At 35.7% G+C, this 288,358-nt stretch overlaps 5 protein-coding genes and 1 long non-coding RNA gene across 6 annotated transcripts; 4 read left to right on the forward strand and 2 right to left on the reverse strand.

Moving 5' to 3' along the window:
- Nucleotides 1-24,046: 24,046 nt before the first annotated feature.
- Nucleotides 24,047-146,890, reverse strand: LOC123556480 (uncharacterized). Its single transcript, XM_053544436.1, has 49 exons — nucleotides 146,738-146,890; nucleotides 146,198-146,313; nucleotides 144,999-145,141; nucleotides 142,200-142,423; nucleotides 140,463-140,542; nucleotides 136,725-136,828; nucleotides 135,126-135,261; nucleotides 134,357-134,430; nucleotides 132,456-132,587; nucleotides 122,573-122,677; nucleotides 120,764-120,934; nucleotides 119,834-119,934; nucleotides 112,896-113,049; nucleotides 112,514-112,555; nucleotides 111,885-112,058; nucleotides 111,353-111,461; nucleotides 106,054-106,199; nucleotides 102,989-103,039; nucleotides 102,446-102,577; nucleotides 99,898-100,052; nucleotides 98,574-98,711; nucleotides 97,599-97,679; nucleotides 95,318-95,464; nucleotides 78,026-78,167; nucleotides 77,058-77,236; nucleotides 76,494-76,640; nucleotides 73,107-73,245; nucleotides 68,605-68,759; nucleotides 68,019-68,154; nucleotides 67,389-67,571; nucleotides 64,531-64,685; nucleotides 63,259-63,488; nucleotides 62,285-62,433; nucleotides 57,467-57,663; nucleotides 56,857-56,987; nucleotides 55,938-55,990; nucleotides 53,627-53,800; nucleotides 52,418-52,468; nucleotides 51,380-51,567; nucleotides 50,595-50,662; nucleotides 44,525-44,625; nucleotides 44,059-44,197; nucleotides 38,762-38,871; nucleotides 36,371-36,531; nucleotides 34,223-34,307; nucleotides 33,775-33,918; nucleotides 27,540-27,646; nucleotides 26,901-27,066; nucleotides 24,047-24,324 (listed from the first exon to the last, which is right to left on the reverse strand). The coding sequence occupies exons 2-49, from the start codon at nucleotides 146,305-146,307 to the stop codon at nucleotides 24,062-24,064; spliced, it is 6,462 nt and encodes a 2,153-aa protein (XP_053400411.1). The 5' UTR covers nucleotides 146,308-146,313; nucleotides 146,738-146,890; the 3' UTR covers nucleotides 24,047-24,061.
- LOC128556875 (uncharacterized) lies at nucleotides 89,006-93,681 on the forward strand. The gene is made up of 4 exons (XR_008370880.1): nucleotides 89,006-89,911; nucleotides 90,544-90,623; nucleotides 91,181-91,241; nucleotides 91,737-93,681. It is a non-coding gene; the product is annotated as an uncharacterized LOC128556875 (long non-coding RNA).
- Nucleotides 146,891-161,282: 14,392 nt separating the features above from the next.
- On the forward strand, nucleotides 161,283-165,113 carry LOC128556874 (uncharacterized). The gene is made up of 2 exons (XM_053542701.1): nucleotides 161,283-161,621; nucleotides 163,277-165,113. Exons 1-2 carry the CDS (start codon nucleotides 161,400-161,402, stop codon nucleotides 163,370-163,372), a joined length of 318 nt encoding a protein of 105 aa, XP_053398676.1. The 5' UTR covers nucleotides 161,283-161,399; the 3' UTR covers nucleotides 163,373-165,113.
- Nucleotides 165,114-186,606: 21,493 nt separating this feature from the next.
- Nucleotides 186,607-210,103, forward strand: LOC123556474 (uncharacterized). Its single transcript, XM_045347220.2, has 3 exons — nucleotides 186,607-187,059; nucleotides 193,362-193,553; nucleotides 203,815-210,103. The coding sequence occupies exons 1-3, from the start codon at nucleotides 186,630-186,632 to the stop codon at nucleotides 204,360-204,362; spliced, it is 1,170 nt and encodes a 389-aa protein (XP_045203155.2). The 5' UTR covers nucleotides 186,607-186,629; the 3' UTR covers nucleotides 204,363-210,103.
- A 6,792-nt stretch (nucleotides 210,104-216,895) lies between these two features.
- Nucleotides 216,896-240,963, reverse strand: LOC123556476 (deoxynucleoside triphosphate triphosphohydrolase SAMHD1-like). The gene is made up of 17 exons (XM_053542702.1): nucleotides 240,263-240,963; nucleotides 239,077-239,157; nucleotides 235,862-236,245; nucleotides 234,628-234,692; nucleotides 234,023-234,183; nucleotides 233,645-233,760; nucleotides 232,227-232,306; nucleotides 231,821-231,976; nucleotides 231,414-231,461; nucleotides 230,661-230,825; nucleotides 229,354-229,445; nucleotides 228,534-228,590; nucleotides 227,686-227,872; nucleotides 225,971-226,072; nucleotides 224,958-225,062; nucleotides 224,352-224,489; nucleotides 216,896-221,909 (listed from the first exon to the last, which is right to left on the reverse strand). The coding sequence occupies exons 1-17, from the start codon at nucleotides 240,861-240,863 to the stop codon at nucleotides 221,868-221,870; spliced, it is 2,580 nt and encodes an 859-aa protein (XP_053398677.1). The 5' UTR covers nucleotides 240,864-240,963; the 3' UTR covers nucleotides 216,896-221,867.
- A 4,298-nt stretch (nucleotides 240,964-245,261) lies between these two features.
- On the forward strand, nucleotides 245,262-247,458 carry LOC128557251 (uncharacterized). Its single transcript, XM_053544437.1, has 3 exons — nucleotides 245,262-245,448; nucleotides 245,798-245,825; nucleotides 246,417-247,458. Exons 1-3 carry the CDS (start codon nucleotides 245,262-245,264, stop codon nucleotides 247,456-247,458), a joined length of 1,257 nt encoding a protein of 418 aa, XP_053400412.1.
- Nucleotides 247,459-288,358: the final 40,900 nt, after the last annotated feature.

A 288,358-nucleotide genomic window follows, 5' to 3' on the forward strand; every position in this document is an offset into this window, starting at 1 on the left:
AGTTGACAGGAGCGAAAATCAGATACATTGATCGCTGGCCTAGTGAATGAAATGCAGCAGGGACTATCTACTCGATACTGATCATCCCATGTATTTCAACATTCTGGGTCAAGTAGTTTTCAAAACGGTTTTCCATGCTCTGACCACTCGGAAAAGGTTTCCATGTTCTTTAATCGAGTAACCCCAAAAGCAATAGAGATTACTTATCAGTAAGTCTTATCATCCTATAAGATTTGAAGGTTCTGGCTCGAATGGGTCTTAAGGATCTGAAGCGGTTTTCCATGTTCCCCTATGACCATGAACTTTGATCGAGTGACCCAGGAGTCATCGACTCTGTATGAAGTTTCAACATTCTGTGTCAAATGGCTCTTAAGTTATGGATCGGAAACAGGTTTTCATGTTCTAGTCCCTCGGAAACGGTTTCTATTTTCTGGTTCCTGTAAACTTGAGCTTTATCGTCTAATCCCGAAAGCAATAAAGATCATCTATTCTGTAAAGCCTTTCACCCTTTGGGTAATCTACTCTGCATGTATTATTGGTCAAACCCTGTGAATTTGACCTTTTGATCGAGTATATCCAAAAGCAATACAGACCATGTAATCTGTAAGTCCTATCACCCTATTAAGATGGAAGGTTCTGTGTCAAATGTTTCTCAAAAAATAATAGGTAAGGGTAGAATGTTTCTCAAACCATTGACCAGAAATGCGGTTTTCTATGTTCTGGTTCCTGTGACATTAACTTTTGATTGAGTGATCCAGATGTCAATAGGGGTCATCCAAACTGCATGCCCAATCATCCTATAAAGTTTCAACATTCTGGGTCAAATTGATCGGGATGGAAGTGTGACGGACGGACTGACAGCGCAAAAACATTATGTTCCCTATCCCAAGTGGTGGCAGACATACTATGTTTTTATTTTTTTGTTTCATACTTTAGCTATTCTTGCATGAAGGATCATTCAATATGCATATTTGCTTTGGCAGCCAAATCCCAAGACGGTACTTGATTGGTTGTTCCTTATTGTGTGGGTGCGTTTGTATGCTTGTGAGTCTATAACGGTGCCCTACTGTTTTCTGATGTGTTGCTTGTTCGTTTTTCTATGTTATTAAGTTGCTCGTAGTTGTGTGTTTATCTTTGGCACATGAGTGTCTGCGCTATTTTGGTTTACGTTGTAGTGCGACTATGTTTAAAGAACATGGCATTCCCTTGTATATTCGTCCTTGTTCAACTTTACCCTTCGGATTCCATTGACCCCATCCCCGACTCCATTTCGGCCTTACCATTTCCTTTCCCTCCATCAATATTTAGCATTAATTATATGTACTTGTTGGATGTATGAAGCAACCCGTCTGAAATATTTTTCCAATACAGCCTCCTTTTGTTGTGGGCCTACTATGTAAATGCGTGACTCTGGTGCTGTGCTCTTTGGTATCTTTGCTTCCGAGAAATCTACCTTTTCCTATTATCTTTTGATTTGACGACGTGCAGAAATAAAATTATTCCAGTGGTTGCTTTCAAGCAGGTATTGGCCCTTTTCCTTATCGGTCAGCTTTATACTTTATTGTACAGACAAAGCACAAATGAATTGTCATAGAAACAACGGAGGAACTCGAGTCCATTGGGCCGAAATTCCATTCCCATCATGTCGCAAGATATTCTTACAGTTTCGATAATTGCAATATGGTAACAAGAGCAATGTAAAATAACATCGTCCTACCCGGACTAGATACTGTAGAGGAAGCAAATCATAGTAACATGTTGTGCATTATGAAATTTCCTGGTCTTGTTTTAAAAGATATGGACTTTTATCACAAATATTATTTACCTATCTATTATGTGATATTAGTTACACCTCAATGAAAACAGTTTCGGAGTAACAGATAAAACGCAAGTACGAATGTTGTTATATTTAAGCGGCAGCTATCAAACGGTATGCGTTAATGGAGATCAATCGACGCTAACATTTAATGTTTGTGAAATACAGTGCGCCTCATGGACCAGTATTGGATCCCAAAAGCTACATTGTGTACATTGTAACCATGGGCGCCTTATGCAGACATCACACAATGTATTACATCATCACTTCTACGGGGACGAATCAGAGTTCTAAGCATATCTTCATGCATATTGTTGACGTGACTCGGTAATCAAATGTGAGAAAACTTGGGATAGTACTGCACGTATAAATGGTGTAAATAAACAAAGAACTTTGTGTTCAGGGCTTGATATGCAAAACTAAGAACGGTAGTTAACTCTGTATCAATTGCATTGTTACTACTGTGCACAATGCCTTGTTGATTACGGCTCCAGTACTGCATTTAACAAATTGAAGCATTTTCATAATATGGTAGTCTGCATTATCAATAGAACGTCCTGCTGCAGTCATATTACTTCCGTACTGAAGACTATTCATGTATTAAAGGGCACAGTACAAAGTTCTAAACGACGTAATGAATTACTCAATATGGTTACTTTCAGCCTATATCATGGATATGACAGAAGTGTGCAGACAATTTAGATACAGATGCCATTAGTCGTTCCAAATCCTAGCACGGTATTGTATGGCAATAGGAGCTTTTCGTACACTTTCACCAGGCTTTGGAACCCTTTTTTCAGTCAGAACAGATTTAAAGAACTACTTTAACTAATTTGTTAGACACTTTGCAAATTGACCGACTAATCTTTTCGTTTGCATTTTATTCTAAAACCAGTTGTACTTATAGGCAAGTGAATATTCTATATATTGATTTTGCTAAAATCTATTAATGATAGCATAATCAAATCATCCGTAGGCATGTAACCTATTTGCCGTGTTTAAATAAACTGAACAAAACAATCCGCTATTCTGCAAGTATCTTAAAATGCTTAAAATATTTAAGAAAATCTGCAAGCATTTACGACAAAATGTTGTATATAAAATTAACTTTGAAAAAATACAGTCACCGCCAGATATATATTTTTTCATTTGTCTACAATACACAAAATAATTCGTGTTTTTAGAAAATGCATGAATTCTATTCTATAAGATAACAAACGTGTAAACACAAATATTTCGTGGCATAATAATGATTTTGACATGATTTATATTAAGTTGGTAATAGTTTATTGAAACAGCATTTTTTTTTAAATTTTAGAAACCAATGCATTTAACTGACCTTAAATCTTTGACAACAAAGGAAATCAACACAGACGTCGTCATTTGTCGCATAACAAATATATATATATGTCTTAAGACAACAATGATAATCATACACAGGCGATCACCAAGATTCCATAAAGGAGGGACCATTTCTACTTGGGTATATAAATTATTCATAAAATTAAGGCTAAATTACAGTTAACAGGTAGCTAGAAAACAACTGAGATATAAATTTGATAACAATTTATTTCCTGGCAAACTCAAACACACTAAATCTGTCTTATCATTATGACATCCTTTGATTTATTTAAGCACCTTATTATTTATCATTGGTACAACAACATGCATTGTATAATTATTGCAAACCACTGTGTGACTTGGCTAAATAATACACTTAAGGAGGTAGGTTACCTTGTTACCAGGGTAAATTCAAATTAGTTTAACCACAGCATTATTTTTGTATTTCGTGTAATTTAATGTTTTGACTGCTACAATCTCAGTTTCTTTTATCTCTGCCCCTTCAAGTTCAGTTTTTATACAGGTTTGAAAAACATGACCCTCTAAAGGTATTTTATATAGGAAGAAGAAGGAAAATACGTATATTTAACAGTTTTCAGTGCATTTTGGTTTCATTGATATCCGTAGAGGTCCGCATAATTAATTATTTTACTAGTATGCGCGTTAGCTTTCTAATATAAGCTTAAAATATATATGTCGCGGGACTCATGTTTCCATGGTAACGCATTTTCTCTCATTTTTAAACAACTATGTATGAAAACTGGTTTTTCGACGGCTTCAGTGTCATTCTGTTAATGACCAACATGGAATATTTGGGTAATATTATTAGCAAAATACCAAGCACTTTACATGGTACCCTATTTTTCTTAAAGTTTAAAGTAACCATGGCAACAGGGATGTTTAAAATAGCTTATATCTTGCTTTTTATCATAATTTCTTACAAAAAATATTAAATAAGATAATCTTTCTTGTTAATGTAGCTTTAAAACATTTTAATTCTAACGTAAGTAATATTTTCGTGTTATTTGCATTTATTTAAACAAATTTCACAGCTTAAAATACCTACAGCAGTACCCCTCGTCTGACATTTTTTATGGAAAAATCGTTCTGCATGCTGATATTATTATTATGGATATTGTTGAAATGAAAAGTTCCTTAAGTAGACCAGTGTCAACGCTTTTGAATTTTACATTTAGATATATAGGTCACGGGCTTCGTTTCCATGGTAACATCAATTTAATTCAAGAAACCACAATTTTCTAGTGAAATTTGAACAATTTTAGAACTTAGTTTAAATATATAAGTAACAAATTATCAATGGAAACTGAAAAATGGGTATTACAAATCAAACTGTCCAATTTTTATTTGAAATGGCCATATTAAGTAACCTTTCACCCAGCTATAATCCCAATAACATTGGTTACCATCATCCATTTTCTTACATTCCACACAACATTTCAATATAACTATATAAAAGAAGCAATATATTGATTATTATTCAGAGCGAAAGACACATAAAAAATATTTCAGTAAATAATGGCTGTTTAAAAATAGTTCAAATAAAGAAAATGCACAGAATTACGTACTTTCAAAATAAAAGCTATTAATTTTGCGCGGTAAGTGACATGTAACGTCATGACGTCAATGACGTCATTTTAAAGCAACACTGTTTAAAAACGTTTCTGCGGCAATTTATCAATTATTTCTGCATTATAAAACCATTAAGCATCAGATCGGAGACAGGTTCATGATTTCTTTTCTGAAGAATGTATATACAAACACATTTAGTGTGTCGTAAACGTCGTCGTAAATCATCACGTTAGCTTCCGGTAGGACATGCGCACAAACAAATATGAAGGTAACCTACCTCCTTAACACTTACACACTTAACATGATGTTTAAGTACAGAAATGTACTGGGATGAGTGCTGCAAGTTACTATTTTCTCAAAATTACATCTGCAAAATACAAAATGATTTTTTTTACTTTATAACTTTTGTCAATGTTTCAATTACTGTTTAAAATGTAAAATATTTAATGAACAAAGATAAAAATGATTTAATTATGTTTTTAAAACCATTTCATTGCAAGGTACTAAATATCAATGAGTATTTCCAGGTAAAAGGCAGTATTTCCCGGGAATTCCCAATATTTCCCACCGTCCTGTCTTTTATGACTATTTCCCGCTTTTTCTGCAAACCATGCCTGAAAGCCTCAGCGAATGCTAAATAACATGTATAGGAATTCGTGCAAATATAGGTACAAGTCGAAAGATTTCCTGCAGTTAAAAGTTATTCCTGCAGCTAGAAGTTATACAGACCAGAAATTGTTATGGATATATGTGTGACCACTCAGCCTAAAAAGTAACTTACGGGTGAATAGCGTGCTTGTTTTCTATCATACCATTACGCTTTAATGTAGGAAATATTGTATTTCTTTATTCTGAAAGTTATTGTTTTGAGTAAAAATAACTTTATTTCCCCTTCATATCATAATCAAGGAAAATAAAGAGAAATTAAAAAAAACCCTTATGCACAACTAGGTATCAATATTGATGACTGATGAAAGTTTGAATAAATTATATGAAATAACGGGTGAGGAATTCAGGTCACAAGCATTTCTCTATATGTCATACAGAGAGCCAGCTATATTGCAAAAACGACGTTTTAAAAATGCGATAAGCCAATCGTATATTGGTAGAAAATCACGTGAAATCACCAAATCTACTTGTTGCTTTAACTACCTGCAGCCTCCGCAGGTAATAGCAGAAAAAAAAGAAGAAAAAAAAAAAAAAAAACACGGAAAAACTATATGATAACAAACGGAAAAGTGTCCCAAATTCGATTATCGATAGGAGATCGTCCCATTGACCAAGTGCTAAACATGTAGGCGTGTACCTTTATTACAGAAAAGGTGGAACATGCATGTGAAAAAGCAAAAGCGTCCCTCTTTTCCTTTCCTTCAAAAAATGGAACCAACATATATTAATCCAACTAAATCGGCGTCGCTTATCTCAAAAATTTGTGTTTAAAGGTTATTGTTTGCTTGTGAAATATTGAAAAATTTTAAGAAATCTGATTATGCACAATTACACATATTCCTTAGGCTAGCTGCTAAAAATACAAGGATTTACTATTTTAACACAAACGGACATTTGTCTCAGTATGCTGGGCTGGAAATGCATTATATATGAAATAGAATATAGAAAGATAGATTCTTTGAAATGACTATGTGATATGCCAAGTTAATTTCTCACAAAATATGTTTTCAATGCCAGACTGTCAGAATATGTTTGTAGTATAGACGAAAAACAATGTGGCTTTGTTCCTGACCTTTTTCCACCTAAGAAGAATGGAAAATGCTATGCAGAAAAAAAAATTTGAAACTGATAATTGGGGTCAAAGAATGGTAAATGATGATGTCATTACAAGATTTCGATTTTTGCACACAAATTTAGAAAGAGCGATATTATGGGAATGTGCGGATACTTCTGTAAGTTTATTACATGCTAATCAAATTAGAAAAATATGGATTTGTATATATGAAAATACATATCTTAGATCTATGTGTCTCAATTGTGGAACCTTGCGTTGTGATGTAATAAAGCATGTTGTTGTTAACTGTAGCAGAATGAACACTTACAGAGGGACATTTTACAGAACTTTGTATAATGTCTTTGGTGCGCTGGTAGTTTCAGACATATTGTCAGATGATAGTTAATCCAAGTTTCAAAAAAATTAAAAGCAGAAGAACAGGAATGCTCATAAACATTTTCTAAGAATAGCGACAGAATATGTTTACCATTGTATTAAAAACGCTAAAAGTATACAACTCTAACAAAGGGTCTCATTATAAAAATCAGTATAGTTATTGCACGTACATGAACGTGTACATAGTTTAGATAATGAATATAGTTCAAAACAGCACAATGTTATATTGTGATTGATTAAATTTGCAATGATCCATGTTTTGCATTACATTGAGAAGAAGAGATTACACCTTGATAATAACATTATGATATACTAATACTCTTATCATTCAAACTGTTGAGAATATGTTCAATATCTATATTTCAATTGTATATTTTCTGAGAGTTAAAATCTTATATAATTTTGTGTATATATTACTCTTTCTGTTATATTATGTTACAATTTTTCGCAGTTATGTAAATCATTCGAATGTGAAAATAAAGAGTATATGTAGAGGAGGTGGTGGGGGGATGGAGGATAAATATTTCGTCAATACCATATACCAATAATAGTCGTTCTGATGTAACTATCAAGGTCCCTAGTATTTCGCTTTGCGCCTTGCACGATAAAGATCCAGGGTAAACTGGTGGAATCGGAAGATTTACTGTATCTTGGAGTTTCCTCCAAAACGTAAACTTAACACTTTCTTATGGCGGAATTGCCAGTTTGGGTTACCGTTACCCGTTTTCATATATTTGAGCGAACTTTGAACCAACATGCTTATCGGTGACAAGGAATATAAAGTGCAAGATAAAAGAATTCGCCACAATTAAGCCTTAGTTAAAGGACTGATTAAGAAAAAAGGTACCTTAAACTACAGGTTTATCCTTTCTGCACTATTTTCACAAAATTGTCTTTTTATTCCAGTCAACCTGTACTTGTGATATATCTTTAACGCGCACATTTTAAAATGATTGTGAAAAAGAATTCAGGGCGAATAATAAGTATAATTATGATTTAAGATCCTATGCTACAATTATCGAACAAGGACAAGAATGCTCTTAAATATTACCGCGCGCTTTGTCTGCACGTACATTCTTGTTACATAATACTATTTCTACCTTTATTTATAGTATAAGACTTGTCTTTCGTTATGTAAGTAAGCATAGATATATATGTGCTTGTTTTGAATAACGTACATTTAAATTACACACAACACAGTTTTGATTGTGAAGATCGGTAGCAGTTATTTAACCTCTACTATTAAAGAACAATAAAAGGCTCTAAACTTACATTTATACACTTTTTATCTGTTGCTCCATTTGTTAAATGTAAAAAAGCCTAATTAAAACCATTTACATGCGAATATAAATCCTTTGACTGCTCTTGGATATACCTTTATATAAAGACAATAGATAATTGATATAAAAAAAGCAGAAACTAAATAAATTTCCGCAGTCAATAATAACTGAAGTTTAACAAGTCGTCAAAGAGTAAATATAATTACGTGCATTCAAATTTTGAAATGCTTTCGGCTTAATTGCCAGGATGAATAAAAACTAATGAAACAATACCAGCAAACTCGAGTGTCCGGAAGTAATTGTTGTAAATTGTTGGTAAAAGATAAAGACGACCCGATATGAAATTTAGAAGTCAACATGAAAAATATTGAATTTCCGGCTCCATTGTAACCTGATGAAGAATAAAACGAGTGAAAAACTAGAAGATGCTTTTGTAGAAAAGCATGTCTCCTCCAAACCATAGTAGAAATAGGCAAAAAGTTAATAGGGAACAGGAGCAAAAATCACAGATACACTGATGGTTAGTTTAGTGACTAAAATGCAACAGGGATCATCTACTCGACAAAAACTATCATCCGATGAAATTTCAACGTTCTGGGTCGAATGGTTCTCAAGTTATGGATCGGATATGGTTTTCCATGTTCTGGCTCCTCAGACATCAATAGGCGTCATTCACTCTGCATGTCGAATTATCCTGTGAAGTTTCAACATTCTGGGTGAAATGGTTCTCAAGTTACGGATCGGAAACGGATATCCATGTTCTGGCCCCTGAAATCTTGACCTTGATCGAGTGACTCTTAAATCAATGGGGGTCATCTACGCTGCATGTCCAATCATTCTGGATCACATGGTTCTCAAGTTATTGATCGGAAGCAGTTTTCTATGTTCAGACTCCTGAGGCAATGACCTTTGACTGAGTACCCCAGAAATCAATAGAAGTCATCTACTCTGCATGTCGAATTATCCTGTGAAGATTTAACATTCTGGGTTAAATAGTTCTCAGGTTAAGGAACGGAAACGGTTTTCCATGTTCTGGCCCCTCGGAAACGGTTTCCATGTTTTGGCCCGTGTGACCTTGACCTTTGTTTGAGTGACCCAGAAATCAATAGGGGTCATTAATTATGTGTGTCCAATCATGCTGCGAAGTTTCAACTTTCTTGGTCAAATGGTTCTCGAGTTATTGATCGGAAGCGGTTTTCCATGTTCAGACTCCTGTGACCATGACCTTTGATTGAGTACCCCAGAAATCAATAGAAGTCATCTACCCTGCATGTCCAATTATCCTGTGAAGTTTTAACATTCTTGGTCAAATGTTACGGAACGGAAACGGTTTCCCATGTTCTGGCCCCTCGGAAACGATTTCAATGTTCTGGCCCCTGTGACCTTGACCTTTGTTTGAGGAACCCAGAAATCATTAGGAGTCATCTATTATGCATGTCCAATCATCCTGCAAAGTTTAAATTTTCTGGGTCAAATGGCTCTCTAGTTATTGATCGGAAGCGGGTTTTCCATGTTCACACCCCGTGACCACGACCTTTGACTGTGTGACCTAGAAATCAATATGGGTCATCTATTATGCATGTCCAATCATCCTGCGAAGTTTCAACTTTCTTGGTCAAATGACTCTCTAGTTATTGATTGGAAACGGTTTTCTATGTTCACACCCCTGTGACCATGACCTTTGACTGAGTGACATAGAAATCAATAGGAGCAATTTACTCTACATGTCTTCGACATCTGGGTCAAATTGTTCTCAAGTTACGGATCGGAAACGGTTTTCCATGTTCTGGCCCCTCTGAAACGGCTCCCGTCCTAGTCTCTGTGAACTTCTGATCGTGTAACCCCAAAAACAATAGAGATTATTTACTCTGTAAGTCCTATCACCCTATGAATTTTGAAGGTTTTGGGTCAAATGATTCTCAAATTATTGATCGGAAACGAGTTTCGATGTTCAAACCCTTGTCGTCTTGATCTTTGATCGAGTGACCCAGAAATCAATAGGTGTCTTCCGCTCTGCATGTCCAGTCATACTATGCATGTATATGAAGTTTCAACATTTTTGGTCAAATGGTTATCTAGTTATTGATCGGAAGCGGTTAGTTAGCTCTAGTTATTGAGCGGTTTTCCATGTTCAGGCCCCTGTGACCATGACCTTTGATGGAATGACTTAGAAATCAGTAGGAATAATCTACCCTGCGTGTCTTATTATCCTGCAAAGTTTCGACATTCTGGGTAAAAAAGTTTCTGAAGTTACAAAACGGAAACTGTTCCATGTTCTTGCCCCTCGGAAACGGTCCCTGTGACCCTGACCTTTCATCGAGTGGCCCAGAAATCAATAGGGGTTATCTACTCTGCATGTCCAGCCATCCTATATAGTTTAAATATTTTGGGTCATATGGTTCTCATGTTATTGAGTTTTCCATGTTCAGGTCCCTCTGACCATGACCTTTAACAAAGTGACACAGAAATCTTTAGGTGTCATCTACTCTACATGTCCAATCACCCTATGTTTCGATATTCTAGGTCAAATGATTCTCAAGTTATTGATCAGAAACGGTTTTCCATGTTCTAGTCCCTGTGACCATCCCTTTAATAGAGTAACCCAGAAATCAATAGGGGTCATCTACTCTGCATGCCCAATTATTCTACTATGAAGTTCCAACATTCTGGGTCAAATGAATTCCATGTTCAGGTCCCTGTCACCATGACTTCTGATCGATTGACCCAAAACAATAAGGTTCATCTATAGTGGTCGCAACTTGACACCGATGGTTGACCTTTGTATTATAATACATAATGAGGCACAACCTATTATTGAAAAGGAGTGTACGTAAAACACGAGCTGCATGAGAAAGTGGAAATATGAATTTGTTTAATTATAAATTAGTGTATTGGAAAGTTTTCAAATGTAAGTATACATACTTTGATACTGCACTGTAAACAAACTTATTCCATACAAATATACATGGCTACCCTAGTCACCCTTTATTTCTACAATGAAATAACCGATATGAATAATCAGCCGAAGGTCAACCATCGCGGTCAAGTTGCGACTACTATACTCCGCTATGAAGTTTGAAGGTTCTAGATAAAATTGTTCTCCAGTTACTGATCGAAAATGAATTTTGACGAACGGACTGAAGAAAGGACGGGCAGGGCAAAAACAATATGTTCCTCATCCCCAGTGGGGGTAGACATGTTTATGTGTTATTCATTCGTTTATTTCATGGTTTGGCAATAACTAGTTTTTCTAGAATTAAGGATCATTCAACATGCATGCCTTCGTTTGACGACGTGCAGAAATAAAATTATTTCAGGGATGCAATCCAGCATCTATTTTTCAGCATTTTGACTTAATTATATAGACAAAGCAAAAATGAATTGTCACAGAAACATAAATTTGTTTTAACAATCAGGTAGAAGAATCAAGAGTATCAACACAAAAGTCTGCACTAGGCAATTATATAAAACAAAACACTTAACACAATATTACACAGATATTTCAATAGGTTATCATAAATTACATACAACTAATAGACATTGGGTCACTAAACGCTAAACATAACTACATCAGCATTTCCATACGAATCAATAAAGTATGACGAAAACTATCATTTTAAAGTTTACATTGCTGGTGAATGTGGTCATATCTAAGTAACCCAAACAGTGTTTATTAATGGAGATCCACCGACGCCAATAATGGTGAAACACAATTCGCCGCATGGATCAGTATTGAATCTCTAAGGCTACATTATGTACACTTTAACCGTGGGTGTCATATGCAGACGGCACATGTAATGCATCATCACTTCGACGGGGATGACTCATGTAGAGTTAAAAATGTCCTTTTTAGTCAATGGAGACAGTGGCTAAAAGTGAAGTATTTCGTCTCAACAAGTGTTATCTTTCTGATATCGTCTCTTTGATGCATATTGCTGACGTATCGATGAAGGTCTGTGGCCCGATGATTATCGTGTGAGAAAACTTTGGAAAGTGGGACAGTGGGACAGTGCTGTACTCGTGAATGGTGTAAATATACAAAACAACTTAGAGTGCAGGGCTTGATATGCAAATCTACGCAGATTATTTCACATTATACGGTAGCTAGATAGTAATGCTCCAAAACTTTTCATCAATTGCTTTGTTACTACTGTACAGACTTGTTGCGTAGGGTTCCAGAAATGCAATGAACAAAATGAAGCATTTCCATAACTTTCCATAGTTCGCATTATCAATAGAACCTCCTGCCGAATTTATATAACTTCCGTACTGAAAACTATTCATGAATTACAGAGCACACTAAGAAGTTCTAAACGACGTAATAAATTACTCTATATGGTCATTTTCAGTGTATATTATGGATATGACATAAATGTACAGGCCAAATTAGAAATCTAAGATCACCAAACCGATTTCATTAGTCGTTCAAAAAACTAGTACAATAGTGTACGAGGAGTGTTCGAAGAGTATTTTGTATTGTGGTCTGAAACCTTGAAAATGATGGAAACATGCATGTTGTCATTTTTTACCCTCAAAATACTCCCACGGTGAGAAATGCATAGTTTCAGTCTATGGATCAATTTCTGGAAAGCGTCACGGTAAGCTGATTTTGGTATGCCACGGAGGTACTGATGGGCAGCAGAACCGAGAGCTGGTCGTGATCGATATCTACGATCAAAAAGGAAGTCTTTTTCAGTTTTTGAAACAGAAAGAAGTCTTATGGCATCAAATCTTGGAAATGTGTAGCACAGTAACAAAACTGTGTTACTGTATTAGAGGTGTGCGTTGGAGCTTTGTCATACAACAGTCAAACATGTTTGAAACCTGTGACTGGGCGACGTTTATTGTAGTACCTCTTTAAGGTATAGGTCCATGCTTCGGAGAAAAATGTTCAAACGTCATCAAATTATAGAAAGGAAGCATTGTTTTACATGAAAATATAACAGCATATAAAACATTTATATTATTGTACAAAACCATTGTCAACTTATTCATATATGTATTGAATTCCGGAAAGGGACTACCTGAAGGGGCCACACTTCTGGACAGTCCAGCGCCTTTAAAAACTCACCATTTTTAAAAAGCTGTTACATGTCTTCGTTTTGATGCATTTGCAACATCGTACGACTGTTTAAACTTTACATAACTAGGTAAAACATCGTTTTGACAATTGTTTACATTTATTTCTTTACAAATGACATTCTTATTTAAAGGGGGACAACTCATTTAGAATATTTTAAGTATCCAGCTCCGTGGGACAGAACAGTAAAGCATGTATTGGACAGATAAGTTGTGTGTCAAGATGCTGTTCATTCGCTAAAAAATCTGTTGTTTTGTGATATACTGCTAAAATAAAATAGAAAAAAGTGGAAACTTCACAGGTCGCCCAACACGACAAAAACGAAAATGTTGCAGGCTCGGTTTGATTGAGCCTGTTCATGGACGGTAGTGGATATGCATGCTACCGTCCACGCCCTCTAGCCCCAGGTTGAGCAGAACTCAACATTTACACATGTTAAAAGTTAAAAAAAGCAATTTAGAGACATTCGCAGATGTATTCAAACGGCGGTGAATATGGAACCTTCAATGATACACGTGTTGAGGCGTGTAATTCCATGAAGAGCGGCGTTTGGTCCCCAGATAAAGTAAAGTGTTTGCCCCAAACGAGAAAACAATGGGCAGAACTAAACAAACTGGAATTTCGAAAGGGGATCTGAGGTTATGGAGCCTGCGTATCACAGGAACTGTCAAAAGACTATATTAACTCCCTGAGGCCGATATCGTAACATATCTGCTGCGGCGAGATAAGAATTACCGCCTTACGTCGAAGAACATTTTCTGATCTTATCACAATCTCACGCGCATGCAGTCAATTGAAATTAAACAGGGAATCATGGGTGAATATCACAATATACTTACAAAATCTTCACAGTTTGAAAAAAAAAAATATTCTTTTATCCCTATTTCATCGGTAAACTATATCCAAATAGAAAATATTTTCACTTTGAAATATTTACAGTTTTAACGAACCTACTGCGTTAAAATATTTAAACGTTTCTGGTTCTCTTACTTTTTCACACGTAAAGACATTGAGTTTCAATAAATAGAAATACAATATTTGCAAAGAATATTTACACAAGCATACTTAAAATTGACACCCGTTTTTTGTGTGAATATCGATCATGGTTAATTTTGATGCATGCATGTACACAAACGTTTTGTGACTCGTGCTGAGACAGTTAAGTTGTAATATTTACATTTACCTTTGAAAGTCTTTTTAAGATTATTAAATTTACAATCATATGTTTATTCAGTCACGTTGTTTTTTGTATTTTATAAAGTATGTTTTGTTGTGTTCATGTTTTTCGTTTCTATCGTATTCGATGTAAGTGTATGAATATTTAAGCCGTCTAAAACTTAACTTTTTCCGACCATTCATATCCCTGATAATGGAATTTCATCGTCTGAATTATCATTTGACGACTGATATGTCAGAAGCTGCATGATAATGAATATTTTCTTTATTCTAAGAAAGATATTTGGCAGACAACATTAGTTTACTCCTTTGAAATACAGTATAAACGAAACACAATGGATTTCGTTTTTACATGGCCGCATAATTACAAACACTTATTTTAAAAAGGGAACTAATTAGCACTAATAATAACATCTGAGAAATAATACCCAGTATGCAAAATAATTTTGCTTTTTCCAAGATTATCTAAGTACATGTCACAATATGCATGATCTCGGTGCCGCGACTATACTCGTCAATCGCCGTTCTGGGGAGTCCTGATAACGCGCGTATAGTCGGATATCGACGCTACGGGGGTAGAAAATATAACGCCTATAGTCGCATTTCGGCCTCAGGGAGTTAAAAATCAGGCACCATATCCAAGTGGTGATTATACAATACCCAAGGCTATGAAAGCGGGAGTATTGGAACCACCCAGGCCGAAATGGTCATGTTGAGAAACTTCGTTCAGCACGACATAAATGTCGTGTTATTAGTACTGTTTAGTTTCTCAACATGACCATTTCGGCCTGGGTGGTTCCAATACTCCCGCTTTCATAGCCTTGGGTATTGTATAATCACCCCTTGGATATGTGCTAAACCTTAATTTTTTCAAGATAACGCCCCGGTAGTACCTACCAGTCACACTTCTACCCTTTTTACTGGAATCTTTACTTCTATACCTTCGCTGGAGAAGAATGTGGCATACAAAACTTTCTTTGCACTCAAATTGCGCTTTGCAATTGTTGGCCTTTGGATATGTTTGGTGGCCCATATTTTGTTCCCAACCTTTCTGACAGGTTCAAAATAATGCACCCAGGTTTCATCACCTATAACAACATTTGCAAAACATTTTTGTCGTATTTTGGAAACATTTTAGCAATCGTTTGGCAGTTACAACACGTAGCCTTTTTGGGTTGTCAGTCAAAAGATTCGGTTCCCAACCAGCAGAAATCTTTCTAACTTTCAAGATTTTCTTTAAAATAAAATGAACTGTTGATAGTTAAATGCCACTAATGCGATCAATATCGCGCACAGTATATCGAGCATCATTCTGAAGAATTTTTGTGATTTAAAAACATTTTGGTTTCACGTTGCTGTCTTAGGCCGACCTGATTTGGGGCATTTTCAACAGACTCTACACCAAAATCAAATTTCTTTTACCACCTGCGAACCCTATACTAGACCCATAAACACTGGTTATTTCTGCAAAAAGCTCTTTCAAAGAACAAACGAGTTTACTTGCGAACTTTTATATATGACCGAATTTCTACAGTATTTGTTATTCGTTTTCCAACCATTTTTGCTACAGTGGTCAACGACTGTCTAAATTGAAGTAGCAATAATTCTGAAACACGGTAATTGAATGGATACAAGTATATACCATTGTATAGATATTGAATAGAGGTAATCAGCTGTATATACACCGACGTGAAATTTATCGTGGAAATGCCGTGTCACCACAATACACAATGGTTTGCGAACACTCCTCGTATCCTCGTATGGCAATAGGAGCTTTTCGTACATTTCCCCCAGGCTATGGAACCATCTTCAAGTCAGGACTGGAAAAGAAACCTGATGAACTGGCTACTTTTAAAAATCTACATAAACTAATTCATTTGTTCAACACTTTAGAAACTGACCGATTAATCTTTTCATATGCGTTTAACTCTAAAAGCAGTTGTACTGAGGCAAGTAAATATTCCATATTTTGATTTTGTTAAAATCTATTAATGACAGCAAAATCAAATTATTTATTTGTGTCTCTATTTCACCATTATGAAATTATTCTGTAGGCGTATGACCTATTCGCCGTGTTTAAATATACTGAACAACTAACCCAATATTTTGCTACATTGCTATTATTTCAAAAATGCTGAAACATATTTTAGAAATTCTGCAAACCCTTAGGCCATTCCAAATTGATATGTCGTTCGTCGGAACGACCACATCAATAATTTCATTCCCGAGAAAAAGAAAAAAAAAGATCACCCGCCCGCACGTATATAAAAAATCTCCGAATTTTTTTTGTCTGATTACGCTGCCCGGAATGATAACGGTAAAACAGGTTTTATCGCTGGTTTAATGCGTCAAGGCGATATTGATCGGATTTCATGCGTCCATTATACATGTAGCTGATGACCCAAACTCAAAAAGTCAGGAATTATGGTGTTGTTCATCATTTGTTTTAAATCTCGAGTGTCTATGCTAGTGCCACACATTGCCTTCGATGTGCCGGTAGGTGATGAAGTACGTTCTACGATTGTTCAATACATTGAAAAGAATGAAGCCTGACTTGTAAGAGGTGCACGAGTGACAAGAATGCAAATAGAAATATTTGGATTAAACATAGAACTATTGTTCATTTTTCAAACCATTTGTTATCAGTTGTTCAGTTAAGTATGTTAGATTTAGAGCCAAAGCCGATTGCTATCTTTTAAAAAAAGATTGTTCACAGATATTGACTGATCCGTTACATTATCTCGGCCCAAATCTTTTTGAAAGAGTTATTGTATAACTTCTTTAGAACAGCAGTCAGATATTCTATCAAAATGCATTTAGTCAGTTTAAAAATTGTTTAGCTTTTCAAATGAGTAGTGTATATATAAAGATAATTTTTAACAAAATCTGTCCTTTTATAACCCCAATTTTCCCTGATTGTATATCAAATAAGCACGCCTTCAGATAGATGTAGAAAAATCAGAATTGAAAATTAGACACTAATCCCTTAGTAATTATAGATAAAAAATAAAAAAGTGATTCAGTGAATATTGGCAAGAATTCATTTGCCAAATCATTCATGTAGTCTTTAAAACATAGAAAGGCTATTTACTGTGATTGTCTGATTTACTGTGTTATTTCTAAAGAAATATTAACTTCATGTACAATGATAACTGCCTTCTCAAGGGTCCAAGCTAGAAAAAAACACCCGCTCGATCCATCCTCTGAAAAAAAGCAAAATTGAGAAAAAAAAAATAAATAAAAATTTCGCTCGCTCCTATTTTCTTTTTTTTGAAATTTTTTCCGAAGAACTATGAATCAATTTGGTATGGACTTAAGATAAATTGTTGCATATAACATTGATATTGAAAAAATATGTATAATTTTTTATTTGACTACAATACACAAAACAATTCGTGTTTTTTACTTTTTTAGATATTCTTTAAAACAACACACGTGTACACACAAATATTTCATGGCACAATTATGATATTGCCATAAATTGTAAGGCGGCAAATGTAAAATGAAACATTATATTTTTTTCATTATCGAAACCAATGCCTATAAGGACCTCAATCTCTGACAATAAAGAAAATTACCACAGACTTCGTCATTTGTTGCATTACAAATATATATCTAACTGAGGGCAACATTGATGATCATACACAGGCGATTACCAAGATTCTAAAAAGGAGGGACCATTTTTACTTGGTTATATGAATCATTCATCGATGATCTTATAAATGATTTAGATAATAACGGTCTAGGAATTTGCATCCTATATACATCTGTAGGTTTTACAACTCTTGCAGACGATATAGCCATATCAGCGACTAGTCCTGACAGCCTTCAGCGAATGCTTAGCATCACGTATAGGTATTCGTGCATTTATAGGTATAACATAAACCCACGGAAAAAAGCCATATACAAACAAGAAAAGTACCCCAAATTCAGTTATCGGTCGGAGATTGTCCCATTGACCAAGTGCAAAGTGTTAAACCTATCCCCCAAAATTGAACCGACATATAAATCCAATCAAATCGGCTTCGCTTATCTAAAACTTTCAATTCAAAGGTTATTGGTGGGTGTGGGATATGAAATGATCTTAAAAAATCTGATATTAAATGCACAGTTAGACAGATTTCTGAAGCTGGCTGCTAAAAATACAAGGATTTACTACTTTAGCACGAACGGGCATTATATATAAAATAGAATATAGAAAGCTATGTGTCTTTTTTTTCAGAAGATATGCCAAGTTCAGTTCTCACAAAACATATTTTCAATGCCAGACTGTCAGAATATGTTTTTAGTATAGACGGAAAACAATGTGGCTTTTTTCCTGACATTGTAAATATTCTTAAAAGTATAATCGTTCAATGTATCTTAGTAAGTATATCCTTTCCGCAGTCTTAACGTACTAAAACGTATTAGCGTCTGATGGCCCTTTCACGATTCCGTAGAAACAACATTTATTACACGGAACTTATTTTGAAAATATTTCTGAATATTTCTGAGGTCTGCAGCTCTCAAATACGGTTATATCTTACATCTGAGGCATATACTGACACTCTCAGACAACATCAAAAATGACATTTTGAGCGATTTGATGAAGTTCCAAAATTATCAATGTACCCTTGGTCCGTTACGGACCCCTATGGGATTTGTGTTTATCCAGAGCTCAAATACTTTTTCATAGATTAAAAGCTGACATGCTGTACTAAAGCCCAGGTAATTTCAATTCGTAATAAAGTGCTGAAAATTGGCTCCACAGTAGCAAAAAAAAAAAAAAGAAAAAAAAAAAAAAAAAAAAGAAGTTCACGCGCATACATTTAGACGGGGTGACCCCTGCGCGTGACCCCTGACTATCTACGAATCAAAATGCGGCTTTCGTTTTCAAGTTTAGCATTTCTACTTTCATTTTATTTACTTCCGGAAATAGCTGAAGGTCGAGTGACGTCATTTTCTGTGTTGTAAAAAAACATACATATACCTGGCGAGGTTGCATGAATATGTGCTGGCCGTCCTAAGGTTATAGAAACAGGAACTTTTCCAACTAAGAAGAATGGAAAATGCTATGCAGGAAAAATATACATAATTTTGAAACTGAAAATCGGGATCATCAAGAAAAACATTCTTACCAAGTTTCATAAAGACTGAGCCACAACTGTAGTCTTCAGAGTGTTCACAAACTTTTCCTTTCATTTGATCATGTGACCTTGTTTTTGACCCTAAATGACCCAGATTAAAACCTGACCTAGAGATCATCGTGACTAACATTCTGACTAAGTTTCATAAAGATTGGGTCACAAATGTGGCCTCAATGGTGTTCACAAGCTTTTCCTTTGATCTGGCCTACTGACCTAGTTTTTGATCCCACATGACTCAGTTTCGAACTTGACCTAGAGATCATCAAGACAAACATTCTGACCAAGTTTCATAAAGATTGGGTCACAAATGAGGCCTCTAAGTGTTCACAAGCTTTTCCTTTGATCTGGCCTACTGACTAAGTTTTTGATACAACATGAACCAGTTTTAAACTTGACCTAGAGATCATCAAGACAAACATTCTGACCAAGTTTCATAAAGATTGGGTCACAAATGTGGCCTCTAGGGTGTTCACAAGCTTTTCCTTTGATCTGGCCTACTGACCTAGGTTTTGACCCCACATGACTTAGTTTCGAATGTGACCTAGAGATCATCAAGACAAACATTTTGACCAAGTTTCATAAAGATTGGGTCACAAATGTGGCCTCTGGAGTGTTCACAAGCTTCTCCTTTGATCTAGCCTACTGACCTGGTTTTTAACCCAACATGCCCCAGTTTCGAACTTGAACTAGAGATCATCAAGACTAACATTCTGACCAAGTTTCATAAAGACTGAGCCACAACTGTAGTCTTCAGAGTGTTCACAAACTTTTCCTTTCATTTGATCATGTGACCTTGTTTTTGACCCTAAATGACCCAGATTAAAACCTGACCTAGAGATCATCGTGACTAACATTCTGACTAAGTTTCATAAAGATTGGGTCACAAATGTGGCCTCAATGGTGTTCACAAGCTTTTCCTTTGATCTGGCCTACTGACCTAGTTTTTGATCCCACATGACTCAGTTTCGAACTTGACCTAGAGATCATCAAGACAAACATTCTGACCAAGTTTCATAAAGATTGGGTCACAAATGAGGCCTCTAAGTGTTCACAAGCTTTTCCTTTGATCTGGCCTACTGACTAAGTTTTTGATACAACATGAACCAGTTTCAAAGCTGACCTAGAGATCATCAAGACAAACATTCTGACCAAATTTCATAAAGATTGGGTCACAAATGTGGCCTCTAGGGTGTTCACAAGCTTTTCCTTTGATCTGGCCTACTGACCTAGGTTTTGACCCCACATGACTCAGTTTTGAATGTGACCTAGAGATCATCAAGACAAACATTTTGACCAAGTTTCATAATGATTGGGTCACAAATGTGGCCTCTGGAGTGTTCACAAGCGTCTCCTTTGATCTAGCCTACTGACCTGGTTTTTAACCCAACATGCCCCAGTTTCGAACTTGAACTAGAGATCATCAAGACTAACATTCTGACCAAGTTTCATAAAGATTGGGTCACAAATGTGGCCTCTGGAGTGTTCACAAGCTTTTTCTTTAATCAGGCCTACTGACCTAGTTTTTGACCCGTATGACCCAGTTTCGAACTTGACCTAGAGATCATCAAGACAAACATTCTTACCAAGTTTCACAAAGATTAGGTCACAAATGTGGCCTCTAGAGTGTTCAAAGCTTTGCCTTTGATCTGACCTACTGACCTAGTTTTTGACCCCATATGACCCAGGTTCGAATTTGACCTAGAGATCATCAAGACAAACATTCTGACCAAGTTTCACAAAGATTGAGTCATAAATGTGGCCTCTAGAGTGTTCACAAGCTTTTCATTTGATCTAGCCTACTGACCTAGTTTTTGAACCCACATGACCCAGTTTCGAACCTGACCTAGAGATCATCAAGACAAACATTCTGACCAAGTTTCATTAAGATTGGATCACAAATGTGGCCTCTAGAATGTTCACAAGCTTTTCCTTTGATCTGGCCTACTGACCAAGTTTTTGATCCAAGATAATCCAGTTTCAAAGCTGAACTAGAGATCATCAAGACTAACATTCTGACCAAGTTTCATTAAGATTTGGTCACAAATGTGGCCTCTAGAATGTTCACAAGCTTTTCCTTTGATCTGGCCTACTGGCCTAGTTTTTGACCCAATATGACCCAGTTTTGAACTTGGCCTAGAGATCATCAAGACTAACATTCTGACCAAGTTTCATAAAGATTGGGCCAAAAATGTGGCTCTAAAGTGTTCACAAGGCAAATGTTGACAAACGATGGATGCCGCACGACAGATGCCGCCGGACGCCGGACAATGACAGGTCACAATAGCTCACCTTGAGCACTTCATGCTCTGGTGAGCTAAAAATCATTCAAAATGATTATGCTTTGCACATGTGCAACTTGACTTGGTACCAATGGTAATTACAAGGTTTGATAAAAGTCTGGCATATAAGGACAGAGAAATAGTGCAAACAAATTTTTCCATATACTACATATAAAGACAAGAGGGTCATGATGACCCTGGATCGCTCACCTGAGTAATATGAGCTACATGTTTCAAATGTCAAACTGATGATTTTTAGAAATTTTTTGGAAGATTTTCCGATGTACAATCAAGTAACCCCTGGGGCGGGGCCAATTTTATCCCAGGGGTCATGATTTGAACAATGTTTGTAGAAGTCTATCAGGCAATGTTACATATCAAATATCTAAGATCTACGCCTTCTTGTTTATTTTTAGCAAATTTATGAAGATTCCCCTATGTAAAATCAAGTAACCCCTGGGGCTGGGACAATTTGACCCTGGAGGGGGGGGGGGGGGGGGGGTCAAGATTTGAACAAATTTTGTAGAGGTCCTCTAGGCGATGCTACATGTGAAATATCTAAGCTCTAGGCCTTCTGGTTTATTTTTAGAAAATTTTGAAGATTTTTCTATGTAATGTCAAGTAACGCCAAGGGGCGGGGTCAATTTGACCCCTGGGGTCATGATTTGAAAACTTTTGTAGAAGTCTACTAGGCAATGCTACATGTCAAATATCTAAGAACTAGGCCTTCTGGTTTATTTTTAGAGAATTTTTGAAAATTTTCCTATGTAAAATTAAGTGACCCCTGGGGCGGGGTCAATTTTGATCCTGGGGGTCATGATTTGAACAAATTTTGTAGAGGTCCACTAAGCAATGCTACATGTGAAATATCTAAGCTCTAGGCCTTCTGGTTTATTTTTAGAAAATTTTTGAAGATTTTCCTATGTAAAATCAAGTGACCCCTCGGTCCAGGTCAAATTTGACCCCGGGAGTCATGATTTGAACAAATTTTGTAGAGGTCCACTAGGCAATGCTATATGTCAAATATTTAAGCTCTAGGCCTTCTGGTTTATTTTTAGAAAATTTTGAAGATTTTCCTATGTACAATCAAGTAACCCCATGGGGTGGGGTCAATTTGACCCCGGGGGGTCATGATTTGAACAAATTTTGTAGAAGTCTACTAGGCAATGCTACATGTCAAATATCTAAGACCTAGGCCTTCTGGTTTATTTTTAGAATTTTTCTGAAGATTTTCCTATGTAAAATCAAGTGACCCCTGGGGCGGGGTCAATTTTGACCCGGTGGGTCATGATTTGAACAATTTTGTAGAGGTCCACTAGGCAATGCTACATGTGAAATATCTAAGCTCTAGGCCTTCTGGTTTATTTTTAGAAATTTTTTGAAGATTTTCCTATGTAAAATCAAGTGACCCCTCGGTCGGGGTCAATTTTGACCCTGGGGTCATGATTTGAACAAATTTAGTAGAGGTCCACTAGGCAATGCTACATGTCAAATATCTAAGCTCTAGGCCTTCTGGTTTTTGAGAAGAAGATTTTTTAAGATTTTCCTATGTAAAATCAAGTGACCCCTGGACCGATGTCAATTTTGACCCCGGGGTCATGATTTGAAAAAATTTGGTAGAAGTATATTAGGCGATGATTCACACCAAATATCTAAGCTCTAGGGCTTCTGGTTTTTGAGAAGAAGATTTTTAAAGTTTTTCCTTTCGGTTGCCATGGCAACCAGAGTTCTGCATGGAATTCAATTCTTTGAAAAATTTTGAAAGGGGGCCACCCAAGGATCATTCCTATGAAGTTCGGTGTAATTCTGCCTTGTGGTTTTCAAGAAGAAGATTTTTTTTAGAAACTGTTGACGGAGGGACGACGTACGACTGACGACGGACGACGGACATTGAACGGTCACAAAAGCTCACCATGAGCCTTTGGCTCAAGTGAGCTAAAAAAATTAAAAAAGGGCCATAACTAAGTGAAAAATCATCAAATGTAACACGCTTCGCACATGCACGACTAGGCCTGGTATTGATAATAATCCATGTCCATACGTTAAACACGAACATGGTGATGTGCTCTAATGATTGCTGAAACTGATAAAGTATATACTGAAGTAGATATATGTAACAATTTTAAAAACTGTCCTTAGAATAAAAATCCTAGGAAATGCCTTGAAAGAGTGACTAGCTTTAGAGAATATGATACACTCTGATAGAGAAGGCATCTACTTCTACACTTAAAAACAATACTTAAACACTGCAATCTTACTTACAATCTATTGACTTATGTAAACCAGTCCAGAAGCTCTGACCATTGACAGCCAATGATGTCATAGTTTTGACAAGAAACTGGTTCAATGTCTGGTTGTGAATGGATACAAGTGCCCCTTTATGTTGTTGACAATAGAAACCAGCATCCAGTGCTGTTCTAGGAATATTCACGCCCAGGTAGTAACACTGACTACTGTAAGAGTACCAACCAGGGTCACACAGTCCATTAGGGGCTGGTGGGGTCAGTGATGGGGATGCTGAAAATTAGAAGTAAAGGAAATAGTTCAGGATAAATTGTTAACAACATTATAATTGAGCAGTGCCATGAGAAAACCAACATAGTGGGTTTGCGACCAGCATGGATCCAGACCAGCCTGCACATCCGTGCAGTCTGGTCAGGCTCCATGCTGTTCGCTTTCAAAGCCTATTTGAATTGGAGAAACTGTTAGCGAACAGCATGGATCCTGACCATGACTACTTTTTGTGCCCAATAATTTTTTTAAGAATCAGCTACATCAAACATTCAAATGTACACCGACACTGAAAAAAGTGAGAACAAGCAATTGTTTTTCACATAAAATGTATGTTTCATATCACTTATCACACAGACATTGTTAATTTTACAATTTATGGGCCATAACTAGCAAAATGATCGAACCATAATTCTCCAATGATATTAACAATTAGGCTTGGCACTGATCATTCCAATGAAGTTTGGTGGAAATCCGCCAGAGGTATTTGAGAAGTAGCACAGACATCATACACTTTAATAAAATTGTGTCATAGTTGTGCTAAATATCACTGGACCAGAACATGTAAATGACATGCATGGTTAATCTTTATAATGATCACTTATTAGGTTTGGTGAAATTCATTCAAATAATATACAACAAGTAGTGTAAATACTGTAAAATATGACAAACAAACGGCCATAACTGTGCTGAAAATAACTGAACTGGAAAATGCTGATGATATGCACAACTAGGCTTGAAAATTATAACTTGTGTAAGTTTTGTAGGGAGATTGCACTTACAACAAGAGCTGTCCGTAAGACAGCCAAGCTCGACTATTCGAAATATTGTCACAGAAGCAGGAAATTATTACCCAAAATGTGAAATATCAAAAGAGTTTTAAGTTAGAAAGGGGACATAATTTGACCAAAATACATATCAGAGTTATGGGACTTGATGTTATCAACTAGTTTTATAACCCCGAAGAAACATGTTAAGTTTCAATTCAATATCTGCATTAGTTTTGGGGATAGTAACTTGCATGTAAAACTTTAACCAGAATTGTCTAAGTCCAAAAGGGGGAATAATTTGCTCAAAATACATGTTAAGAGTTATGGAACTTGACCCAGTGAGGTTGGTAATTGACCTAGAAAAAGAATAAATAGGTTTCAAAGCTATATGCCTTTTGGTAATAGCTGTATGTACTTGCACGCAAAACTTTAACCAGAATTTTCTAAGTCCAAAAGGGGGCATAATTTGCCCAAAATACATGTCAGAGTTATGGGACTTGGTGCTATCAACTAGTTTTATAACCTTGAAGACACGTGTGAAGTTTCAATTTAATATCTGTAGTAGTTTTGGAGATAGTTACTTGCATGTAAAACTTTAACCAGGATTTTCTAAGTCCAAAAGGGGGCATAATATTCCCAAAATACACGTCAGAGTTATGGGACTTGACCCAGTGAGGTAGGTAATTGATCTAGAAAAAGAAAAAATAAGTTTCAAATCTATATGCCTTTTAGTAATAGCTGTATGTACTTGCACGCACAACTTTAACCAGAATTTTCTAAGTCCAAAAGGGGACATAATTTGGCCAAAATACATGTCAGAGTTATGGGACTTGACCCAGTGAGGTAGGTAATTGATCTAGAAAAAGAAAAAATAAGTTTCAAATCTATATGCCTTTTAGTAATAGCTGTATGTACTTGCACTCAAAACTTTAACCAGAATTTTCTAAGTCCAAAAGGGGACATAATTTGGCCAAAATACATGTCAGAGTTATGGGACTTGACCCAGTGAGGTAGGTAATTGATCTAGAAAAAGAAAAAATAAGTTTCAAATCTATATGCCTTTTAGTAATAGCTGTATGTACTTGCACGCAAAACTTTAACCAGAATTTTCTAAGTCCAAAAGGGGACATAATTTGGCCAAAATACATGTCAGAGTTATGGGACTTGACCCAGTGAGGTAGGTAATTGATCTAGAAAAAGAAAAAATAAGTTTCAAATCTATATGCCTTTTAGTAATAGCTGTATGTACTTGCACGCAAAACTTTAACCAGAATTTTCTAAATCCAAAAGGGGGCATAATTTGGCCAAAATGAAGGTCAGAGTTATGGGACTTGGTGCTATCAACTAGTTTTATAACCCCAAAGGCACATGTGAAGTTTCAATTCAATATCTACATTAGTTTTGGAGATAGTAACTTGCATGTAAAACTTTAACCAGAATTTTCTAAGTCCAAAGGGGGGCATTATTTGCTCAAAATACATGTTAGAGTTATGGAACTTGACCCAGTGAGGTTGGTAATTGACCTAGAAAAAGAATAAATAAGTTTCAAAGCTATATGCCTTTAAATGATAGCTGTATGTACTTGCATGCAAAAACTTAACCAAGGTGTGACGCCGACGCCGACGCTGACGCCAGGGTGAGTAGAATAGCTAGACTATTCTTCGAATAGTTGAGCTAAAAAGGATATGCATAACTACATTTGTTATGTGAAATTTTAGGCACTGAAAGACATGCAGAAGTACAGGTTGAAATACTGTTGTTATCTGAGGAGATTTACAGATTAAAGGACATATATAGAAGAACAATTATTACCCGAGGAGATTTTACATATTGATGGATATGGAGAGGTACAGTTAGTATCAATCCATCTTCCTGTAGCATTGACAATCACACACCCTTGACCACCTACCGGCTGCCCAGCATCCCAGTTTGTGTACAACACTGGCCAACCATCTGTCCATGTATATGTTCCAGATTGCTGCATATCAAGAAAAACTAGTTATATTAACAGCACATAATTTGATATAAAAGCATGCCCATAAAATTACACTACAAGTATGTAGTATATGATCTAAACAATAACAAATAAACAGAGACCTACAAATGACATCAGCAGAATAAAAATGTGCAGGATTAACCTGACAAACAGGACGAAGGATTGTGCAAAACATGATACTACACATATCAATAACTCCTCAATTTAATCAATAAAATAAAGTGACTAATGCTACAAACAACATCTATTTTTTACAATAAACACAACAGTTCACCCTACTCACTCACAGCCTTTTCTCATGGACTTATCACCACCAAAGATACTGACCGCTGGATATACACTGCTAGGTGAAACATCATGCTTAATGGACTTTGGTTGCATAAAAACATAAAACTGATTTTTTCCAGTATGCTATGATATTCTCTAACATGCTATGATAAAGTCTATTTTATTACCTTGACATCATTCAAACCAATCCAAACTGCATCAACATTGTTCTGTTTCATGGTCAGGTATATATACGCCTGCTCAAATCCAGAGTTTATTGATGACAAATATCCTCCTGAGAAATAAATCACTTCTGGTTATTAAAACTGTATAAATTTTCTGATATTCAAAATGTGTACATGTTACATCAGTAAAGAACCAGTTCGTGAAATTCCCTTAAACATATCTTCGGTCCATTTTTTCTGCATGTCACACTTGCCTATCAATAATCGAATAATTTTTGTTGACAGTTTTCATGTCCACTGATATTCATGACCACATGTATCACGAATTTAAAACATTTCATAAATGCTGAAATCCACAATCTCTTCAGATTTAACCAGTGTCTAAGATTATAAAACTTTTTATTTGATTGCAGTCGTACCACTGTTCAATTCTAAATTTATGCTCAGAAACAACTAACAGATGGTAGAGTAAAATTTGGGGTTCTAAACCAACTTTAATAACTTTTGGCCCTGAAACCAGAAAGAACTTCTTGACAAAACATTGGTAAAACTTAACTTCAAAATGCAAATCAAAGGCCTGAAGGGCCTGAGAGTCGGCTAATGATTGATGTACTGGTAGTATAGTCTACCAGTTTCAGTTTGGTTTTAGTTTTTTTCCCCAACTGAACAGAGATTTTGTTACAATAGATGAAATGGACATTCAATCGATGCCTAGTAAAACTTTGATTGACATTATACAAGTATTTAAACCCAATATATTTCTCTAAAATTGAAGAGTGGTTCGCAAAAATAAAAATGTTGAAGTACAAACTACAATTTGACAGGTGACACTAAGATACTGCCCATGACTATAAATATTTTTCCAGTAAACATTTGCCTCCGGCATTACCAAAACAGGCAATTATCGGCTGGTATATATTCGCACATGATAAAATTTGAATATGAAAATTTATATATTGAAATTTTATAGTGCGGATTGCCACATACAATTTGTAACGGATGGACGAAAGAACTGTTCAGATATTTTACAGATAAGGGGCCTGGCAATAACCGTGTCACACGCTAGGTATTGTTCAATCATATTATAAGGGATGTGAATTTAAAGTATACTTACTTTTGCGTTTAAAGATATGTAAATGTTGCTGAGTGTCAATATATAGTGTCATGAATGTTTACACTGACAGGAAAATTGCGCATTCGAAACTAAGAGAAGTTACTCGGACTAGCTACCAATTTCGGAAAAGATAACCAATATTAATAAATGCAGTTCTTTTTTAGTTAAAACCATCATTTATTCTATTTCAGACCTGTTAACCCCTTCAAAACCATGTCAGTAGTCCCCAAGTCTATGTACTTTCAATTATCCGTTTTGATTCATGTAGACAGACAGGCCCAGACTGGGCTGAAAAAAATGTTTGAGCCATTTTTACGTGGTCGGTAGCAGGGTGGGTTTGGGGAGGGGTGTTCCTTCCCGCTTTGAACTGCAGTCAGATTTTGAAATGGGCATTGTGGCAGGTGGTAAAAGGGCAAATGTATCAAACTGTAAAGTGGCAATATGGGGGGAGGGTGTGGGAGGATACCCACTCCTGCAATTTGGGTTTGGGGTATCACCACAAGGAAATTTTGAAAATGTAGACCCTTGATACAGCCTTTGGTGCGATTTCTAACTGAAAATTTTATGTTTCAATTTCTAAATATTACCTCTAGATTCTTTTTAGTATTACAATATTCAAAGTATGAATGACTGTCACTTCATATTTTTACTTTCAGGTCATGCCTCAGCACTAGAATATAAGTCTGATATTGATTCTATGTATGTATTATAAAAATAAATTCTAGAATCATTTCTGTTACAATAATATATATCATGTCTGTTACTTTAATGTTTAAATTTCATAACACAGCTCGATATTTACCCAAAATATTATATCCGGATATGATTACACTTTCTTTTATACCGCCAAAATCTCCAGTTTCAACAATATGTTTTACAAATTGTGATGATATGAAGACAGTTTAGCAGCAATTGGCAGTATTTGACATTGAAGTTTACGGTGAAATTATTTAAATTATTTCATAAAACAAGAGGACCATGATGGTCCTGAATCGCTCACCTCTTCCCACATGGACCAGTTTTGAGTATGACGTTGTTTTTTCTATTATTTGACCTACTGACCTAGTTTTTGAGCTCATGTGACCCAGTTTTGAACTTGACCTAGATATTATCAAGATAAAAATTCTGACCAATTTTCATGAAGATCCATTGAAAAATATGGTCTCTAGAGAGGTCACAAGGTTTTTCTATTATTTGACCTATTTACCTAGTTTTTTAAGGCACGTGACCCAGTTTCAAACTTGACCTAGATATCATCAAGGTGAACATTCTGACCAATTTCCATGAAGATCCATTCAAGGGTATGGCCTCTAGAGAGGTCACAAGGTTTTTCCATTTCAAGACCTACTGACCTAGTTTTTGATCGCAGTTGACCCAGTTTCAAACTTGACCTAGATATCATCAAGATAAACATTCAGACCAACTTTCATACAGATCCCATGAAAAATATGGCCTCTAGAGAGGTCACGTTTTTTCATTATTTGACCTACTGACCTACTTTTTGACGGCACGTGACCCACTTTTGAACTTGACCTAGATATCATCAAGGTGAACATTCTCACTAATTTTTATGGAGATCCATTCACAAGTATGGCCTCTAGAGAGTTCACAAGGATTTTCTTTTTTAAGACCTACTGACCTAGTTTTTGACCGCACATGACCCTGTTTCGAACTTGGCCTAGATATCATCAAGATGAACATTCAGACCAACTTTCATGAAGATCCATTGAAAAATATGGCCTTTAGAGAGGTCACAAGGTTTTTCTATTATTTGACCTACTGACCTAGTTTTTGATGGCACGTGACCCACTTTCAAACTTGACATAGATATCATCAAGATGAACATTCATACCAATTTTCATACAGATCCCATGGAAAATATGGCCTCTAGAGAGGTCATAAGGTTTTTCTATTATTTGACCTACTGACCTAGTTTTTGAAGGCACGTGACCCACTTTCAAACTTGACCTAGATATCATCAAGATGAACATTCTGACCAATTTTCATGAAGATCTCATGAAATATATGGCCTCTAGAGAGGTCACAAGGTTTTTCTATTTTTAGACCTACTGACCTAGTTTTTGACCGCACGTGACCCAGTTTCAAACTTGTCCTAGATATCATCAAGATGAACACTCAGACCAACTTTCATACAGATCCCATGAAAAATATGGCCTTGAGAGAGGTCACAAGGTTTTTCTATTATTTGACCTACTGACATAGTTTTTGAAGGCACGTGACCCACTTTCGAACTTGACCTAGATATCATCAAGGTGAACATTCTGACCAATTTTTATGAAGATCCATTCAAAAGTATGGCCTCTAGAGAGGTCACAAGGTTTTTCTATTTTTAGATCTACTGACCTAGTTTTTGATCGCACATGACCCTGTTTCGAACTTGGCCTAGATATCATCAAGATGAACATTCAGACCAACTTTCATGAAGATCCATTGAAAAATATGGCCTTTAGAGAGGTCACAAGGTTTTTCTATTATTTGACCTACTGACCTAGTTTTTGATGGCACGTGACCCACTTTCAAACTTGACCTAGATATCATCAAGATTAACATTCAGACCAATTTTCATACAGATCCCATGGAAAATATGGCCTCTAGAGAGATCATAAGGTTTTTCTATTATTTGACCTACTGACCTAGTTTTTGAAGGCACGTGACCCACTTTCAAACTTGACCTAGATATCATCAAGATTAACATTCTGACAAATTTTCATGAAGATCTCATGAGATATATGGCCTCTAAAGAGGTCACAAGGTTTATCTATTTTAAGACCTACTGACCTAGTTTTTGACCGCACGTGACCCAGTTTCAAACTTGGGCTAGATATCATCAAGATAAACACTCAGACCAAGTTTCATACAAATCCCATGAAAAATATGGCCTTGAGAGAGGTCACAACGTTTTTCTATTATTTGACCTACTGACCTAGTTTTTGATGGCACGTGACCCAGTTTCAAACTTGACCTAGATATCATCAAGGTGAACGTTCTGACCAATTTTCATGAAGATCTTGTGAAAAATATGGCCTCTAGAGAGGTCACAAGGTTTTTCTATTTTTAGACCTACTGACCTAGTTTTTGATGGCACGTGACCCAGTTTCGAACTTGACCTAGATATCATCAAGATGAACATTCTGACCAATTTTCATGAAGATCTTGTGTAATATATGGCCTCTAGAGAGGTCACAAGGTTTTTCTATTTTTAGACCTACTGACCTAGTTTTTGAAGGCACGTGACCCAGTTTCGAACTTGACCTAGATACCATCAAGATGAATATTCTGACCAACTTTCATAAAGATCCCATGAAAAATGTGACCTCTAGAGTGGTCACAAGCAAAAGTTTACGGACGCACGCACGCACGGACTGACGGACGGACGACGGACACCGCGTGATCACAAAAGCTCACCTTGTCACTTTGTGACAGGTGAGCTAAAAAAATGTTTTGTTTCGTCAAAGCACTCTAACATAGATGATTTACTTTCGATTTCAAAAACTACAAGAAAATACAATCTAATGTTTCGCCGATTTGTTTATTTCTCGAAAAATAAGAAACAGAATCATTTTTAAAATCAGTAGTAATTAAACAAATCAGTAAGAGCTCTTTCTCGGGATAATTTATCCGCTTACTGACTGCAAAAATCAAGCCATGTGTCATCATGAAAAGCAGAATGGGTGACGGTTTCATTTTTTTGCGAACCAGAATCGTAAGCAAATTATCCAAACCAGTTAAAATTCCAGAAAGGTTACGATCTAGATTCTTTCTAGTATTACAATATCCAAAGTATGACTTCACTTCATCTTTTTACTTTCAGATCATGCCTCAGGACTAGAATACCAGTCTGACATAGATTATATGTAGGTGTAATAAAAATAAATTCTAGAATCATTTCTGTTACAATAATATCTATCATGTCTGTTACTTTAATGTTTAAATTTCATAACACAGCTCGATATTTACCCAAAATATTATATCCGGATATGATTACACTTTCTTTTATACCGCCAAAATCTCCAGTTTCAACAATATGTTTTACAAATTGTGATGATATGAAGACAGTTTAGCAGCAATTGGCAGTATCTGACATTTAAGTTTACGGTGAAATTATTTAAATCATTTCATAAAAAAAATTGTTTCGTTTCGTCAAAGCACTCTAACAAAGACGATCTACTTTCGATTTCAAAAACTACAAGAAAATACAATTTAATGTTTCGCCGATTTGTTTATTTCTCGAAAAATAAGAATTAAAATCATTTTTAATATCTGTAGTAACTAAACAAACCAGTAAGAGGTTCTTCTTCCGATAATTTATCCGTTTACTGACTGCAAAATTCATGTGTGTGTGTGTAGAAACCCACGCAAAGTTTATAGAAATCACATGATGCGTGTATACGTTCAATGTGGGAGAATTAAGGCTGATCGGGATCGGCTATGTTACCTAACGCATCCAGACGATTCAGATTTTGTTTTTAAAAAAGCATTGTGTGCATTTCTGTAATTTTATATACATTTTTATACGCTTAGAAATTATTAGACATGCGTATTTGCATTATTTCTATACGTAATTTACGCTAATACGCAACTTATCTGGAGCCCTGTGGAACTATTTTTTGTCTTTCGCTGGATGTTACGCAAGCTTTGTAAGCCTGCGCAATTCATAAAATGCACATTTATGCTTAATGAGTTACATTCGAGTATTGCACATTTACAAGTCATAATTATGACAGATTACATCGTATATTGGTCATAGCAAAGGGAATTCACACAACTTAACTTCATTCATGCAGTGAACTGTTTGAAGTTTGAGAAATCTAATGGAACTACATCCCTTCAGTGTGTTATTTGGTCCATTTAGACTTAGAGAATCGCTGGATAGCAAGGACTCGTCAAAACGATTTCATCGTTTAGCTGACTCAAAAAAGTAAAGTGGCACATGTCACAAAAACTATTTAAAGTTTCAAGCAAGTATGCAAAATGAAATCTGACTAGTTTCATAAACATAGAATTTCAAAATGATGAAAAATATGAGAACATTCAGAGCTGAAAACTAACCAATTCACAACTATTTAAATACATTACAGTATTTCTGTCACCTTGGTAACTTACCTCCTTGTTGAATACAGTAATCATTTGCAGCTGACCAGTTGACCGCTTTATGTACAAAGAAATAGCACCCAGTCTGGAACAGCTTCTGTCCTTGCTTTACATCACAGATACTGGGAACCGGTTCTGGTGTACTAATGGTTGGATCTGAAAATATAAATTTTGTGCTGTATATATTGACTAACATTACAGGTACAGTATTTGGCACTGGTTCTTGGTATAAATGGTTTTGTTTAAATGTTTAAAATTTGTCATGTACATATTGACTAACAAAAACCTGGGGGCAATGCTGGTGTATCAATGGGTTCATAAGAGTAATCTCTTGTGTAACTGATCAGAAAGACTGAACAAAGCCATAGGGATTTTACATGCCTGCCTGTGTAGGACAGAGTCTGTCCTACCAAAGGGACAGTGTGGGTTAAAAAAAACTGGAAGGTCTGTCTCCCCTTACCTTTCTTTGTCATGCAAACATATCCATGAGTAGTTGCACAGCTTACATCATTCCACTGTCCAACCATACCAGGATACCCCATTATCTGCAAATAAATACTGGAAGAACTAGAAGATGCTTTTCCAGAAAAGTGCATGTCTTCCCCAGAGCATAGAAGTAATAGGTAAGAGTTCAATAAGGAAATGAGTGAACATCAATGGGACACTGCTGGTTGGCTTAGTGGCTGAAATGCAATAAGGATCATCTACTCGGTATGTCCAATCATCCTTTAAAAGTTTCAAGGTTCTGTGTCAAGTGGTTCTCAAGTTATGGATTGGAAAAAGGTCTTCCAGGTTCTGGCCCCTATGACCTTGACCTTTGAAAAGAGTCACCCCAAAATCAATAGGTGTCATCTACTTTGCATATCCAGTCACCCTATGCAGTTTCAACATTCTGGGTTAAGTAGTTGTCAAGTTATTGATCAGAAACAGTTCTCCATGTTCAAGCTCTTGTGACCTTGACCTTTGATCGAGTGACCCAAAAAACAAGACTGGTCATCTACACTGCATGTCCAATCATCTTATGAAGTTTAAACATTCTGAGTCAAGTGGTTGTCAAGTTAATGACTGGAAATAGTTTTCCATGTTCAGGCCCCTATGATTTTGACCTTTGACTGAATGATCCCAAAATCTATAGAAGTCATCTGCTCTGCATGTCCAATCATCCTATTAAGTTTCAACATTCTTGGTCAAGAGCTTTTGAAGTTATTGACTGGAAATGGTTTTCCATGTTCAGATCCCTGTGACCTTGACCTTTGATAAAATGGAAACAACAGTGGTCATCTACTCTGAAAGCCCTATCGCACTATGAAGTTTGAAGGTTCTAGATTAAATGGTTCTCCAACTGTTATTGATCTGAAATGAAGTGTGACGAATTCTGGCCCTTGAGACCTTGACCTCTGATTGAGTGACCCCAAAAACAATAGGGTCATCTACTTTGTAAGCCCAATCACTAAATGAAATTTGAATGGTTTTTCATGTTCAGGCCCCTGTGACCTTGATCTTTGATGGAGACACCAAAGTACTAGGGGTTATCTACTTTAAAAGCCCTATCATCCTATGAAATTTGAACGTTCTAGGTCAAATGGTTCTCCATTTATTAATCAATGCCAAAACTACATCCCTCCGACTTCATTGGGGGATAACAATCTTGTTAGATGTCCGCTACACAATGCTACATACCAAATATCAAAAGCCTAAGCTTGAATTTTCAGACAGGAAGATTTTAAAGATATTCCCTATATAAGTCTATGTAAAACTGGACTCCCAGGACAGGGCCTCTTTTCATCTCAGGAGCATTATTTAAACAATTTCAGTAGGCAATGCTACAAACCAAATACCAAAAGCCTAGGCCTTGCAATTTCAGGCAAGAAGATTTTTAAAGTTTTTTTCCTACATAAGTTTATGTAAACCTTGGGAACCCTTGGGTGGGGCTTTTTTCAACTCAGGGGCATAATTTGAATAATCTTGATAGAGGACCAATAGGCCATGCAACATACCAAATATCAAAAGCCTGGGCACTGTAGTTTCAGACAAGAGGATTTTTTGATTTTTTCCTATATAAGTCTATGTTAAACTTTGGACCCCCCAGGGCAGGGCCTCTTTTCACCCCAAAGTAATAATTCGAACAATCTTGGTAGAGGACCACAAGGCAATGCTATATACCAAATATCAAAGGCCTAGGTCTTGTGGATTCAGACAAGAAGTTTTTAAAGTTTTTTCCAAGTAAGTCTATGTAAAACTTGGGACACCTGGGGCAGGGTCTCTTTTCACCCCAGGGGCATAATTTCATAAATTTTCATAGAGGACTATTAGATGATGTCATATGCCAAATATCAGGACTCTATGCCTTGTGGTTTTTAACAAAAAGATATTAAAAGATTTTCCTTTCGTTTGCCTTTGCAACAAGAGTTCTGTGTGGAATTCAATTCTTGAATAATTTTGAAAGGGAGCCACCCAAGGATAATTCCTGTGTAAAACTGCTCAGGCAATTTCAAGAAGATTTTTTTAGAAAATATTGACAGATGGACGACGGACTTTGAGTGGTCACAAAGCTCACTATGAGCCTCTGGCTCAGGTGAGCTAACAAATCAACTGATTGACCACCTACCTGTACACAAGCTTCGTTTTGTTTACCGTTAGGTTCATTGTGTGCCCAGTTAGTATAAGTTGTTTCATCATTGTTCACCCACAACAGCTGGTTCCCCCAGTTCTTATGTAGACCTATCCATGGATTTACTTTCATCGCTGCCATCATAGTTGTTATAAAGGCTTGAAACATTATGAAACAAAATGTTAAAGAATGCAAATTTATTCTCTTTTGAATTTTCTGTTCTATTGGCTAGACTTGGATAAAAAAATGTATATCTGAGTTTACAATATGATTTATTTGTCTGAAACTTTAAGAGATTCACTGTGCACTTTATACATGTAACATTTTCACAAAATATACCTTTACCCTTTGGTAATTTTTTTTATATTTTTCTCAATTTTTGCCAAACTATCAATGGCTTTTTAAATTGCATATGGATAGTTTTTAAGCTTTGACTGCAAGCAATCATAGGAATATAAGAACAACACTTGTATTACAATTGTCAATGATCTGCACTGACAGTTATATATATAAAGAAGCAATTCAACATCAATTCACTTCATTAATTATAATAACTTCCTTTTATGGTCTTGGTTGAACAACCAATATTCAAGATAATTATGTTGAAAATGAATTTAATCTAAAGCTACCAGCAGTTTTAAAACTTTCTTATTTGTTGAAATATCCAATCAGCTGTTACAAGAAAAAGTGAAATAGGAAATTCTAATGAATCAAAACAAATAAAAATCTTTTAAAATATTTTCATTCAAAAGGGAGGTAATTACTTTTTAATAAAACATGACTGTTTACTATTAAAAAAAACATTTCTGACACAGATCTAACTCTATGTAACTGGCTTTTTTGTTCATAAATAGTACATTGTATCTCTTTTGCAGAATAATGAAAAGTGAAACTTACTTAAATGTGAATGACCAAAAGGGCCTGTTATAGGACCCAAAATTCTTAAATGTTTTTTTTTTCAATACTGACAAGTTCCTAAACATGATTTATACATGGAAAATGTGACTAAATGACCAGCAGGCATAATGCAAATTTTGAATAAAAGCTAGTGTCTTTGAGTTCTTAGTTCTTTAGGGCCAAAACAAAAAAAATCCAACTACTACAAATGTTAACCCTTAGCCTATCTGGTGTAGAGACCGTACCATAGCTCTTCGCATACTTTGATTTTTCAAACTAAAGTGATTTTTCCAAATGCACCGGTTACGATAAAAAATGTAAACAAAAGACTCCGTCTATAATCTTTGAAATGTTTGAATGACACTCGATCTTAGTCATAATACTGATTGACAGTGAATGCTAATGACTCCATGTGTTGCAGAAAGGTATTTAGTTTGTAACTGTACTTTCCCATCAATTAAAATCCTCTCAAAACTGGTAAAATAATTACTTATATTTGGACAAAGCTCACGGTCTTTTCCGTTCGACAGCTGCTAAAAGGGCAAATATAAAAGATTCAGTGTAAGTTATATTTCACTGGTACTACCAGTAAGTAAGTTCATACTCTGAACAACACGTCAGAGAAATTTGGGCAAATTTGACCGATTATGACGTTGGCAGCATTAGATTATATTTTTTCTTGACACGAAAATTGCCGTTAGGTAACAAAGCGAATACGCCGATAATCCGGAGTCACCGATTATTGTTCCAGTTCAAGCAATGTAATCCAGGCAATTAAACTGCATAACTATTAGCTGCTGCTGTTATAGGGAAGTGGTAGAGTGTCTGCCTTAGGTGTGAGAGGTCCTGGGTTCGAGTCCCAGTTAGAGCTTCACTATTTGCATCCTGCTGTTAATAGACTGTTCCAGATGTTCTAATTTTTTAGCACACAGTATCATGGATCATTATTTAGCAATCCAGATCAAAGTTGAACTTTAAATCAAATGCACTCAATTAGTAAATATTCACTATATTATGTCCTTTTGATATTTATGCTCTCCATGTTCGAGAAGAGTTACATTTCCTTGATCACAAAATTTTCTTTAACATGAAAATATTAAATGCTCATAACTCCACACTTCGGGTCAAAATATTGTCTATATTTCTGTTTTTGAGAAATATATGGACATTTGTCTTCATGTCAAAGCTTTTTAACTTCAAACCTATGATTTGAAAAACTTAGGTACTATCTCTATCTGGTGGCAGATGATTCTGCCTTTGCGACCAGTGCAGACCAAGATCAGCCTGCACATCCATGCAGTCTGATCATGGTCTGCACTGTTCGCTATTCAGTCAGTAAATTTTCAGTGAAAACCCCTTTGAATAATAAGTGGTACTGTCCAAATTGAAAGATGGACCAGTCCATTATAGAAATATAGCAGGGTAAGGGTTAATTTCAAACTTGACAATAAAATAACAGCAATGAAAAATTAATCATAAAATACAAAATACCATTTGTGACATCATCCAGAATGCTAGCAAGGTTGTAGCCAGACCCTAGTCCTTTACAATTAGCCAGGGCTGTTGTCCAGTTAACAGGGGTAAGATATATCCTGTAGCATCTACATAGAGAACATAGATTGCTGATGTACACACTGGCATAATTTACTGTTTTACAATATGTTATAACAACAGTTGTCATAGGAGATAATTTACTAGACTATTTCGATGCCTTTTATTGAACAAGAGTGCCAGAATGTTACAATATACGCCCGTCACAGCAAATTTCTTTACTCTAGCACCTGTATTTGCAGATGGAATTTTAATTTTGTGGTTGTTTAGTAAGCATTGTAATTCTTTTGTTTTTCTAAGTCCACAAAAAAAACTCCTTACCAGGTAGAGATACCTTAAAATACACCTAAAATTAGAAAGTAACAACTATGTTCTATGTTGTACTACAGAAAAGGGGTCTTGGTTTTTCCCTACGGTCAATTGTAAACAAGAGTGCCAGAATGTCACAATATACGCCCGTCACAGCAAATTTCTTTACTCTAGCACCTGTATTTGCAAATGGAATTTTAATTTTGTGGTTGTTTAGTAATAACTGTAAGTGTTTTGTTTTTCAAAGTCCACAAAAAAACTCCTTACCAGGTAGAGATACCTTAAAATACACCTAAAATTGGAAAGTAACATCTATGTTGTACCACAGAAAAGTGGTCTTGGTTTTTCCCTACGGTCAATTAGAAAAAAGTTATAATATAGGTTATTTATAGTAACAACTAAGGGAAGTTAATCTTAAAAAAAAATTTAAAAAAATAAAAATAAAAAAAATTGAAAGTCCTCACAAAAATCTTTACCAGGTAGAGACTGGTCAAAATACACCTCAAAATTGGATGTAGCATGCATGTTGTACTACAGATAAGTGGTCTCAATTTTTCCCTACGACTAGTAATGAAGAGTTACAATATAAGCTATTTATAGTAACAACAAAGGGAAGTAATTCTAAAGAAGGGAACTGCGCATGACACTTTGTCTCATGATGGTGTAGGTTAAAGGTCAGTAATTCAAATCCTTCTTTGTTTCATATAAAAAACGACAACTTCAGGTCGTTTTTATGTATCTTTAGAGAACATCACTTTTTCCTACACCTATTTTTCATGGAAGTTCTATCACAAATTAACGAAAAAATGAAAAGAAAATAGGGGGTTATGTAGTTCCTAGTGAAATGCCAGTCAGTTGTGGTCTGCTACCCTAAAAATGGCGCATATTTGCTCTCGTCCGCGCAATAAACACCTACTTCCGGTTTCGATCTGCAAAACTTGCCATGTGGGTTGTATGAACATGAAAACCGTCTTATTTCATGCAGAATGTATTCTAGTAGTGAAAAATGGTGATTAAAGCACTCGTTCTACACGAATTTGCGCAAAAAATGGGAAAATTAGGATCTATTTATTATGGACTTCTTTCGACTACACCACGGAAGCACATTTTCGACCGAATTACTGACCTTATTCCTATAAGAAATGTTTCTTATCAAATATCACACAATTTTCATTTCTATTTTCAAGAAAGATGTAATACCAAACATATTGCCAAGTTTCATTGTGAAATTTCGAGATTTTAGAGAAATATAGACACATAATAAAAGCCACCCCCTACCAATTTACTGGGCTAAATTTTGGCTCTATGGTCCTTTTATTGTATATTTTGGTAAAAGTTTCACTCGTTTGCATTATTTTTCACTTGGATTCTGAAATATCATTCATTCCGTCATGAATAAGACCCAGAAGGATGCATTTTGTGCATTTTCTGACATTCTGGAGACAAAATATTGGCTTTTTAATTCCAGAAATCGCTGCTGAATAGGCGCATCTACTCTAAATATGGTCAAAATTCAAAATTTTTCAAATTTCACTATTATTTTGCATTGGAAACACCCTTTTATATCATATACAACCGATCTATGACTATTAAGACTATTTGCGACGTGTTTCAAGAAAGTCTTATTTCAGCTCTTATAAGAAATGTTTCTTATCAAATATCACACAATTTTCATTTCTATTTTCAAGAAAGATGTAATACCAAACATATTGCCAAGTTTCATTGTGAAATTTCAAGATTTTAGAGAAATATAGACACATAATAAAAGCCACCCCCTACCAATTTACTGGGCTAAATTTTGGCTCTATGGTCCTTTTATTGTATATTTTGGTAAAAGTTTCACTCGTTTGCATTATTTTTCACTTGGATTCTGAAATATCATTCATTCCGTCATGAATAAGACCCAGAAGGATGCATTTTGTGCATTTTCTGACATTCTGGAGACAAAATATTGGCTTTTTAATTCCAGAAATCGCTGCTGAATAGGCGCATCTACTCTAAATATGGTCAAAATTCAAAATTTTTCAAATTTCACTATTATTTTGCATTGGAAACACCCTTTTATATCATATACAACCGATCTATGACTATTAAGACTATTTGCGACGTGTTTCAAGAAAGTCTTATTTCAGCTCTTATAAGAAATGTTTCTTATCAAATATCACACAATTTTCATTTCTATTTTCAAGAAAGATGTAATACCAAACATATTGCCAAGTTTCATTGTGAAATTTCGAGATTTTAGAGAAATATAGACACATAATAAAAGCCACCCCCTACCAATTTACTGGGCTAAATTTTGGCTCTATGGTCCTTTTATTGTATATTTTGGTAAAAGTTTCACTCGTTTGCATTATTTTTCACTTGGATTCTGAAATATCATTCATTCCGTCATGAATAAGACCCAGAAGGATGCATTTTGTGCATTTTCTGACATTCTGGAGACAAAATATTGGCTTTTTAATTCCAGAAATCGCTGCTGAATAGGCGCATCTACTCTAAATATGGTCAAAATTCAAAATTTTTCAAATTTCACTATTATTTTGCTTGGAAACACCCTTTTATATCATATACAACCGATCTATGACTATTAAGACTATTTGCGACGTGTTTCAAGAAAGTCTTATTTCAGCTCTTATAGGTTAAAGGTCAGTAATTCAAATCCTTCTTTGTTTCATATAAAAAACGACAACTTCAGGTCGTTTTTATGTATCTTTAGAGAACATCACTTTTTCCTACACCTATTTTTCATGGAAGTTCTATCACAAATTAACGAAAAAATGAAAGAAAATAGGGGTTATGTAGTTCCTAGTGAAATGCCAGTCAGTTGTGGTCTGCTACCCTAAAAATGGCGCATATTTGCTCTCGTCCGCGCAATAAACACCTACTTCCGGTTTCGATCTGCAAAACTTGCCACGTGGGTTGTATGAACATGAAAACCGTCTTATTTCATGCAGAATGTATTCTAGTAGTGAAAAATGGTGATTAAAGCACTCGTTCTACACGAATTTGCGCAAAAAATGGGAAAATTAGGATCTATTTATTATGGACTTCTTTCGACTACACCACGGAAGCACATTTTCGACCGAATTACTGACCTTATTCCTGTATAATTGTGTCAAGTTACATCAAAATCCCTCCATGCATGAAGAAGAAATGCTCCGGACAAAGTTTTCATTCTTGTATCCTTTGACCTCTAAGTGTGACCTTGACCTTAGACCTAGGGACCTGGTTCTTGCGCATGACACTCCATCTCATGATGATGAACAATTGTGCCAACTTTCATCAAAATCCCTCTAAGCATGAAGAAGATATGCTCCGAACAAAGTCATTCTTGAATTTGACCTTTGACTTCTAAGTGTGACCTTGACCTTAGACCTAGGGACCTGGTTCTTGCGCATGACACTCCGTCTTATGATGATGAACAATTGTGCCAACTTTCATCAAAATCCCTCTATGCATGAAGAAGATATGCTCCGGACAAAGTCATTCTTGAATTTGACCTTTGACCTGTAAGTGTGACCTTGACCTTAGACCTAGGGACCTGGTTCTTGGGCATGACAATCCGTCTCATGATGATGAACAACTGTGCCAAGTTTCATCAAAATCCCTCCATGCATGTAGAAGATATTCTCCGGACAAAGTCTGTGGACGCCACCCGCTCGCCCGCCCGCCAGGGGCGTTCCCATAATACGTCCCGTTTTTCAAACGGGCGTATAAAAAGGGAAAACAAAAAGAAATTAGAGCTGCCACTGGACTGACTGATACACCTGATGTGAATGATGACAAAAGAGAGCAGTTTCAATTTGAGACAAATCTAGTCATAGCTGAAAGTGCATAAAAAAAATTAACCAGAATTTCTAAATCTAAAAGGGACATAACTCATAATATATTTCTGCCGAAGTAATTCATCTTGTGTCATATGATTTAGGTGATGATGTGGACCATCTATTTTAAGTTTGAATAAAATCCATTTCATAATAACATAGGTCAAGCAAGTGCATCAAAAGTTTTACCTGAAATTTTAAGTATAAAGGAGGCATAATCCATGAATTATTAGATGGGAGAGTTATGAGCTTTGTATGATATGATGTGAGTGATGATGCGGACTAACTATTTTAATTTTGAATCAAGTTCATTTAGTAATAACAGAGGCTGAGTTACAGTACCTGAAATTCTTAATAACAATGGGGCATAGTACATGCAATTATAGTGCAAGAGTTATGCAACTTGTGTCTCATGATGTGGTTGATGATGAGGACCAACTACTAAGTTCGAATAGTACTTATCTCTTGCAGTTCCTTCCTCCTTCATTTAACATTGTTCCATCAAATAATTTCCCCAGTTTCAAAATTATCATCAAGAGAAAAAGATTTGAATAGTTATATATATAAGAGGAAATTGTAAAATAATCGTTAAAATTTTGTGATAGTTACAGGTTTTGTGCATCCCTCATGGCTGTTTGTACTTATAATTATATCAAAATCAATTCCAATAGGTTCTAATTAAAATCCAAATCATGGATGCCTTTTTCAGCTCTCAGCTACAGTTATGACCTTGGCCTTAATCAAGAACAGCAAGAAGGCGGTCTCAATAGTAAGAACTCCTAAATCAAGTTTCATCAATTTATCAAGGGGTTTAACCCTTAGCCTGCTAGCGGCAGATGATTATGCCTTTGCGACCAGTGCAGACCAAGATCAGCCTGCACATCCGTGCAGTCTGATCATGGTCTGCACTGTTCGCTATTCAGTCAGTAAATTTGCAGCAAACACCCCTTTAAATAATAAATGGTATTGACCAAATTGAATGATGGACCAGTCCATTTTAGAAATTTAGCAGGCTAAGGGTTAAATAAAATGGAGCTGACATTAGTGTTGATAATAACAAATCACAAACATACAGACAACTACCATATTATGTTACTGTACCTGTTATATAGTAGATTAAAACCAGTTGGACAATTTCCTGCCCATAGTCCAGTGGGAACAGGTGGGGTAGGTGGCATACCCAACTGTACTTTACAAATATATCCCATCTGGTAGGAACAGTGGTCATCATTCCAGTTACCTGAGAAAATCATAAATTTTCATTAGAAAGTGTACATCTTTATTTTGCCATAGTTTAAAATGTATATCACAAACATATTTATCATACAAAATGTAATTTTTCAATGTTTATCTCATTCATTTTGTTAACAGTTAAAAACATTTTAGCACATACCATATTTTGGCATAGTTCAGTATGCCAAAAATGAGCTCAGAATTAAACACTTAGATGCTAGAGTACGAAGACTGGTCTCAAAATCAGATTAATAACATTGGATCAAAGTGCCTAACAGAAGAATCAAAACAATCTTGCTTGTGTCAATATGCATCATTCAGAAAATATGATTACCAGTTCTGAGGAAGATGTCTACACAATCTTCCTCTCCGCCAGCATCATTTGGTTCATTCTTCCCCCAGTTATAGTATGTCACAACAGAACCATCAGACCATCTGAAAAGGAATATATTAAGTTCTATTTTCAAGTCTTAATATAGACTTTAAGCAAATGCTTACAGACATCATTTGTAGATTTCTCATATACTAAAGGATTTTACAAACACTGCCAAAAAATCATACATAGCCATCTATCCAGCACAAAACACTAAAGTATTTTTAAGAGTGTGTGTGAATATTTTGGCATTCTCTCATAACTCTTAGCTTTCTCAGTCAGTGTTACAATGCTTAACATGAGCTGTTGTAAAACCGGCATGACCCCCATTACGAGTTGCCCCTTTTTCAGGATTGTGACCAACATGACCATGAACTTTGACCTACTAACCCCTAAAACATTACAGGTCATCTACTTCATAAGCCCAATCATGGTTTAAAGTTTGAAGATATTGGATCAAGTGGTTCTCAAGTTACTGAATGGAAACCATTTCAAAGGGTCAGATCCTGTGACCTTGACCTTTGGCTTACTGACCAAAAAAACAATAGGGGTCATAAACCATACTGAAAATTGGTTAAACACCAAATATGTTATCCATGTAAAATAAAGTCGTTACAGTAAAACAACACTCGCTCGAGGTCGCAAGGGGATGAGCAAAATGCTCGAGTTATCCATGGTTTCGAGCGACCAATACATTAACCAACATATGAAGAAAATTGAAGTTTGCTTTGCCAATTGTCATCGGGACCATTTGCAGAGTAAACGGTGATGCGTTATAATAACATCCTTGTGACATTAAAAAAAAATACATATTACAAATGACAGTGCGTTATCTATGATAGACGTTTCAGTATGTAATTTGTAAATGGCACATGTGAAGAAACAACTACAACTTTTCTTTTTTATTTATCAACAAGTGCATATCAGAATTATCGTCTCAATTTTATGAAAAGGCTTTATTATTTTCTTCATTTGCATGCAAAGAACTGCTGATTAAAATACAAGGATCTCATAACTATCTTCTCTATCCAGAAGAAATGATGTTTTAAGTAATCAGTAATTGATGGAAATTTGATCAATATAACTTTTCTTCAACCTTTTATCAATAATTAATCTCTTTATAAGACAAACAAACATCTAAGATAGTTGGGGAGTAGGCACGCAACTTTCACGGTGTGTGAAAATGTTTGATTAACCGATTACAGTCTGACCGCCGAAGGTGTGAAAAATTTTGACACCTCTGCTCAAGTTTGCCAGAAGAAACAAAGAATAAATTAATAAACAGGGACCAGGTGTCATGCCTGAGCGATCAAGTTATCGATGCTCAACCCAGCCATGGTAATTTCACATAGAAAATAGAAGGAAATCGGCCTGGACCACATGAATTGCTCGAGCGAGCCCAGGTGCCCGAGTCATCGATGCTCAAGCGAGCGGTGTTTCACTACAGCTTATTTTCGGGATTTCAGGGTATCAAGTTTGAAGGTTCTGGGTCAAGTGGTTCTCAAGTTATTCAGTGGAAACTATTTTCAGGGTTCAATGTATAAACCTGCAAAATAATGTTTTAACATGATAAAGTGGTTATAAGCATGCAGGTTAATTTATCAAGGGTGTAGCTCAAGAGAATAATCCTACAACATATGTTTATCTTAAAACATGGCTCTGCAATATATTATTTTGATACTAATAGTTCTGTTATGTAACAAGAGCTGTAAGAGGACAGCAACGCTCGACTATTTAACTAGGCCAAATAGATCTCAAGTTATTGACCAGAAATGGATTTCCATTTTCTGTCTGATGTAACCTTGGCCTTAAATAGACTGACCCCAAAATCAATAGAGGTCATCTACTCTGTATGTCCAATAATCCTATGAAGGTTCAACATTCTGGGTCAAGTGGTTCTCAAGTTACTGTCCATAAATGATTTTACATGACCAGGCCCCTGCAACCTTGGCCAATAATAGAATGACCCAAAAATCAATAGGGTTCATCTACTCTGCCTACAAAGTTTCAACATTCTAGGTCAAGTGGTTCTAAAGTTATTGATCAGAAATGGTCTTCCATGTTCAGGCCCGTGACCTTGACCTTTAACAGAGTGACCAAAAACTTGATAGGGGTCATCTTCTCTACATGACCATTCATCCTAGGAAGTTGCAACATTCTCGGTCAAGTGGTTCTCAAGTTACTGACCGGAAACGGTTTTTCATGTTCAGGCCCCTGTGACCTTGACTTTTAATAGAGTGACCCTAAATTCAATTGGGGTCATTTACTCTGCACTTCCAATCATTCTATGAAGTTTTAATATTTGGGTCAAGTGGTTCTCAAGTTATTGATCAGAAACGTTTTTTCATGTTCAGGCCAATGTAACCTGGACCTTTAACAGAGTGACCTCAAAAACAACAGGGGTTATCTACCCTGCATGTCCAATCATCCTATGAAGTTTCAACATTCTGGATTAAGTAATTCTCAACTTATTGATCGGAAATGGTTTTCCATGTCCAGGCCCCTGTGACCTTGACCTTTGATGGAGTGACCCCAAAAACTTTAGGGGTCATCTACTCTGCATGACCAATCATCCTATGAAGTTTCAACATTCTGAGTCAAGTGGTTCTCAAGTTACTGTCCGTAAATGATTTTACATGACCAGGCCCCTGTGACCTTGACCTTTAACAGTGACCCCAAAAACAATAGGGCTTATCTACCCTGCATGTCCTATGAAGTTTCAACATCCTGGGTTAAGTGGTTCTCAAGTTATTGATCTGAAATGGTTTTCTGTGTTCAGGCCACTGTTACCTTGACCTTTATTAGAGTGACCTCAAAATCAATAGATGTCATCTACTGTGCATGAACAATCATCCTATGAAATTTCAACATTCTGGGCCAAGTGGTTCTAAAGTTATTGATCGGAAATGGTTTTCCATGTTCAGGCCCCGGTGACCTTGACCTTTGATGGAGTGACTTCAAAAAAAATAAGGGTTGTCTACAGTACTCCATAAGCCCTGCCGCCCCATGAAATTTGAAGGTTCTAGGTCAAATGGTTCTCCAGTTATTGATCAGAAATGAAGTGTGACGTACGGAGAGACAGGGCAAAAACAATGTCTCCCGTGGGGGGGGGGGGGGGGGGGGGGGGGGGGGGGGGAGACATAATAATGTGTTTCACTTTGGAGAAACAGAGCTATACAAATTATTCTTTTCAATTTACAAGAAGAGTAAATAGTAACAAGAGGACCATGATGGCCCTATATATCGCTCACCAGAGTTGATCTGGCCTACTGGCCTACTGACCTAGTTTTTGACCCTACATGACCCAGTTTCGACTTTGACATAGATATCATCAAGACTTACATTCTGACCAAGTTTCATAAAGTTTGTGTCTCAAATGTGGCCTCTGGAGTGTTCACAAGCTTTTCCTTTGATCTGGCCTACTGACCTAGTTTTTGACCCCACATGACCCAGTTTTGAACCTGACCTAGAGATCATCAAGACAAACATTCTGACCGAGTTTCATAAAGATTGGATCACAAATGTGGCCTCTAGAGTGTTCACAAGCTTTTCCTTTGATATGGCCTACTGACCTAGTTTTTGACCCAACATGACCCAGTTTCAAACTTGATCTAAAGATCCTCAAGACTAACATTCTAACCAAGTTTGAGAAAGATTGGGTCACAAATGTGGCCTCTAGAGTGTTCACAAGCTTTTCCTTTGATTTGGCCTACTGACCTTGTTTTTGACCCCACATGTCCTAGCTTCGAACTTGACCTAGAGATCAACAAGACAAACATTCTGACTATGTTTCATACAGATTGGGTCTCTAGAGTGTTCACAAGCTTTTCCTTTGATCTGGCCTACTGACCTAGTTTTTGACCCCACATGACCTAGTTTTGAACCTCACCTAGAGATAGGTCGCAAATGTGCCCTCTGGAGTGTTCACAAGCTTTTCCTTTGATATGGCCTACTGACCTAGTTTTTGACCCAACATGCCCAGTTTCAAACTTGTCCTAGAGATCATCAAGACTAACATTCTGACTAGGTTTCATAAATATTGGATCACAAATGTGACCTCTATAGTGTTCACAAGCTTTTCCTTTGATCTGGCCTACTGTCCTAGTATTTGACCCCACATGACCCAGTTTTGAACTTGACCTAGAGATCATCAAGACAAACATTCTGACCAAGTTTCATAAAGATTGGGTCACAAATGTGGCCTCTAAAGTGTTCACTAGCTTTTCCTTTGATCTGGCCTACTGACCTAGTTTTTGACCCAACATGACCCAGTTTCAAACCTGACCTAGAGATCAAGACAAACATTCTGACCAAGTTTCATAAAGATTGGGCCACAAATGTGGCCTCTAGAGTGTTCACAAGTCAAAAGCTGACGGACGATGCACACCGCACGACGCACGCCGGACAATGACATGTCACAATAGCTCACCTTGAGAACTTTGTGACTACGTTTCATAAAGATTGGGTCACAAATGTGCCCTCTGGAGTGTTCACAAGCTTTTCCTTTGATCTAGCCTACTGACCTAGTTTTTGACCCAACATGCCCCAGTTTCAAACTTGACCTAGAGATCATCAAGACAAACATCCTGACTAAGTTTCATAAAGATTGGGTCACAAATGTGGCCTCTAGAGTGTTCACAAGCTTTTCCTTTGATCTGGCCTACTGACCTTGTTTTTGACCCCACATGTCCTAGCTTCAAACTTGACCTAGAGATCAACAAGACAAACATTCTGACTATGTTTCATACAGATTGGGTCTCTAGAGTGTTCACAAGCTTTTCCTTTGATCTGGCATACTGACCTAGTTTTTGACCCCACATGACCTAGTTTGAACCTGACCTAGAGATCAACAAGACAAACATTCTGACTATGTTTCATAAAGATTGGGTCGCAAATGTGCCCTCTGGAGTGTTCACAAGCTTTTCCTTTGATATGGCCTACTGACCTAGTTTTTGACCCAACATGCCCCAGTTTCAAATTTGACCTAGAGATCATCAAGACTAACATTCTGACACAAGTTTCATAAATATTGGGTCACAAATGTGACCTCTATTGTGTTCACAAGCTTTTCCTTCGATCTGGCCTACTGACCTAGTTTTTGACCCAACATGACACAGTTTCGAACTTGACCTAGAGATTATCAAGACTAACATTCTGACCAAGTTTCATTAAGATTAAGTCAAAAATGTGGCCTCTAGAGTGTTCACAAGCTTTTCCTTTGATCTGGCCTACTGACCTAGTTCTTGACCCAACATGACCCAGTTTCAAACCTGACCTAGAGATCAAGATAAACATTCTGACCAAGTTTCATAAAGATTGGGCCACAAATGTGGCCTCTAGAGTGTTCACAAGGCAAATGTTGACGGACGCCGCACACTGCATGACGCCGCACAATGACATGTCACAATAGCTCACCTTGAGAACTTTGTGACTACGTTTCATAAAGATTGGGTCACAAATGTGCCCTCTGGGGTTTTCACAAGCTTTTCCTTTGATCTGGCCTACTGACCTAGTTTTTGACCCAACATGCCCCAGTTTCAAACTTGACCTAGAGATCATCAAGACTAACATCCTGACTATGTTTCATAAAGATTGGGTCACAAATGTGGCCTCTATAGTGTTCATAAGCTTTTCCTTTGATCTGGCCTACTGACCTATTTTTTGACCCAACATGACCCAGTTTCGAACTTGACCTAGAGATTATCAAAGACAAACATTCTGACCATGTTTCATTAAGTCAAAAATGTGGCCTCTAGAGTGTTCACAAGCTTTTCCTTTGATCTGGCCTACTGACCTAGTTTTTGACCCAACATGACCCAGTTTCGAACCCGACCTAGAGATCAAGACTAACATCCTGACCAAGTTTCATAAAGATTGGGCCACAAATGTGGCCTCTAGAGTGTTCACAAGGCAAATGTTGACGGACGACGCACACCTCACGGCGCACGCCGACGCACGCCAGACAATGACCGGTCACAATAGCTCACCTTGAGCACTTTGTGCTCTGGTGAGCTAAAAATTAAACACTTACTTATATCCATTGTTCAGGTCAAGAGCATTCAAGCCAATCCACACTGAATTTGCAGATATATTCTTCAACTAAAAAAAAAATGCTGTAAAGGTAAAATTTCATCAACTTTGTTATATTCAATCAAATCTATAAATTTAAGGTAAACTTTATAAATCAATGTGTGGAACATAGTTCTGTCTTTTAAGGCTTTTTCTATTTGAGCCACACCATGAGAAAACCAACATAGTGCATAGTCAAAATCTATACTATTCACTAACGGTTTCTCTAACTGCAATAGGGTTTGAAAGCAAACAGTATGGATACAGACCAGACTGCATGGATGCACAGGCTGGTCTGGATCCATGCTGGTCGCAAATGCACCAAGTTGGATTTCTCATGTTGCGGCTTATTTAAATATAATTTTGCTGACAATATTGCCAGCAAACTGGAATATCTAAAACGCAATGAGAAGGATACTGCAGATTTAGTCTGATGAAAATCTGTCAAGGTGTACATGTGCAAGGTGTAAAATCTACATTGATATAAATTAGGCAAAACAGGCCTGTAGCTGCTGCAAGTAGATCTGCAAAAGTTACACCTGAACACTGTACAAGTCAGTTCCAATCTTTGTCACCTCTATTTAGTAGTTTTTATGTGGAAATCCCTGTATCAACATGTTTTACCTAGTTTTTATACTGCTTTGAGGTTTGTTGGATTTTCCAATTACATTTTCTGTATAACAGCAGTTCCTCAAACACTTCTGATTCTTTTGGAAGTCTTCACTTAAAATAAAGGTCACTAATTACCAGTGTAAGATATATAAAAGCTTGTTCTGCCTGAGAGAGTATGGATGCAAGATCTCCGCCAGATTGTTGGCAAGTCCGTCGAGCCTGCCTCCACGACTTCCCCTGGTCTCCGTTTCCATCACTAGCTCTGTAACAGGAACCATGATAGGCTACCCATCCACTTCCAACTAGACTTTTGCATAGTGCACCTTAAATATTACAAAAATAACATCATGTCAGTGAATGGTACATTAAAACTCTTTCAGGTGGTAAAACAATGAAAATGATCAATGTAAAAGGGAACATGCCTTCAGATTTATGCAAAATTAAATAAATTCCAATACCAAGAGGCATGATATTTCAAATTAATTTTGTTGTTTTGTTGTTTTTTTCAAAAGGAAACATTTGAGCCACACCATGAGAAAAACAACATAGTGCATTTGCGACCAGCATGGATCCAGACCAGCCTGCGCATCCGTTCAGACTGGTCAGGATCCATACTGTTCGAAACAGTTTCTCTAATTACAATAGGCTTTGAAAGCAAACAGCATGGATCCTGACCAGACTGCGCTGGATCCATGCTTGTTGCAAAAGCACTATATTGGTTTCCGCATGGCGCGGCTCACTTATGTCTGTTAAATAACTATAAATATTCAATTTCAAACAAAAGTAGAATCAGAAACTACTTTCCGTAACAAAGTCTGAGGCATGGCCGTTGCAAAAGACATGCAAAGATAACCAAAGAATGGGAAGGGGAAATAGTTTTAAAATTTAAACAAAATTAATTTACCACGACTGTGTCTAGAAAAAAAGCAGTGATAATTTTTCCTCAATATGTTTACGGACTGAATCATGTAATGTAAACTTTATCTGTTAAAACTAAATATCATAATTTGCTCAGAAAGTATTCATCTTAGAATCTATTACTTGTTATGCCTAATGACAGGGAAAAAAATATTACAAATAAGCCTTCTCGCCTGATCCTTTCAACAAAAAATGAAGAAACTGCAACAAAATATTAAAGACTGCATTATATATTTCGCATATCAATGAACTTACTAGACTGAGTGGCTGGTGCTGTCACTGTTTTCAATGTTGTAAAATGTCCACCTGAAAGGGATACAGCATGTGTCAAGCATCTTGGTCATAAAAAGTGAAAAGAAGTGCTTTTCTTTATTTGTCCTCAGAAAATGTTAAGATGTCCCAAGTGAGCAATGTAAAAATGGCTACAATACAGATACTTTCTTTTCACAGAGATATTCATTAGAGAAAATATAAAAATAAAAATGTCAATCAATGTCCTAAAATAAAAAGGATTTAATAATCAAACTAGGAATAAAGTAAATAAAACTAGAGATGCTTTTTAGAAAAGTGCATATCTCCCACAACTGCCTAATCATCTAAATAGTAAGTCAGTCTTTATATACTGTTTACTCACTACTAATATACCTTTGAAGAGTAAAAAGGCTGATTTTGGGTAATTCATGGGCCATAATTCTGAAGTGCCTCTGGCTAGTTAATGAACTTGACCGAGGACTTATGGTCAAAAACATTTGTCTCAAGTTTGGCAAAGATCAGATGAGAACTATTTGACTTAGAGCAAGTACAAGTGTAAAAAGGCTGCTTTTCGGTAATTCAAGGGCCATAATTCCGTGTTGATTTAGCTACTTATTGAACTTGGCTGAGAACTTATGGTCAAACACATTTTATTCAAGTTTTGTGAGGATCGGATGAGAAATGTGTGACTTAGAGTGCTGATAGGAATAAAAATGCTGATTTTTTGTAATTCAAGGGCCATAATTTCGAAATGCCTTGGCCGTTTTCGCTAGTTATCAAACTTGGGCGGGGACTTATGGTCAAACACATTTTGTTCAAGTTTGGTGAAGATCTGATGAGAAATGTTTGACTTAGAGCGCGGACAAGAGTAGAAAGGCCGATTTTCAGTAATTCAAGGGCCATAATTCCGAAGTGCCTGGGCCAATTGGCTAGTTATCGAACTTGGCTGAGGTCTTATGGTCAAACACATTTTGTTCAAGTTTGCTGACAGTCAGATGAGAAATATTTGACTTTATAGAGTGCGGACAAGATTTATGACAGACACACACTGCAGGAGTAAATCAATATGTCTCCCACACCACTGTGTGGTGGGAGACATAATAAAATGCTTGCAGTCAGCCCAGTCCACAACCCTTCTCTCCTTTGCAGCTGAAGCCTAAGCAAAATCTTTGACACTTAAACATAGTTATGATAGCTAGAAATAGAAACTACCTGGTCCTCTTTTCACCATGCAGATCCAGTTATTCCTTGACATACATGCTGCATCATTCCATTTTGATGTAGAACTCCACATCTCCACACAGTCTTCAAAACCGTTGTAATTGTCTGGTTGTTTAACATTCCAGTTCAAAACATTGACTGCACTTCCATCAGTCCATACATACCCTTAAACAATGTAAATACACATTATAAGAACAGAATATTTCTTTCATTCACCTAGGATTTTAATTCTGATAAATTGGGCGTACTACAAAATTTGTAATAATAGCTGACACAAAGATTTATGTCTAAAAATGACATGTTCGCATAAGATAAAAATAATTCAAGATATCTTCAAAATTTAAGAAAATCTTACTGCTGTCACTGGATACATGCAGAATACTGTTTTAACTTAAGCAGGTCAAATGTTCATCATAAAGATGAATTTTAAAGATACTACCAGTTATGCTATAAATTTCATCAATCATCTTGTATCCATGGCAATCTGAAAGCTTCACTATACAACTATATGCTCTACAAGCTCAGTAGGTAGAGTACAAGAGAACACAACTACCTGTCTAAAGTGAATATTTTCTGTTAGGATTTGATAGAAGACACTGTGAACTTTCAGATATGGCAGGCTGCCACACTCAGACAATTACTTCCATATGAAGAAAGTTACCAATCACAGTCAAGTAAAACCACTTTTTCTCTGCTCATTTTGCATGATTAGCAGGGAACCAGTCAACCATAATTTGCAGAATCAAAGACGGCATAGAAAGTTACAGCCTGCCTTCAACTCAGTGTTCGATAAAATTGTTGTCATTTCTTCTTCTCCTCTGGATTCATATTTGCAAGTTGCCAAAATTTTATATGATATCAAAAATGATGTAATTGTAGCATTTCAACATTCCATACATCAACAAGAGCTGTCTCCATAGGATGACATATGCCCCCGATGGCACTTTGAATGAGTAGTTATGGCCGATGTTAGAGTTTAGGACCTTTGACCTACGGAGCTAGGTCTTGTGCGCGACACGTCGTCTTACTGTGTCACACAGTCATGCGTAGTTATTTTAAAATCCATGCATGAATGACAAAGATATGGACCGGACACGCCCATCAATGCACTATCATGAAAAATGACCTTTAACCTCTAAGTGTGACCTTGACCTTTGAGCTACGGACCTGGGTCTTGCGCGCGACACTTCGTCTTACTGTGGTACACATTCATGCCAAGTAATTTGAAAATCCATCCATGGTTGACAAAGATATGGACCGGACACGCCCATCAATGCACTATCCTTTAAAGTCTAAGTGTGACCTTGACCTTTGAGCTACGGACCTGGGTCTTGTGCGCGACACATCGTCTTACTGTGGTACACATTCATGCCAAATTGTTTGAAAATCTATCCATCGATGACAAGATATGGACCGGACACGCCCATCAATGCACTATCCTTTAATGTCTAAGTGTGACCTTGACCTTTGAGCTACGGACCTGGGTCTTGCGCGTGACACGTCGTCTTACTGTGGTACACATTCATGCCAAGTTATTTGAAAATCCATTCATCGATGACAAAGATATGGACCGGACACGCCCATCAATGCACTATCCTTTAATGTCTAAGTGTGACCTTGATCTTTGAGCTACGGACCTGGGTCTTGCGCGCAACACGTCGTCTTAATGTGGTACACATTCATGCCAAGTTATTTGAAAATCCATCCATCGATGACAAAGATATGGACCGGACACGAAAATTGCGGACAGACTGACAGACCGACAGACTGACAGACGGTTCAAAAACTATATGCCTCCCTTCGGGGGCATAAAAATTCACAATTTTAGAAAGTTTTTAGTCTTTTATGTTTCAAGTAATAATCAGTTTTGGCAGATACAGCAACAGGTAGTAGTATATAACAGAAGGGTCATTAAAACAGTGACGTGATCTGCAATGATGCATCTGGCTCTCATGGATTTTGCCTGGCCCAATCAAATTTGGGGCAAATGCTTCACAGGATCTATATAGGCCTAACCCATTCAAATTCAAGGAAAGAGCATCATGGGATTTCGGCCTTGCCTGATCACATTTGGGGCAAGTGGATCATGGGATCTAAGTCCGGCAATATCCAGTGATGCTAAATATAACACTGCAGATCAAGATACTGTATTATAATCCTATAATAAATAATCCAGAAATAACTAAAATGCAATTTCATAATTATACAGAGTTGCAAAATAGTGTTAAACTCAATTATCAAACAAAGAAACTTATCAACAAATGCAACTGTGTTGAACTAGTTGTAATACTTTATTACTTACCATTTTCTGAAGCTCTGTCATTAAGACCAATCCAAAATGATGTTGATGTTCCTCTAAATAATAAAACAAGAATTATCAGAAAATAAATAAAACAAATTTTTACATATTAATCACAAAATAACAATTATTCTGCCAGGCTTTCTTCAAACTTTACAGTGAACTTTAATAAATTTCTAAGCATTAAATAAATTCTAAATAAAGTGACTTCAAGAGAAATTACAACTAGGTACACATCTCTTGTTTTTACTTCTTTGTTCTTAAACTTAAACAAATGATGCATGGCTGAAGAAATGTTCAATAAGTACCTGGAAAAGTGCTGCCATTTCTTCATGTACAATTAAAAATCAGTAAAACTGTTGCATAATGCAAATTAGAGAATACTTATTTGATATGTCAAAATCTATTTTCTTCGGATATTGAATAAATAAATGCTATTCTCCATGGTTAAATAGAAACATGAGGCAATATCCTGTGTTTTGAATAAAATATATCAGTTAAAAATACAAATGCTATGCTACATAAGTTAAAGAGCAAATGCCATGCAGAAAACAACATTTTATTAGTGGTTGAAGAGGTTTGAAAGCGGTCAGGAGAGTACTGGTGACGAGTCGCAGTAAAGACATTAAAAGACAATAATATTTGGTCACATGAGCTTTTTGACATGTTTTGAAATCTGTTATTTAAATATTCACATTCAATACGTTCTTCCCAATCATACTTTCAAATTTTAGCAAAATATGACCAGAGATAAAAATATCAGAGCAGTTTTCCGTGTATCTTTTTAACACCCCTCGTATAACTTGAACATTCCAAATGTCCATTTTTATAAAAATTTTTAGGAATGAACAAGACATAACAAGCAAAACTTTCAAAAAATATAGTGAATGTTAGGTTTAAAAAGACAATAATTAAAACATACACAAGAGCGTTTCTCCATACATAGTCTATGTCAGCGGCACTGTGGAATGAAGCAAGATTACCTCCCTTGCTTACACAATCATCCAGAGCTTCATCCCAGGTGCGCTCTAGATGACTGGCAACCTTGTTCACCTATAGTAATTAAAGAATCACAATATTCTCAAAATACAACATACAGGAAATTGTAAATCAATACAAATGTAAGTCGTACACTAAAGTTTAAATATATAAGATTCAAGTTTCCATTAATTTTTTACAATGATCATCTATTGTCATCAGTAAGAAATTTTGCAATATCTTGAAGCAAAGTTTTTTTTTTAAAAAAAACTACAGCTATTTGGCAAAAAAAGATCAAGCTAAAAATTTCACTTTTCAAGGTTGAAATTTCAGACTTAAGTTTTTAATGACTTTGGGTCCAAAAGCCGGGAAGTTTACCTTCTGTATATTGAGAAAAGTTTGCTTGGTATAACTTTTCAATAGTATTTCAGTTACATAAAATATCCAGAAAGAAAAACATGATTTTTGTATTCTACCAGTACTAATGTGTTCAATGCCTTTTGTTCATATGCTAAAGAAACTTTTACTCCTTGAAATGAATAAAAGTTAGATACCTGATAACAATAGCTTGGTGTCTGTATGAGTCCTGGGTCACAAGGAGGGAGTGTGGTTGTTGCTGGGGGCAGGGTTGGAGCAGTGTATCCTACCCTGGTCTTCTTACATACTAACCCAGCCTTGTTAGTGCATGGCTGATTACTCCATAAGCCGGTCATGTTACCACTTCCTATGGAAACACACTGCGAGGTTCCATCTAAAAACAAGTAAATTTGATGAATTGGTATCCCCTGCCGAAAGGGTTTGTGGTGAGGAACGGCAAAAAAATATATCCAGCAAAAAGTTAAGGATGTTAATAAGAAAAGCAAATAATTTCATTAGTCAAAATCAATTGAACAGAAAACAAATGTTTAATTAAAGAGTACATAATAAATATATTATACTTCGATCCTCACTAAAGAATTTGTTTTGAATTGGATATGCTTACTGTAATAAGCTTAGATTTTAGAATTAAATGCAGTTAATTGAAATGTGAGCTTGAAGTTTAACTGGAACGAAATATTGTCTTTGAGTGGTTTGGCACCAGGTGTTGCTGTTTAACATGTACATTTGAACTTAAAAGAACAGATGTCCTTAAGAGAACACAATCAAGTAAGATATCTTGAACATGGCTGAGGCCAAGGTTTGTGCAGTCATAACTTAACATGTTGAAGGTTTGAACATTTAAAAAAAAAAGGAATGGAAATATAATATATATGTATATATTATGTATATATTTATTTTTTTTAGGGGGTGGGGTGGGGCGGGAGGCCGGGTGAGAAAACAAAATTTCACATGCTGATTACAAATATTGATGGAAAATTAAACTAGAATGTGTCTGTAGGACACAGGGTGTGCCCCCCACTGGTACATTTGTCACAAATAAGGGGCAATAATTCAAATGTTTGCAGTCTTAATGGGGTATAGCCTCAACAAACATTTTATGAAAATGATTCATTATTCTAGGCCCTATACTTCTTGAGCTATGAGCATCACAAACAAAAAATCCACTATTTTGGCTATTTCAAGGGCCATAACTCTGTAAAAAGAGCTAAGATTCTCAAGAAGAATTCCAAGTGTGCAAGGTCACATCATGTTAAAGACTCCAGCAAGGTTTCTTGAATTTACATCAAATAGTTTTTGAGCTAGGCACATAATTAGGTGAAAAAGTGCATGTTTTACTATTTCAGGGGCCATTCCTTTAAAAATACTGGGTGGAGCCAGCCAAAAAATTAGAGGTGTGCAAGTTTATATCATGATAAACACTTATGCAAGTTTTCAACCATTCATATTAAATACTTTTTGAGCTAGGTGCATCACAAGGTGAAAATGTACATTTTTGACTATTTCAGGGGCCGTAACTCTAAAAATAGGGGGCGGACCCAAATGAAAAATAGGAGGTGCACAAGTTCATATCATGATTAAGCCTCATGCAAGGTTTCATGAACCTATATTAAATACTTTTTGAGCTAGGCATGTCACAAGGTGAAAATGTGCATTTTTGACTATTTCAGAGGCCTTAACTCTGAAAATAGGGGGCGGAACCAAATGAAAAATAGGAGGTGTGCAAGTTCATATCATGATTAAGCCTCATGCAAGGTTTCATGAATCTATATCAAATATTTTTTGAGCTAGGCGTGTCACAAGGTGAAAATGTGCAATTTTGACTTTTTCAGGGGCCATAACTCTAAAAATAGGGGGCGGAGCCAGATGAAAAATAGGAGGTGTGCAAGTTCATATCATGATTAAGACTCATGCAAGGTTTCAGGAATCTATATCAAATACTTTTTGAGCTAGGCGACATGCATTTTTGACTATTTCAGGGGCTATAACTCTGAAAATAGGGGGCGAAGCCAGATGAAAAATAGGAGGTGCGCACGTTCATATCATGATTAAGCCTCATGCAAGGTTTCATGAATCTATATTAAATACTTTTTGAGCAAGGCATGTCACAAGGTGAAAATGTGCATTTTTGACTATTTCAGGGCCATAACTCTGAAAATAGGGGGCCGAGCCAGACGAAAATTAGGAGGTGCGCAAGTTCATATCATGATAAAGACTCATGCAAGGTTTCATTAATTTATATCAAATACTTTTCGAGCTAGGTGTGTCACGAACTTCGGACGGACAGACAGACGGATGCACAGACAAGACCAAATCTATATGCCCCCACCACTCATGGGGGGGCACAAAAAAAAAAGGGTGAAGTGGTTGGGTGGGGGCAGAGGATGCATGATCAGTGGTGGGCATGACTGGGTGGAGGAGCCAGGGGGAGGGATATGGTACAACTTGCATGTTGATAAATATTCATGGAGGGTTTGAAAAAAATCTAAAATAAGGCATGAAATTTTTTTTTTAATTTTAGCGTGGGGGAGGGGGGTTGGGAAGGGGAGGGGGTGTGACCAAGGCAAGTGGGTGACCAGGTGTGGGTGAACAACTTCACATGTTAATAATAAATGTTCAGGGAAAAGAATGAAAGAAATTAAATGAAATTCTGCCAAATGGTATGTCTGTTATGTACAAATATGTGGATTTTTATACAATTAAAGGGCAATAACTCTTAATTTACAAAATAAATCCAAATGAAATTGTGTGTTCACAACCACATTATGGTGATCTAAAGTCTGTTTAAGTTTCATAGTTCTAGATCAAATATATCAAAAGTTATGATGCAGAAATTGCCATATTTATAGTACCCTATATAGTTAACAGTAGAAACTTCTAAGGGCCATAACTTTGGTGTTACTAGGGCAATCTCACTGAAACTTGGCAGGCCGCAAAAACTCATAGTGGTGAACATGAAAATGCAGTGTTATATAAATATTCCCAACTATTTCCTAGATATGGCTCCGGACGGATGGACGGACTGTCAGAATAATTTGTATATTTGATATATTTATAACGTAACACATAAGCACAGATAGTGCTTGACTCCCTTTTCAGGTTGTCATTGCTATAATTATTGTTGAATTGCTGTTAATAATAGAATTTGGGTCATTTATGACTGATTTGGGTTCATTATGTGGATGGCTGGGTCCCAGCTTCGCAATTTATGTCATATACAAAAGTTAAAGGGAACCAGATATTTGATAAAGCAAGTACTCGTTGTAAAACGTTATGTTTGAATTTGGACCAATCAGAAACAAGTTCTAAAAATAGCACGTCTGCTGAGGTATAAATAGATAGATGGACGACAGAGAGCTCATTCGGTATCCAGCGGTTGAAGAAGACACATCGAGGATTCAACTAATAATTTATCCCAGTACCTTGATAAGGAGACTATTGTAGTTACCCTGTCAGGGCGGATAAATTATTAAAAAGAAGACTTTGGAAGTTTGTAGACTAAAGAAGAGATGCAGAATTTCAACCAGGTTTCGAGCTATAGGGCCAGCGCATAGAACTTTTACCTTAAGGTAGTTGAATGCTATATACGATAGCATATATAGGCTGAGCATCGGGAAGCTGAGACAGAGACCCAGAGTTTGGTAATCTACTGAGATAGTAAGAGAGTTCCAGCTTACAGACGGTTCAGCATTACTGGGGAAGTACAGCCAAGGCATCGGGGATATACCTATATGGTAGTTGAATGCTACATATGATAGCATCTAGGCGCTGAGCATCCAGGAGCCGGGGCAGAGAGGACAGAGGCCGAGCACCTACGCGATAGGACTCTTATGTTGTTGATTCAAAGATATTGTCTGACGGGAACTTCAACAAAAAGACCAGTCTCCAGCCTATAGGAGTTCGAGCTAATCATTTTTAATTGAAGATTGTTAGTTTGAAATATTTATTGATTTGACTGATCCCTGAAATTGACTAGCTCATAATTAAAATCATTTACGAATCATTGGTACATGAATCATTTAGGCAAGGTAACCAGAGGAAAATTCTGTATCTGAGATATTTGGTCTCACCAGCTTTACGTTTTGACAAAGGACATTCTACATCGTTTGTCAGCTAGTCTAAGACATAGTCACCTTAGCGATTGGACCCAAACCATTGTTCAAGATACTAAAGGCATAGGCACTTCCCTGGGTCATATAACCAGTATCCCGACACAAACGGAAAGACGGACGGACAACGCCAAAACTATATCCCTCCAACTTTCGTTGGGGGATAATAAACCTAACCATGAAATCTCTAGACCTATGTTTGTTTATCACAATGTGACTTTTACTTAAGGCAATTAAAAAATGTCTGAAATGGATTTAATGATGTCTTCACATCCGGGAACCATTTAACTGCTCCGAGTCACTGTGACCTTGACCTTTTTGTCCTGAACCCATGAAAACTAACAGACCGACTGACAAGCTCACTTCTTCCCCCCCACCCCCACACACCCCAACTTGTTTTATGGGGGTATAATTTACAACTTCCCCACTCAGCACTACAGCTATACCTACAAAGCTAAATGAGCAGTCTTATTCTACCTGCATAGATAACAGGGTACTCTTGTTCTATCTATAACAGGGCACTCTTGTTATATCTATAAACAGGGCACTTTTGTTATATCTGTAACAGGGCACTCTTGTTATATCTATAACAGGGCACTCTTGTTATATCTGTAACAGGGCACTCTTGTTATATCTGTAACAGGGCACTCTTGTTATATCTATAACAGGGCACTCTTGTTATATCTACAAAGCTAACAGGGCAGTTTTGCTTTATCTACCAAGCTAACCTCAGTAGGCAACAAAAATAAAATGAAATATAGCATGAACCATTTTAAACAGGTTGGTAACTTATAATGGTTAAATAAACTTTTTCATTCAAGGCTGTTTGTTAGTACACATACACAGATTGATAAAGTAACAACACTGCAAACAATGCTAGCATACCTGGTTTATTTTTTGCCCAGTTGGTGAATGCCAGGGATGGTCTTCCAACAGTGTGCTGGTAGGTTCCCGGCTGTGCTAGATCATTTACATCTATCCAATATTGTCCTGTTCTGGCACCCAGCACACCTGATAAATATGACTGTTCATATCTGAAATAACAAGGACATTCTTTGAGATTTTCGCAGGTAGATACACATCTGCTTGACATTTTTAAAAGACAACTTCCTTCAAGTGAGGTAAATATTGTGCCTCTTAATAGGGGAAAATTATTACCTATAATGCATGCGTAAGACTGATATTGAATGTTCTCCATGTCATGACAAGCAGAATGTCTGTACCAAGATAGTGTAAGTTCTGTAAAAGGTTTCTGTGGTACTGACAGAAGAAATTGTTTTGAAATAAGAAAATCAGCCGAGAGATTCTGCAGGGTGTATTATTAACAAAACAGAAATAAATGTGCCACTTTGTAAAGTCTTATATATGGATGACACAGACCACTGCTCTGTATGTTTAAATATAATGCATAATAACTGAGATTGACCTGGAATGCTTAGGCTGGATTAACTTCTGTGTATGAAATGCCATATTAAATTCATCTTAAGCATTTTAGGGACGTTTTGATGCAGGCATGAACTACTTCGTGTTTAATGCATGGACCATACAAACTTCTAAATTAAGACGTCTTCATTTGTAGATTCAGATTACAAACAAACAAAAACAAACAAATCTTTATTGTGATTTAGGCCTCCGGCCCATACACCATTGTAGATTCAGATTACAGAGAAATACAAATCCTTAGCTTATTTCAATTTTTGCCTCTTATTTACTTACCTTCAAATGTTCTCTGTCACTTACTTACCTTCACTTTTTGTCTGTTATAAACTTACATTCTAATATTCCTTGAACTTAACTCACCTTCATCTCTTTTTCTCTTTCAATAACTTGCCTTCAAATTTTCCCTGTTATAAACTTACCTATCTCCAATCCGAGCCAAAGATCCTCCAAAGGTTTCACACACTGCTTTGCTCTCTTGCCAAGTCCTTTTGGCATCCCCATAAAGGTAGCAGGACCACCGGTACCCATCCCAGCCAGTCCGGCACCCAGTAGGTACTACTGTAGCAACTGGCTTACTAGCTCGCTGTTTGTCCATCTGACACACAAACATGTGACTGACATCACAGGATGCGTCCTGCCAGCCTCCAGACTAAAACAAACACAGTGCAGATAAATCAAGGCAGCATTCTGACAGGGACAAATAAGCATATAAATTCTATTCTTCCAGTCTCTTGGCTGTACTGAAAACAGTGTAAGCTAATTATAGCAACATTCATAAATTAACAAATAAACTTGCTAACCTACAAATTCTATTAGCAGCTATCAGAACTGCAGTGTAAAGTTTCCATTCTATATGTTGATGGAATACTACAAGAAACAAATATTTACTTATCAGAGTAGCCTTCCAACTACAGCAAGCAAACATTAAAGATTCATCGTGACAGGTTCCTGAACAAACATAAAACTTTGTCGCAATTACCTTCACACTGAAACAAGCGCACATTATAGCCATTTTAGAACACAATAGAGTGCATTACTTGATCATCCTTTAGGGTGCTATAAACCAACAATACAGTTTCATCAATGGAAGAAGTGCAACAGAGTCAAGACCCCCACCTCCATGCATTCACCAGTGTAAACAAGTGATGAAACAATTTTCTGAAATTAGTGTATTTGGTCAAAGCTGTTGTGCCAAACATACAGAAAGATTTTGAAAATCAATTGAAGGACCCGCTAAATCTTGAGACAGTAAAGACAGTCAAACCTTTCTTAACACTTATCATGCTGGGCATGATTTATTCTGCCTTTGCTACCAGTGCAGATCATGATCAGCCTGCACATCCATGCAGTCTGAACATGATCTGTACTGTTTGCCATTCAATCAGTATCCTTTTGATATGTACCTCTGTTAACAGTTGATGGTACTGTCTAAATTGAAAGATGGACAAGTTAATTATAGAAGTTTAGCAGTGTTTTTAGGTTAAAGACTACCTGTTGACAGAGACCACCTGGTTCTAGTGACCACAAGTTTCATTTCTAAAACTGATATTTACAATATTTCAACCTTTGAATAAAGACCATCTGTAAATAAACATCTCTATCTGGTTCTCCCACAGGTAGTCTATATAGACAGGTTTGACTGTAATGTACTATAGTATGAATGCATTAACTTACTTGCCATGTGCACTTACTTTGTTCTGCATTAGAACACAATCTTGGTTGGCATTAGCCGTATGGCTTGGTTGGTTTAAACCCCAGTTTGTGTATTTAACCTGCCGACCATCAGCCCAGTTAAACACAGACTCATCTTGTATGTCATTAAAACCTATCCAAGTACTCTGACCATCTGAAAGTAATATGCTGAATTTAAATATATTTCGTCATAATTTTGAAATTATGCTGATTGTGACACAAGTGTCACTCAACAACAACCTCTATACAATGTAAGTGTAACTTAGTGTAAACCTCTATACAAAACAAGTGTCACTCAACAACAACCTCTATAAAATGCCAGTGTAACTTAGTATTAACCTCTATACAATGCAAGTGTAACTTAGCAACAACCTCTGTACAACACAAGTGTCACTCAACAACAACCTCTTTACAATGCAAGCGTAACTAAGCATTATCCTCTATACAACACAAGTGTAACTTAATGACAACCTCTGAACGACACAAGTGTTACTCAACAACAACCGCTATACAATGCAAGTGTAACTTAGCGACAACCTCTTTACAACACAAGTCACTCAACAACAACCTCTATACAGTGGAACTTCTGAAAACTGGACCTTCTGAAAACCGGAAACCTTTGAAAACTGTGCGAAACTCAAGGTCCCATTTTTTTCTGTTCTTATCTCTATATATTTTTAACTTCTGAAAACCAGAACTTCCGAATTCTGAAAACTGGACGATTTTTGAAGGACCGCTTATATTTTAACACTAAAATTTACTTCCAAAAACTGAACAGCAAACTTTTTGCCGGATTAAAAGTGTCACCAATCAAAAAATGCCTACGGCAAGTAGGCAGAAGAACATGGTATTTTATCTATCAGTGGCGCTCATTTAATTAATTACTTGATATAAACTTGTAAAATTATAAAGGATAATAACCTCCTTCATCCTACGTGTAAGAAAACATAACGCTTGTGCACCATGTCCACTTTGCCCACAAACTTTCAAACTTCTGAATTCCGGAAACTTCCAAATACCGAACTTTTAGGCTGGTCCGGAGGTCATTTGGTTTTCGGAAGTTACATTGTACAATGCAAGTGTAACTAAGCATTTACCTCTATACAACCCAAGTGTAACTTAGCAACAACCTCTGTACAACACAAATGTCACTTAGTGACAACCTCTGTATGGCACAAGTGTCACTCAACAACAACTGCTATACAATGCAAGTGTAACTTAGTGACAACCTCTATACAACACAAGGGTAACTTAGTGACAACCTCTATACAACACAAGGGTAACTTAGTGACAACCTCTATACAACACAAGGGTAACTTAGTGACAACCTCTGTACAACACAAATGTAACTCAGTGACAACCTCTGCACAACATAAGTGTAACACAGTGTCAACCTCTGTTCAAAACAAGTGAAACTTAGCGACAACCTCTATACAAGCAAGTGTAACTTGACGGCAATTTTTATACAATGTAAGAGTCACTGACAGAAACAACATCTATTAAATATGGGTGTCTATATGTTACAACCTCTAAACAACACAAGAGTTAACTTCTACATCATGCAAGTGTCAAACAGCAACAACTTTGTTACAACACAAGTGTCACTTAACAACAACCTCTTTAAAACACAGGTGTCACTCAGCAACAGCCTATGTACATTACAGGTGTCACTAAGCAATAACCTTTGTCCAATACAGGTGTCACACAACAACCTACATACAACAAAGGTGTCACTCAGAAACTATCTCTATGTAATGTGTCACTACACACTTAGCAACAAGATCCATGCAAATCAGGGCAACTTGTATAGTGTAGAGAGTACATTGTGTCCCCAATTGTGTCTTTTTGAGTGGCAGCTACCAGATAATTTTCGGCTACAAGATCTTGTAGGGTTTAGAACTCTTCCTATTTTTCTTGCAAGTTTGTGCTGTCAAATGCTCTGATAAAGAGATTTTGATGAGGAGCACCTGCCCACTATGGTATTTTGTTTATATTTTTTCATTAAATGTATTGAGATGTAATACAACCAACAATTTATGCTGGGCTTATTTAAGAAATAAACATGACAGTGTGGACAACAGAAAAAATGATGTTTTAATTGATTGATAGGCTCAAAGGCCAACTTTATATAATTCAATAATAAATATCATATAGTACTCCAGTGGAATAGTAACATCAGCAAGTTCAGTGTTTTCACATTATCACAAGGTCACATATTAGAAAATCTTTTTCATAACACAGCTGTACTAACCCTATTCAAAACTTTTGCAAAATATGACTGATTTATAATATTTCTGAAATAATATCTTTAAAGTAGCTTTGTTCTTCAACTGTATATGTATCACTATAACTAGAGTTTTTCTCAATCAATGTTTTCACTAATGGTTCACTTTTTAAATGTCCAAAATTAAATTTGATATTTATAAAAACTTTGTATCAGTTCGGCCATCTCTTTTACTTACCTGTCATGATTTCCCTCCATTTAAAATTAATGGGTCTTCCAAGTTCAAGAAATATTGCAAAGCACTAATTACTTGTACAAGAGATAAATTATTTAGTGATTAATGGGCCCTACAATATATTCTTGTAGTATGTATACGGGCTTAGCTCATAACAGATTTACATACAGGAAGATAACATAAGCTATTATCTTCATAAACTTGTGATTAGTGAAGCAGACACCTAAAAATGAACATTTGTACACGTATAAATGAACATTTGTGTCCTCAGTAAATGCCAATGTGAAGTCACCTGCAATATTCTCATACATGAATTTATGGCAAACCTGCTTGAACATCGTAAGTTTTTAAAAAAGAAAAAAACAATATAATTGTAAAAGTTTCAAACAGATGCTTACTTGCATACTGAAGCAGACTGAAGACAAAGTCCTGCTCTGCCTGACTATTGGGTGAGGCGAGATCCCCACCCTCAGACTTGCAGCTAGCTCGTGCATCGTACCATGACTGCTTGTCCAAGATCAGTATATAACAGCGATTATTGTAAGACTTCCAATTGGTTGGACAGATCTTGAATTCTGGTGCTATAATGTGAACAGACAGCTTCCAAGTAACATTACAAACACCAAACACTCTGATAAGCCATTTAAGTAAATTACTTTTTATTATTTGTTTAGATATTTCCAGTCGATTAATGGTTCTACTAACAAGCAAATTCAGTTAATTTATATTCTCAGCAGAATAGGTTATTTTAAGAGGTATTCAATTTCCAGATCTATCTATTAATTTTAAAACAATAAATGGGTGATAACTTTGCAGTAACAGAAATTATCCTGATGAAAGATGTACTGCACAATAGCCCTATAGTGATCTAAATTTGTAATAAATTTGATGAAGATCCATCAATGAATTACTCTATCTTTGAAAATGCAGAAGCAAAGTAAATATTATGACCTAACTTTTCCAGTAATTTGTTAACTTTCAACAGGTTGTTCATACAGGGAAATTGAAGTTTCTAAAGGGAAACTTACACATTCCTGTTGTATAGATGATGTTAGAAGTTGGTCCTCCACATTGAAAGTTTGTCTTTGGAAAACACGAGAGTTTACAGTCCGTTGCTGGACCATACTTGCCATATGAGTTACCACAGAAACATTTAAACTGGTCCTGAAGTAAATAATAATCTTTTATTGTAGTTTTATTCTTTTGCTTGATACAAGATCCCAAATATTTTCTCTCTTTTTATCAGCCAAAGCAATATTTTGCACACCACTTGGCTGAAAAGATGCTTAGTTGTGTTTGTACAAGTAAATTTATTTCTCATTTAGTTACCAAGTTTTTCATGATTACAAATCATACATAAAAGCAAGAAAAACACTTCAATATTTACTGAGAAAATTCACATTTAAATTCAGTGACCTATCATTTAGTATCATTTGGTTAGTTCACTGATTCTTATTAACTGGTGTTATATGGTACAGACGTTAATGCCTTGTGGGCAAAGTTAAACAAAACTGTTGCATAACATTTATAAATAATACACAGACTAAACAAAATTTAGCTGACTACAAACCAGTTTCTGATCACCTAAATATACAAATTTTAATGTAGCATTACCTGTAACCCTGCATAGTAGTAACCTTTTCTGAAACAATGGTCCACACACATTGGGGGCCACATTCCCACCCTGGGGTCAGTGTAAGGCTCAAAGGGAAGGTCTCGGTCATGATCATCATCAGCAAAACAACCAATTCTAACACCTGAGGCAGCACCTATATACAGAAAGTCAACAAAATTGTGATCATCTAAATAATAAGGCACTGTTAAAATTCTCAAAACTTTATCACTGAATATTTTACATGGATTTGAATTAGGGTATTAGATCACTAATAGAGAACCTCCTTTTTGAAGAGTATTCAATTCCTACGATAAACCTACTTTTACTGCAATTCTTAGGGGGGCGTAGGTTCAAGCCCTACTGGGACCAAATTTTTTTCCCCTTATTTTCCTTTTTTTCTAGTATGTTTTTACTTCTTTCAAGACTTATTACTGATTTCTTGTACAACAAGAGCTGTCGGAGGACAGCAACGCTCGACTATTCAACAGCCTTGTCAATTGAATGAATACAAAAGTTGAAAAAGGGGCATAATTTTGTAAAATGCAAAGTAGAGGTATTGAACCTCTGTACTGCATGTCATATCATGACAGTGAACAAGTGTGTGAAGTTTCAATCCTTTCCAATTTGTGGATACTGAGATACCAGCTTACATACAAAAACTTAACAAAAAACTGCTAAGTCAAAGGGGCATAATTTTGTAAAAATGCCAAGTAGAGTTATGGGACCTTCACAGTGCATGTTAGATCATGACAGTGAACGAGTGTGTGAAGTTTCAATCCATTCCAATTAGTGGATACTGAGATATCAGCTTACATACAAAAATTTAACCAAAAACTGCTAAGTCGAAAAAGGGGCATAATTTTGAAAATAAAGAGAGTAGAGTTATGGGACTTGCTTAGTGCATGTCAGATCATGATAGTGAACAAGTATGTGAAGTTTCAATCCATTCCCATTAGTAAGTACTGAGACACCAGCTTACATACAAAAGCTTAACCAAAAATTTCTAAGTAGAAAAAGGGGCATAATTTTGTAAAAAAGCAAAATAGAGTTATGGAACCTGTGCAATGTAGATCAGTTCATCACAGTGAATAAGTGTGTGAAGTTTCAATCCATTCCCACAAGTGGTTACTGAGTTACCAGCTTACATACAAAACCTTAACCAAAAATTTCTTAGTCGAAAAAGGGGCATAATTTTGTAAAAAAGCAAAATAGAGTTATGGAACCTGTGCAATGTAAGTCAGTTTGTCACAGTGAATAAGTGTGTGAAGTTTCAATCAATTCCCACAAGTGGTTACTGAGATACCAGCTTACATACAAAACCTTAACCAAAATCGGGACGCGGACGCAGACGCCGACGCCGACGCATGGGCGAGTGCAATAGCTCACTATTCTATGAATAGTCGAGCTAAACCAAAAATTTCTAAGTAGAAAAAGGGGCATAATTTTGTAAAAAAGCAAAATAGAGTTATGGAACCTGTGCAATGTAGATCAGTTCATCACAGTGAATAAGTGTGTGAAGTTTCAATCCATTCCCACAAGTGGTTACTGAGTTACCAGCTTACATACAAAACCTTAACCAAAAATTTCTTAGTCGAAAAAGGGGCATAATTTTGTAAAAAAGCAAAATAGAGTTATGGAACCTGTGCAATGTAAGTCAGTTTGTCACAGTGAATAAGTGTGTGAAGTTTCAATCAATTCCCACAAGTGGTTACTGAGATACCAGCTTACATACAAAACCTTAACCAAAATCGGGACGCGGACGCGGACGCCGACGCCGACGCATGGGCGAGTGCAATAGCTCACTATTCTATAAATAGTCGAGCTAAAAATGGAAAAAGATGAATCTTATAAGCGATTTCTTAGTGTTCAAAGTGAATTTACTACATAAACAGAAGGGGTAGAGTTACACATCTTTCAAAATATGGAGTTACCCACTGTGAAAGTTCTCTATTTTGCTTTCACTCTTAGATTATATATTGTGGAAGAAATTTAGGTAGGTTTTACTTCTGCCCTAAGGTTATTTTTAAATGGAGTAAGCAAAATACAAAACAGAAACACAGCATTCGACCTTATTTTTTCAATGTTGAAGTATGAATTCTGTCTCATTAAATCCGTTTACTTGAGGCACCATAGAAAACATGATATTGACATTTTTATTTTGTGTTTTATAATCGTTTACCAATAGTCTGATTTTCTTTCATTAAAATTAATGGTAAATTGAGTTCTCTGCAAACGTTTTGGATAGTGGCTATCACTTTGAAATTTGTCTCTACTTGAGCTTGTGGAAATACCATAAGTTATACAAAATTTATAAAAAACGGCACGGTAAAAGTTGTTTAAAAATTGCAAAATAGTGCAAAACACAGTTACCTTTCAGAATATACCAAGCAAAGGCCATTTTTTAAACATTACTATTAGTGATCTAATACCTTAAATATTTTTGACTTGCGCATTTTACTAGGCATAAGTGTTCCTTCTAAACTGCTATGAAAATTGTCAGGAGATAGTATAGACTTTATTTCATATCACAATGCCAATGAGCAAGAAAGAAGTTTTTCAAGGTCCTTACATATGGAAGTAAGTCTTTTTGTGTATCAAGGCTAAATGTTACATGACTGGGCCACAGACACTTGGGGTTCAGACCTCTCCACACCCCATTCTCCTCCGCCCCTGGTTAAGTTTAGCCAATGTATTTTAGCATTTTACCATGTATTGAGCATAGGTGATGATCATAAAATGCATTTTGTACATTTCAGCGTGTTTTTAAACAAGAGCTGTCCGTAAGACAGCCAAGCTCGACTATTCGAAATATTGTCCCAGAAGCAGGAAAATATTACCCAAAAAGGTTAAATATCAAAAGTTCTAAGTTCAAAAGGGGGAATTATTTGACCAAAATGCATATCAGTTATGGGACTTGCTGCTATCATATAGTTTTATAACCCCGAAGGCACATGTGAAGTTTCAATTCAATATCTGTATTAGTTTTGGAGATAGAAACTTGCATGTAAAACTTTAACCAGAATTTTCAAAGTCCAAAAGGGGGCATAATTTGCCCAAAATACATGCCAGAGTTATGGGACTTGATCCAGTGAGGTTAGTAATTGATCTAGAAAAAGAAAAAATAAGTTTCAAATCTATATGCCTTTTAGTAATAGCTGTATGTACTTGTACGCTAAACTTTAACCAGAATTTGCTAAGTCCAAAAGGGGACATAATTTGGCCAAAATGAAGGTCAGAGTTATGGGACTTGCTGCTATCAACTAGTTTTATAACCCCGAAGACACATGTGAAGTTTCAAATCAGTATCTGCATTAGTTTTGGAGATAATAACTTGCATGTAAAACTTTAACCAAAATTTTCCAAGTCTAAAAGGGGGCATAATTTAAAAAAACATGTCAGAGTTATGGGACTTGACCCAGAGAGGTTGGTAATTGACCTAGAAAAAGAAAAAATAAGTTTCAAAGCTATATGCCTTTAATTGATGGCTGTATGCACTTGCATGCAAAAACTTAACCAAGGTGTGACGCCAACGCCGACGCCGACGCCAGGGTGAGTAGAATAGCTAGACTATTCTTCGAATAGTCGAGCTAAAAATGTATTTTAACCATCAATGCTCTCAATATTACAAGATATGAAACATCGCACGAACAATGGGAACGCTTGCGCTGGACCCTCGCTTTGTGTAGCGCATGTCATACACCGGGTACCAAAATTGATACTCTAACGGCTATGTTAAACCAGATCATCACTTCTTTATGTAAACAAACCTTGTGTAACACGTGCTGAAGCAATAATCCGGTATAATGTAGTCAAAACGGTATCAATTTTGGTACCCGGCAACGATATGCGCAGTTCAAAGCTGGGATCAATTCTCAAGGAAGTGTTCCATAGAAAGTAGATTGATTAATTTATATTATTGATTTCTCGTTGGAATACAATTGACAGTTGGCGGGACCGGTGTCATTTGACAGAATGGTAACAGATCTGACGATTGATACCAGTGATTTATTGGTAGGGGTTCATTTAAAAGTTTAACTGGCTACTTTGTGTTCGTGCAATGTTTCAAATCTTGTAATATTGAGAGCATTGATGGTAAAATACTTTTTTTAAAAAACACGCTGAAATGTAATAAAATGCATTTTATGATCATCACCTATGCTCAGTACATGGTAAAATGCTTAAAAATATTGGCTAAACTTAACCAAGGGCGGAGGAGAATGGGGTATGTGGGGGTCCGAACCCCAAGTGTCTGTGGACTGGGCTGCAGTAAAATCAATACCATTTCATTAGCACAATGCAAGTAAGTCTGTACAAATACAGACAAGTACATAAGTGATGAAAAGCAAGCTAAACTTATGGATATATAATCTGGTAATATCTTACCTTTTTAAATGGAGCTTATAGAAATTAAAGTTCGAGGGCTGAGCACAAAACTGTTGTACCTTGTTCTTTATTTATATACAGTTATAATAGTTTCCCACTCAGCCCACAATATACATACCAGGGCAGCCATAAAGTTCCCATCTGAGAGCGATTCTGTTGTTCCAGGTCTGAGGATATATCAGTATATACCTGGCTATAAATGGTATCAACAGGTTATGTTTTCTCACTATCTTGTTTTCCCAGTTACCATCAAATACCTATGATAAATTAACAATCTATGTATACATATATCCATGTATATTTGGCTACAAACTGTACCATTAAGTCATTGTTTTACTACCATGTTTTCTAAAGTAATGCCAAGCTACTGTCAAGCGCTTACAATACACTGACAGATATGCATACATGTATTAATGTAGATATAAACATGTTTTCCAAGCTATTGTCAAGTAACTACAACACATTAATTTAGATATGCATGCAAATATCAATGTACCCCTTTACTATAAGTGTTATTTACAGAAGAGCATTAGTGCCAGTTATATGGTATTTAATTACTCGAAAGTTTGAGAAACTAACTATCATAGTATGTGTAGATGTAAGTTAGGTCCTGGCCAATATTTAGGTACCTTGTGTAGCCCTCAGGTAGCCATAGAGGGTCACAGAAGATGACCTATCATTCGCTTTCAGAATTGTCACCATATAACCATGTTTGATCCAATAAGGCAAATAAATATATAGTCTCTTCATGTACAAGGTATGTTCAGAAATGTCGTGGACAAGGCCAGAAATAAACATATTTTTTGAGAGACATATCTGTATTTTACATCATCATAAGCAGATTTAAAATTTCAGTACATGTTTAAACAAGAGCACCGCCTTGCGGGTGCTGACGCTCATCTGATTTTTTTTGTGTAATAGAAATATTGTCCTACCCATGATTTTCTAAGTATAAAATGGGCCATCATTCTTGCAAAAAGCAGGATAGAGTTATGTTTCTTGATGTACAGTGTCCACTTATGATGGTGAAAAACTGTTGCAAGTTTTAAAGCAATAGCTTTGATAGTTTATGAGAAAAGTCAACTTAAACATAATACTCAACCAAGAAAATGATTTTCTAAGTCCAAAAGGGGCAATAATTATTGCAAAAAGCAGGATGGAGTTATGTTGCTTGCTATACAGGGTCAGCTTATGATGGTGAACAAGTGTTGCAAGTTTCAAAGCAATAGCTTTGATAGTTTAAGAGAAAAAGTTGACCTAAACATAAAACTTAACCAAGAAATCTGATATTTTCTAAGTCCAAAAGGGGCCATAAATCTTGCAAAAAGCAGGATGGAGTTATGTTTCTTGCTGTACAGGGTCAGCTTATGATGGTGAACAAGTGTTGGAAATTTTAAAGCAATAGCTTTGATAGTTTAAGAGAAAAAGTTGACCTAAACATAAAACTTAACCAAGAAATCTGATATTTTCTAAGTCCAAAAGGGGCCATAAATCTTGCAAAAAGCAGGATGGAGTTATGTTTCTTGCTGTACAGGGTCAGCTTATGATGGTGAACAACTGTTGCAAGTTTTAAAGCAATAGCTTTGATAGTTTAGGATAAAAGCTGACCTAAACATAAAACTTAACCAAGAAAACTGATTTTCTAAGTCCAAAAGGGGCAATAATTCTTGCAAAAAGCAAGATGGAGTTATGTTTCTTGATGTACAGGGTCTGCTTATGATGGTGAACAAGTATTCAAAGTTTCAAAGCAATAGCTTTGATAGTTTAGGAGAAAAGTTGACCTAAACATAAAACTTAACCAAGAAATCTGATATTTTCTAAGTACAAAAGGGGCCATAAATCTTGCAAAAAGCAAGATGGAGTTATGTTTCTTGCTATACAGGGTCAGCTTATGAGGGTGAACAAGTATTCCAAGTTTCAAAACAATAGCTTTGATAGTTTAGGAGAAAAGCTGACCTAAACATAAAACTTAACCAGGCAACGCCAACGCCGACGCCGACGCCGACAACCGCTCAAGTGATGACAATAACTCATCATTTTTTTTCAAAAAATCAGATGAGCTAAAAATGACAAAATTACATGAAACAGTTTTTGAAGTACATAGTACACAATTCATGTACCATCACATGCATGCGGCACTTTGATGCCGTCACTTTCATGACATGCAGGAGCATCCCATCTGAGTCCATGAAGAACAGGAACATGAACTTCCCCGATGATCTGCAGGTTTTCGCCTTCTTTGGTGGTGGTGACTGAGGGTGTTTCCAAACCATAGACTGTTGTTTTGATTTGGGCTCGTACAGATAAAGCCTAGTCTCGTCCATAGTTATGACACGATGAAGAAAATCATTACCCTCCCTTTCATAACTGTCGATGAATGCTTTCGACAATCTAACACGTGTTTCCTTTTCGTTGTCTCAGAGGAGTCGTGGCACCCAGCGCGCACACACTTTGCCCATGCGAAGCTCCTCTGTTAGGATATTATGAACATCAGTTACACTAATGCCGGTAATGTCACTGATTTCCCGCACTGATCTCCTCCTGTCCTCTGAAATGATTTCGTGCACCTGTTTAACTTCACTCTCGCTTCGGCGAGGCCTCCCTGTCCTCTGTTTGTCACTTATATCATCAAGTCCTTCTGAGAATCTTTTATGCCATTTAAACACTAAACTTCTTGAAACATGAAATTTCCTTTCTGCATTAATTTGTGTGTATCCATCGATATCACGTTTCCACTTACGCAAAACTTTATCACGCAGCGCTGCTCATTGTGTAATGTTGCTGCCATAGCTGAATATTGTTTGCGATTTGTTTGATGCTAATAGAACATGCTTCAATGCAGATGACGTTCAAAATAACTGCTGAAAACGTTAAATGACGTCACATTTGATATGATTCATTTTTTCGCGCATTTTGCCGCTTATGCAGACTACAATAGAAAAGTTATACATATGCGTTTTTCTGAAAATGCGAAGTGCTGCATGCAGGCGAGGTAGTGTTGCTATAGCAACGTTTTAGTGTACTAGCAGTGATGCAATGAGTGCCAAAAGTTGAATATTGATTGTAGACTGACCAAATCAACACTTTTGCGTCTTTTTGTAAGGGTAAAGTTACATGTTTTGTAATGTGCGTCTTGTCCATAGACTTTCTGAACACACCTCATAGTTACATATTCCAGTCCCCACATGCTGGGTACAATATCTGAATGATTGTGTAGGAAGACGTATATTTATTACTTAAAGAGTCAATAAAAGTAACCAATAAAAAAACAACAGAATTTTGAGTTAGATTACAAAATATTGTATAAAATGATATGCAGATGGTCACATGATGTTAATGCAGTAGACATTCAGAAATACCTACTTTCACTTTCATTCACCAAGCATTTCAGATGCAGAAGTTCTATTTGCAAATTACAAGCCTCTCTATTGATCACTGTTAAACACCCTTTTAAAAGCTACTTCAAACATATTACAAGTTTTTAAAATCAAAGAATTCAGCATACCTTTGGACTGCTTCCTAATTCATAGTAATACACCCATTTAACATTATCACTGGAATAACTAAGTCTGTATGTTTTCACCCAGTCCCCAGAGTCAAATGCACCCTGGGTGGCTACTCCTGTAATCTGTATCGCAAACCCCAAATCTGCCTGAAAACACAACATTTCCTCAAGATTGACATTTTGGTATTTTTTATAATGTTGAGCACACAGAATGAAAACAGTTGTCAAACACTTCATCTTATTGACCTAGACGACTCGCAGTTTACAAGCTCTTCTTGTATTATTAAGACTAAACATCTGCTGAAGCAGACTAAGCCTGGTCATCATTTACATGATATAATTTTAGAAAGTTATACAAAAAATCAAAACATCTGTATCGTTAAGACGCTGAAACAGTATGTACAACCTACAAAATCTCTTCGGCAAGATTTGTTTGGATGTTTTGGGTTTTAAGCCGTTTTTCAACAATCAAAGCAAAAGTGTGACACATAAAGGCTTTGTACCTATATGAGAACTCAAGACAATAAAAATGATGAAGGGAACTTCGTAAGAACTGTAAAGTACCTTCAGATATTGCTGTTTATCACTGTATTTGGGTATCCATGCTCCGCCATAAGCTCCATTGGCCGGGAGATTTAGACGAGATCTACTGACGGTGTGTCGGTTATCAAGTACTGATGATGCACTTAACTGTTTATCAGCAATATGATGTTTTCCACTCATTAATGCTACCCCATTACAACCTGAACAAAACAAGGTAGAATGGCTAGTGTTAATGCAATGATTATATGCATTTGAAAAAATGGATTCATTCAAGAAACAAAATTAAAAATTGAACTGATTCTTAACAATTCTTCATTTTTCAAAGTTTCAATATTTAATCCTTACCCTGCTAAATTTCTATAATGAACTTGTCCATCTTTCAATTTGGACAGTACCATTAACTCTAAAAAGAGGTGCTTACCAAAAAGGTACTGACTGAATTGCGAACAGTGCAGATCATGATCAGACTTCATGGATGTGCAGGCTGATCATGATCTAACTGGTCATAAGGGCAGAATCAATCTTGTCCAGCATGATAAGGGTTAATGAAATTATACTGGAGCATGATCTTTCCTTTAACAATTTATAATCAAACCCCAATTTGATTCAGTTCTGGAGTATTCTTAGACACTAAAACTTTTTCAATATTTGTTGATACATTCTTACAATAATAAACTTTCAAAATATATTAGCATAAAGGCAACATGTTCAATTCTTATTAAACTATGAAAAATCAATATTTTCATGAGCTTAAATTTTTCACAAGGATGTTACTATACTGGTCGGTTCAGTCAACTGGTAGACTCCTGATTAATTTAGCTAGGAAGTAAGACCTACCATTTTTACAAACTAAGACATTAAATACTCATGCAATATTGAGGTGTCCAGCTAATTGGCAGAATCCTGATTAATCTAGCTAGGAAGTGAAACTAAATTCTAGTGATATATTAGATGTGTTCCAGCTAGTCAGAAATCAAGTGAAAACATACCATTCTGACAAACTAGGACATCAAAAGCTAGTGCTATCCCTGTGTTCCAGCCAGTTGGTTGTATCCTGATGAATTTAGCTTGGAAATGAGACTTGAAGTAATATGTTACAGGCGAACTGTTATCTACATTCCCTGAGATTGTCTGCAAGTAACGCAAATCAATAAATATTTGAAAATAAAATTTCATTAACATATAATCAGTTCCTGTTTGCACATTCACTTATGAGTCAAGCTAAATGTTCAAGAGAGCTTCAAGACCACTTTCATCTATCCCCCTGTCAGGCAAATGTTCTTCAAGTTGATTTACCAAGTGCAATATACTTGTAAAGAATACTGTCATAAAAGATAGTAAGAAATCCAGGAACAATGCATCTTAGACAGTCTTTATGTAGGGTAAATCCGTAGAAAGTCAGACATGTAGAACCTCGGACAGTTAACAGAACTAGAGGACCATGATGGTCCTGAATCGCTCACCTATCCCCACATGACCCAGTGTTGAACTGAGTACGACGTCGTTATTTCTATTATTTGACATAGTGACCTAGCTTTTGAGCACATGTGACCTAGATATCATCAAGATAAAAAATTCTGACCAATTTTCATGAAGATCCATTGAAAAATATGACCTCTAGAGAGGTCACAAGGTTTTTCTATTATTTGACCTAATGACCTAGTTTTTGAAGGCACGTGACCCACTTCTGAATCTGATCTAGATATCATCAAGGTGAACATTCTCACCAATTTTCATGAAGATCTCATGAAAAATATGGCCTCTAGAGAGGTCACAAGGTTTTTCTATTTTTCGACCTACTGACCTAGTTTTTGATTGCACGTGACCCAGTTTCGAACTTGGCCTAGATATCATCAAGAGGAACATTCTGATCAATTTTCATGAAGATCCATTGAGAAACATGGCCTCTAGAGACGTCACAAGGTTTTTCTATTTTTCGACCTACTGACCTAGTTTTTGACCGAAAGTAACCCAGTTTCAAATCTAACCTAGATATCATCAAGGTGAACATTCTCACTAATTTTCATGAAGATCCATTGAGAAATATGGCCTCTAGAGAGGTCACAAGGTTTTTCTATTTTTAGACCTACTGACCTAGTTTTTGACCGCACGTGACCCAGTTTCGAACTTGACCTAGAGATCATCAAGGTAAACATTCTGACCAATTTTCATGAAGATCCATTGAGAAATATGGCCTCTTAAGAGATCACAAGGTTTTTCTATTTTTAGACCTACTGACCTAGTTTTTGATCCCACATGACCCAGTTTCGAACTTGACCTAGATATCATCAAGGTGAACATTCTGACCAATTTTCATGAAGATCCATTGAGAAATATGGCCTCTAGAGAGGCACAAGGTTTTTCTATTTTTAGACCTACTGACCTAGTTTTTGACCGCACGTGACCCAGTTTCGAACTTGACCTAGATATCATCAAGAGGAACATTCTGACTAATTTTCATGAAGATCCATTGAGAAATATGGCTTCTAGAGAGGTCACAAGGTTTTTCTATTTTTAAACCTACTGACCTAGTTTTTGACCCCACGTGACCCAGTTTCGAACTTGACCTAGATATCATCAAGGTGAACATTCTCACCAATTTTCATGAAGATCTCATGAAAAATATGGCCTCTAGAGAGGTCACAAGGTTTTTCTATTTTTAGACCTACTGACCTAGTTTTTGACCGCACGTGACCCAGTTTCGAACTTGACCTAGATATCATCAAGATGAACATTCTGACCAACTTTCATAAAGATCCCATGAAAAATGTGACCTCTAGAGTGGTCACAAGCAAAAGTTTACGCACGAACGCACGCACGGACGGACGGATGACGGACGCCACGCGATCACAAAAGCTCACCTTTTCACTTTGTGACAGGTGAGCTAAAAACATGTTTATCTAACTTAATCCACCGTTACAAGTCCAAAAGGCTTATTTTTAGTGTCATATAGCCCCTTGCTTTATCTCATAACAGCTGCATCATCTTTACATTGGCACCGTTTACGTATACACATCAGTCAGTGACGTAACACGCACATCCTATACGAAATTTCGTGCTATATGACAAGGCGGGTCATTTGAATCCTTGGGTGCAATCAGTGATTTTCATTTTATTCATGCAAGAGCTTCCATATAAATGATCTTATCGATAATAAAAATATATTTTGTAAAAAGAAACGGGAAAATAAATGTAAAATTTGAGAAAAACTGAAGTGTCCGAAAGATAACTATCTTTTTTGCATTGTAGTTAAAAGTCGGACGAATAAAAATGCAGCTTTCCAAATAGCAAGATGAATCACATCAACATCCGATTTCCAATTGATAGAACTTGAAACCCTTTCTGACATTGACGATAGTTATAAGTCAGGTGTTTCTGACCCCAAATATGGAAAGACAGTCTAAATCAGGGCATTCGGTTGACCCGAGGGCCCGGGTTTTAACCCACGAAAATCAAGAAAAACTCGTATTTGACCCATCCCGTGCGCCGGCTTGGCTCGATGTGTCTCTTATTCGGGTGTTTAGTCCCTTAATCAAAATCCCAGTGAACATCAATATTGTTTGCCGACACAAGCGCAAGTATAGCAGTAGGCAGAGCGTTGTATGTTAATTAGCTACTGACAGATGTCAATCACACCACGCACCGAACGGCTTTTGTGGTTTGTATTAAGTACAATAATGCCCAGTCATTATCAAAGGTGTTTATTAATCAATGTGTAAAAGTTAACTGCCTTAGATTATCGTGTTTGTACCACTCATTAATTAGTGGAAATTATTTTAGAATTAAAATAATTTAATTTATTTTTTCTCAAATTGTTGCTCGTTAATTACCGTCTGCTAGTTTATTAAATAGTCGTCTGTTTTCGTAGATAAACGTGTCATCGATATTGTTACACTTGGCTGATCTGAACTGGTTCCTATTGATACTGGTACCCAGTCGATATAATATAAATACCAATAATCTCGTGCAGTTCTCTCACATTTTGCTAGCTACACCGTCGGTAACGTCAAAACTACCCGCCCGCCACACCCTGTATTAATAGGAAACTTTCGAAACATAGAGTTTTGCATCTCTAATTTCGGGCTAGTATTGTAGTTTTAACAATTTGCTAGAATACTTTGTCAGTATTTTATATACACTTTACTGATCTATTTATGTTGATCTTAAATCATCTGTGGAATGTTTTATGAAATTGGTTCAAAGTTGTAAAGGAAATTTGCATAAAGTCCATCTATTTAACAATAGCTAATGTTGATGTTCTAGTTCAAGTTAATTGTTATTGTCCACCCGGTCTTGACGACTGAGTTGTTAGGTACTGCCGTCTTTTTACTTACAATTGCAGGGTTAAACCGTGCCAAAGTAAATTGATGAGGGTGATATACCGGAGAGCAATAACACTGCAGGAGATAACACATCCAGCCATCAAAATGTATGACGAGGCTAGATGTCATCTTGTTACGTGACCAAGGACTTCCAAATGTGAGATGTTCATACTGTGTTATGAAGAAAAAACTGAGACATTTTGATGCAGTGTATATAAATTTTGTTATTTAAGAAAACGGTTTAGCATGGGCGTGACTATATTTGTATAAGACTCTCCAGTATAATTTCAAAGATTTTATACTTCTTTAAAAAGGCACAGGATAGTTGATTGATATTAATATACGTATTTCTAGTATTAAAATATATAAACTAAATGTACAAGAAGACAATAGTGAAGTAATAAAATTATTAGAATAAGTTTCACTTTTTAAGTTAAATGTGTCGTATTGACATGAAATTCAAGGACAGGAAAATAATTATAGGAAGTATTGACTGTCGTAAATATTATTTCATGTGAACTTAAAAACTTTGTGATCACAGTTGGATATCACTAAGAAAATTCTGCTATTATTTGTGGTAACAATTATTATGTAGGACACTGGCTTTTTAACTGTGACATTTGATACACCTTAATATTAGTTTTTCTTCATCTTGTCATAATACTATAAGTAAAAGGTGTTTATTTATAATACTGGCTTGATGGATATTGTCGCTCATAATATGTTGGCGGTAAAATTCTGTCGGCCGTGAGGTGAGCGGATACGGTGTCTGTATGTTTGCATTCAAGTTGCGTACTTTGGGGTATCATATGTTTACCAGTTTGTGTTAACTGGATAGTAAAAGGTTTTGCCCTAGTACTTGGCAATTCCTAGTGTTGCGTGTGTTGCGTATGTTGCGTTGCTCTCAGTGTGTGTCACTTTGCCTTGCCTTGCCTTGCCTTTCATTGACTCGTGTTGCGGTTTCGCTCATTCTCGGTGAAACCCGAAATGGGTGGAATGGTAGCTCGACGTTCAATTGAAATTGTTGTGTGTTTGCATTTGAGTGATACCTGTTATAAAGTGCAAAGTGTCTTGTGTTGCTTTGCCTTTGAGTGACACCTGTTACAAAGTACAAAGTGTATTGCGTTACTTTGCGTTGTTTGAGTGATACCTGTTACAAAGTACAAAGTGTCTTGCATTGCTTTGCCTTGTGGTCCGTTGTGTTATATGCCTCGCTTTACATTGGCTAGGGTTGTGCATTTGACCGCATCCCGGTGACACCCGGGCTGGGTTGGATTCACAATTCGAAGTTCGATGGATTGCGCAGTTGCGTTGTTTTTGCAAGCCTTGGGTTGGTGCGTCTGTTCTCCTCTCGGTCGACGGATTTTGCTGTGCTTTTAACGACTCTACACGGTGAGACCCTTGTTGAGTCATGAGCGGCCGATCAACTCCCAATATTGTCAATATACTTTTACTGAATTTAATTAAATTATTACAAAATGTATCATGCGTATGTTTAACTATCGTTGTAAGTATCAATGCATATTCTTGATGAATAAAGAGTGTTGTATGAGATAATTGGTTTTTATTTTGAGTAATAAAATAATGTTTAGCTCTAAGTTAGTTTATTAATTATTTTATTAGCGTTAATTATATGTCTTGCCGAGCATTGAATTCTCCATGCAAGTAAGCTTACGTAAAGTCGGTGGTTCTACCCAGGTGCCCGCTCGTGATGAAATAATGCACGACAGGGTCCCTTGGGGTCTGACTTATAATTGTGTCGGTACGACGTTAAACCAAACGAAATGAAATAAAATATCAATATAAATCTACAACATTAATCAAAATGATTTACAGACACCCAAATTCTCTTGATTATTTACTTTTTCTTCCAAAACGAAAGAAAATATCAAGGAACAAACGAGAGAAGTGTTTCATGCTTATTAATTTATTGTAAAATAACCTGTTAATAAAAAATCACCAGAGTATCAAGCTATTTCAAATTCAGCAGAAACAGTAAATTGGTTAAGCATGTGTACCCGTTTATGTTGTAATCTGATAATAAATAATCCACATGGCACGGTCTGTTTTAAGATTAACAAGCAAATTCGATGAATTGGAATCCCCCGCCGAAAGGGTCAGAGTTGAGGAACGGCAAAAAAATATATCCAGCAAAAAGTTAAGAATGTTACCAAGAAGCAAATAATTTCATTAGTCAAAATCAAATTAAAAGAAAATGAATGGTTTGTTTGGGTGGGGGGTGGGGTGAGGATACAACTGTTTTACAGTTTACATGTTGATTATAAATATTGATAGAAAACGAAAAATGAAAAAAAAGGGGGGGGGGGGGGGGGGGGGGGGGACCAAGGTAAGGTGGTGACCAGGTGTAGGTACACAACATCACATGTTTATAATAAATGTTCATGGAAAAGAATGAAAGAAGTTTAATGAAATTCTTCCAATTGGTTGGTTTGTTATGTACAGATCTGTGGATTTTTAAACAATTAAAGGGCAATAACTATATGGAAAATTGACCAATCAAAAAAAAACTTGAAGGGCATCGTCGCAGTATCTTGGTTCATGTCTATTTCAAGCTTGATGAAATTCAATGAAAAAAAATGGGGGGGGGGGGGGGGTGACCAAGGTAAGGTGGTGACCAGGTGTAGGTACACAACATCACATGTTTATAATAAATGTTCATGGAAAAGAATGAAAGAAGTTTAATGAAATTCTTCCAATTGGTTGGTTTGTTATGTACAGATCTGTGGATTTTTAAACAATTAAAGGGCAATAACTATATGGAAAATTGACCAATCGAAAAAAAACTTGAAGGGCATCGTCGCAGTATCTTGGTTCATGTCTATTTCAAGTTTGATGAAATTCTACCTGCTAGTTACTGAGAAATGGCTGCAGACGGACATTTTTCATTAAATCAAGGGCAATAACTCTGAGGGAAATTGACCTATCAAAAAAAAAAAAAACTTGACGGGCATCAGCGCAGTATCTTGGTTCATGTCTATTTCAAATTTGATGAAATTCTACCTGTTAGTTACTGAGAAATGGCTGCAGACGGACATTTTTTATTAAATCAAGGGCAATAACTCTGAGGGAAATTGACCAATAAAAAAAAAACTTGACGGGCATCATCGCAGTATGTTGGTTCATGTCTATTTCAAATTTGATGAAATTCTACCTGTTAGTTACTGAGAAATGGCTGCAGACGGACATTTTTTATTAAATCAAGGGCAATAACTCTGAGGGAAATTGACCAATAAAAAAAAAAACTTGACGGGCATCATCGCAGTATGTTGGTTCATGTTTATTTCAAGTTTCATGAAATTCTACCAAGTAGTTACTGAGAAATGGCTGCGGACGGACGGACGGAAGGACTGACTGACTGACGGACTGACGGATGGACAACGCCATTTCAATACCCCCCTCCCGATTTCATCGGCGGGGGATAATTAACGGACATGAGTTGAAAGAAATGACAACATGTGACAACTCTATATTCGTAATGGTCGCCACTACATAATGTGCGGAAAACTTAAATACTACATAGTCTTTATTATAAATGGTATTGCAAAACATATCTCAAGATCATTTTGTGCCAGTTCGATACTTCGTTATTTATTTGGTGTTACTCGGTTATTAGGTTCGAATGAAAATGTTAACAATCGGGAGAATTCTGGTATCTATGAACAATTTAGATTCAAGTTTTAGTTTAATATTGGTTAAATCTTATTTGATTGTTGATTTGCAACAAAATTTAAGATGTAAATAACACACAACATCTGAAAAAAGAAGGTCTTCACCTCTAGAAAACACCTAACAGGATTGTCAAGAGGTACTGATCCGTAGCTCTAGAATCAGAATCTAAAGGTAAGGATCCGTACCCCTAGACAATTAAATATACTCAAATTATTTCATTATAACCATGCGCTTACAGTTGTTCATTTTTAAAGAAATCGTGTTATGTCCGAGTTTTGACAACTAAAAAATACATGTCCGAGTTTCTACTAAAGCATGTCCGAATTTCAGTTACACTGTCCGAGTTATGCCGTTTCACCCGTAGGTACATTTTCTTCATATTTTTCGGAATGCTTCAGACATTACAGTGCAATTGGATACAAAATGGGAAACTAATGCTGTTATAAGTAAAGGGAAGTAATCCAAAGGAAGCTATCGCCATTTAGTAAAGTATAGCAATCTGTCAAGTTTGTTCATTCGAATTTTGTCTGAGTTTCTACGGATTTACCCTACCACTAATTACTGCAGAAATTTTAACAATATGATTAATCAAAATAGAACACTGAACCAACATTGAACAAATCTAATTACTCAGTTACCATTTCTTAGTTTACATGCTAAATGGAAATAAAGATCCATCTAAACTTGTAAACTTTACACAAACTATGTTTTGTTTGTTTTGTACATAAGTTTTTTTATAGTCGCCACCGGTAACCCATACTGGCGACTCCTCCGGAAGACTGATAGTAACGTTAGTGGGAGGATAGTGCAAGATACAGAAGACCCTCCAATCCCAGAAGCTTCCCTGGTTCTTTAGCGTGCCAGGTGTAAAGCACCTTAACACGGGACTCTTATCCCAATGATAGTAATTTTAGTTTGAGAAGCATGGGCTCAAACTCACGACCCCTGGTTTTGTAGTAAAACAGTGTTGCCACTAGACCACACTGTCTGCTGTAACTAACTATGTTCCCATGGCTAAAGTTATACAAGAGGGTCATGATGACCCTGGATCGCTCACCTGAGTAATATGAGCTACATGTTTCAAATGTCAAACTGATGATAAAATATTAAGAAAGTCAGTAGGTCACATTCATGGTCAATGAAATTCAGTTTTACGATTTGTGTGCAAAACTGTGTATGTCATCAAAATTTCAAGGCTGTATCTTAAAAAACAAGAGGACCATGATGGTCCTGAATCACTCACCTGTCCCCACATGACCCAGTTTTAAACTTAGTACGACATCGTTTTTTCTATTATTTGACATAGTGACCTAGTTTTTGAGTTCATGTGACCAAGTTTTGAACTTGACCTAGATATCATCAAGATAAAAATTCTGACCAATTTTCATGAAGATCCATTGAAAAATATGGCCTCTAGAGAAGTCACAAGGTTTTTTTATTATTTGACCTAATGACCTAGTTTTTGAAGGCACGTGACCCAGTTTTCAACTTGACCTAGATATCATCAAGATGAACATTCTCACCAATTTTCATGAAGATCTCATGAAAAATATGGCCTCTAGAGAGGTCACAAGGTTTTTCTATTTTTATACCTACTGACCTAGTTTTGGACCGCACGTGACCCAGTTTCAAATTTTATCTAGATATCATCAATGTGAAAATTCAGACCAATTTTCATGAAGATCCATTGAAAAATATGGCCTCTAGAGAGGTCACTAGGTTTTTCTATTATCTGACCTAATGACCTAGTTTTTGATGGCATGTGACCCATTGATGCTACATACCAAATATCAAAGCCCTAGGCCATGTGGTTTTGTACAAGAAGATTTTCAAAGTTTTCCCTATATAAATCTATATAAACCATGTGACCCCCGGGGCAGGGTCACATTTGACCCTAGGAGAATAATTTGAACAATCTTGATTGAGGACCACTAGATGAGGCTACATACCAAATATCAAAGCCCTAGGCCATGTGGTTTTGTACAAGAAGATTTTCAAAGTTTTCCCTATATAAGTTTATATAAACCATGTGACCCCCGGGGCGGGGCCATATTTGACCCTAGGGGGATAATTTGAACAATTTTGGTAGAGGACCACTAGATGATGCTACACACCAGATATCAAAGCCCTAGGCCCAGTTTTTCCTTTCGGTTGCCATGGCAACCAGAGTTCTGCATGGAATTCAATTCTTTGAAATATTTTGAAAGGGGGCCACCCAAGGATCATTCCTTTGAAGTTTGGTGTAATTCTACCCAGTGGTTTTCAAGAAGAAGATTTTTTTTAGAAATTGTTGACGCACGACGCACTACGCAGAAAGGACGACTGACGACGGACGATGGACATCAAGCGGTCTCAATAGCTCACCTTGTCACTTCGTGACAGGTGAGCTCAAAACAAAGCTTCAAGACCAATCACAGAATGCAACCTTGCGATTGGTTAAATTAAAAAGTGGGATAAAAAACAACCAATCCGTCATTACTTTTGCGACTAGAGCAGATAAGGTTTTGTCAGGTTAAAAACCTCTGGGCAAGGTTTTTAGATAAAATTCAACATACACAAATTTATTTTAATTAAGTGATCATTATTACCTTATATAGCTTTTTTCTAATGATAATATTGAAACAAGCACTGCAAATAATGTTCCCAAAGTTAAATGAATCCTCTAACAGATTAAAATGTTAACATCTACATGTCTCCACATCTACATATCATTCCTGATCAATCGTTGATGATATTATAACAAGCAGACTTGGTGTGTTCTCAGGGAAAAACTGTTAGAGACTTTAGTTCTGTGCAAAGTTACAATAGATAAAAGTTCTACAACACTGTTAATGAAAACTATACAGTTTTAAAGAATGGGTTATGCTTCTCAGCAAAAACGTTCAGACTGGGGCTAGACAGAATTATTTAAAGGTAAACTATTCCACAGAAGTACACTCCCCAGAAAGAACAAGGAGCTGCGTTCAATAAAGGCTTGATGCCCCCGGTGGCATCCTTGTCGATAGAAAGCAACGCAAGTCCAAAACGAGGTCAAGTTCAAGGTCAAGGTCAAACTGAGGTCAGGTGATGTCTGAAGATGAGGAATGGTCATAGGTTACATCTACATTAGTATCAAGTCATTCTAGTTAGGGGTATTGATGCTAGACGAAACGGTCCCATTTGGTTAACCTCGTACGGACGGACAAATGAACGGACAGACAGGACAATCACTATATGCCTCCCGCATCAGTAGATGCCGGGGGCATAAAAAATTTAAGTGGTACTGTGTGCTTGAGTAAGATGTTAAGTATATACAGCTCAGGTTTCTGGTGGACAAAAGGTAATATGGACAACATAACAAAGTGGTTCTACTTTAAACTAATTATTACCTTTCAATTAATACAGGTTTCCTCATACTGTGGCCCAAATTTATGTGCCAAACTGTGCAGCAGTATTCTGTATTTAAAGTTTCTACATTTTTTTTTATAAATTTAATGGTATTATTTGCTTTAGTAGTTATATTTTTAATATGCTCGACCCAAGATAGATCATAACTGATAGTTATGCCTAGGTATTTTGAATAAGCTGTCAATTTTAGCTGAGTTTTGAGTAAAATATAAAGAAATTGTTGGCTTTCTCTTTCTTGAAATTCTTAAAACTTCACATTTTACAGGATTAATTCAATGGACCTATCTTGTTCTAATATTTTGAGTGATTTGAGGTCTTTTAGTAAGGTTTAGGCATCATGTGTGGATTTTGTCAGACAACAGTTTCTGCAAATATTCTCACCTTACATTTGACACTGTGAGAGAGGTCATTTACATGGGGCTAAAAAGGCAGTGTCCTAATACCAAGCCTTGACAGACACCAGTATCTTATTTTTGACCTTCAATGACAAACTACTGCGAGTGTGAGGAAAGAAAAGAATGGTCCCAGTTTGTGACCTCATTACTTACATCTAGCCTATGTAAATTAAGATCAATTCTCTGTAAGAACCAAAAAAAGTTGGAAACTCATAGTCACAGATTTCCTTTAAACCGATTTTTTCTTGAAAAGGGTGCAAAATTAAGAAAATCCTGTTTTTCATTTTTTCAATATATGTCCCGGTTACCATGGAAACGAGGATGCAAATCCCCAACTTGCTGAATTTTCAAAAAAGTAGGGGTGCATGCCTATTTTGTTATCTGGAAAGTACTAGAAAGTGTCCTTTATTTTCGTACTTGCAAATTTTAAAGGCAAATGAACAAGGTTTCATACCAAACTAATATTCCCAATTATTTATTTGATTTTTGTATGATCTAGACTTTTATCTGCAAGAAAAAATATATTTATGGAGCAAAACATATGTTTATATTGTGCTCTACATCTTGAAAAGTGCACAGGTCTCAGCAGAAAAGTATATTTGTTTGTATAAAGGGAAGATGATATTTCAAAAAGAAACATAAATCGTAGTGGGTTATTCAGACACATTCTTGTAGATTTGGGCCAAAGTTTATGATTTGGGGCATTTTTCCTATTTTTATTACCTCCCCTTGATGCTCTTCATTTAGGAAATCACAAAGAGCTTATCTAAGTTTACTTCCTGGATTATGCTGAATTCAGATTTCTACTCGGATTTTGCAAATTTTTAGTGTATAGATACAATGACAGTCAGAGATTTTATGCTAAATGGGTATGTGATGCTTGGATGTGTCCCTTCAAACCAAGTCCACGGTTAGAATTTGCTGAATAGCGACATTTTTTGGGAAAAATACTCTGGCAGAAAAGAGTCTAAACTGTGGATAGACATCCGAGTCTGTCATCTGTCTGTTTATCTCCATAAGTGAAGTTTGTATCAACTGACTGAAGAATCAGAGTTAAAGGATAACACTACAATGAAAACAGGTGAGTCTCGTAATATTTTATGTTTTAATATGACATGCAAAAATTTCAAGCTAGATGCAAGGTATGTGCTCACTTCCTTCAACAGATTCAAAGACCATACAGAGGTTATTTTCTTAAATATTGGAAAGACATTTCTTATTATTTTACCAAGATAAAACTTACAGGCATTTTTCCATCATTTTGGGAATACCATCCACCAACACCAGTGGAATTGGGAAAATGCTCTCAGAAATTGTCTAATGTGGAAATTTTCCAAAGTACCAAAATTTATTTAAAGATATTTTTGTGTAAAATATTAATGGATTACATTTCAGTAATTGAGCAACACTATAAATGTTGTTGTAATAACCTAAATATAGATATATAAAAATTTTCAAAACCATTTTAAAACATCAAACACCCATATAAGGTAACACATTTGGGAATTTCATATTCAGACTTGGGAAGAAACATACTGTTTTCTTTGGGATTACCTCCTTTTATTGGAGGTAGATTTATAATGGAAAAAGCCCTGATTTTAGTTGTAAATGACCATTAGCATGCTTTTTATATTATTTGTAAAAAGCAGATAAAGACATATTTTCATTTCAAAATGTATATATTTTTGTAAATTTATTTGTTTTGTTTTTCAGCTGTGAGTTGTTTCTTTTGAAAATGACTGCTTGATGATAAAGTTTCAAACAACTATGAAGTGAGTGGATGTTCTAGAGAGGTAATCATAATTTAGTCATTTGCAACAGTGTATGTGTTTGCCAAAGTACCTGTAGAAATATACACTTACTGAAGTAAAAACTCACTGAATGCTGAAAAATGAAAACATTTAATTGCATCCATTGCTACACATACAGCATGTTTTAATCTGCACATGCCTGCTTTACTGTTTTACAAGTACATACTGAATGTAAATGGTTTGTGTCAAAGTTAGTATGTTTTTTTTTTATATATTTACACACCTGTATTTAAATAAAGAGTCACATGCCAATATTCATACAAGTATGAAATCTTGACCTCTCAATCTATGATACAAGAATAGCTAGTAGGACTTCATATAACTTAAATTGACATACATTTGTAATGTGACTATGAATATTGATAAGTTTTTGAATTTTTAAAATATACCCTTTTTCAGAAAAGGACCCTCTGCACATGTATGAGAAACAGATTTTACCTTTAAAGTGGTCCATATAATGTTGAAAAGGATGAAATCCTGTATATGTCAAAATGTAACAACATTAACAACCATTTTAGTTTGATTTGTGTTTATTCCAGACTAATTCTTCAAAGAATAAATGCTCATCATCATCCTTATATTGGAATAAAAGGAAGGAAGGTATCTACATTTTATTTATAGTTTGTCTTAGTGTCTGATCAGGTCTGATTTCAGATCTTTATAAATGCTTGACTGAATGTTATTTTTTGACAGAATATTTATGAACTTTGTTTAGAATTTCATGTATCTTAAATTCAATCAAAGTGTAGCAAAGTGAAAAGTATTTAATGTATTTCATACAATTGTTCCTTTCAAGGAGGGGGAGGTCTATGTGATAAATTATTTTCATTAAAAGAATAAAGGGAAGATGTATAAATTATATTATACATTTACTTATACAAAATTTATTAAATGATTGAAATAGTGAATGTAAATTTTATTCATTTACAAATATGTGAGAGAAAACCTCCAACTGGCTTGTAGAGAATCAGTAGTTCTACCCAGTAACATGATGTCACAAATATTTTAACTGGAGAGCCCATCCCCATCCCACCACCACCCATAGTCAAATGAAAGACATTCAGATTGTTATTCTCTCACATCTCTATTTTTCAGTGACAGCTACAGTCATGGTAAAAGTAAATGCAGTCAGAAGACCTCTGATATCACCTGAAAAGCCAGCCTTCTCAAGATTCTGTATCAAATAAAAATAACAAGGACTGTTAAAAAGACTTTTTATAACTTGCAAATGTGCAGTCTGTGACATAACTGTCTGATCCAGGTAGTTTAGTGTTGACAGGATGACATTTCATCTCTATAGTAGAGGACACAAGTTTGAAATGCAGTATGTCATTGTGAAGGCAAAATGTTTATGAAAATAGTGTGTGTGTTTTCCAAATAGAGAGGCTGAAAGTGGGGACTCATCAATTAGTGTTTTTGGAATAAGTTATGGACATCTGAATAGTGAAGATCTGTCCCTATTTTGGATTGCCACAGACCAAACTAATGATTGGTGCCTTTGACATAAATGAAGACGGAATTATGTTGTTTGCATTAATGTTTCTTTTTCAGATTTATGAAAAAACATTAGAATGTCATTTCTTAAAAATGTTGATAGTTGTTTAACCAAAGGCCCTGTAACTGAAAAATATCTTTATTCTTGACTTTATATTAAAATTTAAAAAAATCTGATACTGTTTGATTACTTTAGCATGTATAACATTAAATTTGTTATATTTAAATTTGATAAAATTTAATGTATTTTGAAAAAGATGCACTAGAACATATCTAAATGGAATAAACACATGACAGTCTTTGAATATCTGTAAAAAAGCACATGTTTTGCAGTTCTCATCAGATTTGGTTACCAATTTACAGCATAATTATACATGAAGGCTTATTAATCAAACATATGCAGATCTAATTGTATATTTTCTACCATAGATAATTTTATTTCATATAGACTTTTTAAATCTTTAAAACATGCTGAGAAAATATAGCAAACAATGGTTGAATTAGTATACTTGATTTTGTGAGACTGTTGAAATATTACAATTCTTTTTCCCTCTTAAGCCTGTATCATAAAATCATATTTTCTGATGAAATTTATTTTTTTAGAATGTTGCAATGCAGATTTTAATTAAAATTCATACATTTGTAAAGTTACCTATATTGTGTTAGGTAATAACTTAAGCCCATATATACTAATTGGCCAATGATTAAAGAGAACATCTGAGTTCCTAGCTGATTTTCTGACTAATTTAAGACCTCATTCATATAACAACATCTATTAATCTTCAGAAATCCAGTAAAATTGTCATCTGTAAAACAGGTTTCATTCTAAGATATACAAGGCATATAATATCCTATTTTACAAGCATGTATTTACTTTAATAAATAAAGTAGATTTAGTTGTGTGTTTTGATAAATTTTGGAAAAAGCATTAGGAGATATGTCTGCAACTGCAGTTTGTATTAACTGAGTATTTACTGGCACTGAAATGTGCATGAACAGGGTTTTTCTGAATAAACTTAGTAAAGAATTAAATCTACATTGTCTATAGCTATCCGTAAAAAGTCTAGCCATTGTCTTGATAGTTTGAAAGAATTAAATACATTTGAGCCACGCAATGAGAAAACCAATATAGTGGCTTTGCGACCAGCATAGATCCAGAGCAGCCCGCGCAGTCTGGTCAGGATCCATCCTGTTCGCTTTCAAAGCATATTGCAATTGGAGAAACTGTTAGTGAACAGCATGGATCCTGACTAGACTGCGCTGATGCACAGGCTGGTATGGATCCATGCTGGTCGCAAACGCACTATGTTGGTTTTCTCATGGCACGGCTCATTTAAAGTTGTATCTGGCAAAATATTGACTAAACTGTTCTGTACATAATTTGATTGTTAAAGGAAGAATGTGCATCATGATTGTTATTACATAAACATACTGTATTATTTTTAAATATCATGATATTTTTCAGTCTTGGATTACACTGTTATTTGTTCATACTTTTGAATTGTATTTAAAATGTATACATTAAATCAAATGGCGAAGTAGACATAATTTTGCTTTTACTACTATTTGTTTCCATGGCAACAAAATGATTTCCAAAGGTGAAAGGACACTGTCTTTACACAAACACACATAGATATTTTTATGCCGAATCTTCTCCTTAAATTCCTCGATTTCTCCCTAAATTCTTTGGATGGTCTCTTCTATCTAATATTTTGACCTAGGATGATCCCTGCTTTTTAATGCAGAATGAATGTTGTAACCATGGCAATTTGAAAAAAAAATTGGACAGTCATGATTAGTAACCATACAATATCTTAAAGGTCAGTATCAGTTGGTTATGAGTATTTCCAACTGCTTTGAAACTCAAAATTAGTTTACCCAAAAGAAAGAAAAGTGCATACAAGGTTGTTGAGAACTGACCTTGTGACAATGCTTTAAGTTTCATAGATCATTATTATGGTTGTATCCTTCTTAGTTCTGCCCAGTGCTTCAGGTGCGTTAGATGCATTGACAGTTTGCAGATGAACTTTTCTTGTTTCATAGAATACAAAATTGATACAGAAAGTGCTTTAAAAAGGTCTGAATTATAATTTTCTTGTACGTTGCCATGGTAACGGAACATTCTCCTTAATTTCTAGACAAAGTGTTGGACAGTATAACTTTGTAAATTGATTTTACATGAAATACTTATGTTTTGCTACAATTCTGTATCTGGCAATGTAATATTATTTCAGGTTATTCTGTAATTTAGGCATAAATGAGTTTGCTGAAAACTCATTTTTTGTCAATTTTCTAATTTCTGTAAAAAGCTCAAATATGAATGACCCACTAAAATTCCTCGTTAAATTGAAATGGGTATCATAGCTCTGCTGAATCCATACAAGTATTATATTCAGATGCGTGCACTTTTTTTTCTATTAGAAGTTGAAAAATATACATGTACATGCAGACCAATTTTTAAAGATAATGTAAAATCTTAAAAGGGGGTATTTATAAAATTGTTGCTTCTAAAACTGTGAAAATGTTGAAAGACAATATTTGTTTTAAATAATTACTTCAGGTATGTATTTCAGGCAAATATGAAAATTAGTGCTTTATTTCAGACACAGAGACCATTATGTGTGAAGAAAATTGTAACATTTTAGTAAAATTTGACTCTCAGAAATTGCCATTTTTCGCAGAAAGTATAATGTTCTCGTTTCCATGGTAACCAGAGCTGGTTCATATCTTTTCACCCTTGATTCTTCATATATGGCTTGAATACTAAAAAGGGTGCAAATATGAAGTAATTCTGAGACTATGAGTTTCCGACCCCTTCTTTAATTTTTTGGTTCTTACAGAGAATTGGTCTTAAGGACAAGTATACAATGGACAACATTACTAAAGGTCTTACTGAAATCCCGAGACTCTAATACCTGTTTGTTGACCTTGTTCAAGATTGTCTTGGATCTTGATGAAACTTACTAGTCAGGATTCACAATTGTGTTTTGACCTGAAACATGCTGATAACGGGCTGAGAATGTTGTGTTCTTCATAAAAGTACATAATATTACATCCCAAGACATGATGCAACAGAGATTAGGGAGATATTTAAATACTGTGTTTGTATAATGGGGCATTTCTTGGGCAATTACAGCATGTTTCCAGTCACTTGTATTAAAACCTGTTTTAAGTATATATACCTTAGGTTTTCCATATGGTTCCTGGTAGTAGACGAATGAGGTACCATCCAGACCATACTTCACCCTGAACTGTGTTACCCACTCCTGTGCTGCTGGGTTACCCTTCACAGTTACACCACGAACCACAAATACATTACCTAAATCTACCTGTGAAAAATAGAGCAAACTTCTGTTACTCAATGAATCAAGCATAATCATCCAGTTATGATTGTAGGTTAATTTCTGTTCATCAAAACAAAAACGCAGTTAAAAAATTTGTTTTGTCTTCTTAATTTATAATTTCTTACTTTTCAGGATATATGTACATATTCAAAGCAAATGAAAACCTAATAGAAATGTGGTTATTGGTTAAAACATCCTTGCAAAAGAGACAAACAAACTGAAACTAGTGAGAAATTGATGAAATTTGTTTGTTTTGGGGTTTAACACTGTTTTTTTTTTCAACAGTATTTCAGTTACGTAACGGTAAGCAGTTAACCTAACTTGTTTTCCTGGATTCTGTACCAGTACAAATCTGTTCTTTGTAGGTAACTGCCAACTTCCACACATGAATCAGAGGTGGAGGATGAATGATTTCAGATACACTGTCTTTTATCAAATTGTCTTGGAGCACACATGCCTCGCCTGAGGGTTTAACTCGCGACACTACAATCTGTCAATCTGCCCTCTCCTTACTGACCTAAGTAGGCAGGTTTTAAATGATTTAACAGATTTAATATTCCCCAACATATGACTATATTTTGAAAGATGCTTTTGTAAATTAAAAAAAGAATAAAGGGCAATAACCCTGCAGTTACTGAAGAGATGCTAATGAAGGATATGCATGTTACATCACCCTATAATGGTTTACCTAGTTACATGGGAATTTACTGATTGTGAAAAAATTATAGGGCAATAAAAGTTATCCTGACAAAAGTTGCCCATACACCACTGCCCACCACTGCCCATGTACCACTGCCTAAGGATCTACATTTGTGTAAAGTTTCTAAAAGACCCATCGAAAGGTTACTTAGATAAATCAAATACAGTCAAACTCGCTTTATACGAACTCTTCGGGACCTGGGAAATGTGTTGTATCAAACGAAATTCGTATTAACGAATGTTTGGACACCGGATAATTTGCCCGAGCAAGTTGGGCAGTATCCCCAGTGAATGCTTCGATGAATTAAAAACAGTAGTGAGTAGATGTTCATTGGGATTTTTTAAAACTGATTAAGTGAGGGGTTTTTCAGGTTAGTTATACAATAAAGTAACTCAACAAAATTCATAACTTAAACAAGAAAATGTATGAAAAAAAAAATTTAATGTACAAATGTTATTGAATCATCAAGTGTTTATAGCACATATAGTTTTTGCAATATAGATACATAGGAATACAGTACGTGTATAGTCAATGCATTTCTGCAACAGGTACTTTACCCCTGGTATTTCAATTTTTACTTGAAAAAAAACTGGTAAATTTTGGGGGAAATTTTTACTATTATTTTTCCTGAATCCCAAATTCCTCCAATTCTGAACAATTTTTAAAAGAAATTGCTTTTCTTCTTATGCCAGATTAGGCGTAGCCATTATGATATCAGAATACACTACTGGCTCTAAAACATACAATGAAATTATATTTTTATGGACAGGTGTATTAATGAAAGTGATTATCGTCAATTGCTGAAAACATTATTATTTGGACTCGATTGTAATGAATAAAATAACTGCATACATAATCTTAATCTCTTTATTATGTATTTATCGATTACAGGTAAATAATTACTTCAATTAATTATAAGCACTTTACAGATTCAAACTGTTAAAAAAATCACGCGAAGCAAAAACTGGCCGCCGACTTAGATTAGTTCGTATCAAAAAATGGAAACTTATGACACTTTAGCTCATTGGGATTTTCCAAAATTTGTGTTCGTATCTCCCGAAAATTTGTATGAAGCGAGTTCGCTATTAACGAAATAATTTTACAAAGAAATAGAAGGATTCAGCCAGGGAATCCGGATTTTGTTCGTTGTAGCCGAAAATTCGTATCAAGCGAGTTCGTATTAAGTGGACTTGACTGTATTACTATTTTTAACAAATCAAGGAGAAAAACTGCTTTCTCTTTGTCAAGGGGAACAAATATTATGTGCGCAAAGGTATTTGTAAATGATAATTATGTGAGGTTTGGTGTTCTAGCTCAATACTTCTTGAATAATAAGGCATTTTCAATTTCAAACAGACAGTGGCTAGATGGATCTACTACCCACCACCTTCAGCAGGGGATAAAAAGAAAGAACATAACCTGAATCCACTGGTTAGTATCAGAGGTTTGGGGGTTTTCCAACATGTGGTGAAGTATCTTTGTAACGGGCGTAACGGCTGCCTTTGCATCATGTGCTATGTCATAAACCCTGAAGCTTGCAGCTGACCATTCCATAGCAACAGGGTCCGCTCACTGCATAATCGGGGTATACAGCTCTCTGAAACCAATCAGATACATAAGCTTGAAGTGCCTGGCTACCATTGTATTATGCTCTGTCAATTTTGTCAAATTACAGGTTGAATAGTTTTCAATTTCAATTTCATTTTTAATCTTTAAAACCAACAGTTTGTTTTCCCTGGACAACAGAACAAGTTTGTTTGCCTATCCTTACAGCCAGTTTGAATCAAGTTTAATAAGCTCAATTTAACATAATTGTAAAACCTTCAGAGGAAAAAACCTTGAAATCATGAAATCTTCACCCCAGCAACTTATCACTGTCAGCTCTTGAACAGCTGGAGAGCAAAACCAGCAAGATTTGCAGGTAAATACAATACAGTGAAACACTGCTTGCTAGAGAGTTGATGACTCCAACACCTGGGCTGACTCAAGCAATTCACACAGTCACAGACTGTTGTCCTTGTATTCTTTTATGTTTGAATCACTTAAACACTGGATAACTTGAACATTTCGTATATCCTCTAACGTATTTAAATGATCAGTGTTTTACAGTGTATGCTTATGTCTGCTTTTTAGAAACTGTTTTTCCAAATGTATTTCATAAAACTACAGCAGTCTGTGATAATACTCCTCAATTTTATACCTAACTTCTTTTTCTTCACAATTTACAAATTTCCCTCATGAAGGTGTGGAACAGTACTGCCTGTAATTAGCATGGTCTAAGTCAGCATCACCTCATTCGAGTTGAAAACTGACCTCTGTATTATAAGTTCTAACTGGTTTTGAATTGAACTAAAATGGGTACATTTTTATACAGGCTAATTCAAATGTACATACCTTCAAGCACCAAGAATCTCCCATCTGAGGGATATACCCTGGTGCATTGTACAGGAACCGCTTCACTTGCTTGGCTTCAAATGGGAAGAACAGCACGTTTGTAACTGATGTAGAGGAGTCATTGTTCGCTGAAAATATCTGAAACAAAACAAACAGCTTCTTAAGATTGTGCTAAAGTTTTCTGGAAAACAAACCTCATAAAAGCTAATCAATACTTTAAATTTGACAAGTCTACTTAATTTTGTCCCAAAAAATCTTTACTCACTACAATATTAAGCACCAGTTGTTTTTTACCTTTAAAAATGAACTTAAGTCTTTCAGTTAAATAGTGGGAAAAACTCTTTACTGACTTTTTTCATAGATTCCAAGCAGTGTATAATTTTCTCTTCAGTTTATTTTTGTTTTGGACTCTATTTTCAAACAGAACACAAAACAACTGGTCAGTTAAATACCATCTTCTCTGATTTCCTTGCAAAACTAGTTGTTTCAATAGAACACTGCATGTTCTCCATAATTAATTCATAACTTCTCCACATTAAAATTAGGTGACACAAAATAAGCCATTAGTTTATTGTCAACAGAAACTTTTTTAAGACCAAGGTCACAATCTTTTGTTTCTTATATATCACTGGTTTATCATAAAACACAATATCTGTACTTCGCATGGCCTTGCAAGTCTCTGTGTGTTAACCATTCTGAGTAGACCTTACCTTGTCAGTATCAAAGGTGTCAATGCAGGTTAACCATTTTTAGTAGACCTTACCTTGACAGAACCAGATGTGTCAATGCAGGTTAACCATTCTGAGTAGACCTTACCTTGACAGAACCAGATGTGTCAATGCAGGTTAACCATTCTGAGTAGACCTTAGCTTGACAGTACCAGATGTGTCAATGCAGGTTAACCATTCTGAGTAAACTTTACATAGACAGTACCAGATGTGTCAATGCAGGTTAACCATTCTGAGTAGACCTTACCTTGACAGTTCTAAGTGTATTAATGCATGTTAAGAATTCTGAGTAGGCCTTACCTTGACAGTTCTAAGTGTATTAATGCATTTTAACAATTCTGAGTAGACCTTACCTTGACAGTTCTAAGTGTATTAATGCATGGTTTAAACCCTTCTGAGTGGACCTTACCTTGATAGTTCTAAGTGTATTAATGCATGTTAACAATTCTGGGGAAGACCTTACCTTGACAGTTCTAAGTGTATTAATGCATTTAACAATTCTGAGTAGACCCTTTCCTTGACAGTGCCAGGTGGATCATTGTATGGGTTAACCATTCAGAGTGTTGTTCCTGGTACTGTATCTTAAATTGTGTTACCCCTTCATCAACATCTGTCCGTCCAGCTGTGGATATACCTTTCACCACAAATTTTGTTGTAGAAAAGTCACTGCTTATATGGTTAGTATTTGCAGTTTTAGCTGACCAAGCTCCACCTGTTATTAAACGAAAACCCGTTCCATCAAAATAAAAGTCTGAATTTACATTAACATACAAGTTTTATTGACTGATTACTGAAATTTATAATTCATTATTATTTTTTTTTTTAAACCACGGTAGCCCCCTTGGTCAAGGGGGAGCGGAAACCCCCCCCCCGCAGAAACCGGGGGTAAGCCGGAACCCGGAGATTTTTTGGGGCCCGGGGCGCGGCCCCCTTTGAAGCCTTGCTTGCGCCAGGGCCCGGGTCCACGAGCCAAAACGACCGTGGCGCGGTTTTCCCCCGGTGCCTTAACCGACAGCTGGGTGGCTTTTGGGTTCTGGGGGGCCCTTTTGCGGGTTTTTTTTTTTGGGGGGGGGGGCCCGCGCAAGGTTTGCGGGAACCCGGGGCTTCCTTGGGAAGCGGTGGGCGAACTTCGGGCCTTCCGCGTTTTTGGGGGGAAAGCACAAAATTTCAAAGGGGCCCGCAGGCCCCGTGGCAGATGCCCCGGGGGGGCCTTGGTCGACTTTGGCCCACAAAACATCTGCCGGGTCCCTGGGAAAACCCCCCTTGGGTTTGGGGGCCCAAAGGGTTTTTTTCCCTTTTAGGCCAAAGCCCCCCTTTTTTTTAAACGCCCTGAAACAAAAAAGCTTTTTTCAACAAAACGGCGAAAAAAACCCCCTTTTGCCGCGGGGTTTTTTTGCTTTTGACAAAGGGCTAAAAATTTTTTTCCCCCAAACCCGTTTTTTTGGTTTTTTTGGGGGTGCCCACCGGGGCCAAAATTTTTTCCCCGCCCCTTTCCCCAAAAAATGATTTGCCCCTTTTTTTCCCCCCCGGAACCCCCAAAACCCAAAACCCCCCTTGGGAGATTTTTGCACCAAAAAAAGTTTTAAAAAAAAAGCCGCGGCCGTTTATTTGGCTTTTTTGAGCGGGGGGGAAAAAAAAAAAGGGTCGGCCCCGCCCCCCGGCCGCCGGGACGCCAAGGAAACCAAAAAAAACCCCTGCCGCAAAAATTTACCCCCGGCGCGGCGCCGCCTCCCGCCGACTTTTGGCCCGGCCCGGGTTTGGGCACCCCCCAAAGGGGTTTTTTTTGACCAAAAGGGTCAAACGACCCCCCAGGTGGGGAAGCCCCGGTGCCCCCCCAAAAATTTTTCCACGGGGGGGGGTGAACCTGATTCCGAACCCCAGCTGGGCCCCTCAAAGGGAAGTAAGCCTTTGGGCCCCCCAAATTTTGGGGAAGGGGTGAAATTCAGGGGGCCCGGGGCCCCCCCCAAGTTCGGCTCGTGCGTTAGGCCCCCCCAAAAACCCCAAATGAACGCAACACACACACCAAAGATGGACCCATGCAGCACATCATCGAAAGCCATTTGGAAAAACCCCGTTTCGCATCCAAAAAACATGCTTGACAAAAAAGATTTTTTTCAAAAGTTTTTGTTAAGTTTGCTCTTTTCAGTTGAATGCATTAACTTTTCAATTTTGCTACTATCAAAAAATTTTCCATATAAGGGAAATTTTACTTGAAATTGGGGCCCTAAAATATGATTTATTACTATATGGATTCTTGATTAAGGTCATCATACAAACAGCCTTTAAACATCAAGACCACTTGAATTTTATTTTTTCAGAAGATTTTGATCTTCTTATATCTTTATATCCAGGCATTCTTAATTAATAAGATACGTTCTTTTTTTTGGCTTTCCAAACAGTAAGTATATCTGCAATACCCCCCACTATGTCTACTTCATTTTAAAAACAAAAGGACCATGATGGCCTAATCGCTACCCCCTTCCCCATGACCCAGTTTTGAGTATGACGTCGTTTTTTCTATTTTTGACAAATGCCTATTTTTGAGTCATGGGACCCAGTTTTTAACTTTACCTAGAATTTCAAGATAAAAATTTTTGACCAAATTTTCTGAAGATCCATTCAAAAATATGGTCTAAGAGAGGTCACAAGGTTTTTTTTATCTGCCTATTGACCCAGTTTTCGCAGGACGGACCCCGTTTTGAAATTTTTTCTAGATATCTCAGGGGAAAAATTTTTCACTAAATTTTTAGAAGATCTCATGAAAATTGGCTCTGAGAGGGCACAAGGTTTTTCTATTTTTTACCTACGGCCCCATTTTTTTACGCAGTGACCCCGTTTCAAAAACCTAGATATATCAAGAAAGAACATTCAGATCAATTTTCATGAAGACCCCTTTTAAAAAAAAAGGTTCTAGAGAGGTCAAAAAAATTTTTTAATTTTTTGACCCCACTGACTAGTTTTTTTACCCCAGTTGACCCCCGTTTAAATTTGACCTAGAACTCAAGAGAACATTCAGATCAAAATTTCATACAGTTTGTGACATGTGAGCTAAAAATACAGCATATGACTCTGTCAATAATGTGTTCACCAGTATGTAGTTAGGAGTTTCAAACAAGCCAAAGAGCCACACAACAGGCAGCTTACCTTGCATGTTACCGGGGAACAGCCTTGAATTGATGGCTAAATGTTGAGCATCGCGTGCTGTTGACGAGGTGAATGACCTTGTATCAACCAGACTGTAGTTCCCTGATATCATGGCCTCTCCATGACAATTACCTGTATACAAAAGAAATGTAAACAATCATATACGTTTTCCCTCGGCCTACAAGTTTTATTTAACAGATTCTAACTTAATGCATTTCTGACAGATCAATAACACAGACAAATATAAAATTTTGAAAACTTGTTTCAACAATACTCCACAGATAATTCATGTAAAGATATCTGCAAGTACAAAAAATTGGACCGTTTTCATTTTTCTTCAATAAGACTGAAGTCTATCACATTTTCCCCAATTTTAGAAACTCATTCTACTGAAAACAAATGCAACATGGAAATTCAAACTGGAATAATGAAAAAACAACAACAAATAGTAAGATGGCAAAATGGACAAGCAAAAACAAAAGCCCTAGACCAGTTACAGGATTCTCATTTCGAATACATAAAATCAGAAAATAAACACACTACCTTTATTGAAACCTGTAGGTGGAGCCACAGTTATAGCAGTGGTCATCAGAGCTGAAAAGAATAAGCAGTATTCTATTTGATAATGCATTCAACAGTATACTATTTGATGATGCATTTCTGGCAGGCAGTATGTTATCCATAAAGCATTTCCAGTTCAAAAACTTGATTACTAAATATACTTTTACCAGCAATGTTTAAGAGATACAATACTATATTAAAGCATATTTCATTTTATCTGTTTCACAGTGGCTATTAAGCATTGTTACTTTCACATCTTCTCCATGGCACTCACTTAAGTACAGTGATAGACAGACTTCCACAAACTTCAATGCTGACTAGATTCATACATACAACCTCTGAATTAAGATCCAGACATTTCTGGCTCTCCTGACACTTCACCTGACCCTCTTTACACTTCACCTGATCCTCTTTACACTTCACCTGGTCCTCTTTACACTTCAACTGACTCCTGACATTTCACCTGACTCCCCTGACACTTCACTTGAGTCTCTTTACACTTCACCTGACCCTCTTTACACTTCACCTGGTCCTCTTGATATTTCAACTGACTCTTGACATTTCACCTGACTCCCCTGACACTCCACTTGACTCTCTTGACACTTCACCTGACTCTCTTGGCACTCACCTCTCTTTAGACTTCACCTGACTCTCTTTAGACTTCATCTGACTCTCTTGACACTTCACCAGACTCTCTTGACACTTCACTTGACTCTCTTGACACTTCACCTGACTCTTTTACATTTCACCTGACCTTCCTGACACTTCACCCAACTCTCTTTAGAGTTCACCTGACTCTCTTGACACTTCACCTGACTCTTGACATTTCACCTGACTCTCCTGACACTTGACTCTCTTGACACTTCACCGGACTTTCTAGACACTCATCTCTCTTTAGACTTCACCTGACTCTCTTTGACACTTCACCTGACTCTTGACATTTCACCTGACCTTCCTGACACTTCACCTGACTCTCTTTAGACTTCACCCGACTCTCTTAACACTTCACCTGACTCTCCTAACACTTCACCTGACTCAACTGTCTTTAGATTTCACCTGACTCTCTTGACACTTCACCTGAATCTCCTGCCACTTTACTTGACTCCCTTGACACTTCACCTGACTGTCTTGACACTCACCAGACTCCCCTAACACTTCCCCTGGCTCTCTTAACACTTCACCTGACTCTCCTGACACTTCTTCTGACTCTCTTGACACTCACCTCTCTTGACACTTCATCTGACTCTCTTTAGACTTCATCTGACTCTATTGACACTTCACCTGACTCTCCTAACACTTCATCTGACTCCCTTGACACTTCACTTGACTCTTTAACATTTCACCTGACCTTCCTGACACTTCATCTGACTCTCTTTAGACTTCATCCAACTCTTTTGACACTTCACCCGCCTCTCCTGACACTTCACATGACTCTCTTGACACTTCACTTGACTCTCCTAACACTTCACCTGACTCTCTTGACACTTCACCTGACTCTTGACATTTCACCTAACCTTCCTGACACTTCACCTGACTCTCTCGACACTTCACCTGACTCTCCTAACACTTCACCTGATGCTCTTGACACTTCACCTGATGCTCTTGACACTTCACCTGACTCTCTTGACACTTCACTTGACTCTCCTGACACTTCACTTGACTCTCTTGACACTTCACGGGACTCTCTTGACACTTCACCGGACTCTCTTGACACTCACCTCTCTTTACACTTCACCTGACTCTCTTGACACTTTACCTGACTCACCTAACATTTCACCTGACTCTCTTGACACTTCACTTGACTCTCCTAACACTTCACCTGACTCTCTTGACACTTCACCTGACTCTTAACATTTCACCTGACCTTCCTGACACTTAACCTGACTCTCATTAGACTTCACCTGACTCTTCTAACACTTCACTTGAATCTCTTAACACTTCATCTGACTCATTTGACACTTCACCTGATTCTCCTTACATTCCTGGCACATTTTCCAATACTCCACCTGACACTCACCCCGGCATTTCACCCTACTCTCCTGATACTACTCCTAACACTCCTCTTGACTTGTCTTCTGACACTCATCCTGACCCTCCTGGCACTTCTCCTGACTCTTCTCCTGACACACATCCTGTCTCGCTCAGGTATTTCTCCCACTCTTCTCATGAAACATGACACTTCACCTGACTGCTGACACTTCTGGCACTCCTCCTGACGCTACTTTACACTCATCCTAACTCTCCTCCTAATTCATCCCAACACTTCTCCCCACACTCTTCTTCAAACATCCCCTGAACTTCTTCTGAAACTTCTCCTAGCACTCCTGACATCACCGGACTCTTCCTCCGAAAACTTTAATCAGCACACCTGATATCTTAAGATCCTCTCCTGACACTCATTCACACACCTTCCAACACATCTCTTGATACTTTTCTCAACACTCCTCCTCACATACCTATATAACTACCCCCCACAAACACATATTAGTCAGTGTTTACCTATCCAGTTGCAGCTCAATAAAATGGTTGCTATGAATATTGAACAAGGAGCTGCCTTCAATAAACGCTTTATACCCCCCATGGCATCCTTGTCGATAGATTTTGCACCTTATGGTTCAGGTAACTCTAAGGCTAAAATAAAGTTAATGTGAGGTCAGGTGATGTTTGAAGATGGGGAATGGTCACAGGTTACATCTGTATTAGTATCAATTCATTCTCGTAAGCGGTATTGATGCTAGACGAAACGATCCCATTTAGTTAACCAAGAGATGGCCCATATACAGCAACTTAAGTCCAAAATGAGGTCAAGGTCAAACTGAGGTCAGGTGATGTCTGAAGATGAGGAATGGTCACAGGTTACATCTGCATTAATATCAAGTCATTCTAGTAAGGGGTATTGATGCTAGACGAAACGGTCCCATTTGGTTAACCTCGTACGGATGCACGGACAAACGACATACAGACAGATGGACAGGACAATCACTTTATGCCTCCTGCATCAGCAGATGCTGGGGGCATAATAAAAACAACTGAACTATAGACAATACCATTTTTCTTGCAGATGAAGACCTGTTCCTTGCTACAATATTTATCATTCCACTGGTAGTTCCAGGCTGGTACCATCTCAGCACAGTCTTCAGGCTGGGCACCAAACATCACATTGTTAGGCTCACCTGGATGCCAGTTCAAATACCTGTTTGGTAAATTGTTTTGTGTAAAAGTTTAGTCCCTCCACTTCTTCAACAATAAATTTCTAAAATCTTTCAGATGCAACTTTAAAATGAGACCTGATTGGGGAGCTTAAGGTATTGGACCCCTAATAGTAATATTTAAACAAGAGGGCCAAGATGGCCCTAGGTCGCTCACCTAAGAAACACACCATAACAGTGTAAAACATGTTTGACCAAGTGATTTCATGGAAATAAATATTCTGACCAATTTTCATTAAGATTGGACCAAAAAATTGGTCTCTTGCGATAAAACAAGCATTTTCTTAAATATCACCTAGTTTTTGACCCTAGATGACCCATGTTCAAACTCGACCTAGATTTTATCAAGGCAATCATTCTGACCAAAATTCATGAAGATCAATTGAAAAATACAGCCTCTATCACATACACAAGTTTTTTCTTTGATTTGACCAAGTGACCTAGTTTTTGACCTCAGATGACCCATATTCAAATTCGACCTAGATTTCATCAAGGCAATCACTCTGACCAAATTTCATGAAGATCAATTGAAAAATACATCCTCTATTGCATACACAATGTTTTTCTTCGATTTGACCTAGTGACCTAGTTTTTGAACTCAGATGACCCATTTTCAAACTCGTCCTAGATTTTATCAAGGTGATCATTCTGGCTAAATTTCATGAAGATCAGTTGAAAAATACAGCCTCTATTGCATACACAAGGTTTTTCTTTCATTTGAGCTAGTGACCTAGTTTTTGACCCCAGATGACCCATTTTCGAACTTGGTCTAAATTTCATCAAGGTAATCATTCTGACCAAAATTCATGAAGATCAATTGAAAAATACAGCCTCTATCGCATACACAAGGTTTTTCTTTGATTTGACCTAGTGACCTAGTTTTTGACCCCAGATGACCCATTTTCGAAATTGGCCTAGATTTTATCAAGGTAATCATTCTGACCAAAATTCATGAAGGTCAACTGAAAAATACCCCCTCTATCGCATACACAAGGTTTTTCTTTGATTTGACCTAGTGACCTAGTTTTTGACCCGAGATGACCCATTTTCGAACTCGGCCTAGATTTCATCAAGGTTATCATTCTGACCAATATTCATGAAGAATAATTGAAAAATACAGCCTCTATCGCATACACAAGGTTTTTCTTTGATTTGACCTAGTGACCTAGTTTTTAGCTGAGATGACCCATTTTCGAACTCGGCCTAGATTTCATCAAGGCAATCATTCTGACCAATATTCATGAAGATCAATTGAAAAATACAGCCTCTATCGCATACACAAGGTTTTTCTTTGATTTGACCTAGTGACCTAGTTTTTGGCCCGAAATAACCCATTTTCGAACTTGGCCTAGATTTCATCAAGGCAATCATTCTGACCAATATTCATGAAGATCCATTGAAAAATACAGCCTCTATCGCATACACAAGGTTTTTCTTTGGTTTGACCTAGTGACCTAGTTTTTGACCCGAGATGACCCATTTTCGAACTCGGCCTAGATTTCATCAAGGTTATCATTCTAACCAATATTCATGAAGATTAATTGAAAAATACAGCCTCTATCGCATACACAAGGTTTTTCTTTGATTTGACCTAGTGACCTAGTTTTTGACCCGAGATGACCCATTTTCGAACTCGGCCTAGATTTCATCAAGGTTATCATTCTGACCAATATTCATGAAGATTAATTGAAAAATACAGCCTCTATCGCATACACAAGCTAAATGTTGACAGACGACAGACGACAGACGACGGACGACAGACGCCGGACATCGAGCGATCAGAAAAACTCACCTGAGCATTGCTCAGGTGAGCTAAAAATGGCATTTGCTTGGTATATTCCTAAAGTTGACCATGTTTCGCACTGTGTTGCAAATTTTAAACAACTTCAACCGTGCCATTTTTTGTAAATTTTGTATAATTTATGGTATTTCCTCAAGCTCAAGTAGAGACAAATTTCAATGTGATGGCCACTATCTAAAATGTTTGCAGAGAATTCATTACAGCATTAATTTTGATAAAAAAAAACCTCAAACTATTGTTAAACAATTATTAAACACAAAATAAAACTATAAATATCATTTTTTCTAGGGTGCCTCAAGTAAACAGATTTAATGAGACAGAATTCTAACTCCAACTTTGAAAAATTAATGTCGAATCCTGTGGGTCTGTTTTGAATTTTGCATTTCTTCTACAATATGTAATCTAAAGAATAAAGGCAAAATAGAAAACTTTTACCGCATGTAACTTAGTATTTTTAAAGATGTCTAACTCTACCCTTCCTGATTCAGAGGTAAATTCACTTTGAACAGCAAGAAATCGCTTATAAAATGAAAATTTTCCACTTTTGTACAATACATCAATAATAAGTCTTGAAAGAAGTAAAAACTTACTAGGAAAAAAGGAAAATATGGAGAAAAAAAATTTGGTCCCAGTGCGGCTTGAACCTACGCTCCCCTGAAAATTGCAGTCTAAGTAGGTTTATGGTAGGAATTGAATACTCTTCAAAAAGGAGGTACTCTATCACAGGTCCAATACCTTAACCAAACAGCTACAAGTCACAAAACTTTTTTGTATCTAAAAAAAATGAAGGATATATCATCAAGGGACAAAATAAAATTCTCTGTATATTCTACACATTGCTTTCTATCTATGTCCCAGGTTCCATGAAAAGTCAACTGTACTTTTAAAATTAAAACAGAATCCACCATCTGTGGTTGATAGAAGGATAGACAGATGGATGAATAGGCAGGAAAATGTAGAAAACTAGAATGTGTCTGTAGGACACAGGGTGTGCCCCCCCCCCCACTGGTACATTTGTCACAAAAAAAAAGGGCAATAATTCAAATGTTTGCAGTCTTAATGGGGTATAGCCTCAAGAAACATTTTATGAAAAGGATTCATTATTCTAGGCCATATACTTTTTGAGCTATGAGCATCACAAACAAAAAATTCACTATTTTTGCTATTTCAAGGGCCATAACTCTGTAATAAGCGCTAAGATTCTCAAGAAGAATGCCAAGTGTGCAAGGTCACATCACAGTAAAGACTCAAGCAAGGTTTCATGAATTATATCAAATACTTTTTGAGCTAGGCATATAATTAGGTGAAAATGTACATTTTTTTACTATTTTAGGGGCCATAACTTTAAAAATAGTGGGTGGAGCCAGCCAAAATGTAAGAGGTGTGCAAGTTTATATCATGATAAAGACATATGCAAGTTTTCAACCAGTTATATTAAATACTTTTTGAGCTAGGTGTGTCACAAGGTGAAAATGTGCATTTTTTACTATTTCAGGGGCTTTAACTCTGAAAACAGGGGGCAGACCCAAATGAAAAATAGGAGGTGTGCAAGTTCATATCATGATTAAGACTCATGCAAGGTTTCATGAATCTATATCAAATACTTTTTGTGCTAGGCATGTCACAGGGTGAAAATGTGCATTTTTGACTATTTCAGGGACCATAACTCTGAAAATAGGTGGAGCAGCCAGACGAAAAAAAGGAGGTGCACAAGTTTATATCATGATAAAGACTCATGCAAGATTTAATCAATTTATATGAAATACTTTTTGAGCTAGGCATGTCATAAGGTGAAAATGTGCATTTTTGACTATTTCAGGGGCCATAACTCTGAAAATAGGGGGCAAACCATAAGAAAAATAGGAGGTGCACAAGTTCGTATCATGATTAAGACTCATGCAAGGTTTCATGTATCTATATCAAATACTTTTTGAGCTAGGCGTGTCACAAGGTGAAAATGTGCATTTTTTACTATTTCAGGGGCCGTAACTCTAAAACTATGGGGCGGAGCCAGACGAAAAATAGGAGGTGCGCAAGTTCATATCATGATAGACTCATGCAAGGTTTCAATAATTTATATCAAATACTTTTCAAGCTAGGCACGTCACGAACTTCTGACGGACGCACGGACAAGACCAAATCTATATGCCCCCCACCACTCATGGGGGGGCACAACAATGTGTATATTCTCCACATTGTCTCTCTCCTACTTACCAAATTTCCTTAAAAAAAAAATCTCATGTACTTTTTAAGTTATTGCAGATTCCAATTTTTGTCACACTTTCAGGAATATTTGTTGCCATAGCAACCATGTTTGTTGCCACAGCAATAAAATAAACAATTTTGCATATTTTCCATATAACCTTCTATTCATATATTGTTTCATAAAAAATGTCTTGTACCTTTATGTTATTGCGGGATCCTTCTTTTTTGTGACAGAATGACAGACTGGGGGCAAACCAAAAGTTTTCCATACATGTGTCTCTGTGAAACAAATGAAACCAAAACTGTGGCCTACTTTAACCACAAGGGCATGATCTGAACAAACATGGCAGTCCATCAATTCACAATGGCACAATGCCAAATATCTAAGTTCATGGCATTATGGCATTAGACAAGAAATTTTTTGAAGTACTTCCTATACAAGTCTAAGTAAAACAAATGAACCCTAGGGCATGGCCAATTTTGGCCCCAGGTGTATGATCTGAAAATACATCGTATAGAACAACCATACATTGCCACATGCGAAATATCCAAGCTAAAGGCATTACAGTTTTAAACAACAAGATTTTCAAAATGTTTCCTAAATGAATCTATATTAAAAATGTGACCATGACCTCTAGTAGCTATGTTTTTGATGAATCAGAACAACTTGAATGATTTCTGTAATGGGTCACCCAAGGGGCATTTCCGTTTAATTATTTGAAAACCTTACCAGCAGTTTCTGACAGGAAGATTTTTTGAAGTTCCCACTGCGTACAAACAGGGAAAAGAGATCTTGCAGGATTAAGTTTTTTTGAAGAATGGAAAAACTTGATAGACTTTAGTAGCTGGTCTCCCAAGAAATATCTCTGTCAAGTTATTTTGAAATTAGGCAAGTGGTTTGAATTTTTGAAAGTTTTGCTCCAGTGCCATGGCAACAAGAGTTCATTTGGTAGAAAACCATCCAAGTTTCATCAAGGCCAAGTTTATCAATTTCCACCAAACGGTTCTGGTTGAGACATCATGTGGATGTATACAGGGACAACAGAATGGCTTACGATAGATGATAATTGATCAGAATAGATCACCCCAATCACACTGTGCTCAGATAAGCTAAGAAAAAGTACACAGTACCTGAATGGTGTGTTATCATTCCAGTGCCAGCCTCCTTCCTGTGTCTGGTCTGTAGCACCAATCCAAAAGTTCAGCTGTATAGAAGCATACTTTCCAGATGATAACACAGCTGTAATATAACATTGTATACAGATATAAAATTGTCAATAAAATCTAAAACAGGGGAACCATGATAACTTTTTAATATGTGAGACTGTAAACAATAAATGTGCCACACCATGAGAAAACCAACATAGTGCATTTGTGACCAGCATGGATCCAGACCAGCCTGTGCATTTGCTAACAGTTTTTGCATCCATACTGTCCGCTAACAGCTTCTCTAATTGCAGCAGAGTTTGAAAGCAGGCTGGTCTGGATGCATGCTGATCGCAAATGCACGATGTTGGTTTTCTCATGGTGCGGTTCAAATCCACTTCAGAAGTACTATATCCTTGGTTTTCTAACTAGAGATAAATATCAGTACCTTCTTTCTAAAGGTAAAAAAAAGTCCACAAAAACTGAAATAGAAATGAAAACTGACATAAACTACTACCTTGAACGAAATTCTGTTCACTCACACCAGATATACTGAGTAGGTCCCCACCATTCTGCTGACAATAGGCTTTAGCTCCCTGCCATGTCTTTGGCAGTCCAAGAACCACTTGGTAACAGAAATTATTACTGGTACTAGAGATCCAACCAAAACCACACTGCGGTGAAATCTGAGCTAGAATACAGATAGACCTGAATGTCACAGATTACAGCACCAGCCAGGAATTATCAGGCATCAAACTTTTCTGGACAATACACATGTTGCATGATATCACCAGTTGGTAACAATACTAAAGGAGGCAACTGCCGAAACATTTATAAGAAATATTTTACTTTTTGACTTACAGGATATTTCAACTGTATCATACAGCCTTCTTCAGGAAAGTGCCGAGTCAGTGGTGACATCACATGACACAATCAACCTGTTGTAAGCTAGTGGGGCTGGAGTTACCTCTAAAGGTATTATGCTCAACTACTGATGAAACATTATACTTAACTGTTTTCCAGTAAAGATTTATAATGACTGGTCAAGTAAAATGTTGGAGTGTAATCAGATACTTCATTACAATTACATTCCATACTTGCACAACTACTACTTTCGTTACACAGAAGAAGTTATTATTTACTTACTAGGTACAGGTGGGCCTGATGGTGGCAGTATCACCTTAGGAACTGAAAATAAAATTGTTTAACCTATTTACATTTCTTGTAATTTCAAGATCAGATATACTTATCAAACCAAGCAATAAGTATTGAATAATTTTACAAATAAGTGAATACATTTCTATTAAATGGAGAAGTTATAAATACTTCTTTCAGATAGAGAAGTAAACTGCCAATGTGGTCAATTCAAAGAAATATTATATATAGTTTATTTGATAAAAGTGACAATAGAATAAGACATAACTGTGTATGGTGTGAAAGTCTTAAGGTTATGATTAAGCTGCTCTATCTATGTAACAGGTGCATTAAACATGAAAAAGCTAAAACTACTTCCTATTAGCAAACTAACCAGCATTTTTCTCACAGATGAACCCCTGCTGTATTGAGCAATTTCCATCATCCCATGATCCTGTATAATCCCTACGTCCTCCAATAATCTGAATACATTCCTGTCCATTCTTGTAATCGTCTGGTTCACCAGGGTAAAAATTGGTTTCATTAGCCTAAGGAACAAAACAAAACATACTACAAGGTGATGTTGAGAAACATTTTTTTGTGCAACTTATCAATATTTAAGCCTCTTAAAGTCCAGGGTGGTATTCAAATCATTTTTGGATACAAAAATCCAAAATGAGCAAAAAAATTTTTCATAAAATTATTTGTAATTTTGTTCAGAGTTAACAGTTTTGTCTAAGGCCTTGTTTGTGTCTTCACTTTGGTTGTTTATTTAGCTTTAATACAGTTTTTATCAGTATTTCAGTATTGAATTGCACATAAATCAATGGTGGATGAATGTCTTCAGACACAATTTCTTCTATCCAATCAACATAAAGAACACAATATTATGTACTACAAGGAACCAAACGCACTCTATCTATTCATACTCTTGTGCCTAAGCTATCAAGTTAACTGGTCTAGCACATCCACTTATAATCTTATTTATAAAATTCATAGTTAAGTTTTCATAATCACTGTACAAACTATTAAAGATTAATATTTTCGATTAATCTAGTTTATTCTGGTTACAATTTCTTTCTGGAAGGGTAGTTTCATATATACGGAAGTAATATATAATTCCAAGCGACGCTTAGATCATTTCCATGGATACACTCGCGATATTTCACGGGATAGAAACCGGTATAAAAAGTCATGTGGCCGCCACGTTGTCGAGCACAACTGATTTTGTAGAGGTCGAAGCAATCTGACTAAAGTACATCTCCTATTACGCTACGTATAGGATCTGACAACGAGCCATTGATGGCCTCGTTCTGACAACCCTTCCGCTAGCCAATCAAAAGTTAACTTACAACATTCTGCAAGCGTTAAATAGCCTTGGTATTTGATATTAACAATTTTTATGTAAAAAAAAATGTCAGATAGCCGGTTAGCTCAGTCGGTAGCGCACTTGCTCTGTAAGCGAGAGGTCCCGGTTTGAGCCCTGGATTAACTGCAAATTTTTCTTACTCTTTGACATTCGAACAAGTTGTCCGATTGGTTCAAACAAAAATAGATTTGCGAAAATAAAAATAGCAATCTTGGAAATCCAAAATATACAGAAGACGAATGTGAATGTGTCGTTCTCAGATCTTCGTTTAGAAGATCAAATACTTTAGTCAGATTGAGGTCGAAGTAACATAAAAATAAGCGAGTTGGTAGCAATGCCGGATAGAGGGAGAGGAAAACGGATAAATTTGAGACGCAGACCCTGGACCATGGCACAGGAGGGAACAGGGCAGGTAGAAACGAGACAAGGCCTAAGAAAACGGCCCAGAGCGGATACAATAGAGCCCACCAGTAATGGAGCCGGTCGGGAGAAACGCCGACAACCTGCCATGGATGACGGAACAGACACGGTTTCAGGTAATCTGACTGATTCTGAACAAATTATTCGGGCCTCACAAATATCGCATGATATGCCAGGTCGAATTCGAACCAAAGCTTTATCAGCAGTGAGCAACAGCAAGCGTATAATGGCGACGAAATGTACATGAGGTCGGTATTGGACCTAACATCAAACTCTGATAATCTGTTGTTACAAGGTTATAACGTCGCACGCTTAGCTCAAGATGATATTGCTCTACACGTTCCCTCCAGCCTAAAACAAACAAGAGTGCCAGAATGTCACAATATATGCCCTTCACAGCAAATTTCTTTACTCTAGCTGCTGTATTGCAAATGAATTTTAATTTTGTGGTTGTTTAGTAATTATTGTAAGTCTTTTGTTTTCCTAAGTCCACAAAAAAAAATCCTTACCAGATAGAGAGACCTTAAAATACACCTAAAATTTGAAAGCAACATCTATGTTGTACCACAGAAAAGTGGTCTTGGTTTTTCCCTATGGTCAATTATAAAAAAGTTACAATATAAGTTATTTATAGTAACAACTAAGGGAAGTTAATCTTAAAAAAACAAAAAAAAAACAATCAAAAAAAAAAATGTAAGTCCACACAAAAGTCTTCACCAGGTAGAGATTGGTCAAAATACACCTCAAAATTGGATGTAGCATGCATGTTGTACTACAGAAAAGTGGTCTCGATTTTTCCCTACGACTAGTAACAAAGAAGTTACAATATAAGCTATTTATAGTAACAACAAAGGGAAGTAATTCTAAAGAAAGGAACTGTGCATGACACTTTCTCTCATGATGGTGTATAATTGTGCCAAGTTACATCAAAATCCCTCCATGCAGGAAGAAGAAATGCTTCGGACAAAGTCATTCTTGTATCTGACCTTTGGCCTCTAAGTGTGACCTTGACCTTTGACCTTGGGACCTGGTTCTTGTGCATGACACTCCGCCTCGTAGTGGTGAACATTTGTGCAAAGTTATATCAAAATCCCTCTATGCATGAAGAAGAAATGCTCCGGACAAGGTTTTCATTCTTGTATCCTTTGACCTCTAAGTGTGACCTTGACCTTAGACCTAGGGACCTGGTTCTTGCGCAGGACACTTCGCCTCATGATGGTGAACATTTGTGCCAAGTTATATCAAAATCCCTCCATGCATGAAGAAGATATGCTCCGGACAAAGTTTTTTTTCTTGTATCCTTTGACCTCTAAGTGTGACCTTGACCTTAGACCTAGGGACCTGGTTCTTGCGCAAGACACTCCGTCTCATGATGATGAACAATTGTGCCAACTTTCATCAAAATCCCTCCATGCATGAAGAAGATATGCTCCGGACAAAGTCATTCTTGAATTTGACCTTTGACCTCTAAGTGTGACCTTGACCTTAGACCTAGGGACCTGTTTTTGCGCATGACACTCCGTCTCATGATGGTGAACAACTGTGCCAAGTTTCATCAAAATCCCTTCATGCACGTAGAAGATATGCTCCGGACAAAGTCTGTGGATCTTGCCGAATTTACTGCCGGTAGTACTTTAAGGTTATCAAATAACGGCACGATAGAATGCCGTCCAAACGAATGTAGAGATGACATCGGCTCAGTAGAACGCTGGACAGATTCTTGCATTATATACATGTCAATTTACTTAACAGCTCATCCAAATAAAATCCACGAGCTTTTACAATACCTTTTTATAATCCGTGAATGTGCGTCGCATCACGGTGAAAAGTTTTGGAAAGTGTATGATCAACAATTTCGCATGCGCCAATCAATAGTACCGTCGTCGTGGGCTATAATCAACCATGATCTTTGGATAAGATGTATGCCACTCGGAAATGAAATTTCAAAACAGTTCACGGTTGCACAAAAACCGGCAAATATTTGTTTACCTTTCAATAAAGGAACATGCAACTGGCAAAATTGTAAGTTCAAGCATGTCTGTTACCACTGCGGTCGTTCTCATACAATTCTTGACTGCCATATAGGTTCAAAACCTCAAACCGCGCAACAAACGTCACCGAACGCAAATTCCGGAGACCATGCATATTTTGGTAATTCCTTTCGGGGTCGTGGGTCATCGCGCGGCTACCCTAGCAATCACCGAGGTGCAAGAAAAAATTCAGAATGAACCTGTAGTGCAAGAAAAAACACGTCAACTAAGCTAATTCATCAATAAAAATCCAAGCGTTAGAATTCTGGCTGAGAAAATACAAATCCTCTGATGCTAACATCTTTTTGAATGGTTTTAAATAGGGATTCAGAATAATTTCACAGGCCCTCGTCAAGCTCGTACGTCAAAAAGTCTTAAATCCATTTATCAATTATCGGAAGTGGCTCAACGTTAAATTCAAAAAGAAATTGATGCTGGCCGAGTTAGTGGCCCATTTGATAGCAGTTCTTTTAAAAACATTCAAATTACACCAATTGGTATCATTCCCAAGAAAACACCTGACGAATATAGGTTAATCCACCACCTGTCATATCCAGAAGGCCACTCCACAAATGATTTCAGTGACCCAAAATTATGCTCCGTTAAATACACAGAGTTCGATGAAGCGATTCAAATGATTCAAGATTTAGAGATTTAACTGTTATCTTTTCAAAATGGACATAAAAAACGCATTCAGGTTGCTACCTATTCATCCTGACAATTACGAGCTATTAGGGTTCAAGTTCAAGAACAAAATATATTTTTGATAAAGCTTTACCATTTGGCTGCAGTATTTCTCCGAGTCTTTTTGAAATTTTTTATACATTTTTAGAATTTTGTGTTAAAACAAGAACGCAGTCAAGTCACATGATACATTATCTTGACGACTTTTTAGGCGGTGAAAATAAGGAAACGTTTGTAAAGCAGTCATGCAGGTATTTCAGTCAGTCATGCAAGAGTTAGGTATGCCTCTCGCCGACTAGAAGACCGAAAGCCCAACTCAAGTAATGTTAGGTTTAGAATTAGATTCTCAAATAATGGAAGTTCGAATCCCGTTCACAAATATTACTGAAGTAGTTCAAAAAACTGAAATCATTTTGTCCAAAAAGTTAGTAACATTAAAAGAAATACAGTCCTTAATTGGGTCATTAAATTTCTGTTGCCGTGCTATCGCCGTCGGTAGACCATTTTGGGCTGATAAACTCTACTTGCGGCATAAAACAATCTTACAATCATGTCCGGGTGAATATGGGGATCAAACTGGATCTAAAATGTGGTTACAGTTCTTTAAACAATGTAATGGAATATCAGTATTTCACGATAGGTTTTGGGTATCTAATCATGAGCAATTTCACACAGACAGTGAAATACACAGGCAACAATATATATCATCAAACGTATACTATTCTGCACATTTACATAACGTTATTTTAAACAACGTTTGGATGCTAAATACGTTTTTGGACGTCACAAGATTGTATAAAATATACCCATAACCCACCCCTCCCCCAAAAAAGAAAGCTGGTTGTAACACAATATCTTTTAATGAAGTACGTCCATTTTAGATTTCAAATCAAAAATGGAAATAAACCGTAAAATATTATCAGTATAGCAACTTTAACGTTATGATAATTCAGTTTTTCGACGAGTCTTCGGCATAATTTAGATCTACTTTACCTAAATAATTTAAAAGTAAATAACATCAATGACCTCGAAATCAAACTATAAATAACTCTCCGCGATGTACATGTACTCTTGATTCCTTTATCGGGTACGCATTACACAGCTATGCTAAACAGGAACGGGAACCAAATGCATCTAATTTTAGATCCACGCATGCGTAGACACTGACACGTGCAGATTTGACAGATCGCGCGAGTTAGAGGGAGATAACTACTGATGCAAAATAAATGCATACTGATGACTAAAACTTGTTACGGCTTATCGGTTGCTGACATCTCCGCTTTTCCGTACTTTATTTATAAATGGTCCCGTGTGTTCGGGATGAATACAACTTACTCGGGAAAATGAATGTACGAAAAACAAAGAAAAATGGAAATACAAGCAGATTTAAGTAAGAATTTTGAGGAAATAAAAATATTAAGAAATCTAATGTTATTTTTATTTTGTGGCAGAAAATTCTTATGCTTGGAGGCGATCGAGGGTATCAGATAGGAACAGGGGCATTAAATAAAATAATTAAAATCTCTTTTGCATACACATGAGTCTCCAAGCCTGTCAGAGCTGTTAACTTTGAAGGCATTGGCCTCATGTGGCTAAAACATTATAGTTTTTTGGGACTAGGTTTTGGTTTAAGAACTGGCCAGAGCGAAAAGGGCTAGCCGTTATTACAGTAACTCCCCCATTTTTATAGGAGTATTTCGTAGTAGGTTTAGTAGGAATTACACAACGTTGCGCCAGTGGTTCTATATTGGTACCAGTGGGGTACCTGGTGTTATTATGGTACCATTGGGGTACCTGGTGTTATTATAGTACAATCGGGGTACCTGGTGTTATTTTGGTACCATTGGGGTACCTGGTGTTATTATGGTACTAACAGAGTACCTGGTTCTATTACGGTACCAACGGGGTACCTGGTATTATTTCATAGCACGAGAGGAGCGTGCTTGGTAAGTATAAATAATCGGGGGCGCAACGGGGATTGGTTTTCTTCATTATATGCCCTTGGTTATCTCCATGCATGAGAATTTTTCAGTTTCAATAGCTGTTAACTATTGAAACTACTGCGGACATGACCATTTTGCTCCATTTTATTCTGAATTGAATCTACTATGCTTAAATTAGAATGATGTTTTGGTTAACATGATATTATAATTTATTAAATGGAAAAAACTTATCACAGGTTTGTAGTTTTATGAAATTGAGTCCTAGAATAATAAAGACAAGAGCACCGCCATGCAGGTGCAGACACTCATCTGATTTTTTTGTCTCTGTATAATAGAAATATTGTCCTACTCATGATTTTCTTAGTTCAAAAGGGGCCATAATTCTGGCAAAAAGCATTGTAGAGTTACAGTACTTGCTGTGCAGAGTCAACTTTTAATGCCGAATATGTGCTCAAAGTTTTAAAGCAATAGCTTTGATTTTTAAGGAGAAAAGTTGACAAAAACATAAAACTTGACCAAGAAATCTGATATTTTCTTAGTCCAAAAGGGGCCATAATTCTTGCAAAAAGCAGGATGGAGTTATGTTTCTTGCTGTACAGAGTCAGCTACTGATGGTGAACAAGTGTTGCACATTTTAAAGCAATAGATTGGACAGTTAAGAAAAAATCTGACCTTAACATAAAATTTAACCAGGCAACACCAACACCAACACTGACGCCGACAATAACTCATCATATCTTTCAAAAAATCAGATGAGCTAAAAATAACTTCATAGAACTTTTTTAACTTTTCAGCTCTTATCAGACCTTACTTGTATGTACTATTACACTGCCAAAAATCTGTTTGCTTTCACCAGAGATCTATCTATAACACATGCACAACCTACCCAGTATTGTCCAGGGGTTGAACCATCCACCCATCTGAAGACATCATTAGATTTATCATACTTGAGACCTATCCATGCTGTAACAATTTTTGACTGCTGAACTGAAAAACATACGGTATAATATACTTTGAGCCCATGTTCAGCTGAGAGATACACCAACAATATTTGAGTGCCACTGTCCGAAAACCAAGGTTAGAACTTTGAGACCAGTATTGATCAAGATCAGCCTGTGCTTCTGTGCAGTCTGATCTGGATCCATACTGTCTGCTTATCGGACGCATATTTATAAGTGCTGATCAGGAACTGATTAACAACAGTATAGATGTAGAGACAAACTAACAGTACAGATGTGCACTGATCTGAATTCTTGCTGGTCACAAAGCCCTGATTTTGGTTTTTGCACAGCAGTGCTCATTTACACTTTCTGAGAATTTATACTCATTTCCAATCATTGTATTAGTACAGAACCTGTATATGTTGCAAATACCTTTATGACAGTAAGTATTCAGTAGGAAATATAAACTGTAACAATTTCAAAACTTAAGACTTCATTTTACCTATTCCTGAATACTAAAGAAATAAAGAATAAAACTAATGTATGCTGATACTAAACAGAATAAATTTTCTGGTTTATTAAGTGAACTGAAGGTTGTTACGCTCACTGCTTTATTACCCGCATTTTTGACAACAATATTTTTTCCTATATAATTAAGCAAAATATAGCTAAAATACAATCTGAAATGTAAGAATTGTATTGTAAAAAGAACATTAGTGCACCAATATGAACTTTCAAAACATCTGATATCATGACTAATTTTATTTTTCTAACTGTATTTTTCATTTTGCACAAACTACAATACAAGTTTCATTAATCTCAAATCCAATATGTCATCATCCAGCCGTGGTAAGTTTTCTAATTCATGAACATACCAGTCACAAATGACATCTCGTATGGGTTTCCAATGACAACCAGTTGTGCTCCAGAGCTCTTGCAAAAGTCATTGGCATCATACCAGTTCTTCAAGGACTGGTTACGAACTGGTCCAAAATAGTAGCACTCTCCTCGGAACAGAACCCAGTCATGATCACAAATGTAGTTTACTGAAAATATATATAATGTTGTAAAACTGACTTTTATCTGTATCAAGACATCTCTAGTCATTTTTTATTGCAGTAAATATTTCTCGCATGGTTTTTCTCACGATGCACATTTGAACATCAAACAAAGAGCTATTGCATTTAATATAACCTTCTACAAGGAGGAAACAGTAAGACATTTGTCAATAACACCTCTACGAAATAAATACTGCTTTTGAAAGCAAACCTTTTTATCTTATCATAAACCTCCCTCGAGTGATAGTAAAAACTTTCCTCACGTGATAATATATCAACCTGTATAAAGTGAATTAGCATAACCTCTATCAAGTGACAGTACATACCGGTAAAGCTCTATCAAGTGACAGTACATACCGATAAAGCTCTATCAAGTGACAGTACATACCGGTAAACCTCTATCAAGTGACAGTACATGCTGGTAAACCTCTATCAATTTATAACATGTAAAGCTCTATCAAGTGACAGTACATACCGGTAAACCTCTATCAAGTGACAGTACATACCAGTAAACCTCTATCAAGTGACAGTACATACCGAAAAACCTCTATCAATTTATAACATGTAAAGCTCTATCAAGTGATAACGCATAATAATATATCTAAAGCACATAAACATCTTTCATGAAACAGCTTCTTTAAGAGATCATTCCTACAGTACATTCAAGAGAAACTCTATCAAATGATAACTCCTATGAAAAGCTCTATTGAAAGACCAGTCTTCAAGCTCTATCAAGAGACAATTCCAAAATCTCTATCAAGAGATACCCTCTATATCTCTTTAAAGAGAAACCCCCTTAATCTCAATAAAGATGTATCTCCTGAAGCGCCGTCAAGAGAGACAATTAAACATGCTATAGTTAAACAAGAGCTGTCTCCATAGGATGACACATGCCCCCGATGGCACTTTGAATGAATAGTTATGGCCGATGTTAGAGTTTAGGACCTTTGACCTACGGACCTGGGTCTTGCACGCGACATGTCGTCTTACTGTGCCACACATTCATGCGTAGTTATTTTAAAATCCATGCATGAATGACAAAGATATGAACCAGACATGCCCATCATTGCACTATCATGAAATATGACCTTTAACATCTAAGTGTGACCTTGACCTTTGAGCTACGGACCTGGGTCTTGCGCGCGACACGTCGTCTTACTGTGGTACACATTCATGCCAAGTTATTTGAAAATCCATCCATGGATGACAAAGATATGGACCGGACACGAATGCACTATCATGAAAAATGACCTTTAACGTCTAAGTGTGACCTTGACCTTTGAGCTACGGACCTGGGTCTTGCGCGTGACACGTCGTCTTACTGTGGTACACATTCATGCCAAGTTATTTGAAAATCCATCCATGGATGACAAAGATATGGACCGGACACAATAATTGCAGACAGACTGACAGACCGACAGACTGACAGATGGTTCAAAAACTATATGCCTCCCTTCTGAGGCATAAAAAGATTTGTTATGAAACATCTGATACAAAGAAAAACAAGATATAAACAGATAATCAAACCTGAAGTGCCCAAATATATCTCAAACTTATCTTTTATATATTAGCTTCAGATAAATTATAAATTATAAATCTACATGAACAATGAAACAAGAAACACACCTGGAGGAACTGTAGGGTTGAAGGGAACTGTTGTGATCGACATCTCACAGAAGAAAGCTGTTGGCTTAAAGCAGTAGACATTGGACCATCTAGAATCCATTAGACCTGAATAATCAAAATTAGAAAGAAAACTGAAAGTGTTATTACAGTTTGGATTAAAAACAAAATACACACTACACTGTTTATATAGACCAAATACATTCAACAATTAAAATAGACTCAACAATTTAAAAGATTTTTACAAATTACATTTGAATAAGCTGAAGCAAAACATGTGATACAGTTAATATTTTACATATATTTGACATTTCTTGTATGCCATGGATTTTTCCATGCATTTGTGGTGCAGGAAAAACTCATCTTACGCTCAAGGATGTAAGATGACACACATGCTGCTTTTTATGAATGAATGCGTAAATTCATACCTTACTATGATAAAATAGTGCTTAAAAGAATAGTATTTGTTTTATTTTATTTCTTCTATAAATATATTCGCATCTTTTTCTTCTTCTATAAATTGAAGGTGCGAATGGAAATATCTCAGACTGGCTCTTGGGTAACTGTTTTGTGGTAACTCGGCAGAGACTTGTTACTGCCAATATTTCCATACGCACCTTCAACCAGTGAAAGATTCTTATAATCAGATAGAAAGTTTTAGCTAAAGACATGTAAGGGAAAGTGCTGATGCTCCCTGGTGACTATGTCCTTTTTGAAAATCTGATGTCTGAAAAATCGTTATATGTGTGAAATTATCTAAGAATTGGGCAAGAAGTTTCTGACAAGATGTTTTAAAGATCCCTCTATATGCATACAATACAAATAGGGAAACTGGTCGTCACATTTTTAGTCAAAGCAGAATAATCTGAACAATCCTGGTGTAACCCAAAGATCAATACTGTGAACTTCAAAATTGTGTCAGCATTTTCTCATGAGATTTTTAAATTTCATGCTACATACATATAAGGAAAAATACTGTGCTTCACAGTGGACAAGTTCAAAGCAGATCATAATAATCTGAACAGTCTTTGGACAGAGTTATCAATTTATTTTAAACAAACTAATGCTTTATGAGATTAATGTTTCTTTCTGAAGGAACATTTCTTTGAAATTATTTGAAAATAGGACTAGAAATTAAGTTATTGTCATTTGAAAAGCTTTCTGGTGGCTCCTATGTACTGCTTACTCGAACTGTGCAAGCAATTTTGCAATAGGACTCTAAAAGGAGCAGCCATGCCAAGTTACATCAATTTCTACTGATGGCATCGCAGGAGATGTAGTATGAAGAATAGAGCAGCCAACAGACAGGTACAGACAGTGATCATAATAACTCACCTGGAGCAGTTTGTGATCTGGCCCCATGTTCACAAAACATTTTCAGTCTCAGCTGAGTTTGATAATGAAACTTTATTTGTCATTCATATCTAAATAGCATATTTAAAACTAAATTTTAAGTTAATAACTATTTTCTAGTGGCTATTCAGAATTGACTGTCAGTCTCATTTAGAACTTAACCTTGAAGTTTTAGTAAAACTGATATTAGAATTTCAAACTCTAACTCAGATGAGACTGAAAAATGTTTAGTGAACACGGGGCTGGTGAGCTAAAAATGTATCTTTTGTAAAAGACCAAAAAGCATCTTTATGTATATAGCCAAAACATTCAATAACTTTCAAAGTAAAGGTAATAAGACCCATTATTTCTGATTAGCAAATAATGGTTTTTATTTTTGCGCATGAAGCGTCGTGCGTACTCATGGTTACTGGTGGTGTAATTCATTCGGATGTATTCGTATATTGATAGTGCACACTTCCGTTTCCGATTTCTTTCAATCTCGTGCTATCCAACGGACAACATCGCTTTTCAAAGTTATAAAAATATCTAAGTAAATCTACGTTATATACCACCCTTCTTGGTATAGAATCATGCCGGGCAGAGGCAAAGGCGTGAAGAGGAAAACACGAGCAGCAGATTCTGAAAATTCCAGATTGCTACAGCCAGATCCAGGTAACTCTAATTCAAGTTCTAATGTCATTGATTTTGAGGAAATTATGAGAGTTTCGGGTATTTTACCCGTTCCTAATACAGATGCAAATACTGAACAAAACAATTTGTTTGAAAATAACATTTCGGATGGAAGTAATCAAAATGACGGGTGTGGTGGAAGCGACCAATTTAGGTCAGGTCAAATCTTGCCCGAAACAAATAATGCAGAAATTCTTGAGAGTCCTATACATATGCATGAATTTAATTCATCTGCTTATCCTTTACTAGGAGCGCAACAGAGCGTTCAATTGTCAAATGTCATGCCTGAATTAGTTCCCTTAGCAAATGACGATATCGCAGCGCACGTGCCATCATCATTAAAACAGCTGATCGCAAGGGGCGAGTATATAAATTTAGCCTTGTTGTTGAAAGGTGCTATTGAGCTAGCCGACTTTTATAGCCAGGGTAGCATTTTGCGCATAGGATCGGATGGTAAAATCGAAACTCAAGCGAAACAGTGCAAAGACAAAATAAATAGCATTGAAAAATGGACCAACGCTTTTTTTGATTTACGCATCAATTTATCTGTCATTGCACGTAGAAAAAACATATGAGATTTTGCATTATATGTGGTTGATTAGGGAGTGCGCAGCTAGGCAAGGCGGTTTGTCATGGAGAGATTATGACGAACAATTTAGGCTAAGAAAGGCTATCAGACCCACATCTTGGGCATCAATTAATAATGACCTCTGGTGGAGATGCGTACAAACTAGGCCGCAGTACTTGCCATCTGAAAGGCCAGCAACACCGCGTAATCATCTTTCATGTAATCCTTTCAACGAGGGCAGGTGCACCTGGCCAATGTGTAGATTTCCACATATATGTTCCAAGTGCGGTGCGTTACACGCAGCTATACACTGCCCAAGGAACAGAATAAATAATACATCACAATTCAACAATTACCCTCAAAACTTTCGGACCGGAAATTTTCGTTTTTCCAATCCCAGGGGACATGGCGCATTCAGAGGTCAGTTCAGGGGTCAGTTCAGAGCGCCCATTAAAAAGTATATCGGCGAGGTTGGCTCAAAATTTAGATTTGATTAACTTAGCTTATACGCCAATAAATTTGTCCACATTGCGTTGTTATTTATCAGAGTACAAACATAAAGATTCTGAAGTTTTGCTGAGCAGTTTTCTTAATGGTTTTAATATGCATTACCAGGGTCCGGTAGTGTCAAGGGAAAGCAAAAACTTACGATCTGCTTTATCGAATCCTGATATCGTTCAGCAAAAATTAGATAAAGAAATAAACGCTGGAAGAATGGCCGGCCCATATTTAGAAAAACCTCTTTCAAATCTCATAGTTTCGCCTGTGGGTCTGGTACCTAAGAAAACTCATGGGGAATTCAGACTTATCCACCATCTTTCATTTCCTGAGGGAGAATCAGTTAATGACTATATTGATACAAAATTTTGTTCCGTGACGTACACTAATTTTGACGCAGCAGTGACTATGATTCAGGAATTTGGCAGACACTGTAAACTTTTCAAAATGGACCTCAAAAATGCATTTCGCTTGTTACCAATAAGAGTGCAAGATTTTAAATTACTTGGTATAAAATTCATTAACTTTTATTATGTAGATAAAGCACTCCCTTTTGGCGCATCTGTAAGCTGCAAAACATTCGAACAGTTTTCAACCTTCTTGGAATTTGTCATTAAAAACAACCTGACGTCAGGGCAGCTGATTCATTATCTTGATGATTTCTTGGGTGGAGACAGAACAATGCCTTTATGTAAATATGTCATGGATACATTTACAAATTGCATGAAGGATTTATACGTACCGTTAGCAGACGAGAAAACTGAGGGTCCGTCTGAAATTATTGTATTTTTAGGATTGACTCTTGATTCAGATAAAATGCAGGTGCGTATCCCCATAGAAAAAATCGAGGAGGTAGTCGGTAAAATTTAAATCATTTTAGGCAAAAACAAAGTGACTTTACGCGAAATGCAACCCCTCATTGGTTCGCTTAACTTCTGCTGCCAGGCAATTGTTGCCTTTAGACCGTTTTGCCGGCGTTTAATAAATGCAACTTGTGGCCTATCTAAGCCATTTTATCACATCAGAATAAATACAGGCATAAAGCTGGATTTGCAAATGTGGCTGTCATTTTTTGAAAACCATAACGGCATCTCCGTTTTCCATGACAGATATTGGTTATCGAACTCGGATGTACAATTATTCACTGATAGCGCAGGAGGAAATGGGCTTGGTTTTGGCATCTTTTTTCAAAATCATTGGTGTAACGCAAAATGGCCCGAGTCGTGGCATGCTGAAAAAATTACTGATAATATAACGGCTTTGGAGCTTTTCCCAGTTTTAGTTGCGATAAGTATTTGGGGACAAGATTTAAGGAATAAAAAGATAAGATTCAATTGTGACAACGAGGCGGTGGTGTATATTCTTAATACATTAACGTCAAAATCAGACCTGGTTATGTGCTTAGTTAGAGCTCTCACACTGAAATGTTTAGAGCTGAATATCATGTTCAGAGCAAAGCACATTCCGGGAAGTCGGAACAATATTTGTGATGCTCTATCTTGATTTCAGGAAACAAGGTTCAGAGAACCAGCCCCCGAAGCAGATTCGTACCCGGCACCAGTCCCGCAGTATCTCTGGAACATCTTCAGCGTACAGCAGTAGTTATTATGCAGAATAGTCTAGCAGCGAATACTTTTCAAACTTACAATACAGCACTTAATGTATTTTCTAAGTTTATAACTTTGGTGAACAATGGCCTGCAACCTCACAACAAATCATTTTCTTCATTGCGTACTCGTTTCATAAAAGGTTGTCCCCAAAATCTGTAAGAACTTACATTGCAGGTATAGATTATTTTCATAGAATTCATTCATGGCCTTCTGTAACAGATCATTTTTTGATATCGAAATTATTGGAAGGCTGTTTTCGTTAACGGCAAACAAAAGATATAAGAGCACCCATCACAAGGCAAATTTTGTCTAGTATTTTGACAGAATTACTAAAAATTTGTTATAACGTTTACAAAATAAAATTGTTCACTTCAATGTGGCTGTTGGCTTATTTCGGTTTGTTTCGGATAAGTGAGTTAGTAGCATGCCACGCTGTAGGATCAAGTTATTGTATAAAGCTCGAAGATGTAGAAATTTCACATGACAAACATTTTGCTGCCCTAACTTTGGGCAAATTTAAGACAAATCAGTACAGCCAGCCAACTATATTAAAGATTACAGCGGAGTCAGATCCGAAATTTTGTCCAGTTCAAGCACTGACAAGTTTCCTATTAATACATCCTAAGACGGGTGGTTATTTATTCTGTCATTCTGATGGGAAGGTAGTAACAAGACATCAATTTTCTTCAGTTTTACAAAAGTGTATTCTCAGTGCAGGCTATAACAGTGGGCAATTTACATCACATAGCTTTCATATAGGCAGGGCAACAGATTTGGCAATTTTGGGTATGCGGCTATTCAAAAAATGGGTCGCTGGTCGTCTGACGCTTATAAGTCATATATTCGTAAATAAATACCAAATTATTTTCTATCCTGCCAATTGTCATACTAATTATGTGAATTTATTTCTGCTCTATAGATATCTGGATTATTGGTGACTCGCTGCCTTATTGGGCTGGCGTGAGAGCCCAGCAGTTAAGTACCCCAGACCTGAAGGCACCTGCGGGTATCAGGATTGGCTGGTGGGGCATACAGGGGATGTCCTGGGAAGACTTTCGCCATTCGATAGAAGTAAATGTCTTGCTAGGTAAACCCCCTAAAATGATTCTTATACATTTAGGTGGTAATGACATAACCAAAATGCCTGTATCAGAATTAAGAGGGATAATTCAATGTGAGGTCACATATCTAAGGGAGGCTATGCCTGATTCCAAACTAATTTGGGTAAATATTTTACAACGCCTGTCATGGAGAACCGACAAATACGGAATTCAGGAAACTGAGTCAATCAGAAAGCAAATTAATCGCTGGGGTAGGCAGCAGGTCAGTCTTCATCCGCAGCATGACATTGTGTCCATTGATATTGACTATAAAACACCAGGCTTCTTCAGAGACGATGGGGTTCATTTGTCAGACGTAGGACTTGCCTTTTACTTGGATGCTGTTAATGATGCCATTATAAAGAACCTATAAATACTTTGGTCCGTGTTAGTCATAATCAATAAAAAGTCATAATTGATTTCATATTGGTTAGTTAATTGAATTAGAATTTTTGGGGGAATAAATTTTACAAATTTATCGTGGCGGCAAAAATTCAATCGGTTGTGCGGGGCGTGCGGGCGAGCGCACGTTGGAATCATTTTCCATAATTTTATACGTTATTTCGTTATGTAAATTGCGGCTGTCTATTATACTTTGGTTTCTCCATTGGTAGTTGGTAGCGGTTATTTACATCAAATTTTTTCAAATCGTTACAATCTCAGTAATACTCATTGCCTCACATAAATCACCGGAGTTGATTTATCGTGTATGTACACAACCGCCAGTTTGTCCGTGTAAGTAGTAATGTTCACCTTCAAGTTTGTCCGTTTAAGTATGCAAATGCCATTATGTCCGCATAGCGTCCACGCCTGCTAGTCTGTATGATTCAGGTAATAATGTATACAAATGCTAGAAAGTCAGTGATATCATGTAATATCGTATACATATGTCGGATGGTCCGTGTTAGTAATGCTGCCTGTACGTGTCTGTATAATGTAAACGTTTATGGTGTAAAAGTATGTAAACCCGTGTATAGGGTTACAGCATTAAGTTATGTAAACCAGTGTGTAGGTTTACAGTGTGTAAAGTTTGAAAACCCGTGTGTAGGGTTACGGTGTAAAGTCATGTAAACCCGTGTGTTTTGCTGGTTGGTTTAAGTACGTGAACAGGGTTTTGCCCATGACAGTGTTTCGGTAATTCCTAGTTTCTCGTGCGTGTGTACTAGGCAATGTTTTTGTTTAACATTAAATTTGAAATTATTTGTTTACGCGTGCGCTTGCTCACTCGTCCCGCAGCAGGTTTTCTTGGTACGACAGTGGTGACTCCTTGAGTACCTTTTCTCGCGGCCATTTCTGCCACACAACTCCTATCTACTAATCAAGCGTTTAGGTCTTAGATCAATGTGTACTTTTAATACCGTTCGTTTTATTGACATTAAATTGTGTAATTGGAACAACATGTTTTTAAATGGTTTATTAAATGTGTAACATGAAATCCGTTGTTGTTACTTCGGTAGTCATAAAATAAGACCCATTATTTCTGATTAGCAAATAATGGTTTTTATTTTTGCGCATGAAGCGTCGTGCGTACTCATGGTTACTGGTGGTGTAATTCATTCGGATGTATTCGTATATTGATAGTGCACACTTCCGTTTCCGATTTCTTTCAATCTCGTGCTATCCAACGGACAACATCGCTTTTCAAAGTTCCCACCCACCACACCCTAAGTTTGTATCTTAATGAATAGTTAATTAACAATCACATCATGATTGCTTTATATATTAGGAAGCTAAGAAAATGTTTGTTTCTTGTCAGATGTTTAGTTTTACACTTTTCTGCTGCCGAGTTTTGTATGCTTTCAGTTTGAAATTGATTTGAATAAGGCATAAGCACCAAATAGCCAGCACTTGGAGATACCAAATAGCCAGCACTGGGAGATAAGACAAACGGCACTTCCATATAACAGTGACAGTCGGAAGATACTGAACGTACAATATCTTGACGCTTTGCTAGCTACAAGAAGTATTGTCAGAAAATCTTCAACATTGGAACTACTTTAAACAATTAACTGCGTTAAACTCCCATATACAATACAGGATACTTATCTATCTACAACAGCCGATATTAGTATTATCACAAACTGTTACTTTAGAATTGCATTAGATGTCGTGGAGAATATTCCTACCGGTTTTTTTAATCACCGATGTTCAGTTACTTGGCACTTAACAACTTGTAGGAAGTGATGTTAGAAGAATACTCAATCATTGAACTACACTATAAATTGTCTAGAAGTGTCTGCATTTTATCATTGAGGTACATTACTTTGACGGTTAATCAACTGCAATATGTGATGTCATAAATTGTCAATATTGGATTTGCGTGAAACATTATGTGACTGAGTTTGCTGTAATCAGTGCTGCAATTTACTCTTGGCGATATTGAGGTTTGTTGGAGTAACATGTAACGTATGCGACAATTGAACTTTTTGACACGAAGGTGCTGGTGCAATGTACTCGTATTGCATGTGGTGTGCTGGGAAAGGAACTCTCTTCATGTGCAAGGGTTTATTTTGAAAAAGTGACTAATAGACATGGAAGTTTTGTTTTGGTGCAATGCATGTGATTACAACAGGGCTATGTTTAACGAATACTGAATTTCTTATTTTTGTCATGTGTTTTCTAAAACACTTGGGTGGTTATAATTTAGTATGTACAAAGTAACTTTATGACATATAGGCCTTTTGGATATAATGTGTGCATTCTTCTCAGACATCTGTTTTAAAATGTTTGTTGTATGAATATGTTTGAATTTTTAGCTGATTGCTATGCATTCTTGCTTATTGTTACATAGGGTTGCAGGTAGATTTCGTAATCTTATGCCCGGTATCTTAAGTTGTGTTTTTGACGCCGTTATGTATATGTGTGTGTATATATATATATCTCTTTAATGTAAATCCTTCTACATCAGTAAATTGATTAATTGGGAAAAATAACCAACAAAGCATACTGTCGCGAGAATTTAAGGCTTAGCTGTGGGACTATTGGACAAGCGTGTTTTATATTTCGTCATTTCAAGGTTTTGAAAATCTGTACATTCATTGTATAAATTGCGGCTGCCGGTGACATTTTGGCTCTCCAGGGGTCGTCGGTAGCAGTTGTTTACATCAAATCTTCATCAGTCATTTTTTCTATCATTTTATATGTTATTAGTTATGTAAATTGCGGCTGTCTATTATACTTTGGTTTCTCCATTGGTAGTTGGTAGCGGTTATTTACATCAAATTTTTTCAAATCGTTACAATCTCAGTAATACTCATTGCCTCACATAAATCACCGGAGTCGATTTATCATGTATGTACACAACCGCCAGTTTGTCCGTGTAAGTAGTAATGTACACCTTCAAGTTTGTCCGTTTAAGTATGCAAATGCCATTATGTCCGCATAGCGTCCACGCCCGCTAGTCTGTATGATTCAGGTAATAATGTATACAAATGCTAGAAAGTCAGTGATATCATGTAATATCGTATACATATGTCGGTTGGTCCATGTTAGTAATGCTGCCTGTACGTGTCTGTATAATGTAAACGTTTACGGTGTAAAAGTATGTAAACCCATGTATAGGGTTACAGCATTAAGTTATGTAAACCATTGTGTAGGTTTACAGTGTGTAAAGTTTGAAAACCCGTGTGTAGGGTTACGGTGTAAAGTCATGTAAACCCGTGTGTTTTGCTGGTTGGTTTAAGTACGTGAACAGGGTTTTGCCCATGACAGTGTTCGGTAATTCCTAGTTTCTCGTGCATGTGTACTAGGCAATGTTTTTGTCTAACATTAAATTTGAAATCATTTGTTTACGCGTGCGCTTGCTCGCTCGTCCCGCAGCAGGTTTTCTTGGTACGACAGTGGTGACTTCTTGAGTACCTTTTCTCGCGGCCATTTCTGCCACACAACTCCTATCTACTAATCAAGCGTTTAGGTCTTAGATCAATGTGTACTTTTAATACCGTTCGTTTTATTGACATTAAATTGTGTAATTGGAATAACATGTTTTTAAATGGTTTATTAAATGTGTAACATGAAATCCGTTGTTGTTACTTCGGTAGTCATAAAATAATTATGCATATAAGAAAATATGAGAACATTTTTACCTTTCACTATAAGTCCACAATCAAATCTTTTGGCAATCGGCTTTGGAAAATTTCTGTCCCACAGTTGGTAAGAACTTGCATTTTTTGCTAATCTTCCATCTAACCATTGCAAGGTATCTGACTGATTCATATCTAAATTGTAACAAGACTTATTAGCAGAAAATGAGGCCAGCAGCAAACAATGAAAAGCTGAAAAAGAGCACATTATGAACAAGGCTTTAGTTTTGTTTAACAAAGGTGGGAGGAGATGACAATATCGAGAAACAAATGATTTTTATAATGGGGCTGTTGGGAGAGCAGGGGAGCAGACGGAGAAATCAGTAATACAGGACTGGGGGTGACAGGATACTAAAATTGTGTCAAAAGGATGAGGAGAGTGGTGCCCACAAGACGGACAGACAGATGGATGGATGGTTGGATGGATGGACAGACAAATTGAAAACATATACCATCCTTACAACTTTGTTGCGTGGGGAGGTGGGTATTATAACTGAGATACGAGTTTGTTGATGAACAGGATGTCTACATACAGTGCTGTTCCCATGGATACAGCAATATCTCTTGTAACATTTATTATAGTGATGGAAAAATAATATAATTTAAGTATTGATAACAAGTGCTGTCTGTTGACAGCCCACTTGACTATTCAAAGCGTTGATAGAAATATAGGGTCAAATATTACCAGAGATCTTCAGACAAAAGAATAGATAAGACAAACATTGTACCTGCATTTGTGGATTTGGACAAGTCTTGCACTATATGGCAATGTGTGACAATGATGATAAGCAAGTGTTCAAAGTTTCAAAGCCATGTAGCAAACAGTTAAAAGACTAAATATTGAACAGTATGCAAAACTTAACTAATGTCTAAGTCCAAAGAGGGCCATAATTCAGCAAAAAAAGTTCTGTACTCTTGCCTGCCGATAGGTTTCATGATGATAAACAAGTGTTCAAAGATTCAAAGCCACATGTCAAATAGTTTTGACAAAATGTTGACTTGTATGAAAACTGAACTAATTTCCAAGTCCAAAAATGGCCATAATTCAGCCAAAATCCTTGACAGAGTTATGTACTCTTGCCTACAGATAGAAATCATAATGATAAACAAAGCCATGTGTCAAATAGTTTAGACAAAACATGGACTTGTACAAAAATTGTACCAATTTCCAAGTCCAAAAAGGCCCATAATTCAGCCAAAATAGTTGAAAGAGTTATATACACTTGCCTAGAGATAGAGACTGTTATAATAAACAAGTGATAAAGGTGTCAAAGCCATTATGTCAAACACTTTACACAAAATGTGAACTGGTACGAAAAACTTAACCAAGATTTCTAAGTTAAAAGGGGCCATAACTCAGCCAAAATCCTTGATGGAGCTATGTACTCTTGCCTAAAACTAGACATGGTGATGGTACACAAGTATTGAAAGTTTCAAAGCTTTATCTTAAAAGACTTTGTCAAAAAGTGGACTGGTAAGAAAAACTTAACCAAGTTGTGATGCCGACAAAGATGCCAACACCGTAGTGAGTTGGATAGCTCTACTTATTCTTCGAATAATCAAGCTAAAAAGTAAAAGAAGCAGGTAGCAGATAAACAAATTTGGGACAGTAAGACAGACAGATAGACAAATGGACTGATTGATGGACAGATGACTTATAGGGAGGGGGAGGGTTCTGGTGGGGGGGGGGGGGGGGGGGGGCAGCAGTCAATGACTTATGGACTTCTGGGCTCTGGAACAAAAGTTTGTAATGGATATTGGGGTGCTGTCAGTGATATGTGGAGATATAGTATTTTCATTAATTATTACTACGAGATCATTTCCGCAAAGGAAATACCTTAAACATTTAAGTTAGAACTCATGTTAACATAAAAACTGGTAATGCTTGCAGACAAAAATCTTACCTGAAAATCCGAGCCATGCCCTGCTCACTTTCAGTGAATTCAATGTGACATTGATGAAAGACTGTTCCTGCTGACTGCAAAATAAAATATAAGGTACAGTTTGTAGAGTGCTAATGAAGAAGTGTTGGTTTACTTCCTTGAAATCATTGCATTTTGCAGGAAAGTATTATGTGGTTTCAGGTTATTTCATTGGGACATGAAATCACATTCTGAGGGCTCAAAGCGAAACTAGTCTAAGTGTATACAGAACCAGAAGCAGGTAGACTAGTTATGCTCTGAGCCCTTGAAATTTAATTTCTTTAAAGACTGACATAAAAATAAAATTTAACTCATTTGTTGGATTAAAACTGCAATTTAATGTCAACTTTATCAACCAGTATTCATGTTTGGAAAAATCTTTTAAATTTCTTAACTGTAAAACAAAGCTCGACAAAAAAAAAGAGAAAAAAAAAAAGAGGGCAATGAAGAAAATATTTGACTTCATAAAAGCTTTAAAATGTAGATGCCAATGCCATAGCTGTCCTTATTCCTCTTCTAGTCATGCTAAAGATGATTTGTTACAGTTTCTATTTAATTTTACGACAGATATATTTACTTATCCAGCATCTAGACTAGGTTGCTACTACCAGAAACAATACCAATTTAATTTATCACCTAGCACTGAAAACTAGTTGGTATATCAGATGTGACCAGGGATCATTAGCACTAAAGTTCAACTTATTACCCACTGTGCTACTGACTTCCTAATAGAAGACAATTTTTATATTACCTATTGATAACAAGAAGAGAAGCTCCAATACTCTCACAGTATGTTTTAGCATCAAACCAAGTTTTCTTGGCAGTATCTACAACATTAGGATCATAACATCTGTCCTGATTCTGCAACCATCCAGCCGGACATACACCTGCAAACATAACATATAGCAAGCATCCAGCCGGACATACACCTGCAAACATAACATATAGCAAGCATCCAGCCGGACATACACCTGCAAACATAACATATAGCAAGCATCCAGCCGGACATACACCTGCAAACATAACATATAGCAAGCATCCAGCCGGACTTACACCTGCAAACATAACATATAGCAAGCATCCAGCCGGACATACACCTGCAAACATAACATATAGCAAGCATCCAGCCGGACATACACCTGCAAACATAACATATAGCAACCATCCAGCCGGACATACACCCGCAAACATAACATATAGCAAGCATCCAGCCGGACATACACCTGCAAGTATCACAATTAGTACGCATTACAAAAACTGGTATATCAGTAAATGCAATTGGAATGCATCAAACTGAACAGATAGAACAAACGCAACCTTCCATTAAGGCATAAATATCTCTCACCATCTATGTTTATGTAAAATGTTTTTATCATTTATAGTTTTGCCTGAAATATGGCCTTTCATTTTAATCTCTTTAACACAGTGGAAGTAGTTTGCTCTAGATGTATTAAATGAGTGCCCCCACTCACAATTATTTCAAAACTAGATGCCCACAGGCAACATGTTGAACCTGCCAGCTGTCAAAAGGACTGACAGTTATGATACTGTTAAAAGAATGCTTAGCCCTCCTTATAATTCAAACAGTTAAGCTATAAATGGCATTTCTGAAATGTACAACTGTATTAAAGCCATATTTGACCTTTAAACTCCAAGTGTGACCTTAACAATTAAGATATTGACAGGTTGTTGTGCGCGACATGCCGTCTTATGGTGGTGAACAATTGTGCCGAGTTATTTTAAAATCCAACAATAAATGACCAACTTATACCCTATTTTTGACTTTTGACCTCTAAGTGTGACCTTAAACTTTGAGACATTAACACGCTTGTTTCATGCCACAAACAGTCTCATGGTGGTGAACAAATGTGCCAGGTTATGTTAAAATCCCACAATCAATGACTAAGTTATTGTCCGGACAAGGTCAATTATAGCCATATTGGACCTTTAAACTCCAAGTGTGACCTTGACCTTTTAGATATTGATGCCGGTGTTGCATGCAACACACCATCTCATGGTGGTAAACAATTGTGCCAGGTTATTTTATAATCCCACATTCAATGATGAAGTTATTGTCCTGACAAGGTCAATTATAGCCATATTTGACCTTTAAACTCCAAGTGTGACCTTGACCTATAAGATACTGACACAGGTGTTGCACGCGACACGCATTCTCATGGTGGTGAACAATTATGCCAAGTTATTTTAAAATCCCACAATTAATTACAAACTTATGGTCCAGACAAAGAAATCCGGAGGGACGCACTGATGCACGCATGCACATACACCAGACAGCCATTTGGACAACTATGTTTTCACTCCCTTACGGGCTCGGCAAAAAATGACTTACCAAGAGACCTGTTACATATAAACTTGAGTTGTGTATCACAAACATAGTTTCTCCAGGCCCAACCATCAATAGGAGATGCAGCTGAACAGGTAGAGCCATTCTTTCTACAAACACAAGGACAGTTTGAATCAAAAATAGAAGTTCCCTCAAACATTGATGAAATGCAGGAATGAAAATAACTATTTTTTCAAAGGTTAATAAAATACACGAATGAATATATCAATTCTTTCTTCAAAAGGTTAATACTGAAATGAACATTAAATAAAATGAAACAAGAGCCGTCACTAATGGTGACAAATGCCCCCGCAGCGCCTTGACCTTTGACCTGATGACCTTGACCTTTGACCTGGTGACCCCAAAGTCAGTAGGGGTCGTGTACTCAATAAGTACTATCAGCATGTGAAGTTTGAAGGTCCTGGATGCAGTGGTTCACAAGTAAAGTGCTTTATGCAAAAAGTTAACATTGTGACGAACTAACGAACGGATGAACGGTTGAAAACTAATATGCCTCCCTTCAGGAGCATAAAAATCAAAGATTCAGTGATTTTCATGTCAGAATTATTTCATGATTTTGTAGACAAGAGATCTATCAGCACTGTAAAGACTTCAACTACTCACAACATTTTTTAATTGGAGTGTTAATTAAATTAGCAAAAATATTATGCTTGCAAGTATTACCTTGTTAATAGTAATTAAGATAATTTGTTGGCATCATTTGATCAATTATGAGAAGCAAAATCACACACTTACATCAGAATGATCAAGTGTAAACTCAAACCAAAATTGTATAAAATCTTACTTTTTGCCGCTACCCTCAATTTTCTGCTTCAAAGAACTAGTGTTTAAAGTAATTTGTCCAGAAATTGCAAGATTTTAATATTTTTTTTCAATGGTGGTAGGTGCTGATGGGAATCTCTGACTCAATGGTAACTGTTCTGGCGGTAACTAGAAAATGCTTTTGTAAAAAAGCGCATGTCTCCCCCAATGCAAAGTCCTATAGGCAAGAAGTCAATAGGGGTCAGGAGCGAAAGTCAAAGAGACACTGATGGTTGGCTGCAATAGGTATCATCTACTTGGCATGTCCAATCATCCCGCTAAATTTCAACACTCTTGGCCTAGTGGTTCTCAAGTCACTGTTCAGGCTTCTGTGACCTTGACCTTTGATCAAGTGACCTCAAAATAAATAGGGGTCATCTACTCTGCATGTCCAATCATCCTATTAAGTTTCAACATTGTAGGTCAAGTGGTTCTCAAGTTATTTCCAAAAAATGATTTTACATGAACAGGCCACTGTGACCTTGACCTTTAATAGACTGACCCCAAAATCAATAGGGGTCATCTACTCTGCATGTTCAATCATCCTATGAAGTTTCAACATTCTGGGTCAAGTGGTTCTCAAGTTACTGATCGGAACTGGTTATCAATGTCCAGGTCCCTGTGACCTTGACCTTTAACGGAGTGACCCCAAAAACAATAGGGGTCATTTACTCTGCATGAACAATCAGCCTATGAAGTTTCAACATTCTAAATGGAGAGGTTCTCAAGTTATTGATTGGAAATGGTTTTCCATGTTCAGGCCCCTGTGGCTTTGACCTTTAACAGAGTGACCCTAAAATCGTTGGGGGTCATCTATTCTGCATGACCAATCATCCTATGAAGTTTCATCATTCTGGGTCAAGTGGTTCTCAAGTTACTGACCGGAAATGGTTTTCAATGTTCAGGCCACTGTGACCTTGACCTTTCACAGAGTGACCCCAAAATCGTTAAGAATCATATTCTGCATGACCAATCATCCTATTAAGTTTCAACATTCTGGGTCAAGTGGTTCTCAAGTTACTGACCGGAAATGGTTTTCAATGTTCTGGCCCCTGTGACCTTGACCTTTAATGGAGTGACCCTAAAATCGATAGGGGTCATCTACTTTGCATGTACAATCATCCTAAGAAGTTTCAACATTCTGGGTCAAGTGGTTCTCAAGTTATTCATCGGAAATGGTTTTCCATGTTCGGGCCCCTGTGACCTTGACCTTTGATGGAGTGACCCCAAAATCAATAGGGGTCATCTACTCTTTATGACCAATCATCCTATGAAGTTTCAACATTCTGGGTCAAGTGGTTCTCTAGTTATTGATCGGAAATGGTTTTCAATGTTCAGGCCCCTGTGACCTTGACCCTTGACAGTGTGACCCCAAAATAATTAGGGGTCATCTACTCTTCATGATCAATCATCCTATGAAGTTTCAACATTCTGGGTCAAGTGGTTCTCTAGTTATTGATCGGAAATGGTTTTCAATGTTCAGGCCCCTGTGACCTTGACCTTTGACAGAATGACCTCAAAATCAATAGGGGTCATCTACTCTTAATGACCAATAATCCTATGAAGTTTCAACATTCTGGGTCAAGTGGTTCTCTAGTTATTGATTGGAAATGGTTTTCAATGTTCGGGCCCCTGTGACCTTGACCTTTAATGGAGTGACCCTAAAATCGATAGGGGTCATCTACTTTGCATGAACAATCATCCTATGAAGTTTCAACATTCTGGGTGAAGTGGTTCTCAAGTTACTGACCGGAAATGGTTTTCCATGTTCAGGCCCCTGTGACCTTGACCTTTGATGGAGTGACCCCAAAATCAATAGGGGTCATCTTCTCTTTATGACCAATCATCCTATGAAGTTTCAACATTCTGGGTCAAGTGGTTCTCTAGTTATTGATCGAAAATGGTTTTCAATGTTCGGGCCCCTGTGAGCTTGACCTTTGGCAGAGTGACCCCAAAAACAATAGGGGTCGTCTACTCCAGCAGCCCTACAACCCTATGAAGTTTGAAGGTTCTAGGTCAAATGGTTCTCCAGTTATTGCTCGGAAATGAAGTGTGACGTACGAACGGACGGACGGACAGGGCAAAAACAATATGTCTCCTTGGGGAGACATAATGAAGCTGTGCTTTGTTCTCTGTGAACATCTAAATGAGCAAAATTGTCCAAATAAAACAGATTCAACAGTAACATCATAAAAATACGACATCATACACATGTTAAAATTATAATGCTGGGCCAAATTACAAAACGTTTTCATTTTTTGTTGAATAGTTCTATTCACAAGTAAAGGTTAAATTGCTTGTATATAAATATAAAATCTCTGAACTATAACTACCTATAGGCAAAATATGCAATTCAACAGTTAGTGTGAAATTTTTGCATGGTTATAATCAAAACAAGTATGCCCACAGGGCAGAATGTCGAGCCCACCAGCTGTCTATCTGTGACCTTGACCTTATACCTAGGGACCTGGTTCTTGCGCATGACACTCAGTCTCATAATAGTGAACATTCATGCCAAGCAACATCAAAATCCCACCATGCATGAAGGAGAAATGCCCTTGACAAACTTCAATTTGACCTTTGACCTCCAACTTTGACCTTCACCTTTGAGATAGGAACATGGGGTTTGTACATGACACTCTTTCTCATTGAGGTAAACACACATGCCAAATATAAACAAGATTGGTCCATGCATGTCAGACGGATGCACTCACGCACAGATCCATGCACATACACCGACCCGCCAAAAGTGACGACTAAATCGAGCTCACCGCATGTGGGCTTGACAATAATAAATGTGCTCCTATATCTTATCAGTGAATAATATATAAGAAGTCATAAAGTTAATAATATTAAATCACTTGTGCTAGGCTGATAAACATACAAGGGATCATTCATCATTTCTTTCTTAAAAAGACTTACAAAATTTGATTGCCATATGAATACCATCTTGAATATCTGACCGTATCGTTATTTATCCACCTCCACATTCTGGGCTGAACCTAAACAAGAAAAGTGATTTCCCATTTCAGTTCTTACAGTACTTAAACAATCAAACCTACATTATCATCCATTTATTGCCAATATATTGGTTCAAATGAAACACTGATCTAGCAAACAAGTACTCTTGTTATGGTCTAAAACAGAAAACAATAGCACCACTAAACATGCTTGAAGCAATGCGGCATTCAAGTTTGAGAATAATATGTATCAATTAAAGTATTTTTAAGTTAATGAGCAAAAACTAAACTGCAGAAAAAAAAATGGATGAATGACCAGATCCACTGTATGACACATCCATCTGATCACCTAACACAACTGTGACCTTGACCAGTTGATCTCAAACAAAGGGGAGGTGTTCTAGTGGTTCAGTGTCCACTGCCCAAACAGTGAATCACAGGTTCAAGCCCCAATGAGGTCTTAATGACACTAGAACTGGTCTTTGTAGGAAAAGTAGTGTCAAGAGTGGTTCAAACAGCCTGAAGCTTTCATCACAACAGCCAAAATAAATTAGTAAAACTTGAATTAGTCTGAGGGTCATAGGTCAGATCATTCTAAAATTATTGTGTGTAAATGGTTTTTATATTGTGACTCACAGTCATTGTGCATATCACCACTGACAAACTCACCTAAAAACCCATACAGGTTAGCTACTTCCCACCCACAATAGGCCTGAAGAATTTGCAAGCCATTGATCAAATGGATCTTTAAAAACTGAAAGGAACAGGTTTGACCTGCTTACCTCAAAATCAACAATAATTATTGTTATCAACTGCCAACAGGCAATGTGCCTGACAAATAAAATCAAAAGTTGAGTGGTTCTTAGGATACTGAGCAGAAACAGATTTTTTAACTAATAGCCACTGTGAGCTTGACTTTTGACTTATTGAACCAAAAATCAATTGAGATGTTCAACTATTCATAAGCAGAAGTTTTTGGCCTGCCAAGATTGAGAATGTTGGTCAAGGGGCTATCAGAATATTAAGCAGAAACAATTTTTGTGCAAATAATCACTCTGACTTTGACCTAATGACCACCAAAAACCATAAATGTCTGCCAAGAGGAATGTATGTCAAGCAATTCTTAAAATATTGAGCAGATGTGAAATTGCAAAGAGACAGAGAACAAGTGTTATTGCATGATTGCTCTTGAAAAATACAACTAAGTTAACTTCAAGGCAAAATACTAGGTGCACAACTTTACATGCTGAACAATCCTGACTCAACTTTAAATATTTATAAAGATATGTATGACAGAAACTTTATGCATATTTTTTTAATGTCAAGGGCCATAACTCTAGTCAAAATGATTGGAATCCTAACCAAATTGCACAATTTCCCAAGCTGAATATCAGTTTTATGATGTTTCGTGACTCTAGGCCTTTTGAGATATACACAACACAAATTTAGACCAATAGACACAAATATGGACAAGGGTAAATCTAAATGTCCAAACATACATTTTTGGGCACAATTACACCTCTTTCATATAACGGGCTCTTCTGGACTAATAAAACAAGAACATACGGTTCATGCTCAATCATTGCATGTCCATGTAAACCCATCTCATGTTTCACATTTCTATTCACTAGTTGAACATTATTCTTTAAAATGATTATAAAAGTTTCTAAAAAGCATAGAACAATTTATATTGCTTTACAGTGTCTGAGAGTCCAATCCAGGCTACATTATCAATGGTACGACATGTGATAAGACTGTCAAGACTTCTGAGTTCATCATAGTTCTTGTAAATTGTAAGGTCTCCTTGATTTGCTTGGCAAGTTTTCCTCGCGTTGAACCAGGACTGTGGAGTATCAAAGAATTTGAGGCATCTACCATCTCTATACTGCCAACCATCAGCCAGGTCACACAGATCCAGCATTGCTGAAAATTACCAAACAAATGTTTGAAAAGAATATAAAACACTAGAGGTGCCTTTGAGCACATGTCTCCCACGACTGCCTAATCATCAGGAGTTGGAAATAGAGTAACCGGTCTACATCTGTGTATCAGTAATTATGTTCAAGGGCAATAATTCCGAAGTGCCTGGGGCAATTTGGTTTATTATGGAACTTGGTAAGGAGTTATGGTCAAACACATTTTGTTCAAGTTTGGTGATGATCTGTGTCCTCAGTCAATATCATTTTTACAGGGCCATAAAAACACATCCTGACCTCAACGTAAGTCAATAACTGTGTATTAAGTAATAAAATATGTAACAGAAATCTCACACGTATGTGCAAGATCATGTAATAATCTAAACATCTTTTCTGAACATAGTTCCTCAAAGGAGTCCTTGGTACAGTGGTTATCAGATTGCAGCTGATATACTGACTAGTGTACAATACCGAATGACTACGTAAACTCATACTAAGCCTTGACTGTATGCTGAAGGTAAATTGTCCGGACCTTGGAAATAAGTCCAGTCTATTCAAGGTGGGAACTTTTATCAACTACCCAGATAAACTTTTAGGTGTAAAAAAAAATATTTGTTTCTGGTATCCCAACCTACCCTAAATTTTTGGTCTGACCCTAAATGTTTTTATGGCCTTGGAGAATTTGTTTTTCAACATTTTAACAAAAATTTGCAAAACTGCACTTTATATGTGCTTTAAACATGGTCAATGATGTTAGAAATCATCTTACTGATACTGTAAAGGCATAACCCCTTATTTGTATTCATTTTTTGACACAAAAATAATTTCCGAAAAGTCTCACTTAATAAAACAGACTGTCACAAAATACGCCCACCATCGAACTTGGCCTAATTCAAGGGCCATAATCCAAGAGTGACTGGGGCGAGTTGGCTGGTTGTCAAACTTGGTCGAGATATTATACCCACAAACATTGTCACCAAGTTTGGTGAAGATCATAATTTGCAGATTTCTTGTAATTCAAGGGCCATAACTCAAGAGTGCCCGGTGTGATTTTGGTGGTTAATAAACTTGGCCAAGATATTATGTTTGGTGAATATTGGATGAAAACTGTTTGACTTAGGAGGGAGGACAAGGCCAAATTTGCAGATTTGAAGTAATTCAAGGCCCATTACTCAAGAATGCCTAGTGCGATTTTGCTGGTAATCATACTTGGCCGAGATATTATGCCCACAAACATTATCACTAAGTTTGGTGAAGATAGAATGAAAACTGTTTGACTTAGAGGAAGAACAAGGCTAAATTTGCAGATTTCAAGTAATTCAAGGGCCATTACTCAAGAGTGCCTAGTGCGATTTTGCTGGTTATCGAACTTAGCCGAGAAATTATGTCACAAACATTGTCACCGAGTTTGGTGAAAAGCGGATGGAAACTGTTATACTTAGAGAGCAGACATGCTTTTGGACCCCGCCCCCTGCCCCCTTTCTGAGACAGGCGTATAAAAATTTTTTTTTAAAAGATTTCCTAATTTTTTTACCATGTTACCAGAAACAAAGAACTTTTTTAGGCCTTAATTTTACATCACATACAGGTTGAACACACATTCCCAGCCATCTGTACATCTATATCAATTGTCTAAAGTATTGTACAGCTGTACTAAAATTTAGAGTCAACTAATATAACTCCTAGCAATCATTACACTTACTCACATTGTCTTAACACATTGTACAGCTGCATGCAATGTCAGATCCAGTAACTAGATCTAGCAGATATAGTTCCCAAAACCCCTTTTACCCAAATCAATGTATACCGGTAGTTACAATGTATTATTGTTGTTATTATTATTATACCAGATTTATATAGCGCCCTTTTCATGATAAACACGTTCAAAGGCGCTTTACCAGTACATATAGCAAACGCAGCCACACAGGGCACGAAATTCATCCTCTACCAGTACAGACAAAGATCGATCTGAACAGAGGGACAGAGTGAGATAATGCCCCAATAACAGATAGAGAGAAATCATTATAGATACAGGCCTGTCCGGCTAACTTAGCCTAGCTCTTTGCGAATAGACAGTCTGGTTCTTTAACGTGCCCGGTGTATAGCAACAATACACACGAGACCGTCTTTCCTGGGAAGAACCAGTACAGGTCTCTAGTTAAGTGTGAGACACTCAAGAGCATCTCCAAAATTTCCAGTCCCTGGACCGGGATTCGAACCCTGGACCTCTGGATTGACAGTCAAGCGTGTTACCACTAGACTGCCAGCCCACATAATTGTTCTTGCCTAAGAAGTCAGACACAGTAATGAAGCCATCATTCTATACTTATACTGCTCACATTAACAAAATATTGAGCTAATTCATATTTGGACAGACACATAGTTTTCCACTCCTTTGTAAACCTGTCACCATCTACTCTGAATGTCTGACAAGTAGTAGAGATGTACTCACCTTCAGATCTGATCTATATCATTCCTCAGCCTTAGGCACTGAAAGTCTCTGGAAGCATTTTTCAGTCATAGAACATGTGGTCCCCGATTCCTACTAAAAAATGCCTGACAAACTGTACTGCTGTACTCACCTTTAGGTCGGACACATATAGTTCCCCAGCCATCTGTACACCTTCTAGCTTGTATTTTTCCAATATCTGGTTTGTAAGAGTACAATGCAGCACATTTATTTGAATTACTGTTTCTGTCCCCTTCCTTATTCCTATACCATGGTCTGTAAATGGATTATACATTACAGCTCACTGATACACTAATTTATTACAAGAGGCTACAGTGGAATTAAGATGATTGTATCATGGGGCATAGATACACAACTTTCTCAACATCTGATGCTAATATAAAGAGGAACATACCATAATAAAAATTATTTAAATTATTTAAGAAATATATCTCATTTAGTTATTTGGCATTGAATAAAATCATTGTCTGGAGGTCAGATGCTAAAGAATTATATCAAAAGGGCACAGCCCAAGTGACACGATACTATGCATCTGAATGACAATGATTTTGTTCAAGAGCGAATCACTGTTTGAGATTTATTATTTCCATTCTCACACATTATTAACGATTGTTATCTACATCTATATGCAGATATTCAAATATTTGCCCCTTTTTCATTGATTTCTTTTACAGCGCGCAACTATGACTATTGACGATATAACGTAATTATTGTGAAGTACAAACTGTTTATGTGTTGCATAACACATAGTTTTAGTCTTCTATTGTTTAACAGTGAAATAAATCTGGCTGTGTCAAATTATAACATGACTCTGATTTAGGAAGCAAAGGTTGCAGATAAAAACTAATTTTGCTATGAAAACTTATAATAAATGTTTAACTGAATAAGACAGCTTCTTTCTAATTACATGTACTGGAAACTTCCAAAAACTGGACTTTTCTACTGGTCCCGAGGGTGTGTGGTTTTTCGGAAGTTACAATGTATATTATAAATTTTGAACCCCATTGCTGTTTTAAACTCTCTTTTGTTAACCTTTTGGCTTTTAGCATTTGAAGGAAACCCTTAAAGCTTGTTTAGGTCTAAAATAAAATATGAATGAAATGTAGCAATCTTCACAGTTTTGGTAATTAAAATCCCATTAAACGGAAGTCTTTTCTACATACTGTTATGCAAGTTTCAGAGGAAAATCACTTATATCATAATCTTCGGCAATACGAGTTCCCAAGAAAATCACTTTAGTTAGAGCCTATGGCAAATTTCATTTTATAAGATTGTTCTTGATTCTTATTTGCAATCATTAATTTTCCTTACATATTTCGTGAATTATATGGAGTACCATCCATAAACTTCCATCGTCTGTTTACCAACTGCAGATCTGTCCAGTAAAGTATTCTTGCACCCTGACTAACCAGTTTTGTCATCCATTTCTGAAAATGAAGTATTAAATATTTCCTGATTGATACATCCAGCAATATAATATACACATATATGCACAAAATATAAGTGACATAAGTTTCATCTAAAGTAATTACACAGTTAATGACTCTAAAATTTTCCAAATCAACTACAATAGGTGAGCATCATTGTGTACTCTGATTCTGCCTGTTACATAGACTTGCCTGATTTGTACACATCAGTCACCTTAGAGATATGCTGAATAGCCTGACTGCAACATCAAGCTGCATTCCGGTGTACCAATCAAGCGATCGGGATTGGCCGGTTTTGTATGAATCGAGCCTACTGATTAATAGGAAATTATTAGAGAACAAACTATCTACAGAAAAATTTATCATTTATAATAATCTTGCAAAAGACCTTTTTTAATCTTAATTCAAAATATATTCTACTTACCAGTTCATCTGTTGAATGCCAGATCCACAAACTAGCATTTCTCGAAGCACATGCATGTTCCAAATCCCGATGATTGTATCGTGAATCCGAAACATAGTAACAATTGTCATAGTACTCATACCAGCCTGGCTCACAGGTACCATATATACACGGCACAACTGAAATGTAAAACTTCATGTTAACCCTTATCATGCATGATACGATTGATTCTGCCTTTGCAACCAGTGCAGATCATTATCAGCCTGCACATCCGTGAAGTCTAATCAAGATCTGCACTGTTCGCCATTCAGTCAGTATATTTTAGATAAGCACCCCTTTTAAAAGTTAATGGTACTGTCCACTTTATTTTCAAGTTTTATGGTAAGCATTCAAATGAATTACAAATCATAAGTATCCCCTAGTGAAATTTAGAAAATTTATATTTAAGGATTTTTTCTAAGTTGCTGATTCTAGACAGACCTTGCAAAAAATAACTACTACTTTGTCATGTTCAAACTTTTGTTTGCACTTAGTAAGATTTCAACCCAATAATAACTGCATTTTCCAAACAGTAGAGTGTGTCTGCGTTCAAGGAGGAAACAAATTCGGTCGTGAAAATATGTGACATTTGATTTTAATGGTGTAAAAACTATCTCTCAACACATTTCTGGTGCTTTAGTCAATAAGTGATAATGTATTTATGTGTTTTGAGAGGTTTTTACTTACAAATTAGCAGTTTAATACAGACTTTAACGTTGAAAATCTGAAAGAGTGAATTTTGACTGCGGGCAAGTGGATTTTTATATCTCACTTGTCCATGGACAAGTGAAAAATAGTGAAAAATATTGGGATTTTCACACCCCTGCTGAAGAATGTGATACATATGTACCCACTTTTCAAAAAGTGGTTGGAATGCTTTTAGATTCAAGTTTTAGGTTCATTTGCAACAAAATTAAAGATGTAATTCATTTACACTCTCTCGGAAAAGGAGGTCCCAACTCCTTGACAGGGTTCTCCGAAATGCTTAATTCTGCGTATTTGTACACATTTCTTTTTGGAAAGGATGCCAAAATATTCCACTATCCCTGGGACGCATATAAAAATTTGTCGAACGTGTAGCTTACAGATTTACACAAAAGAACTACCTTGTCAGAGGCTATTTTGCCTGTCAGTGGCTGCTTTGTGCTCTCGACTAATCAGAGATCATTGTTTTCCAATAACCGCATAGTTAATTAAGGTTGTATTGTTTACGTAATAGATTTAATCAACACACGACAAACATGCCTTTGATTTATGTGCTAATTAGTGTGTTGTCCAATTTATCTTCATAACACGACTGGCTCACTTAATTATGCTTTTTGCATTTGCCACAAATTTTGATAATTGAATTAAATGATGACTGAAAGTAGCGGAGTTTGCAGGACAGAAACTGGACTTAATTGTAATGTTATTCGCAGCCGTTCCCGAATAAATTCATTAATGTGACAATAAATGGTGCGATACAAAATATATTTCAAACGCTGATAGCCTTACTCATTTGGCTTATCGGGATGACTTATTTTATAATCTGATATTTTATAGTTGTCATCCCTCTAAGCCTTACCCGTATCTGCATTTTACTGTTAAGAAAACGTAAGCATAAAAATTTTGAAAAATATAATACATGTACTGGTCAGACTTACTTGCTCCAATAAATTAAACATTAATATTCATGTAGAAACTTCAAATGGGTTGAATATAACTCATAATGTTAAATAAGAGACTTAAAACTATATGGAAATACTTGCAGGTGCGAGCAAGGGCGTAGGAACTGGGGTGGCTGGGGAGGTGCCCGCCGCCCCAATACTTTGTGAAGCGGCGAAATGCCTAACTCATAAATTTTTGAAAAGGCTAGAAAATATAACTGAGAATAAATACAGCAGTCTTCCCTTCCCAATTGTTAATTTATCATGAAGTGCATCGGCGACTGATATGTACACAGAATCATGTCATATCGCTGATACTTTGCTAGATCAGCTTGGTTACAGGGTTTTGTACAAAATCAAAGGTCGCTGTATTTTCACACCCCGCAGACTTGGATTATAGGCGACACATTAATTAATGAAAGTTAATTGTGTTTAATTGCTTACTGTTGAACAGATTATAGACACTTGCAATTTATGTTGTGTCTCAAATTCTGCCAACAAAGGTAAATATCTTGAGTAAAACAGAGATGTCTTTTCATAAAATAATAAATTCAATATTTTTGACACTTAAACATACTGTTTGAAATATCAAAGAAAATATAGTAACATACGAATATATAATTTGTGCTTAATTCAGAAAGAAAACAGTGAATTGCGTTTTACCTTTATAAATGCCATGTAATGACTAAAATGCCATAAGGATTGGATTACCCCTGTAAGTCAGGGTCTTGTGCTCGATCCCCTACTTAGACATTACTGGTTCTACCCTGTTAAGACATGTTCGTATCTAACATCGTACCGCCATTACAGTGTTTAAACGCAGTAAACTGTAAACATGGTAAATAGGGGTGAAAACTCGCGAAAAAAAACAAGTATGTTCAACAGCTACTGATCAGTCCAAGAAGTCACCAGACTGCACCATTTACTCTAGCCATATGCAAAATTTTCCCCGGCCCCCGTTGAAGGGATGGGGCTAGCCTTCCTCATTTGGCTAATCGGGATGACTTATTTTATGATCTGATATTTTATAGTTGTCGTCCCTCTCCGTGACGGAGACAGCAACAGTTATCACGCTGTCCCGAAATGACCTATTATTTGGACAAAAATGGGGCTACCCCCTCCGAAACCCACCCCATGCGCCAACCCAATGCTCAAAATGTCCCTACACCCATGGGTGCGAGCAGATATTTACCCATGCAGACACTGCAGGGCTCCAGATAAGATGCGTATTAGCGTAAATTATGCTTTGAAATAATGCATATACCAAGTCTGATAATTTTTAAGCGTATAAAAACGTATATGAAATTACAGAAATGCATGCAATTACTTTTTACTAGCGTAAACAAAATCTTTTTCGTCTGGAAACTTTATGTAACAGAGCACGGTAGGCATTCTCCCACACTGAATGTACACACGCATTGAATGGTACTCGATAGACCTAGGTTAAATTTTATTATACACTCCATGCGTGAGTAAATCAAATAGTTGGGAATATTGAATTGAACTAACTGCAAAAAAAGTCATGGGTGTTATGTTCCCAATTAATATGTTAAAACTAATTTCTGGTTGTTTTTTTTTCACATTCATTATAAATTTACAGGAGTAAAATTACTCCTAGTCAATTTCAGATTTTACAAATTTACTCTTTCACAAAGAATATGATTGGCCAAAAAAATTATCTGGAGCCCTGCACTGGTTTCAATACACAGCGGACTGCGGATGACATGAAACTGCAGAAACAAAACACAAAATATACAATGTCAAAAAATGTCAGCAAGGCAATTTTATGCTTTAGTGTCAACATAAATCAATTATCAGAGATGTAATCATTACAAATACATTGATACATGCACCAGGAAATGTTCCCAACGGATTTTACTGGGGATTTCCTAACAGAAATATGCAGAATAAGTTTGGACGTGACGGGAGCTGTCCCAAAATGTTCTGTTATTTGGACTAAAACACTGACAATTATAATCCTATAACAGGTCCCAGAAAAGTCACAAATTAGCTATATAGCTAAATCTAGCTATATATAGCTAGATTTAGCTATAAAACCAATAACAATTGTTAAAGATATGTCAATATCAAATATAAAACAGTTCTTATCGCATCCAAATGGTTTATGAGACAAAAGACAATCACACAGAACGGAGATCTATGCAGTTTCAGTTTCAGTACATGTTGCGAATTTTTGCGATAAGTCATTATAACATTTGTCTTATTCAATGATAATTCTCATAAGTGACACATTCTTCAATGATTTATCGCAAAATATTGCTGCATTTATTGAAAATGTGACCGCAAAGATCTTGGTTTTCTGTTATTGTCTTTCATCTTATAAACCACTGGGACAGGATTATGACCATTTTGCATTTGATTTTGACATATGTTGCATTATTGTTATTGGTTTTATAGCTAATTCTAGCTATATATAGCTAGATTTAGCTATATCTGTATATAGCTAATTTTTGACTTTTCTGGGACCTGTATAATTGAATTAAAGGACAGCCAGCTCTGGCCTTCAGCGTTTTTTTTCTGGTCTAGCTTAAATTTTCGATACACCTAATTTCATCTTACCTGACCGTATCATTTCAAGTAATTAAGGCTAATTAGAGCCTGAGCACATTCAAACTTACAGTTTTTGCACGTCCTTTACTGTAAATGGCGGAGTTTAATCTAAGGGACATAACTTGGTAATACACAGCGTTACCAGTAGATACATTAAAGGTTGATACAATAGATCTAGATCTACTAGTAGATCTATAATGATCATAATAGTTAAAACTTAAAAAACTATACGAAATTAAACTTAATGTCGAATATTCTCCAATTCATTAACTCTTAAAGCCTGAAACCGGAATGTCGTCTGCAGGAAATTCTCAACTTTTTTAAGATATTGATAGGATTTAGATTGTGAAAATCCTCTCCAAAAATATTTTATGTTGGCGGGACGAAAACACGACACATTTTACACGAAAACTCGACGTATAGAGGGCGCCGACACGATGAATTTTTCTGTTGAGGAGTTTACGTGTTGCCAACACGAAACCACGACAAATACCTTATTTATCGAGTTTTCATGTTTTCGAGTTTTCGCACCACCGACACGAAAACACGACAAATACTTTTCAGACATCTCTTATAAAATGTAGAGTTATTCTGAAACCGGTGGCAAAGGGTTTTAGAAGCGTTTTTCTTTCTATTCAAACGAACCGTCAATTCAGAATTTATTTATATTCACTAAAGCTGCATTAGGAGATTTGAGATTATAAAACAGTTCAATAATATATCAGATGTTGGTTATCGTTTTGAGAATGCGAAGTGTATGTATAACTGTATAACAGACTCGGTATTGGGGTTGGGGAGCGGCACCAGCTAAGAACGGAGGCGGTATCGGTGAGCCGAATGGGGTTAGGTACGGAAGGAGGTAACCCCTCCCGCCCCTGTTAGCTGGGTCAGGGCGTGTCCCCCTGGAAATGTTTGAAATAGGCTATATGTATAAAAATGGTGGCAAGTGCTGCATTTCTGAGTCCAAATTTTGAGGTACGGGAGAAGTTAACCCCCTCCTGACAGTGGAGTTTCAGAGTCTCTACCTGGTCATTTTTTCCACCTAATGTGGAATGGTGGCCCCGCTGCATAATTAGTGCAAAATTTGAGGTACATGAGGGGGTCATGCCCTCCTATTTGGGTGTCAGAGGGTATCCCCACGGAAATTTTTGAAATATGTATGAAATGGTTGCCTCTGGTGCATTTTTGAGTCTAAATTGTAAGAAAAAAAATTCCTTTGCCAAAATAGTTGGGTTGCAACTTTGATGAGTACAGGTCACTTTTAAGCCGGCCGATATGGGAGGGGCGGGGGCAAGTCCGGCCATGGATCCGAGCCTGTGCAATTAGAAAAATAATTACGTATACGGGATGAAGATTAATTTCCCTCATAAATATTGGCTTTGATTTTATTATTATGATATTGTATATAAAACATTAAACGCATGGCAGAGCACAACCTTATCATAGAATACTTATTCGCTGGGTACACATACAATAAATTGATTGTAATTATGTATTGTCTTCATAGGATTAATATCAGTTATATCTGGAACGACTATACGTCTTCCTGGTTATATCGAATATTTATCCTGCAATTTTATCATAATGTTGATATCCTCCATATATGTATGTGGCAACGTTAAATGTCGCAACGCCGCTAAATGTCGCAACCACCGTTAAATGTCGCAAGGTTGACGTTAAATGTCGCAACCACCGTTAAATGTCGCAAAATCGTCTGCCGCTAAATGTCGCACCTTTAACGTTAAATGTCGCAAAAATTTGCCCACCGTCATATGTCGCAACACCAACGCTAAATGTCGCACTTCCTATTTGACACTATGAATATCAATTCCTTGTGTATATTTACTTTTTGAGGGAAGAATAATTAACAGGTTTATGTAATACAAATAATTATCTTAATGATAAGTACTGTTATTTATAGCAACAAGCGGACCTTGTTGGCCCTAGATCGCTCACCTGAGTTCCAAACCTTGCTTGAACAGTCACGCAAGAAAAATATTTATTATTTTGTAATAGGACCAGTGTTTTAGGACAGAAATATTCTGATGTTTCTTCTAACTAAATACGATTTGGTAATGATGTTGTATGTTTGTGGGGGTTGGGTATGGTTGGAGAACGGGGTGAATAACGACACAGAAATCTAAGACACAAACACTGGAGGTGTTTGGGGGGTGAGAGAGAGGGGGTTATGTGTGGGTAGGCGGAAAAGTAGGGTGATTAGGAGAATGAGACTAAACAAAACAATTTTAAGAGACTAAAAGTAAAATAATATCAAAATTCCCGCTTTACTTAAAAATGTACAGAGGGCCACATAGGATCTTTCTCCGCCATTGAAGTTTAATATTTACCTTATGACTTTAAATGTAAACCTCCAAACAAAGAAATATAATCCAATAGAAAATCTTCGTACGGTTTTCTACAGCTGGAGCAAAACATAGTTACAGTCTTCGTATCGCGTAGTTAAACATCGTGTTGTGTAACAGGTCCTGATCGCGGCCCGAGCCGATCCCCCACCCCCAACCTCACCCTTGTTGACTTAGTAGTGACTTATACTCATCTAGGTTACACCCGACTATTTTGGAAATAATATTTTCGCAAAATGTAGACCCAAAACGCCCCAGAGGCGAACATTTTACACTTATATTTCAAAATTCCCCAGGGGGGAAACCCTTGACCCCTCCAGTACCTTAAAATTAAGACCAAAAATGCACCAGAGGCAACCATTTTATATCTGTTTTTCAAACTTTCCCGGGGAGAGCCCCTGAGCCCTCGAAAATGGCAGGGATAACCCTCCCATGCACCGAAATTTTGAACAAAAAAATGCAATAGAAGTCCAGCATTCCATACCAGTATTGTGAAGGGGGAAAGACCCTAACCACCTAAAATAAGTGGAGTGCCCCTCTAGTGCGTTCCTCATAAAATAGACAAAAATGCACCACAGGCCAGCATTTCATACATGTACATAAAAAAACTTTCCCACAAATACGGATAGAGGAACCCTGTACCTACCGCACGTCGCCGGTGACACTTTTGTTTTTAACTGGTGCCCCCTCCCCCCTCCTCTATCAACAATTGCTGGCCCCCGGGCTGTTGTGTAACGAAATTTAGGTCGACTCAAGACATGCGATACAACGCGCGACAATACGGAGTGCGAGCTTAATATCTCATGAGCTAAACAGGACTCCATAGAATTACACAGTTCAGACATGAAATAATTTTAGTACTGCGGCGAGTACTACGTTAGTGCTCAAACCTTTATATATAAAAGATAAAACGTACGTGTGGTGCGGGACCACTGAAAAGCAAACGTGCAGATTAGAGTGAAAGGTCATTTTAGCCCTTCCAAAATCAACACATTGCATACTGATGCATGCAAGCATGCATTACCCAATCTTATCTCTAAGTTGTAAAGACTGTTCAACTTACCTTATTTTGCTGTGCGACATTTAGCGTTGGAGTTGCGACATATAACGGTGGGCAAATTTTTGCGACATTTAACGTTAAAGGTGCGACATTTAGCGGCAGACGATTTTGCGACATTTAACGGTGGTTGCGACATTTAACGTCAACCTTGCGACATATAACGGTGGTTGCGACATTTAGCGGCGTTGCGACATTTAACGTTGCCACAATGTATATTAGCTAACAGCTAACCCATCATTTTCGTACTCGCAATATCTTCGCTGTAATACTTAGTAGAGACTTATAAAAAATTAAAACAAAAACAACTGTCATAAACACAAACTTGTCAGCTTTTGTCATTACCAAAAAAATAAGAGATTTGTCGTGTTTTCATGTCGGCGGAGCGAAAACACGAAAACTCGACAAATAATGTATTTGTCGTGTTTTCATGTTTTCGTGTCGGCGGGGCGAAAACACGACAGCAAGACAAATAAAGGACGCCAACACGACATATTCATACCCGACAATACGAAAACTCGACAAATAAATATGTCGTGTCGGCGCCCTCTAAACGTTGTGTTTTCGTGTAAAATTTGTCGTGTTTTCGTGTTGTCGTGTTCGTGTTTTCGCCCCGCCGACACGCCAACACGAAATGGCAGAAATCAACCACAATACAATAGGCCATAATTTATTTTATTCACCTTATACATTTATTAACCGTAATTTACTAAACGTGTAATATTGTAAAACCTACGCAAGGTAACCTCACTACCGTTTATTCATAATACTTTTTTTTTCAAATATGTCGTATTTTATACTAAGTTTTCTAAAATGGAATTTGGACATACCGTACCCATTTAACATTGTTTGTTTTGTTTTGTTGGGTTTAACGTCGCACCGACACAATTATACGGGTCATATGGCGACTTTCCAGCTTTGATGGTTGAGGAAGACCCCAGGTGCCCCTCCGTGCATAATTTCATCATGAGCGGGCAACTGGGTAGAACCACCGACCTTCCGTAAGCCAGCTGGATGGCTGCCTCACATGAAGAATTCAACGCACCAAGTGAGGCTCGAACCCACATCGGTGAGAGGCAAGTGATCTTAACCGCTCGACAACGGAGGTCCCGTACCCATTTAACACCAATGTGATACGTACGAAGACTGCTTCCCGACTTAGACACAAGTTACCTTATGTGAACCTGTTCCTGATCAGAATTTGCACTGAAACTGAAAACTGAAACTGTTTTATTTGATTAAACGCAAATTTTTAAGTAAAACATATTCAATGGCGTTTTACAAACACATAAAAAAATTTACGTCTAAAAATTAAGACATTTTAAAGATGTATGAAATAAATGAGCATAAATATCATTGTGAATAAGCTATTTAGTAAGTATTAAACAAAAGATCAGACATCAGATATGATTAATAAAATATTAGAATATTAAGATACATTAAGATAGCCGCGTTTTGTTAGTAAGTAAGTAAAAGTGAGTTATTGTGACATGTCCATAAGTTATTACAAACGACTGTATTTTTGTATTTGTAATAAAATTGTTCATATTCGAATGTATTTACACAGTAAAAATCATCCAGTTCATGTTACCACAATATCTTAAAAATCACAGTCACAGGCTCTAAAAGAGTGCAAAGTAATTTCCAAAATAATGAGTTTTCAACTTCTTTTTGAAAACATCTAATGTGTCTGAGTTCCTTATTTCAAGAGGCAATTCGTTCCAGAGTTTAGGTCCAACAGTACTTAAACTTTTCTCACTGAACATTTTGCGCTTGTTGAAAGGACCAACGAAACACCCAGTAACGGAATTTGAAAAACGCAAGTTCCTTGTCTGAGTTTGTTTTATGAGAAGTTCTGAAAGATATTCCGGAGAATTTCCGAATGAACAAATATACATGTAGGTGAGCATCTTGAATGTGATTCTGGCTTTGATGGGTAGCCAGTGAAGATCATAGAGCGCTTGTTTGGAAACTGTCATATTTCCTTCGTTTTAGGACAAGTTTTGCACACATGTTCTGAATTCGTTGCATTTTGTTTACCTCGCTTTGAGCAATACCATACAAAATGACAATGCAATAATCTAAATGGGATATCACCAATGGCAGAGTTTCGGCAGCCTCTTTGGTAAGATATTTCCGGATACATTTTATTCTGAAGTAGTTAAGCAGTCTACACTTTCGTCTTGCATACTCTTAGATTCAAATTTTAATCAAGGTATGCACCTAGATATCGAATAAAGCTCACTGATTTCATTTCATCACCTACAATGCATATTTTGTCAGTTGCACACTTAGAGAGCTGTTGCCTACTACCAAACATGATAAACTCGGTTTTGGAAGTGTTCATTTTGAGTTTATTTTCATTCATCCGGTTGTCGATTGTTCACTTTAGTATGGGATTGTTGCGTACATGGCCAATAGTTCCAATAGTTCCGCTTTTACTTGGATTTTAACCCTGAGGTGAAACCGACATGACATCACTTAGAATGATCGACGGGAAAATCAAAGCATTGAGACGTCTGGTGGAGCGGGTTTTGGTTGTTAGATTTTCTATTTTATATCAACCATTGTGCACTTCAATGCCATTCATTAACAACAAAACGTGTAATATTGTAAAACCTACGCTTTACAATTTCTCTATAAAAATGTCATGTCACCTGTATAAAATGTAACTAAATATAAAACAAAAACAACAAACAATTTTCGCGTAAATTAAAAGAAAAATCAGTGTGATATTAATATTCACCACATTTACTATAAATATCTCACGTATAGATTGCGCTATTAATAATATACTTCTGATCTATTTGTAACACTCTATTTGTAACAAAGCAAAGGCCAAACTGAGAAACAAATAAAATTGTGCCTCAAATCTAAAATGAACACTGCATGACCTCTAATGAAGTTATCTAATTGGCAAGCTGGAAGACGTTGCGTACGTTGTTGGCGAACATCGGAAATTTTTCAGTTTCGTTCACTTCAATGTTTCATGAAATTCGTTTTAGAAATACGGTTGTTTATCTTCTTATATCACAAGAAAGGCAAAACAATCTCCCTGTTAGTAAATATGATCGCATTTACGTTTAACAATTAGTAAAAATTTGATTCGACATAGAATCATAGAAAACAACACTAAAACGTCACGTAAGATGCAACAGAATTCACCAATGTAGGGTTAACGCACGTTTTTTTGTGTAACAACATCTGCAGAATCCCAAGGGATTGGTTGGTGCACGAGCCCGTAGGGCGAGTGCACCAACATAGCCCGAGGGATTCTGCAGATGTTGTTTCACGAAACAAACGTGCGTTATCACTATTCTTGCATAAAACACAACTTAAGTGCTGGAAATATCGAAAAACCAAGACTATCCAGCTGACATTAGCCGATCGAAGTCGGCCGTTTCAGGTTGTTATGGACACATGTTTTATTTATGCATTTAAGGGCATACAGAAACAGTGCGTATTTTATACATGTCGAACGGACATTCTTGTTGTGGTAATTTCTTTAATATTAAATATATGTAAAATAAGCATGACTTCCCCTTTTTCCGATATATCGGTAGGAACTTTAGCTTTAGAGGCTCGGAATTATGAGAAAAGGGCATAACCCTACACGGCATCCTGTCTTTACACAATTTGCAGGTGAGGTGCCGACAGAACACAATTCTGCTTGGTTTAAATTAATAGTCTGCCCCTTACGCTTTTTAAATGTAAATATTATCGTTTAATAGAAACTGGTATCAATACCTATATTCTTCATGTCGTTAAGAATGAAATCTCTAGGCCTATAACTAGAAAATTTTGCTTTGCACCCCACCCCATCGCGATCAAAGTTTGATAAACACAAAAATTTGAATTTTTCCAACATCGATATAATCAACTTAGATTGGATTTATAAACTCAAACATGTGGTTGGTGAGATCTACAAATAAATTGAAAAATATATAATAAATACCTTCTGTTCATCAAATGTTCATTAACTGTGGAAAAATCCTTCAAACTTTACGCTTCGTCATGTTTATGCTTTACATTACACACCATCACTGTATCAGTAGACTGCATAGATGTGTAAAGTAGACACAAACATTTTTTAAAAGTTTTAGTGTAAGATTTAAAGTTAGTATGTCAACTTTCTCGACTCAAATTAATTTGGAAAACGAAATTGTATTTTTGTAAATTGTTGTTTGCCTATCATTTTCAGTGATTAAATCGCGGCGTGTAAACTTACTTTGAGTCTAATACGCGTAATAATACAATAATAAGGAACGTCAATTCAGTCGCGTATCAAGAGAGGTAGCGCTTATTACAAGTTAAAGTAAAGTTAGGTTGAAAAATGATATTTTTAATAAATATGCAGATGAAAAGATTTCATAAATCTCGGACCTTTCGACTTCGGCCAAAATTGATTCGGGATCCATAATTTGCTTACGTTGGACCCACAACAGCATATTCAAAACGTTCACCAACAGCGCGTGCTCACGAGAATCTCCTTGTTTGTACACGTTTTTTCCCTGTTTGTGCATGCCCAAAATCGGCAAAAAACAAAGGTTTTATGCAAGAATGCGCATTATTTAACGGCTTGGTAAATTCATAAAATTATTTTTTTCCGTCAAATAAGAAGACTCGGTGACGTGTCGTTAACTATATTTGACGTCATTGCAGTCATTTGCTGCTCAATACTTCCTGTAACAAACAGGAAGCAAAAGACAGATCCAACTTAAATCGTAAGATTTAATGTCTTCCCTCGACAGGATTTGTTAAAATTTCTGTATTTTCTTTAAACTATTGTATGCTTTCTATAATATTTATTTTGACAAAAAGTACATAAATTCTAATTTTGAATTAGTAAGTTTTTGTCGTATATTGACTTTGATAATGGCGTTTAATATATGTATACTTTAATCTAGCCGCGATGTCACACGTGTCAAAAAAATGCAAAAAAATAAAATTGCGAAGTTGTTACGTGCCGAAATATTTAAAGAAATATGTATTTGTTTACAAAACAGCGACTACAGACTGAATGTTCATACAATTGTCTGCAAATTGATATGCATAAGTCTTACGTTGAATATGAATTAAATTTAACACATGAAAATTGCAAAATCTAGCCGAGATGTCACAGCCGTGAAATTAATGTAACGTCGACGTTACGTTTGAAAACTAAATAATGTATATGTATTACAATTGTATCTGAACACCGCAATATAATTCACTGTCTGATAAATAATTATATTGAATGAATATTATATAGTACATCTATATCAAATATTTCCTTAAATATCGAAATGACATGATTTATGAAAACTGTAGTCCAACCACCCCAAGTAATCCCTTTAACGTCTAAACGGCTAAAAACGACGATAACGTCAGTTACGCTAATGTACGCCAACAATGAGCGTAACGTCGAAATGCTCTTTTACGATATGTCATGACAACGCCATTATTTTGTTTTTGTTGTCATTTTCTTCCTTCATAACGTTTTTTGCTAGTTTGTAAATTCTAGATGTTTTAGTGTATTTTTGTGACTTTTCAAATATGGATTGAAGTCGTAAAATCAGCGATTTCGTATGATAGCATAATTTGATTTTTTGAAATTGTGAAAACTTATCAACAGTAGATATTGTTCAAAGTGCAGACTAAATTTCAAAATTGTACGTTTAGTAATTTTTGAATTACTAACAAAAGAACTAATGGCGGGTTAGCTGTTTTTGTTCAGTATAAATGGTCGGTGTGAATGGAGACAGGTTAAATTAGGACTTCTTGATCATTGATAATTCATCCGCGCTGTTCATGAATGGAACTATTTTTATGTAGCGAATGGACATCTTTTAGGTGTGATTAGGAATCAAATAAATTGTGAGAAGTACACTTATAACTTTGGTAGCGGGTAAACCAACCCCCAAAAATCAGTCCCAATCTCATTCCAGTGCCCCCCCCCCCCCCCCAAAAAAAAAAAGAGTTGTAAACTTAGAAGTTTGTCATGTTTTTCCCCTTAACATTTATCTTCAATTTTGTTTGTTTCCTAAGACCCGATGCAACTCCGAGCGCGAAGGAGAAGGTTAATCTTGTATATGTATTACTGGGAACAAATAAGTTTAAACTTTTAAAAAAAGCATATATGGCACAGAAGTCTACATTAATTAATTCTAGTTTATAACTAGTTTATAACCATATTGTCAATGATTCTCCATAAATGTATCATACTGGGACAATGAAACAAGAATGACAACAGAAATTTATTGGATCATGGCCCTTGTTTTGTTATGATATCAACAGATTCAGCGTGTGTGCACGAAGTCGCATTTCAAACTACGCATTTACTTTTTCTGTAAGAAAACTTGTTGAAAATCATTATGACAACAACTGCCTGGCGAAAGTATTTGTATAATCTTGACGTTGATTATATATGAAATATTGATGTTAAAGGTGAAAATCGATCAAGAGCAAACAAAACTTAACACAGAAAATTAAGGTGTGCCTTTTCAACTTAAATAACATTGAACGATGGTACATGTACAAATGTATAACTATAGTGATTTATTTTGACTAAATAATATTTTATTTCTCTTTGAAGTACAATTATTACAAGAACAATAATCAGAGGGCGAAAGGACCGGAAAACAATTCCCGACAACATTAGAGACTGTCTGTGTATCTGAACTGGCGGTTTAAATTGTTAAATTCAATTGTCTGAAATATTTAATTCTTTATAGGCTTATAATATGTCTTTAACGAGGGATCTACTTTCCAGATTTTATTTATATATACGAAACTAGTTAAAAAAATATAATTTTATTATCATGTATTATCACGATGGTTTCACAAGAACACATGATTACGCAACTTCGTCCTACAAATGCGTTATCACGATATAGAATTGAATGCTATCCAAATATGGACACTGCTGGTTTAAGTACTGATTATTGATCCGTAAAACAAACAGCTATTATATTAAACGTCCAGTTTAGTGTATATAGTATTGTGTGGGTTGTGTGGAACTGACCAAAATGGCTAACACGAAGGCAATAGTTGAGGCTAAAATAGCTGGGAAGAAAGTGATGGTGTTTTCTAAGTCATATTGTCCCTACTGTAAGTTGGGAAAGAAAGTGCTGGAAGCTTACATTGGGAAGGAACTTAAAGCTGAGGACTACGAAGTTTGGGAGATAGAGAATGAAGCTAACTGTGCAGAAATACAGGCAGTACTTGGCAAAATGACAGGCGCAACGTCGGTAAGTTTATTACTGTTTTTTCCTGTGTATATTTTTTAGTTCGACTCTTTGAATTTTTCGAAATAGTAGAGCTTTTGTAAACACTATTTCGTCGGGGTCGGCGTTCGCGTCACAAAGTTCAGGACCCGCCCGCTTAGCTCAGTAGGGAAAGCGTTGGTCTACGGATCGCGGGGTCGCGAGTTCGATCCTCGGGCGTGGCGTATGTTCTCCGTGACGATTTGATGAAAAAACATTGTGTCTGAAATCATTCGTCCTCCACCTATGATAATTCATGTGGGGAAGTTGGCAGTTACTTGCGGAGAACAGGTTTGTACTGGTACAGAATCCAGGAACACTGGTTAGGTTAACTGCTCGCCATTACATGACTGTAATACTGTTGAAAAACGGCGTTAAACCCAAAACAAACAAACAAACAAAACAAAAGTTCAGGTTAAAGTTTTGCACGTAAGCAGGTTTCTGAGAAACTACTAGGTCAAATACTTTCAAACTTTACAAATGAGATGACAACGCAAGACAAGTTACAAAAAAAAACCTTGCTATTAATTTTGTCAAAATTATGCCCCTTTTTAACTTAGAATCTCAGGTTCTCAAAAACTACAAGGTCAAAATGCTTTCAAACTTCACACATGTCTTCGGCATTATGAGATGACCTTACGGCGCAAGTTACCTAACTCTAGTTTTAATTTTTGTCAAAATTATGCTCCTTTCTAACTTAGAAATTTTGCTTAAAGTTTTGCATGTAAGTAGGTTTCTCAAAACCTACCAAGCCAAATGCTTTCTAACGTGCATGAGAGGAACTCACGTGGCAAGTAACATGACTCTAGCTTACATTTACGCAGAATTATGCCCCTTTTTCAACTTTCAAATTTTGTGACAGTTTTGCTTGTTAGCATGGTAACTTGACCAAATGTTTTCAGATTCTCAACACATCTTTTGCACTATGGAATGGTCTCACTTGGCAAGTTTCATAACTCTGGCTTACATTTTAAATGCCCATGTTTCAACTTAGAAAATTTTGATATAAAAGCCTTGTTTGTAGCTAGTATTTGGTGGAAGGGCTTCCAGATGTCAAGCACACTGTCATTAGACAGCTCTTGTTTGAGAGTTTTGTTTTCACAAAAGTCCAAGGTAAATTCGTGGTATGCTTTGTTTGAGAGCTATCACAGTTTCATGAAATATCTGGCATTCTGAAATTGAAGAAAATGGCCAATAGCAGTTTTAGTGTTTACGTACTACTGAATTATCTATATTATCTATAATATTATCTGCAAATACAACAGTACGTTTCTTTAGTTTAAATTGTAAACATGATAACTTCTTTCTTTTTAGATGGAAAAAGTAGAGAAAATTTTCTTCAGAAATACGGTTAAAGATAGATAAATCTGAAAACTAATTAAATCAAAATAACGTTGGCTTTCACTTAAAGAACGCTTTTATTTTGAAGAGAGTAGCGTAAATACAATTAATAGTTTACGAAATAAATGTTCCGATTATTGACATAGAGATACCGAAAATAAATAGTCGCCATATATGAATTTAATCTGATATTAACCTAATTCAAGTTGTGGTTACAGTAATCTCCGAAATATTAAGGATTTTACTTTTTCAACAGTTGTTATCACGATTTAAACGTTTGTGTATCTTTTACTTAACAGGTACCCCGTGTGTTCATCAATGGCAAGTTTATTGGCGGAGGATCTGAAACCCAAGATCTGGACAAAAGCGGAGAGCTACGTAAAATGTTGTCATAGCACTGCCGAGCACAGTCGAGATTCTTTTCTACAGTTCAGCACAAGAACATTCAGTAAAAACCGGCGGATTTTTTTAAAGAACTGTAAAAACTTGAATCGTGTAAATGTATCATCCTGATTACCTGTATTCAATGAAACTAGTTTATAGCCGGGAATATAGTGACATCTTACTACAGAAACCTGTCAATTTGTCACGGTGTTGTTTTCTATTTGTTTCTTTATATTAAATTATGATAACTTATGTTCGTTCTGCCTCAAAGATCTGCAAAATCCTAGATTTTAACCCATAATGCTAATGTATATAAACCTAGATTTTAACCCATAAGGTATGATTTCACTACGAATAAATTGATAGAATCAAACTGAATATCCACAAATACAATTTATACACACCAAAATATTAAAAATCAACAACTTCAATAAATGTTGTAAATGTTGTAAATAAGAGAACATAAAAAATCATGTAAAGAGGCTAAAGAGAATGCAAGGCCAGCATCTTTTTATGACGCAATGATAAATACTATTTGTTTAAAACAACATCATGGGAGCTTTTAAAGGCCACAATGCCAACACCTTAACTAAAGCGCGTTTCGGGTACGGTAAAGCTTTTCTATGTACATCTGGCAACTCTGGTAACTGTTTTTGTGGTAACACGACAGAGAGCCTCGTTACAAACAGTTACACCGACCGTGACAGATTATCATATTGTGGTGTGTGTAGCCAACTCTGAGGTGCGTAAGATGCAACGTATTTAAAACATGAGTGCAAACCTTAACAGGAGGAAAATTGACAGTTCTAAACAAGCATTGTATCACTTACATTGGTTGCCAGTGAAAGCAAGAATTGAGTTCAAGATACTTTCTTTCATGTATAGCTGTCACACTGGCAGAGCACCCCTGTATTTAACAGAATTGTTTACAGAGTATATTTCTAGTAGACAAGGTTCGAGATCGTCTGAAAATTCTGAATGTCATGATGTTGTTCCATACAACAAGTGCAAAACATTTAATGATAGAAGTTTCTGTACTACTGGTCCAAAACTTTGGAATGAACTGCCGCTAGAACTACGCAAAAAGTAAATCACTTGACACATTCAAAACATTAAAAAAAAAATCTTAAGACATTGTATTTCAGAGAATTCGCGGCATTGTTTTAATTTTTTTTTTTGATAACTGTTTATTATGCGAAAACAGCAGGTGATAGTTCTTAAATTTTTGTAAAAGCTTTTACATTTCAACATTTATATTTCTAAGGTTTGTCTAATTAAACGCACTTGTTGGTAAGGCTCTATGGGTAGGGTAGTGTGTAGTATTTCTTTCTTAAATAGTATATGATGGAACCATTAACCGGGGGGTTTGAACCTCTGTATGCAGCTCGTCTTGGCGTACCATGTGATGATTTAAGCACTGGTATTCGCAATAGGGGTAAAATGACCTCAAGGGGAGGGGTGCGGTCATGAATGTTTCAACACAATGATGCTGTTATTATTATTATTGCCATTATTAATATTGTTATAATAATAATAATTATTATTATTATGTACAACGCCATTGAATATATCATTGTATAAATAGGCGTTTAATCAAATTATTCAGTTTCAGTTTTAAGTTTCAGTGTGTGTGTTGCAAAGTCTAGGTCGCTCACATTTATATTGCCTAATGGTTAGTCTGGCTACCGATCAGATAGTACTTTTTCATTCTTTATTCTAATACATTCAGACTCTGATTATCTAATGTTTTGAGAAGAAAAGGGACATAATTATATAAAATTTGAATAGCCGCAGGAGTTATCTCCAGTGAACAAAACACAGGCAACCTAGTGGCATAGGCACGGGTCCAGTGTATATTTTTTGTTTAATATAAAAAATTCCTTTTTTTCACACAAATATACTTTTTATATGTTAGTCAAATGTGTGAAAAAAAGGGATTTTTTATATTAAACAAAAATTATACACTGGACCCGTGCCTGTGCCTAATGGTATACGAAAAAAAAAAAACGACTTTGGAACATGGCTTGCGGTGAGAATATCGTCAATGCTTCCTACAGGTTTGACTAAAAGGCATATGTTCCTGTTAATGTCATACGCTGCTATCGCTGTCGCATCAGATACACACGCTGCCGCGACAGTACGGTTTCATATGTAGTGGCGTGATGGTGTTGGAACGAATGTATGGAAAGATGACAAAGATGCGATACTGCGATGACACGATGTTTACTTTGCGTCTTCTCCATCGTGGCAAAAAGACTATAAAACAGTTGAGTTATTACTGCCGCATCTGGCTACGCGATGCCGCGAAAGTACGATTGTAAGATGGTGATGGCACGACAGCACAATGGTGATGGTACGATGACCTGATGGTGATGGGGCGAAGGCACGACAAAGATGATACGTAGTAATATCGCGTATTCGTCATCGTGCTGCTGAAATATCGCTCCATCACCATCGGGTCACCGTAGTATCGCGCCTCCGTCAAGTTTGAGTATGAAAAAAGAAGTCAGACCGTCTGATATTCAAAAGTATTCTAAATATATCTTAACATAGAGATTTATACACCCTGCTCAAGGAGCGATGCCTTGCTGTTTTGTTTCCTTTTGTGAATACAAGATGCAACTCAATAGAGTAGACGATCAATTTTGAAGGAATCACTGGAATTTATTTACTTAAATCTATGTACTTTTAAACGATGTACACTGTGCCAAAATATATGGTCACTATTCCCATAACCACATTTATTTATGCCCATCATTACTATATTGTCTATCTTAGATAACTTATTTAAAATCGAGTTTTACCTTATGTGTCTGAAACACGCGATATGTTCTGTTTTGCTTTTGACATTCTCTTTTTTCAATTTGGAAAGCTAACTATTAAATGTTTGAATATTGTTTAGTTTGGTAACTACACCAACCACACGCATTTACCAAACATGTTTTACAACGCATGTGCAGCATCAATAAATAAACATTTTTTTTTTTTACATAAACGTGTTTCGTTAACGGAAAATAATAAGATTGAATACGTAAAACTGAAAATATAAAGAAAAAATCATTTATGAAAAGAATGACTCTGTGCATTGTGACCAATTCAGGCAGATCCCAACTTGACCAGAGTTATATTTTCGTTAGAATAATATTGAGAACTGTTTTACTCACCACATGATATAAACTCCAATATATATATCAGATCTATTGATTTGAATTCCATGATATGAAAATAAATGTTTATGCACCATATAGTTATTAAAGCTTTGTTATAATATTACATAATTACATACAATATACATGCAAGTACCGGTTACACCATATAGGGAGCATCCAGTAACTTAAATGTAAAATTTTATTTATATTATTGAGCCAGGCATCACATACTAAATACGATTTATCTTTGAAATGTTGTTCTGAAAAAAGTTATGGTTTTAGGAATTATAACTTCATCACATTTCTTTGAAAAAAAAATTCACATACTATTAGAGGCACTACTTTATTATATTATTTAAATCAGAAAAAGGACCAATTTCATATATTAGACTACCAACACCCTTCCCCATCCTCATAATAATCTTTATCTTTAATATGATAGTGACTTTGTACAAGAAGACTTCGCGTACCTTTACCGACTTGTACAATGTATGATAACATACCTTTAATGAACATACTAACAGCAAATTTATCTCGAGATTACAATCATTTCAAGTGTCCTTAACACAGACGCTGCAACGCGGGAGGAGATTACCGCTACGACTGTATTTGATGTGCAAAATATGTGTGTCAAACTCTCAACATTTCTCGTAGTTGCTTGCATATACAATATACAATGGTATCAGGTCGAATCAATTGGCCACTGTCCGCAAAATAATTGTTCTATATTGCCACCCACATCATATGACACAAGGGGCATAACACTAGCACCAATATTTTATGACTTGCGTCCCTCAGTTTTTCACTCAAGTTAAAGTTTTTGATGCACTTTCACGCTGTCTCTGTTATTACTGAATGAATCTGTTTCAAACTTAAAACAGTTGTTCCGCATCATCATCCGTATCACATGACAAACAAAGTCCACAACTATGATGTTGATATTTAATTATTTATACCCCCTTTTTATTTACAATTTCGGTTTAATTTTTATGCACTTTCACTCTATCTCTATTGTTTACTAATAGATTTGATTCAAACTTGAAGTCGTTGTCCCACATTATCACCCCACGTAATATGAATGGATTCTATTCAAACTTAAAACTGTTGTCCAATACTATCACCAACATTTAAGGTCCATAACTGGCTCTATAGTATACGAATAAGCCCCCACCCACTATCCCAATTGAAATTCCAGGTTAAAGTTTTGATGTACATTGATACCATCTGTTATTACTAAATGGGTTTGATTCAAACTTAAAACTGTTATTCCGAATCATCACTCACATCACATAACAGATGGCCCAAGACGTGTAGATGTGCACAACATACTTTTTCCTAGGGCCGACGAAGATGGTGGGGTGGGGTGTGGGTCGGCTAACCCACCAATTTTCTTCTCGTCAATTCAAGAATTTCACACACGAACTGTTGTGTTTCCTTTGACGAAGCAGTACTGTAGGCTCAAGTTATTAATCATTTCAATGAATCAAACATCGAAATGGTCGAGCACAATGTCTCCTCTAATCGCTCTCGTTTGGTTTCAAGAATAACTTGCAGATTTCAGATGTCAGAAAGACTAAGTATGTACATACTTTTTTCAAATTCGAACACTCTTAGGTATGTAATGTACAGCATTCAAATGAGTGCTCGAACTTGCAATTAATTTTGAATTTAAATCTTACAACTTTAATGACAAATCGTATGTGTCAGTGGTAGACAAAAACTTGACTATGACTTTGCAATAACAGCAATCTATTATTCTGGAAGAGTCATCATATTGCCTTATGAGTATCTAAATAAAAAAAGAAATGTACGTCCGTGCTTATATGCTGTCCCTGTCACTGCAGTGTTTAATGACTCTAATGTGTATGAAGATACTGGACAATAGCTTAGCCTGTGTCAAAAGTATTAAGTAATAACAGAGATAAGGATAAAGTGTATTAAAACATTAAATAAGTATAAAAGGACATAATTCATGCAAACTTTCTGCAAGATTACGGCGCACAACACAGTATAGGTTATATGGCGCCAAACAGGACTACACATTTTGGTTTCACATCTCAATTACATCGAAATAAAAACACGAGGAATGGAAAAACTCATAACATATTGTATAACTCATAACATATGGTACGTGCTAGCATTGTGGACCTTGTGTCATATGGTGGGGTGATGATGTGGAACAACCATTTTAAGTTTGAATCAATTCCATTTAGTAGCAACAGCGATACGGTGAAAAGTATAAAAATTAAACTGAAATTCTAAGTAAAAGGGGGCACAATCATGAAAACTGGTGCAAGAGTTATGGCTCTTATGTTATATGATGTGAGTAATGATGTGAAACAGCTATTTTAAGTTTGATTGACAACCATTTGGTAAGATAGAGTTAGAATACTTTAACCTGAAATCTAAGTAAAAAAGGGGAGGGGATAATTCATGAACGTTGGTGAAAGAGTTATGGCGCTTGCGTCATATGATGTGATGATGATATGGAACATTATTTTAACTTGAATCAAATCCTCACTGTATTAGAGAGATATAGTGAAAATGCATCAAATTAACCTTAAAATAAGTAAAAAGGGGGCCTAATTTATGAACAATTGGTGTCAGAGTTTTGGCCCTTGTGTCATATGATGTGGGTGATGATGGAGGAATTACTATTTTAAGTTTGAAACAAATCCATTAAGTAATTACAGAGATAAAGAGAAGTGCATCAAAACTTTAACCAAGGTGCAGACGCGGAAGGACGCCAACGCTGGTCGAGTAGGACAGCTCTCCATACTTCGTATAAACGAGATAAAAAAGGGAGATAATTCAAAAATGGGACCACCAAGATTAATGATTCCTTGTCACTGCACTCCCCCACTGCCTCTATCAAAATAAATGCCTGGGCCATATCTTCATAGCATTAGAGTTTTTTCCCTGTAATGGTTTTTAAAAAAAGGGGATAATTCGAAATGGAAACCCCCTAGAGTTATGGTTCCTTGTCATGCATTCCCTCTCAAAGAGGTGCATTCCTCCAAAAGCCCTATCATTGTGTAAAGTTACAACTGTATCTTTCAATACTTTTTGAGTTTTCCCTGGACAAAATTGACGGGTGGAAAACGGACAGTCAAGGTGGTGACTATATGCCCCCCTTGATAAAATTTTAAATTATAATTTTTTGATAAATTTTAAAAAGAATTTTTTAAAAGTTTGGTTTAAATCCCCTAATGGAAAAAATTTTTAAATCAAAAAAAATAATTCCCCAAAACCCCCCAATGTTTTTTTATTTCCCCCCGAAAATCCCCCCCCCCCCCCCCCCCCCCCCTCAAACACACAAGACCTATACCTCTGTCAAATTTGATTTTATTGTTTTGTTAAGTTCTTCATCGGAAAAATGTGGCCTAAATAATTTTTAAATTTCGGGGTTTGTTACTGACAAATCCCCAAAAAAGAATACACCAAATTTGCTTTGGGCGAATATACGAAATAAACAAAAAACACTACACTCTTTCTAAGTCTACACGACGTTTTTAACAAAATTGGTCTGTTTTTTAAAATCAGGGTTGCTCAAATACTTCGGAGCCATTTAAAATGTATTAAAAGACAACAAACAGTCCTAGTTCCCGCCCCCCTTAAAAAACCCCAAACTCTTTTTAAAAAGGGGACAATTTTCGATTTAAAAAATCTTTAAAATGCTTTAACGTTGTTTTCATCGTTTTTGTTGACATGACACTACTTTTTTTACTAAAATACAAATTGCCGGGGAAAACGTGCCCATTCCCGCCAATAAATAAAGGATAGTTTTTCACGCCCTTTACCTGAAGGAGATTCTTTTCCCGTTTCATTCTGGGGAGATTTATAGATCCAATAACACTATTTTAAAAAAACACAAAAAATATTTGAAAATAATCAATTTTTTTTTTTCAAAAAATCTCAAACCGAAAAGAAAACCTGAATATCCATTCATTGAACTATCCCAAAATTTTTTTAACATCCCTTAAATGAAAAAGCGTTATCGTTCCAACTTTTTAAAAAAATTCTTTCATCCATTATTTTTTTTTTTTTTTTTAAAAAATTTTACTCCTCGGGGGGGATACTATTTGTAAGAGGGGGCGTAAAAAAAATTTGAAACGAGCAAAGGGGGGTTTCCGGGGGAGATTCCCAAAACTAAAAAATGTCCATTTGGGCTTTGGGGGTTCTGGGACTTTATTTGTTTTTGACAAAGGACAGGTTTTTGACAAAATCAACCAAATACATGCTAATTAACCCCGTCTTATGTTGCAATTTATTCTTGCGCGATTCCGGGAAATTTTTTACCCGTTCTTTTTTTTTAGGATTTTCATGGGAGGGTTTACCTAGCTAAAATAAAAAGGTTTTTTTTCCACTCATGTAAACGTCAATTTTTTAAATGTACCACATAGCGAGCGAGAAAAAAATCAAACAAAAAAAAAAACCTTGTGTATGCGATAGAGGCTGTTTTTTTCTTTAATCTTCATGAATTTTGGTCAGAATGATAATTTTGAGAATCTGGCCCGGTTCAAAAAGGGGCTTCGGGTAAAAAATGGGTACGGTCAAATCAAAGAAAAACCTTGTGTATGCGATAGAGGGGGGTTATTTTTCAATTAATCTTCATGAATATTGGTCAGAATGAAAACCCTTGATGAAATCTAAGCCAGTTCAAAAATGGGTCATCTCGGGTTCAAAAACTAGGTCAACTAGGTCAAATCAAAGAAACATCTTGTGTATGCGATAGAGGCGGGATTTTTAAATTTCCCTTCTTCATGAATATTGGTCAGAATGATAACCTTGATGAAATCTAGGCCGAGTTCGAAAATGGGTCATCTGGATCAAAAACAAGGTCACTAGGTCAAATCAAAGAAAACTTGTGTATGCGATAGAGGCTGTATTTTTCAATTCTTCTTCATGAATTTTGTCAGAATGTTTACCTTGGTGAAATCTAGGCCGAGTTCAAAAAATGGGCTTTGGGGGGTAAAAAAAACTAGGTCACTAGGTCATATCCGTAAAACCTTGTGTATGCGATAGAGGCTGTATTTTTCAATTGATCTTCATGAATTTTGGTCAGAATGATTCCCTTGATGAAATTTAGACCAGTTCGAAATGGTCATCCGGGGGTCAAAAACTAGGTCACTAGGTAAAATCATAGAAAAAACCTTGTGTATGCAATAGAGGCTGTATTTTTCAACGATCTTCATGAAATTTAGCCAGAATGATTAACTTGATAAAATCTAGATCGAGTATGAAAATGGGTCATCTGGGGTCAAAAACTAGGTCACTAGGTCAAATCGAAGAAAAACATTGTGTATGCAATAGAGGATGTATTTTTCAATTGATCTTCATGAAATTTGGTCAGAGTGATTGCCTTGAAAAATCTAGGTCGTTTTGGGAAATATTGGTTATCTGAGGTCAAAAACTAGGTCACTAGGTCAAAGTAAAGAAAAATCTTGTGTATGCGATAGAGACTGTTTTTTTCAATTGATTTTTATGAAATTTGGTCAGGTTGATTGCCTTAATAAAATCTAGGTCGAATTTGAATATGGGTCATCTGAGGTCAAAAACTAGGTCATTTGGGTCAAATCAAAGAAAAAACTTCTGTATGTGATAGAGGCTGTATTTTTCAGTTGATCTTCATGAATTGTGGTCAGAATGATTGCCTTGATAAAATCTAGGTCGAGTTTGAACATGGGTCATCTAGGGTCAAAAACTAGGTCATATCTAAGAAAATGCTTGTTTTATCGCAAGAGGCCAATTTTTTGGTCCAATCTTAATGAAAATTGGTCAGAATATTTGTTTCCATGAAATCACTAGGTCAAACATGTTTTACACTGTTATGGAGTGTTTCTTAGGTGAGCGATCTAGGGCCATCTTGGCCCTCTTGTTTAGATATAGTGCTATAGTTACAAAATATTAATTATCACTGTGCTTTAGTTTTCTTTCCTGCCATTTTATGATTTACTTGCAGACAATTGTCTCTTTATAACCTTTGTTGTTTTATGAATTATTGTTACTTGTTTAGTTTTAACTTTGATATAAATTATGAGAAATTAAAAACAAATTGAGTCAATAAAGAGTACAAATTTCCTAGATATAGGTATTGCTTACAATGGGTTGCTTCCATCATTTAGAAGGAGAACATTGGATTAACCCAATGCTGGATGTTCTACAAGCAAAAAAAAAAAATCAATATGAATTCATTGTTAGTTGGTCTAGTATCAGTTAAATGTTATACACAGGAACAGGGATATTTCCACCTAAGGATTTTGGGGGCCATAGTTGTTGTGTTTTGAGTCAGAAGAAAATTTTCTGTTTGTTTTTTCTCTTTAAAAATATTTTCAGTCCCCAAGGACTTTAGGTGATTTTGGGGTTTTTCTTTGGTAATAGATGACAAAATTTGGGCAGAATTTAATAATTTTGAGTTGCATACCTATGATTTCTTGTAAATATTCTTTTAAGCACATAAAATGCAATGTTTTTATTTGTGTGTTCAAATTGATTGATTTAAATGTAACATTAAAAAACTTTTGCATTTTGGGGAAAATTTATCAGTTTTATGTTTGACATTGGCATTATTTCAATAGAGAAAAAAATTAAAAATTTTGCCATTTTTTTTTACCATTGCAGGAAATTTTAGCTAGTTACGTGAATTTTTGTCACAAGATTGTGTAGTGCTCTGATAATAGATCAGTTGATTAGGCATACTTTATCAAAGACAACTTATGCTATCAGTCAGTGCTTCAGTATTTTTTTATATTGCTTTCCCTTTTGTAATTCTTAGAAAAAAACACATCAGAGCATCCAGGTCCTGCCTGTACATGTGAAATAGGAAAATCATCATTTGACTTTCTTGTTATTGGGGACAATAAATACTTTATTTTCATTTTACTTGTTCATGGGACAATATATATTTGACTTTACTTGTTCATGGGACAATATACATGACTTTACTTGTTCTGGGACAATATACTTGACTTTCCTTGTTCATGGGAAAATTTATACATGACTTTACTTGTTCATGGGAAAATTATACATGACTTTACTTGTTCATGGGACAATATACATGACTTTACTTGTTCTGGGACAATATACTTAAACTTTACTTGTTCATAGTACCAAAATACTTTATTTCACTTCATCTGTTAATGGAGCAATAAACACTTAAATCTTTATTTCACTTTACTTTTTTAATGGGACAATAAACATTACTTTACTTTTTAAATGGGGCCCAAAAATAGTTTGTTTCACTTTACCTGGTAAAAATGAAAATCCTTTGATTTTACTTGTTAATGGAAAAAGTAGTTCATTTCACTTTACTTTTTAATGGGTAATTAACTTTCTAATTGTTTTACTTGTTCATGGGACAATAGATATTACACAAACAGAACAAGACTATAGAATCTTTCGGGATTTTTTTTGAAATCTTCTTTGCTTGACAATGGTTAATTTTGTATTTTTTTTCTCTTTGACTTGTGCTTTTGTCAAACATAAATTGATTTCTTTTACATTTTCTGTCTGCTCAACATTTTTACATATTTCATATTGCCATGGTTGTGTCTTCCTTTTGTTTATTTTTTTTGCTATATGTGGTGTATTAAGTAGATAAGTTGTTGCTATGGCTAGATGCTGTTAAGGATAAGTGTAAATTTATTGAATACGTATAAATCTAAGGTGAGAGGTAGTATTGAGGAGGAAGTGTTGACAGCTCAACTGGTGGGTCTTGCATTCATTTCTGCTCATAGCATTATGTAGCTGTAGTCTGAAATTGTATTTAACCCTTACCCTGCTAAATTTCTATAATGAACTTGTCCATCTTTCAATTGGACATTTACCTTAACTGTTAAAAGGAGTGCTTACAGAAAAGATACTGACTGAATGGCGAACAGTGCAGATCTTGATCAGACTGCACGGATCTACACTAGTGGCAAAGGCAGAACCAATTGTGTCAAGCATGATAAGGGCTAAGACTAGCCCTATATGTAAGTCATTTAAACTAAATAATTAAGTATAAACTAAATAATAATTTGTAATTTAGTTTGGCACTAATTACACATCGGCTAATTATGCAGATTTTGAACAAAATTATTTAATAAAACTATGTACAAGTTGATCATGAACAAATCTTTAATAATTTAAATGCTTTTTTATTAAAAGTCTAAGGTTTTAAGCATATGGTTTACATGTGAAGCACAATTACTGGGATCATTATTGATTATGCAGATACATCGAGCTGATTATTTTAGTTTTAATGATTTCACCTTTTTGTGTGGGTAATCATTGAACATGCTTTTTCTAGCTTTTGATATCTACATATGTTCATACAAATGTGTTTATCTGAAATACAATGCAACTACAACCATCATGCAATAGCATGTATTTACAGACTTTTTCTTGCAGGTGTTCAGAATGTACTCACTAAGTGTAATACTCAAGTCTCAACGATAAATACCTCAGCTAGTCAGTACCACACTACATGCATATAACATGGTTTGATAAGATTTTAAGTGATTTTATGTGCAGATGGCCATAAAGGAAGGAATTTTTTGCTGTGAATAGTTTTTTTTATGTATAGATGATTGCACAGTATGTGGAGGCATTTGTGTCTTATGGACACAATTCTAGTTCCTTTCACTTGTTGAATATGCACAAATTTCAAATATACCTGTATATTTTACAAGAAGTTTACCCAAGTTAGTTATTCTTCACCTTGAGAACTTAAAAGTGTGCGTATATTTTGTATTACCTACCATATGTTAGTCTGTCCTGTTGATAAGATGGAATGGATATATTTGTAAAGTCAATTGTATATATAAATTCATAAAGTATTATTCATCAGTTGCTGGGATGTTTTAAACACACAAGAACCAATATTGCATTATACATCATCTTTGAGCTTAACTATTCCTGAACCACTTTAGCTGAAACTGCTTGATGTTTAAGTTTGTTATTTGTATTGCTGGCAGTAAATGCTCAGTTTTACTTCATATAGAACTACAATAATGGCAATGTAAGCACATCAATTTTGCTTAAGGGGCAAGCTTCCAGATAGTGTGAAATCATTAATATTCATAGTCTTAGAGGACTAATATTCGTGGTTGCTTCAATCAATGAAATTTTAAACCCCAAAAGACAGTACATTTATATTTCCCACATTTATGTGGCGGGGGGGGTGGGGGGGGGGGGAGGCCATAAAACATTGTTGTTGTCTATACATCCCCCTGTCCAGAAATCTTGTGTGTCCACTCCTCCCCACACTATTAGCCTGATTTGCTTCAAACTTTCACTGTTGAAAAAAGTTTGATGTGCAGATGACCATAAAGGAAGGAAACTTTTCAGTGATATTTTTACTGCAGTTACATCTTTGATAGTATTGCTAATAGAATATAGAGAAAATCTTGTGTGTCCAACTCATCCGCACTATTACCCTAAATTTGCTCAACTTTCACAGAAAGAACAAGCTTGATAAGCAGATGACCATAAAGAAGGAACTTTTGCTGTGAGTATGTTTACCACAATTTTGGCCCTTTGATGTTTTGCTATATGGAATATAGGGAAAAATCTTGTGTGTCTGTCTCCTAAACACTTTCAAATTTAACATAAATCTGGAAGCATGTCATTATATGTCCATAAGGGCTAAATGTCTCACTATTAATAGGGCAGTACATAAATCAGGGCATGTGAACCTTAAACCTAGTAGGTCCACACAGAGAAAAAAAATAATTTTTACTACCATTTTTCAATCATTCTTTTCAGTAAAGGGCATGTTTTTATTTGATGTTATTTTATCTGTATTTAAGCATTGAGAATTTGTGTTACAATATAGCTATACTGCATCAATAGTTGTTTTGTAGACTTGAAACTGCAATATAAGATGAGCTTTGTCACAATCTATCTTACTCAATTACTAGTAGTCTTTATCTCCAGCAAATCTACTTAAATTGGTAATTGGGTGATTTACTGTATAATATTATGTAACTTTTTGACAGAATGTTAAAATGAGTATCTTAACATAGATATGTTGTTGATTTAATTGTTTAGTGGTATCATTAATTACATTGTACACACATACTGTTATATTCACATCATGTATAGTAGATTTTACAAATTCTAAATATTTAAGGAGATATGCAAGATTTTCCAAATTGGGAAATTAAGTGTCATCAAAGTAACAATGTCCTGTACTTTATCTGTTCCGAGGTGTATACTCTGAAGTTAATAAGAAAATTAGACGTTTAGATACTGTACAGTGAGACAGTAGTTTTAACTGTTTAGATGGTTCTGTATTACCAGGATGTCAATTAGGACCTCAATTAAACCAGCGATATTGTTCCTATTAAAGGCTCAAGACAGTTATGTCTACTAAGAGCTGTAGTTATGTCTACTAAGAGCTGCAGTTATGTCTGTAAGAGCTATAGTTATGTCAAGGCATTGTATGCCTGTGAATTTGTGCAATGTTTTTAACACTGTATTCAACTGTTTTACTGAAAACTTGTGTATTTTTCACAAACTTATATTGATCATGTTTATATACATGCTCTGAATCCAGTTTCTGATATGACACAATATAAAATATTTATTTTATCTACATCACAACAAGTAATTCAGATTTTAATGCTGTGGATTTAAGTAAAGCTAAGCTGATTACTGCAAGCAGTGTTTGATATTCTATCACAGTGAATATACAAATGTTATGCTATCTGAATATTCATTATGTAATATAATTGAGCCGCGCCATGAGAAAATCAACATAATGGGTTTGCGACCAGCATGGATCCAGACCAGCCTGCGCATCCGCACAGTCTGGTCAGGATCCATGCTGTTTGCTTTCAAAGACTATAGCAATTAGAGAAACTGTTAGCGAACAGCATGGATCCTGACCAGACTGCGCGGATGCGCAGGCTGGTCTGGATCCATGCTGGTAGCAAAGCCACTATGTTGGTTTTGTCATGGCACGGCTCATATGATGAAGTAGTGATAAATAAAATAAAATTATAACATGATTAAAGAAGACTCCATGTACAACGCAGATGCAGTGTTAGTCAGGTAGAAAAATATGATTTCCTCTAAAACACTAGAACCTTCAGATATTTATAGAAATAAATAGGTCTGTATGATGTTACTGTACACATGCTCTACTAATGGAGATAATTATCACCAGATTTAAAACAAAGTGTAAATGTTTTAATGTTGATTTACATGTACTGTCATTTCATTGAAATAAAACTAGAACTGAGAGGTTTTTGCTGTTGTTTTTTTAGCTCACCTGTCACAAAGTGACAAGGTGAGCTTTTGTGATCGCGCGGTGTCCGTCGTCCGTCGTCCGTCCGTGCGTCAGTGCGTCCGTGCGTCCGTGCGTCCGTAAACTTTTGCTTGTGACCACTCTAGAGGTCACATTTTTCATGGGATCTTTATGAAAGTTGGTCAGAATGTTCACCTTGATGATATCTAGGTCAAGTTCGAAACTGGGTCACGTGCCATCAAAAACTAGGTCAGTATGTCTAAAAATAGAAAAACCTTGTGACCTCTCTAGAGGCCATATATTTCACAAGATCTTCATGAAAATTGGTCAGAATGTTCACCTTGATGATATCTAGGTCAAGTTCGAAACTGGGTCACGTGGGGTCAAAAACTAGGTCAGTAGGTCTAAAAATAGAAAAACCTTGTGACCTCTCTAGAGGCCATATTTTTCATGAGATCTTCATGAATATTGGTCAGAATGTTTATCTTGATGATATCTAGGTCAAGTTCGAAACTGGGTCACGTAGGGTCAAAAACTAGGTCATTAGGTCTAAAAATAGAAAAACCTTGTGACCTCTCTAGAGGCCATATTTCTCAATGCATCTTCATGAAAATTGGTCAGAATGTTTATCTTGATGATATCTAGGTCAAGTTCGAAACTGGGTCACGTGGGGTTAAAAACTAGGTCAGTAGATCTAAAAATAGAAAAACCTTGTGACCTCTCTAGAGGCCATATTTTTCAGGAGATCTTCATGAATATTGGTCAGAATGTTCACCTTGATGATATCTAGGTCAAGTTCGAAACTGGGTCATGTGGGGTCAAAAACTAGGTCAGTAGATCTAAAAATAGAAAAACCTTGTGACCTCTCTAGAGGCCATATTTCTCAATGGATCTTCATGAAAATTGGTGAGAATGTTCACCTTGATGATATCTAGGTCGAGTTCGAAACTGGGTCATGTGCGGTCAAAAACTAGGTCAGTAGGTCTAAAAATAGGAAAACCTTGTGACCTCTCTAGAGGCGATATTTTTCAATGGATCTTCATGAAAATTGGTCAGAATGTTCACCTTGAAGATATCTAGGGCAAGTTCGAAACTGGGTCACGTGGGGTTAAAAACTAGGTCAGTAGATCTAAAAATAGAAAAACCTTGTGACCTCTCTAGAGGCCATATTTTTCAGGAGATCTTCATGAATATTGGTCAGAATGTTCACCTTGATGATATCTAGGTCAAGTTCGAAACTGGGTCACGTGGGGTTAAAAACTAGGTCAGTAGATCTAAAAATAGAAAAACCTTGTGACCTCTCTAGAGGCCATATTTTTCAGATGATCTTCATGAATATTGGTCAGAATGTTCACCTTGATGATATCTAGGTCAAGTCCGAAACTGGGTCATGTGGGGTCAAAAACTAGGTCAGTAGATCTAAAAATAGAAAAACCTTGTGACCTCTCTAGTGGCCATATTTCTCAATGGATCTTCATGAAAATTGGTGAGAATGTTCACCTTGATGATATCTAGGTCGAATTCGAAACTGGGTCATGTGCGGTCAAAAACTAGGTCAGTAGGTCTAAAAATAGGAAAACCTTGTGACCTCTCTAGAGGCGATATTTTTCAATGGATCTTCATGAAAATTGGTCAGAATGTTTACCTTGAAGATATCTAGGTCAAGTTCGAAACTGGGTCAGTGGGGTTAAAAACTAGGTCAGTAGATCTAAAAATAAAAAAAACCTTGTGACCTCTCTAGAGGCCATATTTTTCATGAGATCTTCATGATATTGGTCAGAATGTTCATCTTGATGATATCTAAGTCAGATTCAAAACTGGGTCACGTGGGTCAAAAACTAGGTCAGTAGGTCTAAAATAGAAAAAACCTTGTGACCTCTCTAGAGGCCATATTTCTCAATGGATCTTCATGAAAATTGGTGAGAATGTTCAGCTTGATGATATCTAGGTCAGGTTCGTAACTGGGTCATGTGCGGTCAAAAACTAGGTCAGTAGGTCGTAAAATAGAAAAACCTTGTGACCTCTCTAGAGGCCATATTTTTCATGAGATCTTCATGAAAATTGGTGAGAATGTTCACCTTGATGATATCTAGGTCAAGTTTAAAAGTGGGTCACGTGCCTTCAAAAACTAGGTCATTAGGTCAAATAATAGAAAAACCTTGTGACCTCTCTAGAGGCCATGTTTTTCAATGGATCTTCATGAAAATTGGTCAGAATTTTTTATCTTGATGATATCTAGGTCACATGTGCTCAAAAACTAGGTCACTATGTCATATAATAGAAATAACGATGTCATACTCAGTTGAACACTGGGTCATGTGGAGATAGGTGAGCGATTCAGGACCATCATGGTCCTCTTGTTTAGCTTACCTTTCACGTAGTGACAGGGTGAGCTTTCGTGATCGCCTTTTGTCCATCGTCTGTCCACAATTTCTTGTGAACACGATAGAGACCACATTTTGCAACTGATTTTAATCAAACTTGCACACAACTTGTATTGGCATAATATCTCGGTTCCGTTCGAAAACTGGACAGATAGGGCCAAAATTTGCTATTTTTGGCTTTTGCAGCCATATAGAGACTATATATGGTTTGATTTGATACAAATTTGCAAGTTATCCTTAACAACAATAGATCTTAGATTCCATGGTGAATCTGTCCGATCCAATCATAGGTTCCAGAGTTATGGCCCCTGATTGACCCCTGAAAGAGACAAAATTTGTTAATTTTTACCTTGTGAATATGATAGAAGTGACATTTTACATTCGATTTTAACCACACTTACACACAACTTAACTCACAACAAGATCTCGGTTCCTTACGAAAAACTGCTAGATTCCATCATGGGTTCTAGAGTTACTGCCCCTGAAATGGGCAAAATTTTCTATTTTGGCCCTTTCAGCTATATAGAGGTTTCATATATGCTTTGATTTGATACAAACTTGCACAGAATGTTTATTTTGATGATCTCTAGGCCCAGTTCGAAACTGGGTCATGTGGGGTCAAAAACTAGGTCACCAGGTCCAAAAAGTTTGTTGATACCCCAGAGGCCACATTTTTGATCCTATCTTCTTGAAACTTGGTCAGAATGTTTATCTTGATGATTCCTATGTTAAGTTCAAAACTGGGTCAGATGGGGTCAAAAACTAGGTCACTTGGACAATTTAAAGGAAAAGCTTGTTAACACTCTTGAGGCCACATTTATGACCATATCTTCTTGAAACTTGGTCATAATGTTTATATTGATGATTCCTAGGCAAGGTTTGAAACTGGGTCATGCGGGGTCAAAAACTAGGTCATCACTCAAATCAGAGGTAAAGCTTGTAAACACTTGAGGCCACATTTATGACCCTATCTTAATGAAACTTGGTCAGAATGTTTATCTTGATGATGCAAAGGCCAAGTTTAACAGGTGAGCGATATAGGGTCATCATGACCCTCTTGTTATATTGTTGATTTATATATAAGCTTAAAGGTATGTAGCACTGTAAATAGTGCATATTTTTATCATATCGGCACAAAAAGTGGATAATTGCTTTTTTTTTTGGCAGTGCAGTTATTTTCTTTTTGCACTGGTAACAATTTGTTTTTAGCTCACGAGCATGAAACAGGCCCTGTACTCTCATCTGAACATTTTAGGGAGGACATTAAAATGATTCTACATACAAAGTCTGATGAAGATCCATCAAGCGGTTAATGAGAAGAAGTTGTTTTTTTTTCTTCTATTTTTATCAATTGACGGTATATCAAAAAAAAAAAATACGGCACCCTGATATCGGGTCGAAAATACTGCAAGTGACTGGATAAATTATAATAGAAGCTAGGAGTGGGATGCTGTATTCGGATCAATTGAATGTTGCCAGGTCGGGTAACACGAGGCTGTTATTCTATGGAACTAAGCACGATTACTGTTTTAATAGAATGTATTTTTAAGGTGTTTCATTTTAAGATTGTCAGCTGTGGACTGTGGCCTCTTATATTGAATTTCATATCATTTTCAACATTAGATCTAATCATATATCATGCATTCGCATGTACTTTTATAACTTTTTACATGGCAAGACTCACAGCACAGGTTTTCTTTATACCTTTTAGCACTTTCTATATGAAATCATTACTGGTTTAATTAGTGAAACAGTTTGCATACATGTCAAACTTTAATGCCAGTGACTTAATCTAACCTGTTTAAGAAAGGAACATACTTCTAGACTCTTTGGTGAAGATTCTTGGTATGTTGTACATGCTTGTGATATTTACGTCACAAATGCAAGCTGACATTACGTTAGACTATAGTTTGCATGTGCTCTTGTAACAATTTAAACAGAAGCATTAAAATCTGCATTAAATACGCATTCATACGCATATAATTCTTTAATTTTGTCAGACAAAACAGTCCTGTTGAATTTGACGACTAGATGATAAAAGAAATATTCAAATAAACGCAGCTATATCCGTGTAACATTACCGTTTCTGCAAATAAAAAGCACGTCAAAACATACAAGAGTGACGTCTGTTAATATGTTCGTGAAAGTGTTTATATATATTATATATATAATACATTATTTATGATATATTATTTAATATGTATACATATGAAATTAAATTGTGCTGGTCTAGATATATTCTTCGAAAATTTAATTTTATTCCTAACTTTTAACTGCGTGAAACACTCCTTGAAAATCGCGGTATTTCGTAAACTGTAGCATCACTATAACATTTGTGCCCATACCACGTGACTTTGACGTCATTTTATGGCTAATACGGCAAGCTGAATTCCGTCGCTTCGATTCTTCAAAGTAGCGTAAGTTCTTTATTTCTTTATCAAATATGACCAAATTAAGCGCAGGCTAAGGCAAAAAGTGATTACTACACTCACAAGTAATCGGTTTTATGAACAGAACAACAGTTTTGGCCTGAAAACGGGAAAACTGTTTTGTTTAGTGAAAATTAGCATGCTAGGACGGCAAGCAAGTGCCCTTTTTGACAGAAAAAAAACACGAAAAAACGGATGATTATGGACACCAAAGGTGTCGTACGTATTACCGATTCACAGGGATTTAATGCCGCCCCTGTAGAAGACCTTAGTTGACAAAAATGTAACAGAATTATTGAAACATTGTAGAAAATGCAAAATATGCTAAGACGGCAAGCCCGCTAATACGACAAGTCATTTTTAGCTCGACTTTTCGAAGAAAATGTAGAGCTATTGCACTCGCCCCGGCGTCGGCATCGGCATCGGCGTCGCCGTTGGTTAAAGTTTTTGATAAAGTCAAATATCTCTGTTACTATCAAAGCAATTGACTTGAAACTTATAATACTTATTTAGTATCAAAGTCTACACCAGGAGAAACAATCCCCATAACTCTGATTTGAATTTTGACAGAATTATGCCCCTTTTTAACTTAAAATTTTTGGTTAAAGTTTTTGATAAAGTCAAATATCTCTGTTACTATCAAAGCTATTGACTTGAAACTTAAAATACTTATTTATTATCAAAGTCTACACCAGGAGAAACAATCCCCTTAACTCTGATTTGATTTTGACAGAATTATGCCCCTTTTTAACTTAGAAATTTTGTTAAAATTTTTGATAAAGTTTTTGATTGTTTATACTGATGTAGACATTGATGGTGAAGAACATTTTTTAAGATTCAATTCAATAGCTTTTATGGTAACAGAGATATTCGACGTTATCAAAAACTTTAACCTAAAATTTCAAAGGTAAAAAGGGCTATAATTCTGTCAAAATGCAAATCTGAGTTATGGGGATTGTTTCTACTGATGTAGACATTGATAGTGACGAAGTACTTTAAGTTTCAAGTCAATAGCTTAGATAGCAGTAGAGCTATTTGACTTTATCAAAAACTTTAACTAACGCCGACGAAAAAGTGAGAGTAAAAGCTCTTCTTTCTTCGAAAAGTCGAGCTAATGATATTGGCAAGCTATCAGAAGCAGGTAATACAAATCTATCTTTATTTTATAGCTCTTTGGCAGGCCTTATTTCATATAGCTCATAGTTGTTTCTGTCATTTGCTTTCCAACAACTAATTGAGAAACAAGGCGTTGTCAACGTATTTGCATACATACATAAAGTATTTTACCTTGCTCAAAACATAAATATCTTTAATTCATATTTCATATTATATGACAAATAACGCCAGTTGTATTGTGGCCAGTTTACCTAACCACCGTTCTTCAGAACAGCCGGCACCAAAGTCAAATATTCTGAGACAAAATGTCCACAGTCTTACATTTGTACATATCTGACATTGCCCGTTTCAGGCTTTATAGTACGGATATGTATTAATATGATTACTGTATCTGCTGTTTGAGAAATGTGCACAGCGGTTTGAAAATGTATTTTTCAACTTGGAGACTCTTCGAAACTTTATTATGGTTTCACAACACATGTATATTCTGATAATTGAATATCTATACAACATAGTAGAACATGCATTCATTATGCTTTTTCAGACTGCACTTTTAAAATATCTACTCCTACAAAAGTGATAAAAACAGCACAAAATCATGATCTATTAAGAACTGAAAACATGTATTGCATTTACTTATAAGCTCTAAGTCATTCGCGAAGCGAAGTGAAATTAAGAACGGTATGATAAAGAGATATAGACCGAACATACTTATAGTGTGAAACAGTCTTTATAGCCCCCACCCCCAACCCCCTATCCATAGAATTTAAATGTAGTGATACTGTTAATATTGTGTATATTTTTAAAGAATTAAACAGAATGACTTGACAATTTACCATCTGAAAAAGGCTTCATTTGTCAAGATCATTTGAATTTTTGCCTCATAATAGCGACAATAATGTTATGAAAGCTCTTAATAACTAAATTGTAAGATGTACATGTCAAGACAATACTTGTATAAAAATGTCTGTGACAATACTTGTATAAAAATGTCTGTGAAGCTAACTAGTGTTTTTCGGTATTTAAAAGGAATAATAAACTGAATTTGGGGAAATGTCGCCTTTCTTAAAATTCGAAACTTTGTTAATTTTTTCACTTAAGATGTGAGGTCGCATTTTTAGTGAAAACTCGTGGACTAGAAAACAAAACAACACACAACAAACATGTAGACGAGTGTTAGATTTTTATACGAGACGGCACTCTTATATTTCATTTGATTTGAACTGGTTTATGAAAATATTACCTTTTTGAGGAGTCGGTCATTTTTTTTTTGGCGTACAGTTTCACAACACCTGAAGAATTTCTTTAATGCAATTCTGCATTATATTTCAATCACAGTTTTATTTTGTTTTGGACCTGTTTTGCGATGCATGGATCCAGCTGGGGCTCTGTTTCGTGTGTTCTGTGCTTCCGGGAAATCGACCTTTACCTTTATGTTTTTAGAAAGTTGACAGTGATGTATAACTTTTATATATACAAAGGGACACACTGGTAAACAGTTCAAACTCACAGTGATCTTAGGACCTATCATAAACAGATTATCTTTTGATGTTCTGAACAGTCCAAAAATTGTTAAGTGAGTCAACTGGAATTCAGGGTCGCTTTGCCTTAATGAAAGGTGTGATAAATGTCGAATAAAAAATGTCAACATTATTCTAGAACATTTTTAACCGACATCCGTGTTCTGACATATATTTTTGTTCAAATATGATGATTTGTACATGAACATGAACTGTAAACCGGTCAACAGTATAAACGGCTAACCACAGCTAGTGCAAACGGCTAATTTAGCAGAATAAAAAAACTGTTATCCCTAACACTTACATATCTTTAGTTAAAGAGCTTGGAGAAACAATTCTTGAAGAAGAGTTTCTGAATTCTATCGATAGTTTTTCATGATACCAACAACGGCCAAACGAGGCAGTGTGGTATATTAGAGATTTTCCAAAGACCTCGGAATTGGTGGTTGGGAAATGGGCGGGGTCCGTTATCGATATCAAAAAGAACAAATTTGGACCCATTCCGGAGCCTTTTATCGGATGAGTTCAATAAAATTAATCACATTTTAGATGAAAAATGAACACACAATTTACAGGGGTATCATCATATTATATTAAATGCTTCACTTGACCTTATAATGTAAAACCTCCTGCACACTGTATGACATTTGCAACACCATTTTGAATGGAATCTTAAATTATCCCAGTGTAAAAAAATTTTAGATGCGGGAGCGGCGTTTCAAACTCACAACCTTAACTTTGGTGGTGAAAAAGAGTAACCACTGGACCACTTTGTTCGCAGACATTGGCGAAAGTATGGCGGTAGGCGGAGCATAGTACAGCTACCCATATAGATTTTTTTAGCTACTGACATATGCCAATCCACAGGTAGCAGTATCGTATACCTAAAAAAATACACCATCCAACACCATCTAAAAAAAAATTCTATAATTTACGGTTTCCTCTACTAGAGGAAAAACATTTTTAGATGGTGTTGGATGGTGTTTTTTTTAGGTCTACGATACTGTTACCTGTGTGCCAATCACGTTATACGGATCCCACTTGTGGGCATAGGCCTACTGCAGTTTGTTTGAAAAAAATAATGCCCGTCATAATTAAAGGTGTTAACTGACCGTTGCTCAAATCTTGTCTAAGACAATATCAACCTGGTAAATATTTGTAATATGAGCGTCCACGGAATTCTCTTTTCATCCTGAGCGCACGTGCACGAATATGTACTACATATTCGTGAACAGAGTGAGACTCAGTCAAACCGTGTCTGCTTTTATTCTTCTCTGGTTGCATTCTTTACGCCCAAGGGAACACTTTCTTGGTTATGCATGTTTGTTATTAAAATTTTAGAAAAATCCAGTTTTACAAATTTTTACTCGACCACTGCGGCAATCCGCTGATAGCGGGCAGTAGTTTAGTTTTGTCCCCGTTACATCATTCCACAATATGGCAGATTGTAGTGGCGGACGGGATTCCCGTGCAATCGATTCCCGTGGCGAACCGCCTTCCAAAAAATATAAAACTACCAAAGATTCAGTTTTTGATAAATACTGGGATGACTCAAATGCTGTGGAAAGACTTAAGAAAATAGCTGAATTGCTTACAACACGTGATTACTGTTTCTGTTTGCTAAAGATTTTGAAATGCAATGCAGACAAAGGGAATGCCTTTTCACAAGCATATTGTGAAACTTCAACTAATTCCAAAGAAACCAGTGCTGGAGCAAGGTCTATTGATGCATATCGTTTTTCAACTGTTTTCAAACATGGATACTCTATGGTAATGAATTATACAAATGACAGGAATAATGTTCCTGAGAGACGAGGTGATAGAATTGCTTTGGAAAGGCTGTTGAACGTGTTGATTAATCTAAAAGGTACATTATCGTACTTTTCGTGAATTTCTATCTATTTATCTTATCAGGCAGTTATGTCAAATGCATAATATGTGTCAAATCCATTAATATCTAGTATTAGTAAAAAGTCCAACAAGTATAAGAGAAGGTTCCTTACTCCAAAGGCAGTGGCTAGCGAACCGTCACCGGCGCAGCAGACCCGAGGTCTGCTGTGCCAGTGACAGTGCAGCAGACCTGAGGTCTAGTGCACCGTCATTTTTTAAATGTAAAATATAGCCTTTTGTAAAGTATTGTCAACAGATATGTATGAGTATTGGATATATGTACATGTATTGCATACATGTCAAGTTTCCCGGATCGTCCGGGAGTCTCACGGATTTTTTGTCCATTTCCCGGACATACGGAAATCAATTATTTCTCCCGGAAATCCAAAATTCCAAGATAATGGTTTCTTACATCAAACTTAATCCCTAATTACACACTGCCTGACGTAATTTATCACTCTACTGGGATATTGATAAGAGTTTAACAAGGTCACGCACTGATGACATTCTGCAGACAGGTGTGTACTGTGCTATTTTTAGATTGTGTTAATTGGCGAGTGGTGATACTGACATAATATGATGATAAGACAGGAACTTGTTTATTGAAGATTTTAAGTGTGAAAAGATATATTTAAGGATACTTAAAGAGCCGACCTTTATTGGAGTGATGGCAGTCATTACCACTGATGGAGAAAACAACTAGAGATAGGTTATAACATTCTTTCAACAGCTATGATTTTCAATTAATTTTCATTTTTATGAGTAAAAAGCATTTTTCAGTATAGATTCAAAATGGTGAAATCGATTTATTTCCAATCAATGTTAGATTCTGTTCATTTGCAAAAAATCTAAGACTGTAAAAAAATCTGCAGATTATTCACATTAAAGAAACTCGCCAGTATAAAATTTCATCCAAATTCCAATTCCTCTGCTCAAACCATACTGTAATAACTGAATAAAGTTACTATATATGTATATAATTTTTTTTTGTTTACATTGCAGAATTTCTAAAATAAACTTTTCCAAACTTTCATTTTGGACAGTACCAGTAACTGTTAAAAGCTAAGGGTGCTTACAAAAAGATACTGATATATGGCAAAAAGTGCAGATCATGATCAGACTGCATGGACAATTTACACTCGTCGCAAAGGTAGAATCAATCGTATTCAACAGGATTAAGGTTAACACGTTTAAAATGCAACTTAAGTACATAAAAACATTGCCCAAATCAGATCTTATCTGTTACACAGTTTTATATTCGACCAAAAATTTCCTAAAAAATGCTCCTCGAAAAAATCTCCTGGATTTTCATCAAATATCCTGGATTTTCAACTGAAATCTCCTGGAAAATTGTCCACGGAACTTGACATGTATGGTATTGTTATAAGAGTGAAGAAAGATAAACATTTACAAGTTTACATTTTGATTTACTATTTTACTTCTTTATGCTGATCTCCGTTCTTTGGCAACATTGTGGTATCAAGTCAACTCGACCCCTAGTCAACTCGCCCACCGTCAACTTGTCGCCGTTTTGGTCATTTCGTCCCCCAGAATTAGTCATTTCGTCCCCCACCTAATAAAAATTGGTAAACTCATCCCCATTTTGGTCATTTCGTCCCCCTTTTGGTCAACTCGTCCCAATGTAGTAATTTTTTACGCTGAATATATTATTCATTTTCTCCTTTTTATTTCATAATTAGTTTAAAAAAAAAAAATTGTATTTATATTCGCATGTTTTCCAGAGTTATATTAAAATCGTAAATTTATATACAAGGTTGGTTAGGTAATGACAGCTAGGGCTTCCATTAGGATTCAATTTCATGGAGTCGGGACTGCCTAATATTCACATTTTCAGCGATTTTTTTCCTTCTTTATAAAGGTCCGGTAAACGGACCTTTTCCCAATTGAAAAAAGGTATCTTTTTTTCCCAGTTCTCATCCAAAAATTCCCAAAATGACCAAGACAAACTGATTATATAGTTTAAATTGACAAAACACTGGAGGCCGAGAACGGAAAACCTCTATTTTGACGTAAAAGAATAAACCCCGCCCGCCGATATTTCCGTAAAAAAGACGGCCCGGTTTACTAGATATAGTGACTCAGGGCATTTGGTTGACCTGAGGTCCCGGGTTTTGACCCGCAAAAAATCGAGGAAACTCGTATTTGACCAGCAAATAATATGCCTTGTGCGTCGGCTTGACTCGCGAAATTTTCTTTGATGGGTCTAAGTTCGAAAGTTCTGCCCCATGTGAATCAAAATCCAAAAGAATTTCAATACTGTTTGCCGGCACAAGCGGAAGTATGGCAGTAGGCGGAGCGGCGTATGTTAATTAGCTACTGACAGATGTCAATCACGCCACGCGCGGACTGACACTTGATGATCTCGCGGTTTGTATTTAGCACAATGCCGTCTCATTATCAGAGATGTTTATTAGATCAGTATGTAAAAGTTAATTTATAAACAATGCTGCCTTACAGTATCGTGTTTGTACCACTTGTTAATTAGCGGTATTCAGCTTATGTTGTATTGTAATATGTCTTGCAAACTTAAAATAACAACAAATTCGATTATTAAAATCATAATTTTGTGTCCTCGATACGATTACATAAGCCGGTCAACCGTTACTGTCTATAGCAAATTTATTATCATTGCCGAGGCTTTGTCTGGTCCAAAACAAATTATATGCTGTAAATAAGTAGAAATTACAAGTATTGAATAGGTATGGTGAAAAAAACAAATTTGAAATAGGTATTTTATCAAGAATTTTAAATATTAAATTTAGTTTTAAATATTTCTCACCCGTTTTCGCGACCGTAATTTTCGAACATTCTATCATTTTTTACAAGATTTTAAAGTACAGTCTAAATAAAAAGCCAATAAAAAGTCTGCATGTAGAAAAATATGATCACTGTTGCAAAAGCAGCTCTTATTTTGAAGAAATTTTCGAGAATATAATCATGCAAAGGCACCAAACCCCATCCACTTTTAGACAACTTACTAAAATATAAACTGATTAAAAAAAACTGTAATGACATTATGTACTTGTTTAAGATAAAGTTTGTGGAAGTTGCATGAATACCAGTATAGGTTGACCGCTGAAAAGTTAATCTTGACTCTTGAAAATCTGATTTTGACCCTTGAAAATTTAGACTGAAGAGTCAATGACAAGATCATGAGTTTCAAAACTTTTGTTACTCTTTAGAGAGGGTCAGACCCCTCTTACAGGGGCTCAGACAGCCAACATAGTTGACATTTTCAAGAATATGAAAAAAAAGATATTTCACTATGAATCATTCAGTCATTCATTATGTTTTTGGATGATATTTACAATTGGAATTAAAGGAAGAAGTGTTCTAAATGATGTTTAATTAGACTTACTACAAAAAGTCCCAATTTGAGTAAAAACCCCGCTAAAATTCCCAATTTGGATTAAAAACGCCGTCATTTTTCCCAATTCAACCGGTACCAGACCTTTTCCCAAAATGGCAAAAAAGATTACTGATTTTGGAGTCCCTTTTGAATTTTTTTGGAGTCCTTCAAATATTTATATATAGTGCCCGAAATATAACTATCATCATCGTTATAGTGTTAGTTTTAGAGCTCAGAAAATGACATGTTGCAGCCAAACAAGAGTTTAATAAATGGTTTTCCAATTATCTAATGCATTTCTGAAAAAAAAAAAAACACAACATTTTAGGCTTTCTCTATAAACAATGTTTCTAAAGCTGTCAATTAATTCAAGTAATTCATAGGAATATAAGATAGTGCTGAGCCTGATTGATCTTGAAACCAAGAACTTGTAAAAAATAATAAACAAGGTTGTTCTATGCACAGGAGCCTGAAATTCTATCCATAAGCCACCAAAAGGGTGTATATTAAAAATGATCCCCATCTAAATATAAAAAACACCAGGAATGCAACACATTCGTACCCCACCCACCGCAACTAAACAAGAAAATTTCGTAAAACAGCCATGCAAGTGTCCTTGTGTGGTGACATTATTTAAAAGAAACTTAAAATATATGCGGCACTGTGCTCACCGGTCATTTCCATCGTATAACACTAAACAAACATTTTCTACAACATTCTGTTTGTCGTCGAAGCCATTGCGTGACGTCACACGCTCATGTATATTTCTGCACGGGGTTAATAATGCTATTGTGTAATTGCCAGTATCCGGTACAATCCGTATATGTGGAAAAAGCACACGTTGTCTATCAGAATAGTGTATTTTGTCAATTTTGCACTACAGATCAATATTTAATAACATACAAGTCATACCGTATATCGCTAGACAAACCCGAATGTTTGTGGTATATTTTTTTTCCGTGATGCGTTTCTTCGGTAAATACACGAGTTCCTTCCCCTGGTGTAGGAATGCTAGAATTAATTCCCCTTTTGGGGTTTTCCAGCATGGGTCATGTGGGGTCAAAAACTAGGTCACTAGATCTAAAAATAGAAAAACCTTGTGACCTCCCTAGAGGCCATATTTTTCAATGGATCTTTATGAAAATTGGTCAGAATGTTCATCTTGATGATATATAGGTCAAGTTTGAAATTGGGTCACATGGGGTCAAAAACTAGGTCACTGGGTCAAATTTTTGGAAAAGCTTGTGAACACTCTAGGGATCACATTTTTGACTGAATTTTCATCAAACTTTGTCAGAATGTTTATCTTGATAATAAAATGTGTCTAGGATGTGTTTGAATCTGGGTCATGTTGGGTCAAAAACAAGGTCACCAGGTCAGGTCATAGGAAAAGCTTGTGAACACCCTAGAGGTCACATTTTTGACTGTCTTCATGAAACCTGATCAGAATGTTTATCTTGATGATCTCTAGGCTAATTTTGAAATTTGGTCATATGGGGTCAAAAACTGGGTCACCAGGTCAAATCAAAGGAAAAGCTTGTGCAAACTCTAGAGGTCACATTTTTGACTTTATTTTCATGAAACTTAGTCAGATTTTTTACCTTGATTATACCTAGGCAAAGTTTGAATCTGGATCATGTGAGTTCAAAAACTAGGTCACCAGGTCAAGTCATAGGAAAATATTGTGAACACTCTAGAGGTCAATTTTTTGCTGTATCTTCATGAAACTTGGTCAGAAATTTTATCTTGATGATCTCTAGGCTTAGTTTAAAATTGGGTCATGTGGGGTCAGAAACTAGGTCACCGGGTCAAATCATAGGAAAAGCTTGTGAACACTCTAGAGGTCACATTTTGACTGTATCTTCGTGAAACTTTGTCAGAATGCTTATCTTGATACAGCGCGATCGTTAATATTTATTTCGTTTTTAGCGTAAATACGTGTATAATACTATGGACATAAAATGTCATACTTTTGACCAGAAAACACAAAAATAGAATAGCAAAATCTTTATTCTTTAATAATTAAAAATCTGCAGCAATCTAAAAACATAGAGTAAAACGGTTTTGGCAAACAGACTTGGAACAGTTACATTACTGACGAGGCATGTTTTAAATACATAAGATGTGTGTGACCTTTATCGCTAGATAAAAAACAAAAGAAATACAGACGCACAGATGGAGCTATCAAATAAGTGACTTACATTTTCATTACCCTGCATTAACAGATGGACATACATTTACTTAATTACCGATTGTCACAATCGGCATAAAATTGGACTGATTTACTTTTTAGATTATGAATGAAATATACCGCTAGTGTTAAATTTTGCACACAGATGTTGTGTGATTTTGTAATTGTTTAAGATGTAAGCGGAACTACTTACAATTCAAAACGATCACGATTTGCAAACACGTGTTAACTTACCTGGCAGGTGTCATTATTGACCATTGTGCTTCAATTCACACCTTCATGTTTGTATAATTTGGGTAACTGATCGGAAAAGGTGACAGGCATACACTTTGGTCTCATCCATGTTATAATTGACAAGTTTCTAGTCTTTTTTAAAAAAATTTTTTTCGAGTACCCGATTACTAAATTTCATAATCGATACTTGGAAGACCGAGCAAGTATTCGGTTAACTGGTCACTTGTTGCCATCCCTAATAAGAAACTATCAATACCTGTACCAGATAAAGGGTTGTAAAAATTTAAGTACTGATAAAGAGGTTAACCAGTAACTATAATACCTTTTGGTGATGGATTCACCCATAGAGATTGTCATTGGCCAAAGTACCTGTAGGGGTATATATCACCTTCAGTAATGGCTCAAGTTGATTTATTCTTCTAGCAGCATGTTGTCTGTTGAAATGGAAATGAATGCAAAGGAATTTATGCACTATCTTTTGCAGATATTGAGGAGGCATTGAAAAATGCCCAATCTGCCAAGGAAGTTGACTGGACAATTACACTGGCTCATCACCTTCTCAGAAATTTGGCAGTTAATCAAACTTACGTTGTTGACAATCATTACGCAGGAAGGTCATGCATCTGTTTTTGCTGCAAGCAAACAATCACAGGAAGCTTTGGAGATACAAGCATTGGTAAGCTTAGCCTTAATTATTAATATACATGTTTTGCCTTAATACATTGTCTTCTAAGTTCCGACATTGGCAAGCCTTTGTTGATAGTTCATGCTGGCCAGAGTGCAAAGTGCTATTAATTGCATAGTTATGTCTCCCACCACACAGTGGTGTGGGAGACATATTGATTTACTCCTGTGTCTGTCTGTCTGTCTGTCACAAAGCTTCTTCGCACTCTAAGTCGAACATTTCTCATCCGATTTTCCCCAAACTTTCACAAAATGTGTTTGACTATGAGACCTCAGCCAAGTTTGATAACTAGCCAAATCGGTCCAGGCGTATTGGAGTTATGGCCCTTGAATTACCAAAAATCGGCCTTTTCACTCTAGTCCGCATTCTAAGTCGAACATTTCTCATCTGATTTTCACCAAACTTTCACAAAATTTGTTTGACTATGAGACCTCTGCCAAGTTTTATAATAAGCCAAATCGGTCCAGGTGTTTTGGAGTTACGGCCCTTGAATTGCCAAAAAATCAGCCTTTTTACTCTTTTCTGCTCTCTAAGTCGAACATTTTTCATGTGATCTTCACCACACTTAAACAAAATGTGTTTGACCATGATACCTCGACCAAGTTCGATAACTAGCCAAATCAGTCCAGGCATTTTGGAGTTCAGCCCTTTAATTAACGAAAAATCCGCCTTTTTACTCTTGTCTGCTCTGTTAGTCGAACATTTCTCATTGGATTTTCACCAAACTTTAACAAAATGTGTTTGACCATGAGACCTCAGCCAAGATCTATAATTTGCCAAATCGGTCTAGGCGTTTTGGAGTTACGGCCCTTGAATTACCAAAAAATCAGCCTTTTTACTCTTGTCCGCTCTCTAAGTTTAACATTTCTCATACGATCTTTACCAAACTTATACAAAATGTGTTTGATCATGAGACCTTGGCCAAGCTCAATAACTAGCCAAATCAGTCCAGGAATTTTGGAGTTACAGCCTTTTGATTAATGAAAAATCAGCCTTTTACTCTTGTCCGCTCTATAAGTCGAACATTTCTCATCTGATCTTCACCAAACTTGAACAAAATGTTTGGCCATTAGACCTTAGCCAAGTTGGATAACTAGCCAAATCCACACAGGCACTTTTGATTTATGGCCTTGAATAACTGGTTGCATCCACTCGGCCAGACCATCTAATTTAATCTACCGGTCTAAACCATCAGGAGAATGTAGACACTATTCATTGGGGCAGTTGTGGGAGACATGCGCTTTTTTCAAAAGCATCTCTAGTTAGCAACTGTGACTGCCCGATTGCTGTTGTTCCTTGTCAATTGCAAGACATTAACAATGCAGGGCTTGTCCTAGGACTAGAAACTAAATTGGACATTCGGTCCACCTTGTCACAATATCAATTGGCCATGATCCAACTAAGCTGTACCAACCACCATTCATGTTTTCTCTGTGTTTCTTGTTAGCTCACCTGTCACAAAGTGACAAGGTGAGCTTTTGTGATCGCGCGGTGTCCGTCGTCCGTCCATGCATGCGTGCGTGCGTCCGTAAACTTTTGCTTGTGACCACTCTAGAGGTCACATTTTTCATGGGATCTTTATGAAAGTTGGTCAGAATGTTCATCTTGATGATATCTAGGTCAAGTTCGAAACTGGGTCACGTGCCATCAAAAAGTAGGTCAGTAGGTCTAAAAATAGAAAAACCTTGTGACCTCTCTAGAGGCCATATATTGCACAAGATCTTCATGAAAATTGGTCAGAACGTTCAACTTGACGATATCTAGGTCAAGTTCGAAACTGGGTCACGTGCCATCTAAAACTAGGTCAGTAGGTCTAAAAATAGAAAAACCTTGTGACCTCTCTAGAGGCAATATATTTCAAAGATCTTCATGAAAATTCATCAGAACGTTCACCTTGATGATATCTAGGTCAAGTTCGAAACTGGGTCACGTGCCATCAAAAACTAGGTCAGTAGGTCTAAAAATAGAAAAACCTTGTGACCTCTCTAGAGGCCATATATTTCTCAAGATCTTCATGAAAATTGGTCAGAACGTTCACCTTGATGATATCTAGGTCAGGTTCGAAACTGGGTCACATGCCTTCAAAATCTAGGTCAGTAGGTCAAATAATAGAAAAACCTTGTGACCTCTCTAAAGTCTAAAGGCCATATTTTTCATGGGATCTGTATGAAAGTTGGTCTGAATGTTCATCTTGATGATATCTAGGTCAAGTTCGAAACTGGGTCACGTGCAATCAAAAACTAGGTCAGTAGGTCTAAAAATAGAAAAACCTTGTGACCTCTCTAGAGGCCATATATTTCACAAGATCTTCATGAAAATTGGTCAGAATGTTCACCTTGATGATATCTAGGTCAAGTTCGAAACTGGGTCATGTGCGGTCAAAAACTAGGTCAGTAGGTCTAAAAATAGAAAAACCTTGTGACCTCTCTAAAGGCCATATATTTCACAAGATCTTCATGAAAATTGGTCAGAACGTTCACCTTGATGATATCTAGATCAGAATCGAAACTGGGTCACATGCCATCAAAATCTAGGTCAGAAGGTCAAATAATAGAAAAACCTTGTGACCTCTCTAAAGGCCATATTTTTCATGGGATCTGTATGAAAATTGGTCTGAATGTTCATCTTGATGATATCTAGGTCAAGTTCGAAACTGGGTCACATGCGGTCAAAAAGTTGGTCAGTAGATCTAAAAATAGAAAAACCTTGTGACCTCTCTAGAGGTCACATTTTTCATGGGATCTTTATGAAAGTTGGTCAGAATGTTCATCTTGATGATATCTAGGTCAAGTTTGAAACTGGGTCACGTGCTATAGAAGACTAGGTCAGTAGGTCTAAAAATAGAAAAACCTTGTGACCTCTCTAGAGGCCATACTTTTCAATGGATCTTCATGAAAATTGATCAGAATGTTTACCTTGATGATATCTAGATCAGATTTGAAACTGGGTCACGTGCCTTCAAAAACTAGGTCAGTAGGTCAAATAATAGAAAAAACCTTGTGACCTCTCTAGAGGCCATATTTTTCATGGGATATGTATGAAAGTTTGTCTGAATGTTCATCTTGATGATATCTAGGTCAAGTTTGAAACTGGGTCAACTGCGGTCAAAAACTAGGTCAGTAGGTCTAAAAATAGAAAAACCTTGTGACCTCTCTAGAGGCCATACTTTTTAATGAATCTTCATGAAAATTGGTCAGAATGTTTACCTTGATGATATCTAGGTCATGTTTGAAACTGGGTCACGTGCCTTCAAAAACTGGGTCAGTAGGACAAATAATAAAAAAAACATGTGACGTCTCTAGAGGCCATATTTTTCATGGGATCTGTATGAAAGTTGGTTTGAATGTTCATCTTAATGATATCTAGGTCAAGTTTGAAACTAGATCAACTGCGGTCAAAAACTAGGTCAGTAGGTCTAAAAATAGAAAACCTTGTGACCTCTCTAGAGGCCGTACTTTTCAATGGATCTTCATGAAAATTGGTCAGAATGTTCACCTTGATGATATCTAGATCAGGTTTGAAACTGGGTCACGTGCCTTCAAAAACTAGGTCAGTAGGTCAAATAATAGAAAAAACCTTGTAACCTCTCTAGAGGCCATATTTTTCATGGGATATGTATGAAAGTTGGTCTGAATGTTTATCTTGATGATATCTAGGTCAAGTTTGAAACTGGGTCAACTGCGGTCAAAAACTAGGTCAGTAGGTCTAAAAATAGAAAAACCTTGTGACCTCTCTAGAGGCCATACTTTTCAATGAATCTTCATGAAAATTGGTCAAAATGTTCACCTTGATGATATCTAGGTCAAGTTCGAAACTGGGTCACGTGCCTCAAAAACTAGGACAGTAGGTCAAATAATAAAAAAACCATGTGACCTCTCTAGAGGCCATATTTTCCATGGGATCTGTATGAAAGTTGGTCTGAATGTTCATCTTGATGATATCTAGATCAATATCGAAACTGGGTCAACTGCGGTCAAAAACTAGGTCAGTAGGTCTAAAAATAGAAAAACCTTTTGACCACTCTAGAGGCCATATTTTTCAATGGATCTACATGAAAGTTTGTCTGAATGTTCACCTTAATGATATCTAGATAAAGTTTGAAACTGGGTCACGTGTGATCAAAACTAGGTCAGTAGGTATAAAAATAGAAAAACCTTGTGACCTTTCTAGAGGCCATACTCTTCATGAGATCTTCATGAAAATTGGTGAGAATGTTCACCTTGATAATATCTAGGTCAAGTTCAAAACTGGGTCATGTGCCTTCAAAAACTAGGTCATTAGGTCAAATAATAGAAAAACCTTGTGACCTCTCTAGAAGCCATATTTTTCAATGGATCTTCATGAAAATTCGGTCGTGTGGAGACAGGTGAGCGATTCAGGACCATCATGGTCCTCTTGTCTTATTTTTTGTTTCGTTCCTGACTTGCGCGACTTTTCAAAAGATGCTAAAAAGATTCAGATTGATACTTGTTTGTATATATATTATTTCCTGCAATAAAACGATTTCCTCGTGCGCTCTGAACTCCCGCAGTCGCTGAAATTATGCATGCAAATCGTGCCCAATTGTTGTAATGATATGCGTGACATGAAATTTACCTCATTAACATAGAGGCTCCGCCTGTTGTAATTGATGCCGGCAAATATTCTTTGGAATTCCGAAATCGCCAGTTAATAATGGTTTGTGTCACATAAAAATATATGCCAATGTGTTATGCCGGGGTCTCGTGAAATGTGGTTCCGCGTTCACAAAATTCAGCGCGTGTATTATGCTTGGCTGCTCGGTGACGTAATACGGCAATGCCGATTTTACCTGTTGTTTTCGTCGTCGCTGTACTTCAGAACAACTACGAAGGCAGTAATGATTTTGAAATGAGCAGATTCATGTTTTTTCTAGGCACTTTATTGGGGAAAATAATTCTTTAAGGGAAAAACAATTTTTTGGGGAAAATTTTCCTGAGGGGAAGACGCCGACTATCGGCGTCACTTTGTTAGTGAAAAAACCCCCTAGATTACCTAATGATTTTAAGGTCAGTAGGTCTAGGGTCAATGTCACAGTGACCTTGAACAGTAAAATGCTTTCCAGATGATAGCTCAAGAATGCTTGGGCCTAGGATCATGATAATTCATAGGTAGGTTGGTCATGACCAGCAGATGGTCCCTGTAGAATGATTTTGGGGTCAGTAGGTCTAAGTCCCAGAAGAAACCTTAGAAGGTAAAACTGTTTCCGGACCTAGGATCATGATAATACATAGGGAGGTTGGTCATAACCAGCAAATGACCCCTATAGATTTTGAGGTCAGTAGGTCAAAGTTCAAGGTCACATTGAACTTGAACAGTAAAACAGTTTCTGGATGATGGCTCAAGACTGCTTGGGCCTAGGATCATGGAAGTTATTAGGGAGGTTGGTCATGACCAGCTGATGACCCCCCTATTGATTTTGAGGTCAACCTATAAAACAGGGTTCGCACAGGCATTGGAAAGTCCTTGAATTTGGTTTCAACCTTGAAATGTACTTGAATTCAGTGTTGCCTTGAAAAAGTGCACAAATGGTACATGGATTTGTCTGAAAGGCCTTGAATATCTTAATATGGCCTTGAAATCCATAATTGTTGTCAGATTACATTTTCTCGGTAAAAAATGAAACATAAACATTAATTTTCTTGCAATTTTCTTGCAAATAAACAGATGGAGCAATTTTTTGTTTATGTATTTTTTAGGTACGGTACAGGTTTTATACAAGAACTTGTGTATTACGTCACAATAAAGTGTGTAATAAAAATGACAGCCTCCTTGGCCACAAGTTTCTGGGGTGTCTGGTAATATCATGGGTTCTCTAATGTTGCATTAATCTCCCTTTGCAGGGAAACAGCCCTGAGCGCTACCTAGGCCCAAAAAATATGTGTGGTTCAGGTAACATTGTTGAGAAAAATAGGGTAGGTAGGTAGGCTTTTTTATACCCCCACAAAACGAAGGGGTATATAGGAGTGAGCATGTCGGTTGGTTGGTCGGTCGGTCGGTCTGTTGGTTTCATGGTTTCCGGATGATAACTCATGAACAACTGGACCAATTTAAATAATTTTGGTTACACAGGTGCAACATCAAAAAATACAGGTCAAGTTCGACTTTGGGGTCAGTAGGTCAAAGGTCAAGGTCACAGTGACCCTGAACAATAAAACGGTTTCCGGATGATAACTCGTGAAAGGCTTGACTGATTTAAATAATTTTTGGTACACAGCTGTAACATCATGAAATACAGGTCAAGTTTGACTTTGGGGTCAGTAGGTCAAAGGTCAAGGTCACAGTGACCCTGAACAATAAAACGGTTTCCGGATGATAACTCATGAAAGGCTTGACTGATTTAAACAATTTTTGGTACACAGGTGTAACATCATGAAATACAGGTCAAGTTTGACTTTGGGGTCAGTAGGCCAAAGGTCAAGGTCACAGTGATCCTGAACAGTAAAACAGTTTCTGGATGATAACTCGTGAAAGGCTTGATTGATTTAAATAATATTTGGTACACAGGTGCAACATCAGAAAATACAGGTCAAGTTCGACTTTGGGGTCAGTAGGTCAAAGGTCAAGGTCACAGTGACCCTGAACAATAAAACGGTTTCCGGATGATAACTCGTGAAAGGCTTGACTGATTTAAATAATTTTTGGTACACAGGTGTAACATCATGAAATACAGGTCAAGTTTGACTTTGGGGTCAGTAGGCCAAAGGTCAAGGTCACAGTGATCCTGAACAGTAAAACAGTTTCCGGATGATAACTCGTGAAAGGCTTGATTGATTTAAATAATTTTTTGTACACAGGTGTAACAGCAGAAAATACAGATCAGGTTTGACTTTGGGGTCAGTAGGTCAAAGGTCAAGGTCATAGTGATCCTGAACAGTAAAACGGTTTCCGGATGATAACTCGTGAAAGGCTTGACTGATTTAAATAATTTTTTGTACACAGCTGTAACATCATGAAATACAGGTCAAGTTTGACTTTGGGGTCAGTAGGTCAAAGGTCAAGGTCACAGTGACCCTGAACAATAAAACAGTTTCCGGATGATAACACGTGAAAGGCTTGACTGATTTAAATAATTTTTGGTACACAGGTGTAACATCATGAAATACAGATCAGATTCGACTTTGGGGTCAGTAGGTCAAAGGTCAAGGTCACAGTGATCCTGAACAGTAAAACGATTTCCGGATGATAACTCATGAAAGGCTTGACTGATTTAAATAATTTTTGTACACAGCTGTAACATCATGAAATACAGGTCAAGTGTGGAGCAAGGATGAATATTCAGTAGGAAATGTCACGTCCGTGAACGCAGACCATTATATAGGTAAACCAGTACTCCATTTTGTATACAGAGATTAGTATTCGCGTGTACAAAAATAGGTATTCAATTTTTATACATAAAGTGATATTTGTTTTTGTCTTTAAACATGTTTGAAATAAACCTATTAAATTTAACAATAATCGATCATTTCCAACCTTACATATTTTGTATGCTATTAAAACAATACATTTACACACATATTGTATAATAGCTGAAAGCTGAAGCCATTCCTTTCTTATGGTTGCAATACTTTGTGACAAAGCCGTAATTGTGGGGGTATAATTTGTCACTCTTGTGACAGTTCTAGTTTTAGCTCACCTGAGCACTTTGTGCTCAAGGTTACGCTGTGTCTGTCGTCAGTCGGCTGTCGTCAACATTTTGACTGTTAGCACTCTAGAGGTTGCAATTTTGACTGAAATTTAATTACACTTGGTCAGAATGTTACTTTCATTAAAATTTTGGACGAGTTTGATATTGAGTTTTGTTGGGCCAAAAACTAGGTCACTAGGTCAAATCAAAGGGAAAGCTTGTTAGCACTGTAGAAGCAACATTTATCATTGTATCTTCATGAAACTTGGTCAGAATGTTTATCTTGATGATTTCTAGATTAAGTTTGAATCTGGGTCATGTTACTTCAAAGACTAGGTCACCAGGTCAAATCAAAGGAAAACTTTGTTAGCACTCTGGAGGTTGCAATTTTGACCCAATCTATATGAAATTTAGTCAGAATGTTAACCTCATTAAAGGACAAGTTCGATACTGGGTTACATGGGGTTAAAAAGCTAGGTCACTGGGTCAGATCAAAGGAAAAGCTTGTAAGCACTGTTGAAGCGACATTTATTGATATATCTTCATGAAACTTGGTCAGAATGTTTATGTTGATGTTTTCTGGATCAAGATTGAATCTGCGTCATGTGCGATTAAAAACTAGGCCGCTAGGTCAAATCAAAGGAAAAGCTTGTTAGCACTCTGGGTGACCCAATCTTTATGAAATTTGGTCAGAATGTTACCCTCTTTAAAATCTTTGGCAAGTTTAATATTGGGTCATCCTGGGTCAAAAACTAGGTCACCAGGTAAAATCAAAGCAAAAGCTCGTTTACACTCTTAGAGGCCACAGTTTTGTCCTAATCATACTGAAACTTGGTCAGAATATTAATATTGATGGTCTGTAGGTCAAGTTTGAGTCTTGATGACATGGGCTCAAAAACTAGGTTACAAAGTCAAATTAAAGGAAAAGCTTGTGAACACTAAATGTTGCAATTTTGATGCAATCTTACTGAACCTTGGTCAAAATGTTACTCTCATTAAAATCTTGGACTAGATCGATATTTGATCATGTAGGGTCAAAAACTAGGTCACCAGGTCAAATCATAGGAAAAGCTTGTTTACATTCTTTAGGTCACAATTTTGATCCAAATTTAATAAAACTTGGTCAGAATAGTCAATTAGGTCAAGGAATCTAATCAAGGGAAAAGCTTGTTAACACTACAGGTCACTATTTTAACCCAATCTTTATGAAATATGGTCAGAATGTTACCTTCATTTGAATCTCGGATGATTTTAATATTGGGTCATCAAAGGAAAAAACTAGGTCACCAGGTCAAATCAGTGAAAAAGCTTGTTTACACTCTAGAGGTCCCAATCTTAATGAAACTTGGCCAAAATGTTAAGATTGATGATCTGTAGGTATACTTTGAATCTAAGTAAGTGGGGTCAAAAACTAGGTCACAAGGTCAAATTAGAGGATAAGCTTGTTAACACTAGAGGTCACAATTTTGACCAAATCTTAAGGAAAGTTGTTTTCGGATATATCCAAGGTCATATATAAGCTTGTGAACACTCCAGAGGCTGCAGTTTTTACCCAATGTGAATGAAACTTGGTCAGAAGGTTGCACTCTATAAAATCATGTACAAGTTTGATATTGGGTCGTCCCAGATCAAAAAGTAGGTCACCAGGTCAAATCATAGGAAAAACTTTAACAATAACTTTTTAACGCTGTAGAGGTCACATATATGACTGTATCTTGATGAAACTTTGTCAGATTCTTTATATTGTTGATCTTTAGCTTATGTCTCAGGTGAGCGATACAGGACCTTCAGGGTCTTTTTTTTTAGCTCACCTGTTACAAGCTTTTCTGATCGCCTGTTGTCCGTCCGTCGTCCTTCCATTCACAATTTCTAGTGAACATGCTAGAGACCACATTTTGCAAGCAATTTTTATTAATCCCCCGCCACCAAGTGGGAGGGGGGTTATAGCGATGGTCGTCCGTCCGTCCTTCTGTCCAAAACGCTTTCGTGTCCGCTCTATAAAACTTAAACCCCTTGATGGATTTTCATGAAACCTGGTTCAAATGTTCATCTCATCAAGACGATGTGCAAAAACCCATGACCCGGCCATCTAGGCCCAAGGTCAAGGTCACAACTGAAGGTCATAGGTTTTAGCCTTCCATTTCATGTCCGCTCTGTATCTCCTGAACTCCTTGAAGGAATTTTATATAATTTGGGTCAAAGTTTTAATGTTCATCTCATCAAGACGACGTGCAGAAGCCATGACCCGGCCATGTTGGCTCAAGGTCAAGGTCACAACTTACCGTCATGTGTTAAAGCCTGTCATTTTTTGTCCGCTCTGTATCTCCTTAACCCCTTGAAGGAATTTTATATAACTTAGGTCAAATAATCATCTCATCAAAATGACGTGCAGAACCCATGACCCAGCCATGTTGGCTCAAGGTCAAGGTCACAACTTAACGGTCATGTGTTTGAGCCTTTCATTTTGTGTCAGCTCTGTATCTCCTTAACCCCTTCAGGGGCCCTCTTGTAGAATATTTTTGCTTGATGATGGTAATTTGTTGTCTTAATGACATTTATATCTGTAATAAAGTATTGTGGCTCCAATATATATTTGCATTTTTACAGGTTGCACTGCTGTATGGCATGGGTACCTTGACCTCATTTTGGGTTCTGAAGTTCCTGTTAAAGCTGCAGAAGATGATGATGAGGTGGTATGTGAAGGGAATAAGTCATCCTCTGAATTTCCAGCAAAACACAGGGATCAGCTGATTGCACAGACCATTGTTTTTTCTTTTCTTCAGAAAAAAGAAAAATCAACATATGAAAACTACCTGATTCCAAGCATTGGCATTGCCAAGAAACAGGTCGTGCTTTTTTTATATGACAGTGAGCATGACATATTGCTTGAGAGTAAACTGATAAAATTGTGGAGTCCAGGTGGTCACATTATCACATCAGCAGTGTTAGCTGTTTGGTTAGCCATCAATTTCAGTTTTACATGCTCTGGAGTAACAGAACACATGAAAAATTGTGGTTTTACTGCTGATTTTCCAAAACAAGTTGGAAAAGAACTGAAAGTTTATGAGAAATGCTTAAGGTTTGGTTGTGGTCCTGGAAGTGAAGTAAAAGAAATGTTTGAACCAGAAGTTTATGACATTTTTAATTTGCATTAAATTTAGTTTCCCAAGGTTTGTTGGATATCAGAATAATTCGGTGTGTGTGGTTGCCTTAACAATGCATTTAGTTCTATGCCAAAACCATAATCCTAGTTTTCCTCATTGTAATGTTTACCTTTACTTTCTTTTTAGCTCACCTGTCACAAAGTAGGACCTCTCTCAAGTTTGTTCAAATAATTTTGTTTTGCCCCTTTTAGGGGCCGCCAGAACTGAAAATAGAAACAAGCCTTTAAACGACTTCTCTCATGAACTGCATGATGCATCTTCACCAAATTTGGCCTTAAGCATCCTTGCAATGATCTTTCTCGACTTTATTAAAAGAATTTTGTTTGGCCCCTTTCAGGGGCCGCTTGAGTTAAAAATAGAAAAACCTTTAAACAACTTCTTCTCATGAACCGCTTGATGGATTTTCACCAAATTTTGCCTGAAGCATCCTTGCAAGGACCTCTCTCAAGTTTGTTTACAGAATTTGTTCGGCCCCTTTTAGGGGACGACAGAGCTAAAAATAGAAAAAAAACCTTTTAAACAACTCATGAACCGCTTGATGGATCTTCACCAAATTTTGCCTGAAGCATTGTTGCAAGGACCACTCAAATTTGTTCAAAGAATTTTGTTTGGCCCCTTTTAGGGGCTGCCAGAGCTAAATTAGAAAAACCTTTAAATGACTTCTCATGAACCACTTGATGGATCTTGACCAAATTTGGCCTCAAGCATCCTTGCAAAAACTTCTCTCTATTTTGTTCAAATAATTTTGTTTGGCCCCAAAAGGGGCCACCAAAGCTGAAAATAGATATAACCCTTATAGACTTCTTCTTAAGATCCTCTTGATAGATCTTCGCCGTATTTGGCCTGAAGCATCCTTGCATGGACCTCTCTGAAGTTTGTTTTGTTTTAAAAAATTTGTTTGGCCCCCTTTTAGGGGCCGCCAGAGCTAAAAATAGAAAAACCTTTAAACAACTTCTTCACATGAACTGCTTGATGGATCTTCACCAATTTGGCATGAAGCATCCTTGCATGGGACTTTCTCAAGTTTATTGAAAGATTTTTGTTTGGCCCCTTTTAGGGGCCACCCTAGCTAAAAAAAAGAAAAACTTTTAAACGACCTCCTTATGAACAGCTTGATGGATCTTCACCAAATCTTGTCTGAAGCATTTGTGCATGGACATCTCTCAAATTTATTCAAATAAGCTAAAAATAGAAAAACTTTTAAACGACTTCTACTCAAGAATCACTTGTTCAAAGAATTTTGTTTGGCCCCTTTTAGGGGAATTATCTCTCTCAATACTTTTTCTTGTCAGGAGCATACAGTCGAACTTCGATGGCTCGAACTCGAGGGTCCCGTGGAAATTAGTTCGAGTTTTCCGTTGTTCGAGCCATCCAAATGGTGGCCATTTTAAATTTGGGAATTCGAGGGCATGATGTGTTACAAACCTTACATCGTAATATATTGTCATATTGTACCTAAATGCGAGTATGATACGATGATAAATAAAAAACGAACGCTGAAATCTGCTTTATTATTTATTTTCAAACATGACATGATACGGAAAAAACACAAATAAAACACTAATATAATTATAAGAATTTGGTGAAGACAGCATCAAATAGAAAGACATGAATAACAAACCTTTTTGAATCATAGTCCAGTACAAATATTATCAAATTTATTGCTTTCCGTATCCGGGTCTTTTACTAAGTTGTTCAGCCATGCTAAAGCAGTATGAAAGTTGACGTCGGATCTCCCGTTTTTATGCAGAAAAAAATAAAGACAGACGTAGTATGTACATTGCTCAATCATTTTAAATAATTTTATTCGTATAAATCAAAGCCCATTAAAGCATTGCAGTGAACGAAAGTCACATTATTTAATTTGTTTGTCGTATACCGACGCTAATTACGTAAGCGTGTGAAAATTACGCACGCACCGATTAAAGGCGAATGTCAGGCAGAAGTGTGAAAAACTTTGTAAACACAAGCCATCCCGGCAAAAATTGTCTGTTCGACTGAACAGGTGTAATTATCTCTGTAAGTAAGCCGAGGGGACCACCAAATGAGTTCGAGAGTTCGAATTATCGAAGTTCGAGCGATCCGAGGTAGAACTATATAGAATAAAGAAGGAATAAATTCGGGACTGGGCGAAGAGTTCGAGCGATCCTGGGTGTTCGAAAGATCCGAGTTCGAGCCATTGAAGTTCAACTGTAATTCTAATTTTATTGAAAAGAATTAATTTAAACTTTTCACAATGATAAGGGATGATAAGAGGTTGTGCGTAGTACAAGAATAATAACTTTGGCTAACCTCATTTTTGAGTTATGTCACTTGGTTACTCTTTATTGTTTTGAAATAAGTGTCATTGCTCTTACTACTTTAGCTTTTAGTTGGTAACTTACGTCAAAGATCAAGGCAACTTTGAACCTTTGTAAAATAGAATTTTCTGGATTATAACATATATATGCCTTTTAATTAAGGGCTAATCTGAGTTATGTTGAATCATAATTACCTTTTTGTTATACGCCCGAAGGGACGTATTATGTTATGACGCTGGTGTCCGTCTGTCCGTTAGCAATTTCGTGTCCGCTCTGTAACTCTTGAACCCCTTGAAGGATTTCAAGGAGACTTTAAACAAATGTTCACCACACCGACACGATGTGCAGAGCGCATGTTTTGGATGTCTCGCTTCAAGGTAAAGGTCACACTTAGGAATCAAAGGTCATATCAGTTTGTTTCGTGTCCACTCTGTAACTCTTGAACCCCTTGAAGGATTTCAAAGAAACTTGACACAAATGTTCACCACACCAAGATGACGTGCAGAGCACATGTTCCGGATGACTTGCTTCAGGGTCAAGGTCACACTTAGGGGTCAAAAGTCATATCGTTTGTTTCGTGTCCGCTCTGTAACTCTTGAACTGCTGGAAGGATTTCAAAGAAACTTGGCAGAAATGTTCACCACATTGTAACGATGTGCAGAGCGCATGTTCCGGATGACTCGCTTCAAGGTCAAGGTCACACTTAAGGGTCAAAAGTCATATATGACTTTGCTTTGTGTATACTGCTCTGCATTGCAGTGCTCTTGTTTTTATTTGGCAGATCTCTTTTTTGTACTCACAATAATTTTTTTTTGAATTACTTCCCTTTTATGTTACTATAAATAGCTTATTTTGAAACTTTTTTTATTAATGGCCATAAGGAAAAACCGAGACCACTTTTCTGTGTTTCAACACGGATGGTACCTCCAATTTTAAGGTGTATTTTTACCTACCTGTACCTGATAAGGATTTTTTTGTAGACTTTGAATATTTTTTTTGTGGACCTAGATTTGTTTTTTGAAGTTATCTTTTGTTGTTCCGGTCCTTTGGGGCTACAACAGTCAAGTTCTTAAAATTTTGCTCCCATCCTATGATGTAAGCCTTCGGGCGTATATTGCCCCGCTTGGTGGCGCTCTTGTTTTTATTTATTTCAGTATTGTCAGTGCTATTCAGGCTATTGAACTAATTCATGATAGGAACATTATATTTATACTTGTAGATGCGTATGTAATAAAAAGGTTATTATCTTTGCAACGAAAAATATGCACTCGTTCTTCTGCTAAAGAACTCGTGCATATTTCCTGATACAAAGCTAATAACCTATAAATATTCATAGTCTTAGAGGACTAATATTCGTGGTTGCTTCAGTCCATGAATTTAATCCCAACAGACAGTATATTTTTGTGTTCCCACATTCATGGGGGAGAGGGGAAGGCACTGTATAGCATTGCTGTTGTCCATACGTCCCACTGTCCAGAAATCTTGTGTGTCCAACTCGTCCCACACTATTAGCCTGATTTGCTTCAAACTTTCACTGTTGAACAAGTTTGATGTGCAGATGATCTTAAAACAAGGAACTTTTGCAATGACTATTTTAACTTTGATAGTTTTGCTATATAGAATATGGAGAAAGTCTTGTTTGTCCAACTTCTCCCACTCTATTAGCCTAATTTGCTTCAAACTTTCACAGATGAACAAGCTTGATAAGCAAATGACCATAAAGGAAGGAACTTTTGTTGTGAGTATGTTTACCACAATTTTGGCCCTTTCATAGTTTTGCTATATGGAATATAAGGAAAAATCTTGTGTGTCTGTCTCCTCAAACACTTTCAAAATTTAACATAAATCTGGAAGCATGTCATTATATGTCATAAGGGCTAAATGTCTCGCTATTAATAGGGCAGTACATAAATCAGGGCATGTGAACCTTAAACCTTGTAGGTCCACACAGAGAAAAAATATATTTTTACTACCATTTTTCAATCATTCTTTTCAGTAAAGGGGCATGTTTTTTATTTGAATGTTATTTTTATCTGTATCAAGCATTGAGAATTTGTGTTACAATATTGCTATACTGCTTCAAGAATTGTTAATAGACTTGAAACTGCAATATAAGAAGAGCTTTGTCACAATCTATCTTACTCAATTACTTGTAGTCTTTATCTCCAGCAAATGTACTTAAAATGGTAATTGGGTGATTTACTGCATATGTAACTTTTTGACAGAATGTTAAAATGAGTATCTTAACATAGATATGTTGTTGATTTCATTGTTTAGTGGTATCATTAATTACATTGTACACACATACGAGGGGCATTCAATAAATACCCGGAAAAGTGCTCTCAATTCTTCATGTATCATCAAAAATAAATAAAAATGCTACAAAATGTAGACTAGGGAATACTGAGTTGATATGTCAAAATTAGATTGTCTTTGGATAAATAATAAGTAAATGCGAGTTCCCATGGCAACGTCATGTGACGTCATCCGGCCCAATTTTGTCTCTTTTTCTGTTTTACATGCGCTAAAACATTACTTGCCACTTACCTATTTTTCAAGCTACCTTTTCTTAAATTGGGTGAATATTGGTATGGAAAGTAAGCGTTACGCCAATAACGTCAAATTAAAAATGTGACATCATTAAAATATTTGGCAGGCATATTGAGTTGGTCGTCGCTTGAAAATCAGTGTTGAACGGAGATGTGAGATAACATTTTGTGTTCTGAATCAAAAATCAAGGAAAGAGACAAATGCTATGCTGAAAAAGGTTTAAGGGACAATGCCCTGAAAAAAACAAAATTTTATTAGTGGGACGTGACGTTTAAAAGTGGTCAGGAGAATATTGCTGACGACTTGTGTTACAGACATGAAAAATAACGTTCAGTCACATTTAATAAATTAAAGAGCTCCTTGATAGGGCATCAGTTCAGTGTCAAATTTCTTCAATTTTCTTTGACAGTAACATCATATGAACAGTATTTATTTATTCTTAGGAAGGTGTATAAATGCATTTAATTGTGATAAACATTGAATCAATGGTAATCACGAGTTGTATTGATTAATTGAGTGTGATATAACAGCATCATAATGACTTTGGGCCGCTTTTGAGGTGATGGCGTTGCCTAGGAGACGACAAATAAATATTGTGCATGTTCTCAAATCTGTAATTTAGGTATTTGCATTCAGTATGTTCATATCCTTAATATTTTCAAATGTTACCAAAATGAGACCAGAAATAAAGAAATGAGAGCACTTTTCCGGGTATTTATTGAACACCCCTTGTACTGTTATATTCACATCATGTATAATTGTAGATTTTACAAATTCTAAATGAGGAGATATGCAAGATTTTCCAAGATGGGAAATTAAGTGTCATCAAAGTAACAATGTCCTATACTTTATCTGTTCCGAGGTGTATAATCTGACGTTAATTTAGAAAATTAGATGTTTAGATACTGTACAGTGCGACAGTAGTTTCAACTATTTAGATGGTTCTGTATTACCAGGATGTCAATTAGGACCTCAATTAAACCAGCGATATTGTTCCTATTAAAGGCTCAAAACAGTTATATCTACTAAGAGCTGTAGTTATGTCTACTAAGAGCTGCAGTTATGTCTATAAGAGCTATAGTTATGTCAAGGCATTGTATGCCTGTGAATTTGTGCAATGTTTTTAACACTGTATTCAACGGTTTTACTGAAAACTTGTGTATTTTTTACAAACTTAAATTGATCATGTTTATATACATGCTCATTCTCGCATACCAGAGGTCTACCGTGGTTCCCCGTGATTTTGACGAACATCTGATGGATGAGAATGATACATGCTCTGAATCCAATTTCTGATATGACACAATATAAAATATTTATTTTATCTACATCACAACAGGTAATTTCAGATTTTAATGCTGTGGATTAAAGTAAAGCTAAGCTGGTTACTGCAATCAGTGTTTGATATTCTATCACAGTGAATATACAAATGTTATGCTATCTGAGTATTCATTATGTAATATATGATGAAGTAGTGATAAATAAAATGAAATTATAACATGATTAAAGAAGACTGCATGTACAATGCAGATGCAGTATTAGTCAGGTAGAAAAATATGATTTCCTCTAAAACACTAGAACCTTCAGATATTTATAGAAATAAATAGGTCTGTATGATGTTACTGTACACATGCTCTACTAATGGAGATAATTATCACCAGGTTTAAAACAAAGTGTATACAGATGTTTTAAAATGTGTCTTCAGATATTTGGAGAAAAGTGTTGATTTACATGTACTGTCATTTCATTGAAATAAAACTAGAACTGAGAGGTTTTTGCTGTTGTTTTTTTTTAGCTTACCTTTCACATAGTGAGAAGGTGAGCTTTCGTGATCGCCTTTTGTCCGTCGTCCGTCCACAATTTCTTGTGAACACGATAGAGACCACATTTTGCAACTGATTTTAATCAATCTTGCACACAACTTGTATTGGCATAATATCTCGGTTCCTTTCGAAAACTGGCCAGATTCCATCATGGGTTCCAGAGTTCTGGCCCCTTATAGGGCCAAAAATTGCTATTTTTGGCTTTTGCAGCCATATAGAGACTATATATGGTTTGATTTGATACAAATTTGCAAGTTATCTTTAACAACAATAGATCTTAGATTCCATGGTGAATCTGTCCGATCCAGTCATAGGTTTCAGAGTTATGGCCCCTGATTGACCCCTGAAAGAGACAAAATTTGTTAATTTTTACCATGTGAATATGATAGAAGTGACATTTTACATTCAATTTTAACCACACTTACACACAACATAACTCACAACAAGATCTCACTTCCTTAGGAAAAACTGCTAGAATCCATCATTGGTTCTAGAGTTACTGCCCCTGAAATGGGCAAAATTTTCTATTTTGGCCCTTTCAGCTATATAGAGGTTTCATATATGCTTTGATTTGATACAAACTTGCATAGAATGTTTATCTTGATGTTTTCTAGGCCCAGTTGGAAACTGGATCATGTGGGGTCAAAAACTAGGTCACCAGGTCAAAAAGGTTTGTTGATACCCTAGAGGCCACATTTTTGATCCTATCTTCATGAAACTTTGTCAGAATGTTTATCTTGATGATTCCTGTGTTAAGTTCAAAACTGGGTCACCTGGACAATTTAATGGAAAAGCTTGTTAACACTCTTGAGGCCACATTTATGACCCTATCTTCATGAAACTTGGTCATAATGTTTATATTGATGATTCCTAGGCTAGGTTTGAAACTGGGTCATGCGGGGTCAAAAACTAGGTCATCACTCAAATCAAAGGTAAAGCTTGTTAACACTCTTGAGGCCACATTTATGACCCTATCTTAATGAAACTTGGTCAGAATGTTTATCTTGATGATGCCAATGCCAAGTTTAACAGTGAGCGATATAGGGTCACCATGACCCTCTTGTTATATCGTTTATTTATATATCAGCTTAAAGGTATGTAGCACTGTAAATAGTGCATATTTTTATCATCTCGGCAAAAAAAACGGGTAATTGCTTTTTTTTTTGGCAGTGCAGTTATTCTCTTTTTGAACTGGTAACAATTTGTTTTTAGCTCACGTAGCATGAAACAGGCCCTGTACTCTCATCTGAACATTTTAGGGAGGACAATAAAATGATTCTACATACAAAGTTTGATGAAGATCCATCAAGCGGTTAATGAGAAGTTTTTTTTTTTTTTTTTTATCAATTGACGGTATATCAAAAAAAAATATTTTGCACCCTGATATCGGGTCGAAAATACTGCAAGTGACTGGATAAATTATAATAGAAGCATGGAGTGGGATGCTGTATTCGGATCAATTGAATGTTGCCAGGTCGGGTAAACGAGGCGCGCAGGCGCCGGGTGTGATCCGACCTTGCAAAATCCACGAGAGCCAAATACAAAATACCAGATCTAGCTATTGTTAAATTGACCCTTTTGTTATATACCTCCATCTTTTTGTTTGTTGTTCCGTTATCAATCGAAATCTTCACTGTTTTATCAATTTAACGATGTTTAAAAAATAACTGAATGTAGCTTTTTTGTGTGCGCTATTTATAGAACTGTATCAGGTCATGCATATTAAATGAAAGTAGTCGAACAATACAAAAGGTAAAATACGGATTTTTTTCTGCCTGTTCGTATTTACAAACGCTTTTAAATTTTGAATGGAAAAAAGTAAAACAACTTATTCTTAAGTTTTTCCACAACATATAATCTGCCAGTAACTAAGTTTCAAGGCCCTCTGAAGAAAGATAGCAATAATTTTCTGATATCTAATTTTTTTCTCCTTTTTGTATTGTCGTATACGAAGGTCACGTGCCTTACTGGAGATCAACTCTTGTCCTCAGCATCTTTTGATGACCCCATATAAGAAGTGTTTTATTACATGACTCGTATAAATCGCCGGTCCATATCTTGTGCTTATATGACATGCCCATTCTTAAACATAGAAATTTTGGTTAAAATGTTAAAAGTAAGTCATGAGTAATTTAGCATTTGGCGGGAAAGCATCAAATAGTCGAGGCAACTCCTGTTTTTATTGGGTTTGAAAATCGATGCTGTTATTCTATGGAACTAAGCACGATTACTGTTTTAATAGAATGTCATACGTATTTTTAAGGTGTTTCATTTTAAGATTGTGAGCTGTGGACTGTGGCCTCTTATATTGAATTTCATATCATTTTTAACATTAGATCTAATCATATATTAAGCACTCGCATGTACTTTTATAACTTTTTAAATGGTAAAACTCACAGCACAGGTTTTCTTTATACCTTTTAGCATTTTCTATATGAAATCATGACTGGTTTGATTAGTGAAACAGTTTGCATACATGTCAAACTTTAATGCCAGTGACTTAATCTAACCTGTTTAAGAAAGGAACATACTTCTTTCTCTTTGGTGAAGATTCTTGGTATGTTGTACATGCTTGTGATATTTACGTCACAAATGCAAGTTGACATTACGTTAGACTATAGTTTGCATGTGCCCTTGTAACAATTTAAACAAGCATTAAAATCTGCATTAAATACGCATTCATACGCATATAATTCTTTAATTTTGTCAGACAAAACAGTCCTGTTGAATTTGACGACTAGACGATAAAAGAAATATTCAAATAAACGCAGCTATTTCAGTGTCACATTACCGTAACTGCAAACAGAAAGCACATCAAAACAATCAAGAGTGACGTCTGTTAATATGTTCGTCCGATCCTGGTTTCAGTTTCTCTAATAAAACTATACTAAACAAAATAGCTCAGTACTATGCTAAATTATAGGAATCTGCTCGATCCAATCTGTAATTCTGACAAGGTCACCCTCGCTGAAAAAAAAAACATAATTTGAAAATCTTTTTAAATCATAATTACGTTTTTTAAATAGCCGGTACCTTGGATAGATCAATGGAATTGTAATGGAAATCAACAAGTAATAGTTATAGTATGTGTGAGAGTGTGTTACCAGGATATATCAGAGCTAGGGGTACACCGAGGGTATTTTTCTCTGCACATATCGTCGAGGCCGGTAGGCCGAGACAGATATGTGAAGAGAAAAATAACGAGATGTACCCCTAGCTCTGATATATCCTCGTAACACACGAGCATTACATATTATAACTGTTTTATCGCATAGTTTATCATTAAAATTTATATATTATTTTCATTTAAATTTGTTTATTATTATTTTTACTATTTTGATTCCCTTTCTGCGCCTCGCTGACTGAAACACTAAAACTTCTGTTTTAGAAAATGTGTTCCCCAGATAAAAGTACCCAACAAATTTCTGCATTGGTTTTAAATCTTTGCATTTCATTGGCCAGACATATTGTAAAACTTGTTGTTTTGTTTGTAAAAAAAATCAAAGAAAAAGAAACATTTGAGAAATCTCAGAATTTCATATATTAATTTCATGTATTTCTGAATTTGGCAATAACTATCAAGTTTTTTAAATATTCTAGTTTATTTATTCTTTTACTTTATAAATGTAGGTGTTTGTGACAATTCTTTCTCTGTGAACTGTAAATTGGAGCTAAAATCATCTTTTCTTTGAAAGAAAAAAAATTATACTCCCTTGATAGGACCTCAATAGAGAAAAAGTGTTCCGATATATATCGGAACAGTTTTACTGTGCTGATATATATCGGAACACTTTTTTTCTTATGAAACTCCATAGAGATTTCCGTGTTGATATATATCGCAACAGTTTTGTAAGATATCAGCACAGTTTTGTAGTAATAATGTGTGTTACTATGTATAACATGCTGCAAAGATCAAAGGAAAATTGCCGCACTATGCGATAATGATAAAAACAACTTGTTTTCAGAATTTGGAAATGTATCCGAAAGTGTTGTTGAAAAATTTACATCCATAATATCTGAATAATTTTGTTATTTGAAAAAGAAAAAATGTGTTTATATATTATATATATAATACATTATTTATGATATATTATTTAATATATATACATGTGAAATTAAATTGTTCTGGTCTAGATATATTCTTTGAAAATTTAATTTTATTCCTAACTTTTAACTGCGTGAAACACTCCTTGAAAATCGCGGTATTTCGTAAACTGTAGCACCACTATAAGCTCCTCTCTCCAGTTAGTTCAAATGGTGTACCCCTTTTAGGAGCCGCTAGATTAAACAGAAAAAAACACAACATTTTAACGACTTCTTCTCAAGAACCGCTTAATGGATCTTCATCAAACTTGGTCTGTAGCATTATTGTAAGGTCCCTTCTCAAACCCGTTAGAGCATTAGGGAGCATTTGGCCGCTAGAGCTAAAAATAGAAATACCCTTTAAATGACCTTTCCTCATGAATCACTTGACGGATCTTCATCAAACCGGGTCATTATAAGGTCTTCTGTCAAATTTATTCAAATGGGTACACTGAGCGCCTTTAAAGGACCACTAGAGTTAAAAATAGAACCAGTATTCAACAACTTCTTCTCATGAAACGCTTGATGGATTTTCATCAAACTTGGTCTGTAGCATCATTGTAAGGTCTTCTCCCTATTTCATTCCATTGGAGCACCTAGTCCCTTTTAGGAGGCCAATTGAGCTAAATGTATCTTTCAATGTCTTCTTTTTTTTCTCAGATGGAGCACTTGGCCCCATTGGAGGACCATTAGAGCTAAAAATAGAAAAAATAACAATTTCTTCTCATTAACCGCTTGATGGATCTTCATCAATCTTTGTATGTAGAATCATATTAATGTCCTCCCTAAAATTTCAAGTGTTCAGATGAGAGTACAGGACCTGTTTCATGCTACGTGAACTAAAAACAAATTGTTACCAAAGTGCAAAAAGAGAATAACTGCACTGCCCCCCCCCCCCCCCCCCCCCAAAAAAAAAAAACAAAAACAAAAACAAAACCAACAGCAATTACCCACTTTTTGTGCTGAATGATAAAAATATGCACTATTTACAGTGCTACATACCTTTAAGCTGATATATAAATCAACAATATAACAAGAGGGTCATGATGACCCTATATCGCTCACCTGTTAAACTTGGCCTTGGCATCATCAAGATAAACATTCTGACCAAGTTTCATTAAGATAGGGTCATAAATGTGGCCTCAAGTGTTTACAAGCTTTACCTTTGATTTGAGTGATGACCTAGTTTTTGACCCCGCATGACCCAGTTTCAAACCTGGCCTAGGAATCATCAACATAAACATTATGACCAAGTTTCATGAAGATAGGGTCATAAATGTGGCCTCAAGAGTGTTAACAAGCTTTTCCTTTGATTTGTCCAGGTGACCTAGTTTTTGACCCCATCTGAGCCAGTTTTGAACTTATCATAGGAATCATCAAGATAAACATTCTGACCAAGTTTCATGAGGATAGGGTCATAAATGTGGCCTCTAGGGTATCAACAAACTTTTCCTTTGATTTGACCTGGTGACCTAGTTTTTTACCCCACATGACCCAGCTTCGAACTGGGCCTAGAGATCATCAAGATAAACATTCTGTGATAGTTTGTATCCAATCAAAGCATAGATGAAACCCCTATTTGGCTGAAAGGGCCAAAATAGAAAATTTTGCCCGTTTCAGGGGCAGTAACTCTAGAACCTATGATGGAATCTAGCCGTTTTTCGAAAGGAACCGAGATCTTATTGTGAGTTGAGTTGTGTGTAAGTGTGGTTAAAGTAATTTAAATTAATGTGAATGCGACAAAAGAAAGATAAAAAAGAGAGAATTCCAAACTGAATTTATTTATAAATTATTTATAAAGGATATGACAGATATCTACTGATCAAGGCAAACAGTAAATATTTATGCGAGATACAAGTCTCTTCTTTATATGTACATAAATCAGCATCATAACATATCACTTACAACTGGATCTAAAAGTAGGCATACGACAAAATATTGAGTGGAGTCTTGGAGTGAGATCTTGGAGTCTAATTTTGGAGTGAGATTTTGGAGTCAAATTGAATATGGTTTTTCATTCAAAGTTTGAAAAGTTATTAAGATTAAAAGCAGTGGTACTATTGGTTTATTAGTGAAATTTCGTAAGACGAAATACAGTAATGATTAATGCATGTTGCTGTTGCTGTTGCTGTTGCCAACTATAATGAGACTGGTGATTGTTGGTATGAAGAGTCAAACTTAATATAACAGGAGACTGGTAGTTATACGTTTGATTATGGAAATGTTGATGATTTGTTTTATATAATTGTTTACAACAAAAACTATTGATTGTTGTTCGTGCCTTTAGGATGAAAATGTATATCACCTATCATGTAACCGTCATCATTATCATCATCATTGATATCCTGAAAACCAATTTATCACCCTTGACAGACAAAATAATTGAACACTCTTAAGGCAAAAAATTGTCCAAATTTCAATCATCGCCATTACTATTAACAACAATACAAACACATGTAGTCATCATCAACAACAACAATCCGTTATCTTCAGATGACATCTTTTTTTCATCTTGTTCATCAGCAAAAACATCAGTAGAACTAACAATGATATAATGATGATGTAATGACAGATGATGATTATTATGATGATGATATTGATGACAGTGGTGATTGTGATGATGATGTTAATGATGATAACGATGGTAATGATAACGATGATTACCTGGTGTTGTTGTTGGTGGTGGTGGTAATGATGATGATGGTGGTGAAGATGATAATGTTGATGATGATGCTGGTAATGATGATCTTGATGATGGTGGTGCTGCTGGTGATGATAGTGTTTGTAATGATGATAATTGTCGTTATGGTTGTTCGATAGTGGTGATGCTGATGATAGTAGTGGTGGTGATAAAAATGTTATTACATTTAACTGAAGCATCACTTCAAAACAAATGTTTTAATTACACTTTCATCACACAAACATCAATGATTTTCATCAATAACAACAATATAAATCATCATCATCATCATCATATACAATTATGCCATTCTTATTTCACTCACAACATTGTAATGAAAATATTTTCATCACTACCAACATAATCATCAAAAACATCCTGTCATAAAAATCATCATCGTCATCATCATTATCATCATCGACAGCAGCAGCAGCAATAAAAAATCAAAGCAAAATCATCATAAAGAAGCGGCATAACTACATGTCATTCTTTTCCCTCCCTTTCTCAATTCAAAAAAATAACAACATCATCATCATCAGTGCTATTAACATCATCAGCTGCATTTTTATCAGCAGCATTATAAAAACATTGACAAAGTAATATCAGCATACTTCGCATGAATATCATCATCAAACAAGAGCTGTCACAGGAGACAGCGCGCTCGACTATTTCGATGCTGGATAGTGAAACTGGGCACATCTGAGGAAACTGGAGCTGTCACTGGAGTGTTTTATGACTCCAAGAGTGGATGAAGATATTGCACAAAAGCTTGAGTCTGTGTCAAAAATATTAAGTAATAAGAGAGGTAACGATAAAGTGTATCAAAACACTATATAAGTATAATTCTAAGCAAAAAAGGGGCATAATTCATAAAATATTGGTGCAAGAGTTATGCACCTTGTGTTATATGATGTGGGTGATGATGTTAAATAACTACTTCAAGTTTGAATCAAATGCTTTTCGAATGACTGAGATATAGTGAAAATGCATCAAAATTAAGCTTAAATTCTAAGGATAAGGGGACATAATTCATGAAAAATTGGTGCCAGAGTTATGCACCTTGTGTCATGATGTGGGTGATAAGGTGGAACAACTATTTTAAGTTTGAATCAAATCTATTTAGTAATACTGAGATTGAGTGAAAGTGTATCAAAACTTTAACCTGGAATTCTAAGTAAAAAGGGGGGATAATTAATGAAATAATGGTGCAAGAGTTATGGCCCTTGTGTCATATGATGTGAGTGATGATGTTGAACAACTATTTTAAGTCTGAATCAAATCCATTTAGTAATAACTGAGATATAGTGTAAGTGCATCAAAACTTTAACCTGAAATTCTGAGTAAAAGGGGTGATAATTCATTAAATATTGGTACCAGAGTTATTGGCCTTGTGTCATGTGATGTGGGAGATAATGTGGAACAATACTTTCAGTTTGAATCAAATCCATTTAAGAATAACTGAGATAGAGTGAAAGTGCATCAAAACTTTAACCTGAAAATCTATGTAAAAAGATGGGATAATTCATGAAATATTGGTGAGAGAGTTATGGCCCCTGTGTCATATGATGTGGATGATGATGAGGAATAACTATTTTAAGTTTAAAGCAAATCCATCAAGTAATTACAGAGATAAGGAGAAAAAAGAGAAAGTGTAAATATTTTTTAACCAAGGTGGGGACGCAGAAAGACGCGGACGCGGACGCCGGGGTGAGTAGGATAGCTCTCAATATACTTCGTAAAGTCGAGCTAAAAATGCTACAAAATCTATCATAATCATAATCATCATCATCATCATCAGTAGCGTCACTATTTCCAACAACATTCTCGTTCCACCACTTTCCTTCATGTAATCAATACATCTGACATGAAACAAAAACGAAACATATGATTTTGACTCCAAAATCTCACTCCAAGGTCACTCTAAAATCTCACTCCATGACTCCACTCCATGACTCCACTCCATATTTTGTCGCCTGTCCTAAAAATATCTTTTGAGCCAGAAAGCAAAACTAGGTATCTTTGTGTTATGAAATTACTACATTACGTAGGTTTTAACATTATGATATGGATCAAAGAAGGTTAACTGTATGTTCAAATTTTGTCACTACGATAGACTAAGAGACAATTTTATTCAGTAATCACCATCAACAATAGGCCTATGACTAAACTGTTATACAATAATAACTTTAAAACAATATAAACAAACAAGCGATAAAATGATAAAACAGCTTTAACGTTTTTCATATTAAGTAGTAACAATGTAACAAATGAAATTATTTGTACAACGTATTACCGGCCGAGTGTATAAATAGTGTTAAAACACGGTTTTGCTATAAATTATTTCGATTCTAATATGTCCTTAATCTAAAACAGTAGGCTAAAATATGGTAGCGCTCTTTCTTGGTCGCAACAAAAACATTTACGTCACCGCACGTTAACGTGACGTCACTCTACCGTAAACGTGTTTTAACAGAGACAAGTATATTAGAATTTCTTTTAATTTACTCCAAGTGCTAATATAAACGTTACTTAATCTGTATTAAAACAGCTCCCTTACCAAAATGAAAAGTTTGCGGCAAATTTGCCGCAACGTTGCGGTAAATTTGCCGCAAACATTTTAGTTCACCAGAACAGAGTAATAAATGTTTGCTTGAGTTCGCCGGTAGCGGCGACCTTTCGGGAAACGTTTCGGTGACTTTGCTGCAAACTCACCACAGACTTTACTGAATTAAGAGTTTGCCATAACATCGCCAGAAACTTTATCACATGATTTTGTTCACCAAAACGTCACCAGAATCTATTATCTATATTTTCTTCTCCAAAACATTCGCCACATGATCTTTTAATTATCTGACCAGATGTGAAAGTTCGCCAGAAGATTGCCAGAACAGTATCACATGACTTCTTCTATGTTTTTGTTGGCTGCATAGAGTTTGGCTCCATTTTCAAACTGCCAAACAGTAGTTGAACATCGATTTATTAACATGAATTATTTATGTTTCTTTACTAAACAAAAACTTCCCCAAAAAGGTGGATAAATCACCGAAGTATACTGTGGATAATTCCGTGGATAACTTTTGCGATGTAAGGTTAGTTTTCACATTATTACGCATGCAAAACCAGAATGATTTTTATACGGTTAGCCTTTGTTTATTTCAGACATGTGTCACCTAAATACCATTAGATACAATAGATTGCAATAAATAATTTAGTGAATCTGCAAATTTACATTTGCACACAGAGGAAATTTTTGCAAATTAGTTGTCAGCTTTCACAACGGTCAGCTTTCACAACGGTTCCTTTAAAATATTTAAAGAGTTTCAAACCCATGTAAGCATAAAATATATTTACTAACGACGTACTTTATCATAATGATCTCGTGCATTTGTATTTTATCTTTATAATTATTTAGAAAAGATAAATCATTATTAGCAGATAATATTTTGCTAATTTAATAGACCTTTCTTACTTTTCTTGAAAATATATCCTTTGTTCTTCAAAAACAAAAGGTCTGTTACTTTAGCGCCAAACGTTTGCAGCAAATTTGCGGCAAACAAATTTGCATTATTGTTTGCTGCAAAGTCGCCGCAAACTAATTTGCATAAATAGTTTGCCAAAAGCTCGCCAGAACATTGCCAGAAGTTCGCCAGAAAGGTTTTGACGAATTTGCGGCAAAGTTTTACCATGCAAATAAGGTTTGCCGCAACTTTGCTGCAAACTTCATTTGCATAAATTTGCATGGTAAAAGTTTGCCAAAAGAAAGTTTGCGGCAAATTCACCAAAACGTTTGCGGCAAATTTGCCGCAACGTTCGCCGGAAGCCTGATATTTTGGTAAGGGAGTGTATACTATTATTTAAAAACTAAAACTGCACAATTTTCTACATATTAGAGGCTATATAACAAGAAACCAACCTTTTTTAATCAAACTAAACCATAAACATTAAAACCACACAAATACATAATGAGTGTCCACACATGTTTGAAGTCTTTAAGACAAGAGAAAGAATCACAAAACAGAAAGTGTTATAGCATCAAACCAAAACTGTCTGGTGGTCTGTTCTATGATTTGCCAGATGAGTCTTCGAGAGGAACAAATGAACCCTGAAAACAGAACAGAATGCATCATATATTTTACGGCAACAGGGGTTGATTTCTATGTGATAAAACAATCAAATATAAATACTGCCGCCTAGGTGTACTTTACAGCTGCGAATAAAGCTTAAATTTGAACTGAAAAACATAGATAAGAATGACGACACTACAATACAAGTATTCTTATTTCTACTGTACAATAAAACAAGATCATTACTACGATATATTAAAAGAAATTTTTGAAATTATAAAGAAAACTTACATATTATTGTCAAAACTTCTTCAGTTTGGAGCAAAATAGTACAAAATTTTCTCTAAAAATTGATTTATAGATTTGAATACAAGAAGACAAAAGCGTTTCAGCACGTAGCCTTGAGTTAGAATATACACTTTCATTATTGCATAACGTGTTACTATTTCCTTTATTCATTCCAAGGTACCCGAAAAATGTAAATGACTAAATATGCACGAATAATTTCCTTGCTTTAATTAAACATTGAAATATTACAAACCATAATTATATTTTAATAAGACAACGAAGGCATTCCGACTGAAGTATGTAGAGTTTATTTTTATTTTCCAAAATGCGATTCAAGAAAGGAAAATATTCAGTCCTCATTATTTTTATCGTCATGGGCTAATTATATGCAAATACAGTGAAAGAAATATGAACAGAATCACACAAGCACGTGTCCACTTTTTGGATCGATTGTCTGCAGACCGAACAAAAGTAGTGCCGTAGGTACAAACAAATAGTTCCGTGCCATACATTTATTTAACCATCAAAATATAATTATTTTGCCACGACGGTATTTTCAGCTGTCGAACGTCAATATTAACGTATTTTTCAGTCAGTATAATATACATTTCTGTTGTTTTTTGTTCTGACTGCAGTAATATATTAATGCGCGAAAACTAGGTCACCGGACAAACGCCGAAGATATAAATAGATTTATTGGCTAATATATTTACGACTATTTTGGATTCTGGCTAATACATATACGATTATAGTAGCATAGCATAGCGAGACACGGGAAAGTTATGAGTTGTAAATACTGTGGATGAGAAATATTTGTTCGATTTTATAGATGTTTTCTATGGTTTTACTTAATTATTCATTCCGTCAGTTAGCGCTTACATACAAATGTATATGTATTCCATCAAAATGTTGATACAATAATGAAATGACGGCGCTAGGAACATTACACGTTACTTTTAAATCAAAGGTTCACTCTGAACAGCATGTTAGTATTGTTACACTTTACTATTGATTATTCTCCGCGCCTAATTCATAGATATGTCACTCAGTTTGCATACCTATATTGGATTGACAGCAGTCGGAATATTGGCGGGTAGGCGCTATATCTGCCCGATATAAAAATATGACCCACACCATTTTTCCCTAACGATTAGGCTGCATAGTGTTATGTGTGTAAAATATGATTAAAAATCCCCTCAGTCAGTACCTAACCATTCATATATGTTAAACACATAAAAAACAACAAAGGTCAAGTACTGGCCAGATGTCGTAAGAAATGCAACTTAAATAAAATAATGTTATAAATGTAACCTGTTTGGCATGCCGATTTCAACGTTGATGAGTTTTTTGTCAATAACAGTGAACAGCGTAAAAGACGGAGTATCCCCAGTGACGGATAGACGGTTTGATACCTGATCGATATCGGACCTTGACATGATATCGGTCCGACTTAAAACCAGTGAGCAAAACTATAATGGTCTGACATCATTTTACGATATCTATCCTATAAAAAAGAGATATTGGTCCAAGGATGGTTAGATATGGACTGGATTAGATAACACTTTTATAAAGTGCTGAAACGTTTTCTAAACGAAACAGAAATTATTTCAGGGACTACATCTTCCGCTGGCTTTACAGACCTTCATTTTGGAAATTTGTATAGAAAGGTTGTTTTATTTTTTGAAAAATATATTACGTACTAGTAAATCAAACAATAATTTGTTTCTAAATGCTTAAAAGCATCAAGTTCAGTTAAACGGTCAAAAGTATTCATGAATGCAATTACGGGCTAATACTGATGGCGGGTTATGGTTTTATCGGTCACGCAAAATATTGCAAAGGGCTCTGTCTTAAGTTACTTGCAGTATTTCAATTCATATGTACACAGAGTATAACTTACGGATAACAGATCAGAGGCTAATAAATATGTTTCGAGAAATAATTGACGAGGAGTATGTATTAAACAGTCGTATTTTTACATGCGGAGAAGGCAGTGGCTAGGTAACCGATTCCGTCAATGTCAAATAGCTAATGTTAATTGATAAATGATAAATGCTAATCGTCAAAATCTTGTACAATCTGTGTTGTTCAAAGACAACCGATCCTCCAGTACTTTCAGTGCTTTGATTATTCACTCTATTAAACATCCCTCAAATACATCATGCAAGTCAATTTACGACGGCATATCCTACCTGTGGTAGCGGAATATCGTTCTCCTTGCACCATTCTGAGAATGATTGTTCAATGACATCAAAAAGCTGGGAATCTGTTACACTACAGTACACGCGTATATACTGCTCCGCAAAGGTATCCGGCAGGACAAAGGAAACCTATATACAGATTTAAAATTAATTTAAAATCAAGCAAATGCAAAACCCTTTCGAAACAAAGATACAACAGTAGATGAACCAGTTCCTTTGTTTTTGAAAGTCATTTCGATAAAAAAAAAGCTAAAAGTGCTAAAAGCATTTTCAAAAACTAATTTCGTTTATGTTAGTGTAATTGAAGACGTGGGGCTAATATTCAGATTTAGAACAACTTTTTAATTATACAGTTTTTTCAGCATTTTCTATACTGCCGAATGGTGACGCCTGTATTCGTACAAATACCTGTTACGAATAATATAGCAAAGGTGAGGTTCAACCGACGCATAAGTCCTTCTTTTTGATAGAAATTTTCACTAAACAAGAGCGATAAAGAAAACATACATATTGAATAAAATAACATGTATATGCTAGAGAAACATTATCAAAATGCAAATTTCTGTTGAAAATTTATCCACGTATTGGTCAAAATACCTGTTCTTTGTTAATCCTTATGGCCGTGTCTTCTTGTCCTTTCTTGAAAAACCAGACCTTTGTTACTGGGTCTTTGTCCTTACTTCCGTAGTCCAGGTTCACCACCTTAAAATCATTATTAATAGTATAACTGATTATAAAGAATCACAAGGAGTGTATGCTAAATCGAATATATATGACAATGACAGCTTTTGAACACCAATTAATGACACCAGAAAAAGAAATAAAGTCACACAGAACATACTTTTACTGAAAACGGACTATAACATGTAAAATACGTATATCAAGACATAATTATAGTTATCCACATGTCAACAGTAACAAAGAAAAGCTTCTGTTGAACAAATGTCAAGTAATTCCAAGCATTTCTGTCAATTACATCTGAAAATACATTTCTTTAAATTTGTTCGTGACCAAGTAGTTAGTAACTTGGATTTTCTCCTAAAACTAAAGGCTGAAAAAGTCGCCATATGACCATAACTTTAACTGTTTCGGTGCGCCTTGAAATCTCAAAATATCTTACTGTCTTGTATTCCGTTTCATAACGCTACAAATAAGGAACGTATATACATTCATTATACTTTTAACGATAGCGAAAGACCGCCCCTCTGAATATCATTTCAGGCACAGCTAAAAGGCAAGACTGACAGCTTACGCTGGGTTTCGAAACCTAGGAGGGAGAAGGTGATCCTAAGTATGCATTTTCAATTAGTAGCTCGGCCACTGAGGTCCCCAATAAGGTGTAGAACATACTTTGTGCCTTTATATGATAAGTACATCTCTACTAAATTGTATATAATTCATAGACACGTTGATCCAGATTCATAATACTATTCCCATCTACGAACAAGACAATAGTACACCTTGTAAAGTTTTCTAACTTTGTCATAACGATTTGTGGATAAACAGGTTAATTTACATTCATGTATAACTATTTAAGGCATATCTAAGAGCGAAAGATGGATTGGGTTAAATGGTCCGACTCTAAATAGCTGTACTGAAAGTATGCTTACATCTATTTCCAGGATTTCTGATAAATCTGTCCTATAAGGCGTTTTCAGATTAATTTTGTTAAACAAATTTTCTTGGACGGCCGTCTTCTCTATCAAGCCATTCTGTAACATAAAGAAATGTCATAAATGTAGTTTTCGTAAATCTAGCAAACAACCGGCCTGTTTTTCAGTTCTAATATTCTAACATTAATCGGGACCAAGGGCTTACAATAAAGCAATCTCGATTTAATTTCATTGCAACAATATACGTAACAAAAGTTGACAATTAAAAAAAATCTAAAATGTTCACGAGGAGCCCCTTAAGTGAGAATTAATTATAACACTATTTTAATCACACTGGCCGCAGCTTTATCAGATCAGGTAGTTCCAACGTTGTTTGAATGGAGAAATTTACGCAGAACAAGTGGAATAAAGCACACATTCCTGGTCATGTAAGTAAGATTAAAAGGAATTTCTACCCAATATATATATATCGAATAAAATGAAAGCGATGGGTGCACCTGAAGCGCAAATGTATTCATTTCTTAGTACATATGTTTTTTTAGCTGAGATTTGTGCCGTTTATTCAAACGCTTCTGTACAGTGTGGCGGGGGAAGGAGACATTTTTTTTATTGTTTTGAGAGTTCATTGATACTTTCCGGTCTAATGTTCAGCGAAATTAAAATTGCAAATACAATATAATATGTATTAGAATGGCAGGATCAGTATAATGATATAGAACGTTCTTATAATGACTTTTTTTATGAGAAAGTAAGAAACAAAACTTGATTGCATTGCGTAGTGACACACTCGACACTGCGTTGCGTTAGGTTTTCGGCTGACTTTTCAGAAACAAACCCGATTAATTGTATGAAAATACGCATGACTTGTCTTAAGAAGTAGTTCTTTAAAGATAAAGTGTTTCAATGGTTTGTTCATCCCGATAAGCACTGCATATGATGCAATAGTCTCAAAAGGTGACGCAAATCCTTTCTCCGGTCAGATCTCTAAATAAATACAGTGCTAAGAAATTGACAAATTTGCGCTGCATGTCCACCCGTCTGTTTCATTTAATTCGGTACATGACGAGTAGAAATTCCTTCAACTAATACTTACAAGACCGAAAATGTGTAAATTCGTCCATATTTCTGCACTTGTTCTGCGTAAAATTCACCACTCAAACAACATTAGAACCTCTTGATCTGATAAACCAATGTGCCAGTGTGTTAATAGTTTGAGTTTACTGCCTAAAGAACGGCAATCAGATATAATTTAAACGCGAAACAAACCTTACAATTGTTATACAACTAATTTAGTCTGAACGTATTTACTCTTAGTAAATAATAAAATCTGTAAAAAGATCCTTTGGAAGCAAAGAATTTCAACCAAGAAGAATAATAGCAGACTCGGTTTGATTGAGTCTGTTCATGAGAGGTAATGAAATGTGCAACAACTTTTACGCCCCCTAGCACCGGCTTAAGCGGAACTCTATTACACATATGTTGAATGGACTCCATGATCCCAAAGGACCAGAAAATATAACAACACTGAATCCAAGTACGGTGATATTTTTTACAGCCGCCACACGGCACTTAAAGATTGCTGTTGTGATAGTTAATAAAATCTGTAAAAATATTTCATAAAGAATTGTGGGAGTTCCAATGCCGTTATGTCTGGGTCATCAACATAAGCGGCTAAAACACCCTAACCCTTTTTATCATTTTGTAAATTTTACCTTTTTAACATCAACTTGAGTTTGAATGATGCATTTGTAGAAGTCTCTTTGAAGTATCCTGTCTACAGTGGCTCTAGATTTCTCTAAACCGACTTTAGAGGACCGCTGTATCTTTTGCAGAATATCATCGGTCAGATGCGTATACGCCTTCATGTCGTGAACGGTGTCAGATATCCGAAGTCGATCTCTTAATTAGCAATAAGTGTGTTAATTTGAAACTCCTTGTTTTCACTAAACTGAACTTAAATTAAATTTGAGTTAATGTTCGTTCTACTGCTAAAAGTAAAACGGACGAGGAGTTTCAAAATATTTGGATGTGCAAGTATTTTGTTGTGTATAAAATGTCAATAATAAACACGTACCCAAATTTTATATATATATCTATACCCAAAAGAAAAAATTCGGACAGAATGCAAGTTCATCGATTTGTGCGAAAAATTAAAAAAAAACCCAGATCAGCTAAGATCAGGGCAGTGTAATTGTAGGACATCCCGTGACGTCATTATTCGACATAACATACGTCGCTTGGAGAATGTTAAATGAAAACATTTTGCGGAAATATGAGATGTGATCATATTTTTCAAATATCATTGGCTTTTTGAATATGGACTAAATTTTGAAATTTCTCTTTCATAATGATGTTTTCTCTTTTTGCGTATCATGATGAATTCAAACAAATAATGATCCCACACTTTAAAACTGTAACATATATTTTGAAACACCCTGTACGAAGATTCGCATTCTCGGTCCGACAAAACCCCTATCCAGTACCAGTGTCCATTCACTTAGGGATCTAATGAGCTCAAGAAGACAATTTCATGTAAACGTGACTGCATTGTATTGCTTACCCGTTTTCTCCAACAAAGAAAATCTGATCATTAGCATCACGCAAGGCATCTCGCACCCTAAAAGGCGAACAGTATAATGTGTGCATAACAACTTTAAAACTAATTTGATAATGTTTTTCATAAGTTAGAGAAACCCTAAAGTTACATTCCACATTTAAATTTGAAATATTAGATTCTTTTACTATTTCGTAAAGAAAAAAAAAAACGAAATATGGCATCGTAAAAATTAAAAACGATTTTTTCCCCCGGTTTTACGACGTGTATTTTGCAGAAACGCAATAATTTTTCGTAAATACAAAATATTATTTCGAAAATACGAAATATTATTTGGTTTTATGTTTATTTTTTTTTATTTGTTTTAGATATAACATTCTTTTATTCGTATTTTCAAAAGAATTCTTCATTAAAACGAATTGTTATCACAGAATAATACTTCTTATTTTCTTCGACATTTTTATGAAACTGATAATGAAAGAGTGTAAAATCGAAATTAAAATAAGCTGATCACTGCTAAATCAAATGTACGCCTCCGCAGGTCTATTTTACAAGCATTCTTTTTCTCGAGCTCTTTCTCAATAGCATCGTGTTTTATTTTACTCTACTGCGTTTAATATGTATTTAAGCAAGCAATTACTTTTTATAAGTAAAAGTATTATCTTACGTATCTAATGTATTACAATTAATAACATTAAGGGAAATATTTTAAATACGGTGCTGTTATAAATCAATCTTAACTTTCAAACTGAAGAAAATAAAATCGGCAAAAAGAACTTAAAACCACTTAAGGCTCTTTATCTAAAATCATTTTGAAAACAATTACATCAAGCCAATGATGTTGTGCGTTTTGTGTTGATAGGCTCGCCTGTATAAAGTCATCCTGGCGTAAAACATGTCATACAAATCTTGGGCAGCCTGAAAAATTTCATATAAAAGCGAGTGCAATAGTATTGGTAATGCCAGTAAAATTATAAGAGAATATACAAGATTTTTACAAGATTTACAAGATTTTATTTCATATAAACCAGAAGGTCATAGACATATGCAGCAAAATACAGCATTTATAAGTATATGGTGACAGCAAACGAAAGTTAACAATATATACAGTAATCATATCAAATGTGACGTAAAGTTTATAACTAGTAATACAGCTGATTGTAGCAATATAGACATTGGTCATATCAAATATGACGTCAAGTATAACGTTAGAAAATTGACTGTAGTATTGAAGTTTAGAATGAAATTTAAGAAGTCGCCACGGACTGATCCGAAAGAGACACTGAATTTGGAAAAGACAATAATCGGTTGTAATATACTCAGACTCTGTATTTGTGTAACTGAATGAGAGCAATAATAATATAATAGTAATATAGACAAGAGAGTATTCAAATGAAAAAAAAATATTTTCGAAAAAGTAAATAAAATAAAGTATGTTAGTATAATTAATTTTACGTTAAATAGCAACAATACGTTGGACTTCTCATTGTTTTGAAAACTACCTTGCTTTTTCGTAATCCCATGGACTGGGCTGCATGTAGTAATCGGACAATATGTCTGTCCGCCCACCACCTTGGTAGTTTGTGACTTGCAGATGACCTCTATTAATTTCGGATTGGTGAGTCAAATGTCAAGAACGTTGTAACATTTAGCTGAAAATCGGGTTTCCGATCGATAACTGAAGAATGCTTTGGCCTGCAGCCGTCAAACTTAATAGAATTATTTCTTATGGTTAGTAAATTACTATTCTTGTTTCTGAGGTCGCGGTGACATTGAGCGGATAATCGATTTGCGACAGATAGCGTAAGAATGATTTTGCATACAGTCAGCAAACTTCATGGGACGACTGCATGTAGTCACTAGATTGGCTCATCCAGCTGGCGCGTGATATAATAATGTACGGAGAGACACCTGGAGTATTCTTTGGAAAGTCACCATATGACCTATGATTGTGTCGGTGTGACGTTAAACCCAACACAAAACAAATAAATTCATTCTCACTTTGACCTCGAGAGTGAAAATGGCCACCATTGGGAGCGTACGTGTTTAACAAAAATATCTTGTTCATTCATTCCTACGTTTACAGGAAGAGCTTACGGATTTGATTAGTTAAAATAGTCTTGGCAGTTTTACCTTGTCTCTGTAACAGATTTGCCTCCTTCCTTCTGCCACAAGAACTCTTGAGTGGCGTATTAATCTGTTGTGTTCAAAGGTAGTTTTCATACCCAGCATGTAACTGTCTCGGGCAATGTAGTCCCATCTGTCCACATCGATTCCATTTACATGGTTGGCTACTATCTACAAATTTACCAATAGATGCACCAACTAGTAGAATACGTTTTATGACTTTGTTTTAAGAAATAAAATAAAAACAAAAAACAAATAAAACACTCATTAATTATCAATTTGAGTTTGAATATGTACATTTTATATCCTATATTGTTATAGGTTTTCTGAAAATTCTGACTGTTATTAATGTTACGTGAGGTGTTAACCTTACGACTGAACAAAATAAAAATATCTAAGAGGCGTGCACGAAAATCTCGAAATATTATTATGTGTTGTACTGTTTTCATCAGAACCATGGTAAATCACTAAATGGGAAGTACTGAAGAGACAGCTGCAGAGGCAGACTATAAACACCAGTGAAGGACTTCAAATTAACCCTAAAGACAACTGACAGAAACTTTACCAGTTTACTATAAAATTTAAAGGTTTTGTGTTTTGTTCTAGACGTTGCAAAACGATTATAACTGCCACAGATCTCAAATGAAACTTTTTTTCAATTTGAAATGTAGATTATTTAACATATTTATTTTTATTCAATTATAAATTGATGATCTCATCTCCCGTATAGCATTAAAATGGTTTAAACTTCATAATTACCTCATACAAAAAACTTTTGTTCTTGTCTCTTCCTTTACATGGCCAAACCTAAAACAATTAAACACCAAATACTCAGGAATCAGTCTTTACGCAATATTTGATTTAAATTTGGACAGAAACTAAATGGCAAAGCATAATAAAACATTACCCACACCTTAATCCTATTTCTTCGAGAGCGTTGCAATATTTGAAATGTCAATCTTCCATTGACGCTACTTTAGCATATGTAAATTAATTAACAGATAAGACGAAAAATGTTTAAAACGTTATTCCATAGCATCTATTGTGAATATCATTGCAAAAATAAACAAACCACGCGTTCTTGAAATGGGAACAGCAGACAATGTGACTGACATATGTAAGAATATAATAATTATTCTGGTAAACGTGTATACATAAATACTTACTTCTGCGTCTAAGTCTGCCGGAACACCAATCAGTTCTTTAATGAATTCTATATCCCTTTCTTCAAAGCCAGGTATCATCCTCTGGAAGTACTCACGAAGTTTACCCTCATTATCTCGCAACATGTATTCAAACATCTTCACAGAAGCCATCTCATGCTAAATATGCAACAAACAGATTCTAAACGTTGCAATATTGCTTAAAGTTGAAGAAAGCAGTTGTGAAAATAGGAATTTTGGAACTCCACTTATTAAGAAATAAAATGAAACATTTTTGTAAAGGGTTTAAAAAAGAGATAAATAAGCTGAATAGTCATTATGGATTTTTATACGTTCTAATACATTTATTTCTTTATATTTTATTAAGTTTTTATAATCAAAATGATGAGAACTTTCTAAATCTTATTACCTTCCACTTGATTTCAGGAATTACAGCTTGAACGACTGGAATGAATTTGTGTTCAAACACATGGGAGAAAGGTCCTTGGCCTAACAAATAAGAGACAATGTAAGAAATATCAATTAAATATTTGTCAGATCCATTAAACATTCTTCTCAAAATAGGTACATCACAAAGCGGTACGTAGGATTTACTTAAAAATGCCCTCCAAGTAAGACGTTTCAAAAATTGATAACTGATATTTAACTGGCTGTGACCTTTATAACATAAAACATACATTACTTAATAACAGCTACACATAAATCGTTTTCGAGTTACCATACATATAGGCTTCTTACCATTTTGTGTTTAAAACATAAAAAAATATGACTTTCATCAAAGAGGCGCTCTCCATCATATTATTATTATTATTTGCTTTTTAAAAGTCATTAATTTAAGTTGGTAATTAGTAACTTTTAAAAGCAAAACAAATTAAGCGTTTAAGTGTACATACAGATGTGGCGTCGCCCTCTGGTGGCCATGTTTTGACGAATCGAAACTATTTAAACAATTCTGGTAGAAAATCATTCAAAGATCATTTCTATGAAATTATCTTAAAATTTCTGAAAGTAAGAGTTTTAAAAAGTTCAGAATATACATGAAGGGAAAAGACACGATGACTTAATAGAGAGTTACCAAGAAACATTTCTATGAGTTTACTGTGAAATCAGTTGATTTCGTGGGCTCGAGATTTCATGGTTTGGACAAAAACGGTATTTCGTGTGGATGTAAAATGAAAATGAAGTTTACATGTTCGTAGGATTTGATTTCGTGGATATATTCAGCCAAAAAGCCACAAAAATTTGTCCGAACTAATATAAATGATTCCACAGTACTTAAAAATCTGACCCATACGAGAAACCAAGCAATACGCTTTAACATTCAAGCCATTAATTTCCATAATGGTGGTTTCAGAAGATATGTCATTAGGAAAAATGTTGACATTGACGGACGGGCGGATAACTAAAGATAAGCGGTTACTTGCCTTGAACACTATAACTTTCAATAAATGGTTTAGATGAGATAGTGTATGAAAAATTGTTGACGCAGACAGACGGACGGACAACAGACTACAAGTGATCACAATAATCAACCTATAGAAGATTTAGGCATTTTTTCCAGGAACGTATAATAACGTATATTTTTCAATGACTAGAATTACCAAGTACAAATTTTGCCTGTCCCGTCGAGTTCGAGCGGACGAAGTTTGACTTTATAGAAAATGGATAAAACTTCAATATAGTTAAATTTGACATAAAAAAATAGGTACAAATGTTTCTTTCACTGTAGCTGTCCTCTATTATATAATAAACCAATCAAATGGGTCGAATTTCAAAGCCAAGATAAATTTTAAACTTTAGGAAGTAGTACAAAATTATGTATTTTACCAAGATCATGGCAAAGAGCGGCTAGTTCTACACACAAAATATCTTTCGTAGTGATATTCAACTCTGGCTGACGTTCTTTCAATTCTTTTAAAAGTTTTCCGGCCAAGTGACAAACTCTGGAACAGAAATGTTAACTTCATATTAGTAAGAAACCTAACGATATTTCTCGAGATTATAAGGACATTTATATTACAATTTTAAAAGTGATTTGAAGTCAGCTCAAAAACGTAGGTCCCTTTTGTACAACTGTAAAACCAGTATTATATATAGTTATACAGACTTCAAATATGCATAGAATTTTAACTGGACACTTTAAGCAATATGTATGAACGATACGATACAACTGTCTGCACGTATTAATTCCTGACAAATACTTACCCAATGGAATGTTCGAACCTGTTATGACTTGCACCAGGGTACACTAAATATACGGTTTCCAGCTGCTTGATGTGCCGCAATCTCTGGAACTGTGATGTGTCGATGACTTTTACACACAAGGGATGCAATTCTATCTGGCCATATAACGGATCATTGAACACCTGGTCGGACATAAAAAGACAGGACCAGATAACATAATTATATAATACTAATAAATAAGACATATAATATCAGACACAGTCGGCGAATAGCAAAACTAAAGTAAAATGTATAAATATAGTAATGTTTCACTACGTAGGAGTGAACATAAAGTTGGAGGAGGGTGTAATGCGGGACCGGCCGGCTAACAGCCAGAAAAAAGTTCTACCCCTAACTGTCAATAGACATCACATTTAATGCTTATCAGTACATCTAAATGCTTTCTCAAATTTGCTTTCATTTTCATTTATCTACTGTTGTTTCTAATTACAATCAGTATTTGGGTCAAAATTAAAAAAATTGGAGAGTGTGCGGGAGGGGGCAAACAGTATCCTGCCCATCCCCCTAAGTCTCCAAATTGGGGGAGGAGGGGTGATAGCGGCCCATCGTCACTTATGTACATTTACCTTTCCGCCCAGCTTACGTCTTTTTGTTTGTGGACCGCATTCTTTTTCTGATGTATATGTATCTTCTGAAAAATTATGATTATGAAAATATTGTTATCACTCTAATCATTACAAGAATACGATAAATCATGGCGGCTATGTCGTCATTATTACGTATTTACCATTTTGATTTTGTAAACCCATCCATTTTACAAGAGTATTTGATACGACATGTTTTTTTCCACCCTGGATATTTACATACATATTAATAATATGTTCTTGATGTTTCTTATGAAATCTACAATGTATAATAAATCTTCGAGGCAATCACCTTGTGGGTGCAGATTAATTCACGATATTATTTCTTGGGACTGAAAAGTTTATTTATGGAGCTGGGTAAAATCATATTATCATAATGTTTATGCTTCTTAAAAATTGTTACCATATTTGAAAATTGAAGTGTAATCAGACAAACAGAAAGTTTAAATTTTAATAAGAAGATCAAGTCGCAAATAAGAGTGCATTTCAATTGTTTTTGGTACATATATAGTACCCATTTCTTCCGTCAGCAATTTCAGAAAATATCCCTCGCTTAAAAACTTCTTTTGTGAATAATGGGACTTTAGTTTGAAAGATCAACCGAAGGGCAATAAGAGTTAATGAAATCGCACTTGCACCACCGCCATATAGTGATTGATATTTGTGCAATATTGCATGAAGATTCATCAATGGGTTACTTTGTTATGTTGGAATTTATGGATTGTAAAACAAAGGACAGTAACTTTGAAGTTACCGAAGTGATTTTGACGAAAGTTGCGCGTGCACCACCGCCCTAGAGAGACCTACATATTTCTTACGTTTTCATGAATTTCCATCAATAGGTTACATTGATACAGAAAATATTAATGCTTTTGATAAAGCCAATTGTTTTAACTACTTTTACGTGGGTCAAGGGTGATGGTACTATAATGTTAGCAAAGGTCATGTGCTAGTATAGAAACGCCAGATATAAATCACCTTCGGCGGCGGCGGATAAAAAGAACTCGCTCACCTGAATGAGGTGATGGTGATGCAAATTTTTTAAAGTTTACCCTGAATTAGACTTGAGATTCGTGTTCCAAATTGAGATGACATTAAGCAAAACACACAAGGTAGACAGGAAAGGAGATTATAAGTAGATGAGGCTATGGTCGAGTTATGGTAAGTCTCTAGATATCATGGATTCAGGGTATTTGATGATCTAATGCATCCATACCTAATTTCTTGATGATTTCCTGGTAGTCCTCAGGAGGAATATAAACCTGCAATGTCACCATGTCATCTACCATATCTTCTATCGCCTTTGTCATATCTTGTAGACGTCTTTTCATGACCTGACCATTGAAGTAGTCCACTAAATATATCAATGAAGCTACAGAGAAGCATGTGAATTTGAATATAATTGAACCACTACTGTCACCCACGACTTCTGACCCTATTTGCTGAACATCGGCCTTAATTCTCTCGACATTTATGTTAATTTTTCTAGAAAAGGACCTGTCTGTAGAAACTGTCCCAGATGCAATGTCTTGATGGGCGGTTGAAAGAGCATTTTCAGCATCTCTATTCATTCCTGTTACACGTATTCCAATTGCCATTGCTGCAACAGACAATGACTGTTTTATTTTACAAATGTGGGCATTTTCCTTTATTAAATAGCATGTTTAGGTTCTAAATCTCGGGATCCTAGCAACGGATTAATGCTAAAATACATCATCGTATATTCTATATAAAATTAATCATGTTTTAGTTACAATGTCAGGAATGCATCCACATACACAGATCTTCTGTATAATACATGTTTGATTAAATATTCATAAAAAAGAGACAAATTTATGCTTTTATTTACTGAATGCATTATACTGAGTTATTAAAAACAAGTTAGACAATTATTTTTAGATAGTAATATCAAAATTATGAAATAATCAATGGCTGTTGCTCTGCAGCGTTCTAGTTATTATGAAACAAATCTTAAACAAATGCTAAGAAATAGGAAATATTCTATAAGTTAGAAAAAATATGGTCAATTAGTTCGAATAGTTTGAATGCATAAAAATTATAGCACAAGAGCGTGGCGAGTGTGATATTTCTTATTCGCATCCGAACTCCTGTCCATATTTCAATAAATGATAAAATTATTGGAACATGTTTAATATTTCGATTCTAACAACGCAAAAATTAATTTCCCCCACGATCAGAAAATGTTGCATCGCCAATGAAACTTTTCGTTGTTTTTAAGAAGTATTTAACTAGCAATCTAACAGCTCGAAAACTATTTGTTGATTTGTAACTTGACCCAATGTTAAGAACAGGGTGGCCACCGACTCTGGAAAACAGGGGAAAAGGCTAAAAAAAATTCCCTGCATGGAAAATTCAAGGAATTTGAAAATTTGGAAAAAATCAGGGAATTACCAGGGAATTTTTCAAAAATTGAAAGAAAAAATTTAAAAGACTGTATAATTATGTCTTTGCTACTGGTGGTTTCTCTTCTTCATAATAGTTACATTTATTTTATATAATACATAATACTATACTTAGCAAATGCACTCACTGTTTGATGATTCTAAAACTGTTATTCATCAACTATAAGAGATATGTTTTTGTTTCTAAAATGGAGAGAAGCTAAAATGGAATTGAGCAACCATTGTCCCAGAGCTCAAATACTAATACATTGTACTTTGAACATTAACATTAGTTTTGAATAGCATAACTATGAAATGTATTTTTAAAACCATAAAATTAGCAACTTCATGAGAAAACTCTTTGGCTTTGAAACCAGTAATGGAATCAAGACTAGCCTGTACATTCTGTGTAGTCTGATCAGGATTCATGTTGTTTGTTTGTGCACAATAACTGTAACAGCCATAGGTCTATAAAGTTAAAATGAACAGGATGGTTCCTGATCAGAGTACAGGCTTTTTTAATCCATACTGGCCACAAAGTCATAATGCTGGTGTCCCATGTCATGACTTGAGTTTTAAACTCAGTTTACCAGAAAGATGAAATTGTTGTTATGAATGCAAGGAGGTGTTGACAGTTGTGTGCTAATTTAGTGGACTAATTCATTTGTCTAGATATAATATTTTTCTTTTTAAGTTAAAAATTAAAACTGCAGGAAAAGTTATTGCCCACTGCCTCATATTAGAAACTAAAGTGCTGGATTGTTTATGTGTATACGTAACATCAGGCCTGTTTTGATTTACATAATTGTACTAACATTAATAGTGTTTTAAATTCAAAGTGAAAACTGCAGTTACTGGTAGTTTTGTGAGTATAGCTTGTTAGAAACCTGAATGGCTAGACTGTTTGTGATGTAGAACATTGATAATGTTTAGAAAGTTATATATTTGTAATGCTTAACGGCTTATTTGTAACCTTCTGCTTTAATATGCAGTATGATTATGAAGATTATGAAGATTGTAGTGTCTTTGTGGCATTGTAAAGGAGAATGTTAAAAATCAGACTCAGTTCATTTACATTAAAATATGATAACTGATTAAAGCTGTAATTACATTGTTAATTTGAATAATCAATGTTATAGGCAATAAAAGACACTGGAATTAGTATCACAACAAGTTACAAAATAAATAATGGTATGTACATGTATGTGAAATGTAAGTCATTGCTGCTGAAGTATTGAAGTTTTCTTTTTTGAGCTGTTTTGAGTTGTTACTTACCATGCTTACTACTCTTACTGAAGTTGCTCACTGAGATCTTAAATTACCTATATAATTGATTATTCAAACAGGATTCTGAAAATAAAATAAATAATGAATATATTTTCAAAATATAATAAATAAATATAATTTCATATGTATATAAAATAGATGTAAAATAAACGAGTTCATTGGTGGAGAAGGTATGGCTAGAAGGGGAGGATAGAGGCCATAATATTACTACATTTATATTCACAATTGTTGCTACGCTGAACAAAGTATCAGGGAAACTGACTATCCTGTCAAAGAATTTAGGGAATTATCAGGAAAATATACTTCAGATTTTTGGTGGCCACCCTGAAGAACTTACGAACTCTTGATGTGTGTATGACATACATAATACTGTATGTCATACTTTTATGACGTCACTACTTAATAATAACATGAGTTTATTCGCTCTTAATCATAATTATGTTTTTTAAAATTATATCATTAAATTATACCAGATCTATTTAGCACTTTTTTCATGATAAACATGTTCATAGGCGCTTTACATAGCGCGAAGGCAGCCGCACAGGGCGCCAAAAATTCATCTTCTACTAATACAGAGATCTGACAAGAGGAACAGAGTGAATCGCTTATGTTACAATCGTATGGGGTGACATATATCAGACTGTCATTATTATCGAAGATTAATTATAGGTTTACTTTAATCGTCTTAGAATATTCAATAAAACATTTTATAATATATTAAAAATGAAAACAAAGCTTTTACATAGATCCATCTTCGTCGAAATCTCATTTTCTTCAAATTTCATTTGATAGTTCAGCAACGTCGTATGTATTTCATCCAAATCTGAAGTATAAAAACATAAATTACTTACTCATAATCAGAAAGCAGTTGAAGAGAAAATCACTTCAATGACTAGCATGTTTTAACTTTTAATACTTTAATTCAGTAAAGAGAAGCAGATTGATGAAAATATGTATTTGCCGTTACAAAATATTGCGAAACTCTTTATTTATATATATATTTATTGCGAAAAAGTTGGACCGATATTTTTATTGGATACGAACATAATAGGGTTATTTTAATTGTAGCTTCATCTGGTCGGATCCTGGAAAAATCCACGAGAGCCGAATACAAAATACCAGATCTATCTTAATGACACGGTCATGTCTCATTTTGTTCTTTTCTTATGGAACGAAATCTTTAATGTCTATCGATATTAAGATAGAAGTGAGTGTAGTTTTTGTGTGTTCTACGTCAGGTCATACATATTAAATGAAAGTAGCCAGACAACATACAATGCAAAAGGTACAATGCGGATTTTGTTTTCCTGCTTGTTCGTTTGTTCTGTTTTGGGTTTAACGCCGTTTTTCAACAGTATTTCAGTCATGTAACGGCGGGCAGTCAACCTAACCAGTGTTCCTGGATTCTGTACCAGTACAAACCTGTTCTCCGCAAGTAACTGCCAACTTCCCCACATAGATCAGAGGTGGAGGACTAATGATTTCAGATACAATGCCGTTTATCAAAAAGTCACGGTGAACATACGCCCCGCCAGAGGTTCGAATTCACGACCCCGCGATCCGTAGACCAACGCTCAATCTACTGAACTAAGCGCTTGTTCGTATTTACGCCTGAAACGCAGGCCATATAATATGTTTGTCAGAATTTAAATAGGTATATATAGGTATATAACAAATCCTTTTATTAGATTCGTTTTTTTTTCGGCCGTAAAAAAGGACTGAGCTGACTGAATAATCTAAATTCAAAAATTTATTCCATTTTAAAAAGTCGGGATAACGTTACAGAAACAGACTCATTTCTTATAAGCGAAAACTAGTGTCATTACACTATTAGGTATTGTATTAAAGACAGGCAAGAAAGACAAACAAAGTCATCTTTTCTAAGGGGTCTTCTGGACAGGAATGTATTATGATTGGAACAACTTTACCTTGTCCATGCTGTGATATTTCTATCCCAACGTGAAATGTTTGATCATCGAAATACCACTGCTTCAGTTCTTTTTCTTCGTCTTCAACATTAGTCATTTGAACATTCTGCATATTTTCTATGACATTTTCTAGTTCGACCAGAAGCTCCGGATTGTTCAGTTCGGTTGTGCATCGACTTATTATGCCCTTGAGTCTTTCAAGGTACGTTTGATACTTGTATTCTGGAATGTCTCCCTCCCCTAAGTGTACTAACTTGTTTCTCAACTGTCGTAAAAGGTCAATGTCTTGTCGAATCTCTTTCCGCAAATCGCAGAAGTGCAACAGGAGAAAGCATAACGTGTTCAGATCCCAGAATTCTACATTTGTCGATTTTGAATATCTAGGGAATAATTTTAATTTCTGAAATTTCCCAAGTTCGCGTTTGAGTATTTTATCTTTATTGTTTTTCAGGAAATGATCGACAGTCCATGGAAAAGGGTCATGTCCTTCCGGTGTAAAGTCCTGTACCCTTTTAAGAAACAATTCTTTGGTTATACTAAATCCACAGCGATGAAGAACAGCTATCAAGTGACTATATTTTGCTGATCTTTGAGCAGGCATAGTTCTAGGCGCAGATCACCTTCAACATCGAGTACGCAATATGAGAAGGCTTCATTACCTCTGTGACAATTTCTTTTAATGCGTCAATAGGCTCGTGCGTTTCATTCTACAAATACAATAGTGAAAGAGACCAAATGAAAATGTTCAACTGGCTACAATTGTTTTGGTAGAAATGGCCGATTTCATGTAAAAATTGAGCAAGGTCAAAATAATTTGTCAATGATATTGATTGATACTTGAATGCTTTCAGTAGAAATGACTACCTGCAGAAAGCGTGTTTACTGTTTAATGACAAATGTTTGTCTTGAACAATTATTCTTTCTACTTTCTACTATACTAAAAAAAAATAAGCTCATTAGTGAGCACATATTTTTTCCTTGCCGTTGCTGATGGATTTTTGACATTTCTGAAATTTTATAACTGAAAATGTTTGTTTCTACGTGATATTTGATGCCTCGTAACTAACCCCGTGTATTAGCACTTTTCCACAATATGTACAAAATTGTTTGAAAAAATAGGAATTCGCTTTCAAACGGAAAAACTTTCAAAATTTTAAGTTATCTACTGCCATAATTCAGACCAAATATAAAGCCATCTTAAATATCGAAATCTTCTATTATAGACATGTAATAAAAAGATATTGATATTGGAATTGATATCTTGAACGATGCTCAAAAATGGCTCTTATTTCATCATGTACATCATTTCATAAAGGAAACTAAGAGATTTTGATAATTATTGTACTATTTTACTGTTTAGTTTTCTGTATCTTAATCAAGATAGAATGGACCACTACTATAATACTAGTATTACATACATGAAGTGCACTGGACAGGGGAGGTGGCATCTATAGTGGATCTGCGGCAATTGTATTGTTTTTGTTTTTTTTCGCTTTTCTTTAATATATAAATGTTTTTTGTTGTTGTTTTGTCAGTACGATACCATACTTTTTTTTTCAATTCTTGATTTGGTTAGCGATTGTTCAATATATCACATAACGACAGTATTTTTAAATTACATATAGTCTGCTTTGTCAGGGGAGGGCCCCCGATAATGTTGTTATAACTTCTAGCCCAACCCTTTTGTATATTTACATTGATGTATTTATGTATGCTTGTTGTATACATATGATTAAACTAATAAAAACATATTCATTTGTTCTAATACACTATCATTATTTTTATATTAAATGTATTAGATAATCAGTACGATAAAACTATATTTAAAATACTCTAGTAACTTCTATCAAGATTACATTAGGAGCCTAATCAAATATCGATAACCTTCTGTTAAAGATCAGTGTTTCTGTTTGTTTTAATACAATATTATATTTCTTTGTTGTAAAGGTAATAGATAATAAGAAAGATAATACCAACGTGTAATACTGTACTAAACTAAAAAAAAAAAAGAATATATTGTGAACGGATAACTACGGAAGAGCATTAGTGTCAGGTGTATGTTATTTATCAACTCGAAATTTCGAGTTACTCAATTGATATTTTGAGTTACTTAGTCGAAATTTCAAATTACTTAGTCGAAATTTCGAGTTACGTATCTCGAAATTTCGAGTTAAATCCATATATTGTACCCAACATGTAGGGACTTGAACATTATGCTACCATACATCAATGTATGACCTACCCCATAGCCTCTAGAGCTACTCCAGATTTCAAACTATATCCAGAATATATGCCTTCATTTACATTGTATATGTGTATTCAGGTGGTAGGAGCTCGAACTAGGTCGAAAATCTTCCGGATATGGTCAAAATAGTGAAATATTATTGAATACTTCCCGGTCACCTTTTATGACCTCTCTTCAAAATCTATATCTGCCCAGGTACCTAATCTTGGTCAGACTCGGTACTACAGTTCAGGTATGGTATGTCAATTCGGATTGATACGGATTACTACTTTGAGGTACGGCACAGGTACGGATCGATACGGATAACTACGTTTCTATCCGTGGCTAAACGTAGCTATCCGCGCCGTATGTGTGACTGGGTTATAAACGAGCGGAAATGGTCGATTGTCAATATACAGTACAGCACAAAGAGAGTCACAAGATCCGATAGACAATCAAATGTATCTTAAGTGTAACAACTCACTGGTGACATGGCTCTTCCACCACAGAATGTGACACTAGGTATGGTGGCTGATTTCTGCCATTTCGTGTTGTCGCGTCGGCGGGGCGAAAACACGACAACATGAAAACTCGACAAAAGCCTAATTTATCGAGTTTTCGTGTCGGCGGACAGATTTTACGCGAACACTCGACTTTAAAGGGCGCCGACACGACGATTTATCTGTCGAGTTTCCGTGTTGGTGGGTATAAATATGTCATATCGGCGCCCTTTATTTGTCGTGTTTTCGTATCGGCGGGGCGAAAACACGACCACACGAAAACTCGACAAATTATGTATTTGTCGTGTTTTCATGTTTTCGTGTCGGCGGGGCGAAAAACAAGACGAAAACACGACAAATGTCGGCGGGGCGAAAAGACGACAACACGAAAACTCGACAAATAATGTATTTTTCGTGTTTTTATGTTTTCGTGTCGGCAAGGCGAAAACACGGAAACACGACAAATAAAGGGGGCCGACACGACATATTTATACCCACCAACACGAAAATTTGACAGATAAATCTCTCCCTTTAAACGTCGAGTTTTCGTGTAAAATTTATCGTGTTATCGTGTTTTCGCCCCGCCGACACGAAAATACGAAAACTCGACAATTAGGTTTTTGTCGTGTTTTCGTGTTGTCGTGTTTTCGCCCCGCCAACACGAAATGGCAGAAATCAGCCACCATAACTAGGTGTAACTGCAAACAATCAACAACTGATATTACCAATTTGCTCAGAGTTGTGCAACGATTCATACTTCCATCAGCTATGTACAAGCACTCACAGGCGAAGGAGATGCTCCAACTCAAATACTAGTACTCCGTATTTCAGTTATATAATGTAAAATGAGCCTTGAAATAAAAGATATCTTTGAGTAGGAATTTTACTAGGGTGGTGCACCGTTGTACGAAGTGATACCATAGAAAATTATGATTATATCAAAATTAAATTCTGTTTTAGGATAAAGTTATCAGTATTGTCAATAATAAAGAAATATATGAACACTTTAAAGATGGTGCTCCACTCCTCCACCTCCGTGCTCTTACCCCTAAGTACACTGAATAGATTACTGTTCATATATTGATATTATCAGTATAACATAATGCAATCAATATTACACCATACAGCTTTAATAATTTCGGACGATTCTTGCAAGCTTCTTAAAAAAATACTAAAATAACTTGACCTTGAGCCAGAATGATTTTTTTAATGGAAGCCAGAAAATTTGTTTTTCAATATGTTGAAGCAAGAATATTTTGTCAAGCAAAGCCAAAGTCAGATTTTTTTTATTGCCCTCACCCCCACACCCCTCCAAATATCAAATGGTCCCTCCGTAGAAAGATATTGTCGTAGATGACTGACAATAACAGCCAAAACTTTATTCAGACTATCTAATAGCAGACGTGCAAAATATCTATTAATCAACCAACCTAAACAAATCATGTTCAAAAATGTAAATAGATTAAGCGATAAAGATTGTAAAAGGGTATATATACATACCGATATAAATTGACGACACTTAAAATATCGATAGATCGATAGCGTAAAAATTGTAAAAAATAAATCAATGATTTCAATGTGCTGGGCACTATCTAAAACGTTTGCAGAAAATTCATTACAGCATTAATTTTGATAAAAGAAACATCAAACTATTGTTAAACAGTTATAAAACACAAAATAAAACTGTAAATATAATTTTTTTCTAGGGTGCCTCAAGTAAACAGCTTTAATGAGACAGAATTCTAACTCCAACATTGAAAAGTTAAGGTCGAATCATGTGGGCTTGTTTTGAATTTTGCTCACTTCATTCAAAAATAACCTTGGGACAGATGTAAAACCTACCTGCATTTCTTCCACAATATGTAATCTATAGAATGAAGGCAAAACACAGAACTTTTACCGCATGTAACTCAGTATTTTTAAAGATGTCTAACTCTACTCTTCCTGATTCAGAGGTAAATTCACTTTAAACAGCAAGAAATCGCTTATAAAAAGAAAACTTTTCCACTTTTGTACAATAAATCCATAAAAAGTCTTGAAAGAAGTAAAAACTTACTAGAAAAAAGGAAAATATGGAAAAGAAAATTTTGGTCCTTGTAGGGCTTGAACTTACGCCCCCTGAAAATTGCATTCAAGGTAGGTTTATGGTAGGAATTGAATACTCTTCAAAAAGGAGGTACTCTATTACGGGTCAAAACCTTAAAGGAAAAACCCCGTCGAAGTACTTTAATTTTGAATTTGAGATCGAATTTGTCATAAACTATTGGTGCTACAAATGTTATTTTTCAGGGTTATATTCGATCTACATGTATTGTACAGCCAAGGTCTCTGTTCGCCTCGAACTGTTACTTTGTCAACAGGACAAGATATTGGTACGCATGGTTTGGTTCCAGAGCAGAAGGAAAGCTATCTATTTACCATAGATACCAAGGAGTCAGCTCTCAACTACCAGCAGAATCGCGGTAAAAATTCAGAAGTCCACTTGCATATTAAAACTTTCAATCCCCTTCCCCCAAGTAAATTTGTCATTTCATCAAACAAACTATGTTAAAGAGGATTTATAGACGTTATTCAACATATCTTACCACCTGCCCGTACCTATCGTCAATCAGCCTCTATGTTCTTGTGAGGAATAAGCACATGATTTAAAGAGAGTGAGGTGATGTAAAGTTTTCTTTACAGTATTCCGGATTTTCGTAACTGTAGTCAATCACGAGTTGTCGTTCGTGCAGGACGGTATTATACACTTCCGGTGTTAATGTAAACAATGGGGAAATATTATTGCTCGATAACTTACTGCCACAATTTCAGTGGAAGGGTTGGAAAATTTGGTAAAAAGGTAACCCTGCACAAGCTCCCTTAACATCAAAGTACTCGACAGGCCTGGATTCGTGCCATCAGCCGAAAGAACTGGAAACCGACGAGTTATACTCGAGTGTGTTCAGACCACTTTAAGAACGGTGTTGGACCGGACTCTGTTAATAGAAATAAAATTCCATGTGTAAACTTGCCTCAGAAAAAGCACTGTGAGCGATCAGAAAGGAAGGAACCACGCTTGAGACCATCCTTTGTACCAGTTGACACCGTCAAGAGTGATATTATAGATCATCATACGTAAGTAATGTGACATAATCTACATATATACAGACTGACATGCATACATGTATAAATTTTCATTAGATTTGGTTTACACAACAACATGTACATGTTGACATTGTATGTGAATATAATGAATGTTTATATAATTTCCATGTGACACTGATAAATATTTGACCATTATTTTAAATAAGATATTATAGCTACATGTACATACTGATGATGTTTGCCTGTTCCTCATAACTTTTTCACAAATTATTATATAATCCATACCTAGATGTAATGTTGAAATTTTCATCATATTTCAATAGCCTGTGTAATGCATTTGTTGCAGGTACTGTAAACAAGAGAAAACCTCCACATTACCTGCAGCCAGCTCTAACACCAACTGTAAGGACCAGGATTCACAAACCTATCAACAACCCCTGAGTAGTGCTGAAACATCTGTCTGTCTACCAGAGATCACTATTGAGAACATTCAACACTCCACAGATCTTATGATGTTCTGCACAGGCCTTCCAGACTTTCAAACATATGATGCCCTATTTAGTTCATTAATTGACCAAGGTGCAGATAAGTTGTCAACCGAGATAACCGGCAGCATGAATGAAAATAAATTGGGTCGTAAAAGGAAGTTAAGGCCCATAGATGAGTTTTTGTTGGTAATGATGAGGCTAAGATTGGGACTTCTTGTGAAGGATTTGGAGTATAGATTTAAAATTTCTTCAAGTGGTGTGTCAAAGATTTTCAATGCATGGATTCTTTTTATGTTTGAATGTATGCAATCACTTGTTTTCATGCCAAAGCTTGAAGTACTTCAATTAAATGTTCCTAAATGCTTTGAAAAATTCTCAGACACAAGGGTGGTACTTGATTGCACTGAAATATTTATTCAGAGTCCATCATCATTAGAAAACAAAGCTCTCACATTTTCTAATTACAAGTCACATAACACTTTCAAAGCATTGATTGGTGTGAGCATGACTGGAGCTGTTGTATTAGTGTCAAGATTATGGCCTGGCTCTACCTCAGATGTTGAAATTACTAGAAGCAGTGGTTTATTTGAACAACTTGAAAAAGGTGATGCTGTAATGGTTGATAAAGGTTTTGTTCATATTCATACAGATCTGAAACCAATGGGTGTTAAACTTTATTGCCCTCCTTTTAAGTCTAAATGCCAGTTCAGCAAAACTGAAGTTGAGACAACCCGCAGGATTGCATCAGCTAGGATACACGTGGAGAGGAAAATGGAGCAAATAAAAAACTTTCGCATACTTCAAGGCATAATGCCCTTGGCTATAAGTGACTTTGCAGATCAAATATTCTTTGTTTGTTCAGCACTTACAAACATGCTACCCCCACTAGTGTCAAAGTGAAATGCTAATTTTTTCTATGACTTGAAGAAGTTACTAGTATATGTTTAGTGTTGTTTGTTATAAATGAATATATATTGTAACATGTTCTCCCACATTCAAAGACAACAATATATGTATGAAAGTAGAATGATATCTAATATATGCACAAACATGTTTTATATTCTATGATTATTGGTTATTTATACTAAATTGATTTAAATACTCCATGATCATATTCAACCTTTCATGAAAAAAAAAATTTGATATAATGTTCTACAGAGAGATTTTGTTTCATTGGATGAATAGTGTCCAGTCATTTATACAAAAATGATTTTTTTTTCTATTTTCTGATGTATTTTAATGAATTACATAATCTGTGAAAAAATTAGAAGTGAAATGTGAAAATAAATGCCTTTATAAGATATTTGTCAACAGGTTGTATCTGAAAAAGCTGATTTATTTTTGTGCAAAATGGTTGTAACTGCAGCTACAACTGTTTTGCACAAAAATATTTGTTAAACACAAACATGGAATGGGTTGTAAGTGAGAAGTACAGTACAGTACGGTGTTTTAAATTGATGACATCATTGATAACATCACAAAATGTTGACATAGAAGTATTTTTCAACTTTGATAGTGAAATGAAGATTGATTTTGTTTTGAAAAAATGTGATAAGGAAATTGAAAAACAAGATAGGCAATGCAATTTGCTTTTTATTTCCCTCGATAACAATTTCATATGCAACTACAATGTGTGTTTGATGTAAAAGTTTAAATCATAATAATAATTATTAGTAGTAGTACATTTAAAATAACTATAATTATTAAGACAAGTTAGGAATATTAGCCAGACATCTACTGATAATGATCAGATTTAAATTTACCCATTGACAACATGTCCACTTAAGACAGGTTAAGGATATAAGACAGACATCTACTTATAATGGTCAGATTTAAATTTACCCATTGACAATATTTCCACTTAGGACAGGCTAAGGATATAAGACAGACATATAATTATAATGGTCAGATTCAAATTTACCCATTGACAACATGTCCAATTAAGACAGGTTAAGGATATAAGACAGACATTTATTATAATGGTGAGATTAAAATTACCCATTGACAACATGTCCACTTAGGACAGGCTAAGGATATAAGACAGACATCTACTTATAATGGTCAGATTTAAATTTACCCATTGACAACATGTCCACTTAGGACAGGCTAAGGATATAAGACAGACATCTACTTATAATGGTCAGATTCAAATTTACCCATTGACAACATGTCCACTTAAGACAGGTTAAGGATATAAGACAGACATCTACTTATAATGGTCAGATTAAAATTTACCCATAGACAACATGTCCACTTAGGACAGGTTAAGGATATAAGACAGACATCTACTTATAATGGTCAGATTAAAATTTACCCATTGACTGCATGACTGCTTATTAGCTTAAGAGTAAGACATGTTAGGGATATTGGACAGACTTCTACTTATAAACTAGTGATCAGATGAAATTTACCCATTGACAACATGTCCCCTTAAAACAGGTTAGGGGTATTAGACAGACATCTACTTATAATGGTCAGATTAAATTGATCCATTGACTGTATGGCTGCATAAGACAGGTTAAGGGTATAAGTCTGACACCTACTTACAGTGAAAACATATAATTCATCAATACTAGGGACTTTTATAACAGCTAGTACATGTAGTTCTATGACAAATTGACCAAATTACTGAAGTAAGATTTAATAAGAATACAGAAGAACAGCATTTGACTAGCAAACATTTTTGTTGATTTCATATATTTGCAAATAACACATTTTTTTAGCTTTTCCAAATAATTTGCATGGTATCAAGTACACAAGTTTAAAGTTTTATGATTAAACTTAATTAAAAGATAATCAAAAGGAAAATTTAGGGGGGGGGGGGGGGGGTGGAATCATAATTATTATGACATTATTATTATTAACATTGAAAATATATAAATAATATTTAATCTACAGAAAATTCTTTTCATTTGGAAGCTGTTTAGAATATGAAAATATCATTTAATTTCTTTACAACTGTTTATGCACTGCATGTACTGAAATAATATTAGTATTTTACTAAAGACACAGTTTTCAAATTCATTTTTCAGTACCCACTGCTTTAATATTTATAAGTGAGGCAACCTATGTGAATGTTTCTAGATTGAAACACACCATTTTCTTAATGTTCAGATCAAGATGGTAAATATCTGTTAGATTAAAATATTTGAATATTAAGACATAGCATACTTTCAAAATTCTAAAAGCTATAATAACTGTACTGTGTAAAACATTAGTTTACATGATAACATGTTAAGGTAAATTAATTTTTATATTCATAGTATGTCAATCATTTTGACAATTTATTATTGAATAAAGTGTGATTCAGTTAATGTTTAGCCACTTGTTAAAATAAATAATGTGAAAGTACAATTCAGTATTGTTCTTTGTTTCTGTTTTGGTCCTGAATTAAGATAATCCATCAGTGATTTCAATGTTTTCCAACTAGTTTCTGAAAAACATAGCCTGTGTAAAATTCATTCAATTGATGAAGAATGTCTTCCCAAAATGACTTGTCAAATTCAATTGGTATTATTATAAAGTCAGACACTGTATACACTACAAATTCACATTTGTGTATCCCACTCACACCCATTTGACCCTGAACTTGAGTGTAGTATCTGTGTGTCTTTTTCAACTGGATGGTGTTGTTATCAGCAACACAACAATAAAATTCTTTGTGTTTACATGCTTCTAAAATTGAGCAGTTTCTCCACTTATATGGACACTTTATCTCCAATAGAAATGTTTCTGACTCACAGGTAACTATCCCATCTGGACTTGCTCCTATGTATGAATAATCAGGATGCACAATCAAGCCATTGTCTGTCAATTTTATTGTTTTTCCTTCCTTCAACTTCTTGTGTGCTTTGTACCTCTTCTTAGCAATGGGCTCCTGTTTCCTGCCCCATTGTAAGGCACTGTTATCAGATGAGGAATTTTCACCAAACACTTTAGAAAGTAATGTGTCAGTCTTGGTTGAATCTTTCCTGGACTTAATATCATGAAAATATGAAGCTGTAATTCTCCCTTTCCTTGCATTTGTCCACAGTGAATTCTCATGTTGCCCTCTTGTTCTCAGTTCAATTTCACTTCTCACCTCTGAGCTACATGATGACATAAAGGTTTTCACTTCATTTTCGCACATCTGCTCATCTTGAACAGTTTTAGTCAAATCAATGAATCTATCAGAGGCATAAGTAATGTACTCACTGGTTTCAACTTCTTCATGGTATGACACATTCAGGTCACATGACACAGACAAACTACTTTCTGATGATGGTGCAATGATGTCAAACAAGGCTGCTTTTGACTGATTTCCAAGCTTTGCACATAATGTATCTCTGAATTTAACAGGATCTACCTTGTACTTTGGTGTTTTCTTCTGTTTGGGTGAAATATTATCTTCATACCTTATTCTTTTGAAAGGTTAATCTTTAACTTGTCTTGTTTCTTTCTTCCTTTTACTAGGTTGGTTCCATTGACAGGGCTTGGAGGTACATGGGACACTGTCATCATCCTCCACTGGTGTTATTGGTCTCCCCTCTAAGGCAAACAGTAACCCTGCCACATGGGTACAGCCTTCACCATTTCTGAAATAATAATGATAATTTCTGTAAGGATAATCCATTATTGTAAAGAGTAATATCAAAATCTATATTCATCCCATGATAAAATATCTACAAAGTAATCAAAAGCCTATGCAATTTCATATTCTAACTGTTATGAAGTGTCACCTTGTACTTTGTATGTATAGATCTTTGAACTATTTCAATAATTGATGTAGCTAATTAAGATCTATCTTCAAATATCATATTATTTAAACTTGTCCTGCAAATGCCCCAGACAAAAGATAATAATGATGCATGTACATTGTTATTAATATAATTATATATGTACTACACAACATTGTTTGCTAAATTGGGTTTCTGTATAAGCTTAAATAGTTTGAATGTATCTATTCATTGTATAGAGCTACTTGTATATTAAGTCTTTAAGATATAAACTGACATCTCTTACCCTGCAGGACATGTGCAGTTGGCCTTCAGTATTTGGAAGGGAGCATGCTTGCTTATCAAAACCCATTGCTCATAGACACCTTTTTGCATGGATGGGTAGCATTTAGATCTTACATAAGAGACTGGGCTGTCTGGAATGATCTCATTTATCATCAACTTATGTATGTACCCCTCCTTATAGAAGTTCAATCCTCGAATGTACTGGCGGTAGCATTGCATTTTCCCTGCATCATTGGTTCTGTGACTACTGTGAATAAGGTAGTTTTCAATATCAGTTATGCTGATTCTGGGGAACTTGTCATCGTTTCCGCTCCACCCATCTGTCAATTCAGTAATGCATGGCACTTTTGACTCTTGTGGGTCAAGTGTAATTTCTGTTTTATCTTCGTTAATTGAAGAAACACCTTGATCATGCGTCGTGTTCTTGGAATTGTGAATAGTGTCAACAATACGTTGGGCAAGTGTCAATTTATTGCCGCTGATTTTTAAATGGTTTGCTCTTAGAAAAGACTGAATTTCAGATTTAGAAAAGTTAATGATATCTTCAACGGTAGTTTGTGGTGAAATCAGGAGATTCGTAGTATTTAACAGACCTTCCATATTTATTTACAAGTCGAGTGGATCAATCGAATGTTCGCGCTATGTAAACATTAAAACCGGAAGTCGATATTACCGTCCTGCACGAACGACAACTCGTCTTCGACTTTAGTTACGAAAAGACGGAATTCGTATGCATTTAGTTAAGTTTTCGTTTTCATTCTGTGTTAAATCAGAACCAAAGTACAATGTATCAGGGTTTTACGGAAAGCTGAAACTTGTGCCGAAGCAGAATATCAGGGGACATGATCTTTTTAGTTATAATTTCATAATTACTGTTGTATGTTTATTTAATATTTTACAAAAATTCATTTCGGAAATATAATGCAATAAAAGGTATTAGTTGACTTACCTAAAACCCTTTCAATGACATTTTTTTACGAATGATATCCAAATTGATCTATCTTTACACGGAACACTAAACTAGTTTAGAGTCTATATAAATATCTATTGTATTTTACAGTCCAGTGTTGCGTGACATTAATTATGAAAAGAATTTCATAGTGAGATTGTTAATTGTAGTCACCAGATATACTTCCTTATTCAAAAAATCTATAGCTAATCGCACTTTAACAAATTGTAATAATGCAACTATGGGGGCTTTTTATCTCTTTCGGATATATTTGTTACCCTTACAATACAGCCAGTGCTCATGATGTTTTTTATATACATATATATGAATTCCACAACTCTAATGGTTTTACCTTCATAAAAATACTATACGATCCTTTGTACTTAACTTTATAGATTTAAGGGTTATTAATGGTTAAATTAGTTAAATTGTTTCATTTTCTTTTATTCCTTTACTACTTAAATACATCTTTGATTTACCGCTATTTTTTCTTTATTTCTTCATTATGTAATTACATTGCTTACTTGTAAACAGTCGTGCCATGAATGCTTATTTATGTACATCTTTTTTCAGGGAAAGGACAACCGTAAGCTATTTAGCTTTCTGTCCAATTCCCTTATTTCTGTTGTTGTATATTATTCATGTAATGACTTATAAATAAAATATGTTTAAACGAACTATGGGGGCTGATTTCTGCCATGTCGTGTTAGTGTGTTGATGAGGTGAAAACACGAGAATACGAAACACGAAAACTCAACAAGCATTTTATTTGTCGAGTTTTGTGTCTTTGAGTTTTTGTGTTGGCATGGAACGATGCATTCTACGTAAAAACTCGACGTTTAGAGGGCTCCGACACGACAAATGTATTTTTGGCGGGTATGAATAGATCATGTTTACGCCCTTTATTTGTCGCGCCGTCGTGTTTTCGTGACTTCGCCCCGCCGACATGAAAACACGACGAATATCTTGTTTGTCGAGCTTTCGTGTTTTCTCCCTGCCGACATGAATACAACATATATAGGTTAATGATGATATTTTTGATACCTTTCAAAGGCATATTTCTAGCTTTAAAAAGAGATATGGCATAAGTTCTATACCGCGCTTGAAAGACGAAGCAAGTTGCATTGTAAATCCTTAAAATTTATTGCCTAAATTCGAGGTTTAGTGAGAAATAAATAGAGGATATTTGTTTGTTTTGAGTAAATATGAAATATATCTTACTGAGAAGTGAGAAATTTCAAATATTTTCACGAAAAATGTGAAAATTTTCTCACTTCGAGGTGAGATATATTTCATATTCACGAAAAACAAGCAACTTTTCTTTAAATCTTATATACTTAATTACGTTGAGATGTGCTTTTTGCAACAATTTTTAATCTCAGCGCGGGAAACAAACGCGCGTAAACAGACATGACGTCAGACGTGTTGTGACATTAGAAAGACGCACACGACATAAAGTTCCATTTTATTTTATTTTAATGCCGCATAACGTTATGAAATTCTCATTTAGTAAAATAAATTGAATCGAGAAATAAACAATAAAGAACAAAGTTCGACTACAATTTTCATCCCGTTTTAAGCAAATAATTTAAAATTTATACGCAATGTACAAGCAGATCGGCATTTACAGTGAGTGATATGCAATGAGTGATATGGATTATATCTCACTGATAAAACACAGTATTTCATCAGTTAGCATAAAATAAAAAGAGGATATTACACGAGTGTCTTTTCATATTGTATGTATTCAACGAGTTGAACAAGCCAAATGGTTTATCGCGGCCAGAAAATTGTACAAACCGGACAGAAGTTGCGAAATTGTCATTTGTGCAGGAAAGAAGCGTTTACCATAATGTCCAGTACTGGACAGGTATAGTGACCATGCACGGACACAGCCAATTTTCTCAGAGGGGGTCCGATCCCCTGACCCGCCCCCCCACACCCTAGAAATTTTGAAATTTAGCACTTCATTTTTTGCATTCTGGGGCAGTTTTATGGACTAACCTGCTTTCTTGAAGGTAAAATTCTTAGTTTCTTTTAGATAAATAATATGAATTATGTCGGGGTCGTATGTAGCAGTGTGGTGTAACAGTTACTAAAGGTTCACTCTACTAAATACCAGCAACAACAACAACTGTTCTGTATGATAACTGCTATTTAATATTGTACTAAGTTCTAAGATAATATATAAACATCAATGTCTTTCTTCCGAATTCTCTAACATAATTTTCTAACATATTCACAGTTATTAAAAGAACTTCAATTCTTCGACATAATTACTTCAACGTTAATTGCCTCGGTCTTTATCTAACTAATTCATTTTGCTAGTATCGAACATACGCATCTAATCTAACTGAGTACCAGAATGATACTGAAGTTTTGTCTCAAAACTTCTGCTTATGAAAGAAATGATTCGTGACTTGAGTCATGCGGCGTGATCAAAAGATCGGGTGTTTATAATTACCCTGTCATTTATCCAGTTAGTCAGTTGTCAAAACAATTAGTAATTTTGAAACATGCATTGCTGGACAATGCATTAACTGGGCGATATAATGTTAACCTGCCATTTAATGCACATGACTAATTTCTAGACCGTTAAAGCTAAGTGTGAAAAGGAATGCGAAATATTCTTAAAGTACATGGCTTATTATTGACCGAAAAGCTATCTGAAAAGAATGCCTAAGAAGTATTTGGTATAATGGATTCTTTAAACCATTATATCACAGCAGCAGCCGCATATACTTTACATGCAGTCCTAATGTTGCCTTTTTCGAAAAACATTTTCTTTCCTTCTTGTCTTCTTTCCTTTTTTAAAGATTTTCCAGAGGGGGTCCGGACCCCCGGTTCCCCCCCCCCCCTCTGGATCCGCGCATGGTGACATATCACGCTTCTGTTTATGCAGGTAAACTTGTGTTTGGTTAAATTTCAACAGAGCACAATTGTCTGAACAGTGTACAAACTCATTACTGTTTTTTCAGGCAAGGGTGGAAAAAAAGTGGTAGAAAATGAAAGCAGTAACATTTTTATTAAAAAAAATAAACAATGAGACAAACATTTCCAACATCTTTGAACGGTTAAAAAAATCCCATGTTAAACATACGATAAAGCCCGAAACGCGTGAAAATGTTCCAAATGTAAATCGGGTGAAGTAAGCTCTAGATTGATTAAACTGGGCGAGTCTACTTACTTATTACTTGAGGATGAAAAAAAAACGTGTTTTTTAAATGTTGCTCTTAAACAAGGGTGGCGGTTGAACTACTAAAAGTACAACAACAGTTAATTCACAACCAATCGTACGGTATGTTTTCTAATCAGTAGAAGCTAGTCGTATTTACGCTTATGAGACCTGTTTCACCCACAAGTAAAGAATTCACAGGTCCATCATGAAATATTTTCCCCAGCACGTATATACTTGTCGTATTCAAAATGATCGCGGCCTCGATCAATAAAATAATAAAATGCGAGGCTCTGTCGAGCATTTTATAAATTTTATTCAGCGAGTTTAATAAATTCAATGTGGAAAATCACAAATGTAATATTCTTTTTATCACATGTTAGATGTTTTCTGTCGAAACATAAAAAACTACTTTCTTTTTCTATATGAACAAGTCTATTTGACCAACGTCTCCTATACTATAAATGACGTCGACGTCAAAGCTTTATTACACTAAAGTATGTCCCATCAATCTGGTTAACATCATTTTTTAAGTTATGATATGCTTTATGATGACCTAAAATATGTTTTTAAATAGCAAAGATACATATCTCTAGGCACATTTTTTATTTTTCAAAAAATTTTTGTTTTATGTTGAAATGTTCATTTTTGTATTTTTCTCCATAGACCATATTGCTAAATGACGTCGCCTCGCTTCTTGTAAATAAACAATATGGCGGCGCCAGTTATGATTTTTTGAGGGGACATCTCAAAATTATCAACTTTTAAGTGTATTAAGAAATAAAACTCGGACCGAGTTTGCAGTGGTAAATGGTCGCCATGTATTGCTTGAAAAAGATTCATTTTTGTTTTATCAGCTATAGACAAAGTAATTTAAACATATTATTGTTCTTCAAGTATTAATCAATTAATGTTTTTACTAGCGTTCTTAACATTTGATTGGTATCAAGACCTATGTTTGTCGTACAATGGCAAATGCAAATTAATCATCTGTACTTCCTCTCGCGCGCGCATGTTTGTGTGTGTTTGGGGAGAGGAATAGCATACGTTTGCACTTTGAATGGTTTTGTCTTAGCCTATAAGAAACAGAAAAATACAACATGCCTACCTGAATACATTTAAAAAAATACAGCTTCCTGAAAGGCCGAAATTGTCCTGTGAAAGTACCTGTACTAGGATACGTTTCAACGGCTTACTGTCAACATCATTAAAATCTATTTATTTATCCACTTCCGGTCGGTTTTTCCATCCATGCATCCACTTGGTCGCAAAATCGTCAGTTCTCCGCAATATGAACAACTTTCTATTTAAAGCCCTGCTACGCCGCTATTCAAATTCTATTGTGTGTATGCAACCCAAGATTACAATAGCTACACTTTGGCACACAAAACCACAGGTATTTTATATAGAATTTTATATAAGATACACTCTATTTTGACAGGCGTCACTGTTCATAGTCAGAATTTTCATGCTTTTTCAGTGACAATTTAAGGTTAAAAGGTAGGACTGGAGCAGGTCTTTAAGGACAAGACTCGCGGACAAAATTTGGCAAAAGCGGACAAATACCCTCTTGTATTTTCCCGAAGTTAACGGTTAATATTCGCCTTTAATTGTTTTGATGATCTTGATGATGATTTTGTCATTGATAGTGTTATGATAACAATATAAAAAGAGATAATGTGAAGTTGTCCTCCTTGGTCAGATTTTGTCCTATTAATCTATTTGTCCTTCATTTCTTTTCTATAATTAAAGTTTAAGCACGATACTTAGAAATCACAGTGTTTTTTTTTCACATTCGTGGTTGCTGATATTCGTATACGTTTATTTCTGTTTCTTCACCTTGATGATATTAAAGTTAACGTCCTTGGTTATTTAAGATTCAGACTTTTTGACTGCAGTCTAAAATATGTTGTTGTTGTTGTTGTTAGGTTATACTAATCTGTTTTAGCTCGATTGTGATGAAAGCTTCAAGTTTATTGGAACCACTCTCGGGTCCGCTTCCTGGAAAAACCAGTACTGGTGTCATATGAGAAGTCATGTGTTTTTAATATATTTGGTTGTTTTTACAGTTTGGCTAAATATCATCAGCAAGCTCGGCAATAAAAAAATGCGTGGGGATAATTACTAAAGTAGTTTTTATTTTAACATCAACAATTCCATTGTTTATAAACAAAGGCAAAAGTATTAATAAATGTAACCACATAATAAGTTATATCACATCTTGCACATCATAACAGAACAGATATTTTATCAACGTATACAATATATGTATCTTGTTAATACACCATGAAATTATACATATAATACAATACACGTGATAGGCAAAATGATTTTCCGGTATATGTAGAGAATGAACAGATCCGATTTTAACCATCAGTATGTTACAAGAATATTACAACGATATCACAATAGAAACAATATCAATCTTGTTATACTAGTATACAAAAATAAATAATTTATTTTGTATACTAGTATAACAAGATTGATATTGTTTCTATTGTGATATCGTTGTAATATTTATTAGCGGCTAATAAATAATCTGCATTTACTAATTCAAGTAGTATAGGTAGTTTAATATCAACTGAATGGCAGTATATGTTATATTATAATTAATGTCAACACAAACAAACTTACAAGCATTTCCAAGATACGAGTTTAAATTCCTTGCAATAATTCATTTCTCTTGTTATTAGCTAATGTTATATACTTACACAAATTAACTAGAATAGATTTATTACTTGATTGTAGCAATTCTAAGAATTTATACATACTTGTATGAGTATACAAATAACGTTTAATGAACTTTGCACTTAATTTTTATAAACTCTGCATTTAAGAACAAAATGAAAAACATCTTCAATCTCATTAAGATCACATAACGGACAAATTCGGTCGTGTCTTTCTAACGTGTCTCTGCCGTACCAGGCAGACTCTATACGTAACTTATGTGCAGATATACGGAGGTTCGCTAAACAACTTCGTTATGTTTTACATAACAATATATTCAAATAATTTTCAATACCAAAATTTGTTTTAACATGTGAATATAAAGTATTTAAAACATTATTTGCAGCAATTCAGCTATTTCGACCCCCATAGAATAACGACCCCCCGGTCATTATTCTATAGAAAAAGTGACCCCCCGGTCATAGTATTATGACCTCCAGATCATAGTACTATGACTCCCACATGTGAAGTAAACTGAACCTCACGAAGAATATTGACTCCCATAAAAAAACGACCCCCGGTCATTTGGTCAAATTTAGTGATAACTAATGTATCTAAGGCCTAATTGCTGCATTTTATGCCCCCACTCGGGGGAGGGGGGCATATAGATTTGCCCTTGTCCGTCCGCCCGTCCGTCCTTCCTTCCGTTTGAAAAGGGGTTCTATTTCTAGACGCTGTATCTTGGTGTATACATTTTTTCAGGAAAATAACAATTCACAATACGTTCACAAAACACACCAGTGTCAATAATCCCTGCAAACTTCGGTATGAAGTAATTCTTCAGAAGAAAACTGCACAAGAAACTGCTAGCATAGAACGTAGTATTAATAGAAGTTGCAATACTTAGCAGTGGCAGTAAAGTACGGGAAAGTAGTAGTAGTAGTAGTAGTAGTAGTAGTAGTAGTAGTGGCAGTGGTAGTGGCAGTGGCAGTAGCAGTAGCAGCAGCAGCAGCAGCAGCAGCAGCAGCAGAGGAATAAGTGACAGTCGTTATTCTATGAGATTCGAAGGGAGTCATCTTTAGGGAGTCAGTATTTTACTTGGAGGAGTCAGTTTTTCTATAGAATAATGACCGGGGGGTCGTTATTCTATAGAGTTTTCAAAGGGGGTCAGTTTTTTATAAGGGGAGTCAATATTTTACAGGAAAGGAGTCACATTTTCTATAGAATAATGACCGGGGGGTCGTTATTCTATGGGGGTCGAAATACTTCATTACACCGGCACAACATTTTTGCTTTAAACAATCCATAATTCTTTGTTTAAAGATGGGTACAAATGTTTTGGCTTCAAACTGACTTAGTAAATTCCAAACATCAGAAAAACCATGCTCATTAAGAAGGCATTTCACATGGTATGCCCAATTTTTTACACCATTTTTACCTTTTAAAATAACATTATCTGTATTTAATAACTTAAACCAATACTTAATAATATAGACATATCTGGATAACGCCCAAGTTCACCATAGGTTGCAGCGTTACATGCTCTCTGTTTCACGCCAAGTATGGCTTTACAAAATTTAAGGTGAACTCTTTCAAGATCTTTAGACTTTGAGAAACCCCTTACCGGACATGCATAATTTAAAATAGAACCCACAAACGAGTGAAACAGCTGAAGCGATATAAATGGAGTTATATCATATTTGTTAATAATATCCATTCTAACACGATCCGCAGCTATTGCTATATAAACATATAGCGAAATCGCCTATACATGAATCTACGATAAAATATGGTTGGCTGTTACATTTCACCCCCATATGATTGTAACATAACAGATTCTACTTCAGTTCCATTACATACGAATTATTTCAGGGCCAAACGGTTGAAAACAGCATTTTAAAAACATAAATATAATAAAAAAACACTGACTTATGTGTAGGCCCGTAAAACACGTTCTCATCTCTACGAGCGAATTCAGTTAGCTCAATTATGATTCAGCGGTGACGTCATAAATGTATGACATAAAGTATGACGTCATAATGATGTGACGTCATATAAAAGTTAAGCTCGTCACTCGTAACACAGGGACAACTCGCCTAATTTGATGATTCTGTTCATAATTAGTTTGCGAGCTGTTAGATTACTAATTTATGAATACTTCTCAAAATTCTAATAAAAAAGAAACAAATATCTATACGTTCCACTGGCTATGTAACACCCTAGGGGGTAAATTGTAACAGCATATGACCCGAATGACGTATTACGAATTATTTGCGTTGTTAGAATCGAAATAATAAATATGTTCCAATAATTTTATCAATTAATAAAACATGGGCAGTCGTTTGGAACAGATTTATTATTTCTTAATTAAAACATTCATTGCCTTTAAAGGTCTTGTAATAATGAATTTAGAGTGTTAACATGGTTTTCTACGATTTGACCTAGTCAGCTTGTGTTTGATTCAAAATGACCTAGCTTCAGAACTGCTGAGAGTTTCTTAACGCAAACTTTCTGACTAAGTTTCATTATAATTAAGCTAAAATTGTAACCTCTAGAGTGTTAACAGTGAACTTGTAATGGACGGACGAAGATAGACGGACGGACACAGAGCTACTACCTTGAGCAATCTGTGCTCAGGTCCCTATTTGATTTAAGTACGTTTATTTGCTTCAGAAAACAAATAAACGTACATAAGTCAATTAACAAAGTATTTTCGTGAAATTGGGGCCAGATGTACTTAAAGACGCACCACAAAATAACTGTATTCTTTTGTATTTCCATGATGGTAATTATACATGATTTGCATGAAAAATATGAGATATACAAGAATTTAGTTTCAAACTGACAGTGACATATATTAGGCCAAGGCAATGTGTATAATGTCTTAACATTTTATTGAATTAATGTAGCAATATGTATATAAATCCGTGTATTTAGTTAAATTCAATCACATTTTGTTACAGTGTAGGATAGTTATTAATCTATATTAGAGATGGTACCTACCCAAATAAACCAAAGGGGGACAACTCTGAATTGATCAATAAACTGAAGCCAACATTAAACATTGATCAAAAGTGAAAGAAAAATCAGATAGGTCCTTTTTCAAACAACTTATCAGGCAGACAAAATATGACCTACATTTGTTTAAATCCCTTTGTATTCAATATACAATATGCATGCTTTTCTCATGACTTACACTGACAGTTATTTTATAAGTTGTAGTGAGGCCCTGATAGAAAGTTTAGTAATGCATGAAGATTATATAGAATAATGCATACATTCCTTTGAAGAAAATTAACGACATTAAGAAACGTTAAGTTTTGATCTTTTAGCCAAAGTTGTTTATTTATTGTTGTCAATGGTGATACATTGGTTTACACAACATTTATGTATCAGAATGTAAAATGTATATATCCAACAATGAGAAATAACAAAAAAAGTTAAATTGGTAACACAAAAATTCATTGTCGTCAAATATAATTACAATGTTTTAAGGTAGTGGTTGTAATTACTACATGTTAAGGTAGCTGACAGGTAATGACTCTATGTAATGTATTTTAAGCAATTCTCAATTTAAACATTCTCTGGAGGGAACTAGCACGATCATTTGCTTTCCTTGAAAAACGAATAAATGCTGAAAAAGTATATGGAGATTACTCTATTTGATGATTTTCGTTACAGGTCAACTACCCTAAACAAACTAAAAGGTGTTTTATTTATTGTTGAAAACAAAGTAATCGGATAATTTCAGATATCAACATTAATTTAAAACTTATACTGTTTACATAACTTGAAAAAAGGTTTTTGTTGGGGCCTCTCATTTACAAATATATCAACAATTATCACCTGAATTGAGTGCATTCATGAGTGGAAAATATTGATAGTAAAATGGTGTAGGGGTTTGTTTACAATACAAAATCTTTAATAACTTCTTTAAGGTACATTTTTGGTATGGTTTTGGTGAGCTTATAATAAAGAGCATGTCATTCTCTTTCACTCAGAATTTTTTCAAGCGTTTTAGACTCTTGGCTAGTCTTGGAATTTGACTTTATTAAAAGACAAAAGGAAGTTCAGTATAGGCTCTTTCAAAATGTTGAAAGTAGAGTAAACTTACCTTATACTCTATTGAATTTATTTAGCTGAGGGAGCTTTTGATATAGACTATAATTGGGGAAGTCCTAAAATCTTTGAAAAACGGTCAGTACAAGAGTTGTTCATTTTGCTTCAGATATTTTGAGAAAGTCATTTTTTAGATATCAAATATTTCTATTTTTGACATGGAGAAGAGGAAAACCATGAATATATTTAGAAAATTGGTGCACTTAGCTAGCATTTCAGTCTGAAAAAAACCTATAAAGATGAATTTGAATTTTTTAGGTACCATCTCTATCTATATTCTTAAAACTATGCTGAAAGAGATTTACTGAATAAGTTTGCAGAAGATAAAATTGTGAAAATACGTTTATTCAGGAAGGGCCTAAATTGTCTACCTGAAAACTTGTAGTATAGCTGTATATTACCTGTATTACAAAAATGATTTTCATGAAGTTTTTTGGGGTGAAAAAAGTAGGTCACTAGCTAGGTCGTGGTGGGTTTTTAAAAGTCGGGTTCGCAAAAGGTCTACATGGTGTTTATAAAGCTGTGAGGGATTCGTAAACAGAGCGAGTGTAGCGAGCGTGGTTTTCAAATCTCCTCATAGGTCTATATACACAATGCCGACCTTTAAACACAATGCATACCTTTTTCGAGATTGATAACTGACATGCTGCTTTGTTTTAAAGTAGATTTGTTTCGGGTTTATAAAACGTTCGTTGTACTATATGCATGATTGAAAACAAATAAATATTTAGGAAGGAACACCATCATGTCCTAAACGTTGTCGGGTAACATGTAATATTACAAAATGCCCAACTTGTTACGCACCTGTAAATATGTTTGGCATGAAAACCCCATGAACATCTGGTAAACATTGAGACGATTATAGTCTTTTTTTGAAATCAGCAATTTGTGTCTTTTCAATTTTTAAAACAAATCATTTTATTGTTTTATTGTATCAATTCGTCAGGATTTGATTCAGATGGCGTTATATAACAGTTTTTTTTATATCTTCTAAGAACGAGTAAGTTTAATTATGTTCTTAGTTCCATATAGCAAACTGATTTATATAATGAGTTGACTTTTACAAGCACTGAAAGTCACCAGTTGTCTTTCTAATTTTATAAAAGATACTTTGCTGCAACATATTTCATTATCCTACTAGTTTATTGCTTATTTTGTAATAATCCTGAACATTTGTACATTAAAATCATACGCCGTCTATTCTGATTGTTTAAAAAGGCACATTTCTAAACATAATACATTGTCAAAAACTGATAAAATGTTGGTTGAGAAAATCTGCAAAGTTGCATTTTTATGCCAAAATGCTGTTGAATAGGATATTTTGCTGATATCACGTAATTTTTCTCGCATAATGATCAGTTTTCATAGATATATCTTACAATTGCCGCAAGGTTGTAGAAAATAAAATTCAAAAGAAATCAAATAATTACACCAAATTAAATCCTGAGAGTAATAGACATTTACGGATTAAGTCTACGTGGACTGTGAACACCTAAGACGATCGATTTTTCAAGGGGACCGTCTCAACATGATAATTTTAATTTATGTTTGGTAGGAAAAAATTTCCTATAATGATGGTAAGGTCTGTCTTAATATGTCACTGCACAGGATAATATTTGGATTTGTCTGTCCGTCCGTCTGTTCGCCAGAGAAATGTTTTGTTATACATATCGCAAAAAGTATTTGTTCTAGCGTCATAACACTTTCCTGAAATGTTCTTCAATATCATAAGTTGCGCATCTGCGACAAAGTTGAAAAGATGAGCTAGTCTGATCGCAATGTATCCGTATTCCATCGTCGTCGTCGTCCAACATGAAAAAATCTTAACTGGGTCAGTTGGGATCAAAATGTAGGTCAGCAGGTAAAACATTGTGAAAACTGTAGAAAACGTAATATCTTGCGTCTCCATTCCTTTGTTGTTATTATACGCCCGAAGGGACGTATTTTGGGATACCACAGGTGTTCATCTGGCTGTCTGTCTGTCTGTCTGTTTGTCTGTCTGTCCGTCTGTCCGTTAACAATATCGTGTCGACTCCGCTCCTTGAAGGATTTTAAACAAACTTGAAACAAATGTTATCCACATCAAGAGGACGTGCAGAGCGCCTGTATCAGGTGGCTTGCTTTAAGGTCAAGGTCACACTTAGGGGTCAAGGTCATATGACTTTGTTTCGTGTCCGCTCTGTAACTCTTGATCTGTATGAGGGATTTAAAAGAAACATTGCACAAATGTCCACCACATCGAGTCGACGTGCAGAGCGCATGTTTTGGATGGCTAGATACAAGGCCAATGTCACATTAAGGGGTCAAAGGTCATATAACTTTGTTTCGAGTGCGATGTGTAACTGTTGAACTGCTTGAATGATTTTACAGAAACTTGGCACAATTGTTTTCCACATTGAGACGACGTGCAGAGCGCATGGCTCGCTTCAAGGTCAAGGTCACACTTAGGGGTCAAAGGTCACATGACTTTGTTTTGTGTTTATGTTGCTTTGCATTGAGGTGCTCTTAATTTTATTTGGCATATCCATTTTTTGTTCACTTACAATATTTTTTTATTGAATTACTTCCCTATTATGTTACTATAAATAGGTTATTTTGTAACATTTTTTTACTGGCCGTAGGGAAAAAAACCGATACCACTTTTCTGTGGTACAACATGGATGGTACCTGCAAAGTTAAGGTGTATTTGATATATCTGTACCTGGTAATGATTTTAGTGGACTTAAGAGTTTTTCGGGGAATTTCTTCCCTTTGTTGTCCTTTTCGTTTGGGCTTCAACAGTAAAGTTCTTTCAATTTTGCTCCCATCCCCTGATATAATCCTTCGGGCGTATATTGCCCCGCTTGGCGGAGCACTTGTTATTTCTGTATTAGCGTTAAAGACGTTGTATTTGTATAACTTTATTGTTTTAATTTGTCAGTAGTGGATGGACGAAGAGATGGACAGCTTTTTTTACTAGATAAATGAACGGAAGATAGGAAAATAATCAAAATAAAAAAATCTTCCCATTTATACTGTATTATGGCATAAACATGAATGAAATGAAATTCATTTCTTGTTGACAGTTATCAGTTTATACAATCAATCCGACATGTTTTCTTCTACACACAAGGAACGCACAGACATGTACGGTTCTTGAAAGTCGTTGTCGTGAGTGCCTCCATACAGAGCTTACGCTTTTATAACACTTTAATTCTGCGATTGAATGTTCTACAGTTATTCTGTAATGACATATATATTTGTTCAATTTAGTACATTTAATTAAAAAGGGGCATAATTCTGTCAAAATCCAAACAGAGTTATGGGGATTGCTTTTCTTGGTGTAGATTTCGATAGTAAATAACTATTTTAAGTTTCAAGTCAATAGCTTTGATAGTAACAGAGATATTTGACTTTATCAAAAACTTTAACCAAAAATTCTAAGTTAAAAAGGAGCATAATTCTATCAAAATTCAATCAGAGTTATGCGGATAGTTTCTCCTGGTGAAGCCTTTGATGGTAATAACTATTTTAAGTTTCAAGTCAATAGCTTCGATAGTAATAGAGATATTTGCCTTTATCAAAAACTTTAACCAAAAATTCTAAGTTAAAAAGGGACATAATTTTAACAAAATTCAAATCAGAGTTATGGGGATTGTTTCTACGCGTGTAGACGTAAATAGTAAATTAGTATTTTAAGATTCAAGTCAATAGCTTTGATAGTAACAAAGATATTTGACTTGATCAAAAAAATTAACAGAAAATTCTTAATTAAAAAGGGGCATAATTCTGTAAAAATTCAAATCAGAGTTATGGGGATTGATTTTCCACGTGTAGAATTCGATAGTAAATAAGTGTTTTAAGTTTCAAGTCAATAGCTTTGATAGTAACAGAGATATTTGACTTTATCACAAACTTTAACCAATAATTCTAAGTTAAAAAGGGGCATAATTCTATCAAAATTAAATCAGAGTTATGCGGATAGTTTCTCCAGGTGAAGCCTTTGATGGTAAATAACTATTTCAAGTGTCAAGTCAATAGCTTCGATAGTAACAGAGATATTTGCCTTTATCAAAAACTTTAACCAAAAATGCTAAATTAAAAAGGGGCATAATTCTGTAAAAATTCAATCAGAGTTATGGGGATTGTTCTTCCTTGTGTAGACTTTGATAGTAAATAAGTATTTTAAGTTTCAAGTCAATAGCTTTGACAGTAACAGAGATATTTGACTTTATCAAATTTTAACCCAACGGAGACGCCGGCGCCGGAGCGAGTGCAATAGCTCTACTTTTTCTTCGAAAAGTCGAGCTAAAAACAGGCACATCCAAATTTATATCACCTACCGCATAGTGATGATATAATAACTCAAACCCTATTGCCGTTATAAACTCTTTTTCATATCGCGCAATATATAATTAAACTATGTTGAGACGGTCCCCTTGAAAAATCTATCGCCTTAGGTGTCCACAGTCCACGTAGACTTAATCCGTAAATGTCTAATACCCAGGTATGACACCAGTACAAAGTCTTACGATAAACGAGTACCTGAAAACCAATTTACAGTGAGCTAATTATGTTCTTTATTTATAATTGGTGATTACATATTTTTCGATGACATAATAGGTAACTAAATTACATCTATTATATTTCAGATATATATCAACAATCACGCTGTTTTTAAAATTTGTTTTATAATTTAAAATCGTTGGTACTAATAAACTTTGATAATGTGGCAGTTGACCTAAATACAATCGACACTGTTTATTTTCCAATACAGGTAAATCCAATAATTGCTTTACAATAAATCTGTGACGGATTATCTTTGAAAACCCCTGGACTTATTGGACTTAACTGCCACATTATCAAAGCTTATTAGTACAATGTCTACGCAATGCTTATAGCTTTGTATATAACTTCTGAAAATAATTGTTTGGGCTTCGCTACAGCCTATGTTTTTTTTAATGTATTTTTTTAACATTGGGGCATGGAAATGTGTTCCTTATACCCGGTATTTCGCTATAACTATAAAGTTTCTTGTTTAGCTTGGGTAGTCGACGAAATCCTCATTTGGAAAGGGTCGAACAATTTATTTCAAGCCGAGCCCATGGTAGGAAACAGTACTAATTTAAGACAATCTCCCAGCACTGAACACTAGTCGGGATATCAGCGGCAACCGAAAATCGACCGGATCGCTGGCGTTCCAACCTGCGAACGACTGCACCACTGACTCTCCCTTTGTTCGCTATAGCCATTTTATTGTACATACAAGAGAGAAGAATAAAAATTGGGACATTTTAAAATGCTCCTTGTAACCACTAATTCTTTATAACCGTGTTCGTAATAGGGGAAGTTTACTGTACATTTAGGTCCCGTAATTAACCCAGTGTATTTCCCCTTTTCCCGGGTTGTAAAAACTAAGACTTTACTTTCAAACTGAAGAAACTATAAAAATTTTACGGCCATAATTCAGACCAAATATAAAGCCATCTTAGATATCGAAATCTTCTATTATTATTCAACTTTACAATATTACACACTGTACTATATCAATTGCAAACATCATATGAAACAGACAGAGCTAATACAAAACATAACTGAGCCAATATAAGAAAAACAGGGCCAATACGAGAAAAACAGGACCAATACGGAATTCAAGCATTTTGATTGGTTCAAAAGAGAGGGCCAATACGGAGAAGTCACTTCCGTTAGATTTTTAAATGACGCCATTTTGTTTTACATCAGAGTAATAGATTACATTTTTTTTCACATTTTGACAAAAAAAAATCATCTAACATGTTCATGTAATAACCAAGTATGACTGAGCGGTATGTACGTCCTCATAGATACAACGATACTTTCGCTTATTCGGTATTGTGTAAAATGCAAGTGTTTCCTGTCAGAAATTCTGGCAGTTGTCAAGGAAAATAATGAGAAAATACGGAAACTCAGATTAATTAAAAGGATGAGACTTATCTTTAACAGACATTTTGATAGTGTGGACTATTTGTGCAATGATAAATAGCGATTCAAATGCTGGAAAGTGGATGAATAAATTGGCGAACAAGAGTGTCAGTTGTGAACTGCAAACAATTTCGGATAATAATTAAACGAGGCATGGAAGTGTATAATGTGTGCTTGGTTGGTTGTATTATCTTGATCAACACATATGTGTACAATTTTGTGTCTCGTTGCCTGCAGCATAAAAGGAAATGATTTTAAAGCAGTTTTATCACACTTCAGATGATAAGATAACTCCCAATAGGAATTCAAAAAGTAGGGTAAGTTCTAGTTACCCTTGATTATGTCACATCAACAATACCCCTCAAAATTGTTCTCAAGTACCTGCATACAACTCATTCTGTTTTACCGGCTAAAATGATTATGATTTCTAAAATAAGTCTAAACAACTTGTCAAGATTTTTCACCTGAACGCACATAGCTGCCATAAAGTAACTCACGAGTTCTTATACTGTTACCGCCAACAGTCGAAAGTTGAATAATAATATTATCATTAATCAAGCGATTTCATATTGGCCTAGTTATTTGTTCTCGGGCAGTCGTATTGGCCCTCGGCCTTCGGCCTCTGGCCAATACGACAACCCTTGGACAAATAACAAGGCCAATATGAAATTGCTTGATTAATAACATTATATTATAGACATGTGGTAATAAAATATCTATGTGTTCTAATACACTATCGTTATTTTTATATATATTAAATGTATTAGATAATTAGTACGATAAAACTTTATTTTAAATACTCTAGTAACTTCTATCAAGATTACATTAAGAGCCTAATCAAGTATCGATAACCTTCTGTTAAAGATCAGTGTTTCTGTTTGTTTTAATACAATATTATATATTTTTGTATTAAAGGTATTAGATAATCAGAAAGAAAATACCCAAGTTAAATACTGTTCTAATTTCAAGAAAGAATATATTGTGAACGGATAACTACGGAAGAGCATTAGTGCCAGTTGTATGTTATTCATTAAAAGGGCAAGATACGAAGTCAAATTTTAGCAGACAACAATTTTGCTTGTTATTAGACAAATAATGCTTTATGTTTTAACTTCTTATTACATTTTATTGAATGTCACACTTTGCCGAAAAACGTTTAAAGCAGTTAAAGCATGTTTTCGTACCCAGTGAACTTTATCTTACATTGAGTCATAAATGTTTGCTAATGCTTTTGACTACATCAGCAACAGAAAAGCAATGTAAAATATGCAAATGTTTGCATCCATGTTCTTGTACACGTTACGTTTAATGAATATATGAAACAAGAACCATCTTTAAGGTGACTGACCCGTAACAATAAGTGGCATTTTCCGTGCGACTAGGTATCCTCGTTCAGTTATTTTGCAGTTTGTGTTTCACTAAAAATATTTTCTTGCATCAAACGTGACCTCCACTTCTCTTTTGATTTTTACTATGCACTGACAATATTCTAAAAATAATATAAGTTACAGACATTTAAAATGGGTCCATATGTGTGCTGCAGCCATTGGAATTTGTAAGTTTTATATAGAATAAAGAAGGCTAGCTATTTAGTGTGCTCATGGCATAACTGAAAATCATAAAAAAAAACCCGGAGAAAACCGAAACCGCGTTCTGTGCAACGATTCATACTTCCATCAGCTATGTACATTGACTGTCAATGGCGAAGGAGATGTTCCAACTCAAATACTAGTACTCGTTATTTTAGTTACATAATGAAAAATGGGCCTTGAAATAAAATATAGTTTTGCATAGGAATTTTTACAAGGAATTTTTTTGAAGGGTGGTGCACCGTTGTAGGAAGTGGTACCATAGATAATTTTGATCATATCAAAAGCCAAATTCTGTTTTAGGATATAATTATCAGTACTGTCAATAATAAAGAAATATTAGAATACTTCAAAGATGGTGCTCCCCTCCCCCACCTCCGTGCTCGTACGCCTAAGTATACTGAATAGATTACTGTTCATATATTGAAATTATCAGCATAACATAATGCAATCAAAATAAATTACACCATACAGCTTTAATAATTTCGAATGAATCTTGCACGCTTCTTTTTTCTTTATTTTTATTTAAAATAAATCTGACCTTGTAATTTTTCAATGGGAGCCAGAAAATTTGTTTTTCAAAGCAAATCCAAAGCCAGATTTAAAATAAATCCCCCACCACCTCTCCCCTCATAATATCAAATGGTCCGCCCAGTAGAAGGTTTAGATGAGTGACATTAACAGCCAAAACTTTATCCGGACTATCTAATTCATGTGTAAAATATCTGCTTCAAAACAAAACATATTCAAAAATAGATTAAGCGATAAAGATTGTAAAAAGGGTATATATAAACACCGAGTATGTAAAACTCATATAAATTGACGACACTTAAAATATCGTTACTTAACGAAACAGCGTAAAAATTGTGAAAAAAAAAAAATCAATGATTTAACAGTACTAAATGGCTGAATGTACAATGTGTTAACATATTAACAGATACAAGAGGTATAAAACTCTAAGGGTTTGTAAAATTACTGCAAAATTTTCACCAGTACCGTGCAAATATGTTGCGCTTACATCCAATAGGGGCGATTTACTGTTAGAGGACGAATGTATCGGAGCCTTTGCGATAAGACTGAGCATAAGAGTATGATGGTGGCCATATCCTTATAATCCATATACCGGTCGATCGGATGTCCTACGATTGCACGTCATGTTCTGTCCGATGCGAAGATAAACAGACGTTGCTGGCACACATGTTGAAATACGGAAGACATCACGAACAGGATGATTCTTAAAAAAGTCCATGGGCCCAATATACGTGTGGGACAATGATAGGGTTGTTTTAAATCGCAACGACTGGTACAGGTAACATACACTATATACGATAGTCCAATCACTCACTTGGAAGAAACTAAAAGGAGAAAACCCGTTACAGTGCTTTAATTTTAAATTTGAAATTTACTTTGGTGCTACAAATGTTCTTTTTCAGGGTTACATTCGATCTACATGGACTGTACAGCCAAGTGCTCTGTTCGCCACGAAATGTTACGTTAACTGTGTCAACAGAACAAGATATTGGTACGCAGGGTATGGTCCTAGTGCAGAAGGAATGCTACCTAATTACCATAGATGCCAAGGTCTCAGCCTCCACCTACCAGCAGAACCGCGGTAAAAGTTCATACGGAAATGTGAACAAAGACTGTGTATATCTATGATTCATTTTTAAAATATAACTTCCAATCCCCTTCCCCCAAATAAGTTTGTCATTTCATCAAACAAACTATGTTAAAGATGATTCATACACGTTATTCAACATATCTTACCACCAGCCTGTGCCGAAACACTGTTAGCCTCGGTTTGCATGTGAGGAACCAGCACAACACATGAATTAAAGAGAGTGAGGTGGACGCAAATATAACTTGTAAAGTATTCTTCATTTATATGCATTTAGTTCATTTTCGTTTTCACTCTATGTTTAAAGCAGAACTAAAGTGCCGGGGTTTTACGGAAAACTGAAACATGTTTCGAAGCTGGACATGATCTTATTAGTAATATTTTCATAACTGTTGTACTATGTTTATTTAATGTTTTATAAAACTGGATTTCAGAAATATAATGAGATAAAATGTATTAGTTGACTTACCTAAAACCCTTTCGATGACAGCCTTTTTTACGAATGATATCCAAATTGATCTGTACTTACACTGAACATTAAACCAGTTTAGAGTTTATATAAATATCTATCGTATTTTACAGTCCAGTGTTGCGTAATATTAATTATGAAAAGAACTTCATAATGAGATTGTAAATTGTAGTCACTAGATATACTTATTCAAAAAAATCTATAGCTTATCGTTCTATAACAGATTGTAATAATGCAACTATGGTGGCTGATTTCTGCCATGTCGCGTTGGCGTGTTGGTGAGGCGAAAACACGAGAATACGAAAACAAAAACTCGACAAACACTTTATTTGTCGAGTTTTCGTGTCTTTGTGTTTTCGTGTTGGCGGGACACATTCTATGTGAAAACTTGACGTTTAGAGGGCTCCGACACGACAAATTTATCTGTCGAATTTTCTTGTTTGCGGGTATGAATAGATCATGTTTGCGCCCTATATTGGTCGTGCTGTAGTGTTGTCACGACTTCGCCCCGACGACATGAACACACAACACATATCTTATTTGTCGAGTTTTCGTGTTTTCGCCCCGCCGGCTCGAATACAACAAAAATATATTTAAGATTATATTTTTGATACCTTTCAAATGCCTATTTCTAGCTTTAAAAGGGAATGTAACATAAGTTCTATACAACGCTTGAAAGATGAAACACATTGTTTTTTAAATGCTTAAATTTTATTTCCTGAATTCGAGGTTTAGTGAGAAATAAATCTATATTTGATAAACGGGTGTCTTACACAGTGCAGACCATTTTCAAGGGAAAGTGACACTAGAATCGAAACGTGGTTGCAAAGATAATAGATACACTTAATCATCAATAATGGTATCAACTTTTGTGACGGAGTATGAACAAACGTAGTCCTATCTCCTTCACCAAACAATCTTTTAGCATTATCAAATATTCATACTAACCCAGCAGGCGTATTTAACAGGCTGTGCGTATATATATTGTGGATAGATATGTAAATTGTACACATTTTGAAAATTAGGATTGCAAACCTAACTGGCGGTTTGAACATTTTGAACAGCCAGCTATAACGGGGGATAGTTTTATCATTAAGTCATTCACCGTTAACTAGGCAAAAAGTGAGCGCTAGTTGGGCCATTTTCTTACCGTGCGCTATATTGACTATCATCTGTCCATGTTGCATATGTAATTGTTGTGCGCGTGTCTAACGCTAGACTAATAAAATATTTGTTGTATCATTTGGTTACGTTGGTTATAATACTTTTTGCGAGTCTCTACAAATGTAGGGATATAAACTAAACAACACAAGTGTGCTATCTACGAGTATATTTTAAAGACTGATCGAAGCATAATACACAATGCAAGCTGCGGGTTAACAGACCATATAATTAACTCGTGAATATGTATAAATCCCGCACGATAACTCGAACGATAACATGTTTGATATTTTTGATTTTTCTACATCAAAACGTTTCAATACAGAAAATGTTTTTGTATAACATTACAGTATGCACTTAACTTCTATCATTGACAACCTTTTTGAGTTCAACGGTGCATGAGAACGATAATATAACATGCTGTCATTTAAATTATCGTGCGGGAGTAGTATGTAAAATTAGTATGTTGATTTTACTACATCTTTTCATGTTTAAGTGTCGGCGGGGTGAAAACCAGAAAACACGAAAATCGAGAAATAAGATATTTGTTGTGTTTTCGTATCGGCGGGGCGAAGTCACGACACGACAACACGACAGCAAATAAACAAATAAAGGGCACAAACACGACATATTTATACCCGCCAACATGAAAACTCGACAACTGTAAGTGCCGTGTTTTTTTTCGCGTAAACTGTGCCGAGGTTTCGTGTTGTCGTGTTTTCGTCTCGCCAACACGCCAACATGATTTGGCAGAAATCAGCCACCATACTTACTTCTCAATAGTCTAGTCAATAGGGTCAATCAGGTTAAGTTAAATTTAAACTTTAGCATATTTGAATTACAAGTAGCACTCTGTTTTTTTTTTTTAGTTTAGAGTCAAATAAAAGAAATGTTATGAAATGAATACGATGTTATTTTTAAACTGACACTACTTCTTTTTTAATGAAAACTTCGTTCTATGAAACGATCCTATTTTATATTACAGTTTAGACTAGTTTCTTGTAGAACTATTCGACTAATAAATGCATAGATCAGCAAATAATTTCCTTGCTTTTCGCTTTTCGTGGAGAGCCATACTAACATGTTATGTTCTAATTACTCAGTCATATGTTTTACATGTCAAAATAAATATAATATTACAAGTCATTGTTGGCCTTTGGACGGACGCTAGTGTATGAGATTTCTGACAGTTAGTTTACTTTGTGTTAATGTGTGCGCTTGCAGGACCATAACATGCCCATTATAATTAACCAAAGTACGTTCACTGAGACAACGCAGACGGTAAGCCTAAATCTTATCAGCAAAGACCAAAGTATTAAACTGTATGTATAGGCTGAACACCACTAAATCCGGCTGTTCTTTATTTCATATAAAATCCACTTACTTTATGCCGTTTTCGACATTTTCTAGCATATCAGATTTTCAGAGACTTATATTGCCTTGAAGAACTATATCGTTGCTACAAAAAAAGAAAAAGAAAACGGGGTGTTAACTTTTATATAGGCTGATCACTACCAAATCAAATGTAAGCCTTCGCAGGTCTAGTCACAAGTAGTCCAACTATAAATAGTGCCAATCTTTCTTCTTTTTCACCTGCCCTTTCTCAATAGCATCGTGTTTTCTTTTACTATTCCGCGTTCCAGTGTAGCATTCTATCGAAATCGGCATGTTCCTATCGCATCCTAGGTAAAAATGGCGGCGTAAGAATTTTATGTCTCGGAAAGGGACATAGAAAGAAGCGAAAAGGAGTAAATTCAGCGGGTTGTATTTAACGAATTGTAGTTTTCTTATATAGAAGTTAACACCACTGTTTCTTTTTGTTTTTCTATAGCAGCGATATAGTTCTTTATGGGAATATAAGTCTCTGAAAATCTGATTTGCAAGAAAATGTCGAAAACCGTAAAAAGTAAGTGGATTTTATGAATAGAATACCGGATTTAATGGTGTTCAGCCTATTTGTTAAATAATTTTTGGAAATTTGTCATTGGCACATCAACTTAAGACAACATGTGCAGTTCTAAATTCCTCCCTGCTTCGACAAAAGATGTGGTTGGTGTTGTTTAATGTACATGTATTAAATATTTGTGTTTTCTTTTTGATTGAACGAACAACCTCCGATTAAATGAAAGAGAGTTTGACTTTGGACAGCGGGACAGACAATGTATTAAGAATTAATTAACTGGAAAGTGTTATTGACATTTAATAAAGACATTTGATTGGCTTATATGAAACAATTGAAAATATTCTGTGTACCAAAGGTAAGTTTTAATTACAGCTTGGACACCATTCGGATACACCGTTGTCTAAAGGCTCATAATGCTTTTGTTAATAATGTGGCTGTCACAGTTTTGTTATGGTCATAAAATTAGAGGTGTAACATTCAAATGACAAAATGAAAAAGAAATCAACGTTTCTACATTTTGGAAGTACTTGAAATTTTGCTTTAAAGTTAAAGAAACTGTTATAAATGATACATTTGTTTAGTTACTATCTTTAACATTGATTTTATGAAGTTTAAATTCTGGGAGAGTATCAGTTACAAAATCTCATAAACTTTATTCACAGAATAGTCCACAGTTAGAGTATTACGAGGTTTTAAAATAAAATACAAATTCCAGGGCAAGATTTTATTGCAAAAACGTGTACAGGCAAAACAAGATATGCTGGAACAACAGGACAAGAAACAACTGCAAAGTCACGTAGTAATTGCCAATTTCTACTACATGTTTCTCAAGGACATTTCGAAATTTAAACTGTTAACATCATTACATGTGCATGTGAAGGGGCAAAATGGAAATTGGGCAAATTTGAAACTAGAGCATTTCTAGAGTCAAAGAAATTGTTAGGATCTTCAGACTTGCTAGTGCATTTTAATTCCGCAAAACCACATATATTAACTTGTTATGCTTCGTCGTATGGGATAGCAGCACTGTTATTACACAATATGGCGGATGGAACTTAAACACGAATAGCGCATGCATCAAGAACTTTAAGCCTGACAACTAAGGCTATGAAGAACTACTCGGTTCTAGAAAAAGAAGCTCTGGCATAAGTTTTTCTTGATTTCTGATTACAAACCTCTTTTGGGACTGTTAAGGGAAGATAAACAAATCCCGACGACAACTGTTGCTAGAATGCAGTAGTGGGCACTCAACTTAGCAGGCTATGAATTCATTCTGATGTATAAAGAAGGTTAAACAATCGGAAACATCAATAGACTCAGCAGCTTACCTAGACAAAGGGAAATTCCGGAGCCGGTGTAATGAAGTATTTCGACTCCCATAGAATAATGACCCCCCCCCCGGTCATTATTCTATAGAAAAAGTGACCCCCGGTCATAGTATTATGATCTCCAGATCATAGTACTATGACTCCCCCGCGTGAAGTAAACTGAACCTCACGAAGAATATTGACTTCCATAAAAAAAACGACTTCCGGTCATTTGGTCAAATTTAGTGATAACTCATGTATCTAAGGCCTAATTGCTGCATTTTATGCCCCCACACGGGGGAGGGGGGCATATAGATTTGCCCTTGTCCGTCCGTCCGTCCTTCCGTTTGACCATTAGCCCCAGATACCATCACTTGACACAGAAATCAGAGCATTCCGCAACGGGAAAAGGGATTCTATTTCTAGACGCTGTATCTTGATGTATACATTTTTTTCAGGAAAATAACAATTCACAATACGTTCACAAAACACACCAGTGTCAATAATCCCTGCAAACTTCGGTATGAAGTAATTCTTCAGAAGAAAACTGCACAAGAAACTGCTAGTATAGAACTTAGTATTAATAGAAGTTGCAATACTTAGCAGTGGCAGTAAAGTACGGTAGCGGCAACAATAGAAAGTAGTAGTAGTAGTAGTAGTAGTGGCAGTGGTAGTGGCAGTTGCAGTAGCAGCAGCAGCAGCAGCAGCAGCAGAGGAATAAGTGACAGCAACAACAGCAGCAGGAGAAGAAGAGGTAGATGTACAAGACGTATTAGTGGAAGCAGGTATAGTAGTATCAGTAGTAGCAGTTGTAGTAGTAGTAGTAGTAGTAGTAGTAGTAGTAGAAGAAGAAGAAGTACATGTAGTAATAGCAAATGAAGTAGCGGCACCAGTAGTAGTAGTACAATCAAAATGTTAACTATTGGCAATGGAGGGTATTAGAGTTGTAGATCTAGTAAAATTGTCCGTTGGGTTTGGTGGGGATCACTTTTTAATAGATATTATCGTCGAAAGTCTTTTTAGGAGCCGGTGTTTTACACGGAAAGAGTAACTTTTTTAAATAGAATAATGTCCGGGAATCGATATTGTATGAGAGTTCGAAGGGAGTCATCTTTAGGGAGTCAGTATTTTACCTGGAGGGGTCAGTTTTTCTATAGAATAATGACCAGGGGGTCGTTACTCTATAGAGTTTTCAAAGGGAGTCAGTTTTTTTATAAGGGGAGTCAATATTTTACAGGAAAGGAGTCACATCTTCTATAGAATAATGACCGGGGGGTCGTTATTCTATGGGGGTCGAACTACTTCATTACACCGGCAGTTCCAGAAAAAGTGATATTGAGCATGAATCCCGCTTACATAACATTTAATCAGGTTATGGACACAAACAAATCCGTTGTTGTCAAAATACTTATTACCACGTGCAAATCGAATTAAAAACTTGGCTAGATGCTATATGTGGTGGCTATCAATGGGCAGTGAACTTGAAAATCATGTTAAAATTGTTTGAACACAAATTTACCAGCCGAGGCGAAATTACATCCTTGGAAATGACCAAAAAAGACCATGGGTTAGGGTGCATGTGGATTATGCAGGACCATTTATGGGACAAATGTTTGTTGTAATCATAGACGCATATTCAAAATGGTTAGAAGTTTTTGAAATATATCGTTCAACTTAATTGCAAATATTGAAAAAATTGTACAGGACAGTTGCTATACGTATGGATTCCAGAACAGCTAGTGTCAGCTAATGGAAGTTGCTTTACAAGTGCAGAATTTGGAAATTTTATTAAGCATAATGGTATCAAAACTTATATAAGAACCGCTCGATATCATGCTACATGAAACGGTTTGGCTGAACGTGCAGTACAAGTTTTGAAAACAGAACTAAAAAAAAACAATATGGATCTGTACAGCAAAATCTATCAAGATTTCTAAGGAATTACCGAATAACTCTACATACAACCACTGGGATATTCTATTTTGTACACCTTTACTGATGTTGAGTATGATTCATATTTATGTATTGAATATTTGTATTATATTACGTGTACTGATATACACTAAAATCTTCAATCGAACTGAATTTTTTAAACTTTTGTTAGAATTATTTTGCTGGTATTGAAATAAAGATAAAGAACACGTATTGTGCTACAATTTTTACTAAATCATAAATACTATGGTATATATAAATTTATATATGTATACTTTACATTTCTATATTACAACTTAGAGTTAGCAAATGATATAGAAGTGTAAATCATTGGAATGTAATATCTTTGAAACACTTGAAATAAATGGAACTGCTTAATACGGCTTTATGATGCAAACAATAATCAACATTCAACAGATGACCAGGGATTTAAACGTTGTAACTTGAGGAAATAGCGTACGAGTTAAATTTTAATTCAATGTCTAAAGAAGAAACACGGATGATCGAAATATATAGTTCTTTAAAGGATAACGGGCAATATTTCCGAAACAGCCGTACCGTCGCTCAAACCTATCACCTGGTTCTATTCCGTTAATCTGATTCAAGTGTGCGTATATCCTAATTTTACTGAATTTGAAAGACAGAACCAGTAATATGAAAAATATCCATGGTAACATACATGGATATTACAGACCTGCTAGTTGATGTGATAAAAATGTGAGGAAGTTTTAGAAACACAATTGTCTGACTCTTCCTTTTATATTTCAGCGAACTTTGAATCAACTGCTTATCGGCGACAAGGAATACAAAGTGCAAGTCAAAGAAATTTGTAATAATTAAACCTTAATTAAAGAACTGATTAAGAAAACAAAACTACCTTAAACTACAGGCTTTTCCTTTCTGCATCATTTTCACAGTCTTGTCTTTTTATTCTAGTCGATCTGTACTTGTGATATATCTTTAACGCACAAAGATTTCTTTTCAAATAACTATGACAAAGATTTCAAGGTGAATAATAAACATAATTATAAGATCCTATGTTATAATAATCGAACACGGACAAAAATGTTCTTGTTTAAATATTTCCGCGCGCTTTGCCTGCACGTACATTCTTGTGACATAATATTATTTCAACCTTTCTTTACAGTATAAGACTTGTCTTTCCTTCTAATTCTATCCATTAATTATATATGTAAGAATATGTATGTAAACATAGATATATGTATGTTTGTTTGGAATAACATAAGTTTGAATTAATTGTTGCACACAACATAATTTTAATTGTGAAATTCGGTTAATCAAGGGACAAACCGCTATTTTACTTCTATTAAGGAACAATAAGAAATACAAAACTTACATTACATTTATAACCTTTTTGTCTGTTATCCATTTGCCCAGCAGGAATATTAAACATTAAAACCTTTAAATGTGAATGTAAATCCGTTCACTGCTCTTGGATATACCTTTATATAAAGACAATAAATAACTGTTATAAAAAAGCAGAAACTATATATACTTCCGCAGTCAATAATAACTGAAGTTTAACAAGTCGTCAAAGTTTGTCAAAATACATGTAAGGAGTAAAAACAATTACGTGCATTCAAATTTTGAAATGCTTCCGGCTTAATTGTCAGGGTAAACAAAATATAAACGGAAAAATATAAATGGAAACTGTTTTCCATGTTCTGGCCCCTCGGAAACGGTTACCATGTTCTGGCCCCTGTTAACTTGACCTTTGATCCAGTAACCCCAAAAGCAATAGGAGTAATCTGCTTTGCATGTCCAATCATCCTTAGACGTTTCAACATTCTGGGACAAATGTTTCTCAAGTTACAGATCGAAAACGGTTTTCATGTTCTGGCCCCTCGGGAACGGTTTCAATATTCTGGCCCCTCTGAACTTAACGTTTGATCGAGAAACCAAAAAAGCAATAGAGACCAATTACTCTGTAAGTCCTATCACCGTATGAAGTTTGAAAGTTCTTGGTCAAATGGTTCTCAAATTATTGATTGTAAACGGTTTTCCATGTTCTGGTCCCTGTGACCTTGCCCTTTGATCGAGTGATCTAGAAATTAATAGGGGCATCTACTCTGCATGTCCAATCACCTTATGAAGTTTCAACATTCTGGGTCAAATGGTTCTCAAGTTATTTGATCGGAAGCGGTTTTCCATGTTCAGGCCCCTGTGACCATGACCTTTGATCGAGTGACCCAGAAATCAAAAGAAGTTATCTACACTGAAGGTCCAGTCATCCTATGAAGTTTAAACATTCTGGGTCAAATAGTTTTCCATGTTCTGGCCCCTCGGAAACGGTTTCCATGTTCTGGCCCCTGTGAACTTGACCGTTGATCGAGTAACCCCAAAAGCAATACAGACTATTTACTCTGTAAGTCCTATCATCCTATGAAGTTTAAAGGTTCTGGGTCAAATGGTTCTCAAATCATTGATCGTAAACGGTCTTCCATGTTATGGCCCCTGTGACCTTGACCTTTGATCGAGTGACCCAGAAATCAATAGAAGTCATCTACTCTGCATGTCCAATCAGCCACTATTTTTTTTTTATTTTAGAAACCAATGTCTATAACTGACCTTAAATCTCTGACAACAAAGGAAATCACCACAGACGTCGTCGTTTGTCGCATTACAAATATATATTTAACTGAGGACAACAATGATGATCATACACAGGCGATCACCAAGATTCTAAAAAGGAGGGACCATTTCTACTTGGTTATATAAATTATTCATCGATGATCTTATAAATGAATAAGATCAAAGGCCTGAAGGGCCTGAGAGTCGGCTAATGATTGATGTACTGGTAGTATAGTCTACCGGTTTCAGTTTGTTTTTAGTTTTTTCCCCCAACTAAACAGAGATTTTGTTACAATAAATGAAATGAACATTCAATCGATGCCTAACGTGTAAAACTTTGATTGACATTATAGAAGTATTTAAACCCAATATATTTCTCTAAAATTGAAGAGTGGTTCGCAGAAATAAAAATGTTGAAAGTACAAACTACAATTTGACAGCTGACACTAAGATACTGCCCATGACTATATATATTTTTCCACTAAATATTTGCCTCCGGCATTGCCAAAAGAGGCAATTATCGGCTGGTATATATTCGCACATGATAAAATTTGAATATGACAATTTATATATTAAAATTTTACAGCGCGGATTGCCACATACAATTTGTAACGGATGGACGAAAGAACTGTTCAGATATTTTACAGATAGCGGGCCTGGCGATAACCGTGTCATATATTAGGTATTGTTCAATCATATTATAAGTGATTTGAATTTAAATAATACTTACTTTTGCGTTTAGAGATATGTAAATGTTGCTGAGAGTCAATATATAGTGTCACGAATGTTTACACTGACAGGAAAATTGCGCATTCGAAACTAAGGGAAGTTACTCGGACTAGCTACCAATTTCGGAAAAGATAACCGATATTAATAAATGCAGTTCTTTTTTAGTTAAACCCATCATTTATTCTATTTCAGACCTGTTAACCCCTTCAAAACCATGTCAGTAATCCCCAAGTCCATGCACTTACAACTATCCATTTTGATTCATGTAGACAGACAGGCCCAGACTGGGATGAAAAATGTTTGAGCCATTTTTTAGTGCTCGGTAGCAGGATGGATGTGGGGAGGGGTGGTCCTTCCCGCTTTGAATTGCAGTCAGATTTTGAAATGGGCATTGTGGCAGGTGGTGAAAGGCCAAATGTATCACACTGTAAAGTGGTAATATGGGGGAGGGTGTGGAAGGATACCCCCTCCTGCAAGTAGGGTTTGGGGTATCACCACAAGAAATTTTTGAGTATGTAGACCCTTGATACAGCCTTTGGTGCGATTTCTAACTGAAAATTTTGTGTTTCAATTTCTAAATATTAACTAGGTTCTTTATAGTATTACAATATCCAATGTATGAATGACTGTCACTTCATATTTTTACTTTCAGATCATGCCTCAGGACTAGAATATGAGTCTGATATAGATTCTGTGTATGTGTTATAAAAATAAATTCTAGAATCATTTCTGTTACAAGAATATCTATCATGTCTGTTACTTGAATGTTAAAATTTCATAACACAGCTCGATATTTACCCAAAATATTATATCCGGATACGATTACACTTTTCTAAATCTCCAGTTTCAACAATATGTTTTACAAATTGTGATGATACGAAGACAGTTTAGCAGCAATTGGCAGTATCTGACATTGAAGTTTAAGGTGAAATTACCTCTTATTTAAATCATTTCATAAAAAAAAGTTGTTTCGTTTCGTCAAAGCAGTCAAACATAGACGATCTACTTTCGATTTCAAAACTACAAGAAAATACAATTTAATGTTTCGTCGATTTGTTTATTTCTCGAAAAATAAGAAATAAAATCATTTTTAAAATCAGCAGTAATTAAACAAACCAGTAAGAGCTTCTTCTCCCGATAATTTATCCGTTTACTGACTGCAAAATTCAACCCACGCAAAGTCGTAGAAGCGTTGTTATAAACAGGTCACGCGTGTCCGCCGACAAGTGTCCAGAATGTAATTAGGATTCATCCGCGAAGTCTCGCGGAAGAATTAATGTACTGCACATATCTTATTCAGGTCATTTAAAATGAAGCTGTCATAATTTAATTTCATCGATGTGGTAAACTCTTTGAAGTTTGGTAAGCCTGCGCAATTCATAAAATGCACAGCGCAATAAATTTGTTATTTGCGCAATGATTTTAAAGATTATTTTTTGAAACGGACAGGGTAACAAGTGGATAATTTGGCTAATAAGTTAATATGCAGTTTTTATTTGAATTTGTGAACATCATATTTGCTATTTTGTGACAAAAGGGCATAAAATTAGTCATCATAATCATATGCTCAAATGTATTACCAAATCCCGCAGAATCGTTATGCGTGTTTATGCTTAATGAGTTACCGCGGAAGAAAATACGTGGCTTTATTCGAGTATTGCACAACTACAAGTCATAAATTTGACAGATTACATCGTATATTGGTCATAGCAAATGGGATTGACATAACTGAATTTCATCCGATAAATGAACTCTCTGAAATTATAGACAATTTAATGGAACTACATCACTTTGCTGTGTTGTGAGGCCATTTAATGAGAATGAGAAATCGGGCGATAGCAAGAACTCGTCAAACGCTTACAGCGTTAAGCCGACTCAAAAATAGATGACTAGGAAGTTGCATCCTCAATCTATCTGTAGGTTCGACAACACTTGTAGACGATATAGCCCTATCAGCGACTAGTCCTGAAAGCCTGAAAGCGAATGCTTAATACCACGTATAGGTGTTCGTGTAAATATAAGAATAACAAAACCACGGAAAAGCCATATAATAGTTTTTAGTACAAACAGAAAAGTGCCCCAAATTCAGTTATCGATCGGAGATTGTCCCATTGACCAAGTGCGCAGTTTAAACATGTAGGCGTATACCTTAATGATTAAACGACACAGAAAAGGTAGAACATGCATGCGAAAAAGCAAAAACATCCCTCTTTTCTCTCCTATCCCTCAAAATTGAACCGACATACATTTTGTATATAAATCCAATCAAATCGGCTTCGCTTATCTCAAAAAATAGTATTCCAAGGTTATTGTTTGGTTGAGAAATATGGAATAGTCTTAAGAAATCTGATTATGCACAGTTTGACAGATTCCTTAGGCTAGATGCTAAAAATACAAGGATTTACTATTTTAACACGAACAGACATGTGTTTCAGTATGCTGGGCTGGAAAGGCATTATATAATAGAAAGCTAGGTTTTTAGAAGACTATGTGATATGCCAAGTTTAGTTTCCACAAAACATGTTTTTCAATGCCAGATTTTCGGAATATGTGTGTAGTATAGACGGAAAACAACGTGGCTTTTTCCTGACATTGTAAATATTCTTAAAAAGAATAATCTTTCAATGTATCTTATTAAGTATGTAGAAACAGGTACTTTTCCACCTAAAGAAGCATGAAAAATGCTATGTAGGAAAAATATACAAAATTTTGAAACTGAAGATCGGACTCAAAAATTGGTAAATGATGATGACTGTACAAGATTTCGATTTTTGCATACAAATATAGAAAGAGCGATAATATGGGAATGTGCGGATACTTCTGTAAGTTTATTACATGCTTATCAAATTTGCAAAATATGGATTTGTAAATATGAAAATACATATGTTAGATCCAAGTGTCTCAATTGTGGAACTTTGTGTTGTGATGTCATAAAGCATGTTGTTGTTAACTGTAACAGAATGAACATTTACAGAGAGAAATTGTACAGAACTTTATATAATGTCTTTGGTGTGCAGGTAGTTTCAGAAATTTTGTTAGGTGACAGTGAATCCAAGTCAAAAACTTATAGGCAGACGAACAGTAATGCTCATAAACATGTTCTAAGAATAGCGACAGTATACGTTTACCATTGTATTAAAAATGCTAGAGGTATACAACTCTAACAAAGGGTCTCATTATAAAAATCAGTATAGTTATTGCGAATAATTTTGAAGTGCATTGCAGATATGTAATTCACACATGTACTGGAAGATACTGTATTCTAATTGGTGGCACATTTGTATCTATATTATCATATAGCAGTAAGTATAGATATAGTAAGTATATTAGCCGTCATACTTGTATATGATAGAACCAAACCCATATGGGGTACATTTCAGTTAGATAAACAAGACTTTCTGCAGGCTTATGAACATGACAGATCTTGTATATCACAAATGTTCTGTCCGTTTGTGGTAAAAGACTAAATGTAGTTAAATGGACTAATAGAATTATAAAGTCTAAACACATTGTCTGTATTTGTTTATACAGTTTTAAATGTAGTTAAATGGACTACTAGAATTATAAAATCTAGACACATTGTCTGTATTTGTTTAAATTCTGTTCCACTATATAAATAATGGTTACAGACAAGTAATCTGCAGTCAAATACACCGCAAGTTGTCAAATGGACAACAACAAAATGATCGTTTTTGACCGCTGTCTACAGTTATGTAATCAAATGCGCTGCATGGAGTCAAATGAGTTACTAAGTCTATGTTACTCAGATATTTTGTCCGTATTGATGTAGTCAAATGGACTACAGTGTAGTCAGATGGACTACTTTGTATAGTCAGATGGACTTCTTCGTATAGTCAAATGGACTATATGTAGTCATATGGACTACTTTATTTAGTCGATGGACTTTTTTTTATTGTATGGCTAAACACAGGATGACTGCTATACACTTGTAAAATGTTACAAGAAGAGATTGTTGTAAATACAGTATTATCTCGTGGAAGTTGATCTTTACATGCTCTGTTAGTAGGTATATATATAGGAAGTATATTAGCCTGTCATATATGATAGAACCAAACCCATATGGGGTCCATTTCAGTTAGATAAACAAGACTTTCTACAGGCTTATGAACATGGCAGATCTTGTATATCACAAACTTTCTGCCCGTTTGTGGTAACAGACTAAATGTAAGTAAATAGACTAATAGAATTATAAAGTCTAAACAGATTGTCTGTATTTGTTTATACGTTTGTGGCCGATTAGTTTAAATGTAGTTAAATGGTCTACTAGAATTATAAAATCTAGACACATTGTCTTTATTTTCTTATATTCTGTTCTATATAAATAATGGTTACAGACAAATAATCCGCAGTCAAATACACCGCAAGTTGTCAAATGGACAACAAAAATGATTGTACTTGACAGCTGTCTACATTATGTCCGTATTGATGTAGTCAAATGGACTACAGTGTAGTCAGATGGACTACTTTGCATAGTCAGATGGACTTCTTCGTATAGTCAAATGGACTATATGTAGTCATATGGACTACTTTATTTAGTCGATGGATTATTTTTACTGTATGGTTAAACACAGGATGACTGCCATACACTTGTAAAATGTTACAAGAAGAGATTGTTGTAAATACAGTATTTCTCGTGGAAGATGACCTTTACATGCTCTCATATATGGTTTTCTATTTCATATGCCACCAAGACAGCGAAGGCTGCTGCAGCTGAGGAAGCTGCTAAAACCAGACGGAGAACAAACCAAACTAAGCAGGTTTCAGAAGCTAACACATTCAATTTATCAGAAAAAGACTTGAACACAACTATATCAAATGTTGTTCCTGCTGTCACACAAGGTATGCTGTAGGTTTTAAAAGACTTGAAGGTACTATCGCCTGACAACATTCAGAACCAAAACTTCGGAAAAGAACAGATACATTTGGAATATACACAAAGCACTTCAACATCTGCTGCAAAACCAACTTTGGCAGCTTCAGTTATAAATCAAAATTCTGCCACACTTTTGCGTCCACTTTTTCTTGGTATTGATGAAAAAATCAAAGCTAAGATTGTATCAGATCAGTTTGTGGAGTTAGATTCCATATAAAATAAAGGCGATTATCAATATCAATTAGTCGAAAATGGCAGTGGGGAACCCTCGTTCAAAAAAGTTTTAAATCGTCGACCAGTATAAAAACGCTGGATCAAGGGTTTAATACATTTCATATTTTTACAAGTGTTTACACAGACACACACCCAACATCTGCTGTTACTTTAATGAAACATTGCGACACAGTTCATAAACTTGCAAAGCAATCGGGGGATTCCGCTGCCATTTTTACGATAGACAATTTCGTCTCTTAAAAGAAGCAAGATTGGCTTCGATTTCATATGGGGAAATCGATACCCAGTTATACACGCAGGCACTGGCCATGGGGTTAATTAAACCAAAACAAAAACAGTACTTTCTAGGCGCAAGATCCCACCAAAACAAACCATGCATTGATTTCAACAACGGGTCTTGTGCCAGAAAATCGTGCACCTTTCAGCACAGATGTCAAAAGTGCCCCGGTCCTCATGGACGAATTGTATGTTTTAAAAAGGTGCAATCAAATTTAAAGTCAAAGAACTAATAACGAAACTCTATGTATGGTGCCTGCAGTCTTAAATAAGGCTATTTTTCATTTTGTTACACCAATTAATTCTGATAACCTACGATACTGGCTCCAAGGTACGACTTGAAATTAACTGAATATTTGATGAATGGTTTCACAAAGGGCTTTAAAATACCTTTTACAGGTATTCATTCTAATAAATTTCCTGGGAATTTCAAATCTGCGACTGAAAATTCAGAGGGCATAACATCACTGTTGAAATTGATGCGGGTCGTGTTCCGGGTCATTTCAATGAACCACCTTTTAGCAACTTTATAACCTCAACTCTGGGTTTAGTACCAAATTAGGAACCCAGTGAATTTCGTGGAATACATCATTTATCATTTCCAGAAGGTCAATCTGTTAAGGCTGGAATCCCATCAGAATTGTGTTCTGTTCAATATCAAAATATTGATGATGCAGTAGAACTTGTGAAAACTTTTGGACCTGGTGCGCTTCTGTCAAAATTTATGTCCAAAATGCACTTAAAATCATTCCAATTCAGTTGTAGGCTTGGTAAATAAACAAACATCTCAGGACCTAAGTATTATATGCCTGGTCAGAAGATTAGTTCTACAATGTTTAAAATTTAACTTTTTGTTTTAAGACACGCATTTTAAAAGGTTCCTAAAACAGACACACGTTTGCCAGTTGCATAACTTAATACGGTCAATGGACGTAGTTTGCAATTCGCAATTCCTACGTATACTGCTAACAGCCATTTATTTATTGACCTTTCATGTTTTCTTTCGAGTTGGAGAATTTACTTCTTCCTCTCCTGACTCGTATATTATAGTAGTAGAACATGTCTATATAACATTCAGTCGAACTAAATAGCTTTGACTTGGTTTTGAAAAGCTATAAATATTGTCGAGGCAAGACCCATAAACTGCATATATCATGTTGTCACCATGAATTAAGTATGTGCGCATTGCATGCATTGTACTCGTATTATACATTAAGTAACGCTCCACCTGGCCCACTATTTTCGT

The sequence above is a fragment of the Mercenaria mercenaria genome, chromosome 5 (assembly GCF_021730395.1).
Source record: "Mercenaria mercenaria strain notata chromosome 5, MADL_Memer_1, whole genome shotgun sequence".
Taxonomy (NCBI): Eukaryota; Metazoa; Mollusca; class Bivalvia; order Venerida; family Veneridae; genus Mercenaria; species Mercenaria mercenaria.

Excerpts from the sequence above, each read along its gene's own strand:
- LOC123556480 (XM_053544436.1), bottom strand. The coding sequence starts at position 146,307 with ATGACAAAACTGGTTAGTCAGGGTGCAAGAATACTTTACTGGACAGAT. Across the intron at positions 73,246-76,493 it reads AATTAGGAAGCAGTCCAAAG|GTATTTGATGGTAACTGGGA; the intron begins GTATGCTGAATT and ends AATTTATCATAG. Across the intron at positions 68,155-68,604 it reads ACTACTATGCAGGGTTACAG|GACCAGTTTAAATGTTTCTG; the intron begins GTAATGCTACAT and ends TATTTACTTCAG.
- LOC128556874 (XM_053542701.1), top strand. The coding sequence starts at position 161,400 with ATGGCTAACACGAAGGCAATAGTTGAGGCTAAAATAGCTGGGAAGAAA. Across the intron at positions 161,622-163,276 it reads AAATGACAGGCGCAACGTCG|GTACCCCGTGTGTTCATCAA; the intron begins GTAAGTTTATTA and ends TTTACTTAACAG.
- LOC123556474 (XM_045347220.2), top strand. The coding sequence starts at position 186,630 with ATGGCAGATTGTAGTGGCGGACGGGATTCCCGTGCAATCGATTCCCGT. Across the intron at positions 187,060-193,361 it reads CGTGTTGATTAATCTAAAAG|ATATTGAGGAGGCATTGAAA; the intron begins GTACATTATCGT and ends TATCTTTTGCAG. Across the intron at positions 193,554-203,814 it reads CTTTGGAGATACAAGCATTG|GTTGCACTGCTGTATGGCAT; the intron begins GTAAGCTTAGCC and ends GCATTTTTACAG.
- LOC123556476 (XM_053542702.1), bottom strand. The coding sequence starts at position 240,863 with ATGCCTGCTCAAAGATCAGCAAAATATAGTCACTTGATAGCTGTTCTT. Across the intron at positions 229,446-230,660 it reads AAATCTGTTACAGAGACAAG|GCTGCCCAAGATTTGTATGA; the intron begins GTAAAACTGCCA and ends GAAATTTTTCAG. Across the intron at positions 225,063-225,970 it reads CAGAAATCCTGGAAATAGAT|GTGGTGAACCTGGACTACGG; the intron begins GTAAGCATACTT and ends AATGATTTTAAG.
- LOC128557251 (XM_053544437.1), top strand. The coding sequence starts at position 245,262 with ATGTTATTTTTCAGGGTTATATTCGATCTACATGTATTGTACAGCCAA. Across the intron at positions 245,449-245,797 it reads CAACTACCAGCAGAATCGCG|TGGAAGGGTTGGAAAATTTG; the intron begins GTAAAAATTCAG and ends CCACAATTTCAG. Across the intron at positions 245,826-246,416 it reads TTGGAAAATTTGGTAAAAAG|GTACTGTAAACAAGAGAAAA; the intron begins GTAACCCTGCAC and ends CATTTGTTGCAG.